The 288,358-nt window shown below is 43.4% G+C and overlaps 3 protein-coding genes across 6 annotated transcripts; 1 reads left to right on the top strand and 2 right to left on the bottom strand.

Annotated features, from left to right (window-relative positions):
- Positions 1-11,703: 11,703 nt before the first annotated feature.
- On the bottom strand, positions 11,704-57,174 carry LOC125458282 (myelin-associated glycoprotein-like). 3 transcript variants are annotated; one of them, XM_048543438.2, is made up of 9 exons: positions 56,929-57,174; positions 50,962-51,080; positions 45,842-46,204; positions 41,555-41,863; positions 39,028-39,306; positions 23,344-23,598; positions 21,405-21,515; positions 13,994-14,055; positions 11,704-12,487 (listed from the first exon to the last, which is right to left on the bottom strand). In XM_048543438.2, the coding sequence occupies exons 2-9, from the start codon at positions 51,011-51,013 to the stop codon at positions 12,353-12,355; spliced, it is 1,566 nt and encodes a 521-aa protein (XP_048399395.1). In that variant the 5' UTR covers positions 51,014-51,080; positions 56,929-57,174; the 3' UTR covers positions 11,704-12,352. The 3 variants fall into 3 exon arrangements, with proteins under 3 accessions (XP_048399395.1, XP_048399396.1, XP_048399397.1); XM_048543439.2 differs by lacking the exon at positions 56,929-57,174 and adding an exon at positions 56,307-56,420; XM_048543440.2 differs by lacking the exon at positions 56,929-57,174 and adding an exon at positions 51,193-51,217.
- Positions 57,175-94,903: 37,729 nt separating this feature from the next.
- Positions 94,904-139,212, bottom strand: LOC125458492 (uncharacterized). Of its 2 annotated transcripts, XM_048543784.2 has the most exons (17): positions 138,787-139,212; positions 134,567-134,745; positions 133,390-133,595; positions 131,193-131,330; positions 129,968-130,151; positions 127,322-127,412; positions 125,631-125,732; positions 121,228-121,318; positions 119,912-120,106; positions 117,794-117,935; positions 114,501-114,588; positions 110,849-110,943; positions 107,867-108,021; positions 103,097-103,280; positions 101,638-101,750; positions 99,627-99,720; positions 94,904-97,449 (listed from the first exon to the last, which is right to left on the bottom strand). In XM_048543784.2, exons 1-17 carry the CDS (start codon positions 138,887-138,889, stop codon positions 97,351-97,353), a joined length of 2,259 nt encoding a protein of 752 aa, XP_048399741.1. In that variant the 5' UTR covers positions 138,890-139,212; the 3' UTR covers positions 94,904-97,350. The 2 variants fall into 2 exon arrangements, with proteins under 2 accessions (XP_048399741.1, XP_048399743.1); XM_048543786.2 differs by lacking the exon at positions 131,193-131,330.
- Positions 139,213-162,154: 22,942 nt separating this feature from the next.
- Positions 162,155-263,328, top strand: LOC125458493 (regulator of G-protein signaling 14-like). The gene is made up of 15 exons (XM_048543787.2): positions 162,155-162,261; positions 190,259-190,280; positions 214,542-214,711; positions 218,828-218,920; positions 222,229-222,372; positions 226,054-226,221; positions 227,343-227,493; positions 229,602-229,717; positions 237,465-237,656; positions 240,897-240,973; positions 247,601-247,727; positions 249,010-249,103; positions 254,927-254,973; positions 259,099-259,240; positions 260,846-263,328. Exons 1-15 carry the CDS (start codon positions 162,214-162,216, stop codon positions 261,166-261,168), a joined length of 1,914 nt encoding a protein of 637 aa, XP_048399744.1. The 5' UTR covers positions 162,155-162,213; the 3' UTR covers positions 261,169-263,328.
- The last annotated feature ends 25,030 nt before the right edge of the window (positions 263,329-288,358 follow it).

The raw sequence follows: 288,358 nt of genomic DNA, 5'->3' as shown, positions 1-288,358 counted from the left end.
CCCAAATAGGAAATGGGCGGTGCTCCAGTTACCTAATCATATTGATAAATGGATTCCTAGATTGGGATCAGATGGTCATATCATCGAAGCCACCTCCAATTTTGCTTCAGATGACCAACTCAGATCATGTTTATCCATTCTGTAGTCACACATGCTTGACTGCCCTGTGGTGCCTCAATCATCAATATCCGGTGTTTTACGACCTCAGGATGTCCTTACACACTCTAACAGTCAATGAAGTGCCTTTTGAAGTTTAGTTAACACTGTATTGTAAAGTGGTTTGGCAGCCATTTTGTTGCACAGCAATTGCCTACACAGAGTAATATTATTAACCCTCAACTGTGCTGTATTGAAATTCTCTGATCAACTTAACCAACAATGATGTTGCCTCTTAATCTCTGCTATAAAACCTACAGCCAGTTAGCCTGTTGTGTTTCAACAGAACTGTTTTGATGAGCTATGGTTTCCATTAACTTACAGCAGGATGTTGAAGGAACATGTGTTTGAGTATTGTCCATTGTTATCATCAAGGTTCATTTCATCCTTGTATGCTATTCGGTTTGACAGGAAATGGGCGGTATGGTGGCTCAGCGGTTAGTCCTGCTGCCTCACAGCACCAGGGACCCGAGTTTAATCCCAGGCTTGGAGTTTGCACGTTACCCGTGTGCCTACATGGGTTTCTTTCAGGTGCTCCTGTTACCTTCCACTGTCCAAAGATGTGCAGGTTAGGTAGGTTGGCCATGCTAAATTGCCCAAAGGGTGCAGGTTAGGTGGCTTAGCCATAGGAAATGCAGCATTACAAGGATTGAGTGGGATGTTGTTGGGAGGGTGGGTGTGGGTTTGAATTGGTGGAATGGCCTGCTTCCAGACACTAGTGATTCTATGCAAGAAAAATGTCTTTGCCTCAATGAACATAAAGTTGGTTGGAGAGGCAGTTATAACAGGTTGCATGTTCTATCTTCCACTGAAGCCCCTCCTCTATTCAGTCCCAATCCCATCCCTCAAACTGTAGCTGTGTGCTTTGAAATATATGGTTGATAGGTCAGCATTTAGTGTGTACAAGAAATGCACAACTACTTCCTCAATATCTGTGGTGCTGCATTTGGTATTATTACTCAACATCATCCTTCCAAAGAAAAGGTTTTTTATCTAAAAATATTTGAGTCAGCACCGTTCCAGGAAATCCTCTGCTGCTTCGGGTTCTTGCCGGGGTTGAGGCAGACAGATGTGACTTTGAGACACTTCTGTCTAACAAATGTGAAATGCATGTTTGTGATTACAACCATGATCAGTAAAGCAAGAACAGAAGAATCCTTGATAAGTACAAATGCCATTGTTCGACCGGCTGGCTTATTTTCACGTGGAGCATAGGAGGCTGAGGCTCTTAAAATCACGAGGAGCATGGATGAGGTGAAGAGGCAATGTCTTTTCCCCAAGGTAGGGGAGTGCAAAGTCCATAGGTTTAAGGTGAGAGGGGCAAGGTGTAAAAGGGATCTGAGAGGCACATCGAGGGTGGTCCTAATATGGAACAACTGCCGGAGGAAATTTCAGAGGTGAGTACATTTACAACATTTAAAAGACATTTGGAGGAATGTGAATAGGAAAGGTTGAGATGGATATGGGCCAGACACAGGCAAATGGGACTAGTTCTGTTCAGGCAACCTGGAAGCATGGATAGGTTGGGCCAAAGGGTCTGCTTCTGTACCATATCGTGCTAAGGCTCTATAAATGGCTGTGTGGTCTATACCACCAAATAACCCATCCCCATACTTCATGCATTTCACCCTCCTCCATCCCCTCATCTTTCATTTAATCCTCATTCTTATGCACCACCCATATATCACCTCAAGCTTCTTGTACCTTGATTGTTTTGGCAACATCTGTGAAGGAGAAAACAGAGTTAACATTTCGGGTCTGGCGACCCTTCCTTACTGGACCCGAAATGTTACCTCTGTTTTTTTTTTCTTCACAATCCAAAACCTGCTGAGCTTTTCCAGCAACTTTGTTTTTGTTCCTGATTTACAGCATCCGTAGTTCTTTCGGATTTTACCTTGATTGTTTTCTTTCCTCGGTTTCGTCACTGAGCAATTGTTTATCAGTTTATCACGTTCATTCCTTTCTCTCCATCCTTCTGACTGTCGTGCCCTTCCATGTTTGATTATGTGAGCTTAGTGACTGCTCTTCTCATGGTGCTCGAATGGGTAAGCTCGCATGTGGGCTTAGAGCTAAAGTAAACAGGCTGCTCAGGAGCTGAGAGGGTGAGCTGAGATAAGTTTGAATGCTGTGTACTTAGAAGCTGCACAATAATCACGCCACCACTTATAAATCTCTCATTCAGGTTTCCACCTAACAACCTGTACTAGAACAGTTCCTATGAAGGACACGGATGACATCCTAAGTAACCGATCATTACAGGCTCATTAATGCTCTTGACCATTCTGTAGCCGTTGACACACTTTATCGCACTTAATCATCTCCTCCATCATACGTCATCCTGTACTCATTCTTATCCAACCAACTGTTGACAAAGAATCTTTTGCAACAGCTTCCTATTCAAATGTTGGAGCTTTCCTTCTCAAGGAGAGGTACGGTGGTTCCAAGGTTATTACCGCTGTCCCAGGGACCCTGGTTCAATTCCACCCTCGGGTAACTGTGTGGAGTTTGCACATTCTCTCCGTGTCTGCCTGGGTTTCCTCTGGCTGCTCTGTTTCCAGCAATAGTCCAAACATATGCAGGTTAGGGGGGTTGGCCATGCTAAATTGCTCATAGTGTCCAAGAATGTGCAGGCTAGATGAGTTAGTGATGATAAATGTGGGGTTACAGGGTTCGGGTAGGAGGTGTGGGTCTGGGTGGAATGCTTTTCAAAGGGCTGGTGTGGACTTGATGGGCCAAATAGCCTGCTTCCACACTCCAGGGATCCTATGTGTCCCTCAAGGATCTATCCCTCACAATCCTCCAAATTCTCATCTACTGTGGTTCTTTAGCAATGTCACCAGGGCCCACTTCTCTCTCCATATTTCATTTATTCATTCTTCTGTCATGGGACGAGGGCATCACTGGCAAGGTTAGCACTTATTGTCCCTAATTGGCCGTGGGCAGTGGAGAATCAACCACATTGCTGTGGATTTGGAGTCCAGAGTGAGGATGGCAGTTTTCCTTCCCTACATCCTGACATCTTTTTATTGAATCCAGATTCCACCATCTGCCGTGACGGAATTTAAACTCAGGTCCCCGGGATAACAGGGTGGCTCTGGGTTAATAGTCCAGCAATAATACCGCAAGGACGTTGCCTCCCAATGTCTGCTAATGTCACCCATTTCTCCCTCAGTATTATCTTCTGTGACAGCTCCATTGCCTCTGATTTTTCATCATGCATGATTGATTTTGGCTGGTTTTGGACAAAAATGCAGCAAGACCAAAGACATTGCCTTCAGCTTCTGGAAAAAGAAGCTTATTATTCATTGATACTGTAATACACCATGATTTTAGTCATCTCCCTTCCGAGATTTTATTCAATCATTTGTGGATGTAGGAGCCACTGGCTGGGTCAGCATTTATTATCTATCTCTAACTGATCAGAGCAGAGTTAGGAGCGGATCCCATTCCTCCTCAGGTAGCTCAATGTCAATTCCTGCTTGACTTCGCATTGAAATCGTGTTATTGCTCATGAATTCTTGTTTGTTTCACTGTATGGACAATCAGGCATAGATGCAAGGTTTGTATTGGTCTGGCTTACAGATTTAAATTTTACCACTGAACCATGGCTGAGCCTAAGATGCAGATGCAAATAAACCCAAGACCCAGAGGTTTTGAGTTAATTATTTAGTCAGAGGATCTCAGAAGGTCTGGCAGCATTTACTAATTTCATAGGATATTGTCATTACGCCTGTTACCACTAATAGTCCAGTGAATTGAAGAACAAATTCAGCAGAAGAATCATGCCAGACTTCAAAGGTTAACTTTTCTCTCTCCAAAGATCCTACCACACCTACAACATTCTCCTTTTTATAATAACAGGTTCCCAGTATTCGAGGTATTTTGCATTTATTTAAATATTTAACCTGTCTTTAGCTTACTAAGTTTCTTTTTCAGGCATCAGTTCCAGGAAACTCTAAAGGGGCTTCTTTACAGTCAATGCCTCCAGCTGTGAGGTTTTTATTTCCCCAGCTCAGCCAGCTGTGCCTCTCAGATATATGTCATAACATCTGGCTTCAAGTTTCAAGGTATTCTCAGCAACAAGAGGAATTGCCAGGGCCATCCCCCAGTCAGTAATGCAGTTAAAGCTAAAACCGCTTCTGGGACACCAGCACTAGGCTGAGAGAGGGAATAAACTCACAAGACTGTCTGTGTGGGTGGCGCAGTGGCTCAGCGGTTGCCACTGCTGCTTCACAGAGCCAGGAACCCAGGTTCGCTTCCACCCTTGGGCGACTGTCTATGTGAAGTTTGCATATTCTCCCCGTGTCCATGCGGGTTTCGTCCGGGTGCTCCAGTTTCCTCCCTCAGTCCAAGGATATGCAAGTTAGGAGAATTGGCTGTGGGAAATTGCCCATAGTGTCCCTGGATGTGTGTGTTAGCCATGGGATATTCAGGGTTACCTGGAGAGGGTAGGATATTGGGCCTGGGTGGGATGCTCTTCGAAGGGTTGATGTGGTGTTGATGTAGCGAATAGTTGGGATTCTATGTAAAGTCCTATAACAGGCAAAGCTTTGCAGAGAGGAAAGAACAACAATGCAACCAGCACTACACAGTTATTCCACTGCCAGCCCTCAATACCTGTAGGTGATCGAATCAAGCACAAGAAATGCTTAGGCTCTGATTTAGTATTATAGGGCACTTAACGTTCATCCAAGGTGATCTCTTCATGAGCCAGAGACAGGTAAAGCCCATTATGTAAGACTTTCAGTGAATCAGTACCGCAACATAGCGGTTGGCCAGCTCAGTTGCTGGACAGCTGGCGGGGGATGCAGAGAGACGCTACAGGCCAGCTTCAATTCCTGGATGATTGAGGCCACCATAAGGGCCCTGCCTTCTCAAAGTTGCCCTGTGCTGAAGGTGTGGTGACCTTTAGGTTAAACTCACCACAAGTTGTACCTCTCACAGGTGAAAGAGTGGTTTAGTGGTGACTACTTTCATTCACAACATGAGACAACAGCTGTGGGTCCGTGGAAAAAAGCCTCTGATTGTCAATATCTTTGTAAAGGATGACCTCCATGACTGACATCTCCTGTTCTTTCTCATCTGTCCAGTTCCATTCATTCATGTAAACAAAATCTAGACCATTAATTATTTTATAGCCTTCACAGGCTACACATTTTGAAAATGTACAAGCCAAACTCTTTGAGCTAATCCTAGTTGCTGAGATATTTCAAGTTGGTAATTGAGCACATGGCTCTCTTGCTATGCTTTCCAAAGTCTCAATAACATCCACTGGTTTTGAAGTCCAGGCGCAATATTTGAACTGAAGCTGACAAAATTACATGTTTTATTTTATGTTAAATTGGGCTGTGAAAGCATAGGGCTTACAAGGAAATAGCCTCTGTATCATGAAATCAAGAATTGCGAATTCGCCTATCTGTGCCAAAAAATAAGGAACAACAAAATTCAATATCCACGTGCAAAACTGGCATTTCCAGGATTTTTAACTATTTTTAAACAAACTTCACATTCACATGCTCAGGAATGGAATCCTCACAGATACGAGGAATACCTGTATTTTACTTCAGTTGCATCCTCAACCTGGACATCTTTTTAGAAGGCCTTTCAGAAAGTTGTACGAGGATTCCCTGATAAGATCTCTGTCTAATTCATCACATTACAATTTTAATGATATTTTCATTACTTAAGTCCAGCTAAGGGGCCGATAGTCACAACTATCCCCTTTTGTCTTAAAAAAAGACTTTGTAGGATGACCAACTCTCCAGTTTATTAAGTCCTTAAGTGCAACTGTTTGTTTCACATTCCTGATTTCCCTTCATTCTTAAAAAAGTGCAGGACACTCTCTCACCTTCCTTTGCAGCTAGGATTTCTTTGTACACACACAAGGGTTGTGACAGTGACAGTGACCATCCACAACTGTGAGAGCATATCATCCACACCCACTCTTACAGTTAGGAACATTCAACACCTCATTCCCCGTCAGCCTCATAGTCAAAGTAACCTTTATTTATTTCATGAGATATTGCCATTATCCCTATTATACTTAATCTGAATAATTATCTCCTGATTAAAGGAGCAACCAATGAAATCAGTCATAGAGTCTCAGAATCGCACCAGCATGGAAGCAGGTCATTCAGCCCATCGAGTTAGCACTGACTCTTTGAAACGCTTCCTTCCCAGACCCAACACCTTGCCCTGTCCCTATAATCCTGCATTTCCCATGGCTTTTCCACCTAGCCTGCACATCGTTTAACTGTAGGAGAAAACTGGAGCACCTGGATGAAACCCATATGGACATGGGGAGAACATGATAATTCCAAACAGAAAGTTGCTTGAGGATGGAGTGGAAACCAAAAACCTAGCACTGTGAGGCAGCAATGCTAACATCAGAGGCACTGTGCTGCCATCGTGGTGGCAATGGGGAAAGGCTCGTGTAGTAGATATTACCAGAGATGGCAGCTCTGTTTCAACAACCTTTAGACACACACACACACACACACACACACACACACACACACACACATACACACGCGCACACACACACACACACACACACACACACACACACACACACACACACACACACACACGCACACACAGGATGAGAGTACTCTGAGGAAGCATTATCAAGGCCATCTCCTCCATTCCTGACCAGTCTAGATCCTGGCTTCTCCGGGGAAGGTTAACATGAAAGAATGTGGGAATACAATCTGGTGAAAAGAGAAAATGGGAACTGCAGATGCTGGAGAATCCAAGATAATAAAATGTGAGGCTGGATGAACACAGCAGGCCAAGCAGCATCTCAGGAGCACAAAAGCTGACGTTTCGGGCCTAGACCTCTCTGACGAAGGCCCAGGCCCGAAACGTCAGCTTTTGTGCTCCTGAGATGCTGCTTGGCCTGCTGCGTTCATCCAGCTTCACATTTTACAATCTGGTGAAAAGCTTATTTTTGATTTGAATTGATTTATTATTGTCACAGTACGGTGAAAAGTACTAAAGAAAAACTGAAATAACTGCAAATGCTGTCAATCAGAAACAAAAGCAGAAGTTGCTGGAAAAGCTGTATGGATCTGGCAGCATCTGTGAAGGGAACTCAATATTGACACTTCACCTGCAGTGGCCCTTTCTCAGAATCTTCCTACGTCAGTTCTGAGGAAGGCTTACCGCAACTGAAATGTTATCTTTGGTGTCTCTTCACAAATGCTGCCAGATCTGTTCGGCTTTTCAAACAACTTCTGTTTCTGTGCAGTGAAAATTGTTGTTTTGTGTGCTATCCAGGCAAATCAGGCACATTAGGATAACAGAACAGAATGCAGAGTACTGTGTTACAGCCATATAGAATGTGTAGAAAAAGATCAATTCTAAATATGAAAGTTCCATTCATAAGTCTGATGATAGCAGGGAAGAAGCTGTTCTTGTATCTGTTAGTATTTGTTTTCAAATTTTTGTATCTTCTGACTAACAGAAGATGGTAGAAGAGAGTATAACTAGGGTCCTTGATTGTGTTTGAGATAATGGGAACTGCAGATGCTGGAGAATTCCAAGATAATAAAATGTGAGGCTGGATGAACACAGCAGGCCAAGCAGCATCTCAGGAGCACAAAAGCTGACGTTTCGGGCCTAGACCCTTCATCAGAGGGTCTGATGAAGGGTCTAGGCCCGAAACGTCAGCTTTTGTGTTCCTGAGATGCTGCTTGGCCTGCTGTGTTCATCCAGCCTCACATTTTATTATCTTTGATTGTGTTTGTTGCTTTCCTGAGGCAATGGGAAGTTTAAACGGAGTCAATGGATGGAACGATTATTTACCTCATGGAATAGGCTGTGTTCACAATTCTTTGTAATTTCTCTCCATGACAGCTCTGCAGCTGGTTGAGGAAGACACGGGCCAGATCACTGGCATTCGGAGGACGGGCAGAGACAAGGCACCTGCTCAGGCCCCGGCGGGGGAGGACCCTTTGGAGTCCGGAATCAGGGATTCCATCCACCTGCACAGGGAGGGACAGGAGCTGCAGGAAGGAATGTGTGAGGGAATGACCATCAGGGCCCAGAAGCAGCAGCAGTGCAGAGAGCTATGTGACTGTCTGTCTGTCTCCATGGGCAGGGCAGTGATAGCCAAGGAGAACCGGGCCCAGCGTCCTCAGGGTCTGCACAGACCTGGTCTCCATCATCCCTGCCAACGGTCCACAGGTCTGAAGGTACAGTGACAGGGAGTAGGGAACCTGGTGGGGTCTCCAGGTACACCGTCCTCGCAAGGAGACATTCATTCATTTTGGCAGGACAAATAAAAAAAGAGGCATCAGAAATTGCAATTTCTTCAGAAGGTCATGAGTTCTCAGAACTGTCTTCTTGGCAGTGGCAGCAGGATCCTTGAATATTTTTCTGACAGATGTGAGTGGATTCTTGTTAAGTAAAGGGGGTGACAGGTTATCGGGGTCGGCTGGAGTTTAAACTTGAAGTTATAATCAGATAAGCCATGATTTTATGAACCAGGGAAGGAAGATTGGAAGGACAAATGTGAAACTCTTTCTCCTTTTTCATGTACACATATAGGAATACAACCAGTTTTGTTAGGAGGAAGCAGGTCTCCTATAAACAATGCATCAAAAATGAAAGGTTCTGCATCAAAATAGCAATTCCTACTCAGATTGTCAGGTTTGGATCCTTCATTCTTTTCCTTGCTCTGAGGATGTTTGTCTGGGCCACTGAGTGTTTCCAGAATGTGCGAAATTTTACTTTTCATCGTCACAGCATTTTACTTTTATACAGCAAATGACAGCGCGGTGGCTCTATGGTTAGTATTGCTGATTCAGAGAACCTGGTTCAATTCTGGCGCTGTGCGACCAGCCATGTGGAGTTTGCACATTCTCCCTGCATCTGTGTAGGTTTCGTCTGGGTGCCTCAAGTCTCCCCTCACACCACCCCACCCCCCAAAGTCCAAGGGTGTGCAGGTTAAGTGAATCGGCCATGCTAAATTGTCCAGGATGTGCGAGTTGGGTGAGTTAATTAAGGTAATGTGAGGGTGCTGGGGGTGGGTGGCATGCTGTTTGGAGTGACGGTGTAGAATGGCATCTTTCCACAATTGATGTCCTGCCTCAGTGCCGTTTGTGGGACCTTGCTGCACTCAAAATGCCTTCCAGTTCTCTTTATGTCAAACTCCAAAAACGTACTTCGTAGACGGTGAAATACTTTGGAATGCTCTGAGGACGTGAAAGTCACAACAGCAATTCTTAACTTCTCCACAGTATAATGCTGGGAGAAAAATGCATGGCAACCGAAGGCATTAAATCCGGAATTGCAAAGGTTACTGAGTTCAACTTCTCCCGAGCTTCAGCTAGTTACTCCGATAAGAATCCTTGTGCTGTGTAACTCTTCTTGAATAGCCATTCTACGCATGACACTGACTTTCCATTTGAAGAGACACCACATTTTGAACACAGTAACTCCTAATAATTCAAGTGCTTTATTTATTTCTTGGGGGGTGGGGAATATCCTGGTTAGTAATTAATCCACAATTATTTAATTTGCATATTTTCCAAGTTTTTGATGAACACAGTGAAATTCATAGACAAAGCCCATCACTGCACAGCCATAAAGGTATTTTCACTAAATATATATGTATATTTTCAAAAATAGGACACTGTAACATACCAAACATCCCCAGGGGCCAACTCTCAATCAATGGCTACTTGTGACAGAAAGAAAAGTGATAGTTGCAACACTGGGAGCCAGTGATATCAAATTGCTGTCCCTTATGATCCCTATGCGGTTGTTGCCTCTTGAGAGGGTTAACTCAGTCTCACCCTCCCGAAAGTTAAAATGACTGTGCTTCGTATTGTACAGCTTAACACGGCCATGAGAACACAGATGGCTTATATTTCATTGTACCACTCTCTAGCCAGGTATAGCTGAAGGGATGAGCCACTTCCTTTCTGTAGTCCAGACCATCATTCTCAGCATTTTGAAATTATTCAAATTCAGAATATTTAAAGCCGCATTTTTTTTGTGAAATGCTCGTCTTTTTCACAGAAGTGGTGGTATGTTTCATTCCTGAGATTCGATGCCTGGAGACTCTGAACACTATGAATAACTAAAATCAGTTTTCATATCTAAACAAGTGTAAGACAAAATAACTTAAGATAATTAATATTGAGTTGATAAAATACTTAATTATTGAAACATTATCTGTTGATTTAGGTTTCTGTAATTTCCTTGTTAGTTTTTCTTTTGAAAATTCTAGGTTTATCCCTACTTTTGTTGTGGCAGAATTTCTTTTAATTGAAATTATCTAAATGGATGTTGAGTTTAGTTTAATATGAGTTCTCCTATGGAATATTACACTAATCTCTTAATTAAAAATGTTAACAGGAACAGAGAAAATCAGAGGCTGTAACAATGAGATGCAGGAAATAATATACAGAAGGAAAGAGACTGAGGTAGCAAGATAGATAAGGGAAAAGACTGATAGTAGTAGAGACATGGACATACGTCTACATGTAAAGATTGTGTGGTGTAAAGGGAAAATAAGACTACTATAGAAAAGGAGAGAGATAGATTGGGGAAAGTGATAGATATGGAGAGAGACAAACACACAGACATATATAGAAAAAAAACCAGGTATACCAGGAAGTAGAAAGAGACAGAAAGTACTTCAGTGAATAGACTAATATGGGTCGAAACCAATAAAGGTAGAGCACCACACTACAGTTGCCAACCCTCCAGGAACAAAGATTAAGCTCTGGGACACTGCTCGGAGTAAATGAGGAGAGTGCAAGTGGCTACAAAATGAATATTGGGCAGTGGGCTGTTTGATTTACATTCATGAATGATTCTGTCAGATCCATTCACTTTCCTACGGTTTGTGTGGGAAAGTAAGTGGATCTGGCGGAGTCATAGTTGACATGGGAAAGTGGACTTGGTGAGCGAACAGAGGAGGGAGTGTGAGGGTCTGTGTTTAAATCTTGTTGGAAACACCCAGGCAGCATTGGCAACACCAGAAGACGAAGCCAATCAGCTTAGTGGCAGGCAGAGATAGTTGGTAAAAAAACACACACAATGTTAAAGATCAGGGGAAAACAAACAATCAGATTGAGTTGGGATGGCTGACAGAGGAAACTTACTTATGCCATTTTGAAAATGTATGTATGAGCACATGCAATTGGAAAGACATAAGTTCCGAAGCATGGATGTTGTGGAAAATTTCAAAAGACAGGAGATGTTCCTGGTTGGTGGGAGCGTGCTGACGAGTTGTGCCTTTGCTATTGTGCACAAATACTCTCTGATTTCCTGCTGCACGTTCCTTTAAAGTGGGTGCTGATGAAACATCTGCTCTCAAGTGCTAGCACCATGTACTCAGATACGGCATGATTAGAATAAGAGTAAAGATGCTGCCGGGCCTCACCGACTTTGGCACAGTCTCATCGAGTAACACTGTGTCTTTGAGAAAACAACTGGAAATTAGGACAAATTATTTGTCCTGCTTGCTCAAAGTTACCAGAAACTGGAACCAGTTGAGTAAAACTGGACACAGTATTCCTGCATTCAGAAGACTATCTCTCTATGAAGGCTATACTTGCATTAGACTTATGTCTCACTGAAATATTTGGCCAGACAGATTTTGTATATTTTAATTCTTTTTGTTCGAAACGATAATTTACAAAACTGGGGGAGATCGGTTGAAATCTAAAATAACTATAGGTCTCCGAGAATTTTCAATGCTCCAGCTTACAATAAAATATATTTGTGTCTTTCATGTGATATACTTTGTGGCTTTGCTCACAGTGAGTTAGAGCAGGTATTGCTTCGAATATACACAATTAAAAATGAGAGGAAGAATTTGGCATGCTAAGTGAAGAGTGAGTCTTCATGCAGCACATGACAGGGAAAGCGCGAAGGGGAAAGGTAGGATGGGAGAAAAAGGCACAACGGGAGAAAGTGGGTTGAAAGAATGTGTGACAAAGTATGATAAGAAGTAAATTACAGGAGTGGACATAACACATAAGGGGTTTGAGACTTGATACATTTAACAGCCTGTAACTATTTTACTTCCATTGCACAAAAAATATGGTTAGGGTTCATTTCCAAATTGCGTTACCCGTAAAAAATACCAGACTTAATTTTTTTCAGTGTCATTTACAGTTTTGCCGATTCCTTGTCATCCTTGTTAATGAACTGATTGCAGCGTTATGTCTGCATTCTTTCACACAGCTCCTAAGATCTCCACTTTGTCGCTCTGAGCTTTCGCTTGCCTCTGGCCAATTGATTCATGCTGCAAGTTGGCGTAGGCAAATTCATTTTCTCGCCTGCCAGTGGTCTCAGATTGAGTTGCCTGGGTCTGCAGGTGAGAGAGAGAGAGAAAGAGGAACAAATGTGAGCCGTTACAAAAAAGTTGCTTTTTCTCAAAATCTGAATCCCAACCAGCACAAGGCCCCATTCACCTAGCAATCACTGATGTTCAAATAAGAACAGAAAAGAGTAAGAAATAGGAGCAGGAGTAGGCAATCTGTCTCCTTAAGTTTGCCCCGTGATTCAATAAGATCACAGCTGATATTCCCATGGACTCAGCTACACTTACCCTCCCATTCCCCATAACTCTTAATTCCTTTACTGTTCTGAAATCTGCCTTAGCCTTAAAAACATTCAACGAGGCAGCATCAATTGTCTCACTAGGCAGAAAATTCCACAGATTCACAACCCTTTGGGTGACCAAGTTCCTCCTCAACTCAGTTCTAAATCTGCTCCCACTTTATTTCATGGCTCTACCCCCTGGTTCTAGAAATTATGGCCTTTGTTTTAATATTCTCATCTTAATTATTTCAGAATTCCCTCTAATGCTCCATCCATCTTCATCTCTGTTACCTCCTTCAGCCTTACAGATTCCTTTGATCCATGTGTTCTTCCAGTCCTGAACAATTTGCACCCTAATTTTGAACACACTGACATTAGTGCCTGCATCTTCACTTTAGGCCCGTGGCTGTGAAATTACCTTGTTCATCCTCTCATCTTCTCTATCGCTCTCTCCTCCTTCAAATTATTCACTTCAGGCCAAGGTTTTGATCGACTGCGCAAGTTTTTCTTTAAATCACAAAAAATTTTGATCAGCGTGCACTTATTGTCCTCTCTCATTGCTCTGGAGAAGACAGACCCTTGTTGAACCACTGCAGTCTGTGTGGCTTAAGTTTTCTCACACTGTTTTTCAGAGAGGGAGTTTATGATTGAGATTTTACAATGAGGATTCTGACACGAATATCCAAACGAATTAGAAAAAAAACCCCAGCGCTTCAGTGTATCAAAAAGGCAGCTCATCACCACCTTTTCTCGGGGATTATGGGATGGGAAATAAATTCTGGTCTATTCATTGACACACACATTCAATGAACTAATAGCTTGACCGTGACTACCAGAATGGTCAGAAGTGAACTGGATGAATCTTTGCCTTTCAGCAACATACATGATGAGTCCATACAAAATGAAATTAAAACTCAGTCCCATGTTAAAAAGTGTCTCCTCAATTCACTGAATCTCTGCGCCTCATCCCCTCTCACAGCATTCAGTCATCTGTTTTGAGCCTCTTCTGCACTCTCCTGTTCCAACTGCCTCACCAGTTTGATTATCTGGGACACCCTCCCTAAACAAGCTAACCCAAACCTCTATAGCATGATCTATATCTTTCCAACTTGTTCATTAAGCCCACTAATGATACTAAATTTAGAATCCATTCCTTGTATCAATTATTGCCTCCTTCTCCTGTGGAATGAGTTGTCATGGTTTTCTGCATTAAACGTGTCACACTTGAGCAACAGAATGAAGACGCATTAATTTTGGAAACCCATTTACAAACCTTTTTTGGTGTCTGCACTTCAGTGTAGATCACAGGTTGGGAATCGCTTTCCAACTCTTGCCCTGGGACAATGCAAAAACAACCGGTTAATTGGGAAATATCAAAAGGTAACTCACACGCTGTTGCACTCCCAGGGATAATACACACTTGAAGTGCTCGGCACTGCTGTTTGGAGTGTCATGAGATGCCTCATGTTCTACACCATCTAGCCCCAGAAGAATATTCTTCTATTCCTTTCTGTCTCATGCACTTATTTCACTAGTCCTCCTGTGTATCCACTTTATTTTCCTCAGCTACTCCATCTGGCAATATGTTTTACGTTTGGAGTACACGCTAGATAAACAGATTACCCCAAACTTCTCTCATATTTTTCAACAGCAAAATGGAGTTCATGACAAAGATTTCGAGTTAATAAGTAGAACCATATTATAAGGGTGCAATTTTCCTTATCCTACAGGTAACAAGAAAGAGAAATGTGTGGGTTCTGGAGAGAATCACACCCCATTCTTGCAAAACTTCCAAATACAAATGGGGTAAAAGAGTCCACAGCTGATGTTCTCAACTCAGTAAAGTCATGAAGTCATTAATTAACAACGACTTAAGAGTTTCAATTCAGGAGAAACGGGGTGTGGTGTGTGGGGGGGTCATTTCCAGACTGGAAAACCATGGAGCCCTATCTATTGTGTTAGGGAGACGGTGGGGGTGGTGTTTGGGGGGTGGGGGGGGGGCAAGGGTACTTCCAATTGTCCATCTGGGGGCAATTAAAGGCAGAGATTGGATCAACTGGTAGCCTCTGAAAACCACCTTCCACCCTGACCTTGTTTCTGACACTCATTACACCCCCCATCACAGTCATCATCACCCCCACAATGGGATAAAATAAAGGCTTGCCTTCTCACTGCTGGATCCCCTAAGAGGTGACCCTCAACTGGCAGGCTTTAGGACCCAGCAGCTGTTGGCCAGGTTGCCAGTGTTAAGGCCGATGAAGAGATAACAAAATGTGGGGCTAGATGAACACAGCAGGCCAAGCAACATCTTAGGAGCACAAAAGCTGACGTTTCGGGCCTAGATCCTTCATTAGAAAAGGCCTATGAAGGTCAAGTTAGTCACCCTCACTCGCCTGTCAGCTCATAATGTCCTGATTGGCAGTCAACCCAACAGGCTCATACACCACCAGCCCGTCCATCCCCTCATTTGCATTTTGAGAAGGAAATGGAAAGCGATGCACTTAATGTCCAAACCATATTTAGCTCCTTGGTAATCTTAAAGATCTCCATGAGGTCGGCTGTCAGTCTTTGCTTTTATAGAATCCCTATGGTGCAGACAGAGGTTCTTCATCCCATTGGGTCCACACTGACCTTCCAAAGACCATCCCACCCAGACCAATCCCTGTGACCCCGCATTTCAATGGCTAACTTAACCTCGCCTGCACACTATGAGTGATGCAGCATGGCCACTTCACCCTAACCTGCACATCTTTGGTCTGTGGGAGGAAACCGGAGCAACAGGAGAGGGCCCACACAGACACGGGGAGAATGTGCAAACTCCACACCGATATTCGCCCTGAGGGTGGAGTCAAATCTGGGTACCTGGGGCTGTGAGGTAGCAGTACTAGCCACGGTGCCACCATACCAAGTCAAACAGGAGTGGAGCGTCATGCATTGGTCAGGATTACACTAGAAGCACGTCACCAGATATTATGAGAGCAGTCTCCTCGATGTAAATAAACCCAGCACGGTGGGTGTGGCACTGTTTCAAGTGGAGACCAACAGCTCAGGAGATCTTGACTTCCCCTGATCAAGTAACATTTGTGATTAGCAGTTGAAACTTGTTTTAATTTGATACCCATTGTGTTCAAGCAGAAACAGAGGGATATTAAAGTGGGTGGCTTACTCCATTGTACTATTAATGTCCCACCTCTCCAGTTTATTTCATTGATACTCAACTTCACATGGTATTCTGCCAGCTACAGTTAGAGTGTTTTGCAGCCTCATTCATGACGCCTTTTCTGTGAAATCAGATGGGAGGAGAGTTAGGCGTGCCAGCCACACTGGGACTTCCCAACATTCATGCTGCTGGCGCCATGTTGAAAGACCCTGTGCACGGCCGATCCGACACAGCGAGCCAGGAGCTGGCCCTCACCCTGTGATGCTTGACCAAGGGTGAATCTGGGAGGAATTGAATGCTCAGTTCCCACTTCGTATTCCGGAGCTTACACACACGAGGGAGGGGGACAGTCACTTACTGTGCCACGGGACACCATGCCACTACACCATGTCAGCCTGGACCACTGCCATGTTCAAGAACACTCACAGCAGTGCAGGAAGAAGGTCAATGATCTTGTATCTTCTTCAAGGGTAAGTGATATTATTCTCCCTCTGTTATCTCATATTCTCAGGGCCTTTACTCACTCTAACTATACATAACAACAAAGAAAAAAATCAACGGACTGCGGATGATGAAAATCAGAAAGATAAATCACCAGCAATCCCTCATTTTCTCATTTTGACAATTACCCAGACTGCCCAACTGATGTTCTCGCTCCCTGGGCTCCAGCTCCACCTATCATTTATTCCTCACCCGACCCCATCTTCAGCACATATACCAACCTTTCCCAAACTATAATCAGTTCTGAAGAACTTTAACTTAGTTAACTCTGACTTTAACTTTAGTTTAACTTTAACTCTGCTTTCTCTCTCTCCTCAGATGCCAGCAGAGTTGCTGAGTTTCTCCAGCAATTTTTGTTCTTGATGGCACTACACTTGTCATTCCCCAAGCCTCATGGGCTAACAGTTCCATTATTGCAAACATCATGTGCACTTGATGTCTCTTAGCACCTCAAATTCCTAACCCACATCCCTTTCTGACTTCTGCACGTCTTACTCACTGACTGGGGACACTTCACCTCCTGTCCTCAGCAATGATATCTCTTCCATCCACGTGCATCAAACTCAATCCATCCCTTCGTCTAATTGCAGGATACATTGGCCGACTCCTAGGCAGCACCCTGACTGACGCCCTACCATCCCCAACCTGCACTTGACTGTGGCCCAATCCCTGGACTGTAAAGGTGTAGATCCCCAGTCTCTGGTAGAACCAAGTGCGTGACTAACCATGGTGAATCCCCTGGACTGACGGTGTCATGTCAGGTAGTGCACAAGGGGTGTACTAACAAGGCAAGACAGTACACAAAGGTGGAGGTCTGGAAAGCACTGAAGTTCAGGGGAAAATCGGTGTACATATTCACAGATCCCTTAATGTAGCACGGCAGAGAGGTGAGGCAGTTAGGAGGTATGTGGAATGCTTCCTGTTTTTTGCTGTGGTATGGAATTCCAAGGGCAAGGAAGCTGTCCTGGAACAGTACAAAACTGTGGATAGGCACCAATTGAAGCATAGCATGCAGTTCTGGTCTCTATATTGTGTGAAGGGTATGACTGCACTAGACTGAGTGCAGTTCCTATTATCTCTTAACCAGGATACTGCCTGGAATAAGATGAGAAGCTTGACTGAAGGTATAAATACTCTTGACTGATCATAGTCCTCTTTAACCTCACTCAGGACTATTCCCCTTTAACTTACACACCGTTTGCTTGAAGCACATGCATCGTGTTTGCTGTATAAACAAATGGAACATGCTCTAAGTGTGATGCTGGCTTAGCACGGTGATGTGTTCAGCTCCTTGATTATTCAGTGCTCCACAAACTGCCTGCCTCACCTTCTGTGCTAATAAAAGAATGCAAGTTACAGAGGCTGGCATCCTTTAAGCCAGCCAGTGAATGCCAAGAAAACCAATACGAAAGCAAGCAGAGGCAGACAGCATTCGGGTAACTGGATGGTGCCCATGCAGGAAAACTGTTCTCATGATGACCATGATAGGTATTTGATGACAGGGTGTGGGGCCAGAGGAACATAGCAGGCCAAATAGCATCAGAGGAGCAGGAAGGCTGCAACCTCGAGCCTGGACCCTTCTTCAGAAATGGGGGGAGGGGAAGGGGGCTCTGAAATAAATGGAGAGAGGGGGAGGCAATGATAGAAGGCGGATAGAGAAGCTGATAGGTGGGAGAGATTATGGGCAGGTCAAGGAGGCAGGGATGAGGCGAGTAGGTAGAAAGTGGGGTTGGGGGTTGGTCAGTTAACCTACAAACCTACACTCACCTTTATTAGCTTCATCCCCGCTTCCTTAACCTGTCCGTCTTCTCGCCATCTATCTGTTCCACTGTCCAGATTATATCAGCGCCTCCTGCTCGCTCCCTATTAATTTCAGAGCCCCCTTCACCCTCCCCCGTTTCTGAAGAAGGGTCCAGAAGAGAAACGTCAGCTTTTCTGCTCCTCTGATGCTGCCTGGCCTGCTGTATTCATCCAGCTCTAAGCTGTGTTATCTCAGACTCCAGCGTCGGCAGTTCTTACTATCTTTAGGTATTTGGTGAGTTACCTGCTCTGATTTACATGTCATGAATTAGCGCTGCTTACGTTTCTTACAGAAGCTGAGGAGAAATGAAGACAGTACATAAATGAAGGGAGATGGGGACTTTATAAGGCACAAGTGCACGGAAATAAGTGGTCAGATTGTGAAGTCACAATTTTATTCACGGCATGTCTGTTGTGGTCTATAACCTGAGCCTTTATTTGTAGTGGCGATGCTGTCACTTTAAGAGGTTATGTTGTCCTGTTTTAAAGACAGGTTGTAAGGCAGAAGTTCTGAGCTGTCTCTAAGAAAAATAAACAATTTGTGAGGCCTTGGGGATTTATTTAAACACTGGAACAATGGAAGGTGCCTGGATGTGACCAGCTTTTCACAGACCTGGTTTTCTAGTTTTTGAGTATAGTTTTAAGCAGAACCCATTCAGGTGCCAAAAGAGCTAAAAGCATCAGTCAATGTCTCACTTTCTCTGAATTTTCTCTTGATTTTTTTCCTCCTGAATTGGAGAACTGCATGTGAGAATCTGTGTCTGAATTTTCCTTTTTGTCAAGGGGTGTGTTTATGGGGTGTTACTATATTGGAGCAGTTAATCAGTAACAGGTACTGTATCTATTATTCGGCTAAATTTTCTGAGAGTTAAGTTATTCTAAATTCCTCCTTCCTTTGTTTGTATTTTGAAGATAGTGTTTAAATAAATTGTGCTCTGCTTTACATTGATTAGTTTGATCAGTCGCCTTGCATCTGGAACATGGCATTTCTCATCTACTTTTAAAACAGAAAAAATCAGGGCCTAGGCTATCCTATAAAATTTGTTGAGGGGACCTGGTTTGGTCCATAACAAATGATTTTCTTTCTTGGAGATAGATTGTAAGGCAGAAGTGCCAAGCTGTCATCAAAAACACTGGGACAAAATAACCTTTTAAAGTCACAGCATTGTCACAGTGTGAAACGAGTTAGCCACCGTAATCAGAATAAACATTCATCTCACACATAAAAACAGAAATTTGTGGAAAAGCTCAGCGGGTCTGGCAGCATCTGTGGAGAGAAATCAGAGTTCTCGTTCTGAGGAAGGCTCACTGGGCTCGAAATGTTAACTCTGATTTCTCTCCACAGATGCTGCCAGCCAAGCTGAACTTTTCCACGAGTTTCTGTTTATGTTTCTGATTTCCAGCATCCATGGTCATTTCAGTTTTCATTAAACATTTATCCCAGTTCGGTAAATGACCTCTGGAGGGGAAGTGATGGCCTGGTGTTATAATCACTGGACTGTTAAATCCAGAAACCAAGGTAATGTTCTCAGGGTAGAATGGAGCTGGAGGAACACAGCAGGCCAGGTAGCATCGGAGGAACAGGAAAGTTGACTTTTTGGGTCGGGACCCTTCTTCAGAAATGGGGGAGGGGGAAGGGAGCTGGAAAATAAATAGAGAGAGGAAGGGCAGGGTTGGGGAAGGTAGGTGGGATGGTGATGGGGGGAGCAGGTGGGCACCAAACCCTACCACTCGCTACCTGCACTCACCTGTCACCATCCCATCTACCATCCCCAGACCCACCCCTCCTCTGTCTATTGATTTCCCAGCTCCCTGGCCTCTCCCATTTCTGAAAAAGGGGTCGCGACTCAAAATGTCATCTTTCCTGCTCCTCCGATGCTGCCTGGTCTGTGTGCTCCTCCAGGCTCCACCCTTTGTTATCTCTGACTCCAGCATTGGCAGTTCTTACTATCTCTAACATTCTGAGGACTGGGATTCGAATCCTGCCAAGGTAGCTGGTGGAATATGACTGCAATAGAAACCTGGAATTAAGAGCCTAACGATGACAATGAATCTGTTGCCAATTGTCGGAAAAACCCATCTGGCTCATTAACGCCCTATGAAGCCGCTATCCTTACCTGGTCTGGCCTACAAGTGAATAAAGTGTGAAGCTGGATGAATACAGCAGGCCAAGCAGCATCTCAGGCGCACAAAAGCTGACGTTTCGGGCCTAGGGTCTAGGCCAGAAACGTCAGCTTTTGTGCTCCTGAGATGCTGCTTGGCCTGCTGTGTTCATCCAGCTTCACACTTTATTATCTTGGATTCTCCAGCATCTGCAGTTCCCATTATCACTGGCCTACAAGTTAATCGAGGCCTACAGCAGGTGGTTGACTTTTAATTATAATTAGGAATGGGCTGACTCAGCCAGAGACTCACTCATCTCATGAATGAATTTTAAAAAAACTAATTCCGTTTGGGAAAGAAAACTGCGGTCTTTATCCAGTCCGTAGTAATGCCAATGATTCCTAAATATCCTCTGAAATGGCCTGATGAGAGTGATAACAGAGGGCCAATAAATCGCTTCATTGGCAATGTCCAAATCCCATCAAAGGGAAAAGAACAAAAAACATTTCCAGAAAGACTGAGATAACTCGCTGTTGAGCTGGAGGAACACAGCAGGCCAAGCAGCATCAGAGGAGCAGAAGAGCTGACGTTTTGGGTCACAAGAAGAAGGGCCCAGACCCAAAACCCAGATCAGCTTTCCTGATCCTCTGATGCCGCTTGGCCTGCTGTGTTCGTCCAGCTCCACACCTTGTTATCACAGATTCTCCAGCATCTGCGGTTCCTACTATCTCTAGAGAGACTGTTTTCAGACCATTCATCCTCAGTGAAGTTAGAAAACAAAAGGGATTGTTACACATAACAAAGATAGGCAGCTACATTATCCATATTTCTTGTACTTGATGTGACTGCATGATTTAATTTACACCAGAAATAAAATTCTAAAACCTACATAGAGGTGCAAAAGTCATGTACGAATTTGACCCAGAGGGTGAGAGGAGCCATGGCCATCATTGTTTAGAATCGCACCTTCACTTCTTGATAAACTCGCTTAAATAAGCAATGTCCTTTCCCTGCAATTGTACCCCAGGCATACGTAAATGTGAACGGCCTCATGCTTGTTAAGGCGCTCAGTGGGTGCAGTGGTGTCCCAGAGAATGGACCAGCATCACACCAACCCTACCTCCGATCACTTCCTTCTTTTTCCTCCAAGCAACAATGACGAAAATGATGATGACAACCACTCCACTGGCAATGACCCCAACAGCCAGCAGCAATGTCTTGGTGAATGAACCTGTCAATCAAAGCAGCAAAGCCTAGAGTTAAGATATACCCAGTTGAGGACAATGCACATGGGCAGAGAAATGGAATCTATGCTTCCTACAGTCACGTATGGAGCTTGGCATGCATTATAAGATGGTGTCCATCATCTCACGGACCTTTCTGCCTATGTTGAGAAAAGGATCCACCACTTTGCTAGTCCATTCCCAGCCCCAGCCCTCCTCTGTGTTCTGTGGACATGCAACAATGCATTTTATAGATTATTCCATTCCTCAGTATGGATGCTTTCAATCTCAGCAAAGACAACTAAACCAAATGCAACCGCAAATGGAATCTGATGGGCATGACCCATTGTCAGGAACCTTTTGTAAATGGAGTTTCATGGGCTAAAGTAGCAGCCACATTCCAAACATGGGATAATTCTAAACCTGCACTTTAGCCAGTTCTCTCGAAGCGTAATTGGGTCGAAATAATGAAATTCGTTCAAATGACAGGTCTGTATGGACAGCAATCATTTTAATTGAACACTGCCAATGAGAATATAAATGGGAGGATCTGATCGACCTCTTTGATTTCTATGAGGATGTTATAGACACTGTAGATAGTAAGAATACTAAATTAGTGGAAGCAAATCCATTAATTCCAATCTCCCAGAAAGAACTAACAGCAGCAGTCAGGGAATTGTTCCTTCCAGTATTGAAACAAGGTTCATTAAGAAATGTTCACAAATTGGAATCTACAGTGTGGAGACATTGTGCCATTTGGTCCAACTAGTCTATGCTAGAATTAATGTTCCTATTTCTACTCAAATTAACTCCCTATCTGGTATGTTACTCATTCCCTTTTCTGCCATATATGCATCAAACCATACTTAACCATAAAAATCCCGAAATAGAAGCAGGCCATTCAGCCTATTGGGTCCATACCAACTCTCCGAAGGGCATCCCATCCAGACCTATCCCCTGCCTTATACCTGTAACCCTGCATTTCCCATGGTTACCCTACCCAGCCTGCACATTACAGGGCAACTTCCCACCGCCAATCCACCTAAACCACACATCTTTGGACTGTGGGTGGAAACTGGAGCACCCGAAGGAAACCCACGCAGACACGGGGAGAATGTGCAAACCTCACATGGACAGAGAATAGAATCAAACCCGCGTCCCTGGCTCTGTGAGGCGGCAGTGCTAATCACTCATCCACCATGCCACACTCTACTTAAAAACATCAACGAGGGCCTTCAGTTCAGGCTGAAGTTTATAATCAGTGATTTAATAACCACATTGACACATGGAAGTACCTCAAGCATGGTTAGGTAAATTTAATTTTGTTTTCCACTCAGAGAAACATAATAGTGGAAACTATTTCTTTAAAGTCCTTAATTTTTGATGTATATTCTGAGAACAATAGTGACAAAGCAATATAATTTCCTTGGACAATTACAGTTTGATTTCACAGTGCATAAGCTAAAATCTGAAATAAGAATGATGTGGAGATGCCGGTGTTGGACTGGGGTGGACAAAGTCAGAAGCCACTCGATACCAGGTTATGGTCCAACATGTTTATTTGAGATCACAAGCTTTCACTGCGTAACCCCTTCATCAGATGACGTGGAGGGACTTTTGTTTCACCTGACCAAGGAGCAGCACTCCAAAAGCTTGTGGCTTCAAATAAACCTGTTGGACTATAACCTGATGTTGTGTGGCTTCTGACTGAAATATGAAAGCCAACCAGGCATGTTGAACTGTTCAGGAAGGGCTGACAATCCGAGGATTAACTAAAATGAGTAAATTAGGAATACTTACTCTTTGTTAACCCAGAGAAATTCTTTTTGTACTTACCAGGTGGGCACCTCTCCGTCACCGACACTCCGTGTTTATTCTGAGCTAGGCACGAAACACAAAAGCTTGCTGTTGTTTCCAGCCTCAGTGTACTAACTGAATGAGTGCCATTGAATTCTGACTTTATACTGACCCTGGGATCAGTGAGGTTTATACTTTCATCACTGATCTTCCATGTAATGACTGCAGGAGGACTGGCCTCAGCAATGCACTTGTATAGAACTTCCTGGCTGATTGTTACCTTGTCAGGCTTATCTGTAAGTAAACAGAAAATAATGCCTATTGGAGCTCTTGCTTAGAATGAACGAATCACTTGCCCAGCAGGTTGATGCTGAAGACAGTCTCAATCCTGTACTGAGTTAATCAATTTGAATCAAAGCAACAGCAACAAGTCTACCACCAGCCTCAAAAGATTCTGAAAGAAAAGACAAAGTTTCCTTTATTGATCACTAGAGGTTGGCATTTTTCGCACCTATGTGCCTGGTTTGTGTGAAAGCATGTTTACGTGTCTGTGTAAGTTTATGCATTGTAAGAAAGCCCTTCAGATAAAGAACAAGACTGGTTGTGGGAGATCTATTTCATTAAATCCCTACAGTGCATACAAGGAAGATTTGGCCCATCTGCCCCAGCCTAGTAACCCCAAATATATCCTATTTACACCCTGGTGCTATTTTAAGCACCTGGAGGAAACCTACACAGACACAGGGAGAATGTGCAAACTCCACACAGACAATCACCTAAGGCCAGAATTGAAGCTGGGCCCCTAGCACTGTGAGGCAGGAGAGTTAACCACTGAGCCACTGCACCTTCCCATTAAGTTCGAAAAGACAGCGAAGCATTTCTCAAATGACCCCTGTTCTTAAAACACATAACGAAATGCATTTGTTCCATTGAGATGTGTCGGTGTTATCTGAAATGGTTGCAGCAGAGAATGGGACCATTCAATCCATTGTGTCTGTGCTGGATTTCTGAAGAAGTGGTTTTAACACCGCTCTCCCACCATCTCTTCAGACCCTTTTACATTGCCATCAGAAAAGGGACAATCTAATCTGCTCTTGAAGGCCTCAACTGAACCTGCCTCCACTATAATCTCAGGCAGCACATTCCAGATCCCAACTGTGTGAAAATGTTGTCCCCAGCATCAGTACTATCCATGCATATATCCTACTGCGGCATAAAACAACCTCTCCCATAAAAGATTTCTCAGATAACGTTCAAGCTTATTATAATTGCATTGAACCACTTCTGTGGGAGGTGATGGCCTAGTGATGTTAACAGTCATATGAGCCTTATGATGTTCTCGTGCCCCAGGTTTGAATTCTGTCATGACAGATGGTGGAAATTGAATTAATTTTTATACCAATTCTCATATTATCAATCAAATGATGACCATGAATTCATCTTTGATTGTTGGAAAAACCTGTCTGGTTCACTAATGTCCTTTAGGGAAGGAAACTGCCATCCTTACCTGGTCTGGCCTACATGAGACTCCAGACCCACAGCAATGTGGTTGACTCTTAACTGGCTTCTGAGCAGTTAGTGATGGGTGGTAAATGCTGGCTTGGCCTGTGATGCCCACAATCAGTAAATGCATCGTAAAAGGTCAGGAAGAGTTCTTTATAAACAGCAAGTCTTCACCTCTCCACAAACTATTAACCTCCTCAATAATCTTAAAACAAACTTTCCAATTCCAAAATGTGTGATGGCTAGATCCAAAGTAGAATTGACTTAAACTGCATTGTTTGGCTAAAATGCAAAGGAGAGATGCTGAAGTTGTTTGCAATGATTGAGAGCAGCGACAGCTAATTGGAGCAAAGTATCAGTGCTGACTGAAAAAAAATCTGTTCCAATCCTTAAATTTGCCAGTCAGGTTTTTGTCAGGATCTGTTATGTTGTGGACTCTTGGCCCTATGTAAGCCTAACCATGACTTAACTTGGAAAAACCAACTGCAAATGGTAAGGCCTTGAGTCTCTAGACAACAGCACAGCAAGATCAGTTTTATCCAAAACCGCTGTGCTTTGACCAATGTATGGCCCTTCAACCAAACTCAACTCCTGACGGCTGTCTGGTGTGTGTATAATCTTCCATCACTCAATACTCACTGGTTCCCACCCTGGTTAATTTCAGCCAGCCTTTCACCAACAAGTCATAACATCCTTGTGTCATCTTTGAATTAGGCGTGAGTTTCCCTGAATCAATTGCCAATCATGAAGTTAAGACCTTGAAAGGTCACTCAATGTTTAACACAGTATTGTAAAGATCCTTGTTTAGCTTTCATTAGTGGAGGGATTGAGTTCAAGAGCAGTGGAATTACGCTCCAGCTGTACAAAAGCCTGGTTTGGCCGCATCTGGAGTATTGTGTCCAGTTCTGGTCACCTCATTACAGGAAAGATGTGGAAGTGTTGGAAAAGGTGAAGAGGAGATTTACCAGGATGTTATCTGGAATGGAGGGAAGGTCTAATGAGGAAAGGTTAAGACAGCTCAGGCTTTTCTCTTTAGAACAACAAAGGATGAGAGGTGACTTGATAGAGCTGCACAAAATGACCAGAGGTACAGATAGAGTAGCCAGCCAGAGACTTTTTCCTAGGGTGGAAGTAGCTTTTATGAGGGTTCATAGTTTTAAAGTGAAAGGAGGTAGATATCGGGGAGACGCCAGAGGTAGGTTTTTTACTGAGAGAGTGATAGAGGCGTGGAATGTATTGCCAGAGAGGGTAGTGGAGTCAGCCTCATTAGGGGCATTTAAGTGGCTGTTAGATAGGCATATGGATGATAGTATAAGGCAGGGGTGGAGGTTAGATAGACCTTAGGATTAGTATAAAAGATCGGCACAACATCGTGGGCTGAAGGGCCTGTACTGTGCTGTACTGTTCGATGTTCTATGTTCTAGATTCTGACTGACTCCAATCTATCTGCTTCAACTGCCTATCAATAATTTACTTATTATATTTCAAAAGTATCAAAATGGCCACTTCATTACTTCATTGTAATTGTCCCCAACTTAAGACAAAAGAAATAATTTACCTCCCTGACTGTTATTGTAGCCTTAAGGTTACCACTTCATGTCGAACATTTTATTTCCGCATTACATCACACTACTAACTGTTATCATGTTTTGTACGTCACAAGTGTTTTCAAACTTTATGGAATTATAGAACCCCTACAGTGCAGAAGCAGGCCATTTGGCCCATTGAATGCAGACTGGCCCTCCAAAGAGGATCTCAACTAGACTCACCCCCTTCCCTCTATTCTTATAATCCTGCATTTCTTGTGGCTAATCCACTAGCCTGCACATCCCTGAACACAATGGGCAATTTAGCAAAGCAAATTCACCCTAACCTGCATATCTTTGGACTGTGGGAGGATACCCTCCCAGACAGGGAGGCAACATGCAAACTTCACACAACCAGTTGCACAAGCATGGAATTGAACCTGGGTCCCTGACGCTGTGAGGCACCAGTGCTAACTACTCAGCCACTGTGCCACCCTAATGTTGTCTCTAAGCTGCCTCATTACCCTGGTTGGACTAGGTGTCCTTGGGCATACCCAGCATTTTTCAACAAACGGATAGCTCACATGTCTGAGCAGGTAGTATTTTACGTTGAAAATTAACATGTTGTAAGTGCTTCTAGTCTTATACATGTCTTATACAGAAGTGACACTGTGGTTCAGAGGTTAGCACTGCTACCTCACAGCATCAGGATCCTGTTCCACCCTCGGGTGACCGTCTGTGTGGAGTTTGCACATTCTCCCCGTGTCTGCATGGGTTTCCAACAGGTGGCCCAGTTTCCCCCACAGACCAAAGTTGTGAAGGTTAGGTGAGTTGGCCATGCTAAATTGCCCATAGTGCCCAGGGATGTGCAGGCTCGGTGGATTAGCCATGGGAAATGAAGGGTTATAAAGGGGTGGTTCTGGGTGGGATGCTCTTCAGAGGGTCATTGTGGACTCAATGGGCTGGATGGCCTGCTTCCACATTGTAGGGATTCTAGGAGGATGCTAGTATGCTGTAAATGCTTAGGGCACTGGAAAATAATGGTCAATGTGCACTCAAGGTATTTGTGTGTTTATCTTCAGCCTCTGAATCGGCAACTTTGAGGGGGAAGGGATTGAGCTTAGATTTCAGCTCCTAACTCATTCCTGCCGATTGATTCTGTTTATGCTTCATTCATTGAGAGGTTCAGAGATTTGATTGGTAAATTGGTTTTCATCTCAGCTGATGCTTCGTTTTTGCTGTTGGAATTTTGCCACAAAGAGAAAGGAGCTCTCTACATTCAGGCTTTTAGATCTGACATTTGTGAGCCCATAATGCTAATGTTCCAAGGTTTTAAATTACACAGTTGTAGAAACCACCAGCAAAATTGCTGAGGTATGTCAATACAGCTTTGGCAATCCACCAATGACAATTCATTGAAAGAGATCATGGGATAAGGACAGTGCACTGCAAGGAGGAAGAAAAAGATTGCATTTCTGTCGTATCTTCATGGCTTCAGGCCATCACAAAACTGTTCCACAGCTGGGGAAGTACATTGAAGTGTAGCTGTTGTTGTATTGTAAAGGAAATTTCTCCTTTCTTGAGAAAAGATGTCCTGGCACTGGAGGGGGTGCAGAGGAGATTCATCAGGTTGATTCCAGAGTTGCAAAGTTTGTCTTATGAGGAGAGATTGAGTAGACAGGGACTATACTGGCTGAAATTTAGAAGAATGATTTGTGGTCTGACAGAAACATAAAATTACGAAGGGAATAGATAAGATGGAAGCGGGGAGGGCGTTTCCACTGGTGGGTGAAACTAGAACTAGGAGGTATAGCCTCAAAATAAGGGGGAGCAGATTTAGGCCTAAGGTGAGGAGGAAAGTCTTCACCAAGTGGGTTATGAATCCACAGAATTTCCCGCCTAGTGAAGCAGTTGAGGCTACCTCATTTAATGTTTTCCAAGCAGAGATGGATAGATTTTTGAACAGTAAAGGAATTAAGGAGCTGAGTCCACAAAAGGATCAACCATGATCTTCTTGATTCATGGAGCAAGCTCGAGGAGCCGGATGGCCTAATCCTGCTCCTATTCTTTAGGTTCTTATGAAATATGTCAGACAATTTTTACACAGCAAGATCCCATGAAGAGTGATAAGTAGCTAATAATCGGTTTTCAGTGATAGAGTTGGAAAGATAAACATTGGCTTTGAGAGAAGTCTACGAACAGTGTCTTTTGATGGTCCACGCCCACCCAGGAGTTTAGTGGCTCAACCGAGAGCAGGCTGCATAATTTGTAACACTAAGAAGCATCAAAAAGTTTGTTTATCCCTTTTGATCCTCTGGAGTCCAGTCCATAGACTCTCCTAAAATGAAAACAGTAAATGATGAAGAAAGGTCGAAAAGCAATTCCGGAGAGAGAAACATAGCTAATATTTTGAGTCCAATCATGCTCCCCTGGACGACCCAAATCCAGGCTATGGTGGATGACCTTAGATTATTGATTATCAATAATGACCTGTTCCTTAAGAGACAAAAAAAAGGCTCTTGCTTCAGATTGTCATCTGACAAATGATGCTGCAAAGATGATGAATATTATCTAATTCGTGGGGCACGCTTCATTATAATAGATAATAGAACATAGAACATAGAACAGTACAGCACAGAACAGGCCCTTCAGCCCACAATGTTGTGCCAACCATTGATCCTCATGTATGCACCCTCAAATTTCTGTGACCATATGCATGTCCAGCAGTCTCTTAAATGACCCCAATGACCTTGCTTCCACAACTGCTGCTGGCAACGCATTCCGTGCTCTCACAAATCTCTGTGTAAAGAACCCTGACATCCCCTCTATACTTTCCACCAACCAGCTTAAAACTATGACCCCTCGTGCTAGCCATTTCTGCCCTGGGAAATAGAGTTGATAGCCAGAGACTATCTATACCTCTCATTGTCTTGTATACCTCAATTAGGTCCCCTCTCCTCCTCCTTTTCTCCAATGAAAAGAGACCGAGATCAGTCAACCTCTCTTCATAAGATAAGCCCTCCAGTCCAGGCAGCATCCTGGTAAACCTCCTCTGAACCCTCTCCAAAGCATCCACATCTTTCCTATAATACGGCGACCAGAACTGGACGCAGTATTCCAAGTGCGGTCTAACCAAAGTTTTCTAGAGCTGCAACAAGATCTCACGACTCTTAAACTCAATCCCCCTGTTAATGAAAGCCAAAACACCATATGCTTTCTTAACAACCCTGTCCACTTGGGTGGCCATTTTAAGGGATCTATGTATCTGCACATCAAGATCCCTCTGCTCCTCCACACTGCCAAGAATCCTATCCTTGATCCTGTACTCAGCTTTCAAATTCGACCTTCCAAAATGCATCACCTTGCATTTATCCAGGTTGAACTCCATCTGCCACCTCTCAGCCCATCTCTGCATCCTGTCAATGTCCCGCTGCAGCCTACAACAGCCCTCTATACTGTCAACGACACCTCCGACCTTTGTGTCGTCTGCAAACTTGCTGACCCATCCTTCAATCCCCTCATCCAAGGTCATTAATAAAAATTACAAACAGTAGAGGCCCAAGGACAGAGCCCTGTGGAACCCCACTCACCACCGACTTCCAGGCAGAATATTTTCCTTCTACTACCACTCGCTGTCTTCTGTTGGCCAGCCAATTCTGTATCCAGACAGCTAAGTTCCCCTGTATCCCATTCCTCCTGACCTTCTGAAAGAGCCTACCATGGGGAACCTTATCAAATGCCTTACTGAAGTCCATATACACCACATCCACAGCTCGACCCTCATCAACTTTTCTAGTCACATCCTCAAAAAAACTCGATAAGGTTTGTGAGGCATGACCTACCCCTCACAAAGTCGTGTTGACTGTATTTGATCCAGCCATGCTCTTCCAGATGGTCATAAATCCTATCCCTCAGAATCCTTCCTAACACCTTGCAGACGACAGACGTGAGACTTACTGGTCTGTAATTGCCAGAGATTTCCCTATTTCCTTTCTTGAAGAGAGGAATTACGTTTGCCTCTCTCCAGTCCTCAGGTACGACTCCAGTGGAGAGCGAGGATGCAAAGATCTTCGCAAGTGGCGAAGCAATTTCATTTCTCGCTTCCCAAAGCAGCCGAGGACAAATCTGGTCTGGGCCTGGCGACTTGTCAATCTTAATGTTTGACAAAATTTTCAGCACATCAGCTTCCTCTATCTCTATCCATTCCAGCATGCACACCTGCTCTTCAAAGGTTTCATTCACTACAAAGTTCGTTTCTTTCGTAAAGACAGAAGCAAAAAACTCATTAAGGGCTTCCCCTACCTCCTCAGACTCCACACACAAGTTCCCTATGCTATCCCTGATCGGCCCTACTCTTTCTTTGACCATTCTCTTATTCCTCACGTAAGTGTAAAATGCCTTTGTGTTTTCCCGATTCCTTCTGCCAAGCCTTTCTCGTGCCCCCTCCTGGCTCTCCTCAGACCATTTTTGAGCTCCTTCCTTGCCTGCGTGTAATCCTCTCGAGCTGAACTTGACCCTAGCTTCCTCCACCTTATGTAAGCTACCTTCTTCCTTTTCACAAGAAGCTCCGCCGCTCTCGTCATCCAAGGTTCCTTTATCTTACCCCTTCTTGCCTGTCTCAGAGGGACATATTTACTCATCACTCGCAACAACTGTTCCTTAAACAGTCTCCACATGTCTATAGTTCCCTTACCATGGAACAATTGCTCCCAGTCCATGCTTCCTAACTCATGTCTAATCGCGTCATAGTTTCCTCTTCCCCAATTAAATATCCTCCCATTTTGCCTAATCCTCACATTCTACATAGCTATGGAGAAGGAGAGGCAGTTATGGTCACTATCACCAAAATGCTCTCCCACCACAAGATCTGATAACTGCCCCGGCTCATTTCCGAGCACCAAGTCTAGAATGGCCTCTCCCCTCGTCAGCCCGTCAAGGTACTGCGTTAGGAAACCCTCCTGAACACACCTTACAAAAACAGCTCCATTCAAATCTTCTGCTCGAAGCAGGTTCCAATCAATATTAGGAAAGTTAAAGTCACCCATTACAACAACCCTACTGCGTCCACACTTTTCCAAAATCTGTCGACCTATGCTTTCTTCAATCTCCCTGCTGCTATTGGGGGGCCTGTAGTAAACCCCTAACGAAGTGACTGCTCCCTTGCTGTTCCTAATTTCCACCCATACTGACTCAGTAGGCAGATCTTCCTCGACAATGGAAGCTTCTGTAGCTGTGATACCCTCTGATTAGTAGTGCTACACCCCCTCCTCTTTTTCCCCCCTCCCTATTCTTTTTAAATGTTCTAAACCCTGGAAGATCCAGCAACCATTCCTGCCCATGAGAAACCCATGTCTCTGTTATGGCCACAACATCATAGCACCAGGTACTGATCCATGCTCTAAGTTCATCACTTTTATTCCTGATACTCCTTGCATTAAAGCAAACACACTTTAACCGATCCCTTGGTTCCTTCCCACTAGCTGGTCTACCTCTTGCTACTGCCTCACCTGCATCAACTCTCACCTCCGGTATACAGCTCAGGTTCCCAACCCCCTGCCATACTAGTTTAAACCCTCTCAAACTACTCGAGCAAACCTTCCACCCAGGACATTGGTCCCCTTCCAGTTCAGATGCAACCCGTCCTTCTTGTACAGGTCCCACCTTCCCCAGAAGGCATCCCAATTATCGACATATCTGAAGCCCTCCCTCCTACACCAGCTGCGTAGCCACGTGTTCAGCTGCACCCGCTCCCTATTCCTCGCCTCGCTATCTCGTGGCACTGGTAGTAAACCAGAGAACACTACTCTGTTCATCCTGATCTGCAGCTTCCATCCTAACTCCCTGAAATCACTTTTTATATCCTCAATCCTATTTCTGGCTATCTCATTTGTGCCAATATGTAACACGATTTCTGGCTGTTCCCCACCCACGCCCCCCACCACTTTTAGAACCTTATGCACCCGATCGGATAGTGGGGCAGCTTTTCAGCAATCATTGTACAAGGAAAAATCAAAGGTTAAAATTCTGTAACAGATCAGAGTTTGAGCTGGATCTGGCAACAGATAGATCATAGAATCTCTACTGTGTAGAAACAGGCCATTCAGCTCATCAAATCCACACCGACTCGAGAGTGACAACTACGGCAGCAGCTAAAATAATAAAACAGCAATGAGAACAATTCAAAAGCCAGTGCAGAGATTGTCTTCCTGTGAACACATGTCCTCTCCTCATGGTAGGAGGGTCAATCAGCATAGGAATAAAGGTCACACCACCATTCCCACAAGGCCATATGCAAACCTGACAGCGGGTACATGGAAGGTGGGTAAGTGCTACGATTCCCAATCTACAGCCTCTAGTCCAATCACAACATGCCTGCACCCCCATTGTCTAAGTTCTCCTGGCTGCTGGAAGGAATAAATTCCACCTTATAATTCAAGGCAAAAATGAATTGTTACTCGCAGAAAAAAAAAGAACATGAGTTTTCACTCACAAACTGTGAGGATTTATCAAAAACAAAATCATGCCAGCAAATGTGATTGAGGTATTTGGTGATGTAAATTTGGGGATTTAGGTGGGAAATGGAATTGTGGCTGAGCATTTCTAAGGAACATGATGTAATGTTACCTCCTAGACGTGTTAGTACAATCAGCCTTAATGGGATTAAAGGACTGTGGATGCATGGACATGGAATTGTCTAAGAGACAGAAAGCAGAGTGCAGCTGTGAATGCTTCTAACCTTGATGTGAAATTTTGAGCATTTTGTTTTTATTGCAGGTTTCTAGCATCAACAGGATTTTGCTTTTATTTTGGGTATAATAATTTTTTTCACTGAGTATGATGCATCCAATGGGGTGAGGACTCGTTATCACTTTTGGGCTGTGTCAGCACCTAGCTAGCAAATTGGTGAAGAAAAGTGGAAGGCGAATACCAACAGGAGTCAGTCATGAAGGGAAGGTTCCCGAACTTTCAGCGAGCAATGTTGGCTCCTTGTCCATACCCCAAAAATGACCCAATTATGAGCTACAGAGACCGTTACCTTGTCAAAGTATGTGCATGACCTTCTACCATGTGCGATGTTTTTGTCAATCATTCTCAGGTTATGAGTGTCTCTGGCAAGGCCAGCATTGTACTGGAAGTTCATAGAATCCCTGCAGTGTAGATAGAGGGCATTTGGACCTCCCAAAGAGCATTCCACCCAATTCCTGTCACCCCACATTTATCATGGGTAATGTATCTCGTCTGCACACTAAGGGCAATTCAGCACAGCCAATTCATCTAAACTGCAAATCTATAGACTGTGAGAAGAAAGCAGAGCACCTGGAGGCAACCCATGCAGATGTGGGGAGAATGGGCAAATTCCACACAGTGAGTCATAGAACCCTTACAGCTTGGAAACAGTCATTCGGCCCATTGAGTCCACACCAACTCTCACCCACCACCCTAGATTTCCCATGGTCAATCCACCTAACCTGCACATCTTTGGATTGTGCAAACTCCACACAGGTAGTCACCCAAGGCTGGAATCAAACCGGGGTCCCCGTTGCTGTGAGGCAGCAGTGTTAACCACTGAGCTACCATGCTGCCCTAGTGTCCCTCATTGCACTCAAAAAGGTGCAGGTGACCTTTCTTTTGGGTTGTAGTGTGTGTGAATGAATGTTGCAGTGCTCTCAGACCAACAGAGTCTGGATATTCACCCAGCCATGATAAAGAAACAGCAACATAAATCAAAGATGTGACTGGATTGAAACATAAGCACTCTTCAGGGTAGGTATGAATAGAATATTTCCTGTTGTAGGGCAATCTAGCAATAGGGGTCACTGTTTAAAAATAAGAGGCTGCCTGTTTGAAACAGTTTTGAGGAGAACATTTCTCTCAGTGTTTTTTTTGAAACGGTCTTCCCTCGAAAAGTGATGTGAGCAGAGTCTTTGAATCCTTTTACGGCAGACCCAGCTAGAGTCTTGATAAAGTTCTTGGGAAAGTGACATAAACAGATTGCTATTGAATGACAGGGCAGACTTGAATTCCGAGTGGCCCACTCATGGTCCTTATTCATATATATCCAAGCTAAGTTCTGCATTTATTGAAAGGAACGCTGAAAGTCATGGTGTTCCTGGAAATCCACAGGCCTTTCCCTTCTTGATGTTGACTTTTGTGGGCGTGGATTATCCTTGTACATTGCTGAATTGCATTTGGTATAGAACAGGATTTGTTTAACTGACATGATTGTGCTGTAGCTTTTGGATTGATCAGCTGTACAGTACAAGCAGCAACAACAATGCAAGAGGAAACCATACAGTGTGACTGATTTGACAAACTAGATGTCCCTGCACATTCCATTTGCAAATCCCTGACACCCAGGTATAGGGTCATAAACCCAAATCAGTATGAGCACTGAACGTCCAATGAAAACAATGCAATATAATTATTGGCCTAATGAAGCAACAGTTACAAAATGACCATGTTGACAACGGGTAAACAACTGCCCCTTTAAATAATTGCTGCAGTAATGTACACAATTTGAAACCAATTTATCTCTAGTCATTTCGATGTGACAGAAAAAATGTGTACACACACACACACTGCCACCTATTTTATTCAGTTGAAACAGGTGCAGTCATTCTCACTTTCATTTTACAAGGCAATGACTTGACCAATCAGCCTTTCTAGGTTAAAATGTAAACAAAATCTCAGCAGTTAAATGTCAATCATCAGTAACTAGTGCATGCTCCCTGACAACTTGCCAATTAGTTTTCAATTGTTATTGGCAGGTTTATTCCCCACAATCATGCCATAAACAGTCAACTTGCCAACCAATCAACATTCCTTTCTCATACAGTACAAAATATGGTTTTCCCTTCACTTTCGTATTTCTTGCTAATTGTCCTGTGAGTGCAAGATGAAATGTTTTAACAAAATGCACATTTTTTATCAACACACATTTTGTTCAAAAATAAACAACAAGACCTTTTTGCAACCTCAGGACATCTCAAATCACTTTGTTGCCAATTAAGTACTCATCAACTATAACAAGTTGATAATGCTAGAAACACAACAGCTAATTCCTCAAGGCAAAGTCCCACAAACATGATAATAACCAGTCTAAGATAACAAAGTGTGGAGCTGGATGAACACAGCAGGCCAAGCAGCATCTTAGGAGCTCAAAAGCTGACGTTTCGGGCTTAGACCCTTCATCAGAAAAGGGGGATGGGGAGAGGATTCTGAAATAAATAGGGAGAGAGGGGGAGGCGGACCGAAGATGGATAGAGGAGAAGATAGGTGGAGAGGAGAGTATAGGTGGGGAGGTAGGGAGGGGATAGGTCAGGCTGGGGAGGACGGCCAGGTCAAGGGGGCGGGATGAGGTTAGTAGGTGGGAAATGGAGATGCGGCTTGAGGTGGGAGGAGGGGATAGGTGAGGGGAGGAACAGGTTAGGGAGGCGGGGACCAGCTGGGCTGGTTTTGGGATGCGGGGTTGGGGGGGGGGGGGGGGGGGATTTTGAAGCTGGTGAAATCCACATTGATACCATTGGGCTGCAGGGTTCCCAAGCGGAATATGAGTTGCTGTTCCTGCAACCTATGGGTGGCATCATTGTGGCACTGCAGGGGGCCCAGGATGGACATGTCATCGAAGTTGGGGGTGGGGGGAGTCAAATGGTTTGTGACTGGGAGGTGCAGTTGTTTGTTGCAAACAGAGCGTAGGCGTTCTGCAAAGCAGTCCCCAAGCCTCCGCTTGGTTTCCCCAATGTAGAGGAAGCCACAACGGGTACAGTGGATGCAGTATACCACATTGGCGGATGTGTAGGTGTACATCTGCTTGATGTGGAAAGTCATCTTGGGGCCTGGGATGGGGGTGAGGGAGGAGGTGTGGGGGCAAAGTGTAGCACTTCCTGTGTTTGCAGGGGAAGGTGCCGGGTGTGGTGGGGCTGGAGGGGAGTGTGGAGCGGACAAGGGAGGCGCGGAGAGAGTGGTCTCTCTGGACAGCAGACAAGGGTTGGGATGGAAAAATGTCTTTAGTGGTGGGGTCAGATTGTAGATGGCAGAAGCCTTCAAGGACTGCAACTTCCCCCCGCGGTGGTAGAGAATGCCCTCGACCGTGTCTCCCTGAGACTAGCATTCAATTCTAGATTTATCAATGGAACATTTCCAGCAACTCATCCCTCACACCCTGCCCCCTCAATAACCGCCAAAAGAGAATCCCCCTAGTCCTCACATACCGCCCCACCACCTCCGGATACAAAGCATCATCCTCCGACACTTCCACCATCTACAATCCGACCTTGTCCGCACCTGTCTTCTCCTCTATCCATCTTCGGTCCGCCTCCCCCTCTCTCCCTATTTATTTCAGAATCCTCTCCCCATCCCCCTTTTCTGATGAAGTGTCTAGGCGCAAAACATTAGCTTTTGTGCTCCGAAAATGTCTGCTGTGTTCATCCAGCTCCACACTTTGTTATCTCGGATTCTCCAGCATCTGCAGTTCCCATGATTTCTGATAATAACCAGTCTGTTGCTTTAATGCTTTAGGTACTGGCCTGGACACCTCTCCTGTTATTCTACAAAATAGTATTGGTATGACTTTTGAACATCCATCCAAGGGGACAGTCCATGCTGTGGTGTAATATCTCAAAAATGATATCCCTGACAGCGTAATGTTCTCTCAGTACTCAAACCAAATGGTAGCACTTATGGTTTAGGTGGGATTTGAACCCAAGAACTAACGACAGTTGTGCCATATGTAACTTCAATTGCAAACCATCATTGAATGGAAGTTGTTGATGATAGTCCCAGATATTCTTCAGGGTTACTCATTGTCCTGAAGACTACTCATAGGAAGAATGATCTTTTATGCAGAATATATGAATAAGCAAATGGTTGGTAATGTTTATCACAATTAGTATCGAAGAAGTAGAATTTACCCATGCAATGCAAAATGAAAGTTTTTCTCAATGTCAGCTCCATATCTATTTCATTTATTCATGATCCTTTTTTTTGGCCATAGCGTGGAGTTGAAATGCCAGGAGTATTTATGATTGTGTACATAAGTGGCAACAAAATAACAGCAAACGTGTTATTGCTGAGTGTATTGGACCTCTTTGGTGTAATGCAGAGAAGAAATGTGGATTATGAATTTGAAGAAAATTGGTAGGTCTGGTATGTTAGTATAATAGACTAATTGGGTATATTATATTTCTTTCCTTCCTGAGATGTGGGTGTCGTGAGAAAAACCAGCACCTGTTGTCAATGCTGAATTGTTTTTGATTTCTAGTGGGTTTGTTAGACTGTTGCACTTGGACAGTCTGAGCCACATGTAGACACAACCAGGTAAGAATCGCAAATTTCCTCCCCTAAAAGCCATTCGTGAACCAGATAAGTTTTTACAGGGATCGATGACAAGTTGCTATCACTACAGATGGTATATGGCTATCATTGCAAGAGGTTTTGAGTTCAGAAGTCGGGATGTCTCACTGAATTTAAAACAGGGATTTAGTGAAACCACAGTTGGAGTATTGCAGTTTTGATATCTCAGCCTAAGAAAGATTACTTGACATACAGGGAGTGCAGTAGATGTTCACTAAACTGATACTAAAACTATGGAGGAGACATTAGTTCAACTGGGTCTGTATTAATTCAAGTTTAGAAGGATGAAAGAAGGTATAATTGAAACATTTAAAATTCCAACGAGGTTGGGTGGACCAGGTACAGCGAGGATGTTTTCCCGAACTGTGAATCTAAAACCAGAAGGCTCAGTCTCAGGATACAGAGTAAGCCATTCAAAACTGAGATGAAGAATGATTCCATCACTCAAAAGCTGGTGAACTTGTCAAATTCATTCTCTCAAGTCTGTGGAGGCCAAGTCACCGAATACACAAAAGAAAAAAGATAGATTTGGTTAGGTGTTAAAGTTTTGCTGGGAGTAGGAAGGAATAAGGCCCTGAGATAATGGGTCACCATGATCACATTGAATAGCAGAGCATGTTAAAAGGACTGATTGGCCTGTTTCTGCCTCAAATTTCTATGTTCCCTGAGACTAGCATTCAATTCTAGATTTATCAATTGAATATTAATTCCACCATCTGTGATGAGGAGAAATGAATACATAAATGCCGAATATTAGCCTCAGTCTCATTATTAGTGGTCCATAGACATTACAATTCCCCTAGATAATAGAATTGATTCTCTGTGGGGTGAATTATAGGTTTATGGGGGAAGTTAAAGGCAAATGCTCCTATCGCAAACAAAGTTGTTCTTTCAAGCTCTGGCTATCGGTAAACAGAGTGCATTCTACATTCAACTAGACCCTTGGTCCGCATGATGGTGCACTCTGTCATAAGATGAGCTCCCATTATTTGCTCTTTCTGGTGCTCTCACGTTTGGTAGATCTGTTGTTGCCAGCTCACAAGAGTTTTACTAACAAGGGCTCCTGGGCAGTTCTCATTACAAAAACAATTCTGTCAGGGCAGCTTCCGAAGAATGGGAGATTTACATACATCCTTTGTTTGCTCTGGAATGTGAGTTAGCAATCTGGATGTTTAACAACAATTCAACATGTTTTATCATCATTTTCCTGAACATTATATGATTGATTGAATTCAACTTGTATATGCTGAGATAACGACCCAGTACCATAACCATTATCTCTACTATTCCCTTGAAATCTCACCTTTAAATACAGGAAAACTTTGAAAATCCAAATACTCACATTGCACATCAATTTCAATTTCTGAAGACAAACTGCTTCCCAAATAATTTGTGGCCATGCAGTTGTAGAATCCGGAGTTCTTCCTTGATATCTTTTGGAATAATATATTGCTGCTTACAGTACTTAGAACCTCAGTTCTGTTTGTGAATCGGTCTTTCTTGTACCAGGTATAGTTAGCTTCAGGGAAGCTGTTGCCGACACATACAAGTGTCACACAGTTGCCTTCTTTTATTTCTTCCTGTGATGCATTCACGAGAAGGACTGTGTTTTTCGGAGGGTCTAAGTGTACCAAAAAAATAAACAACCACTGATCAGCAATATTGAAAGCATCTGGAACACAGTGTTATAGCAACGAGGTGTCCATCACCATAATGACTGTCATAGATACTGTACAAGGTAATGGTTTGGAAGGGGTTGACATCCCTGTCACACTGGCTCCACCCATTTTGATGATGTCACACACTTGTTGGTGGAGACGAGGAATTATACTCTGGTTCTGTGATAGTATCTGTACCAGCTCCCTAACATTCCAATGATTTAATTTATTATTGACACATTTACCCAAGTACAGTGAAAAGTTTTGTTTTGTGTGCAATGCAGACAGATCACAACACAATAAGATCGTAGGGTGATTCACATTTCGAGGCACACAAAAGTTACATCTACACAGGAGGTGTACAAAGCAAGATCAACATTAGACTTGAAAATTGAGGGGCCCATTCAAGAATCTAATAACAGTACAGAAAAATCTATCTTGAACTTGTTGCTACGTGTGTTTAAGGCTTTGTGTCATCTGCTTGAAGGAAGAAGTTGAAAGACATTATAACTGGGGTAGAAGGGGTCTTTGATGAAGTTGGATACCTTACCAAGGTAACAAATACAGATGGAGTCAATGGACAGCAGGTTGGCTTGCGTGATGAACTGCGCAAGTGGGGATGACTAAATGTGGTTATAATTACCATTATTGTGCAACAAATGTTCTTGTAACCTCAGACAGTGCTTCTGCTGGAGATGTTTGACACAGGTATATCCTGTACCACTAACCTCTGGATAGGCCCATGGAAGAGCAAAGATAATAGAAGATTGAGGGCCATAAACTACTGCAAACAACATTTACTCACAACCACATACTGTGCTGTTTGCCAATTCCACCAAAGTACCAGAAGTGGCCATGTAGGAAAAGATCATTAACAGGTGCAAAGCCAGATTGGCTTTGTCCTCATGTAAATTTGACTTTAGATGCTTTTGACACTTTTCATTCATAGAAGAACATCACTATATACCTACATTAATGGCCAAAGATAGAATTACACATTTGTATGATGTGAAGGTGCCAGTATTGGACTGGGGTGAATAAAGTCAGAAGCCACACCACACCAGATTATAGCCCAACAGGCTTATTTGGAATTGCAAACTTTTGTAGCATGGCCCCTTCGTCAGATGATTTCAAATAAACCTGTTGGACGAGAACCTGGTGTTGTGTGATTTGATTTTTTCATATGCACATATGTTAATAGGTTGTTTCACTAACCACTCTGCTGTCGTTCATATTCCATATGAATCTCACACCATTCTATCAACATTTCAGCATATCTAGCAATTCCCTTTCCCTCTTGGGTGCTCATCTAATTCCCTTCCAAAGGTATCGAAACAATTTGCCTTAAGCTTCTCTGGTTGTATTGAGTTTCACATTCTAACAATTTTCAGGGTGAAACCAGTCCTCCCTTTTTCCCTATTGAATCTAATAATATCTTTTTTGTATTTGTAGCTGAGAAATGTTTTCTTCCTATTTTTCTGGGTCTCGAATAACCAGTATATAGCTAGGCTTTATTTCTTAGTTTCTTCCTCACTATTTTGTCCTTCCTGACTTAATCTCTCCTTTAATATCTGCCCACCTCCTTTTCAAAGCCCACTCTCTCTTTCCATCCATTCATCCTTGCAGCTAACCCTTGCACTTTTAACCACAAAACATACAAACAAGAGTGGGAGCACGAGTAGACACTTACAGTCCTTTCTGCCAAAGATTAGGAAGAATCTGCTCGTGTTTTGAATTCCACATTCCCAATTACTCCCAAAAACATTTGATTCCCTTGCCTAACACGAATCTATCTACCTCTGCCTTAAAAATATCCACTGAATATTTATTTGATTTATATTTCTTCAAAGTCGGCAGACTTCTCAAAATCAGTGTTCAACATGATTAATCAGGAATAATTGTTCCAGAGATCAAAAACAAGCATTGACTGTTTGTTCTGAATTGATCTGTTATGACCAATCTCTTCCATAATATTTCTCCTGTACAGTTTTGATTACCAAGGGGGTGAAAGATTTTCAGGCATGTGTGAGATTAAAATTAGATCAGCCATGGTCGTATTGAATGATGGAGCAGGCTTGCAGCCTGAATGGCCTACTCTTGTTCCTTGTTGGTATATATAAACAAATCATTATTAGTATTTACAGAAGATCTTGGAACCCAAGCCATTAACATGCCCCATATTGTTTATAACTGAAAATCTCTTGAACTTACATCTTATTTGTAATGTTAAGTCAGCTTCATCTGAGTATGGGTATGGTATGTAATTGACCATACATTTGATGACCCTGTTGTGGTGCTGGTAGGATGGGATGAATGCAAAATTACTGGTCAGTGACCAGGAGTATCCAGCCCATTGTTCTTCAGTTCTGGGCACCCAATCCGTCAGATCAGAGATTCCATCCCAGCTCAGAGTAGCTCTCCCTCTTTGGTCAATGTTTGTGGTGGAACAGGTCACAGAAACCATTTCATCTCCTTCAATTATTTCTGATGGGACACGTATATCCGGCTTTGAAGGGCGACCTGGATAGTAGGAAAGTGAAACAAACTTATATAGAATAATAATACTTCACAAAAATTTTAATCCAGAGAAATATTGACAAACTATATGAGATCATTCTAAGTCCTGGACAGGTAATAACTGTACAACAGAGGTCTATGCATTAGACCTGGTAATGCAGTTGGTTGGTATCAGATGGTGTTTGTCCCTAGTCTATGCTCCATCTCAGCATTTCTGGTTAATTGTGAATGTTGCCTGAGATGGTCTGGCAAGCCATCACTGATGGCAAAAAAAACACTCACACCCAGATGTCACATGAGAAGAAATCTCATTATGCAAAGACTGGTTAGGATTTGGAATCCATTGCCTGGTAAGGATACAGATTTTATCACAAGAGACCTGGATAAATCCATCGAGGAGCAGGATTTGTAGCTTTAAATGCATGACAGAGTGGGACAAATTGAAATTCTTTCCAAAACAGCTGGCACAAACATGATGAGCTGAGTGGCCTCCTCTATGCTGTAAAATTTTATGATTCCATCTCAAGAGTAAATTACATAAATGTTTGCCACTAAGTGAGATAGCAAGTTAGAAATGAGAATTAAAATGATGGATTTCAAAATTAATAGTTTAAGTGCTCAGTACACCAATATCACAAATGGCCACTCTAATTAATAGGCACACTTTAAGACTGTACATTGTCTGGTGGACTGGACACGTGAAGCTTTGGTGTGTTGACACAATAGATTAGGGCATGCATCTAATTACATCAGTAGCCTGATCAATATTATCCAGTATACAGAAGTAAATCAAGAGGATCGCATTGGATTTCTGATCTGCTGGAAGTGTTTCACTGCTACTGTCTAATGGCCACCAGAGGCATGATAAAGAACATTTGGAGTAGCGGGCTGGCAGCAATGATATTCTGAAAGCTATTTTCTAATGTTCTGTTCCACTTAGTTAATACTACATAAATTTGCTATCCAACTCAGCTATGTATACAAAAGACACACTTGCATTCAAGGGAAGGTTCAATTTTTTCTGAAGGGGATGTGACTAATAGTGGCCATTACTTTACACAGTTACCAGGGCAGCCTGAATGTTGGATGGTTGCCTTACTGGAGGAGTTAGGAAGATCACAGTGAAAACAATGAATGCTGGCCAGCCAAGGGGACCAACAACTGACTGCAGCCTGACTGGCCATGTCTACCTAAGCACGTCTTTTGATATTGCTGGACATAGCCAATGTAATTGCAATGGGGGGCTAGCTTCACAGGGCATGGGTCAACAGAGGGCCAGGTGTAGAACTGTGGCCCTTGCCATTAGGACACCCATAGACACCATGCAGCCAATAACAGCGTCAGTCAGCTATTGTGTTTAGCCTGTCACAATCTTCGAGCATGCATTTTGAGATGCTGATGGAAACAGACAGTGAGATGGGAAGGAAGACCAATTTCTTCTCATAGCATCTCCCCTCCAACAGCTGGTTAAAATCACCCAACAGGAGGTTGATCTGTATTGTTGCCTGCTGTGAATTCAGAGCATAATTTGGATCTCCCTTCTCTCCAGTCCCCCTCTGGAAAACTGAAATGAAATGCAGAATCCCTAGAGTGCAAAGAGAGGCCATTCAGCCCCCGTGTCCGCACTGACATTCTGAGGAGCGTCCCATCTGGACTCACCACACCCTTACCCTCTCCCTGTGAGCCTGCATTTCCCATGGTCAATCCAGTTAGTCTGTACATCCCTGGACACTGTGGGCAATTTAACATGGCCAATCCACCTAGCCTACCCATCTTTGGATTGTGGAGGGAAACCGAAGCACTCAGCAGAAATTCAGACACAGGGAGAACATACAATCTCCACACAGTCAGTCACCCAAGGCTGGAATTGAACCAGGATCCCTGTGAGCTAACTACTGTGCCACCATGCAGCCCAAATGCTTTATCTTGAGGGTTTCTAAGAGGTGCCATGATATTTCTTGCTATACCATTTTACTGACTCCTTAATTGTCCCCATGGCTCTACATGAGGATTTGGCATATGTCATGCATCACTTTAATGCTTCTTATACCAACCAACAGCTGAAATCCTGAGCAGTTTCTACAAGCTGACCCAGGAAAATAGGATGTTGTCAGTGATTTCCAACCAATTCTGAAACAAAAGCAGTAACTGCTGGAGAAACCCAACAATTCTGGCAGCATCTGTAGAGAGAAAAACAAAGTTACCATTTCAAGTTCAGTGTCCCTTCAATAGAATTGAAAGAAGCTGGGAAATAGTAGCACTTATTCAGGTTAGGGTTGGAGAATGTCTGAGTAGAACACATGGAGCTGAGTGCACTGAGAAAGAGAAAAGGAGAGGCCATCAAAGTGATTGTTGAAGAAAAGCTGAGAGGGCAATATTGTCGAAGAAGGATCCTTACGAGATGTGTGATTGGTTGAAAATGGGTTACCTTTGCTGGGAGAAACCCATACACAACAGGACCTGGAGATGTGGGGGTAGGTAATGAACAAGGAAAAGGACGCTCATGTTCTGAAATTGTTAGGAAGACTGTAAGGTACCCGGGAGGAAGACGAGATGTTGTTCCTCTAGCTTGTGTGGAACCTCACTGGAGCATGGAGGCAGGCCTGAGGCAGAAATGTTGGCATGCCAATGCGGTGAAGTTTTGAAGTGCCAGGCAAGTGGAAGCTGAGGGCCATTCTGATAGATCAGAAACGTTCCACAAAGCTGTCACTTAGTTTGTATTTTATCTCCCCAGTGTAGAGGAAACTGCTTCGTGAGCAGCGGATATTGTGGACTAGATTGTGAGAAGGTACAGGTAGGTGTGTCTGGGCCCTTGGATGCTGGGGAGGGAGTAAACAGGCACATATTACACCTTCTGCGATTGCACAGGAAGGTGGCATAGGGGTGTGGTGAGGTGCTAGGAGTGAAGGAAGGAACAGTCCCAGGAAGGCTGACAAAGGAGGGGAGGGGAACACGTAACCAAAAAAAAACGAAAGGACTGCCGATGCTGTCAGTCAGAAATGAAAACAGAAGCTGCTGGAAAAGCTCAGCGGGCCGGGTAGCATCCGTGAAGAGAGTTCAGAGTTGGCGTTTCGGGTCTGGCGACGTTCCTCACAGTGGTGTGCCTGGTTGTGGTATCCCGCCGGAGGTGACAGAAATGGCGGCTAACGATCCATTGGATGTGGATGGAAAATGAGAACCAGTAGATAATTCTGAGATAACAAGGCATTGAGCTGGATGAACACAGCAGGCCAAGTGTTATCAGAGGAGCAGGAAAGCTGATGTTTCAGGCCTAGACCCTTCTTCAGAAAGATAATTCAGGAGATAATTCTGACTGCTTCTAACCATGTACCCTTTGACAGCAGTCATATTAGAAAATTAATGGTTGCATGGAAAGCCTTTGGGAGTGGCTGACACTTAGATTCTGCTCCTTTGATGTTCCTACATTAAGAGCATCTGCCATGGTTCAGTGACAGCACGAGTGATTCTAATCCAGACGGTGGGCTCAATTCCCATTCTGGACACAGAGCAGAAAATATAGCTGTAAACACAGTGATCCTGAGGACATGTTGACACTGTCGAAGGCCTTTCAAATGAAATGTGAAAAAAACTCAGACTGCCTACTGCCAGCGAGCATCAAGTATCCCAGGAGACTACATATCCCAGAATAGCAGGAAAATTCTAGTCAGTGCCCTGGTCAATAAATGTCTCTGGCAACATCATTCAAAACATCTAATCTGGTCTGTCGCTTCGCTGCTTTCTAATTAGCTGCCACAGTTCCTACATTATAATTATGTCCGCACCTTGAAACTGAAAAAAAACTGCGGATACTGTAAATCAAAACAGAAATTTTCAGCAATTTCAGTTTTTGTTCCACAGTTTTAAAAATAGTCATGAATTTTTTTGGGGCATGCTGATGTTTTGTTTTGTCTGGATGTATGCAGGGTACTACCCAAATGCTATTAATGCCCGAACTAAATTGACACACTAATTCCAGGTTACCATATACTTGGACATTGATCCCATTTTCTCCTGACCAGTTGTTGCCCTGGCCCAGTTCAAATCGGAAGTAGTAAATCCCGGTGTCCGCTTTGTGGATGTTCTCGATCTGGAGCGAGCAGTTCCTCTCGTTCAGATCTCCGATCAGCTGCACGTCAGGAGAGACGATTTCCAGGTTCCTGCTGTTGTATATTTCGGCAGCCTGATGGTTATTGGGGAAGGGAGAGTTCTTCAGCCACCTAGCGGTTACAGTGGACGGGTCTCGAATCGGATCAGGGTACTGAAAGGAACAGTTCAATGTCACAGACTCCCCTTCCCAAGCTTGAACGGTATCATCGACCCAGACAGACCACTGGCAGACAGACCCTGAGGGGAGGAAACAGGAAGGTCACAACTTGCTTATCAATTAGTTTTCATATAATAGGAATCTAGGGATAATATTCCCCAAAGGATGCAGGTTAGAGTCACCGAATAAATACAGGAAACAGGAAGCCATTCAGCCCATTTTATTTCCCATCGCCAATCTGCTTTTTCACCAAAGGCCTGCACTCCATTTCTATGCAAATCATCATGAAATATCAGAGATAATGGGAACTGCTGATGCTGGAGAATCTGAGATAACAGTGTGGAGCTGGATGAACACAGCAGCCTGAACAGCATCTTAGGAGCTCAAAAGCAGATGTTTCGGGCCTAGACCCTTCATCAGAAAAGCAGTCCAACCAGCTCCACATGTTGTTATCTCATCATCTAATATCCTCTTGAACACGTCAATTGAATCTGTCCCCATTACATTTCCCGGCTGCGCTTTCCACACCCTAACTAATATCTGAGTGAAAGAGTTTTTTTCCTCTCACATCACTCTCACTTAGTTTGCATAATACTTCATATCTGTGTCTTCTCACCTCTTTATCTTTTAACACTGGGAGCAACAGGCTTCTGCCTACTCAAAGCAGATTTTGTAAACCTCGATCACATCTCTTCTCAGGCTTTTGCTGCTTTCAAAGAACATCTCTGATTCTTCAATGTATCCTTGTCACTGGAAGGAACATGTCCTCTCCAATACATTCACATCTTTCCTATAATGTTATGCCCACAACAGTACTCAAAACTCCAGTTGAGATCCAGCAAATGTCAGAGAGCCAATGACATGGAAACAGACTCTTCTTTCCAACCAGCCCATGCCAACTATATTCCCAAATCAAATTAATCTCACTTATCTGCATTTGGCTTCCAAACCTTTCCTCTTCATGTACTTATCCAAATGTTTTTAACTGTACCCATATCGATCATTTCCTCTGGCAGTTCATTCCATGCACAAACCACTGTCCACGTAAAAATTTCCTCCCACGTGTCCTTTTTAAAATCTTTCTCCTCTCACCTTTAGAAATTGCCACCCAGTTTTGAACTTTCCCTCCCTAGGGAGAAGAACCCTTGCTATTCACCTTATTTAACCCCCCATGATTTTATAAACGTCTATAAGACCACCCCTCAACCGCCTACACTCCAGTGAAAAAAGTCCTATCTTATCCAGCCTCTCCTTATAACTCAAAACCCTCCATTCCTGGTAACATCCTGGTAAATCTTTTCAAAGCCTCTCCAGCTTAATAATATTCTCCCTATAACAGGCTGACCAGAACTTGACAATACTCCAGCAGCGGCCTTGTCAACATTCTGTACAAACTCAATATGACATCCTGACTCCTATACTCAAAGATCAGAGCCATGAAGGCAAATGTGATAAAGACCTTCTTAAACACTATCTATTTGTAATGCAAATTTCAAAGAATTATGTACCTGAAGCCCTCAGTCTTTCTGTTCGATAACACTACCCAAGGCCCCACCAATAAATGTATAAGGCCTGCCCTTGTTTGTTTCACCAAAATGCAATACCTAGCATTTATCCAAATTAAATTCTATTGGCCATTCTTCAGCCCATTGACCCAATTGAAAAAGATCTTGTAATCTTTGATAGATTTCACTGTCTACTATACCATCAACTTTGGTGCTCCTGCGAACTTAATAACCATGTCTCCTAAACACTCATCCAAATCATTCGTATAAATGACAAACTAAAGTGGACCCAGTCCTGATCCCTGTGGAGCACTGATAACAAAATGTGCTGGAGATCTCAGTGGATCAGACAACATCCAAAGAGAGCAAGCTGACATTTCGAGTCCAGATGTCTCTCCATCAGAATTAACATGAAACGTGTGAGGGGCCCTCCACACCTCACATCAGTTCTGATGGAGAGTCATCTGGACTCGAAACGTTAACTTGCTCTCTCTCTTTGGATGCTGTACAAGTATCACCGTCTGAAGCATTTTGCTTCCACCCCATTGAACACTGTTGATCACAGGCCCCCCAGTCTGAAAAACAGCACCCCACCACCACCCTCTGTCTCCTATCATCAGGAGAGTTTTGTACCCATTTGGCAAACTCTCCCCGAATCCCACATTATCTAACTTTACTAACTAGTCTGCCATGTAGAACCTTGCCAAAGACTTTATTTGATCAGGTCCTGGAAATTTATCCACCTATATATTTTTCTAAGACCTGCAGTGCTGCTTCTTCTAGGATGTGAACACTTCAGACACTTGCCCTGTCTTATTTCCCAACACAAGTTTGGGTTATGCTTCTTCTCTAATTGGAACGTTTAGATGTTAATAACGAAAATCATCTTGAACACATTTAACAAATTCCTCACTATCCAAACCATTTACTCTGTGGCAGTCCCAATCAATATTTAGCAAATTAAAAACCCCTATTATTACAACCCTATCATTTGTGCTTATATCTGAGATCTCCCTCCATATTTGCTCTTCAGTTGTCATGTGCATCACCTCCCTGCTCTTGTAATGTATGCCCTATTAATAAAGCCAGGGATCTTTCCTTCCACCTTCAATTATTTTAAAGACCTTCAAAATCCATACAGTATTGAATAATTATCTACGATGCCCTCCAGAAGAAGCAAACTATCTTAGTTTAAGTCCATAGTCTTTCTGGCACCTCAGCCTGTTTGCCATCTTTGTTCTTTTCCAGAAAGCAGACGATAGCCAATAGAATTGCGGCCCAACTTTTATAGGCACGCTAAGCTTTTATTTACCTGGATATGCATCACACGCAGAAGTAGGAAATGGACTAAACACGGGCAAATGGAACTAGTTAAGCTTGGGATACCTCTGTTGGCCAGGACGAGTTGGACTGTAGGGCCTGTTTCCGTGCTGTATGACTCTAAGACTCTACCTCCAAATCCACCTCTATCCTTTCACTTTGCTGCTATATTAGCAGGACAAGTAAATCCCCCATTAATGTCCAACCCAAAATACAGTGAAATACTGAATTATTATGTAGGATGTGAGCATTGCAAGCTAGACCTAATTTTATTGCCCATCCCTTATTGGCCTTTAGAAGATGGCGGTGACCTCCCATTGTGAGTGACTACAATCCTTTGAGTGTAATTAACTATTAAATAAATGACATAATTAACATTTATTTTCTCCATGCTTTCTTGTTTGTTTATAATAGTGTGTTAGGGAGAGCAACCCTTTGACAAAGCCTACTATTTTTTGGTGAGCCAAGCCTTTTAAGTTTGACCTGTTCCTCATGTAATGTGTCACCAATACAGTCTCAGATATTCCAGGAAGCCTAGCCGGATGGTAAAGAGTTGCATAAAAATTCTAAGTTGCAGCTTCATTTCCATACCATAGATTCACTGCAAGGTGCTTCTAAGGCTGTCAAGAGTATTCATAGAATTAAGAATGGTTTCAGCACAGAATGGGTGCCTGTGTCTGTGAAGGACAGTTCAGCTCATGTCACACCCCTTTTCACATTGCCCTGGAAATATCTTTTTTTCTCCCCTTCTTAGATATTGATACAATTTCATTTTGCATCCCTCATTTGGCCCTGGCTGTACCTGAGAAGGAAACAACCCAGCGTCTAATCACGTGTTGGAGACAATAAAGCTCATGTTGCCTTTTGTTTTTGTCAATTGCCTTAAATCTCTGCCTTCTGGTTTTTGACTCCTCTTTTGGATGAGCCCAACTTGAGCTAATGTGCATAACATTTGCCAAATAGGTGTAGGCACCCATCAACCCATGAAGGGCCAGGAATAGAATGGCAGCAGAGGGAAACACGCCTATGAAGAGAACATGGAAAATGGGATTTTTCTTTCTTAGATCAAAGATGTTTGAAAGATTTAATAGGAGCCTTCTGCATCAAGAGGGTTTTTTTTAAAGCCTATCACAGTAGGGTCATGGAGTCTTAGAGCACCATGGTTGGCTCATCATGACTGTGCAAGCTCCTTGATTGAACTATCAATTAAGCCACACCCTTGCCCTCCCCGTTGCTCGGCAACAACTTAATTCTCTATCCTACATCAAACTCCTTCTTGAAAGCCTAAATCAGCTTCCGCCAACACTCTCTTTCAGGCAGCACACTGCAGATCATAGTAAAGAGCCCGTAAGCAGAAGGGACAACAAATAAAGGGCACAGATTAAAGGTAGCTCTCAAAAGAGAGAGAGAGAGTGATAGGGTAACAGGCATTTCATGTGACAATTGCTCTGTTTGGGGGTACGTTGCTTATATATTCAATTATAAGTTTCAGAGAGGAACCGAGAACACACTCGACAGGAAAAGACTTGTTTCATAGAATTCCTTCAGTGTGGAAGCAGGCTTTTTTGCCCATCAAGTCCAAACTGATCCTCTGAACAGTATCCCACTCAGAGCCAGCACCCCCACCCCGCAAAAACCTATCCCTGCAACCCTGCATTTCCCATGGCTACTCCAGCTAGTCTGCACAGCCCTGGACACAATGGGACAACGTCGCATGGCCAATCCACCCTAGACGACACATCTTCGGACTGTAGGAGGAAACCTTAGTACCCAGAGGAAACCCACACAGAATGTACAAACTTCACACAGGCACAGAAGGTGAAACTGAACTCAGTTCCCTGTGAGGCAGCAGAACTAACTGGCATGCCATCCACAGCTCCTCTGAGAAAATGGGAGAGTGCGTGAAAGAGGGCAGTGAGACTAAGTGGCAGTTGTAAAGAGTCAAATAGCCTGTTCCTGTGCAAGAGCACCTTGCGATTTTTAAGCAATTATCAGCGGAATTGGATACTCACCCTGGATGAGACATATAACTGTAAGTGCCAGGGTCCACTGTGATGTGTTCATGGTGCAGATCTCACCCTCGATGGGACATGCACACACACCAGATGGGGACAATCAGACTCATTGAGACCTGCACAATAGACAAGGGATCACAGTGAACAAAGATGATTTACAACAGCCTTAACAATGATGTTGCGTGAACTCCCACATCTGTCAGAACCAGAACTGAACTCTCATTGTACCCTCACTGCTCTCCACGATCTCCTTTCGCAAGGCCTGCAGTCACAGAACTGCAGGACTGAAATAATAAACATTTTGCTAAAAAGGAAACTTTACAAATACATATTTTTCTGTGAAACAAAGACAGTTTTGTGCTTTCCTACCATCAGAAATTCTCCAGCTGAAGACCGCCCCTCTCCTCCATGTAATGCTGCTATTTGGGTAACATTGACTGTGTTGTGTCTAAATCTGAGTGGCTAGCCTTGGCAACCACTCAGGCAATTTGACTGTGGGGGCATCACAGCCTAGTCTGGTTGCAGCCTTACCCATTGATATAACATAACTAAATAATGGTCAGGTTCAGAGATCCTGGATCAAACGATCCATTATAGTGTTCGAACTGAGATTACTTGTTTACAGGCTATGGATCAACATAAGGACACAAGAACCAAAAGCAGGAGTAGGGCATTAGGCCCTTTGAGGCCGCTCCTCCATTCAATGAGATCATGGCTAATCTTTTTGTGGCCTCAGTTCCATTTTCCCACTCTCTCACCATAGCCTTTAATTCCTTTACTGGTCAAAAAATGATCTATCTTAGCTTTAAAAACATTCAATGAGGAAGCCTCAACTGCTTCACTGAGCAGGGAATTTCACAGATTCACAAACAAGATCCCACTTCATTCTTCTAAATTCCAGACAGTATAGGCCCGAACTATTCAATCTCTCCTCGTACGACAAACTTCTCAAATCCAGAAGTCAACCTGGTGAATCTCTTCTGCACTCCCTCCAGCACATCTTTTCTCAAGAAAGGAGAAATTTCCTTAACAATACAACAACAGCTACACTTCAATGTACTTCCTCAGCTGTGGAACAGTTTTGTGATGGCCTGAAGCCATGAAAGTACTGTGCAGTCACGCTGAGCCTTTGAACTCTCAGATTCAGAGAATGTCCTGGATCTCTGAGACATAAAAATAAATAATCATAACATGTACTATTTATCAGCCAGTCAGCAGCTCACTATTTAACCATGTCTTTCCAACAATAAACCTAACCTTAACCCTTACTGTAACCCTAACCCTAGCCCAAGCCCAAACACAAGCCCTAATCTAACACTAACACAAATCCTAACCCTAATCCTACCCGTAAAGTTAACACTAACCCTAACCGTAACCCTAGGGAAACCAGCTGAACTGTATGAGCCAGTTAAGCAGAAGGGTTAAAACAAGCTATTGTCACGGAGGATGCTAATATTTTGAACAGTTCAATTAAAAGGTTCATTTGAAGAGTTCACTTTGCTGTTGTTTCCACAATTGCTGTCTGACCTGTTGAACATTTTTGTCCTTTGCTGATATAATTGTCAGGTGCTTGACATGCACTGATTTTACATTTAATGTTTAAAATTCAAAGACCAATGTACTAATTAAATTAAATAAAGGAAGTTCCCGATAAGCACTTTACTTCAACTTTCATCTGTTCATACATTTGAAGCTGATAACATACAACATGACTTCATCCCATTGGCACTTCTCCAGAATGCTATAGAAGTGAGAGCATTAAATGACTAAAGCAGACTTAGATAGTTCAAGTCTGATATCTCTTGAGTACAAAACATCACCAACAACTTGATGCAATAAAACCTTTCAGGTTTTTTTCAGGCAAATATTACAAAAATAAAACATGCCACTGAGCCAAATAAACAGTTAGGGTCAGATGAACAAGAGGTTTGGTCAAAGATTTAGATTTTAAGTGTTGTCCTGAAGGAGGGAAGCAAGGTAGAAAGTAGGGAGCTATATTCTAGGGCTCAGAGTCTGGTCAACTGAAAGCTCAGCTACAAATGATGCTGCAATTAAACTTAGGAGATGCACAAACTGCCAGAAATAGAGAATTGTAGATACCTCAGAACCTTGTATGATTGGAGGAGATTACAGAAATAAAAATACAAAAGATCATAAAGGGATGTCAAAAGAATAACAAGAACTTTAAATTCTAACATAAAGTTGCTGTAATCTTACCAGATGTCAGGGCTGTTCTTTCATTACAATGAAATATAGAACCCATACAATGAAGAAAGGGACTATTAAGCCCATCAAGCCCATACTGAGCCTCTGAAGACCATCCCAACCCCTTACCATGCTCCCACATTTCCCATGCCTGGCCCACCTAGCCTGCACATCCCTGGGTACTATGGGGCAATTTAGCATGTCCAATTCACCAATTAACCAGTGCAGAAATTAAGTTCAATTTATGTTGTAAACCAGCCATCCAATCAACTGTGGCAAACTGACCATCAATTATGAAACCTAAACAATGCTGGCCTTCAGGTGAAATATGGATCCACAAACAGAAGGTGATGGGGGAAAGGGCTAGATAAAAGGGAAGCTTTGGATGACTTCATGTTTATTAAGGATAGAGTTTGGAACACCAGTCAGGAGTGGATTGGAATGATTAATTCAAGCAATGACAAAGGCAGGAATGAGGGTCTCAGCAGCAGATGTGCCGAGGAGGGTTAAAGGTGGAAAGAGGTAGTTTCAGTGATGCCACGAATATGAGATTGGAAGTTCTTCTCTGGGTCAAATGTGTCGTCAAGGTTGCAAACACAATTCATTCATTTCAGAATGATGCCAGGTGGAAGATCAGAATCAGTAGTGTGGGAGTCGAGTTGGGAGTTGGGACAAGAATGTTGGTTTCTGTCTTCCCAATGAATAATTGGGGAAACTTTTTGTCATCCGACGCAGGATGTCAGATATGTAGGCTGCTAATGCAGAAAATTCAAGAATGATTTATGAAGAACATAAGATCAGGAACAGTTCCTTAAACCTGTACCACCATTCAGTGAAATCATCGTTAATCTACGACATGCATCCTTTCACTCAGTATTGTTAAAGATACCAGGATGATAAAAAAAAATTCATTTTAAAATTTTTGGTTGATCTGTCCAGCTGTTTGCAGGAGTCAAAAGTCTCTATCACCCTTTGTATGAAGGAATGCTTTCTAATTTTGCTTACTGGTCTAATTTTTAGATCCTAAAATTCCCAGTCAGTGAAGATTGTTTCTCTATGTCACACCTATCTCTTTCCCATAAAGTGCTGAAAACTTTGATCAAATTATCCCTTAACTTTTTAAATTCAATGAAAAACAATCCTATTTTTTGAAAGAGATAGTAAGAACCGCCGATGCTGGAGTCAGAGATAACACAGTGTGGAGCTGGAGGAACATGGTAGGCCAGGAAGCATCAGGGAGCAGGAAAGTTGACATTTCAGGTCGGGGCCCTTCTTCACAAATGGGTGCTTTGCAGTGGGGTTATAACTCACTCAGGCCATTTCTGAAGAAATGTCATGACCCAAAATGTCAACTTTACAACTCCTCTGATGCTGCCTGACCTGCTGTATTCCTCCAGCTCCACACTATTATCCGTAGTTTTTGAAATACAGTTGATGCAATTTGTGAAAAAAAAGGATTTCTTTTAGTTTCACATTTATGGTAAAACTCTTAATTACATAAATGTTGCTTCGCCCAGTGAGCTTTTGCAAAGGTCTTGTATGCAGCCAATATTTATTTGAGCATCTTCTGTACGTCTACAGTTTTATTCATGAATATGCCCTACATTCAAACTAGTGTCAATTTCTGCCTCATTCCTGCAAAATTTGTCTTCCTAAATTGAAATATTTAGTTTTAACATTGCCTTTTACCCACTGAAAGATATCAAAGTTCTCAGGTTCTGCTCACTGTTCATGAAGTCATCATGAATTACAGAAAGAGATTGTTTACTAATTTGAAGCTTTTCCAATTGGTTGTTTAAAAAATATCTCGTTTCCGAAAATTCTCCCCAATAAATCTTGTTAATTTTATATTTTTAAGGCTCATCATTTGTAATGCTTTGGTACCCATGCATTCTCATCCTCTTATGTTTGTTTATCTATGAAAGCAATGGTATGACAATGTTTGGTATTTGAAGAACCCCACTCTAATTGTGAAAATGATGGAGCGAAGATTTCCCCCCTTCACTTGTTTAAACCTAAGAATGTATCTCTCTTCCCATATAGCATAGGTAGGTCAGGTATTTGGCTATTGTAGACGGCTAGTCACTGGATGGGCACTTCAACAGTACTCAATTGAGCCACACATTGTAAAACAGTGTGGTCAACTCTTGCTTCACCTGGTGTAGTCAGGTAGAGACCTGAAGGTAAATGAGACTTCAACTTCAAAATTAAAATACAGATGGCTAAAAGTTGAGGAAATACACTTTGATACAAATGACCATGAGGCATAAAACTGCATTGAAAAGAGAATAAAACTGAAGCCAAACTTTCTGATTGCAAGAATCCAACATTGCTGAGATCATGTGGACGAGAAGATAATTTTTTTTTCACCAGCAGATGATGGAGTAGTGATAATGTTACTAGACTAGTAATCTATTAGGCCCAGACTGTTGTTATAAGGATATTGGTTTTGTCCCATTGGGACAGCTAATTTCATGGATATGTCAAATGTGACTGAGTTTGTGGCACTCCCTTGTCTCATGCAGTAGGACTTTGGTTTAATCTGCATAGGTATTTGATTTCAGTAGTCTGTCATTTCAATGTTCAGTCAAGTTGAACTAATTTGCTTTTGTCAACCCGAAAGATCGTATAGCGTTATTTTTGAAGAAGATCACAACGTAGTAACTTTGCCAACATTTATCCCTCAACTAATATCCTTTCTGATCATTACTATATTCATGTGATCTTGCCTTGGGTAAATTGGCTGTCACATACTCAACATTGCAGCTGTGATTATATTCAAAGGGAAAAAAAATCATTATTATCAACATTGAGATGTCCTTTGATCTTGCAAGGCGCTATATCAATGCAAGTACTCCTTTTATAACTGGCAGCCTCAAATAATCACAAGATTGCATATATCTGGTTCAAACTTGGAAAGTCTTTTAACAGCCAGGAGGAAACACACTTTGATACAAATGACCATGAGGCATAAAACTGCATTGAAAAGGGAATAAAACTGAAGCCAAATTTTCTGATTGCAAGAATCCAACATTGCTAAGAGAAGCAGAATTATTCAAATTTACATTATATAAAACACACAGTTTCCTTTAAAGATAAAAAAAACTCTGATGTGTAAAACTGCAAATTATACTTACAGGAGCATGAAATGAAATAAGAGAATTGAAAGAGGAGCATAAGAAGCGAACAATTGTGGAGAGAAGTGCAGAGAACAGAGAGAGAAACTCTCATCCCAAGGCACAACAATGAAGGCTGAATGGCCACGTCTTGTGCTGGATGAGATATTTACTGAGCAACATCAAAGGTCAAAAAGGCTGAGTAATCCCTTCCACATATTGGGAATACAAACCAAACCACAGAATAGTAATAATCATTTTCCAAGAGATTTTGAAATGGAAATTCTGCACACAAGTTTGCCATTTTGTAATGTTGAACAAATAGACAATGGTAAAGTTCTTTCTTTGTTCAGTCACTGAACATTGATTTTTTCCACTTAGCTACCACTGAACAGAAATCATTAATTCATTCTGACCTTTCCACTTTAATTTTTTTTTGCATGAATTTCTTTCCCATTTAACCTGATAACAACAGACACATTAATCCTTCCGACAATGATCGCATGTCCCCAAAAGTTCGTTGTTAACTAAAAGTTCTCTCATTTGTTTGCTGTTTTCCAATCCTGTTTTCTTTCAAATTTACAATCTTTTTCAGCGAACATAATGCAAGCAAAAACAAATCATTCCAATGAGAATTTCCAACCTGAAGAGGATGCTTTGGAGATTGTCCACTTCTGCGTTGTAGAATGCTCAGCACCTTAAGGAATTGTTAGAATTGTTGGGTGTACATAGTACAATGCAGACAGCGTGTCACACCACTGATTCTGCACCACTCACAAAGAAAGACTTCTGAAATGTGAGAGGGAGCCACAATAGAAGCACAGTTTGCATGATGGGCGCACTCCAGCATGCAAGGGAGTGTGCATCCAAGAGTGGGCCACTCTCAATCAACTGTTTGTCCTGCCCAGTGCAGGCGCAGCCTTTCTGTGTTCAAGACAATGCAGCCCCTGGTTTGAGCCAATCCTTCCCCCAGTTCCCAGTTTGTCCCTGGCATTGCCTGCTCTGGTGAAGTCAGCTTGCAGTTTTCAAAATGGATCACATTTTTGAGCTGTCTAGCTGTTGGATTTGTTTCAACCTGCTCCCTCATTACAACCTGCCACAATGAGTTAAATGGTGACAGGAGAGTGTAACACATGTAACAGGTGACCTGCTATCTATCACTCCCCATCATCTCCTGTGTTACCCTGTATTGGAGTCAAATCTAATGTTGATCTTGCTTTATTGTGCCTTCTTTGCCACTGTAATTTTGTACTTATTACTATGTTCAGTCACACAAAATAAACTTTTCACTGTACTTAGGTGCATGTGGCAATAATAAACTAAACCAAATCAAATCCAATTTATTGTACAAACCTAATGACAGCCTCTAGAACAAAATGATCCAATTAGAGTTTTAGAGGTATACAATAGCGAAACAGGCCTTTCGTCCCAACTCATCCTTGTTGAACTTTTAGGAAACAATGAACTTTTAAGAACGCATGATCAGTGTCGGAAGGATTAATGTGTCTGTTATTATCTAGTTAACTGGGAAAAAAAGTCATGTAAAAAGAAGAATTAATGTGAAAAGATCAGAATGACTTAACTGAACTAGTCCCATTTGCCAGTGTTTGGCCCAGTTCCCTCTAAACCTTTTTGCCTCTGCGTACCTGTTCAAATATCTTTCAAATGTTATAACTGTACTCATCTCTAACATTTTCTCTGGCAGCTCATTCCAATCCTCTCTAAACATCACAGCCACCTTGCACTTCTGTTAGAGGGTATTTTAAATTAGGAAGGAATGGTATGTGGTTACATAGAAAATATGAGCAGGGTTTGGTCATTTGGTCTTTAAATCTGCTTTACTATTCAGGGTGACCATGCCTAATCATCCAATCCACCAGATCCCACATTTTCCCCATACCCTTTGATCGCTTGAGGTGAATAGATGCAAATTTTTCCAGTCAGTGAGGGGTCAAGAGTGAGAATTAGAAATAGATTTTATTGTCACAAAGGTGTGCAACTGTAAGAGTTATGAGAGTTAGGACATAGGCCAGAAGAGGAGAGAGTTGTGGAGCCGTAGTGATCACTTCCAAGGCCAGTGGCTGAAGCAGAATGTTAAAGAACAAGATTAAATGGGGTAGGTGGAAGAAGCAAGGGGGTGAAAGGCCTTTTTCTGATGAAGGGTCTAGGCCTGAAACGTCAGCTTTCCTGCTCCTCTGATGCCGCTTGGCCTGCTGTGTTTATCCAGCCCTACACCTTGTTATCTCAGATTCTCCAGCAGTTCCCATTAACCCATAACACCAGACGATTCAGGATTGAGGTCAGGAAACTTTGCTTTACATCCAAATGCCAGACTGCATTTCTGCGATTTGCTCTTTTTCTAACCAGCAATCAATGTTGCTGCCTGCTGCTGATTTTACATCTAGAATTGATAGATTTTAGTTAACTCAAAGGTAATAAGGGATATGTGGGCCAAGGAAGGTACATTGAGTTAGGCCATGAATTAACAATGATTTCATTCTGGCAGAACAGGTTGAGGGGCTGAATGGTCTCCTGCTATTTTTTGATGTGAAATAACAAAGACTTTTTCATAGAATCCCTAGAGTGTGGAAGCAGGCCATTCTGCCTATCTCACTGAGACATGTCCAGTCCCATCCTTAACCTTATTCCCTATAATCCTGCATTTCCCATGACCTAACCACCCAACCTGAACATCTCTGGACACTGTGGACAATTTAGCATGGCCAACTCACACAGCCTGCACATCTTTGGACTGTGGGAGGAAACTGGACCTCTGGGAGGAAACCCACACAGACTCGGGGACAACGTGCGAACTCCGCAAAGAGCAAAACCTGAGGGAGGAATCAAACCTAGGTCCCTCATCCTGTAAGGCAACTTGTTAACCACTGAACCACCATGCTATGTGTAGCTTGTTTGAAAAGCAGAATAATCAGCTTCATGTGAAAGTTTTCTCCCCTCTGCTCCTGTACGCACTGCTGATCATTACAGCGCAAACTGAGCCTCACCACACATGCACATACCTCATGCTAAACGCTGGACAAAAACCACTGCTACATAGTCAAGCTCTGATGAGTCTTTCCTCGCTAACTATGTGCACGCATTTCCCAGCAACAGTCACCGGATGTCAACTGAGAGTGTAGACCATTTCCATTCTGTGAGCTGAGGCTAGTTAAGGTAGCTTATTGTCAAACCAATCTGAAGGTGTTGATCGTTTAAATTGTACTGGGATCCTATCCAAACAAATACTTCCGTGATTTATTTTACTTTTTTAAAAGTACCTACCTTTCAATAACATTGCTAAAACATGTAATATCCCACACAAGCTGTGGGTTTTTCAATAGCTTACAGTATAGACATTGTGGAGTGTAAGTTTAGTTCTGTTGCTTTCCCTCCCACCATGCCTTTGTATGTTTCAGAAAACTTTACCAGGATTGAAGGGGTTCAGTTACATGGAGAGAGATAACGAAATGTGAGGCTGGATGAAGACAGCAGGCCCAGCAGCATCTCAGGAGCACAAAAGCTGATGTTTCGGGCCTAGACCCTTCATCAGAGAGGGGGATGGGGTGAGGGTTCTGGAATAAATAGGGAGAGAGGGGGAGGCGGACCGAAGATGGAGAGAAGAGAAGATAGGTGGAGAGGAGAGTATAGGTGGGGAGGTAGGGAGGGGATAGGTCAGTCCAGGGAAGACGGACAGGCCAAGGAGGTGGGGTGAGGTTAGTAGGTAGGAGATGGAGGTGCGGCTTGGGGTGGGAGGAAGGGATGGGTGAGAGGAAGAACAGGTTAGGGAGGCAGAGACAGGTTGGACTGGCTTTGGAATGCAGTGGGTGGAGGGGAAGAGCTGGGCTGGTTGTGTGGTGCAGTGGGGGGAGGGGACGAACTGGGCTGGTTTTGTGATGCGGTGGGGGAAGGGGAGATTTTGAAGCTGGTGAAGTCCACATTGATACCATTGGGCTGCAGGGTTCCCGAGCGGAATATGAGTTGCTGTTCCTGCAACATTCGGGTGGCATCATTGTGGCACTGCAGGAGGCCCATGATGGACATGTCATCTAAAGATCCACTCCCCCTCCCATTCTTTAGATGACATGTCCATCATGGGCCTCCTGCGGTGCCACAATGATGCCACCCGAAGGTTGCAGGAACAGCAACTCATATTCCGCTTGGGAACCCTGCAGCCCAATGGTATCAATGTGGCAGCTTCAAAATCTCCCCTTCCCCCACCGCATCCCAAAACCAGCCCAGTTCGTCGCCTCCCCCCACTGCACCACACAACCAGCCCAGCTCTTCCCCCCCACCCACTGCATCCCAAAACCAGTCCCTTCCTCCCACCCCAAGCCGCACCTCCATCTCCTACCTACTAACCTCATCCCACCTCCTTGACCTGTCCGTTTTTCCTGGACTGACCTATCCCCTCCCTACCTCCCCACCTATACTACCCTCTCTACCTGTCTTCTTTTCTCCCCATCTTCGGTCCACCTCCCCCTCTCCCCCTATTTATTCCAGAACCCTCACCCCATCCCCCTCTCTGATGAAGGGTCTAGGCCCGAAACGTCAGCTTTTGTGCTCCTGAGATGCTGCTGGGCCTGCTGTCTTCATCCAGCCTCACATTTCGTTATCTTGGATTCTCCAGCATCTGCAGTTCCCATTATCACATGGAGAGAGATATTGGGATTATTCTCCATTGAGCAGGGAAGCCTTAGGTAATACTTAGTAGAGGTGATTGAGATTATGAAGGGCTTTGTTAGATGACAGCAGGAGATACATCAGTGTCACTGGTTGGTTACTAAGGTTGAAGTAACAGGCATTATATACTCAAACATTCATATGTATTTACATATATTTTATCCAGCAAGTTCTCACTATCTTGTGCTAAAACAAAGAGCAGTTGAGATGAACATTAAAGGTAAATTTAGGGGGAAACGAGACAAGAATTCAAAGGAGGAAGGAGTATGTGACCCGTGGAAGGGAAGTTGATGATACTGTGATAACGTCACAGGTCGATCATTCTACATTCTAGATTAATGTTTCAGGGGCATGAGTTCAAATCCCAACATGGCAGATGGTGAGATTCTAATTCAATAGAAATCTGGTCTTAAATATTAATGTGTATTGAATGCTGTAAAAAGGAAACAAAGTGCAGATCTCTAATGCCAAATAGGGAAGGGTCCGGAACCTAACTGCCCCATGAAATGGCCCTGTGTTCAAGGGTATTTAAGATCAGGTAATAAATGCTGACTTTGGCAGCAACACCCACATCATATTGAAGAAGAAAAGAGAGTTGTGTAGACAGGGTGAAGTGAAATTAAGTGTGAAGAAATTTACATGGAGAATATATGATTGAGTCACAAAAGCTGATGTTGCTCCACAAACTTGATAAAATTTCAGATAATTCGCATGATTTTCAATGGTCTCTCGTCTGCATATTTTTATTCCACTCGCTGCATAAATCACTAATTGAAACTTAGCAGCCTTTCACATTTTAAATATTGCTGTGTGTCAATTGTGAAATTGACCAGTTAGAATTGAGGATTTGAATCCAATATTACAGGAAATATGAAGCAGGTAATGGGTGGAGGTCTAATAGCAGACACTGCAGTTTGCTACTGAGACCAGTACAGAGAGAGTGCTGCAAGGGAAGGGCATGGTGTATGAGTTGCAGCGGCATTGCAATCAAGAGGTACAGGCTCATGTCCTGGGGCAGTGGGTTCAAATCCCACTATAGTATCTGGCGAGGTTTAAAATTCAATTAATAAAAAGACTGCTCAAATTAAAAGGTAGTAACAACAATCCCTGGGGAACTTTGAGCTAGCAGTGTGCCATAGGGATAGGTGCTGAGTCCTCTATTTTTGTCACTTATACAAATGGAGGAATGGCTTCATGTTTGTGGATGACACCAGGGTTGGTGGTGTAGTGAACAGCGAAGAAGGCTATCTGGGAATACAGCGAGATCTCGATGAACTGGGCCAGTGGGCTGAGGAGTGGTAGAAGAGTTTAATTTAAATAAATGCGAGGTGTTGCATTTTAGTGGGTCAAACCAGGGCAGCACTTACACAGTTAATAGTTGGGCACTAGGGAGTGTTATGGAGCAAAGAGATTCAAGGGTGCAGGTTCATAGCTCCTTGAAAGTGGAGTCACAGGCAGACAGTTTGGTGAAGGAGGCTTTCAACATGCTTGCTTTCATGAGTATGGGAGCTGGGATGTCTTGTTGCAGCTTGTACAAGGTGTTAGTTAGCAGGACAACATTTGAAGTACCGCGGTGCAGTTCTGTTCGCCTTACGACAGAAAGGGTATTATTAAACTAGAAAAGGTGCAGAAAAGGTTTACCAGGGTGCAACATGGACTGGAAGGTTCGAGTTATAAGGAGACTTTGGACAGGCTGGGACTTCTTTCCCCGGAGCATAAGAAGCAGACGAGTGAACTAATAAGGGTCTATAAAACCATGAGAAGCATAGGTAAGGTAGATAGCCAACAGTTTTTTCCCACGCCAGGGGAGTCTTGAAATTCCCCACCCCAAGGAAAAGACACCTCTCATGATGGCATAAGTTCAAGGCGAGAGAGGAGAGATGCTAAAGGGTCCAGAAGTGCAATGTTCACACACAGAGTGGTGAGTGTCCAGAACAAGCTGCCCGAGATCGCGGTGGAGATGAATACAATTTTGTCATTTAAGGAACATTTAGACAGGTGCAGAAACGGGATAGTCTTAGATGGATTTGGACCAAACTCAGACAACTGAGACTAGTTTAATTGTGAAAACTGGGTGAATGGGCAAGTTGGGCCAAAGGGCCTGTTTCTGTGTTGTAAATGTTGATTACTCTAACCATGAAAATTATTAAAGTAGAAGGCATCGAGTCCTCCATAATTTCTTCTGGGGAGGAATATTTGCTATCCTTGCTGAACTACATGTGACTCCTGACCCAAAGTAACGTAGTTGGTACATAGTGGCCTTGTTTGAGATGGCCTCATGCCATGAATTAATAAAATATGCCAACATTTTTCAAATGATATGGTAAACCAAACTTTATTGTCCTTCACAAGTGGGCATAAATGCTTTCACGGTACAAAGAAAAGCAATGACATTCTCCTTAGTTCAACAGAAATCTGGTATTGAAAGCAATTCTAATATGAGTGTGTTTTGATTATTGTAAAAGAAAAAAATACAGTACAGTTCTCTAATATCATGTAGGGAAAAGGCTGGAACATAGTTGTTCTCTGAAATGGCCCAGCAAGCTATTTCGGTCCATTAGACCAAACTCATTTGGTCAATTCTCAAAATCACTAAAATAAAATCAATAGTCCTGATCTCTTATTGCAATGAAAAAGATGGTTGCTGTGAATAAACAAAAGTGATGACCCTGACTAATGAAGTACTTGCTTCATTAACTATGAAGCACTTTAGGACATTCAAAGGTTGTCATGTGTGCTTTACGCCCTGCATGTTCTTTCTGTCCTTATTTTTATTTGGTTATTCCTGTGGAGGAGAAATTATTACAGCTTCCTGAAAAAACTCGGAGGTGGAACCCATCTGGAGTAATGCAAAGTGTACAGTGTTGGGCCTGGATCACTGTAGTTATGTGTACTCTACTTTGAATTTAAATTACTTTCATATTACTTTGTGGTCACACTGGGACACATTACTTGATAAAGATGTCAGATGTGCCAAGGTGAAATTTTCAAAGCTGTAAAAGAGCCAGTCACTGCATTAATAAAGAATCCACTACATTTAAATTTCCAATGAGTCTGAATGGCTCTCAATTTTCTACTCCCTGCTGCTGTGGAAATGATATGAGAAGAATTAGATATTTTTTCAGCCTCAGTGACAAAACAATGAAAAAGCTAAAGAATTAAATGTAAGTAAATGAAACTGACTAGGAGTTGTAACCCTATTGTTGATATTGGGGAAGAGACGCAACAAGTTGTCTTACACTGTACTGAGGAACAGAAAATCCAGACAGGAGAGGTTTTGAAGTATTTGAGCATAGGCTTTAAACTGCATATTATGTTAGATATGAACAATACAGGATCAGTGTCAGATTCGTAGAGTGAGACAGATGTATAACATGGAAGCAGACCCTTCAGTCCAACTTGAACATGCCAAACAGATATATTAAATTAACCAGCATTTGGCCCATATTCCTCTAAACCTTTCGTATTCATATATTCTTCCAGGTGCCTTTTCAATGTTGTTACTGTAGCAAACCCTAAAGTATTCTTAAGGCACCAACACATCAACATAATACTTGTGATTTTGGACAAGAAGAAAGGTAATCATATCAGCGATAGGATTATTTTAGGCTTAAAGGATGCCATTGCGGGACCATGGTCTTTTTGGAGGGAAGACTGTCAAACAATAAGACACAGGAGTAGAAGAAGGCCAATCAACCCATCAAGCCTGCTCCATCATTCAATAAGACCGTGGATGATTTGGTAATCCTCAACTCCACTTTCCTGCCTTTCCCCATAAACCTTGATTATCTTTGTTAATTAAAAATCTCTCTATCTCAGCCCTGAATATACTCAAATGGCACACAGCCTCTACAGCACTCTGTGGTATGGATTCCACAGATTTTCCACCCTCTGTGAGAAAAATGTATTCCTCTTTTCTGTCTTAACTGTGTGATCCCTTATTTTGAAATGAGATGCTCTGGTCCGAGACTCGCTGACATGTATTGCAAAAATCTTGTATGCTTCAACATGGTGGCCTCTCATTCCTTTGTATTCCAAAGAACACAGACCAATCTTCTCAACCTCTCTTCATAAGACTATGGTATCAGCATTGTGAACCTACTTTGGACTGTTACCAATGTCTGTATGTCTTTTCCTACATTAGGGGCCCAAAACAGTCTCCTGGCTGTAGTTTGACTAGTGCCTTGCATAATTTAGCAAAGGCATGCAAATTTACACTCCTTTCCCTATGAAATAAAGTCTAACATTCCATGGTCATCCCCATTCCTTGCTGAACTTTGCAACTCATGGAGGAGGTTTTTCACATGCCTCTGTTCTGTTGCATCCTGTGGTCTTTCTCTATTTCAGTGAAATTCAGTTACTCTAAAACTATCAACCCATTGAGAGGTCAATTGTGTGGCTGGATTATGATGCAGAGTGACACTAATAGTGTGAGTTGAATTGACTGAGGATTATCAGAAAGATCCTATCTTCTCGACCTCTCCCTTTGACTGGTAACAACAATGGTCACCCTGAGGTTAAACACCTCATCACCCATCTCTATCTAATGAGAAAGCTTCCCTGTGGGAACTTAACCTTTTAAGTGGGGCTACAGTAATGGTACACTCTTCCAGTTTTGTCATATCAATGTATTTTGGGTATCTTGCATAATTTATAACTGAAATTTACAATGCAATCATTTCTTTTTCTCTTTTGTATTTTTATAAAAACTGGGATTGTTTGGAGAAATGCAGTTGTACAGAGTAATTTTTTTTAACGTTCGCTCGTGGAATGTGGAATGTGAACCAATATTGTCCCTTGAAAAGGTAAGGGTGAGCTGCCTTCTTAAACTGCTGCAGTCCTCCTGCTGTTGACACAATGCTATTAGAGAGGGAATTCAGGGATAGTGACCCAGTGACAGTGATGATATGACCAATTCAGGATGGCAAGTGACTTTTTTGCAAAATGCACAAGTTGTGGTGTTTCTATGTAATGGAGAGAGTGGATGTTTGTGAATGTGGCACTGAGATAGTACCACACAACACAATTGAGGGCATTTTCATATACATGCGGAACTTTGTGCGCTGTAATTACTCTCACCAATAGTTTCATGGACAGAAACATCTGTGTTAAGCAGATTTTTGAGAATTAGGTGAAACACGTTTTCCCTCTGTTTAGTTCCCTCACCACCTACTGCAGACCTAGTCTGGCAACTATGTTCTTTGAGACCCAACCAACTCGATCAGTGGTGCTGTTGCTGATCTCAGAGACTCAGAGGCCACTTTGTATAGCACCTACCCTCAGTTCGCAACAAACGTCAACACCTCCCAGTCATGAACCACTTCAATGATATGTCCATCCTGGGCCTCCTCGAGTGCCACAATGACACCACCTCATACTCTGCCTTGGGAGTCTACAACCCAACATTCTCAATGTGATCTTTACTAGCTTCAAAGTCTCCCCAACCCCAGCCTCAACCCATGACCAACCCTCCCTCTCATCCCCATGTCCTTGACCTGTCTGACTTCTCTCCCACCTATCTGTTCCTCCCACATCATTGGCCAATCCCCACCGCTCCCTACCTGCATTCACCTATCACCATCCCACTTACCCTCCCTAGCCCGACCCCTCCTCTCTCTGTTTATTTTAGAGCTCCCTTCCCCCTCCCCCATTTCTGAAGAAGGATCCTGACCCGAAACGTCAGCTTTCTTGCTCCTCTGATGCTGCCTGGCCTGTTGTGTTCCCCCAGCTCTACACCTTGTTATCTCAGATTCCAGCATCAGCAGTTCTTACTATGTCTTGTTGCCTCATGATGAAATATCCCAAACAGAGTATAGTCTCCATCCTTTCAATCTCTGTGCTGCCCCCACGTGTTGTTCAACATGAAGAAGCACTGCATCATCAGCTGAGGGAGGAATTTGTTTTCTTTATTTGTCCATGGGATGTGGGCTTCACTGGCTAGGCAATATTTATTGCCCATCCCTAATTGCCCGGAGGGTGGTTCTGAATTAACCACCTGGCTGTGGGTCTGGAGTCACATGTAAGCCAGACCAGATAAGGATGGCAGTTTCCTTCCTTAAAGGACATTAGTGAACCAGATGAGCTTTTCCAACAATCGACAATGGATTCATGGTCATCATTAGATTCTTAACTGCAGATATTTTATTGAATTCAAATTCCACCATCTGCCGTGGCAGGATTTGAACCCAAGTCCCCAGAACGTTGTCTGGGTCTCTGGATTAACTGTCCAGTGACAATTCCACTAGACCATCACCTCCCCCTATGTGATAGCATGGTATGTGATAGTATGTGATAATCTGTGGGAGGTTTCCTTGCGTATGATTCACCTAGTGCCATGAAACATTGTGGTGCCCAGAGTCAATGTTGACAACTTGGAGGGCCCCTCACTCCTGACTCATTTGTACTGCGCCACCGTCCCTACTGGGTCTGTGTCCAGATATGGAGATGGCAGTGCTTAAGTTACGGTTCTGTGTATGAGCCGGTTTGGCCTCATCTTTTGACCTGTCCCTCTGCTGCAACTCACTTTCATTTTAATTCATAGGAGGCATTTAAACCAATACTTGAAATGATATCTTCTAAATGGAATTGAGTCTGGATCTGTCCTCTCTGATAAGCATAAGTAAAATGCTGCAGCAAGATTCAAAAAAAAGGAGCAAGTTAATTGTTTTGGTGCACTGATTATTTCTTGTTCTGCAACCAACATGGAAAATAGGCATGGTCATTTTTCTCATTGCTGTTGGCGGGATCATGCTGAACACAAATGATTTATATACAAAAGGTGGCTAAACTTCAGAGACACTTTACACTATCACAGAGAATACTGGAGAAACTTAGCAGGTTTGACAGCATCTATGGGGAGAAATAGAGAACTTCACTTCAGAAGAAGAGTTATATCAGACTTGAAACAGTAACCCTGTTTCTCTCTCCCAGATGCTGCCAGGCATGTTGAATTTCACCAGCCTTCTCTCTCATTTCAGATTTCCAGCATCTGCAGTATTTTGTTTAATGTGTTTCATTGTAATGCACTGTGGTGTGTCATGCAGTCATCAACACAGCTCTGTAAACACAATTCCTTTCATATAGAAATCATAAAGCCCTACAGTGTGGAAGCAAACCATTTGGCCCATCAAATCCACACTGTCCCTTAAAAAAGCATCCCATCCAGACCCACCCTACATTTCCCATGGTTAATCTTTCTAGACCACACATCTTTGAACACTACTGGCGATTTAGCACTTCCTATCCACTTAACCAGTACATCGGTGGAGTGTGGGAGGAAATCATAGCACACAGTAGGAACCCACACAGACACAATGTGAAGGTGCAAACTTTACACATGTAAATACCCAAGGATAGAATCAAACCCAGATCCCTGGTGCTGTGAGGCAGCAGTGCTAACCAATGAACCACCATGCACTCACCTCATTACTTTCCCTCAGAAGCTTTTTTGGTTTGATTTATAGTTTGATTTGATTTATTATTGCCACATGTACCTAGGCACAGTGAAAAGTTTTGTTTTGCATGCAGTATAGGCAGATTACAAAGCACATTAGGATAACAGAACACAGCAGAGAATATAATCCAGCTCAAAACCTCAAGCACAGTCAGCTGTCAATAGAAAATATTAAATGGGCATGGTATATATATGGTGGAGGGCTCTTGTGGGACAGCGATACTGTCCTTTTGAGCAAGGGGGCCTGGGTTTAAGCACCTTCCTGTTCCAGGAGTGTGTAATAACAACTGAACTGGGCAATCAGAAATTTCTCTACATGTGTGTAGAGTGTGGCCATGGATGATCTTATTGCCAACTTTCTGCCCCTGTTGAAAGTGGAAATACCTCAGCCTCACCCTCCCTTTGTTTACCCCTCTTTATAATTGAGCTGAGAAAGTTTCAGATTGTTATATTCAGTGGTCTCTGACGTCCCTCTTGGTATCAGCTTCTAGAGTTTGCCTCTTGTCCTCTGTTCTCTCTCTGCTTGTTCCATTCCTCCCAATGCCATCAGCTTTTCCCTCCTTGTTAATATTCACTTATGCCTTGCATTTCAGTACACGTACAGATCCAAGAAAACACAGCAGAAATTTGCTGCATAGAGATTGTTCAGCCTTGAATACCAAATATGCTGGGTCCTTGGAAATTGATTTACAACCGTTGGGAACAAATTCATTCACTTAATTGGGGCCTCGGTTGAAACAATTCAAACTGATTGCCTTATCGAATATAAATGAGGCAGTTGTGTAAATAAAGGTGATTTGTTGTGTTTTGGCAGTCAGCACAGCACATGGGTAAACTCAGAGAAGGCTCTGAGCCAATTGTTTAGCAATGAACGCAAATGCTTGTTTTCACAAAACAATATACAAAGCTTAACTCTTAGTTGTCATAAATCCCAATACTTTGTCAATCTTATCCCAGCCATTTTCAAGACTTGGCTATGATTGTAAGTCCCATTTACAGGCATTTCTAGAGATTTGGTTATGAAAGCTAATGCATTTTCTGCAGTTTGCAAATGCTATTGCACTGGACTGATGACTTGTAACCAATGCCTTTGCCTGCAATTTTTGTTCCCCTTTTTGAACCTGCACTTTAATTGGATCTTTGCTGCTTTCTGCAACTGTTGAAACTTTTTGGCTTTTGTCAATGTCAATGCAAAAGCATACGGAGGTTCAGCTGCAATGGTAATTCTGCTTTCACAGGTTTTAATTTCACGGCATCCTTTCTTTGCCTGAAAGATGTGCCATTAAAACCAAAGATCCTTTTGCGCAATATGTTTAAGGCTAGAACGGAAGCTGTGGTAGATATAGATTGAAACATAAGGCTATTTTATGCTTGTTTGAGCATTTCTATATATCTTTGATCAGCACTTTTCTCCTAAGAAATTCTGCTTCCTCTCATATAAAGTAAAATGCAGTTGTCAAATTGTTACCACAATGACAATAAGCCAACTTTGCAATCTCACCCCATTCCGCTTTATCAGCCAGGATTAGTGTTTGCTGGAAGAACAGATATCTCAAAACCAAGACATTTCTCAAGTCATATATTGTACCTCGGCAAAATCTCTCACGTCATTACATTTTCTCCTTGTGTAAAGTAGCTTGAGCTAATTTCCTGGCATTAATTTACAGTAAGGAGCTTCTTTGACACAGTATATCTCTATCCAAGTGTTGATCGATTCTTTCTTAAAGCATTAGCTTAAGAGATAATTTTAGAAATAGTTATCACAAAGAAGAGAAATTTGCTGATTACCCTTTCTGAATGCTTCCCATGCAAAATTGATACAATTCTTGTGCCTCTTCCAAACTAAAGACCATAAGACCATAAGACATAGGAGTGGAAGTAAGGCCATTCGGCCCATCAAGTCCACTCCGCCATTTAAATCATGGCTGATTTCAACTCCACTTCCCTGCACTCTCCCCATAGCCCTAAAGACACTGGTCTACCAGCTTTGACCACCTTCTCAAGCATGTATTAAGAGTGGGGTAGTGTGTCAGACAGTGAGTGACACAGTGCCATTCATGCAGCGTAAAAGCAGTCAAAATTGGCTCCATTGCACTGCCGTCTCACCAACCAACTTACTGAGCTGCTCTCTCACACTTTTTAGCACATGGTTAATTTCTATTGGATCCCAGACCAGGTAATAATTCTGAATCAATTCAATCTCCAGGAAAGGGGATCAGCACAAAGTAAGTGATTATGCGCTGTGCCTGAATAAATTGTTCTCCCTCTACCTCTATGGTTTGCCAGGACTGAGCTTGGTCCATGAGATCACACCTTTAATCACAGCTCTAACCCAAATGGACTTCATGTGGGACGTGGACACATTGAGGAGCCACTCCAGTGTTTTAGAAGGAATGGAGTACATCGATATAGCAACCACTGTGGAGGATGTGGTGGAAGACGGAGGCATTCAAAGTAACATTGCTTCAAGAAGTGTGAACCTACTAGACACGTATAGGAACATTAGCTACGGTTTGGGTGATGATTTTAAATTGCTCCCAAAGTTTCTAAATTATTGACTGTCATGCAGAGGCATTCTTGGGGGGAGTGGTGCTGTGTGACCATCCATCCCTCACACACCACCCCTGCCTCAGCACCTGAGTGAATCTACAAACATCTCCCCTCTGAATGGAAAGGAGGCCATGTTGGATTTTGTACTTGTCAACGAACCAGGCCAGGTGTCGCATCTCTCAATGGGACAGCATTTTGGTGATGGTGATCACACCTCCCCAGTCTTTACTATAGCCATGGAGAAGGATAGGAGCAGATGGTATGGGAAAGTATTTAATTGGGGGAGGGGGAACTACAATGCTATTAGACAAGAACTGCAGAGCATAAATTGGGATCATATGTTCTCAGGGAAATGCACAACAGAAATGTGGAGGTTGTTTAGGGAGCACTTGCTACAAGTTCTGGATAGGTTTGTCCCACTGAGGCAAGGGGGGGCATGGTAAGATGAAGGAACCTTAGATGGCAAGACAAGTAGAACATCTAGTCAAGAGGAAGAAGGAAACTTACTTCAGGTTGAGGAAGCAAGGATTCGACAGGGATGTGGAAGTTCACAAGGCAGCCAGGATGGAACTGAAGAATGGACTTAGGAGAGCTAGAAGAGGTATAAGAAAACCTTGGCAGGCAGGATCAAGGAAAACCCCAAAGTGTTCTATACTTATGTGAGGAACATGACGATGGCCAGAGTGAGGGTAGGGCTGATTAGGGATAGTGGAGGGAACTTGCGTTTGGATTGGGAGGAGGTAGTGGAAGTCTTTAATGAATATTTTGCTTCAGTATTCACCAGTGAGAGGGAACCTGATGTTTGTGAGGACAGCGTGAAACAGACAGATATGCTCAAACAAGTTGATGTTAGGAAGGAGGATGTGTGAGAAACTTTGACAAACATGAGGATAGATAAATCCCTGGGGCCAGATGGCATAGACCCAATGTTGCTATGGGAAACAAGCGAAGAGATTGTACCTTTGGCAAAGATCTTTTTGCCCTCACTGTCCACTGGGTTGCCATCACTGAAATCCCACTATCAACTGGGGCATACTATTGACCAGAACCATAGTTATAAATACTGTGGCTACAAGAGCAGAAACTGCCTCACCCTCTGACTCCCCAAAGGCTGTTTATCCACGAGATACAGTTCAGAAGTGTGATAAAATACTCCCCAGTCTCCTGGATGGGTATAGTTCCAACAAAACCTAAGAAGCTAGACTCCAGAATAAGGCAGTGTTATTGACTGACACCTTATACATCTTCAATGTACTATCACAGTGGCAGTATCATGAATTGTATACAGGAAGCACTGCAGGAACTCACCAAGGCTCCTTCAGCAACACCATAAAATGTGCAACCTCTAATACCAGAAGAACAAGGGCAGCAGGCATGTAGGATCACCACCCTCTCCTCCAAGTCATGCACTGTCCTGACTTTGAACAATATCACTGCTTTTTCAAATCATAGAATCCCTACATTGTAGAAACAAGCCTTTCAATCCAACAAGCCCACACTGACTCTTGGAATATCCCACCCAGACCCATCCCCCTATAACCCACTTGATCTACACATCCCTGAACACTATGGGTAGTTTAGCATGGCCAATCCAACAATCTTGCACATCTTTGGACTATGGGAGGAAACCAGAGCACCCAGAGGAAACCCACTCAGATACAAGGAGAACATGCAAACTCCACACAGACAGTTACCAGGGTGCGGAATCGACCTCAGGGCCCTAGTGCTGTAAGGCAGCAGTGCTAACCACTGAGCCACCTTGCTGACTGTTCTTCAGTGCTGCTGGGTTAGAATACTGGGATCTCTTTGCTAACAGCCCTACAGTGGGGTGTAGCAATTCAATAAGGCAGCTAACCACTACCTTGTCAACTACAGTTAGGGAGAGGCAATAAATGCCCAGCCAGCAACACGCTCATCTCATGAATGAATGACTACAAACTAAAGATTGAACCTTTGATGCCATGGTGACAATTCCTGGCCCAGAATTTGCAGGGTTTGATCCCCCACTTAGCAAGTGGAGACTGGAGTTCCGACTCTAAATTTAATGTTTCCACCCCTCATGATAGAATTAGTAGGTGAGCGCAAATCCCTCACAGTGCCTCGCCGTCAGGCCTGTGCCAGCCATTTAAAATGAATTAACTTTGCAAACTGCTTGATTACTTATCAGTTTTAACTCCACACCATTTTCAGAAAATGCAAATCGGTAAGACAATACCAGCTTGTATTTACCTCATGCAACAGACCTGGCAACATGTTCTGAGGATTATCATGAAACTTATTTGACAGTCCGTCACCTCAAGACATTTAATGGAACTGGCAATGACCAGCTTGGTCAGAACTTGGTTTTAAGATGCACACTGAGTGAGAAGAGAAAGAGAGGGAGGCAGAGATTCATGGAGGAATTTTACCGCATGTAGCTGAAGACTGCAGGGCAGTGAAAATTGGGGAGACTCAAAACCAAAACTAGAAGCAGAGATAGCTGCAGATGAGGAGAGGGAATTGGTTCCCTTTTTAAGTGCTCTCGGTCAGTTATAACAAATTCTTTTAGCACACAGTTCAATTAAAACATAGTGTGCCAACAAATGAAGGATCCACTAACAAGATTTTCTTGAGTTATGGTGTGCTGTAAAGGGGCTGGTGAACTTTTCAATGGACTGAGGGGCACAGGAGCTATGAGTGTGAGGTCATCATCACTAATCCACAGGAGATAACAAACATCTACATATCCACTGGCAATATTAGAAATTCAGCTTGTGGAACAAAGACTGAAAACATCCAAAAAGCTCATGTCCAACTGTATAATACCAGGGTGTGTTTCTATCCTTACAAATGCTGCTAGGGTCCTTAATATTTCCAGCAAGTGCGAACTTTTAATTGCTGATTTCCAGCATCTGTTCTGTTTTGTTTTGTAAGATTACCATGATGCCATTTTGGGTGGACTTTATTTTAGATTCTCTACAGTGTGGAAACAGGCCCTTCGGCCCAACAAGCCCACACCGTCCCTTGCAGCATCCCACCCAGACCCATCCCCCTTTAACCCACACACCCCTGAACACTACGGACAATTTAAAGGATGTATTCTATTCACGTGGCCTGCACTGGAAAGCCTATAAATCCCATTTTGCCACTACCTTTGCAAGTACCGCATGAATCAGAGCAAGCTCTTTCACTCACACAAGCTGACTCTGATGAGATCCTGGCAAGAGATGGGCTCCTTGTCTATCTCTATGACTCAACTAATGATATTTCAAAGAAACCTTTGACAATAAGCGAACACTGTTGCGGCACCAAACACACAACACTCATAAGTCCCGAGCTTGTGAAGCACTATCTGAACGGTCTTTATTATTTGTTCAGTAGAAACCATCATTGTCATTCCCCGAGAAGTAAAATGCTTTGACATACTGTTTGAAACTGCGGTGCCCCACATGACTTTATGAGCCTTACAACAGGGACACAACCCTTTGGCCCAACAAGTCCACGCCAACCATTTTCCCAAATCAAACCAGTCCCACTTGCCCTCCAAGCCTTTCCTATTCATGTAGTTATCCAAATGTCTTTTAAATGATATACACCACTTCCTCTGGCAGCTGGCTCCACACACAAACTTTGTTTTACTAAGATCAGTATCAGGCATCGGGTACGAAAATCAGAAACTTGATAATGATCGCAACGTTGTCCTTGAATATTTTACACACACACACACACACACACACACACACACACACACACACACACACACACACACACACACACACACACACACACACACACACACACGTGCACAGGCACAAAACACAAGAGCAACAGGCAGAACAGACATTTTCAGAAGCTTGCTTGCAGCCTTACTAATATAATCTTCATTACAACCCACCCACAGAGACTCCATCAGAAATGTGAAGTATGTGAAAGAGGCTTAACTTAAAAAACAAATCATAGACTTTGGCTCAGATCCCTGGCATTCAAGTCACCTTCGTCATTGAAAGAAAGTTTTCAGAAATCTACACAAAGTGCACAATGAAAGCGAAAGGAGCAAAGGAAAAGTTTTATCACCAAGAATTGGTGACAATCTGCCCAGTGTTGCTTTGTGAGAAATGTTTCTGCTTTTACAATGTTTCAGGTGGTTGGGCAAGACAAGACAATGAATGGGCTTTGTATTATATTCAAACTGAAGTGACATTTTACTGGCTTGAGCCAATAATAGTGGCATTTCTCCTTCAGTCATAGATCAGGAATGTCCTTGGAACTGTGCTTTCTTCGCTTTGTCAGTAATAGAAGGAAATTTTAATCACAAGTATTCTTATATAACAATTGTTTTTCAACTGTAATTGTATTGCGTACAGTCCTGGTCACCGAATTATAAGAAGGATGTGGAAGCTTTGCAAAGGGTGCAGAGGAGATTTACTAGGATGTTGCCTGCTATGGAGGGAAGGTCTTACAAGGAAAGGTTGAGGGACTTGAGGCTGTTTTCATTAGAGAGAAGAAGGTTGAGAAGTGACTTAATTGAAACATATAAAATAATCAGAGGGTTAGATAGAGTGGATAGGGAGAGCCTTTTTCCTAGGATGGTGACGGCGAGCATGAGGGGGCATAGCTTTAAATTGAGTGGTGAAAGATACAGGACAGATGCCAGAGGTGGTTTCTTTACTCAGAGAGTAGTAAGGGAATGGAACGCTTTGCCTGCAACTGTAGTAGATTCGCCAACTTTAGGTACATTTAAGTCGTCATTGGATAAGCATATGGACGTACATGGAATTAGTGTAGGTTAGATAGGCTTCAGATCAGTATGACAGGTCGGCACAACATCGAAGGACGAAGGGCCTGTACTGTGCTGTAATGTTCCAAGTTCTATGTTAACTGATCAGCTTCCAATACTTCATAGGGCATTATATGCATGAATATTTGACTAAGAAGCAACAGTAGGCTTTTTGGCCTCAAACCTGCTTTGTCATTTTATACAAGCCTCATTGTGGCCTCATCTCTATTTTCGATCCCTAGTATCCCCTGGCTCCCTTGTTTGTCAAAATCCTATAATTAAAATTATTCAGTGACCCCATTTCCACTGCTATCTGGGGAAGAATCATAGAATTGCTTGCCGTGTGAAAGCAGGCCATTTTATAAGGGGATTTCTACTACAGCCCTTCTCATCTTCTGGGTTGACTCTGTAATGAGGTTTTGATCGCGCAACTTCTGTAAGTGTAAAGCAGTCACCCTGTGCTCCTTGCAAATGAGCAAATGAAAGTATCTAGTGAAGAATATTTAAGGAGAATCATGTCTTGACAAGGATTATCCTAGTCTACCCTCTGAACAGGGACTATTGAGCTCCATTCCCACTATTTTTCTCTGCCCGCAACACCTATTAGTTTCCCTGTCTTTGCCTGAGCCATTGTGTGTGAGTGGAGGGGAGGTCTGTAAGGAATTTAAACATGTGGCAAGGGTTCAAAATAGTTAATTTGCTGACAGTAAGTAGTCATTTTAGTTAAATAGGAAAATCTAGCCATGGTTTCTGCCAACCTGGGTCTAAAGGAGGGTTAGATAGGGTGGATATGGAGAGCCTTTTTCCTAGGATGGTGACGGCGAACATGAGGGGGCATAGCTTTAAATTGAGGGGTGAAAGATATAGGACAGATGTCAGAGGTAGTTTCTTTACTCAGAGAGTAGTAAGGGAATGGAACGCTTTGCCTGCAATGGTAGTAGATTCGCCAACTTTAGGTACATTTAAGTCTTCATTGGACAAGCATATGGACGTACATGGAATAGTGCAGGTTAGATGGGCTTGAGATCGGTATGACAGGTTGGCACAACATCGAGGGCCGAAGGGCCTGTACTGTGCTGTAATGTTCTATGTTCTATATTAAATTTGCGAACTTTGCATACTTTTTCAAAATCTTTAATTTTGGCGATGATTCCAGAAATAGCAGGGCTTGATTTCCAGGGAATTTCCCAGTGAGGCTAACAGTTTGCTGAGGGGATGCGGTGACACACATCAGGATATCAGTGAATGTGCCAATACAGTCACCATCCCCACTCTGATTAACCAGCGTTGAATCCAGGGGCCCTGGTGATGCATGTTTCCCCTTGATGTCCTGAGCAATCTCCAATCACAGCTTCAAGTTGTCAGTACCAGCTTTCTTCCTGCCGTTAGTAAGGAAGAGTTCATCTTTTCAGGACCTCGCAGACCACTATACGAGATTCAGAGGGGCAACTTGGCATGTTTGGATTTCCGTGCAGAGTTCTTTTTGAAATATGCAGGTGAGTCTAACTCATCTGTTGCTCTCAGGCTTGCTTGCACTAATTTGACAGGAGGCCTGCAAATCGCTTTCCAAATTCAACTTCTGGGTTGCACAGACAAGCTTCCCAGTTTCCACGCGTTTCCAAATTTCCAGGGATCACCAGGTAATCCGCGCCCATCCCGTGTTCCCAACACATTATCAACTTCAAATCCATCATCCTGCCCTATCTTATTATGTTGTTGGGATGGAGTAATTTCAATTCTTCTCAAATACAGTGAACTAGAAACCGTAACAACCGTAAAATCACATATTTGCAATGAGAACACTTCCATACACCTAGCTTCTTAATTTGCTACTTTCTCATAGCCTCCCAGATGACTGAGCCTATGTAGAGGAAGTGATGGCGCAATGGTGCTATCACTAGACTATTAATCCAGAGAACCAGATAGTGTTAAAACCATAAGACATAGTAGCAGGAATTAGGCCATCTGGCCCATCGAGTTTGATCCGTCATTCGATCAATGGCTGATAAATTCCTCAACTGCTTTTTTCCTGTAACCCTCGATCCCTTTGATAATCAAGAACCTATCTATCTATCTCAGGATTTGAACCTGGGACTCAGGTTCAAATCCTGCTACGGAATTTGAATTTTTGGGGGCAATAGGGGTTGAAGACAACAATCTGGAATTAACAGTCTAATGACCATGAATTTATTGTCAGGAAAAATACCCATCTGGCTCATTAATGCCCTTTAGGAAAGGAAACTGCCATCCTTACCCAGTTTGGCCTCCATGTGACTCCAAACCTGTGGCAATGCGATTGTCTCTTAATTTTAGGGATGGGCAATAAATGCTACCCCTATCTAGTGCCACCCTCAAACAGTTAATGAATAAAAAAAACTCTATGGCAACACACACGAGTACAGTTACCTGTTTGTGGGACTAAGTTCAACATGCTGTATGTTACTACAAACCCTGCCCAGTGCTGATGATTGACACCCTATCATGAGCTGACCAAATGACAGTTTGTGAGTTACTTGGGTACTTGCAGTAATCTGGAAGCTTTCATAAATATTTTTCAGATAGCAGGCGAAAATGATCAGATTTATCAGATTCCACTTGCCAACTTGCCAAGGCAGGATTTGAACTCATGACCTAGCATTTACTGACCCAAAACTTCCAAGATGTTACCTCTTCTAAAATACGTTATTTTCTGCAACAGAACATGATCTCTGTACTACGTTAAGTCCACACAAGGACGCGAATTCACTTTCCAGGAATCAGAGTTGTAACATTGCCCAAGTGTGTGAAATCATTTATTCAGACATATTTAACTTCCTGAAATTAAATATCATTTGTTATACGCAGGCCCAACCCTCCATCACATCATGTGACATGGTAGGAAGTTTGCATATAGTTTGCTGGTGCTCCCAAAGCTTGTATATCATTTCCCCACCATCTGCATCTAAATCCCTCCTGACAATAATAAATAGCAAAGTATCTAACATGGCACTACTATAAACTGGCTTTGAAGCAGAGTCAAATCCTTTGTCACCCAGTTTCTCCTATTGGAATTTCAGTCAACTCAACAGTGGATGACAATGAAATACTCTCAATTCTGTCGGTAGTGAAGCATGTTGAGAGGCAAGAAATGGTTTCTTTTGAAAGTGTTGTTATTTGTATCATGCAATTAAATACTTATACAATACTGTCGTTGTGCTAAGCCCAGCAAGAATGTTTGTCATAAGTGAGGGGGAGAAGATTCCAAAGGGACCTAAGGGGCACCTTTTTCATGCAGAGGGTGGTGTGAGTATGGAATGAGCTGCCAGAGGAAGTGGTGGAGGCTGGTCTAATTATGAGGTTTAAAATACAACTGGATGGGTATATGAATAGGTAGGGTTTAGAGGGATATGGGCCAAATGCTGGCATATGGGACAAGATTCATTTAGGAAATCTGGTTGCTATGGATGAGTTGGACTGATGAATCTGTTTCTGTGATGTATATGTCTATGACTCAATGAGTAAGCTACTCAATCCCGCAGGGATGCTAATTTATCCATGACTTATCTGAGCTACAACATCATTCCCTCAACTTAGCTCCATAAGCTTTGATTAAAGCATAACATTGCCTCATTTTTCATACAATCCAAAGCCAATTTAAAATGCCTACTCCCATTTGGGTGATAAAATGCTTCATGATTCCCCACTCCCAAAACGGCCACATTCCAATTTTATGTTCCCTCATTCTCAATATTTCCATCAGAGGAAACAGTTTCTCTGCATTTTCCACAATGAACCTTTATTACATTCACAGTCCCTTGATCAGATCATCCTTTGATCTTCTACGTTGAAAAACAGACAGGTTTTTGTGACGTCTTCTCGCAACAAAATTGTTGATATCCTTGTCAAGGCCAATTTATCCTTTTTGAGGCCCAGTATCTCACATGGATTGCAAAACTTCGGCCCTAAATTTTATGAACTGGAAGCTTGTTTTCTCCCTTTTAAGCTAAATGACAATATTCCGTGGAACTCATTTTCCTCTTGCCTACGGGTTTTAAAAGATAAGCATACTTGGACTCACAAATTGTATCACTCTTCTCCAGTTCTTGTTTTCTCTTCTGAGAGAATATTTTGATTCATCTTCCTTAGCTCTCAGTTGGATGACCTTACATTTGCTCACATTAATAATTCATCCGAAGTTTTGCCCATTTGCCACATTGGAGTTTCCATCTTCATTATCGACATCCCTCCCAATTCAGTGTCAATGCAAAAAATTATTAAATTTCAGAAGGTGATCATTCATAGAATCCCTACACTACAGAGTCCACACCAACCTTTTAAAAAGCAATCACCCAGACCCACCCTCCTACCCTATCCCTGTAACCCTGCATATCCCACGGCTGATCCACCCAGCCTGCACATCCCTGGACACTATGGGGCAATTTAAGTGAGACCTAACCTGCCATCTTTGGACTGTGGGAGGAAACCAGAGCACCCAAAGGAAACCCTCGCAGACGCAGGGAGAACCTACGCGGCCAATCTCCCGAAGCCAGAACTGAGCCTGGGTCCCTAGCACTGTGAGGCCATTCAGTCCTTTGTATCTGCACCAGCTCTTCAAATGAGCACTTTACTGAACACCATTCTCCTTCCTTCTCCCCATTCCTCACATAGTCTCCCCTTTCAAATAACAGTCCATTTTGTAAGCCTTGATTAAACTTGCCTCTGCCACACTCTCATACGGTCCAGTCCAGATCTTAATTAGTCACTGGGTGAAACAGCTTTTTATCACATAATTTTTGCCAATGTACACATTAACTCGTGATTTTTAATTTTAAGTCATTAATACATATGTTGAAAAGTTGAGGGCCCAGAACAGATTGTCGAAAGTATTCCTCATTAAGTCATGCCGAAGGCCTTTCTCCCGATTCTCTGTTACCTGCCATTCATTATCCTCATCAAGTCAAGCAGTACCTCCAGTTCATGCCAAGTTACAATGGAGAGTCTGTTCAGCTGTGAGGGCAGTGGTAATACATGAATATTAAATGAAGATGGAATGATAGAGCATGTTATACTATAGGAACAAAAACAGAAATTGCTGGGAAAGCTCAGCAGGTCTGGCAGCATTTGTGGAGAGAAATCAGAGTTAACATTTCAAGTCTGGTGCCCTGTCCTTTTAACATAGGAGTTGGTGTGGAGAAGGCATTCATATTATGGTTGTTGACAAACAGTGCCGTTGGAAATATTTGAGCTCTTATCTACTCACATCTCTGAAGATCCACATTCCTGTAACTCCTTTGCATTCTGTCTGCAAGGAAGGCATCTGGTGTGAAAATTTTTCTTTCCCTCCCCAGGGCTTTCTTTCAATCATAGGATGTAAGGGATAGGGTGTAGATAAGGGAAGGAAATGGAGACTACCCAATTGCTTCATGCAGGAATATCAGCCAAGCAAGAGAGGAAACTCTGATTGCTTTAGTCAGATCTGGATTTGACCCTAATCCCTGGAAATGCGAAGTCAGAAACTCAAACCAGCACACGTTCCCAAGAACAAATCTTTTATTCTGATTTGGATGCAAAATGATATGAAGAAGCCTCACCTCTATCGTTGTGGATTGTATTGCAAACAGCAAACGATTGTAGCTGAGTAATTTCTTGTCTTTCTTAAAGGCTTGATTGTGAGGAGACATTTATATGCTCTGTAAGCTCATTGTGCAATGAAAGAAGACTCATTGCAGCTGTGAGAAACACCATTGTACAGAGGCTCTCAGACTTCTGCTTTTGCACTGCTGCTGTATAGTTCATGACCAATCACCTTCCAAAGAACTGGCAACAACTCAATAGTTTATTGCTACATATAACAGGAGATGGCATGTGCCACCCGCGTGCTGGTATACAGCTACTTTCTGAGAATGGTACTGAAACAGAGAAGATTCTCAGATTTGCCACGCTGCCTTTGCTAAGGAATCAAGATGGCCCAGTGGTATTATTGTTGGACCATTCATTCAGAGACCCAGACGAAATTCTGGGAACACAAGTTTGAATCCTGCCTCGGCAGATGGTGGAATTTGAATTCAATAAATATCTGGAATTAAGAATCTAATGGCTGTCAAGAATCCATTGTCGATTGTGAGGAAAAACCCATCTGGTTCACTAATGCCCTTTGGGGAAGGAAAATGCCATCCTTACCTGGTCTGGCCTACATGTAACTCTAGGCCCACAGCAATGTGAATTAGAATCCCTACAGTGTGGAAATGGGTCCTTCGGCCCAACAAGTCCACACCACACCAAACCTCAGAATATCCCACCCAGACCCATTCCCCTACAACCCACCTAATCTACACCTCCCTGAATACTATGGGTAATTTTGCATGGCCAATCCACCTATCCTGCACATCTTTGGACTGTGGGAGGAAACTGGAGAAAACCCACGCAGATACAGGGAGAATATGCAAACTCCCCACATTCAGTCACCTGGGGCTGGAATCGAATCTGTGTCCCTGGTGCTGTGAGGCAGCAGTGCTAACCACTGAGCCACCGTGCCGTGGTTGGTTCTTGATTGCCCTCTGGGCGATTAGGAATGGGCAATAGATGCTGCCAGTGACATCCTTATCTCTCGACTGAATAAAGGGAAAAAAAAATCTGTGGAAGGTCCTCGTGACAAATATCACATGTTAAATCCTGGTTTTGTCAGTGATCCCTCCCATAAGTGCTGACATTGTAAGGAGAGGCCATTTTCCCTTGAGTATTTTCTTTTCAAGCATTGGGGCAGAAATTTGCCTCAAGTGACATTATTTAAATATGTTGCATTGCATGGGCTACCCATTACTTATCCCTCTTATCACTAAGTTCCAGTAGAGTCCATGGAATGGTAGGTTGACTGTTATTTCAAGGGGATTAGAGTAGAGAGTGCCGACCAGAATAGTATGAATGAATTTGCCCAGATGTCCCACAATATCAAATTGGCCAAATTGATATGAATACAAGCCGACACTAATGCAAAACAGTTGCACTTTATTAGGAAAACCGTTACAATAGACTTTAATACCAAACATATTAGTAATTATCGTATTTGGCCTCTTGAGCTCATAATACTTCCCAATTCTCCTGTAGATGTACACAGTTGCTTTTTCTCTGGCTTTGGCTCTGGGTCTGAGAAGTTGCTCTCTCTCTCTGTCTCACTATCTCTGGATGGTCAGCTTATCTCTGCCTCCAGCCAAGCTGGTCTCCTCAGAAGGCCCCCATAAGATTCAAGAGAGAGGTCTGCTAGAGGATTTTCTGGGGGGATTTCTGGGGCCTTCTATACTTCTGGCCAATCAGGGAGATACACTTAATAATTTGAAACAGACCCAATCATCTGGATGGCAATGCTACAGCTTGATTCTTTATGTAGCAAGATTCGGTGCCTTCCTGCTCACAGTCTCCTTTGATTGATGGATCAGTTGTTGACAGTGTCTATCCAGGATAACGGTTGCCTTTTATATGATGTTAATGTCAATAACACCTGGCTGCTGTGTCTACACTATGTCTAGTGCCTCGGTTGTGCAAATTCAGAGTCTTACTTGATCAATGTACCCAACATCCCTTGTTGTTTGGCCAAGTTAGCGATCTATGTTTTAGCAGCCAGGAGACTGCTACATTTCTTTATTTAAGGGAAAAAAAATACTTCATTGGAAGCAGTTCAGAGAAGGCTTGTTCACTTATGAGCAAAGGCTAAACAGGTTGGCCCTCGATGCAGAAGTGATGTCGTCAAAACAAACAAGGTTACTTAAGGGCCTTTATGGGGTTACAGCTGAGAAGCTGTTTCTCCTAAAGACAGAGTCTTGGGCCAGAGAACATAGTCTGAGAATAAAGGGTCATCAATTTAAGATTGTGATTGGGAGGAGTTACTTCTCTCAAAAGGTTTGGAACTCCTTGCCACAGAGAGCTGTGGAGGTAGAGCCCTTGTGTAAATTTAAGGCTGAGATAGATAGATTCTGGAGCAATAGGGGATTACAGGGAAAGGGCAGAAAAGTGAATATGAGGAATGTTGGATTGGCTGTGATCCTTTTGAATGGCAGAATGTTCTCAAGAGGCCAAATTATTTACTTCTGTTCCTATTTCTTATGGTCTGATGTGCAATTTAATATTGTCTTTTATTGTGCTTCCCAAAATGTATTTTTACCCCACAGTGTAGTTTATACCAAAACACATTTCCTTAAGTATACAATCATCAATATCACAGTTGTGATACATTATGCCACTTTGTATAGAATACATGAAGAATTCATACCATATCTGAAATGGAGGTATTACACACAGACAACATCAATCACTGATCAATTTGTACAGGTTGTGTTGAGTCAAATGATTGTGTGTTTGAGTTCCATCTGTGAGACTTGGACTCATAATCTAGACTGACATGAGATGTTAAACCACGGTCTTTCAGCTGGGCATAAAAGAACCCTATCTCAAAGGCTGAGGGCATTCTCCAAGGGCTCCCAGCTACCCTTTATTCTTCAATCAATATCAGTAAAGTACATGTCATTACTCCTGTATCTCACTGTTGTTGGTGGGGACTTGCTGTGTGCAATTTGGCCACTGGGTTTCCCACAGCACTGGCTGTACAGCTATTTTGGACATCCTAATGTTATGACTACCCTCTAGAAATATGAGTAATTTCTTTATTCTTCAGAAGGACATATGCAGAATGGCTTGTCACATTCCCACTTCAATGAAAAATTTGTTTAGCCTCCATTGCACAAGACACTATCCTCAATTAGAATTAAATTTCAAGAGAAAAAAGGAAACTGCGAGTAATAAAAGCCCAATAGTTGACACGGAAGTAGGCCAGGTAATTATTGGAGGGGGCTCCCCGAAACTTTGCGCTTAGATACACCATTGACCATTGGGGATTTCTCTTTTTCTTCACAGGTTCAGCTGTACCCTATTTTAAGCTGGCGTATCATGACTGAGTTACATTTTTAAACTCATTTCAGCTGTGCCGTTGATGGCAAGACCAACATTTTGAGCTGTCAGGAGAGGGTTTGAGTAATAAGGAGAGGCTAGATATGCTGAGGCTTTTCTTACTGGAGTGCAGGAGGTTGAGGGATGACCCTGTAGAGGTTTATAAAATCATGAGGGGCAGAGATAAGTTGAATGGCAGGTACCTTTTCTCTAAGGTGGGAGATTTCAAGACTGGCGGCCTATTTTAAGGTGGTAAAAGAATGATTAAACAAAAAAGACACAAGGAGCAATTTAATTTACACAGAGAGTGATTCGTGTGTAGAATGGACTTCCAGAGGAAGTGGTGGACGTGGGTACAGTTACAACATTTAAAAGACATTTAGATAAGTGCCGGACTAAGAGATGTATAGGATACGGGCCAAGCGCAGTTTAGTTTGGTATCACGGGCTGGTTAGATCGAAGGGTCCATTTCTGCGCCGTGTGACTTTCTGATTCCATAACATTTTTTGGTCCATCTCTCATTGCCCTTGAACTCAACGTGCTTGCTTAGCCATTTCAGTGGCTAATCAACCACATTGCTGTAGGTCTGGAGTCGCATGTGAGCTAACATTCCTGTAAGTTTATTTACAAGGGAACATTGCCAAGTACAGATGGCAGATTTCCTCTTTCGATGGATCTTAGCAAACTTGATTTTGAAAAATAAACATCCTTTATTTTCACATTCAGGCATGTTCCAAATGTATTAATCAGTTGAATTTAAATTGCACCATTTGGATCAAATCTAAGCTCTGCAGGCCTGTAATACCCGATCATGAAAGGTGGCAGACAATTAAACAATCAACAGGATGAGGGGGCTCCACAAATAACCCCATGCTTGATGGGGTGAGAACAGCACATCAGTGTAAACATAAGGCTGAAACATTTGCAATCTTCTTCAGTTAGAAGTGTCAAATTGATGATCTATCTCAACTTCTTCTCAAGGTTCGCTAGAATCACAGATACCAGTCTTCAGCCAATTTGATTCGCTCGATATGATATCAAGAAACAGCTGATGGCATTGAATTTTGAAAGGTTAGGGACCTGATAACATACTGCTGATAATACTAATGCCATGTGCTTTGAAATTAACCATGCTTCTAACCAAGTTGTTCCAATATAAGTACTTGACCATTTACCCAGCAATGTGGAAAATTGCCCAGGAAGGTCCTATATGCAAAAAACACCATCCCGGTCAACTACAGCCCCATCAATCTCCTCTCAATCATCAGTAACATGATGGAAGATGTCATCAAAAGTGCTATCAAGCAGCATCTGATCAGCAATAACCTGCCAGGTGACTCCCAGTTTTGGGTTCTGCCAGGGCCACTCAGCTCCTGATCTCATGACAGCCTTGGTTCAAACATGGACAAATGGGCTGAATTCCAGAGGTGAGGTGACAGAGACAGCTCTTGATATCAAGGCTGCATTTGATCAGATGTGGCATCAAGGAGCCTGAACAAAACTGGAATCAATGGGATTCAGGGAAAACTCTCTGCTGATTCTGTATACCTGGCCCAAAGGAAGATGGTTATCCATTACAAACCCACTTTACTGCTGTCCCTCACACCCAGCTTCCTGCATTTTCACTGAACAACAAAGTTTTGTTTCCAGGGCAGTCACTGACCTCAACTCCATTAGCGATCTCCCTTCTACAGCTTCCCATCTTATTGTCTCCTAGCACTTACACAGCCCACTTCTACCTTCTTCCAAAAAAATCCACAAACAGGACTGCCCTGGCATTTCCCTCATTTCAGCCTGTTCCTGCCACACTCAGTTAATTTCAGTTCCTTTCCTTTCCTCACCCAGTCTCTTCCCACTTGCATTTTTGATTCTTCTGATGCTTTAAATTGGTCTCACAATGTTCAGTTTTCTTGCCCCAGCCATCTCCTCTTCACTGCGACCGTGCAATCCCTTAATATGTCCAACCCCCTTCTCCGCATCCACACTCACACCCCCAAATCAGATTGACCCCAGGCCTCTGTTACTTCCTTGAGAGGATGGCTGAACTGTCCCTATTCACCAATACTATCCTATAGCAGCCCGAGTTGGGTCTAACTATGAACAGTTTCTTCAAGTTAAAGTTATGTCTGGGATTACCTGCAAAGCACACCAAATATTCTGGCAGTAGTGTGCAATAGTCTTTTTTATTATTAATTGTTCCTGGAATGCAGACTAAGCCAAAATTTAGTGCTCTCCCTAATTGTTCCAGAAGGCCTTTAAGAGTTGGCCACATTGCTGCAGATCTGGAGGCACACATTGGCCAGACCAGGTAAGGATGGCAGATCTCCCTCTCTAAAAGGATGTCAATGAAACAGATGGGGTTCTGTGACAATAATCATTGTGCCAGTGTGCTTCAAAGCGAAGTGTTAAAGTGCACAGCTATGCTGGAACTCAAAATGTGGGTTTGAGGAAGCTGTTATGTGTCTAACGCCAACCTTTTGACTAGGCAAGCTGCAGTTGGCTCTGGTTCATGAAGGATTTCTGAGACATTGGAGATGGCACTCTATGATGGAGGCCTGGAGGAACAAGCAGCAAACTGGAATCATCACCTGCCCACTTTGACCTTGTCAGGAATTGCCACGATCCAGCCTCTGTTGGGTGGGTGATAATGGGGAATTGCATATCATTGAGGTGATGGCTGGAAATGATGACATGCAATACATGCAAATGGTCCTCTGGCTGCTCACTAGTGAGCTTCTCATCTTTCATTTCAAAATGCTGTGGAGAATGTTTTCCTCAATTTCAAGAATTTAATTTCTGCCAATCTCAACATATTTTCCCAAATGCCTTGTCTATGCCAACTTTGTTTCAAGGCTGTAGAGATTCCACACACAGAGGTATTTAGAACCTAGCAGGAGACCATTCAGCTCATTCCTTCTGGTTGAAGCAGGTCCAACCAGATAAATAGCACCATCCATCTCTTACTCCACGACCTCATAGGATATACTACTCCATGGACATATCCAGATGCCTGCCAAGTGCAGCAACAATTTCTGCCTCTGCCAGCTTTTCAAGAAATTACTTCCAGATTCTGAAAATGTTGATGCACAAAATGTTACGCTCAGCTCTCTGGAACCCAACAGGAAATAAACTTCCAGCCACAAAACCCCCTCCTCCATCACACCCTGATAATGCTCTCCTATAACCTCTTCCGTCAGGCAGAAGATACAGAAGCCTGAACACATGCACCAACAGATTCAGGAACAGCTTCTTCCTGGCCGTTATTAGACTGATGAATGGACTCTTCGACCTCAAGTAATGCTGATCTTGCTAATGTTAATCTCACCTAGCGCACGCCCTGAGCAATGTAACCTGGATGTTTCTGTCTAAGTCTTTTTGATCTGTAAATCCTTGCCTACTATGATCTGTCTATACTGCTCATAAACTGGGCAGCACAGTGGCTCAGTGGTTAGCACTGCAGCCTCACAGGGCTAGGGACCCAGGTTCGATTCCAGCCTCAGGCAACTGTCTGTGTGGAGTTTGCACGTTCTCCCCATGTCTGTATGGGTTTCCTCCTACAGTCCAATGATGTGCAGGCTAGGAGGATTGGCCATATTAAATCGCCCATAGTATTTAGGGGGATGGATCTGGGTGGGATGCTTCAAGGGGTAGTGTGGACTTGTTGGGCCAAAGGGCCTGTTTCCACACTGTAGGGAATCTAATCTAAACTGCTGTATTTTGGCACACATGACAATAAACTAACCAAACATTACCCCTTGCTTCCCACAACAAGTAGATTTTGGATCCAACTTGTTACTTCCCCTTTCAATCCCACTAAGCTTTAACTTTTCTGACTCCTGTGCCACATAGAACCTGGTCACAAACCTTCCAAAAACAAAGACCCACCTCAAAAGAGCTGCCATGTTAACTCCTCAAGTTCGTCAGACCTCGCTTTCAAACTGATTGTTGATACCCCCCATAGACGTTGAGACATGGCAGTTTGGTCGATGCACATAAGTATGCACTGCTCGTGTATGCTGTATGTGTCAGATTGACATCAGCATGTTGTAATGAGCATCAAAGGAAGCACAAAGTGAGTGAGCACCAAGAGCACAAAGGGTAGTTCTGAGATATTCTCTAGTCTAATCCCTGAGCTGAGTTTGTCCCTGTGCTCAAAGTGTCCTTGCAGTAGCATTCCATGAAAAGGTTCCCATGTCTCCAAGATGCAACACCGAAGTGTAGCACCATACTGAAAGTGGATCGGAAATGTGCCATGATGATGTGAAGGAAATGGCGCATATTGGACGACATTGTCTGTCGATGAAGGAGTGCTTGATATATTTATGTTGGGCGTCCGAGATGGACGGCCAGAGGAGGAATTGGTTAGCTGGAGTTGCCAAGTAACCACTCTGATTTTCATGTCAGCAATTGTCACCATATAATGAGATAGGATTATCTATGAAGGCAATGTTAATGAGTTCACAGCCATTCAAGGCATTATGGGTCAACCCAAATCAGGTGACCTGCAACTGTTCAAGAAGGCAGCTCACCACCACCTTCTCAAGGGCAACTATGGACAGGCAGTAAATGCTGGCCAGCAAATTACACCCATATCCCACAAAAATGAATACATTTTTAAAATATGTAACACTTGAAAGATGGGGTATTTGAAGGTGAGAAAATCCTCATTGCACATGCCATGTGACATTTTTACTGTGACTCATGTTATTGAGGAAAATTACACCCAATATCCATATTTCTTTTTTCTTTGATGGGATGTGGGCATCGCTGGCTGGATCAGCAGTTACTGCCCATCCTCTAATTGCCCAGAGGGCAGTTGGGAGTCAACCACATTTCTAGCGCCATCAGAACTAGGGGATATAGCTTCAAAGTAAGGGGAAGCAAATTTAGGTATGAGTTGAGGAGGAATTTCTTCACCCAAAGGATTATGAGTCTGTGGAACTCCCCACTCAGTGAAGTAGTTGAGGCTGCCTCATTGAATGTTTATAAGGCAGAGATAGATTTTTCAACAGTAAAGGAATTAAAGGTTATGATGAGTGAATGGGTAAGTGGAGCTGAGTCCGCGAAAAGATCAGCCATGATTTTATTGAATAGTAGAACAGGCTCAAAAAGTCAGATGGCCTACTCCTGCTCCTATTTCTTGTGTACTTTGTCACATGTAGACTGGGTAAGGATAGCTGCTTCCTTCTCTGAAAGATGTTAATATGCCACATGTATTTCCCCCAACAATCAGCAATAGACTGTCAATCGTCATGAGGCTCTTAATTTCAGAATTTTTTTTTCAGTGAATTTAAGTTCCATCATTTGGCCAGCTTGGGATTTGAGCACGGAATCCCAGAACATTACCTGGGTCTTTGGATTAGTAGTCTAGCATTAATACCATAAGGCCATTGCTACCCCTACCCAGTCGGTTAGCTCAGCTGACAACATTGACAGTGCCTCCTCACTGTTCTCTCTGCTTGTGCAAAAAGAGCTCAAACTACACGCAACTAATTGTTTCTATCTTATGGTGAGAGATATATACTGTTGTTTGGGACAATTGCTCTATACTTTCTTTTAGTAAGTGTAGGAATTTTTCAGCGTAAGTTACATTATAATTCAGCCATCAACAGTAAAATGTTCATTGAATTATAAAATAATTATTAAAGCCCTTTACAGGCAGCCAAATCAAAATGTGCACTACAATTTTTGCATTAAATACGGGCTCCCAAAATCGAAGCTCCATTGGCACTGGTGACATTAAGCTTTTATATTGGCTGTGTGAAGTGTTCTAGAGCACTGTTGTGTAACATCTCTCTAGAAAAGGAATGACGGAGAGGTCGTTCGATAGACATCTTTAAAATGATAGAAGACTGGAGGAAGACGAGTTGCATTTTCAGCATGAGGATGGAAACCAGGAAGCGAGGCTGTTCCTGGGTCCCCAGCCCACATCTGAAAGTGATGGGAGGAACTGCCATTGACATGAAAATTTGGGCATAACGTCCTCTCCATAGACACAGAGTCAGGTTCCCTGGCCAACTGGTGATGGGCTGTCAAAGATGAAGAGGAGTCTGGGGCTGCATTGCATGTTATTAGAATGCACTGTCAGCCACTTTCTGTTTTCTTTATAAGTAAAAGAAACCAAAACATGAGCCTGGCCATTGTTATAAGAAGCATAGTGGTGTGTTGGGGGCTGGTGGTGTTCAGGAGTGTCTCTACAGGACAACCACTGGTTGCAACTCCAACAAGCCTTTCATCTTGCCCAGATTACTGACACCACTGGCCACTGCCTGGTTTCCCTACCCCACATCTTATGGGGAAACTGGAGGTCAAACGTAAAATTCCAGTCAACCTTCTTAATCTGTGCTAACACAAGGCACTCAGTGGGCTGAATTTACCTGCCTCGTCGCTGATGTTGGGAACAAGGGGCAGGGAAACTGGTACGCGAACAGAAACAGAAGCCAGAATCTGTGAAGGAAACAATCAGAGTTACCGTTTCGGGTCCAGCGACCCTTCTTCAGAATTGCTACACACGTTGGCCTTGCAATTTTACAGCCAGGGCCATCTCCTTTTCTAATATCAGAGTGGCCCAAAAATTCAACCTGATGTTCCCAATTTTAACAGAATCCAGCAACAACAGCCAAGAAGATCTGACAGCCACAACTAAAGAAGGTAGGAGAAACCTCTCCAGAGAGTGGAGGTGGAACGTCCTCCTAATGGAGTGGTTAAGGGTCAATAGTATGGATACATTTAAGAAGCTAGATCAGCACGTGAGGGAGAAAGGAATAGGAGGATATATTTGCTGTTACAGTGAGTTGAAGTGGGAGGACAGCAGAGACCTTTTTTGTCAAAAGCCCTGCCTCTGTGCTGTAAATTCCACGTAAGGCAACTTTATGCTGTGCAGCGTGATATTAAATGTTAATTGATCACTTCAAATTCGAATACAAAAATAGGGTCATCACTCTTTTTCTCAAGGAGTGGGTGGAATGAAGGCCAGATATTTTGAGAATGCACTTGTTGCAGGGTAACAGCTCCCTCTACCTTCACCATGTCATTCTCATTCGTATTGCCTTGGATTCACTATTAGCGAATGTTTCAGTGCTCAGCTCTGATCAGTAAAAGTCCACATACCCGGCAATCCTCTGCCTCACCCCCGTGTTCCAGCAAGAATGTGAGACAGAGCTTCCTGAAACGGATTCATGTCAACATTAAAACTGCAGCGAAAGTAATTTCACGTGATGGATTCATGTACCACAAAACTCTTTCAAAATTTCTCTCAAGTTGGTCAGTTACATTAGAACTGTCAGTTCTGTTGATGCGAACATCACTCCTAAAACTGCCCCCTTTCTATCCAATGAATCTTTTTCCTTTCCTAGCCGTGCTCACCGACAGGTTCTGAAAATCTTGGCCACTGCTGGCAGCTCAGGCTGTACCAGCAGGAACTTCAAACTTTACAGGACATCAAAGCTGCTCCCATAATATCCACTTAGACACTGTGCTAGAAGACCCAGAAGTTTGTTCACCTTCCCCGAGACCCTGTTCAATCGGAAAGACTTTGCCTGATGTTTTGAGTATCCTTCAGTAAAGTTGACAAGATGGTGATGATGGAGGCTATGGCAGCATGTATGTGATATGGTAGTGCCCAAAACAGCCAGACTGTGCAGGATCTGTGCAAGTCTCCTTCTTTCACTGGGAAGACTTTGGGCTTAAGTTGGGAGCTCCTAGTCACATGGTGGACACCAGCCAATTCCTGGGAAAGTGGGAGGGTGGCTATTCCTATCAATGAAGCTGGCACAGGGAAGATGAGGTATTGCAGGGCACACATATTAGTCAGGAGGCATCTGATTCGTGACATTCATGAACAACGTACTTGAATTTGCTGCGGAGGTAAGGGGATGGCGTCAACAGTGAATCGAGCATATGAAAACATCTGTGTGATCACAGAGATGCGGGAATTTGACCTGGATGAAATACTTTGCATTTTGCATTCTGGGGAGCAACTAGAAGGTTGTAGAAGCAAAGAAATGTTCCCCAACCCCTCCAAAGTCTCTGATTTTTATGGAGTGTTTCTGAGGTGTGACAGAATTGCCCAGAGGAAAGTTAAATTTCCTGGGAATTCCTTTGGATGTGGATCTACAAGGTCCCACATGCAATTCTCATCTACACTCACAAAATGACTGTCTAATCATTAGCAAATCCAGGCTAGGAGCATTGAAGGAGCCAGATAATCTCCAGCCAATATTGATGGTATGGTGGCTCAGTGATTGGCACTGCTGTCTCACACCACCAAAGACCTAGGTTCAATCCCAGCCTTGGGTAACCATCGGACTTTGCATGTTTGCCCTGTGTCTGTGTGGGCTTCCTCCCACAGACCAAAGATATGCAGGTTAGTTGGATTGGCCATGGGAAATTGCCTATAACATCCAGGGATGTGCGGACTTGGTGGGTTAGCCATAGGAAATGCAGGTTTACAGGGTGGAGTGGGCTGTTCCTTGGAGGGTTGGTGTGGACTTAATGGGTTGAATGGCCTTCTTCTACACCGTAGAGATTCCATTCTATGACAATTGGGCCATATCTAAGCATGCACAGTAATACTGTGGCAACCACTGCTGACTATCATGTTAGTTACAACAGATCATTTTTCTGCCCAAGCTACAGAAGCAGTTCCTTTGTGCAGAGTACAATGGTGAGAAAGACTTGGTGCGTTTTTGACAACAGATGCTGGTGTCAGGTAAGATTTAAAGGTCTTAAGGGTTTTAAAGCAGTAGGGGATCAGTAAAAAAGTGAGGGGAACTACATGGCAAACGAGTGAAGAGTCAGAGGGTTGTGGTTCGTTAGTTTAGGGGTCTGGGAGATCATTGGTAGGGATGGTGATGAGGGTGGATTGTGTATTTTGTGGGGATTGTGAGTAGTCAGGCTAGGAAATGTAATAGTTGAGTCAGCAGTATAGTCAGGTTTGTGGGATGGGTCAGAGAGATGTGCTGTCTAGTTAGAGTTGGAAAATTGGGATATAATGGGTATGTGGGTAAAGAGGGATGGTTAACCAGATGAGGAAGGGGTGTGATCTGGTCAGGAGTGTGGGTAATAGGGTTAGCGGGTGAGAGGGTGTGCAGTCTGATGGGCGCTGTGGGTAATTGGGTCAGGGGATGAAGTAATGTTGTCAGGGATTGAGTGGGTATAGATGGGGAATTGAGGTACTACCCATACAAAAGCCACAAACCACAGCTAAGGTCTGGTGAGTTATATGTTCACCTGGTGTGGACCCCAAACGTCAGCCACTCTCATCAAACCAGTCACATCACTGCAACCATCAATGCAGATACCATAAACCAAAGCAAAATTTCATGTCTCTGCTTGATCTGAGCTCACTGGGCACAGTGGAGACAATAAGTAAAAGCTGGGCTGAAGGAGCTGATTAGGTTTGCTACTGCAACTGTACGGCCTCACTCGGAATATTGCGTGCAGTTCCAGTCGCCCCATTACAGGAAGGATGTGGAAGCATTGGAAAAGGTGCAGAGGAGATTTACCAGGATGTTGCCTAGTCTGGAGCGCAGGCCCTATGAAGAAAGGCTGAGGGACTTGGGTCTGTTCTCATCAGAGAGAAGAAGGCAAAGAGGGGATTTCATAGAGACATACAAGATGATCAGAGGATTAGATAGGGTGGACAGTGAGAGTCTTTTTCCGAGGATGATGACTTCAGCTTGTACAAGGGGGCATAGCTACACATTGAGGGGTGATAGATTTAAGACAGATGTCAGAGGCAGGCTCTTTACTCAGAGAGTGGTAAGGGCGTGGAATGCCCTGCCTGCTAATGTAGTTAACTCAGCCACATTAGGGGCATTTAAACTGTCGTTGGATAAGCATATGGATGATGATGGGATAGTGTAGGTGGATGGGCTTAGATCAGTTCACAGGTCGGCGCAACATCGAGGGCCAAAAGGCCTGTTCTGCGCTGTATTGTTCTATGTTTTATGTTCTATATGTTTCTGCTCAGCTCAACCTGGAGAAACATGAGTGAAGGATGGAGCAATCTCTGCGGAAATTTCTGTTGTAAGCGTGGTATGGTGTACTCTACTAGCTGGGACAATAAGCAGGAGGTTGAGACCAAAGCAAGGCAAACCATCAATGTTGGCCAGCAACTGAAACTTCCAAAATATACTTCACAGTATGAGCTGTTAGCTTCTAATTCATCCATGTTTATGACACCTACATCTCTGGTTGCCCATTCCTTACATGGGCAGGATGGGGCATATCTAGCAGGTTTCATTCTTTTGCAATACTGAAAGAAAAGACACCCTTGAGATAGTTGGACAAAAGTCTCAGTCTGGGCTGTTTGACCGAGTGAATTTTGCAGTTTTGTTATTAGATTTCAATAAGTTTAAGGCAGATTTCAGAAAAAAGAATTGCACTTGCCAGGATGTGTGCACATTGCATATTGCTCTTCTTATAGAAATAAAGTAACATGAGGCGACTCAGCCCCGTTGAGGCTCTTCCATCACCATTCAATGAAATCATGTCTGGTCCATGAACTAATTCCATAGACTCTCCATGTGCAATATCCCTTAATGTCTTTGGAAACTGAAAATGTAGAAATCTCTGAATTTACAATTTATTTAGCTTTGGTCCCCATTTGGTTTTGACAAAGCCTTCTCAATAAATTAACCATGAGTGACAAATATAAGTGAACCAACATTTGAAAGTTCTCCCCTTTGTTTTTAATAATGGCTCAGGTTAGCAAACAAAATCTCTGTGGCACGTTCAGGAAGACACCTGGTCTTTTAGCAATCAAATGACAGAAGTTGCTGGAAAAGCTCAGCAGGCCTGGCAGCAACTGTGAAGAAAAACATCAGACTTAGCGTTTCGGGTCCTCAGAACTGGACCTGAAATGTTAACTCTGATTTTTTTTCTTCACAGGTGCTGCCAGACCTACTGAGCTTTTCCAACAACTTCTGTTTTTGTTCCTGATTTACAGCATCCGCAGTTCTTTCGGTTTTTACCTGATCTTTCACTGTTGACAAGAGCTGAAATACCCATTAAGTCACGGGACAGTGTAGGCTTTGGTGAACTGTTAGTAAGGTTGAGAAGCAAACACAGTAACTGGAAAAACTCCAGTCAAAAGAGGGGGAATTACAAGCACTTTCTATGAAGCAAATTATATCTGTTAACCTCTGCCACCTGCTTTGCAACAGCCTTTTGAAAATCTAAGAATGGTTATGACAGCAGGCTGTCTCCATGCCAGCTCTCTGCAAGTGCTGGTCCCACTCCTCTACCTCGTATCCGTAATGCTGCGATTGGTCATCTTTAGATACTGACTCGATTTATTTTTGGAAACCATGGCTGAATGTGTCATCATCAGGCAGTGATTTTTCAATCATACCAATGAGATTTGTAAAGAGGGAGATTTTTCCTCTTGTACCCTTAAATTCATTCCCTTACAGTGCCCTCAAGTTCTTGACCCTTCTTCCCATGGGAATGGCTTCTCTGGATCTACTCTATCCAGACGTCTCATGATTTTGAGCAACCAGATCAAAAATCAACCTTATCTTCCAGGCACTCCCAGCTTCACATGTTTAACTTCATCATTGAAATATCTTGGACTTACAAAGATGTACAGCACGAAATGGACCTTTCAGTCCTATTCGTCCATGCTGACCAGATATCCTCATTAAATTTAGTCCCATTTGCCAACAGTTGGCCCATATCCCTCCAAACCCTTCCTATTCATGGACCCATCCAGGTGCCTTTTAAATGTTGTAATTGTACCGACCTCCACTATTTCCTCGGACAGTTCATTGCATACTGATACACACCATCCTCTGTGTGAAAACGTTGCCTCTTCGGCCCCTTTTAAATCTTTTCCCTCTCACTTTAAACCTACGCCGTATAGTTTTGGTTTCCCCTATGCTGGGGAAAAGATCTTGTCTATTTACCCTATACATGCCCCGCATGATTTTATAAACTTCTATAAGGTTACCCCAGAGCATCCAATGTTCCAGGGAAAATAACCCCAGCCTATTCAGCCTCTCCCTATACTTGTAAATCTTTTCTATATCTTCAGTGTCTTCACATCCTTCCAGTAGCATTCAGCCAAAATTGGACACCATTTGGAGCCTAACATGCATTTTTTAAAGTTTTGCCATCATCTTTTTGCTCTTGTATATTTTTGTATATTTCCCAGGCTTCCTGACTGTCTGTAATCAGGGCTTTGCAGCTTCACCCTGGTTCTTCACAACTTAAAGAAAATCAATTTTTGGAATGTGCTTCAGCAATGGCAAGAGACTTATTTATCGTTGCCATTGTCTTTGAGAAGATGGGTAAAGGTGAGCTGCCTTTGTAACCCCTGCACTGCATACAATGAACTTACCTCCAGGGTTGTTTTCAGGTTTGGCCAGCTACATGAAGGAATAGCAAAATATTCAGGATGATGCATGAGTTGGTCAGGAGCTTGGAGGTAATGTGGTTTCTATCCAACTGTGGCCCTTGTCTTTCTAAGACAGTAGAGGTCATGGATTTATGACAAAACCCGCAGCATTTTCTGACTCATGGATGGCGGAAAGGCATTGGTGAATCAGGAAGCAAGTTAAGAGAATATCCAACTTGTGACCTGCTCACCTCGTCATTGCGTTCACGTGACTACAATTTACAAAACACTGCTCATCTCATGTCTCACTTGGTGAGAGCAATTTCAACTCAGTTGCCAAATGTGTTGAATGTCCCATCGCTGTTCCCTCTCAGCATGTTGCATTTTCCCTCATGTTGTTGCTTCTGTTGGGAGGTTTGATGTAAGAATTCCAGACACGCAGTGTGCGATCCCAAGAAGCAGTAATGTACTGGAAAAGAAGTATATTAATGTTGAATGGTTCATGAAAAAAGGAGATTTAATGCATTGAAGTTACAAAGTGTTTTTATCAGGTAAAGAGGGAGAAACTGTCTGTACTGGCAAGAGAATTGGTAACTAGATATCATAGGTTTAATTTAGATCACAAAAAAAAACAGAGACAGGATGAACAGATTCGTTGATGGCACAGTTTATTTTTTATTAACTGGATTGAGCTGCTTTAAAAGATATTGACTTTCTAAAAGACCGTTCAAATTTGTTAACACAACTGGATCTCCCCAGTTCCTCCATTTCAGCTCCACATACCTTTCCCCTTGGGCAGTTCCTATTGAGCCTGATTTCAAAACTTTCTCAGGTAACTGAGTCATGGAGTCATATGGCACAAAGACTGGCAATGTGGTCCAACAAATCCATGCCAACCATAATCTCAAACTAAGCTAGCCCTGTCTGCCTGCATTGGCTCATGTCCCTCCAAACATTTCTTATTCATGTATTTATCCAAATGTTTTTAGCCATTGTAACTGCACCTATCACTTCCTCTGAAATTCATTCCACACGCGCACCTCTCTCTGCGGAAAAAGAAAAGAGCCTCTCATGTTGTTTTTAAATCTTTCTCTTCTTACCTTAAAAATATGCCCCCTAGTCTTCAAAGTCCCAACCCAAGGGAAAAAAGATACCTGCCATTGACCTTATCCATGCCCCTCATGATTTCATCAACCTCTTTAAGGTCACCCCTCAACCTCATACGTTTCAGTGATAAAAGTCCCAGCTTATCCAGCCTCTTCTTACAACTCAAACCCTCCATTCCCGGCAACATCCTTGTAAATCTTTTTTGAATTCCCTCCAGCTTAACAATATCCTTCCAATAACAGAGCAACAAGAACTGTACACAGTACTCCAGAAGATCCCTTAGCAATGCTCTGTACAAACTCAAAATGACATCCCAACTCCTGCACTCAAAGGTCTGAGCAATGAAGGACATTCTGAATCATGACAACTCACTGAATAAAAAGCATTCTCCCAACTAATTTTTTTTTGCCATCTAACTCAATGCTGTATTCTACAATTATAGACCCTCCTGTGACTGGAAACAGTTGATGCTGAATTACTCTGTAAATAGCCCATTCTGAATTTAGATAATTTTATTATATTGACTCATGAACTCCTTGCTCCTCTCTAGAAAGATTTTTCTTTAAAACTTCAGAATGATGCCACAATACTCCAGGTTAAATCCCAAAACATTGAAGTTTATCAAAAACAGCAGTGGTTCCAACACTGTATCCATGGGCATCTGACCCTTCACCATCTTCCAGTCTATCACCAAATTTCACACACATACTCCAAATTTATATTTTAACCCCCAGACTTTAATTTTGTGGACAGAATCATTATTTGATGCTTGATTAAGAACCTTCTCAAAGTTGCTAATCATGACATCAACTGTAATATGTTTTACTGCTATTTTATCAAAGAACTCAATCTTAAATTTGAGAAATAATAATTACCTTTAATAAGTCCATATTGGTCTTCATTTATTAACCTATATGTTACTAAGTAACAATTAATAATGGATCCAGTTATTGTGTCCAGCTGTTTCCTCACCAGAAATGTTAGGTTTACTGATCAGTGGTCACATCTCTATGAAAACTTTTATGATATTACTGGGGGGTGCTTGGTGAGCTTAAGAGGACCTTCACTCTGTAACTAACCAACTCTCTGCATTAGATCTGAGAGTGTCTGGGCAGTATAGAGAAACCTTTATTTTCTACCGAGCCTATGCTTTACCTGCCCTGGCAGTGTTTGACGGCAGAGTACAAAGGCAGCTTTATGTGTGTGTAACCGATGCAGTCCCAAGTCCTAGGAATGTTTGATCGGATATGATAGAAGGATATTTAATTCAGTTTGTAACTGGTACTGTACATGTCCTGGAACAATTTAAGGTTTTGTTATTATTTTGTGTCCCACCAATGTTGTACCTACCCTCCCTGAAAGTGCTTGATTGTTAATTCAACACTTAAGGCTTTCTGTGTCCCAGGAGTATTTCATATGACAATGGACACCTGGAAAAGGGCCCTAGTCTCTAACACTGACACATTAATTACTGAGCAGAAAATATACACAAACAAAATACATCAAAGGTAAATATTGTTCTTGAAAGGGCTAACCTACCTGAGACCTTTCAGGGATGTGTATGATGGAGCGGATTGAATCTGTGTGCCCAATGTTTCTCTGCACTTGTACAAAGGACTCTGGGTCATAAACTCTGAGGAAATATTCGTTAAACAGAATTAAACAGAGGAGGAATTGCTAGCTCAACAAAAGGACCGCCTTTATAAAACTTGGTTGAAGGTCAGCAATTAGATTGTCAACCTACGCCATTATGCCCACATGTGGGGCCAGATGAACATAAATAGGAAAGGGGTTTGGGCCAAGCACAGGCAGATGGGACTAGTGTAGTTTGGGATGATGTTTTGGCATGGACTGGTTGGACCGAAGGGTCTGTTTCCATGCTGTATGACACCATGACTCTATGATGACGAAGGTACAGCTGTCACTCATAGAGCAGTAAAAAAGCAAATGGCACAAGAGGTCAGATTTAGAGGAGCTCAGATATTGCAAAGTGTTGTAGCTGGTTACAGATGGGGAGGGGAAAGGCTATGGAGGGACTGGAAGACCAGGACAATCATTTCAAATCGTAGCACCACTGGACTGGGAGGCAACGTGGGTTATGGGTGAACTGGATACAGCTCGAATCTTGTTGGTTGGTTATCAGTGGGTGTTGTCAGTGACCAGGTATTTCAGTTTGGCAATATTCCAGGGCCTGGGACTAAATGCTAAAGGACGCGTTAAAAGTGAGGGCAGCTTCTGCAAAAGCACAATGGGGAAAGGTCACTGTATCAGGCCTATCAGCCATATTACACAAAGGATCTGGAATCTGTGTTCAAAAAATCTCAGGCAGTATGATTTGACATGAAATTATTAAGTGCAATAAGAGGTGTCAGAGCGCCAAACACTGTACTGAAAGATACTGTTCTTTATGTAATGTCAACGTTTAACTGTCATTTAACATACTTTTATATAATTTAGGGGTAAAGTATATTTGAGGAAAAAAGAAGGATTTTACAAAGCACCTTACAGAAAATGATGCAATTCTGAAGGGCAGCCGTTGCTATAATATCAGGAAAGCAACCACTAATTTGACACAGCAAGCTCCCACAAGCAACAAAGTGGAAATGACTCAAAACAGTTTTTTTCAATAGAAATGACTGGTAATGTTGTTTGGAGGACAAATATTGACCAGGATGCAGGGCACAACTCCCTTGGGGTCCTTTCAAAAATATGGCTATGCGTTGCTTTATGCCTGACCGAGAGAGGAAGGACCTGGTATAACAGCACCCTCAAAAGATAGAAAGAAAGATTTAAATTCATGGTGAGTCTTTAACAACGACAGGACATCCTTTCAAACCAATGGACTGCTTTTTTTTGAAGTATGCTGCAGTAATGTAGAAAATGCAGCTGTAAAATTGCACTTAAGGGGGCGATAGGCAAAGAATTAATAACCAGTTAATGAAAACAATTGAACAATTAATCATGAGGTTAAGCAAAAGTTGCCTACTTCTCAAAATGGTGCATTGGGATCACTTATATCTGGTTGAGCAGGCAGATTGGATCTCAGTTCAACACCCTCTCTGAAGGAAGGGAGCTCTGTCAATGCACTGTACTGAAATGTCACATTCAATTCTTATGCTCAGTGCCTGGAGTGGAACATTTACCCTTAACCTATTCTCTTATGCCTTGCTGAACTGATCAGATGATCAGGCGCACCACAGCTGTCCCTATCCTGCCTTTGCTGACTTGAACAGACCCCTAGTGTTCCACATCTTTAGCCCCTTACACAGGCCAGACCAGAAACTAAAACAGAAATTGCTGGAAAAGCTCAGCAGGGCTGTCAGCATCTGCAGAGAGAAATAAGATTTAACATTTCAGGTTGAGTGACCCTTCAACAGAACTATCATCAGAAGTTTGGTTGTATCTCACTGATTAGACTATTGGAGATTAGTGCCTAACCTGCAAGAAATGAGCAGAAGGTACAAACCAGTGATACAGTCAGATTGAAATAGATCTCTCTAACATACTCTGCTTTAATTGTTCATAACAATACTGATCCACAAAGTCTTACCTCAAGCTCTCCTGAATCCCAGCCAGAATGCACCCATTGACCTGGTCGATACAGAGACAATTAACAGCTCCGTGCGTCACCAGGCCCTGCTCACATTTTGTTCCGTCTTTATTCTGTTAAACACAAGCAGCTGTTTAATCGTTCAGGTACGTTAGCCTAGCTCCACGTCCTTTAGCTGTCCCAGTTTTGGAGACAATCATTTCACAGTTGAGCTAAATGTGAGTTCATAGAATCTCTACAGTGTGGAAGCAGGCCGTTCAGCCCATCACATCCACACCGACTCTCTGAAGAGAATCCCACTCAAATCCACCCCATCCCCACTCTATCCTTGCATTTTTCATGGCTAATCCACCTAGTCTGCACATCTTTGGTCATTATCAGCAATTTAGCATGGCTAATCCATCTAACTTGCACATCTTTAGGCTATAGGAGGAAACCAGAACTCAGAAGAAACTGATATAGGGGTCATGTGCAAACACCACACAGACAGTCGCCCAAGGCTGGACTCTAAGCCAGGTCCCTGGCACACTGAGGCAGCAGTGAACTTCTGTGTTACCCAAAGAGTTGGCAAAGAAGTATTGGTATTGTCTGCATTTTGGTCATATTCAGGTGGCACACTCACTTCGAAATCTGCGAATCACAAATATGAGCCCACTCTGGAACCTTGGGCTTATAATCTAGTCTGATGCATCAGTGTCATACTGAGACATTGCTGCATTGTTAGCAGTGTTATCTTTTTAGTGAGATGGCCCTCTCAAATGAGGAAAAGAATATCACGACAGGATTTGAAGAGCAGGAGGAGATATCCATTTAAGCCTTGGCCAATACTTAATCTTCAGCCATTAAAACAGATAATCTGAGATAACACGGTGTGAAGCTGGATGGACACAGCAGGCCAAGGAACATCAGAGGAGCAAGAAAGCTTGATGTTTCGGGTCAGGACCCTTCTTCAGAAATGGGGGAGGATAAGGGTGTTCTGAAATAAATAGGGAGACAGGGGGAGGTGGGTAGAAGATGGATAAAGGAGAAGATAGGGTGAGAGAAGACAGACAGGTCAAAGAGGTGGGGTTAGAGCCAGTGAAGGTGAATGTAGGTAGGGAGTTAGTGGGGGATAGGTCAGCCCAGGGAGGACGGACAGTCAGGGGGATGGGGTGAGGTTAGTTGATAGGGGATGGGGGTGGGGATTGAGGTGGGAAGAATGGTTAGGGAGGTGGGGACTATCTTTTTTTTTAGATGTCTTTAATGCATGTGGAACCTTGTCAAGTGCAAACTGCCTGCTTCATTTTACTCTTATTACTGGTAGTAACCATATTATTTAATTGATGGACAGCACTTTAGGGCTTCGTGAGGTTATCAAAGGTGTTATATAAATCCAAGCTTTTCTTTTATCTCTATTGGCCCTGCTCCAGAACTGCTACCGTGAGCAGCCTTGCATAAAATGTTCCCTTAAAGAACTTACCCATAAGCAAATACTCCCATCGTCTGAACCACTAAGCCACTTGTTTAAGAGAGAATGCCACAAGACAGCAGTGATATCTGCCTCATGACCCTGCAGCACACTCATGAGCTTCATTTCACTTGTGGTGGGGCTGAAGCGGCGAATGTAGATCATCCCATCACTCGATGAATAGGCAAATTCATTCCTAACAACAAAGGGACAGGGTGCAAATTTCCTTTTCCAACACTGAGCGAGCATTTTATTCGTCACAACCAATCAAAACAATATTCAATGACAAACAAGAGCAAACCGGGCTTGTTTGTTTTGTAAATTTTGTCATAAATTATTTGCTGAGGATCAATATTTATTGTATTCTGACTTTAGTCTATGAAATGGATTTCATATGGATTAGGCTAGTGAACTGAAGAATGGTTAATTTTATTTTCACAAAGGCTTGGAGTATATTGCTCATTACTCTTTCTTGTTATCAGAGCAGGCAATTATATCGCACCCTTATTCAGCCTTGATGTGGTGATGTTGACTGGCTTTTTCCTTGAACTTTGCTGCATTTATGGAGAAAGAATCCAATAATTGTTGCACATTGGACTGGTTTAACACAGATAATTGTACCACAGCAATAAGTAAGGGATTAAGTACTTAAGTAAACTTGTTTTCATAATCAGATAGTCGAACAAATTTCAATGTATTGATTTTGTCCTAAAAAGTGATGTCATCAACAGACAGCAAACTTTATTTTATGTTCTGAGAGCTGTCCAGGGCAGATATCAGGTGAGTTGGCATGGAGGGGCAATGGACAAAAGCTGATGGATGCTGAATTGGATGTTTGTTGGAAATGAGCTGGCACAAAGTTGGGATAGGGATTATGTTGGACCAGAGGGATGAGTAGGAGGTAAGTGTTGGAATAAGTTGTCACTAAATTTGCTTAGGAGCGAGAATAGGTCATGGGGATGATACGGATGCAGACTGGCATAGCGGTCAGTAAGCCCATGCTCTCCCACATAATTGCACTGGCATATACAGATAAAAGCAAGCACATTGACACACACACAAAATCTCTGTAAACAAGACCGTAAGATATAGGAGCAGAATTAGGCCATTTGGCCCATTGAGTCTGCCCTGCCTTTTGACCATGGCTGAAACATTTCTCAAACCATTTTGCTGCCTTCTTCCCGAAACCTTAGATCTCCTTGTCAATCAAGAATATATCTCTGTCTTAAATATTATTGACTCTTATACTGTGCTAATCATATTGAATCACATCATATTCTTGACTTCATTTCATATTTGAAAGAATGTTAACAGATTATGGTGGAATCCTGCAGGCTGAGTTTATCTCATGGTAGTACAATGGAACATTGAAGGAGAAATTGGTTCCTGACTGAAGAACCACATCATGGGTTGAAGAACTAGGAGGCAAAGACCAAAATCTGAACGTGTCACAGATTTGACAAAGTCTGAAAATCGATTTTTTTAAAACGGTGTTGAAGCTGTTAGGATAAAAGAAAGTGTGACTATGGAAACACAAGTTCATTGGAGATTGGTAGAAGTGTTTGAGATAACTCCCTAGACAATTGGGGATGGGCAATAAATGCCAGCCTGGCCAATGGTGCTCTCAACCTGTCAATGAATAAAAGAAAAACTGCCCATGCTTCTTCAACCGTAGCCTTGAAATTAGAACTGAGAGGTTACAGCTTCACACAAGATGGTGATGTAAAAAAGACAATTACATTGCCCAAAAGCAGTCATGACACAAAGTCATAACAAGAAAATGGGAATAAGAATGGCTGTGCAAACAATTGGCGATTGTAATGGGTAGTGCAGTTTGCTCAGATGTCCTGTAGGTGTGCTTGGAGATTTGTTGACAGACTGACTATCATAAATATTCTACAGGGGCAGCACGGTGCCTCGGTGGTTAGTGCTGCTGCCTCACAATACCAGGGACATGGGTTTGATTGCACCCTCAGGCAACGGTCTGTGTGGAGTCTGCATGTTGTCCCTGTGTCTTCGTGAGCTTCCTCTGGGCGCTCCAATTTCCTCCCACAGTCCAAAGATGTGCAGGCTAGGTCGATTGGCAATGCTAAATTGCCCGTTGTGTACGGGCTAGGTGGGTTAACCATGGGAATTGCAGCGTTACAGTGATTGGGCCTGGGTAGGATGCTCTTCAGAGGGTTGGTGTGGACTTGATGGGCTGAATGACCTGCTTCCACACTGTAGGGATTCTATGAACATTGACCAACTGAGAGAGCCTCTAGATCTTAACAAGTACCATTTTGAGTTTGCGCTATTGCTTAGAAGTTTAATAAATGTGTACTGCATTTAATGGAATTACTGTTAATGGAGCTGTCTATAATGTTGTGTTCCCTTGATGTCTGGGCCAGAATCTTCGGATCCATTCATGGGACACAAGTCGGGGACCACTTAGGGTTACATCAAAATACGAATGTGGGGAGAGGAGCCTCGGTTTGCATGGAGATTATGATGCATTATGGGTAGAGGCAATGAGCAGGCATTGATGGGGCATGGAGAGTATGAGGGAATGGGTAGGCAATGTTCTTTCTTGTGTTAATCATTTTTTAAAAATTATCTTCTACATGACAATAAGCACTGTGGCAGGCCTCCCATGAAGCCTGCCTTCTCAATTCTTCAGAGGTCACTTTGACATCCCACCGAAATGTAATAGAAATCTTGGAACTGGAGGAGTGGTTGTCTCAAAATATTTTTAATCGTACACAGCCTGTCCCTTACAATGTGTGATAGCTTTGTTTTTTTTAGTTTAGAAATGCACAACTAATGAGGGGCCAACACTATATATTCTGTGATGTTGCCTCGTTGCACAAATCACCCACAACTTTGACCAAAGGTCACTGGGTAAGGAGGACAAGGCCATATGAAGCTTTGCATGTGAGGATGAGCATTTTTAATTTGACATGCTGGGTTAGCGAACACACAAGCGATAGAAGACCAATAGACAACTGGCCAGTTATAAAGCAGCAGGGATATGAGCAAATCAGACATTGCGGGAGATGGCAGGAGAATTTGGAAACACAGTAGCCAGTCTTGGAGGCAAGAATATAGATAGCTTCAGTGGCAGAAGGATTGAGGGCCAGGGCAGAAACAGATGATAATATGGCAGTTGTATGAGGCTCAGCGGTTAGCCTCAGAACACCAGGGACCTCGATTCCATTTCGAACTTGGATGACTGTCTGTGTGGAGTTTACATGCTCTCCCCGTGATTGTGTGGGTTCCTGCCAGGTACTCGAGTTTCCTCTAACAGCCCAACAGTGTATAGGTTGGGTGGATTGTCCATGCTAGATTGTTTAGGGGTGAATAGGCCAGGTGATTTAACCATAGTAAAGTACTGGGTTATGGGGATAGGGTAGGCTTCTGGGTGGGATGTTCTTCACGGGATTGGTGCAGAGCCGAGGGGCTGATCGCCTGTTTCTGCACTGTAGGGATTTAATGATTGTACTTCAATCATTTCTGCGATGGACTGGGGTGGCGGTCAGAAGCTCAGCTTCCCTAACTGCCTGATTCTGCACTAGGTGCAGCGTGGGAGTCAGAGGCTATGGTGCAGATTTGAGACAAGTCTTCATTCCTCACAATATTTAATCGAAGGAAATCCTTCAGCACCGGATGTATCTCTGGGAATTAAAGATTAATTTTCAGGATACAAGTGCAAACAATCCCAGGGAAAGAATCATGAAATTTGTCGTTAATTTTCCCATTGTTTACCACGAACAAAAATATTGCAGATGGGGAAGGTGGCCCTGAATCATCAATCAGATAATGCAGTTAACTTCTGCTGACTATGAATAGGCGGGACTTTATGTTAAGCTTAGAAACAATGGGTGTACAATGTAAATAAACCTCCTGAAACACATCTGGGCAGAATTATCAGCTAAAATTTAAAGCTAATTTTTAGGACACCTCAAAGTTATCTGTCAGTTCAGCATCTGACCTGGGACACTGAAGCAGAGGAAAAACCTGACAAACAGTTCATTGCTAACTACCTTCAAGGTGGATTCTTTAACTGATGTCGTCTATAGAAAAGTGAGTCTGCTTGTAATAAGCCTTGCGCTTGTGAGACACAAATTAGACTATTTATTTGAGGCCTGTCCCACAGACCATGCTACCTGTTAATCATTTGTTCGCTCATAATAAAACCTTTGTATTGTATCCATAGTAAACAGATGAATTTTATTACCTGTCCATTGTGGGATACTAAAAATAGTGAAGTATTGGACTCATTTTCATGCTGTTGTTTTGAGTTTTTTTTAATTTGCTCTCTGGGCTGTCTCAATTTCTGGTTTCATTTCTTGCGTCAAATGGATTTACTTTGACAATGTTTGTCCTTCCTTATTTCTCTGTCATTTATGGCCTGGCCTTTATGTCTTGTTAAGTGACCTATTTGCTCTCCTTTGGGAGTGAGAGGAGTGGGAGCTTGAGTAGGAGGAGTTGGGGAGGTGAATCAATGCAAGGAAAGGGAAAGGTGGAGCTAAGTGAGTGTGGTGAGTGACCAAAGGATTTACGCAAAGGAAAGCTCGATAAACATAGAGAACTGGAGAAGTGGCCACCTATGAGCTATGTCTCCTTGGGGGAATGTACAGCTTAGACAACTAAATTAATTTGAGTACTTTGATGAAAGAGCTTCCTATATTCTTCAGCAGGTAACCAAATCAATTAATAATGGACAGAAAAGTTTCATGTCCCAAGGTGACTGGATAACAGGTTTGGTTGCCATAGTCTGGATTTAGTTGCTCATTAACTCACCACTTTGGGCAGTAGGCAAGATCTAAAATAGCACCATCACAGGCCAGCTCTTGAATATTGCTCCTCTCTTCCGGCGCAGTGTTGGAGAATGTGTTATGTAACACACCGGCTTGCAGATCCCACACACAAATTCTCCTGTCCCAGCCACCCGAGATCTGGCAAAACAGGAAACGGCTACATCGTCTGCCATTCATTTTGCTTTTTTGACCAACATGGCTCTGCTTGCACTATAATTCAAAGGGACCAGCCTCACGGGAACAACATTTGGGATGCATTGCATCTGCGTAGCTTAGAACTTTGGGTTTAGTATTTACTTGACAACAAGGTAAACGTACAGTTTTGTTTTTGTACAAGGTTCTGTGACACACCACTCAGGGGAAAGAGTAAAACTCCATCTATGCTGTGCCCTCGAACACTGCAAGGGACAGCTTGAGTTCCCACTGTGCTTTATGACCGATTTAAAGCAAAATGAATTCACACATGCTTAAAATGGTCATAAGCATTATATTATATTTATTGATGCAATGAGGTAATTACTGCCTGTCCCTAATTGTCTAGAAGGAAGTTAGGAGTCAATCACATTGCTGTAACATGTAGGCCAGACCAAAATAAGGACAGCTGGTTTCTGCCCTAATGTACATTAGTGTGACCAAATGGGAGTTTTTCCTGACAATTGGCAACAGTAGACTTCTAGCTCTAGATATGTTATACTGAGTTTAAATTTCCTCTCCTGTAAAGGTAGGATTAAAACCCAGTCCCCAGAATATTAGCTGGATCTCTGGATGGACAGCCTGGTGATAATACCACCAGGCCATCAATGCCCCATTTGAGGGCTAAAAAAAAGGGCATACATGTTCTTTCTCTTCTCAGAGGCAGTACGGGAGTCTATGGCTGGATTGTAGGTTGAAGATGGGCTCCGTCAATCTAAATGCAATTAGCCCACTTTAACTTTTAAGGTGATGGCGTTCAATTAATAAGGGGCAGGACGGACATCCATCTCCAGGAAGATATCTTCTCTCATAACACTGACAACCAATCAGAGGGAGGTAGCTCGAGAGCACACCGGGGACTTGTGGTCATTACCAGCATTTCTGGAGGCCTGAGAATGAGGAGTCGTGGATTATCTCCAATGCAGAGTCGGGGTAACATGCCGTGGTGGACAGGTGAAATAAGCAGTCAAAACTGTAACAGTCGGAGGTGGAGTGGAGAGGGTTGGGGGTGTTCATGGAGGTGGTCGCTGACTGACACTGGAGCTCAGGAAGGATACAGCTCCAACTCCACAATTCGCTTCACTCAGCAATAGCCCATGGGGTTAAACAAGCCAAGCTGCATTTTGCAAACATGTCCCTTCTACTTTTATTAAATTGGAGTGATTCTGTGCATGAAGCCATTAACTGGGCAGTAATTGCCTACTCAAAGACCTCAATTGAACTATGGATGGGTGGTTACTGATACTCAGAACTATTGCTTGCAAGTGACTGATGGAAGTAGGTGCCAGGTTAATTAGTAATGGAGATACTGCTGATGGCACAGTGCACTAATCTACAGATCTAAATATCTGAATTCACCTCCCACGTGTGAGTCATCTGTAATATCCATCCTGGGAATTCTAATTTCTCATACTCCCAGTAAATATTCATGACCCTGGAATGTCTCTTCCACTGAGCGCGCCGTGATGCTAGTTTCAGAAGCGGACATGAAATATTCTGTCTGATAGGGTCTCTAGCAAATGCTTGGCTCATTAACTAATTCCACACATTCTGTGACAAAGGAAGCATAGTGTCAAAGAGATGCATAGCATAGAAACAGACCCTTCATTCCAACTCATCCATGCCAACCAGATATCTTAAACTAATAGAGTCCCATTTTCCAGCATTTGGCCAATCCCCCTAAATGCTTCCTACTCATATATCCATCCAGATGCCTTTTAAATGTTGGAATTGTACCAGCCTCTGCTACTTCCTCTGGTAGCTCATTCCATACATGCGCTACTCTCTGCATGAAAAAGTTGTTCCTTAGGTCTCTTTTAAAACTTTCACCTCTCACCTTAAAGCTATGCCCTCTAATTTTGAATTCCCCTATCCTGGGAAAATACCCTGACTATTTATCCTGTCCTTCCCCCTCATGATTTTACCAACCTCTGTGATGTCACCCCTCAATCTCTGACGTTCCAGGGAAAATAGCCCCAGCCTATTCAGCCTCTCCCTATAGTTCAAACCCTCTGACCCTGACAACATCCTTGTAATTTTTTTCTGAACCCTTTCAAGTTTCACAGCATCTTTTCTAGTAGGGAGACCAGAAATGAATGCAGTATTGTAAAAGTGGCCTAACCAATCTCCTGTGCAGACACACCATGACATTCCAACTCCTATACTCAATGCACTGACAAATAAAAGCAAGCATATCAAATGCCTTCTTCACTATCCTCTCCACCTGTGACTCCAACTTCAAGGAGTGATAAGTCTGCTGTCAAATCAGTGAGTCTTCCTCAGCAAAAGCCACAACTCAATGATTACTTGAGATAACCACAAAGGAAACCGTCACCAGACTCAGAAAGTTGTTTCATGCCTCGAGTGATTGTGGGGGATCAAAACATTTTTTTCATTTTATAAGGATAAGTTGTATTGATGCATTGTGAGACTGCTCATAATATTGTGCTGTAAACTAACTTACTGTGTAATAAAACAGCTCAAAAATTTATAACAAAGCTGTATTACTGAGCACTACTGTGCCACATCGTCAAAAGGAATGGAGAGTATGTATATTTTTAATTTTTTTTTATTAGAATGAACTTAACTAGACAACTATCCAGGCACAACATACACTTTACTGAGAGACTTTTCCACTGCTCGTGTGGCAGTTTATTTGTGTGTTCCAAGTGACCCTTGACCCATCCTAATCCAGTTGGCGTGAAAATCCCAGTGAGCAAAGTATTATCTTTGGAATAGATTAAATTGGTGAAGCTGCAACATGCTAACTCACCAGGTAATCCGTGCTGTAGCCTTGATCTCTCTTAACTACAGCGATTCCTCCCACAGGCTGAACATGGTGAGACAATACCTTCTTACAGATGAACCCTGAGGAAGTAAAAGATTGCAGTGAGTGAGAGAATGGTTGGTAAAGGACTATGGAGGGTCAAACTCAGATCAAACCCAATTTGTTGTGCAAAATATAACTCTGCGGGGGAATCAGGCCGTTACTCTAAATTCCCTGTTGTTATTCCAAATGAGTGAATTCTATTGGAATCTCCAGGGAACACGAATGCGCACAACTGTAGATGACTCCATACTCAAATTCAGGAGAAAGGAAGCATTCATAAGAAGTAGGTGACTGAAAACAGATGAAACTTTGGAAGAATATTGGGAAAGTAGGACCAATCTGAAACGAGGAATTAAGAGGGCTAAAAGGGGTCATGAAATATCTTTAGCAAACAGGGGTAAGGTAAATCCCAAAGCCTTTTATTCATACATAAGGAGCAAGAGGGTAACTAGAGAAAGAGTTGGCACACTCAAGGACAAAGAAGGGAAGTTTTGCAAGGAGTCAAGAGAAAATGAGTGATATTCTTAATGAGTACTTTGCATCGGTATTACTGAGGAGAGAGACATGACAGATGTTGAGGTTAGGGATAGATGTTTGATTACTCTAGGTCAAGTTGGCATAAGGAGGGGGCAAGTGTTGGGTATTCTGAAAGGCATTATGGTGGACAAGTCCCCAGGTCCGGATGGGATCTATCCCAGGTTCCTGAGGGAAGCGAGAGAGGAAATAGCTAGGGCCTTAACAGATATATTTGTAACATCCTTGAGCACGGGTGAGGTTCCAGATGACTGGAGAATTGCTAATGTTATCCCCTTGTTAAAGAAGGGTAGCAAGGATAATCCAGGTAAATATAAGCCAGAGACCCTGCCATCAGTGCTGGAGAAGCGGCTGGAGAAGATACCGAGGGATATGATCTATTTACATTTGGAAGAAAATACGCTTATTAGTGATAGACAGCTTGGTTTTGTGCAGGGAAGGTCATGCCTTACCAACTTGATAGAATTTTTTGAGGAAGTGACAAAGTTGATAGATAAGGGAAAGGCTGTAGATGTCATATACATGGACTTCAGTAAGGAGTTTGATTAGGTTCACCATGGTAGACCGATGGAGAAGTTGAAGTTTCATGAGATCCAGGGTGTACTGGATACAGAACTGGCTGGGCAACAGGAGACAGAGAGTTGTAGTGGAAAGGAGTTTCTCAAAATGGAGAACGGTAAGCAGTAGTGTTCCACAGGGATCCATGTCGGGACCACTGTTGTTTGTAATATACATAAATGATCTGGAGGAAGGAATAGATAGTCTGATTAGCAAGTTTGCAGACAACACTAAGACTGGTGGAGTGGCAGTTAGTGAAGGGGACTGTCGGAGAATGCAGCTGAATACAGATAGATTGGAGAGTTGGATGGAAAAATGGCAGATGGAGCTCAATCCAGGCAAATGTGAGGTGATGCATTTTGGAAGATCCAATTCAAGAACAAAGTATACGGTATATGGAAAGGGCTTGGGGAAAATTGGTGCACAGAGAGAGCTGGGTGTTCAGGTCCATTATACCCTGAAGGTGGCAATTCAGGTCGACAGAGTGGTCAAGAAGGCATATGGCATGCTTTTATTCTTCGGATGGGGTATTGAGTACAAGAGTTGGCAGGTCATGTTACAGTTATATAGCACTTTGGTTTGACCACATTTGGAATACCGTGTACAGTTCTCGTTGCCACATTACTAAAAGGGTGTGGATGCTTTGAAGAGGGTGCCGAGGAGGTTCACCAGGATGTTGCCTGGTATGGATGGCGCTAGCTATAAAGAGAGGTTGAATAGGTTGGGATTATTTACATTAGAAAGACAGAGGTTGAGGGGAGACCTGATTGAGGCTACAAAATCATGAGAGGTATAGACAGGGTGGAGAGCAACAAGTTTTCTCCCAGAGTGTGGGACTCAATTACTAGTGGTCACGATATCAAGGTGAGAACAGAAACTTTTAAGGAAGATATGGGTGGAAAGTTCTTTACACACACGGCGGTGGGTGCCTGGAAGGCTTTGCCAGTGGAGGTGGTAGAAGCCGGCACGATAGCATCATTTTAAGATGTGTCTCGACAGTTACATGAATGGGCAGGGAGCAGAGGGATACAGATCCTTGGAAAATAGGCAACAGTTTTAGATAAAGGATCTGGATCGGTGCAGGGTTGGAGGGCTGAAGGGCCTGTTCCTGTGCTGTAATTTTTAGCTTAGATTAGATTCCCTATGGTGTGGAAACAGGCCCTTCAGCCCAACAAGTCCACACCGCCCCTCGAAGGATCCCACCCAGACCCATCCCCCTATAACCCACATGCCCCTGAACACTACGGGCAATTTAGCATGGCCAATTCACCTAACCTGCACATCTTTGGACTGTGGGAGGAAACCGGAGCACCCGGAGGAAACTCACACAGACACGGGGAGAACATGCAAACTCCACCCAGACAGTCGCCCGAGGCTGGAATCGAACCCGGGTCCCTGGTGCTGTGAGGCTGCAGTGCTAACCACTGAGCAACCGTGCCGCCCTTAATTTTCTTTGCTCTTGTTCTTTGTTCTCAAATTGCCTACTGAAAGAATGGAAGTGTATACCAGTCCATCAGCTATTTCTCACTGTGACTCCAGTTTGAGGTTTGAAAACTATCACAATGGTGAATGGTTGTGGGAGGAGAAAGGGGAAAAGGAGGGTTGGAAGAGGAGCTCATCATTGCTGCCTTGGAACTCACAAACTCTCAATTTTAACCTGTTAGCCAAGGAGGGAATTAAATGAAATTGAATTAGCTTCATTGCCATGTACTCACATGAGTACAGTGAATGGTTTCCAGGTCACCACTCAAGGAGCTGTCTTATGTAGGAAAGTACCTAGATGTAGGATCTTAGTTACAAAGCTGAGAACTAAGGAAAACAAAGTTTAAAAGTTAAATTTAGTTAAAAAGTTAAACTTTGAAAATTAAATTGCAGAGTTTGTGGTGCAGGCAGCTGAAGGAAACTGCAAATGGCACCAAATAATTGGAGATGAAATTGAATTCAGTGGCACAATTACTAATGAGTAAGATTGTCGTAAATACATTAATTCCTGGAATATTCATTTCACCATTGGTAAGTTGGTTGATGCTGGTGGAAAGACCATGGAGACTACATATTTGTAAAGTAAATGTCTAAGAGGGGACCAGGAGCAAAGGGATACACAAATTATTCAAAATTCTATTAATGATTAATATGGCTACTAAAAATAAAATTTATTTCAAAAAGTATGCAATAGCAAAGTAGACAAGAAACTTTAATCTTGAACAAACATCTTGGTTATGTTGCATTTGGAATGTTGTCGACAGTTGCGGTCTCAATATTAGGAAAGTATAGATTCTCAAATTAAATTGTTAAAAATAAGACTAAAATTGGAAAAAGAAAACTGAAGGTTGATCAATTCAAGATTCTGAGAGGATTTTTAAGGAAAATGGAGAGAAGTTGTTTCTATGTGTGGAAGATCACATCTAAACGCTCATTAACAAAAGATAGTTGTCATTGTATTCAGGGGAAAATTGTACCACATTAATTCTGACCTGGCTACACTCTCAATCATTTCCTTTACCTGAAACTCGATCATTTACTGAACCATTTTCCTCTTCAGCTGCAGAGCACCATCTGTCAACAGTTTGATCCAGCAAGACTTCAAATCTCTAGAAAGAACGGCCAAAAGTAAATTGTTCCTTAGTTGTAGGAGGTGAATTTCACTTTCTGGTTCAGACAATACAGAGGTCTTACCAAATTGCACCTTCCATCTTAAAAGGCATCTGGATGGGTATGTGATTAGGAAGGGCTTAGAAGGTTATGGACCAAATGCTGGCAAATGGGACTAGATTAATTCAGGTTATTTAGTTGGCATGGACGAGTTGGACCAAAGGGTCTTTTTCTGTGTTGTACATCGCTATGCCTCTTCAACCTCATAACAACTGCAAAACCACAATTAATAGTACTTCGATACCCACATTCATTTGAGTTTTAGTTTTCTTTATTCTTATAGGACATGGGCATCACTGAAGAGGTGAGCAATTGAAACTGAGGGATTTAAAGTTGGGATTGAGATGCATGTGTGGCAGGGTAAGTTTTGGAGTGGTTAGGTATCCAGAGATAGAATTTTGCCTGAATTAGGGATAGATTGGAGTCTTTATAATTTCTGGTGTGCGTGGGAAATAATTAGCTTATTTTATGGCTACCATGTCTAATGGTGATTTTTCCTTGAGTCAGCTGATACTGGCTACCATAACAGCAAGCCAAAGTTGCAGCAGGGGCCTGAAGAAGACACGAAAACTCTTAGTTAATATGCAGTAGCCTAAAGGTTTCAGATTTGGTCTAGGACCCTTTTCAGTTTATCCTTAAACAATGTAGTATGCAAGATTCCTGACAGCTATTTTGGCTTCTGAGGAGGACATATATGCAAATAATGATTGCTCTGCTGCCCAATTTAAAATTAATTATCTGTTGGTCATCAGAGTTTTTATGTTAGCTTAGATAAGAGGTGAGTGTTGGGGACGAATGGGTGAGTGCAGGTTTATCCTGACTCCCTCACATGGCAATCTGTTCTTTTTAACCCCTTGATTAACTGAAGAGTTCAGGCCCAACTCCCCCAAGTTGTGGCCAATAATGATCCCTCATCATTCAAACAAAACTCTGCTCAGTGACACATTGGTGTTTGTGGAATTTGCTATAGACAAAGTAGACCCTTCTTCCTATCAGTAATAACACCTCAAAAAGCAAAGTACTTAACTGATAATAGATGTTGCATGGCATTTCCAGTTTGACAAATTTATTCTTTCTCTTTGTCTGTTTTTCTTTTCCCTTGCCAAAAGGGACTTCTTGTTTTCTTTTCCCTTTTCTTCGTTTACTTGAAACATAATCATTTAGAGTCAGGGAACCATTAAGCAAAGACACAGATCCTTTCATCCAACTCATTCATGCCAACCAAGTTTCCCCAACTAAACTTGTCCCACTTGCCTGCATTTGGCTCTCATCCCTCTAAACCTTTCCTATTCATGTGCCTATCCAAACTGGGGCAGCACGGTGGCTCAGTGGTTTGCACTGCTGCCTCACAGTGCCAGGGACCTGTGTTTAATTCTACCCTTGGGTGACTGTTTGTGGAATTTGCACATTTTACCTGTGTCTGCGTAGGTCCTCTCTTGGTGCTCCAGCATCCTCCCACAATCCAAACAAATATATAGGCTGGGTGGATTGGCCATGCTAGATTGCTTGTAGCATCCAGGGATGCGTAGGCTAGATGGATTAAGCATGGGATTGGTTAGAGGGGTGAGATGCTCTTCAGAGGGTCGGTGTGGACTTGTTGGGCTGAATGGCCTACTTCTACACTGGAGGGATTCTTTGATGTTTCAATTGTACCTGCATTTACCACTTCTAGTGGCAATTCATTCCACATGCAAACTACCCTCTCTCTGCATCAGATACCTCTTAGGTTCATTTTAAATCTTTTTCCTCTCACCTGAAAAAAATATACCCTCTAGTTTTGAACTCCTCTGCCCTGGGAAAAGACCTTTGCTATTCACTTTACCCATGCCCCTCATGAATTGATAAACCTCTAAAGGTCACTTCTCAACCTCCTCTTCCCCAGGGAAAAAAGTCCCAGCCTATCTTTATAACTCAAATCCCCCAGTCACAGCAACATCCCCGTAAATCTTTTCTGCATGTTTTCCAATTTAATAATAGCCTTGTTATAGCAGGATGAACAGAACTGCAAGTATCACTCAAAAAGTGGCCTCACCAATGTCCTGTACAATCTCAATATGATGTCCCAACTCCTGCACTCCTATACGTTCTGAGCAATGAAAGCAAGTGTACTAAATGCCTTCTCAACCACCCTGTCTACCTGTTACTTTCAAAGAACTATGTACCTGAAGCCCTAGGTCTCTCTATTTGACAAATCTACCCATGGCCCCAGGATTAACTGTATATGCCCTGACCTTGTTTTTTTTTACCAAAATGCAGTTCCTTACATTTATCCAAATTAAACGTCATCTTCCACTCCTCAGCCCAATGCCCAAATTGATTAAGATCTCTTTGTAATCTTAGATAACTTTCTTCACTGTGGGCTATACCATAACGTTGGTGTCATCCGCAAACTTACTGACCATACACCCTGAATTCTCATCCAAATTGCTGATATAAATGATGAACAACAGTGGAGCCAGCACTGATCCTTGTGGAACTCGCAAACCATTCTCTTTTTCATCAGTTAACAGTTTGCCACAGTAAGACTTCAAATCTCTCAAAGGCAAGTGCAAATTTCAGCTTCATCTACATTAATTCACAGTACATGGACACCATTGGCTGGACCAGCATTTATTGTCAGTCCCTGAGAACGTGGTGGTGAGCGGCCATCTTGAACTGCTGTAGGTGGGCCCACGATGCCGGTAGGGAGGGAATTCTGGGATTTTGAGCCATGCTTAAGGGACATTCCTCAAAGCATTAAGAATTCTGTGAGTTTCCATGCTGCTGACCCTGATCCTCAACGCTGTTCCATTCTATACTCAATCCTCCATTCTTCTATAGCTCCCTGATATAAAAAAAATCCTATGCAAGGCCAAATTTTAATTACAATGCATTCATAGCTCCATCCCTTCCAGTAGTAATAAACCAAAGGGCAATGGTACTACTGCAATGAATCTTATATCATTAGACCTGCCTCAGGAAATCTCATGTGATGTGGCAAGGGCTGTCGTATTTCTCTAACTCTCAGCCAACAATCAGAATGAAACCAAATCCTCCAAATCTTGATTAGTCAATGGATTTTCTTGTGAGGAAAATCACCACTCAAGCCATGATAGTACCAGCTGCCTGCTTCCTGCAGTAGCTGATCTCCAAGTGCTACCTCACCCTTGTGTTATCCTGCTCTCGGCTCCTCTTTGAAGGCATCATCTTGAGGATATCAGAAAGGGAATCATCAAAGCCCCAAAGGTAAATATTCCCATTGTCAGCAGCAAGCACCAGCAAGTCCAACTCTTCCACAAACACGGCCCTGCAATTACAAAATCAGAAGTTGCTGGAATACTCAACACGTTCTGCAATTTATATATTCTCTGAGATGCCAGGTTTTCTTGCTCATTCACAAAGACAAGGAAGCCATGATTTAGCTTCTCAAACATGCACTCTATATAAGACTGTGTTTTGATGTTGACTTCAACAAGGACCCCTTGTGGTCTCAGTCACAAAAATAGGCTATTCGCCAGTGCCAGCTTAATAACTGGTCTCACTTTACCTCAAAGATTATGTTTCTTCTATTGTGCCCTCTTGCACATCCTCTGCTTCCTCCATTCTGTCATTGGGGATTATGTCCTCAGTTGCCTCGATCCTAAATTTCCTCCCTAAACTCTGCACCATTTCTCCTTTAATAGTCTCCTTGAAGTCAATCTCATCAACCAACTTTTTTGACCATCTACCTCAATGCAGTTCACCTCCAATTTTTCACCTGGTTACACTCTTTTGAAAGGCCTTGGGACATTTTACTCTGCTAAAGGTGCTAGACCAATGAAATCATTGTTCCTCAGCTAGACTTTTGCCCCATTACGAACCTGACAGCATCATCTAGGTTGCCTCTTTGGTGCAGCACTCGGAGTTGTTGCTGTTCTAGAAGCCCCATGTATCTCCGCCGACATTCAGTCCAGCCCCATTCCTTCATAGGGTAGGTGCAAAGGATACCATGGTGCAATTTAAGTAAGAGTTTAGGAGCTCTCCCTGAGATCTTGTTCTCATATCCTGCTGAACTTCCTTAAGCAAATTAATAGCCATTTGTCGGAACTTGTTTTGAGAAAATTGACTGTGCAATTTTGTCCTTCAAGAAGTGAATAATCTTGGAATGCATTAAGAACAGAAGTGATGCTGGCGTCAATGCATTCTGTTTGGTAGCATGCCTTTCTTTGCCTTTTAAACAACGCGTATATAAGGACAGAGACAAAGTATTCATGCAGCTCTTACTCTTGCCTCTAAGTGTAAAAGATTTAATTTGATATGATTTAATGTATTTATTGTCCTGTGTAGCTAAGCACAGTGAAAAGCCCCCTTTTGATCCATAATCTGCACTTCTCCATTTGTTACCCTTTTACTATTGACGTGCCGATAGATTTCCTTTCACGTTAGCTGCCAGTACAGTTCCATAATCCCTCTTTGTTTCCTATATTTATTTTATCACCTGAACCCTCTGGAATAATCTTGGTTCTCAATTGCATTTACTGCCTGACATCTGCTCTAAGCCCAGTTCTGATTCTTTATTTTCATTTTTTAATCTCCATTGCTATCAAGAGAGATCTGTATTTGTTTGTCGTACATTTCCCTTTGGAGGAAATATGTCTTGACTGTGCCCAAACTATCCTGGTCCATCCATGATGATGCTCCAATCAAGAAAGCACAACAATACCTCTACTTTTTCAAGAGGCTGAGGAAGTTTGGCATTGTTCATAAAGACGATTACCAATTTTTACAGATGCAGAATAGAAAGCATTCTATCCAGATGCATGTCAGCTTGGTACAGAAACTGCTCTGCCCAAGACCATAAGAAACTCAAAAGTTATGAATACAGACCAGTCCATCACGCAAGCCAAACTTCCATCCATCCACTGACTCTGTCTATACCTCTTGCTGTCTTGGGGAAAAATACCAACATGATTAAACACTCCTGCCACCCCATTTATACTTTCTTTCACCCTCTTACATCTGGCAGAAGATAGAAAAGTTTGTCAACATGTACAAACAGATTCAAGAACAGCTTCTTCCTTGCTTTTAAGAGGCTGAATAGACCTTTCCAATTTTACATTTCATGTTGCTCTCACTCTCTGTGCACCTTCCCTGCAGCTGTAATATTGTATTCCTGGCTTTATTCTATTACCTGAATGCATTCCGTTCAGTATGATCTGCCTGTACTGCACACAAAATAAAAGTTGTCACTGTAGCTAGGTGCCTGTGACAATAACAAATCAAACCAAATGGAGGCGCCTTTACCTGGTAAAACTAGGTGGCTGAACAGTCTTATTGGATGCTGTGACTCCAGATGATGCTTTTTCCCCACTCAGGGCAACATCGATAAGGTGATAGACTGAATGGATTTTTCGGCAACTGATATTCCTTCTCACTTTGTTGGTACTGGACTTGTCCATTCCTCTGGATGGTGTTTCAAACATATTGAACACTTCATGGCTGAAGGGGAGGAACAAAACACCATGTTAGCTGGTCAGTCATGACAACGTGGATCACATTGATGATAAAGTGGTAAGCGAAGACGAATTTTTGAAATGACTTTGTTGGGGAGTGTGCAAGGGAATACTTGAGCTAAGAGAAAAATAACTTGTTAAATGTGAGGAACTATTGACACTTAGCAGCTAAAGAATATGCTGCCCAGCATCAAAGTTTCTGAGAGGGGATTCAGAATGATGTTGTGCAAGCTTTCAGGAAAAATTAACCTCTGTTTCAACTCAATCTCAATACAACAATTAGGTCCAGAAATATGGGCATCAGGGATTGGTTCAGGAGATTTTCAAGATAAAACAAGACCAAGGATGGAAGATGCCTCTCCCTGCAGGTGGTGAGAGAGGTGGCAAAAAGGCAAAATAATGGGGGCGCGTTGGCCTTGGAGTCAAACCCAACCATTTCTTGCCAACTCGCTCATTAAGTTCTGAGGAAGCGTCACCGGACCCGAAACATTAACTCTGATTTCTCTTCACAGTTGCCACCAAACTTGCTAAGCTTTTCCAGCAACTTCTGTTTTTCTCACTCATTAAGTTTGGGGGGAAGATGTCTGTTGGCGAACTACTGCCCTCTGGGGTCTTTAAATGATGAGTTCATAGCTGCCTATAGGTCTCAATTCATCCCTGATCGCTAGTCCCCTTGGCAGCCAAGTGGGGTAGTTAGTTTCCTGGTTGTAACGCCAGAAGAAACTGCCTGTTGAGTTGTGGGGAGATTGGATCTCCAGTAGCAATGAGACGCTCAGATGGGGGCAAGGAGGTAACTTCTGAAAGTCAGCCCCTGCTCTTGCACCCAGTCTCCCAGATACCCCACTCTCTCTGCATCTCCCACCCTGTGACAATGGTCATCTGATAATGGATTTGTTGAGTAATTGTTGCAATCAATCTCTATCAGTTATTTACAACAGACCCAGGTATTCCTTTATCACGTCCTCTTCCATCATCAGATAGCCTCACTAGCGTTTTGAATGAATGCTGTCTATCTGGGCTGAAACGTATGAGGGAGCACCTCAGGGAACCCCTGGAGAAGGGACAGTTAGCATAATAGAAAGTGAGTTTCCGAAAAATATTTCTGACCTGTAGAGAAAGTACGATGACTGCTGCCTTTCCCATTTTAGAATCGTCCCATCACTGTGTCCACTGAAAAAGAGTATAGGCTCTTTCTGGGCTAAGGAGGAAAGAGCTCATGGTGTGAATAAGTCAATCATTTTATTAAATTTGAATTCACTTAACAGAATAGACCTTGCATCATTGGGCATGTGCCCCACCTAGTCTGGTTGTGGAGATTGGATTTGGCTTATGCAGGCAGACAGTACAACAAAACAACTGTGTATTTCTATATAGCACTGTAACAAAACACATTATAATGGCTGGGCTGAGAAGCGTTGCCATCTACCTGTCTTGTGGTGTTAGTCTACATCATGTGAAGAAGTATGCGCATACAAAGTCCTGGCAGAAGACAGACTCAATCTTGATGGACAATGAATAATTTTATTATATATTACTCTACTAATTCTACGATACACAATGATATCTTTTTAGAAATTATGTCCAACTCAAGAATAAGTGAAACATGGTGTGGAGCTGGATGAACACAGCAGGTCAAGCAGCATCCTAAGATGCTGGTCGGCCTGCTGTGTTCATCCAGCTCCACACTTTGTTATCTTGGATTCTCCAGCATCTGAAGTTCCCATTATCTCTGATAGAATAAGTGAAACATGATTGCTATTGAATCAATCTCGCACTGACTAAGTGACAAACAGGTTAGTGCTTCCTGGCAACAGTCCTTTACAAATATTTTCTAACCAATTTGTTTAGAGGTGTTAACACACGCCTCTGCAGGCATGGCCTGAACTCAAGCCTCCTGGATCAGAGGTTGGAACATTACCAGTGTTCCACAAGCATTCTTACAGTCTTTTAAATCCCAATGCATAGAACCTAAATGATGTCGATGAACTCTTTCAGGTTATACAACAAACATCCTGAGGTGTGTCAGGAGAAAGATGATAAAACTACATATGGCACTGCATCACATAAAACATTATTAGGGCAGCTACCCTTCAACAGTTTTAAGGAGTGTCTAACAATGGGTGGAGATGTGGAGAATTGAAGCGAAGGTATGGTAGACATTTCACTTAGGCACTAAACGATTAAATTCAAAACTGCACAAGAGACAACAATTAGGGGAGAGAAAATATCTTACGTAGAAACATTGAAAATAAGGCTGGCAATAGGGAATTCAGCCTTTCAAACCTGTTCTACAATTCTATATGATCATGGTTAATTATCCAACACAGTCCTCCATCCCTGCATTCTTCATTTTTATCGCAACTTTGATCCATTTAGCCCTAAGAATAATATCTATTTCCTTTTTGAAAATATTCAATGATCTGGCCTCAGTCACTTCCTGTGGCAGAGAATTCCACAAGATCACCTCACTTTGGGTGAAGGAATTTCTCCTCGTCTTAGTCCCAGATGGGCCAATCCTGTATCCTTAGACTGTGACCCTGGTTCTGGACTTCCCAGTCATTGGAACATCCTTCCTGCATTTACCCTGTCAAGTCCTGTTAAAATTTCATAAGTTTAATCAAGATCCACCCTCGTTCTTCTAAACTCCAGTGAATATACACCTATCTGATCCAATTTGCTTACATATCAGTCCTGCCATCCCGGGAATAGTCTGGCAAACGTGTTGACACTCCGTTCATAGTCAGAACATCTTTCCTCAGATAAGGAGACCAAATCCGCACACACAGTGCTCCAGATATTGTCTCACCAAGAGCGTGCATAATTGCGACAAAACATCACCACTCCTGTACTCGAACCCTGTCTCTCCGAAAGTCAACATGTCATTTGCCTTCCCTACTGCTTTGCATACTTACTTCCAGTGACTGGTGTCCAAGGATACCCTGATGTTTTACATCTCTCCCTTTCCCAATTTAACACTATTCAAATAAAAATCTGCTTTCCTGCTTTTGCCATGAAAATTGATAATGGCACGTTTATACATCTTGTGGAATTATGGAGCTGAAAATGTTTGCAAAGTTTGTAGAGATGAAGCTATGGAAGTAATTGAAAATAAAGATGCGAATTTTAATATCAACACACTGTTAGTGAACTAAAGTAAGTCATCGAGCAAAATGATCCTAGAGGAATGGGACTTGGAGCAAGTTAAGACCTGACAAACACTGTTTTAAATGACCTCTGGATTACAGAGGATAGTATGTAAGACAAGCCAGTGTCGCAAACAAATCCTTATTTTTATTGCAACTTTCAAGTGCGGCACGGTGGCTCAGTGGTTAGCGGTGCTGCTGCCTCACAGCGCCAGGGACCTGGGTTTAAATCCAGCCTTGGGTGATTGTCTGTGCAGAGTTTGCACATTCTCCCTGTGTCTGCGTGAGTTTCTTCTATGTGCTCTGGTTTCCTCCCACAGTCCGTAGATTTGCAGGTAAAGTGGAATGGCTATGCTTAAAATGTCTGCTCTCAGTGTTCAGGCATTTGTAGGTTAGGTGGATTAGTCGCAGAAAATGCAGGGTTACATGTACAGGGTGCATCTGAGCGAGAATCTCTTTGGAGGGTTGGTGTGGACTCGATGGGCTTGCTTCCACACTGTAGGGATCCTATGATTTCACATCCTCAGGGCCCCTAAATCACATATCGAATTGATTTCAGACAATAAGGGGACCTGGGAGAGTAGCCATTGAGGAAACTCAAAGATCAACTAATACACAGGTAGGAAGGTCTGACAATGTAGGGAGTGCAACAAGGTTTACCAGACTGACTCGTGGAATGGCAGGACTGATAATATGAAGTGATCGGATCAGTTAAGACTATATTCACTGGAGTTTGAAAATGAACTCTAACCAAAAGAGCCATATTCTGAAAGTGCTTGCTTATGAAGCAGTTTTGCAAAATAACATGAAGACAGTCATGTGTGAGTGCATCCTCTTTCACTGTAAAAAAAGGTCTGAGCTTTAACTGGCTTCTGGTTGGGGGAAGATCAACATCAAAACCTAATTGATAATTTCTGTTCGCAAGAATAATGATGTCCAATCTTACACAAGAATCCTCAGAGAGCACCCTAATGAAATTTGGAACAGTTTTCCCAGTTTTAAATAGATCTGGAATGGTCAAATCACAGCAGCAAACATAGCCAGTCCTGCTAAGTTGCTTCTTTGAGTGAGTAATGTAATTAGTCTCATTTCACTGTCCTTTCCCTGTAAACCCGCATTTATTTTTCCTCAACTTTTAGCTGTTGCAATCAGAAACGTAAGCCTAAATCTGACGAAAGTTGCAAACGTTCTGCACCATTGCTATAAAAAACAGGAGCCACAGTTCTTTAAACACTGCCACCCAAACCCAACGCCCCCATTTACACAGGGGTTGGGGAGTGAGGGTGCAGGGGACAGGTTGCATGTTGTACACCTGTGATTCACAGGGAATGATGCAATTTTCTTTAATTGGGATGTCTGAAGCAATTCACGGACTTTATGCATTTGAGGAAATGGCCTAAAGCTATCTGAGTTATTTTGAAGTGTTCCATTTTTTTAAAAAAGAGGTTTCGGCACTCTTTAGAAGCAGTAAAGTTCACTTTAAAATTGTCAAGAGCAGACATGAATGTGAACAAATTGAGAATAACCTCAGAGGAAGTGCCAGCCTGTTAAGTCACTTAAACCCCCTGGCTTTTTAAACTTTTGAGATTAAAAAAATGCAGTTGTGACTGTTTGCAAGTTCTTTAACTGTCTGTTTATATAAGTCTGAGGAATATAATTACAGGATTAATGCTGCTAAGATGCTCTTTTTACGAAGCAGTGAAGATCATGGGTATTTTCTCAGAGCTGAATTTGCAGACACGGAAATTTTCTTGATTCAGGACTGGAAATTCAGTCTGATGCAAATATTTACAGAACAGAGGGCAATTATTCAGCATAATGTGCTAATGCTAGAAAATCATATCTGCTTCCATTACACCTTCAAGAGTTGTGTTCCTAGTGGTAACACTTCACAAGAAAAAAATTCATTTCCCCTCCCTCCAATCAAGCATGATTTCACCTTTTTGATGCCTTGTTGATTCTGATTGATGATAATATGCATTTCTAAATGCTTCGTTATTGCATCTTTTATAATAGATTCTAACATTCTCCTGAAGACGAATGTTGAGTTACCTGACATATAGCTCCTATATTATGTTTCCTTCCCTCTTTGAATAAGGATGCGCATTGGCAGTTTTCCAATCATCTGGCAATCTTCCAAAATCTAAAAATTCTTGGGAGATGGTCACCAGTGCATCCACATCTCTGTACCTACCTCTTTTTCTATTCTAGGATGTAATCCATCAGGTCCAGGAGCTTTATCGGCCTTAAGCCATGCTAGTTTACTGAACATGGGCTTCAAGTGTGAACTGAGGGGGTTAGCTTTGCTGGTATTAACAGTGAGCTGGAACAGCCCAATGACCTCTGCTCCTGTTGCGCTGTACTCACTGTAAGTCAGGCATTCCACAGGCTGTTTGCTTTGTAAGACTGCAACGCAGCCCATCTTGTTGTATTTCCACACCGTCACATCTCTGTGCTGCCGGCTAGAACCTGCCATGACAAGATGTACCTAGGTTAGACATAGATACAACCCAGGGTGCACTTACACAGGCATGAATGGTGGAAATGTAACACCCCAGTGCCTCACTGAAGCAGAGATTCTACTTATGTGTTGGCCTGACAGTCAGTTCTTTGGGCTGTTCTGTCATGGTTCTACAGCAGATCCTGTCCTCCCATAATGGTCACGGAAATGTACTGTCTGGAATTGGCCAAAAAGCCTGGAGAGGCAGTGGCATGGTGGCAATGTTGTTGCACTAGTAATCCAGAGACCTAGCTAATGTTCTGGGGAAGTGTGTTTGAAACCCAATATAGCAATAAGTGAAATTTGCATTCAACAGAAATATGGAATAAAGTGTTACATTAATGATGGCCATTAAACCACTGCCAATTGTGTTTAAAACCCACCTGGTTCACAAATGTCCTTTACCAGGTCTGGCCTACATGTGTGACCAGATGCATTGCAAAGTGGGCGATACTGAATTGCCCTCTGGGCGATTTGGGATAGGCAAGATGGTCTCATCAGTGGCACCAACCCTCCATAAATTAATATAAAAACAAAGTAGATATCCAACTCACTAATAAGTTCACATTTCCTGTTGCACTGTGGCCAAATACAGCACCACTTGTCACTGACTGAAGAGCTAATATTTGTGATTGATACAAAGTTTGTTAGGGTAATAGAACAGAGTGAGGAATACAATGTTATGGCTACAGTGAAGGTGCACAAAAAGTGAGATCAATATTAAATTTAAAATTTGAGAGGTCCATTCAGAAGTCTAATAAGTGCAAAGAAGAAGCTGTTCTTTAATTTGTTGGCGTGTGCGTTTTGGCTTTTGCGACACCCAATAGAAGAGGTTGGAAGAGATTATAACCAGGTTGGAGGAGTCTTTGATTATATTGGCTGTCTTCCCAAGGCAGTGAGAAGTATAGATGGAGTCATTGGATAGAAGGTTGGCTTGTGTGATGGACAGAGGACTCAGAATCAGGAGAGTTGGAGGAAACTCTGCCAAGATAGATGAGTGGGAGTAAAGTCTGCCAAGAACTAACTACACAACTGGTGTCTCTCATTTCTGGGAAAAAAAAATCCACATATCGAGTTCGGAAAAACGTATTTGTTCTTTTGAAAAGGTGATTGAGAGAAGATCTCCAGATTATGCTTCCTGCAGGATTTCAGAGATACCCATGCAAGATTAGTGCAGACTAAAACATCAGAACAACAGACACCAGACCATCCTATGTTTTAACCTTTGCCAGGTTGTATCTTCCCACTTGCAAATGGACACTGTCCCTTTTCTCTTTTAATCTGATTACCTGTACACGTTGTATTTTTATTTACTTTCAGGGGAGGAGCTGATAAAATTTTCTCTTTTAACGACAAAGGTCCTAGTAATTGATCTGCCTTGGTCTAGAAAACTATATTGTATTTGAAGTGTGTGAAGTCATATGTCTAAAGAAGAAATAAAAATATCCATTGCAATTGACCAGAGAAGGGTTGAAAAGAGTGGTTTCAGCTCCTCACCTGGTCATAACAAGCATTGCTGGCAAACTATTGAAGAAAGTGTGCCAATGTAACTCCTTACCAATCACATGGTTAGTCTCTGGGATACAGACCAGTTGATGGAAAGGTTGTCCAGACTCAGATGTTTGGAAAGTTTCAACAGACTCAGAAACCTGGAAAACAAAGTGAGGACAAGGGACTGAGTTGTTGAAGGGACAGGGGTGCGAAATCGATGTTGTAGTATCGAAAGCAAGTTGGTGAAAGGATGGTACGAAAGCCAATCTTTACTCAGTCTTAGAGATAATGGGAACTGCAGATGCTGGAGAATCCAAGACAACAAAGTGTGAAGCTGGATGAACACAGCAGGCCAAGCAGCATCTCAGGAGCACAAATCCTGAAGGGTCTAGGCCCGAAACGTCAGCTTTTGTGCTCCTGAGATGCTGCTTGGCCTGCTGTGTTCATCCAGCTTCACACTTTGTTGTTTTTACTCAGTCTTACGTTTATTTACGGATTGATACGTCTGAACACAACCGCCACTCAGTTTCATGAAGTAGGGGTCAATGCTTTTAATCAACCTGTTTGGACATGGTGTGGCACATCTCTGGTGCAGGTAGAATTTGAATCCTGCCCTTCTAGCATTAGAGGTAGTGACGCTACCACTATGCCACAAAACTCTTGGGATGTAGAGATAATTTTTCTTTGAATCATCAGGTTTGGTTGCATGATGCCCCCACCTGGTGGAGAGCTGCCTTCTCAAACTGCTGCAGCCTATTTGGTGTAGGTAGAGCCACAATGCCATGTGGGAGAGGACTTTGACCCAGTAACACTGAAGGAATGGTCAAACACACCCACAAATATTCAGTCCTCGACCACCAATGATCAGTAACAGCACTGTATGCCATGTACACGATGCACTGCAGAAATTCACCAAGTCTTAAACTCATAGAGCCATACAGCATGGAGACAGACCCTTTGGCCCAAATTGTCCATTCCGACCATAATCCAAAACTAAACTAGTCCCTCCTTCCTACATTTTGCCTGTATTACTCTAAACTGTTCCTGTTCAGGTATGTATCCAAAAGCCTTATAAATGTTGTAACTGTATCCTCATCCATCACTTCCTCTGGAAGTTCACTCCATAAATGAACCACTCTCTGTGTAAAAAGGTTGCTCCTCGTGTCCTTTTTAAATCTTTCTCCTCTCACCTTAGAAGTTTGCTCCTAGTTTTGAAAACCCCCATCTACGGGAAAAGACCTTTGCTATTCCCCCAATGACCTCCTACGCTCCATTGAAAACGTCCCACCCTGCCCAGCCTATTTATATAACTCAAACCCTCCCTTCCTGGCAACATCTTGGCAAATCTTTTCCGAAAACTCTTGATTTAACAGTAGCCTTCCTATAGGCGGGTGGCCAACATTGTCTCCTTAGACAGTACCTTCCAAACTCGTGACTACTACCATCTAATATGTGAGTTTGGACCAGGAGTAGGCCAGTCAGCACCTATTCCTCCATTCATGAGATCATGGCTGACTTGTGACCCAAGTCCATTTACCTGCCTTTGGTCCATATCTCTTAATACCTTTGCTTGACAAGAATGTATTCACATCAGATTCAAACTTAATAAGTGATCTAGCACCCACTGACACTTGTGGAGGAGAGTTCCAAACCTCTACCACACTTTGTGTGTAGAAGTGCTTCCTAACATTTCCTCTGAACTGTATGGGTCTAACTTCACGACTAAGACACCTTGTTCTAGAATCGCTGACCAATTGAAGTAGTTCATCTTAATCTACCCTGGTTTTTCTTGTTAATATCTTGACCAGGCCACTCTTTAACCTTCTAAATTCTCGAGACAACAGGTCAAATTTGTGTGATCTCTCCTCATAACTTAACCCCTGAAGTCCAGGCATCATTCTTGTAAACCTGTGTTGTACTCCCTTCAAGGTAAATCTATTCCTCTAAGGTATGCTGCCCAGATCTGCTCGCAGTACTCCAAGTCGGGTCTAACTAGGGATAACACGGTGTGAAGCTGGAAGAACACAACAGGCCAGGCAACATCAGTGGAGCAGGAAGTTTGACGCTTTAGGTTGGGACCCTTCTTCAGAAATTCTGAAGAAGGGTCCCAACCCAAAACGTCATCTTTCCTGCTCCTATGATGCTTCCTGGCCTGTTGTGTTCTTCCAGCTCCACACCGTGTTATCTCTGACTCCAGCATCAGCAGTTCTCACTATCCTGGGTTTTGTAAAACTGCAGTACAAGCTCTGCATCCTTATATTCCAGTCCCCAAGATATAAAGGTCAGCATTCCATTAGCTTTCTTGATCATTTTCCAATAGGATGACAACAGAGGTACATGGGAACATGGCCAAGGCTATGTGGCTAAGTTTGGAGATGGTTCAAAGATAACTTATGAAAACTATCACAGGACACTAACAGATTAGCAACGACCATATTAGATGGCTGAGTAGACTTTAAGAACCAGAAATATCCTTCCTATATGCGGACATCAGAGAACGGACTATGATACTACCACAGTTGCTTCACTGCCTAAGCCACTTGGGAGAGCGATTGAATGGGATGTGTTAATCGAGTGAAAGTCTGCTCCGACAGAGGCGGAGGGATGAAAGATAGTCGGCAATCAAAATCAACAGTGTCTGTACCGTCAGTCAGAAATTCTATGTAAATCCCTGATTTTTTTTTCTCACAAGAGAAGGTACAGGTGCACTCACAATCTCCCCAGAGCTTGGGTCGAAGACAGAGGGGGTCGGAGGGCCGCTGCAGATCCACACTGAGTTCACGCAGGGCACAAAGCAGAGGCTGCTTATAAACTGGGCAAAGTGAGGGAGCTTCATGATCAGCTGTCCATCCTGTGACCAAACTCTCACACTTTTATCGAAGGAACCCGTAATCAGCCTGTATTGGGTGAAGAGAGACTGCGTGTTAAAGTTGAATGCTAGTATCTGTGGAAACATTGTCAGGTTAGCATAAGTGACTCCCTCCTTTTTTGCATACTCACAATCTCATGGAAAGCCTCAGCTCAATCTGTCTTCCCTCTTCCTCCATTGGCAAGCAGGCATAAGCCTCTGCTATGCTGGTCGATGAGGCTTCACTGCTGCCTTTACTTAATTTGGTTGACTTATTGATTTATTATTGTCACATGTACTGAGATACAGTGAAAAGTGTTACTTTGTGTGCTACACAGGCAGATTGTGCCACACAAAATGCATCAGGGTAGCAGAGCTGAGTGCAGAGAACATAGTACAATACAGCGCAGAACAGGCCCTTCGACCCTCGAAGTTGCACCGAGCTGTGAACTAATCTAAGCCCCTCCCCTACACTATCCCATCATCATCCATATGTTTACCAAGGACTGTTTAAATGCCCCTAATGTGGCTGTGTCCACTACATTGGCAGGCAGGGCATTCCACACCCTTACCACTCTCTGAGTAAAGAATCTGCCTCTGACATCTGTCTTAAATCTATCACCCCTCAATTTGTAGCTATGCCCCCTTGTACAAGCTGAAGTCATCATCCTCGGAAAAAAGACTCTCACTGTCCACTCTATCTAATCCTCTGATCATCTTGTATGTCTCTATTAAATCCCCTCTTAGCCTCCTTCTCTCCAATGAGAACAGTCCCAAGTCCCTCAGCTTTTCTTCATAGGGCCTGCGCTCCAGACCAGGCAACATCCTGGTAAATCTCCTGTGCACCTTTTCCAATGCTTCCACATCCTTCCTGTAATGGGGCGACCAGAACTGCACGCAATATTCCAAATGAGACCGCACTAGCGTTTTGTACAGTTGCAGCACAACATCACGGTGACATCACGGCCGTGGAACTCAATCCCTCTACCACTAAAACCTAACACACCGTAAGCCTTCTTAACAGTGCTATCAACCTGGGTGGCAACTTTCATGTATCTATAAAAGTTGGCTGGAGTCATTGTGGGCATACCTTGTGCTCTCGTGTTCTTGGACCACCATCAGGTTTGTGATACCCGCATCATGAGCATTGGTGTTGCAGTAGATGACCTGCAGGGTTTTGCTGTTTGGGTACGAGCTGGTGTTATACATGATGAATTTCTTGTCATACCTGGTCAAACAAGAGGAGTGGAAATGAAGGGTCCAGGTCCGAAACGTCAGCTTTCCTGCTCCTCTGATGCTGCTTGGCCTGCTGTGTTCAACCAGCTCCACACCTTGTTATCGCAGATTCTCCAACATCAGCAGTTCCTACTATCTCTGAGTGGAAATGTTTGTCAGCCCACAGAAGTAAGTAAACATTTTAATTTGATATGGCTGCTCCAATGATTACATGCCTGATTGAGAGTCCATGCCTCAGTTTCATTCCATTAGTTTATTAACTTTGGGAGGGGTAGCGGAGCACAGGGACAGGAGGAGGTTATTCAGTCAGATTAGGTGATCTGCACCTCCCTTTCATTTATCTACCTTTTCTTTGAATCACTGCAATTTTACTGTAAGAAAATCTATTTATCTCAGTTCTGAACGCTCCATTTGAAACGTAGCATTCATAGTGACTTGGGGGAGGGAGTGCCAGATTTCCAGGGTCCTTTGTATGAGGTGATATCATTCTGGAAAAAGCTAAGCTATAATATCAAGATAATGCTCTCTTGTTCTTGACTCCCCAAAGAAATTCATTTCGCTGGTATTGAGTCCTTTTAGCATTTCCAACGCTTCAAACACATCACTCTGGTGAAAAGATATGATTTAATTCCAGGTTACATAAGATTAAGTGTCATGCTGTTGTTAAACACTTAGCTAATATTAATTTCCTCTGCGTGTGAATTTTTTGAAAAATCTGGTTTTGGGAGTCTCAGCAGCTGAGAATTGGCATCGTATGAATGAAAATTAATGAACATTTATCAACTGGTTGCAATATTACTGAGGTATGGTTGAGTTTGAATAGAGCGGGTTGTAGTGCAACGTGGCTAGAGTTCCATCTATCATTTAACACAGTTTTAAACTTTAATTTGAATATGCAATGAAAGAAAAACTGTTGGTTTGTCCAGTTTGTCTCACATACTTTTCTCGTCCGAGCCAAAATCACCTAACCTCCTGGAAGAGGCAAGAATCCAGGCCAATCTGGGGCAAAATCTCTTTTCCAGGACAACAGAAACTGGTCCATGAGGTCCCCTTAGTCCTGATCATCCTGTGTGATGTATGAGATGATCTATATTGTCAGAAACAGGTTCTGTTCTTTTTTGATGGTGATCAGTGAGTCAGTGTCCGCCACATACAGCAGAAGTCCATTAAATTAGGTCTGGGTACAACTTAAAATTTAACCTCCAGTCCTCCTTAAACTATTTCATGGAACAAATTGTTCCACACAAACATTAGCCTACTCCGTCCGTCATATAATCCTCAACCACATCAGCCCAAAGTCAAAACCCACCTAAAATGTAGCGTCAACCCTTGCAGCCTGTCTTGATATACAAGACATTAGAAGATAAACATGAATATTTTAATATGACTGTCTTCATTTGCAAGGTTTCAAAATCCTAACGGCATTCCAACATCCCATTTGCTTCACTTGTTAATTGACCTGATGGACAGTCTTCTGAGTTAGTTGGAAGCTATTTTGCATCACAGGAGAGCGACAAAGTCAGGAGGACACATCTCCGCTAAGACCCACCTTTCTTGACTTTCAGACATTAACCCTTCATTACTGGTAGGCTGTTACCTCAGAGCTTCCTCTACTTGATATCATCTGAAGAGCACTGTGACCCCCAGGGCTGCTGTGATAGGGTTAGATGCAGGTCACCATGACAACCAACACCACTTTCTCAGAGAAACGAAGGAGGGGCCAATAAACTTCAAAAGGGCCAACACGCCTCTTACTTCAGTGAAATGCTTTGAGATGGCTCACTGCATAAAAAATGCTATACAAATGCAAGTTCTGGTGGGCATCCAATGTACTCTGGGAACCTTTGGTGCTTGTCAAACTGCGCTTCCAGTTTCTGGGCTTGGTAATTCTCAGGTTTCACTGTGAGAAGGGAGGTGCTCCTTAATACCATGCAAAGGCAGAGCCTACATCTATACGTTTTTGCTATAGCATGACTTAAATAAAATGATGGCTATCAGACACACCAAATGACTTGAGTTCATTTACCTCTCCTTGTTTTAAGGGTACTCACCCAGCAGAGTATATCCTTGTGTCAATACAGACCACAGCCGACACAATGTCTTTGTGCCTGCGATCAGTGAAGCATGTGTCCAAATCCAACACATGACCAGAATCCTTCTTCACATCCAAAGCAAAGACCCTGAGCTGCTTTTTGAATCCGCAGATGAACTGGTGCCTCCAGTGATTTATGGCCATGCAAAATACCGAAGCATTTAACTGGAAGAGAAAGTTGAAACGCACAGAAGCAGATATTTAAAGACATTGCGCTGTTTGTGGGATCTCTCTCTGCAAACAATTCAGTTTCCAACAGTGACTGCACTTCCAAGGTGCTTCATTGAATGTAAACAGAGGGACTGCCAGGGACTATGGAAGAGCTTTTTGAAAACAATTGAAAAACATCTCCTCTTGCCTTAACTTCAAGCAGACGGCGTTGTGTGGATGGAACGGGCTGCCAGAGCAAGAGGCGGAAGTGGGTACAATTATATCATTTAAAAGGCATTTGGTTGGATACTTCCATAGGAAGGATTAAAGGGATTAGGCCAAATGCTGGCAAATAGGACTGGATTAGTTTAGGGTATCTGGTCAGCATGGATGAGTTGGCCCAAAGAGTCCGATTCCGTGCTGCACTCTATCACTGTAAATCAGCACGCATATGCACCTCCCAAATTATTTTGATTCTAGGCCTTGTAGATAACTCACATGCTGTGCTTGAGGCAGGAGATTGTGGATTGGAGCCCTACTCCTGATATTTAAACATCTAATCCAGGCTGGAATTTCTGTGCAACACCAGAGGGCATTAAACAATGTTTGAGATACAACATAGCAAAGGAACTATTAAACTGAGTTATTTGCTCCCCTGGATGTAAAAGATCTCATGCACCTTCTGAAGCTACACAGTAGTTCTCCTTGATGTCCTGGCTATAATTTAGCCCACAACCAGTTCCATGCAAACAGATTATTCAGATATACCACAAAACTGCAAAATGGATGTACCCATGTGCAAATTGATTGCTACAATTCTTACTTTCAAACAGTGACGACACAGCAATAATATTGCTAATTATTTTAACTTCTGCCTTTTCCATAGTGTTCTCATTTCATAATGTTTTACTTCTGGCAACACGGGATAAAATTCACAATGTAGACTTTAAAGGATGGAAGCAGAGACCCAAGGATGGAGCTCTTACCTTAATCCGGTCAAAGACGGTGGCCCCAACAGTCCACACCACAATTGTCCCATCATTTGATGCTGAGAAAAGAAGTTTGTGTTCCGCCCAGTACAAGAGCTGAGTGATCATCCCAGTATGCTCAAAGACTGAAAATGTCAGTTGTCCGGTTTCCAAATCCCACCATTTAATAACGCCATCTGAACAACAGCAATGGGCAGAGAAAGTGCTCATTAAACAGCCCTAGCAAAACTAATACACTCCTTAGTCATCACCCCATTGCCTGAATCAGGAATAGACCTGCTTGACCTTTCAGTGGGGTAATGTCAAATCTGTCTGCCGATTCCATTCACCTGTCCGGACGTCACCTCACTTGATCAACCGACTGGGTAAAATGCCACAGATCTCAGTCTTGAAAGTTCCAATTCATCCCCAACTTCCAAAGCCTTTGGAGGGGAGAATTCCTGATTTCTATTACCCTTAATGAAGGCGCTTCCTGATTTTGCGTGTACTGTTATGACTGTTTTTTGTTACACACCCAGAGAAAATTTGGGAGCAACGCAAACCGGACATTGTGTCGGCTGTGGTCTGTATCGACACAAGGATATACTCTGCTGGGTGAGCACCCTTAAAACCACACATGATCCACATCAGTTAGTCAGCTACTGACACTATCTCACACATTGTGACGAGCAACACTTTCAAGTTGAAGGGGTTGAAGGCAATTGGGGTACAATATCAGTGAGTAACCAATCTATAACTGCACTGGGTGTCAATAATACATCAGGTGTGGGTAACAGTTTGCTCCCAGCATTCTCATAGCCAGAAAGAACCAAAAGAACTGCAGATGCTGAAAACCAGGAACAAAAGCAGCGTTGTTGGAAAAGCTCAACAGGCCTGGCAGCATCTGTGGGGGAGAAAACAGAGTAAATGTTTCAGGCACCCTTCCTCAGAACTGTTCTGAGTTAACGTTAACTCCGTTTTCTCCTCCACAGGTGCTGCCAGACCTGCTGAGCTTTTCCAGCAACTTTGTCTTTGATCCTCATAGCCAGGCTCCTTGGTGCTGTTGTGGGAGAGGCTCTATAAAGTAGAGGAAATATTCAAAATATAGAGCTCAGTGGATTGTTTAAGACATTATTCTATTTTTCTTCGCCTTTTAACAATGGTTATTCTGCCGCCGACCACTTTGCTTCCCTACCCCGACCTCTATTCCTGAATTGTTAGCTCAGTCTGCATGAATTGGAAGGCGTAGTCACTGGGAAAACAAACAGTTACTATACAACAGGCTCTCTGCAAACATTGTGGCCAAAGTCCTGTGCTGTCAGGAATCCTCATTAAACTGACTCCATTTCATTGAGATGAGAGGAGATAGAAATGTCTGCACTCAGACCTCAATAAGTTGTTTAACTCGCCTGGCTGGCCAACATCCCATTTTATCCACTCGTTGAAATGTTCTGCCCATTGCATATTTTTGCATATTTTTGTTATTATTTGGCAGATAAGTTTGCAGTGGTGAGTAATTGGCACACAAGGGGATCTTTTATGATTCACTTTTGTTCCACCCCTTACATTCTCCATCCAAGATCTTCATTTACTCATTAGCAGTAATTCCGGTCGCTTTGATATTTCACTGTATTTCTGTTACCCTGCCCCATAGCTCAATCCTTTTAGGGTGTACAGTTCCATCAGACTTCCCGGATTCTGTAATGGATGCTAAATAAGTTGGTGCCAAATTCCAAATTTTAGCTCAGGCATGGAACATTGAACTGTACAGTACAATACAGGCCTTTCAGCCCACCATGTTGTACTGAGCTACTATCTTGCTCTAAGATCAAACTACGCTGCATACCCTACATTTTACTATGATCCATGCGCCTGTCCAAGAGTCGCTTGAATGTCCCTAATGTATCTGACAAATTCTAGCATGAGCTAGAATTGTCAGGTCCAAGCCTCCCCACCAAATTTTATCCTGAAATGTAGATAAGGCAATCAACTGTTTGCATGGACATAGCTCAGTTTAATCCCATGTCCATTCAATGTGCAGGTGCAGGCAATCATTGTAAGGTATTGACAACGAATGAGATTCCGCATCTCTAGCAGAGGACAATTGTTCAAAGTTGACAGCTTTATTAACCACAAACCTACAAGTTATTTTGTCTATTTGATCACACCTTTCCAGTCTGTCAAAGTCACTTCTGTTTGAGTGTCTGTCTGAGATGCATGCATAATTGCATTCAATTCTGGTTGCCACATTACGGAAGTATGATGGAGGCTTTGGAGAGGGTGCAGAGAGTTTTATCAAGATGTTGCCCAGATTACAGGGTATGAGCTATAAGGAGAGGCTAGACAAACTAGTGTTTTCTCTTGAGCAGCGGAGGCTGGTGGAACTCTGAAAGTATGAGACACAGAGATAGGGTTGACAGTCAGAATCTTTTTCCCAGATTTGAAATATCTAGGGGTATTTAGGGCAAGGGGGGAAGTTCAAAGGAGATGAGAGGGGCAAGTTTTCTTTTACGCAGAAAGTCTTAGGTTTCTGGAACGCGCTGCTAATATATAAATATAATTCTTATCATCTAACTGTTGAAATGGTTTGACTTGCATTGTATTGGCCATTTTTTAAATGATATTTTTTGCTCAGCTGTTTGTAGAAAAGGATTTTCTGGTCATTTATATTTCCACTGTTTCAGGTAGTAAAGTGAATTGCGCACTGCTATAGAATCTGAATGGTTTTACAACAAGTAAATGCGTCACAGTCTACAATAGGTGGGCATGACACTTTTGGCCTGACAACATTGAAGGTGCAGATCATTTTGCCATTACGGAGATCCCAATGGAGACAGGGAAGTGCAGAACAATCTGTGAAGTTGTGTTCAGAAAACTATGCAATGAATTTAGACAAGTAGGTGATTGATCCATAGCTCTGGAAAAGACCTCTGCCATTTTGTGGGTTAGTCTTATTAAATGGGGCTGGGGTGATTGCAGAGTACCAAAAGTACATGGGCTAAAATGTGGCTTCCAACAACCCTGGCAACCATGAGGGGTGTGTGTGTGTGTGTGTGTGTGTGTGTGTCTGTGTTGCACAGATAGGGTCAAAACCAGAGTTGACATATTTAATGCTAGGGGACATGCATTTAAGATGAGAGAGAGAAATTTCAAAGGAGATGTGGGGCAGGAGGAGGCAAGTCTTTAACTGAGAGTGGTAGGAGTTTGGAACACACTGTCAGGTATGATGGTGGAGGGAAAGATGACAGGGGCATTTAAGCGGCTTTTAGATATGCACATGAGTAAGCAAGGAATAGAGGGGCGCATTCCATGGCAGTAGGGATTAGTTAATTTGGTGTCATGTTCAGCATAACATTGTGGGCTGAAAGGCCTGTTCCTATGCTATACTGTTCTTTGCTGTATATTCTCAGGTTAACGTCTCTCCTGAAAGACATTTGCAACATTGCAACATGCATTGCAGTACCATATTGAAGCATCACATTAAATGACAAACTTTAGTTCTAGCACTGGGCCTGCAGCCCCCAAAACTTCTATCCAGCTGAGAGAAGCTAACCTTCTTTTCTCAACTTCATCACCTCATGGAGTGCTCCCTTCCATTGCATGGCTACACTGGGAATGTATCTGTGGCAAGGACACTGACAGAATTCTTTGTCCCTCTTATTAGCTGCACTATGTGACTAAATCAATGAGAAATAGTTGGCATGGTCTGGTTGGATTGTAAGGTGCTATATCACTCTATGATTCCAGAAGTGACAGCTGAAATATTAAAGAGTAGCAGAGTAGATAATCAATGGGTGAGATGAAGTCCTAGCTCAATCCAAGAAAACATTGTGAACTACTGTAAGTAATTAAATAACTATAAGTGGTTAAATAAGCTGGAATAATCCCATCTCACCCACAGCACTCTGACGCTGACTCAGTGATCTGAATTGTTTAATTGGGGCCACATTTACTTGCTCAGGTTGCTGTAAAAGAGGACATCGTTCATATTCATGTTGAAGTCCTGGCTATCATCTCTCAGGCAAGCCCCTGCGTAGGGGTCGGGCGGCGGTGGGGGGCGCGGGGGTTGTCAAATTTGACAAAGTTTCAGAGGGTTTATAACTGGCTGTGAAGCATTTCAACGCATCCTGTGAAAGGCATTAAGTTCATGGCGGAAGTGCTCAGCCTCTTTTCCTGTGATCTGAGTGGCTTGACCTGAAAGATTGAGATTGGAACAATGTCTTGTTTTGCACACTTACCCTCAAAGCCGGTCAGGAATTCTCTTCGAGCCAAGTGATATCCCAGAGCAGTCACTGAACGGTCATGGCAGTCTGTGACTCTCAGATGTTTCTGCATCGACATCTTGCACCAGATCTACAAAAAGACATGCAACGAGCAACCAAGAGGGTTGAGTGTGCTTTTGGTTTGGATCCTAGACCGTCCGCATCATAACACTTCTGTCGCAGCTTAGTCTCGCAAGGGAAGTCTTTTTGAAGATATTTCAACTGCTCAGCATGAGTTCAGATGTACAGAAGCACTGGGTATGCCTCTGAGGAATTTTAAATCACTGCTGTGGGACAGGCGGTGGGATAACTAACATCAGCGACCACTCAGCACACAAACTTAGCTACACAGTTTGAAAACTTCCTGCTCTGCAGCCATGGAAACAGCAAACGAAGTCAGGTGATTCAAAGTCAATAACGTGGGCTCCACGCCAGCTCTTAAGCCCTTCATTTCTACTGTACCCAGCCTAAAAAAAAGAGAAAGGCAAGAACCCTTTTGCAAGTTAAACTCCGAACTGGAGATCAGTGCAACACATTCATCACAGAATGCATTATAATTTCTCAGCTCTTAATCCTGATTCGCCAACGTTGCAAACTCTCATTCGCATATACATGAATGATAATAAATTAGAGGGAGACATGTTTTTACTGAGTATTAGAATTAACCATTGTATGAAAAACGAGAATTTTAAATTCAAGGCGCTCCTATCCAAAAGGGAGCAGGCAGAAAAACCCTCTTTGAGCTCTGTAAAGGTCACTCCAGACCTGCCCTGAATTAGAATTAACCTTTGTTGTCACACGTACTCAATGAGTGTAGTGAAAGGTTTACACATCGCCACTGATAGTGCCAACTTAGACACAAAAGTACTTAGGCACAGCGTCGCCCGTTACAAGATCTTAGGTAGTGGAGAGATAAACCCTCCAGCATTACAGGAATAAAAGTTCAGCGCAGCAGACCACCCTGACACCTCATCCACACGGGGTCTTGGTTCCAGACCGCTCCGGGATTAAGCCACACCGGGAGGCCCGACCATTGCCGTACGCCACCGCCTCAAGGCTCCTACTGGAGGAAGCTGTTGCAGGTGGCTGGAAGGCCCTCGAGGAGAGGAGGCTGTCATGCCACGGCGGGAGGCTGCCATGCCAGGCCAGAAGGCCCCTTATTACGGAGGCTGCTGCACCAGGCCTGGCGGTTGCCACGGAAGGCCCCTGGCCTGGGCCAGGAGCCATCGCTGTGGGCCAGGAATTGTTGCTGGAGGCTAGTAGTTGTCAGAGGCCATGAGAGAAGAAGGGGATAAAAAGGCACAAGAGGAAGATATAGAGAAGGAAAAGACTAACAGGCGGAGCAGACGATGTTTGTCTGGAACATTCTGCTCTGCTGCCATCTTGACCCCATGCGAGCTCCTAAGATTAGTTTCAAGCTAAGATAAAATGGGAAACCGAGGTCCCTCATTCAATCAGAGCAGATTATAATCAGAATTGCATTCATCCAGCAAATAATCAGGATTTAATTTAATCCCATCTTCAGTCCAGGTCTCCAAATCGCAAGATTCTCAAAGCAGATATTTCAGTCAAGGTTGCAAATGGAATTCTCCCTCCCTCCCCGACACAAATACCATGGTCACTGACACCCAGCACCCCCCCAAAAAACCCATTCCTTTGCAAGTACCCTTGACGCATTGATGGAATTCTTTCAACAGCGATAAGGCTATGGTTTCAAACATTTAAATAATCATCATGAAGGAATACTGTGTAAGCTACCACTCTTGGAAATCCCTGCAAAAATTGAATATTTGAAAAGGGGAGCCAAGGATTGGGAGAGGCAAAATAACAAAAAAAGTCACAAGTAATCAGGTTGATTTTCCATGCTATGAGAACTAAATAATTATTGTGGTCAAAGCGTATTCCTACAGAAGTATTTCTCGCTTTTGAGTACTGACCTGCTTCTTAGCTTTTCTTGAGGCATTGTTTAACTTCAGCTTTTTACTTCCAAAGGTTTATTCTAACTTGATTTTCTAGCTATATATGGTAATCACTGTAGGCCTGGGAGCATTACATAAGCACTCGGTTAAGAAAGAAAGAATTATATTGGAATTTGACAAAATAAGAAAACAAGTTTCTCATGGCCTCCACATTTTAAGGCACTTTTTGAAAAGTAGTGTGAAATCTTACAGGAGCCTGCGTGATGTGAGTTAGAGTGAGACACGAGGTGGAATTGGTCAACATGTCTGCTGGCACCAAACTTGATGTTAAGATCATCTGCCTCCATCTCCTTTCACAAGTGGCATGGCAAGATTCTTGTAAGGCAATAGCAAAATGCTGAGTGACTGGCACTAAGAATTCTGAAACACACTGTTATTGCCTCAGAGATAGTAAGAACTGCTTATGCTGGAGTCAGAGACAACACAGTGTAGAGCTGGAGGAGCACAGCAGGCCATGCGGCATCTGACGAGCAGGAAAGGGTCTGAAGAAGGGTCCTGACCCGAAATGTCAGCTTTCCTGCTCCTCTCATGCTGCCTGGCCGGCTGTGTTCCTCCAGCTCTACACCTTGTTATCTCATTTGGTGGGACATGTTTCTGCATTCTCTCATGAGCAATCCCGGCCCCTCCTGCAAGGGACAGGACTCTCTCTTTGTCAGGGCTGAGGAGCCTAATGCTGGGCATCTATCCAGCCAATCCATCACCACTCCCCCCACCACGCCCACCCAGTCTTCTTTCCTCTGTTCCCTTAACACATTTTTCTCATGGCACTTTCTTTATCTCGTCACCTATTGTTTCTCACTTTGATTCTTTCACAGAATAATGGAAATGTTGGCATGCACTAGGAGCCACTTTACTCATTGTATCTGTACCGGCATGGCCGACATGGCGGATCAATGGTTAGCACTGCGGTTCGCCTGGGTTCATTTCCACCTTCGGGTGACTATCTGTGTGGAGTTTGCATACTCCCCTTTTGTCTGTGTGAGTTTCCTCTGGGTGCACTGGTTTCCTCCCACAGTCCAAAGACATGCAATCTAGGTGGATTGGCCGTGCTAAATTGCCCGTAGTATCCGGGGATGCGCAGGCTAGGTGGGCTAGTTATGGGGATATGGTAGGGGCTGGTTCCAGGTGAAATGCTCTTCAATGGCCTAATGTGAAGCCAATGGGCTGAATGGCCTGCTGTAATGCTGTGGGGAATCTGCACCTGCTGTCTGGATGAACATTGTGGCACAGTACCAATTGCCTGCCTTTTCCCGTAACTCTGCACATTGCTTCTACTCAAATCATCATCAAACGTGAATGTCTCAAAATAATCTGCCTCCGCAGACTTCCAGGCAATGCATTCCAGACCCTATCTACATGCCGTGAGAAAGTAAATTTTCTCACATTGCATTTTATTTTGAAAACTGTGTCTTCTGGTTTTCAATTCCTTTTCATGAGTAGGAACTGCTTCTTCCTGCCTGTCCAGATTCCTCAGTATTTTGAAATTTTATATTTCCATCAAGTCTCCTCTTGGCCTTCCCTTTTCCAAGGAGTACATCTCCATTACTCCAAACTGTCTTAACTCAAGTTTCTTATTCCTGGTACCATTCTTGCAAGCTCCACTGAGCTCTCTGCAATGCACTCACTTTCTGCTTGAACTAATATACAATTCTCCCGTCTCATGGACTTGGAAGCTAATGTGGCTTCGTCAGAGAAGTGTTGCTGTGTAACTTCCTGCTAAAATTGTTTAATGCCAACAGTGATGGTGGGAACTGAGGTGATTATACAGCTAAGATTGGACGTACCAGACCCAGTCTGTGATACAACGAGAGAGATTTATCTGCACAGCTTGTTTACCCTTTGTGTTCTCTTTAGAGAACACACCTCCTCCTATAACGTCACTACGTTGTTTGTTCTGTGCTGCAAATTGAGATGTAGGCAGAGCTATCCTCTCTCATTCTATACCTCCTGCCATTAAGCATCGACAAGACTTGTCATCGGTTCCAACGCCAGGAAAATGCTCTTTGAATCAACAGAAAACACTATGCAGGTAATTAATTCAACAAGCAAATACCTGCTCTCCAGGAGAGAAGGTTACTGCTGTTGTGCAGGTGAAACGTCCTGATAACTTTGAACATGTGAGCAGAGCTGAGTGATGGTTGGTACTGCTTCAGGCAAAAGTTGTTGAATCAAGACCCAATTAAGAGATTTAAACTTATAGCCTAGTCCAACACTCTGATACAGTGCCAAGGTAGAGCTGCGCTGTCGAATACGCCTTCTTTTGGATAAAATGTCAAACTGCAACTGGCTGCTGCCTCAGGTGCGTTAAAAAGACCTCGTGTCACATTTGGAAAGAAGAGAGAAGGACTGGTTGCTGCAGCTAGGCCAGTGTATGAGCTTTAACCGACTTCAGTAATTGTGTCCAAAGGTATGGGGAGAAAATGAGAAATTAACCAGAGGTGGTGAAGCTGATTTGAAGGGCTACTGCAGTTATGATGGGCTGAATGATCTGCTTCTGCACTGTAACATTTTGTGATACTGTGATATAGATTATCATCTTGGAGTTGTTGGGGAGTGAATTAACTGCAACAATTCCTACATGACAAATAACCAAGGTACTTTAGGACATTCTGGGGCCATGAAAACAATGCATTAATATAAATTCTTACCATCTAACTGTAGAAATTGTTTGGCTGGTATTGTTATGGAGAAATGTTATTGATTGATTTTTTTTAATGATGTCTGCTTGCTCAGCTGTTTCTAGGAAAAGATTTTCACTGCCTCAGGCAGCAAAGTGAATCTTGAGCTGAATCAGAAGGATTTGTCAACAGGTGGGTGACACTCTAGGTCTGATAACTGCCCCACGCTGAAGATGTTGATTATTCTGCCATTACAGAGATCCCAGCAGAGACTGAGAAGCATAGAACTATCTATGAAGTTGTGTTCAGAAGACCATGCAATGAATTTAGACAGTTAGGTGATTGAACATCCATAGCTCTGGAAAAGAGGGTGCTGCCATTTTAAGGGTTAGTCTCCTTGAAATGGGGCTGGGGTGGAGGCAGAGTACCAAAAGTACATGGGTTAAAATGTGGCTGCCTAATACCTGACCAATCAGGCAACCATAAGGAGTGTGTGTGTGTGTGTGTGTGTGTGTGTGTGTGTGTGTGTGTGTGCATCTCTCTGTGTGTGCATCGTGTCTGTGTGTATGCGTCTCTGAGCCTCTGTGTGTGCGTGTGTGTGTGTCTATCTGTGTGTCTCTATGCCTCTCTGTGCATACCTGTGTGTATGTTTATGCATCTGTGTGCATCTCTCTGTGTGTGCATCGTGTCTGTGTGTATGCGTCTCTGAGCCTGTGTGTTTGTGTGTGTGTGTGTGTGTGTGTGTGTGTGTGTGTGTGTGTGTCTGTCTGTCTGTCTGTATCCAGTTATTGTGTTTCAGAGTGTCAACATGGCAGTGATCCTGTTGTCTTTAAATTGCACTCAGAGGTGCACTCTTCCTCTTGTTTTTGGGCTGCTTCACTTCCATGGTCAGTGGAATTGCTGAGAATTTGCATGTTCTCGTCACTTCAAAATAAAACCCCAATTTCCTTCTTGAACTCCTGCACTGCATTTCAGTGCAGCCACAATGCTGTACAGGAGGGAGTTCCAGGATTTTGACACTAAAGAAGTGGTATATTTCCAAGTTGAATGATAAGGGCCTGGAGAAAAAAAATGCAATTGGTGCTGTTTCCATGTCTCTGTTACCCTTGTTCTTTGAGATGGTAATGTTTGTGGGTTTGGAAAGTGCTGTCTGAGGATCTTTGTTGAATTTCTGCAGTGCACTTTGTAGATAGTGCAGACTGCTGCTACTGAGCGCCCCGGTGGATGGAGTGAATGCTTGTCAATTTAGTGCCAATCAAGCCGGCTGCATTATCCTGGATAATGTTATCCTCTTGAGAGATGTTGGTGCTGCCCTCATCCAGGCAAGTGTAGAGGCATTAGAGTTTGTGAGATGATCTTCTCATTGCAAGGTTCCAAATCTCTGAACTACTTGTGAAGCCACAGCATTTTTATAACCCTAAACCTAACCCTAACCCTAACCACCTAACTCTAACCCTAACCTTAACCCTAACCCTAACCCTAACCCTAAACCTAAGCCTAGTCCAACTCAGTTTCTGGACAATAGTAACACCCAAGATGTTGACAGTGACGGATTCAATGATGGTGATGCCATTGAATGTCATGTAGTGATGATTACATTCTCTCTTGTTGGATATGGTCATTACCTGGCACTTGTGTAGCATGAATGTTATTCATCATTTGTCAACTGAGATGTGAATATGGCCTAGGTTTTGCTGTATTTGAATGTGGACTGTTTCAGAATGCGAGGAGCCATGAATGACATTGAACATTGTATAACCATCCCCACTTCTGACCTTACGATGAAGAGAAAATCATTGATGAGTCAGCTGAAAACGGCTGGGCCCAGGAGAGTCCCATGAGGAACTGTCGCAGAAATGTCTTGGAGCTGAGATGATTGATTGATGTGTAACAACAACTACCTTCCTTTGCCTACAATAAGGGATAGTTTTCCCTTGATTCTCATTAATTCCAGCTTTGCAAGCCTCCTTGATACTACCTTCGGTCAAAAGGAGCCTCGATGTCAAGGATAGTCACTCTCACGTCTGGAATTCAACTCTTTTGCCCATGTTTCAGCCAAAGCTGTAAAGAGGACCCCAAATTGGCAGAGTTGGATTTGTCCTTCTCTTTTGTACATGAGACATACCTGGCCAATTTTCCATATCATGAAGTAGATGCTAGTGTTATAGATGTACCAGAACAGGCTGGCGAGTGCACATCTAGCACATGACTTCTAGACTACAATTGGCTTATTATCAGGGTCCATATCCTTTACGTAGTTCTGTGCCATCAATTATTTTTCAATATCAAATCCCTTTACAAAGTTGATGAGAGGGAAAAGAAAATATCCTTGATTTCTCATTTGGATTAATTGGCATCCCTGGGAGAAATCTGCTCCAGTTAAATATTGGGGAGAACAAAACCATTGCCTTTGTTAAAAACTGTGTTTCATTCTGACAGACTTCAATCATCCAAGTGGAGCTTCGCTTCTGGGGGGCAATTAGAACATGGCGTCATATTTTCAGATAATGGACAGCAGATTTAAAACAGAGATGGGGAGAAATTACTTCTGTCATAGGGTCATAAGTCTGTACAACCTACTACCTGAGAGTGTTGGGACACTGACCAAATTTGAGGAAGAGTTCGACAAATTTTTCATTTTGAATGTGCTGAAGGGTTAAGGAGGAGAGCTGGCAGGAAAATGGAGTTGAGGCCAAAATTATAAATTGGCAACGGAAGCTTCAGGGGCTGAATCATCTACTCCTGCTCCTAATACTTATGTTCCTATCTTTGATGGATCTCGTGGTATTGGGGTTAGGAGATTGGAAATCTGACCGAATCGGGGGATTTGGGATCTGATACATGGAATCTGGGTGAGTTGTGATCAGATAGTATGGGGACTAGGAGATTTTGGATTGAATGGATTGGTGGTGAGGAGATCAAGGATCTGGGATATAGAGGCTATGAGATCTAAGACAAGATTGTATGAAGATCGGAGATCTGACACCTGATATGACAAGGACTAGGAGATCTGGGATGTGGTTGTATAGCGAGACTAGGAAACTAATGGTACAGGGACTGAGAGACCTGGGATCTACTGGCCAAGAGACCATGGTATTGAAGATCTGATGTTATGGGGGCTGGTAGAATTAAAACCTAATGACAGAGGTCTACGGCATCAGGAACCTGGTCTCTAGAACCTGGGAGACATGGGACCAGATAGTGTGAGGGCAAGGAGTTCAAGGAGATCTGTGAAGAGATCAGATGGCCTATGATCTGGGATGCTAGATTAGGAAATCTGAACTTTAATAATATTTGCATTAGGAGATTTGAAATCGGATCGCCTGGGTCTTAAGAGATCTGATGCGTGACGGCACAGGGATCAGGAGGTTGCAATCCATTTATGACTGCCAGAAAATCTGCAATCTGGTTAATAAAAGCTGAGAGATCTGGAATGTGGTGAAGTGGGAACATGGAGATATGGAATATAATCAGCCTGGGGCTGGTAGACCTGGAACCTGTTGGTATAGGAGCAAGTTATACTGAAAATCATCACCTGAAGAGCTGGAAAGTCAAACAACTTGATATCATTCTCAGCCACTGAGTGTGGATCATGTTCAAACAGTGGAAAATCTTGATGTTTCCTAATTTATTCTGCCATCTGTATAGACTCCTTTAAATAAATACAGCCTAGGTCCTTCTAGCATTAGTTCCCTGGTTACACAGACAAAAATAGGTGTCAAATTAATTGCAAACTCCTTTGACGCGTGGCTTAGATGTACGTCATAGAAACTAAACCATGTAAACATCAAATGACCTACATGTTCAGGTGGTTAACTTTACAACATGTTCATTGCAACTCTTGTTGCCATCATACTGGCAAACATTGTGGACTATTGTGGGAGTCAGTCAGTCAGCCTATTTAAACATGATATCACCCTGGGCTCGCTTCTTGCACGCACAGTTGTGAGTGTGACGCATTTAAATAGCTTGGTCTCCAAGACTGGAATTATCTAGAGTAAACAGGAAAGTAACTGGGAAGTGATATCCAATTGCCAACGTCACCATCTAAATGTAGCCCATATTATTCACATGGACTTAGGCTGGCTGGCGTGGGATTTGGTGGGCACAAGGCAGACCTTACACTGCCTTGCCCTGTATTTAATAGCCACAGGGGAAATGTTACAGTCTAAGTAGGCAGGCCGCAGATTTGGGACCATCCATTATTTACTGCAGATGTCACATCCAGAATTAGCTTCCCCAGTTTGTAATGGGGTCTTATCCAACAGGGGTGCCCCTCCCCTCTGATAGCTGCTTATTCAGCCAATGTCATTGGATCTTTCTGGAAGCAACTGGGTCATTTGATTGAATCCTGACATGAGGTACTAACCAATCGTGGTTGGCACCATCTCTGAAGGTCTTGGTAACAGGTTTGCAGTCTCTGACTCTGTAAATACAAACTTTTATTTATTTTACATCATCGCCTCTATAACGTGCTATGCCTAAGGCCGGATGTCAATATATACCAGTGTCTCTCAGTGGTTGTGATGGACATGTATTTCAAAGTATAAGAGCAATCCCAGGGTTTCTGTTTCTACCGCAGAACATTTATTTTTGGTGTTCATTTCAGAGAAAAATATCCTTACGGCATCTCTACATCCAATGCAATTCCTTGGGTGTCACTCTATAGACACTGGCATTAATTGCTATCTTGGAAGGCTCAGTGGAACTTATTGCAGCCAACACCAGTTCACCGATCGAAATGTCAAAACATGTCATTATTTTCCATTTAGATTTAGGGGCAGGAAACTCCACAAATGCTTAGACTTTTATTGATCTTGGCATGCCTTCCCAAGCCATAGGTAGATTATTTGTGCCTTTGGAAATTTGCTTTTGGCCAGGTTTATCAGCTGACTTTAAGTTCCTAAACAAAGCTTCCAGCTGTTTAGACTAGTTCATACAAGTGTCATGGTTCCATAGCACATCTTTAAGCTTCATTGCACAGCTAGGAGCACTGGCTACCAATTGGCTCATCAATCTCTGGAATGTTGTTGGAGAGCTTTCTTCCAAGTCCAAATAGCACCAGTCAGCTCTGGAAATGCAATCTAATGTGTCAAAAGACTGATAGATCTTTTGACACGGGTGTTAAGTGAGTTTTCCAGTATCTTTTTATTACAACAACTTTGGGAAGATATCATGCACAGACAACTCTATCAATAGTGTCCTCCAGGTGAGGAATTGAGTAAAAATCTGTTTTTCTAACTGCACCGAAGGGCAGCTTCAGACGGCTATGGGAAGGAGTGACTGTGGTCAGAACGGGGGCAGTAAGGTGGGTGCTGGGCTCTGGGTCCGGGCCCAGCCAGGCTCCTCTGCCTTGGGACTGACTGTCCATGCGCTGACACCACCTTGTGCCACCTGGTGCTTGGAGAGAGGCAGTTTGAGCCACAAGAGTGAGTGTGCAGGCTGTTTCAGTGTGGTGTGCCCAGGTTAGAGTCTGAGCACAGCTCAGGGCCCAGAAGCAGCTGTATTGCCGAGATTGACCCGACGCAGACGTCGGTGGAGGCAGGATGACACTGAGGAATAGCGACACAGTTCTGGTGCTGCTGTGGCTGGGCCCAGGTACCTGATAGCAGAGGCAGTGGCATTCCAGCTGTCTGGTGTGTGGGATCTGGGGGCTGGTGGGTGGGCACCTGAGTGCTCACAGACTGAGAGATGAACTTTGTGGTTTTGTATTTCTGGTAGCAAGGACATACAGTGGAGGCAAGGGAGCAATCTGGACATTTCTTTCTTTCTTTTTGACTGCTTCTTTTCTATCTGCTTCTGTTTATAATCCTGTCTTTTGTACACACCATTGGAGAATGGTGACTTTGTACACTTTTCCCTGTACCCCTGTATTCCTGCACTCGAGTGCCTGTGACAATAAAAATCTAAAATCTAAAAAAAATCTAAAAAAATCTGGAGCTGACACAAGATCTGCTTGAATCGTCAGGCTTAGGAACATACAATACTGAAAAACTCCTGGTGTTTTGGCCACATCAAGCCAATAGGTTTCCAACATGCATTGGATGTCTGCTTTCAACCAGGCCAGTTTCTCTGGATCTGAATGATAATGGTAAAGTTTTAAGGAAGAAGATTTCCCAAAATCCATAACTTGTATGGCGAAATTTGCACAAAATGGTTTGTCCCAACAAACTCTTAAATCCTTGCCAAGTCATTTTCATTCTTCTACCTCTAAATATTAAGGCATGGGACATAATCTCAAAAGGCCACGAGCAACCTGGAATATAGTGAGTTTCATGTTGGAACACACATGGAGTCTACAAAGCCTGTCTCAACATTTTGAGCATCTCGTTGCATCTCGCTGCAATTGCCAGGCGACACAGTGAGATTATCATTTGGCAACAATCCGTGATCATTGATAGGGTTTAAAGATCGGTAAATGCCTCATTCATGCCACAACACGCTTCATTGACGCTCAGGCTCCTTTGCTTACTCAAGCAAGATACTCTTCGAGAAAACCTAAAATGGAAGGTGGAGCACTGGGTACCTGGCGGCTTCAGACCAATGGCTGGCTGTCATCAGACTCCATACTCGTTAGCGCCAAGCGATGCCTCAGGGCATGATCCATGGGGCACCAGCCACATGCACCTTTCATCCACGGATGTTGGCATCAATATCTGCCAGATCCTCACAATCATTGCAGAGCCTCTCCAGTCCACTTGTGGGCTGTTCAGGTGGCACACTGTCATATAGTAGACCACACCGACAAATAACATTGCAACGCTGCACCCAGAGGACTGGGCTTTCCAAACAGAGGCAGGCTTCCAGCTCAGAATTAGACCAGGTTGCACGTCAGAACTGCTCACAAACTCTCCGGCTTGCTCACTTTGTGCCTCCCTGTCCCATCCAACACCATCCATGCCTTTCTGTGCATTACCATGCAGTGCCATGCCTGTTAGTGTGATGGCACTTCAGTCGTACCCTCAACACCATGAGTACTGCTGTCTCAACATGCTCTTTTATTTGTCAAGAGGGATCTATGCTAAAGTGTGGGGGAATGACTTGCCGTACAGAGCTCAGAGACACTGAGTCCAACACCAGCAACACGTGCCAGCCGACTGCAGAGCAAACACACAACACATTCATTCAACCAAATCACCGCGTCTGAAAGTAAGATGGGGATAGTCCTCAATCTAGCTAAGGCAGACCTAGCGGCTATCAGGAGGGTCCCACGGCCATCATTCACAGCGCAGACTGCACACTGTCCAGGAGCTTGGTCACAGTTAGTCATTAGCTTGGTCTGCTCAGGGCCAGGGGACCTGGCCAATCTAGCAGCTCGAGAAGGTAACTCACTGCCACTTTCTCAAGAGCAATTCAGGGGTGTACAATAAATGTCTAAATCATCAGGCTTTCCACTTTTAGCTCCACCTTATCTAAAAAAAAGCATAATAACCCATCTAACCATTCAATTTGTTTGTTGACTTTCGTGGTCTCATATATTGAACTTGGTCATATTTATAGTATTTATATAATATAATTGTCGTTACTATAAATATACAAATTGCTTTCGGTTGCCTGCAATCTACTTTCCGGCTGTTACAAAGGTTCACACATATAAAAGTGCAGATATTTACTCAACCTGTGCAACAAATAGCTCTGCTTGTGGAGTAAACACCTAATGCATTTACGATGACTTAATTAATTAATTTACACCAATGAACAAATAACCATGTTGGCTCCAGGTGACTTTTTACTTCCAATATAATGAGAATCAGTATCATGCAGTCCCCAGCCAAAAGTAAACCTCCTTCTAGTTTTTCCACATCAAACACCTTGCTCGATTTTGAATAAATCTCTTTCTCTCCTATATCTAATCTCAAAATAAATAAATGGTACCTGTACTTAGCAACTTTCAAGACCTTGGCACACTCCAATATGCTCACAGCCAAAGTAGTATTTTTATACAGAAGTCACTTTCGCAATAAGATTCGTAAGATTCTTTGTGTAAAGATTCTTCCAACAATGATGAAACAAACTTTCTTTAGTCATTCATAGGAGGTGGGCATCTCTGGTTAGGCCAGCATTTATCGCACGTCCCTAATTGCCCAGAGGCCAGTTAGGAATCACCCACATTGCTGTGGGTCTGGAGTCACATGTAAGCCAGACCAGGTAAAGATGGCAGTTTCCTTCCCTAAAGGGCATCAGTGAACCAGTTGGGTTTTCCCCCTGACAATCTGCAATGGATTCATGGTCATCATTAGACTCTTAATTCCAGATATTTTATTGAATTCAAATTCCACCTTCAGCTGTGGCGGGATTTTAACCCAGGTCCCCAGAAATTATCTGGGTCTCTGGATTAACAGTCCATTAGTATTACCATCACCTCTCACAGAGCAGAATTATTGATTGATTGGAAGAGCCAGCATGGATTTGTTACAGGAAAATCATGTCTCAATAAATTGCTGGAAATTTTTAAATAGGTAACAGAAAGAGTTTAGGAAGGGAAGGCTGTTGATGTGGTGTACAAGGATTTCCAAAAGGCATTTGATGCAGGATAAAGACAGAATTGTGTGAAAGGTTAAAGTTTACAGAATAAAAAGACAGTACCAATGTGGATACAAAATTGGCCAAGGGATAGGAATGGGTAGTTTTTGATCTGGAAGAAGGTTTGCAGTGGAGTTCTCTGGGGGTCAGTAATGGGACCCTTGCTTTGCCTGGTATGATTATAACCAATCTAAATCTTAGTGTGTGAGGAGATTATTTCACAGTTTGTAGATGACACAAAACACAAGAGAATTGTAAGCTGTGAGGAAGTCAGTGTAGAATTTCAAAAGAACATTGGCACATTAGTGGAGTGGGCGAATGGGAAGCAGATAAGGTACAATACAAACGAGTGTGAGATGATGTTATTTGGAACAGAGAACGTCGAGAGACAATGTTAAATAAAGGGCTTCAGGAGCAGGAGCACTCAGCATATATGTGCATTAGACATTACATGTAGTAGAACAGTAACTGAAAGCTGTTAATAAAACATAAAGTATCCTAGGCTTCATAAACGGGTGCGCAGAGGATGGAGGCTATGATTAATATACAGAAGACACTGGGTAGACCTCAGCTGGGGTACTGTTAACAGTTCTATGTGTAGCACTATAGGAAGGATGTGAATGCATTGGAGAAAGTATGGAAGAGTTTTAGGTGAATTGGTACAAGGATGATATACCTATCATATTTGGACAGGGTGGTTAAAAAAGCATTTAGCATGCTTGCCTTTGCTCAGTCCTTGGGAAGTCATGTTGAGATTGTACAGGACATTGGTGAGGCCTCTTCTGGAATATTGCATCCAGTTCTGTTTACCTAGCTACAGGAAGAATATTATTAAGCTGGAGAGGGTTCAGAAGAGATTTCCCAGGATGTGTGGAAGTTTTTGAGTCATAAAGAAAGGCTGGATAGGCTGGGACTTTTTCACTGGAGCTAGGGGATTGAGATGCAACATGATAGATGTTTATAAAATAATGAGTGGTATAGATAGATTTAAAAAAAGATATGAGACAATTTTTTTCCACAGAGTGGGGCTCATGTGTGGCATGAACTTCCTGAGGAAGTGGTGGATGTGAGTATAATTACATTTAATAACATTTAAAAGATATTTAGATCAGTACATGAATAGGAAAGGTTTGGAGGGATATGGGCCAGGAGGAGGCAGGTGAGGCCAGTTTAGTTCAAGATTATGTGTGGCATGACTTGTTGGACTGAAGAGTTTATTTCCATCCTGTATGATTATATGACACATTACTTGACTCTTAATTGCAGGTTATTTTTCTTTTATTGAAGTCAAATTCCACATCTGCCATGGCAACATTTGAACCTATGTCTCAAGATCATTACTTCTGTCTCTGGATTAAAAATAGAATCCCTACCGAATGGAAACAGGTCATTCAGCCCAACAAGTCCACACCAACTTTCACAGACAGCATCCCACTAAGACTCATGTAACCCTGCATTTGCAATGGCTAATTCACAGAACTGACACATCTCTGATCTCTCTGAGCAATTTAGCATTGTCAATTCACTTAACCTGCGCATCTTCGGACTGTGGGAGGAAACCGGAGCGCCCGGAGGAAACCCACGCAGACACTGGGAGAATGTGCAAACTCTACACAGTCACCTGAGGGTGGGATTGGACCTGGTCCCTGGTACTGTGAGGCAACATTGCTAACCACTGAGCCACTGTGCCGCCCCCTTAAGAATAATGAGTTGAAGTGTAATTACACAAGAAATAAAATTCCCTGTGCACTTCCCACTAACCTGCCTTGATTCTAAATCAGTAATTTGGCACTTACTGAACCAGGATAACATTGTCCCTTTTTAGTATGTTCTGTTGTAAGTTGTAAAAAATAGCTGTTATGATAGATATTATGTTCCAGTGAAATTCTGGCAGCAAGCCTCATGCACATTCAGTTAAGATTCACCAAGAGTGATCTTATGAAAGTACAAAATTGAGGGACAGAAAGAAGCTTAATGATCTATTTAATCTGCCCCATGTTCCTAATGGCCAGCACTTCAAAACCTGTCTTAAGAACAAAGAGCAAAGAAAATTACAGCACGTTAAAAGGCCCTTCGGCCCTCCAAGCCTGCGCCAATCCAGATCCTCGATCTAAACCTGTCACCTATTTTCCAAGGATCTGTATCCCTCCGCTCCCTGCCATTTATGTAACTGTCTAGATACATCTTAAATGATGCTATTGTGCCTGCTTCTGCCACCTCCGCTAGCAATGCCTTCCCGCTGTGTAAAGAACTTTCCATATATATCTCCCTTAAACTTTTCCCCTCTCACCTTGAAATCCTGACCCCTAGTAACTGAGTCCCACACTCTGGGTAAAAGTTTCTGGCTATCCATCCCATCTATACCTCTCATGATTTTGTAGATCTCAATCAGGTCCATCCTCAACTTCCATCTTTCTAATGTAAATAATCCTAATCTACTCAACCTCTCTTCATAGCTAGCACCCTCCATACCAGGCAACGTCCTGGTGAACCTCCTCTGCACCCTCTCCAAAGCACCCACATCCTTTTGGTAATGTGGTGACCAGAACTGTATGGAGTATTCCAAATGTGGCCAAACCAAAGTCCTATACAATGGTAACATGACCTGCCAACTCTTGTACCCAATACCCCATCTGATGAATGAAAGCATGCCGTATGCCCTCTTGACTACTCTATCAACCTGAGTTGCCACCTTCAGGGTACAATGGACCTGAACACCCAGCTCTCTCTGTGCATCAATTTTCCCTGGGGCTTTTCCATTTTCTGCATATTTCACTCTTGAATCGGATCTTCCAAAATGCATCACTTCACATTTGACTGGATTGAACTCCATCTGTCATTTCTCTGCCCAGCTCTCCAATCTATCTATATTCTGCTGCATTCTCCGACAGCGTCCCCTCTATCTGCTACTCCACCAGTCTTAGTGTCATCTGAAAACTTGCTAATCAGACCATCTATACCTTCGTCCAGATCATCTCTCAAGGCCCTTCTTGCAGTTGTATAATATACCATAAGATACAAATAATAGGCAATAACCCAGAAACAGAAAAGGTAAAAAGAAATCTTTACAACTGCCACAGTCAATCAAAGTCAGTTCTGGAGAGCATGTGGACTAAGTGTTAGTTCGAAAGCCATTTGGTTTGGTACAGTCTCTGCCCCAGGCGAATACAGGCCTGACTGCTTCTCGAAGTTATACACACCGACAGCAGCCACTAACTGGCTTTGCCTGTTTTGGGTCCTTGCTTCAGGAGCTCAAAAGAGGAGTGGCTAGTTGGCAAGATTGAGATTGGCTCACATCCCAGGAGATTATATCTGCCTACCCTCCTTCGATCTCATACCATTCTTTGAAACCTGGCATCTTTTTCTCTGACAGAGGACTATGCAATTCAAGGAACTTCCATAGAAACTTGGCCAGCATCTTCATCAGCCTTCATTCCAGAGAAAGGCTGGAAAATGGAAAGTGTGTGGCAACAAGGTGGAGACCAGTGAACATTAAGTTCCATCGTACAGGAAATGACATAGTTTTCAGTTCTACATGCCTAATTTTCTCAGCCGGTTGACCCTTATTGAAATCCTGAAACGTAACCTTTAAATTTTCTGATCCTATACAATACACATGTGGACAGCTTTGAATTGCTTATACTTGCATCTCTTCAGTAGATATAGCTCAATGTGCATTTGTACCTCTGTCCGTGAGGAAAAGTGCTGTTTATGACAATGGAGAATGTTTTCCAGATTAGAGTTTCCCTGATGAGAAAATGTTGGTGGCAAACTTATATCCTCTCGCTCATAAAGCAGTGTGTTCCCTACATTCCGAAAATTGTACTCCAGCTAGAAACCAGGTTGGACTTGCCCAATGAGCCCCCAATGTTGGAATGGTCCAGGCAACATGTCACCATATTTAGAGAACTCTTGACATTCTTTAAGCAGGATCTACACAGAGTTCTCTACAACTATGACACAATATAATATCTATATTTGTTCATGGTAAGGGACTTTTCTATTTATCTCAGGGAAGCAATTACCCTCCATGTCACTGGACAAAAGACAGACCCCCATCCTGGTACCAACCAAATGAAATGCTATTGCACTCCCTCATCGCATATCTTCTCTTAGGCACGGAGGCCAGACTGCATGTGACAGCACAAGTGTGGTCTCACCAAGGCTTTCCAGGAATACTGTAAAACACCCTTACTTCTGAACAGAAATCCTCTTGCAATGAAGGCCAATATATTATTGCTGTATCTTCTTGTCTACTTCATTGACTGCGTACAAAGACTACCAGATCTTGTTGCACATCTACACTTCCTGATATATCAGCAATTAGTCAATACTGTTCCTTCCTGTTTTTTCACACAGAAGTGTATAATGATATATTTAGGCACATTGTACTATATCTGCCATGTGTATGGCTACTCTCAACATCTCTAAATCACTTTGCACCCTCCTCACAACTCACAATTCTACCCAGGTTTGTGTCGTTAGCAAACTTGGAAATGTTGCCTTTAGTTTTCTCATTCAGGTTTTATGTATATAGTGAATAGCTGGATCCCAAGCATTGATCCTTGTGATATCCCACTATCCACTGATCAATTTATTCCCACTTTCTGTTTACAGTCTGTAAATCAAGTCTCGATCCTCGCCAATATGTTAACCCTAACCCTGTTAATTTTAACTTTGTCGATTAAGCTCTTAAGAGGGACCTTACTAAAAGACTGTGACAAGCCAACTGTACCACATCTGTTAGTTCTATTAGTTATGTCCTCAAAAAAACTCCAGTCGATTTGTTAAGCCTGTTTTGCCTTTCATAAATCTATGCTAGCTAGGTCCAATCCTGTTTTTACCTTCCAAATATTTTGATGTCCCAGCTTTGATAGCATTTTCTCGATCATTTTCCATACTATTGATGTTAGGCTAACTGGACGATAATTCACTGATCTTTTTTTTGCTTCCTCCCTTTTCAAATAGTGGGAGGGAGAGTATGCACTGAAGGACCCAGGTCTTGGTTGAATGAAGGTGGGATAGACGGCTATCAGCTGACGCTGCGTTCAATTAGTCACTGGATTCCTTTGAATGAGATACAGCCCTCACAAGTCGCAAGTGTTTCTGAATCTCCATGTGGTAACTCCCTCATCTACTACTGGCTCAGTACCAGTGTTGGTGGAACAAGGTCTTTACAGAGACTGTATCTGGAGTATTGTGCATAGTTTTTGCCCCTTTATTTGAGGAAAGATGTAGTGGCATTGGAAGAACTTCACAGGAGGTTCACTAGACTGAGCCCAGACATGAGAGATTTGTCCTATGAGGAGAAATTAAATAGTTTAGGCCTGTACTCCCTGGAATTTAGAAGAATGAAGGGAGATCAAATTGAGGTAGTCGAGATGATAAAATGTATGGTAAAATAGACATGGAGCAGTTGCTTCCTCTTGTGGAACATGCTGGGATGATGGGTCATACTCTTAGGATAAGGGGTAGCAAATTTAAAACAGAGTTGAGGAGAATCTATTTCTCCCATAGGGTTGGGAATCTGTGGAATTGGTTACCACAAATTGAAGTGGATACTGGGATTATGAAGGTGGGCAGCAGTTGCTGACTTAAGGACCCTGGCTGAGAGTGGCGTAGGAAAGCTGGTCATCTGCCTTTATGCCGGAGTCCTAAATGGGCAAAAGATAAGAAGATGGTAGAGTTCCAACTTCCAAACTTGCCTCAGGGAAGTGATTCTTCCCCACATATCAGGGATAGTAAAATCCTTCAATCACAACATTGTCAGAACCCACATGAATGAATGCAGTTACGCCTCATGTAAGAGCATTTTGGGTTGAGCTGCAAAGGAGGTTAAAAAAACCCATTTACTTACCTCTTAACTTCCTCCCGCTTCCAGACCATACCCTGGTAGTTGCTGCAGAACCCAGCAGGCTGTGAAAGTCAATCTGCCTTCAATGAAGATTGAAAACCAAACTTCATACCTGAGCCCAGAACACTTGATTCTCTCTTCCTTAAGGAGATGACGAAGATGATTGATGAGGGAAAAATGATTGATGTTGTCCACGTGGACTTCAGTAGGGTCCCTCATGGCAGACTGGTACAAAAGATGAAGTCACCTGGTCTCAGGGGTGAGCTGGCAAGATGGATACAAAATTGGCTTAGTCATAGGAGACAGAGGGTAGCGATGGAAGGATGTTTTTTGGAATGGACGCTTGTGACTAGTGATATTCCACAGGGATCAGTTGGGACCTCTGCTGTTCATGATTTACATAAATGATTTGGAGGAGACATAGTTTGTTTAATTAGTAAGTTTGTGGACAATAAAAAGATTGGTAGAGTTGCAGGTAGTGAGGAGGATTGTTGGGGGTTACAGCAGGAGATAGATCAGTTGGAGGCATGAGCAGAAAATGGCAGATGGAGTTTAATCCAGACAAATGTGAGGTGATGCATTTTGGAAGATCAAGTACAGGTGGGAATTATACAATGAATGGCAGAGCCCTTGGGAATATTGATATGCAGAAGGATTGGGCTGTGCAGTCCACAGATCACTGAAGGTGGCAGCGCTGGTGGATAAGGTAGTTAAAAAAAAGGTCTACGGCACGTTTGTCATCATTGGAAGGAGTTTTGAGTATAAGGCAAGGCAAGTTATTCTGCAGCTTTAAGGAACTTTAGATAGGCCACACTTGGAATATGGCATACAGTTCTGGTTACCACACCACTAGAAGGACGTGGATGCTTTGGAGAGAGCACAGAAAAGGGTTACCAGGATGTTGCTTAGTATGGGGGATTTTAGCGATGGAGAAAGGTGGATAGACTGCATCTGTTTTCACTGAATGCAGGAGGTTGAGGGACGATCTAGTAGAAGTTACAAGATTGTGAATGGCATGGATAGAGTGAAAAGTATGAGGCTTCTTACCAGGATGGAGGGGTAAGTTACTAGGGGACACAGGTTCAAGGTGCGAGGTTGGCGGGGAAGAGAAGATTAAAAGAGATGTGTGAGGCATGCTTTTCACATCAAGGGTGGTAAGTGACTGGAACGCACTGCCAGAGGACGTGGTAGAAGCAGACACAATAGCAGCATTCAGCAAGCACCTAAACGAATACATGAACAGGAAGGGAATAGAGGGATATGGATGCTGTAAGCGAAGACAGTTTTAGTATGGAAGGGCAAAATGCGTCTGCACAGATTTGGAGGGATGAAGGGCCTGTTCCTGCACTGTATTTTTCCTTTGTCTTGTTCTTAATATAAGTGGGCAGCTGCTGGGGTCTGGTCCCTCCAGTTCCTACGTGTAAATGGTCAAGGGCAGAATTACATTTCTTTCTTGGTATCACTTCCATCTGTTGGGATAGGGATCAAGGACATTCAATACTTGGTGCCTCTTTTCTGAAAGAAAGGAGAGCTGTCAGTCACGCTCGCACACACACACACTCCACTGTGATTTCGTGACTCCACGTAACATTCTCAACACAGGCTAGGCAAACAAATATATCACTGCTATCATCACCCACATTCAGAAGACAAAGTTGCAGTAAATACCATTGTTCTTTTTGTTCTGATATCTAGCGTGAGAATGAATTCTGGAGGGACGCAAATAATACAGGTTTTAGTAATGTTGAAATTGGCCTCAGAAATGTGCAAATCTTCTTCCTGTCTCTTAGCTTTCTTTCTCTCCTACAGCTACTGACTTTCTGAAGAACAGCCACCAAACCACAGCTTCCAGATCTTCTACCTTAGTGTTAAATGATGAGAGGACAGCCCTATGGCTTGGTAAGACCACAATCTTTATCTTTGTCATGCAATGAGCCTTTTCACTCCCCTTGATTCATAGATAATGAGGAGAGCATTGAGTTATTTCAAAATGCATTTGTGCTTATAAAGGCAAGTGCAGCAGATATTTAATGCATTGCAATGTCCTATAAATCTTTCAAGAGATCACAGGAACTGAGGAATGTTAGAATAGGGGTTGGCCAGTTGGTCTCTTGATCCTGCTCTGCTTTTAAAGGAAATAAGGACTGATCTGCTTTCAAACTCCATATACCTGCCTTTATGCCATATCAGAAATCACATGCCACCAGGTTATAGTCCAACTGGTTTATTTGAAATCTTTGGAGTGTTTCTCCTTACTTCACCTGATGAAGGAGCAGCGCTCTGAATGCTTGTGGTTTAAAATAAACCTGTTGGGCTTGGTGTCGTGTGATTTCTGATGTTGTCCACCCCAGTCCAACACCGGCACCTCCACATTGTTTATCCCACATTAGCACCTCTACTCTGCTGATATTCTCTGTAAGATCTGTATTCGTCTACTGCCTTTCAGGTGAGTCTGTCTGGTTCATCTCCTCATTCCCTGTGGAATACCTCCCTCAGTCATGCAGTTCCACACCAGCTATAAGAATGCCCCAATCATGGCCTTCCCTCCTCAAAACATGCTCTTTGTCGAGTAACGTTAATATTCAGTATGCTTCATGCTTATACAGTCATCCCCAGCCCATTGCCACAGCATCTGCAGACAAATGTATTATCCTTTCAAGAGGTTAGCTTTAAATTGACTAGTCTTTCATGGTTTCCTGCCGAAACATGTAGGCACACAACAGCATGCTTATGTTGATGCAGCCTACAGACATGGTGAAGAGCAGGCAGCACGGTGTTTGCAAACTACTTATGCATCATTATCCCTCTACTGGTTTCTACGATCTATCTCTTCCCCTGCATTTCTTTGCTGTGGGATCTTTACTATCCGTAGGAATAGGCAGATGGTGCCTGTAGACCAGGTAATCTGTGCAATTATTGGGACAAGACTTGAAATCCACATCTGCTGACTCACATGTAGGTATTATCCACTGAAGCCACCTTGACAATGGCCTCCATCTTTGGATCTCCTTACTGTATGTGAGAATAGATTATTGTCCTGACTCTTCAACCTGCTGACATACTTATTCATTTATGAAGTCTCCCCACTCTGTCTCTAGATAGACAACAGTATGACTTAGGCATCACATCCATGTTTGAAATTCTGCACCCCCCTGTCTCAGACTAGTAAAACTGATCAAGCTGATTCCTATGCCTGTCATTCCATTCCCTGGTTTATAAGGTCCCTTGCAAGGGTAACTTCACGTGTGCACTCCCCTTTCGAGTAGCTGAGGAGGACAAAATTGCAGAAATGTTCTTCCTTATATATGCAATCAGGGCTGCATTGTTACTGGGAGCTGACGACAATATTAATTGAAGGTCTAAGACTGCTGGTACCCAGCCCTGTCAGCAGGGCGACAGCAGGCAAAAAGATCCCATTCGAGTAAATGTTCTGTTGTCGGTATCCTTGTGAGTGAGGAGCTTTGGACCTCACTTTCCAAGAGCTAGCCCTGGATTGGAGTCAAACCAACCCATTCCTCAGCTTGCAGCCAGGTGAACCCATCCCTACCTTTACCTGTGGACATCCCAGGTATATTCCCACATCGAGAATGTGCTCATGTTTGGTTTATCCTTTCAGCAGATCACTGGTATGTCCAGCACTTGTTGCCCAGCCTTAACTGCCCTTGGACTAAGTTACCAAGGTCAGCTAAGAATCAACCACAATAGTGCAGGGCCAAAGTGATATGTAGTACAGACCAGAAATGGGCTGTGATTTCCTTTGCTAAATCAGATGGGTTTTGACAACAGTTAGTTATTGTGCTCACCATTTCTGACAGCAGTTTCATAATGCAAGCTTAAATTCCATTTCCCATATAAGGATTTGACCGAATGTTCCTAACCCATCGTTCGTCCAGAGACAATGCTATGGCTTAGTCATTCCTCTGCCATTCATCACACTCTTCCCTCAGCCATGTTCTTGCTCCCAAACACCAGCCATGTAGTGGATGTGGCTGTGTTTGACCAGGAATCAGTGAAAATGTCTTTTAACAGTAACCCAACTGGCAGGACACACTGATTTCTGCGTTCAAACTCTGATATATGGCTGCTTTCTCTGGGACCATGTCCGTTCTACCCAACCCATCAACCCCATCCTGCTTCCATGAGAATGAGATCCAAACAATCCATGAGAAGTTTTCTGTGTATTATAGTCAGGTAGAAAGTTAAAGTTATTGAGGTTGTGCGAGCATCCATCCTCTTTAAGTAAAGCACGGTAAGGGTGGTTCTTAGGGCTGAGGTCACCACTTCCTCCTGTGGTCTGTTGCTATGACAGTCCTTCCTGAGGAAGATGACAGCAGTAATCTGGGTACAGAGGAATCGTTAGAGAAGTCTACCGGTCGTAGATCCCATCCGTCTTTCCACAACTCTGTTGAAACTATCAAATACTTTGTAGATGAAAGACATGGCAGGAAAAACAAAGCTTGCCCTTAATGGAAAGATGGTGAGTACCACTTATGACGTGTGGCCTCGTTCACACTTTGTTTTTGAAGTTAAAGGATTTGCTGAACTAGTTCTATCAGGCACATACTTTGACAGAATGTGTGACTCTCATAGATCTATATCCGTGTTCACTTTAAAGTAATATGGGTGTTAGCTTTCTTCTGTTAATTTACGCATAGTTGGCACATTTCTTAACGGTGGCATCAAAGTCAAATAAATTAAAGTGCCTCTGCGTTGACAGAAAAGCTGTTTATAATTGAACCATTCTGTTTTTGGGAGAAAGGTTTTGACTTGTTGATGATTACCACAGATCTCAAGATTGTAATCTTGCAGTCGAATTTTGGTAATGGGCTGATAGCAGACTCTTTTGTAATTCCTTTTCATTTTACCTGAGCAATGCACTAACATTGCACAGAAAGACTTAATTATTGGTGTGAGGATCAAATTCCTTTTAAGGAGAAAGGTTGTAGAGAGTATTTTGTCCTGGCAAAAAATTGTTCTTTTGTTACCACTGAAATTGTCCCTTGACATGCTAAAAACACAATATAATTGAGTTTAATTGGACACTCCTACTAACGCTTCACTGCTTGTTTATTCAGAAAAGCTTACTTTCACATGCCACCTCTGTATTGGTTGGGAGAGTGCTGAACCTTAGTGCAGGAATTGAAGGCTTAGGATCTACTTTCTGCTACTTGTGATGTGTTGTGTCATACACTCATTGCAGGATCACCGTGGGAAGTATTTTGGCAATATTCTTCAATGACGCACAGAAAAACTTAATTTACAGACATAGAGACATAAAGCTGTACAGCGCGGAAACAGACCCTTCAGTTGAACTGCTCCATGCTGATCAGATATTCTAAATTAATCTAGTCTCATTTTCCAGCATTTGGCCCTTGTCCCTCTAAATGCTTCCTCACCAAGTACCCATCAAGCTGCCTTTTAAATGTTGTAACTGTACCAGCCTCAACCACTTCCTCTGGCAGCTCATTCCATACTCGCATCACTGGCTGCATGAAAATGTTGCCCCTTAGGTCCCTTTTAAATCTTTCCCCTCTCACCGTAAACTTATGTCCTCTAGTTTTGGACTCCCCCATCCTAAGAGAAGACCTTGGCCATTCACCCTATCCATGCTTTTATAAACCACTGATGCTACAGTGAGACTTTTATAAGCTTCAGCTGCTACAGGGAATACAGCCCCAGCCTATTCAGCTTCTCCCTATAGGTCAAACCCTCCAACCCTGGCAACAGGCTTGTAAATCTTTTCTCAACCCTTTCAAGTTTCGCAATATCTTTCCTACAGGAAGGAGACCGGAATTTCACACAGTAATCCAAAGGTGGCCTAAACAACGTCCTGTGCAACCACAACATGACCTTCCAGCACCTGTGCTCAATGCACTGACCAATGAAGGCATGGATACCAAATGCCTTCTTTCACTATTCTGTCTACCTGGGACTCCACTTTCAAGGTGCTATGAACCTGCAGCCCAAGGTCTTTTTGTTCAACAACACTCCCCAGGACCTTACCATTAAGTGTATAAGATTTGCCTGATTTGCCTTTCCAAGATGCAGCACCTCACATATATCTAAATTAAACTCCAAAAGCCACTCCCCGCCATTGGCCCAGCTGATCAAGATGCCATTGTACTCTGAGGTAACCTTCATTGTTGTCCACTACATCTCCAGTTTTGGTGTCATCTGCAAATTTGCTAACCATACCTCCTATTTTCACGTCCAAATCGTTTATCTAGATTACAAAAAGTATGTGAAAATATTGTGTATCTGCATTAAGATCTATAGCAATTATTTTTACACCTTTATTCCTTTAGGTCAAACAATTTGGGGTGGCATGGTGGCTCAGTGGTTAGCACTGATGCCTTACAGTACCGGGGACCGAAGTTCAATTCCAGCCTCAGGCAACTGTCTGTGTGAAGTTTGCACATTCTCCCAGTGTCTGCATGAATTTTCTCCAGGTGGTTCGGTTTCTTCCCACAGGCCAAAGATGTGTTGGGTAGATAGATTGGCCATGCTAAATTGCGCATAGTGTGCAGGAATGTTTAGATTAGATCGATTAGACATGGGTCTTGGTGGGATGCTCTTAGGTGTAGAATTGTTGGGCTGAATGGCCTGTTTCTGCAATGTCAGGACTCGATGAAAATTTCTAGTGACAGAAGGTGTTCCTGCTCCTCTGTTTTCATACTTGCTAAAGGATTAAGGTAGGTCTTCTCAAAGTGAGAGTCAAGATTTCAAGCAGGGTCACAAGCAGCAAAGGCAAACATGCCCCCAAGAAAATTCATAAAGCTTTTCCGTCTATTCTGGAGTTGTGGGAATTTTCAAGCCTCAATGTGGGATCACATTAGGAAAAAGTTTGGGAAGTAATAGATTAAAGTTTCTTTTTAATGGGACACGGAACGTGGCATGATCACCGTCCATTCAAGAGATGGAGCTGTGAGAGGGTGCAGTGCATTCAGAAGGCTGTCAGCCCTGTATACAACTCCTTAACCCTTTCAACAGGATGTGGTCGGAGCTTCTGAATGAAGATCCTCAGATATGTTTGATGCCCGTGACAAGATTGCGTCGCTAAGAAAGTGTACAATTTACCTCCAGCAGCGGAAATATTTTCTCTGTTCCACCCTGTCGTTTTAAAGACCTTGACATGATTCACCCACAGCCTTGTAAACCCAAAGGAAAACAAGTCAAATTTCTGCAACATGTTCTCGTAATTTGTAAGAATGTTCCCAGGGCTGAGTACTAAAGAGAGACTTGAAAAGTTAGGGCTGACAAGTTTAAGGGGTGTGCTGTTTGAGATGTACGGAATTCCATTCAGGTTCCAATAGAAAACAGGTTTGTACGCTCTCTTAATTACTGGAAAGAAACAACAAAACATTTAGAATTAAAAGAGAATTTTCAGTGGCTGAAATGCCAGCAACATCTCTATGTCGACATACGGCGAAAGCTGCAGGACCAGGCCATTTGGCCCATTGGAGCTAATACTTTGCCATTCGTGACTGATCCGATTATGACCTCAGCTCTGTATTCCCCCTACGCCTGCGAATCTTTCGTCCCCTTGTTTAAAAAGGATCCACCCACCTCTGCCTTGAAAATATTGAAAGACTGCGCTTCCACTCCCTTTTTGGGAAGAGAATTCCAAAATTCCACAGGCAGCTAGAGGAAAAAAAGTATTGTTCTTAAACAGAGACTCCAGTTCAGCTGACAAAAAGTTTTGAGTTAAATTGAAAACAACAAATGCTGCAGATCACAGAGGGTCCGGCAGCATCCATGGAGAGACAGCAATCTAATCTTTCGAGTCCAGGTGACTCTTTATCAGGATTGTCATGAAGTGTGGAGGCAGCAGCATTTATGCACCAGTGGGTGACGTGGGGGTTTGGAGTGCTGGGGGAGAAAGGATATTGATAGTTCAGATTAAGTCACACCCCAATGGGAATGTCTGTTCCTTTCAGTCTGGCAGCTAGACACACCATTAGTCTGCAATTCTCGCATTCCGATCACTTAATCTGAACTATCAATATCCTTTCTCCCCCAGCACTCCAAACCCACACCCATGATAACATAAATGCTCTCCCCTCCACACTTCAAGTCAGTTCTGATGAAATGTCATCTAGATTCAAAATGTAAGCTTGCTTTCTCTTCATGGATGTTGTCTGACCCGCTGTGATTTCTAGCATTTTTTGTTTTCTGTACAGATTCCAGCATCTGCAGTAATTTGCTCCTACTTGGTGTTGAATTGGTTAGCTCGAAGTAATAGCCCTTTGATATCCAATGCTTGTAATTACAAGGTATTTATTTGCTGTCTCTCACAAGCAAATCACAGCGACACCAAAATCTCTTGCTATGAGCAACAGGGAATGTGATCATAACATTTTGGCCAGAGATCAATTTCACTATTATTTCTTGAGCTACTGGTGAAACGAAGATACCTATTCATATGGGCATGTTCTCCCTGCTTTATTGAGAAATGACAATATCACATGATGGTAGGTTGAGTTATAAGAATTAGGGCAGCGCAGTGGCTTACTGATTAGCACTGCTACCTCACAATGCCCGGATCCTGGATTTGAATCCACCCCTGGGCGACTGAGTCAAGTTTGCATGTTCTCCCCATGGCTGTGTGGGTGCCCTCTGGGTGCTCTGGTTTCTTCCCACAGCCCAAAGGCGTGCATGTCAGTTGGATTGGCCATGCCATAGTGTCCAGGGATGTGCAGGTTAGATGGCTTAGCCACGGGAAATGCAGGGTTATATGGGTGAGGGTTAAGGATGGGCTGGGTGGGATGCTCTTCAGAGGATCAATGAGGATGCAATGGGCTGAATGGCCTGCTTCCACACTGTAGGAATTCTAGGAGCAGGACTGGGCAACTCAGCCTCTTGATCCCTATCCACCATTTGACATGATCATGGCTGGTCTCATCTCTCAACCTCAACTCCACTTTCCTATCCTCTTACCGTAACCTTTCAACCCGTTACTAATTAAACATCTATCTATCTCCTCCTTAAATGTGCTCAATGTCCCAGTATCCACCACATTCTAGGGTAGTGAAGTCCACAGATTCCTGGCCTTTTTTGAGAAGTAACTTCTCCTCATTTTCTGTTTTAAATCTACTAGCCCTATCTCAGAATAATGACCTCTGATTCTATATTGCCCTACATGAGAAAACATCCTTTCTATGTCTATGTTGTATGCTTGGCATCCTATTAGATCAATTAGATCTCCTTTCATTTTTCTAAACTCCAGAGAGTAGGCCTAAACTTCTCAATCTCTCTTCATAAGATAAACCATTCATCTCTAGAATCAATCTTTAAACCTCCTCTAAACTGCTTGCTATGCAATTTCATCCTTCATCAAGTAAAGGGATCAAAATTGTACTCAGTATTCCAGGTATAGCCTCACTAATGCTTTGTATTGTTGCAGCTACATTCCCTTACTTTAATACTCCATTAGCAATGAATGCCAAAATTACACTTTGCTTCCTTATTGCCTGCTTTATTTGAATGGTAGTTTTCTGAGAATCACTCATGAGGACACCCAGATCCCTCCGCACTGAAGCCCTCTGAAATTTTGCTCTGTTTAAATAATATATTCCCTTTCTATTCCTCCGACCAAAATGGATAACCTCACACTTATCCATATTAAACTTCATCTGCCAGATATTGGCCCATCTGTCTAATCTATCCATATCTATTTGTAGATTTCTTATTTCTTCATTGTAACTTACTTTTCCACCTATTTTAGGTGTAGCTTGTGGAGAACAACAACATATTTTCTGGTCATAGGGGGTTTGGTTGTGCTTTATCTAGCTTGCCTGGCCTGTGGGGTTGTGTGTAATATCTACAAATGACATTAATGGCGAAAAAACTCCATACAGGCTGGTATTCCATCACCAAGTCTCCCTCTATTTACAGGTGGAGAGTCCTTGACACTGACCCAGGCTCCCTCACTCTATCTGCAACGTTAACTCTGATTTCTCTCCATAGATGCTGCCAGCCCTTTAAGCTTTTTCAGTAATTTCTATTTTTGCCTCTGATTTATAGCATCTAAGGTACTTTCAGGTTTTTTTTTCAGTTTAGAAACCCTGATACACTTGTTTATATCTATCAGCCAGGGCTTCCTGATTGGGCCAGGTTAACAGCCCCAATCAGGAAATGCATATTCTATGAGGTCTACCTGGCTGACCTCGTTACAATCACTACAAATGGGGTTTGTCAGAATTTATCCTGATCTGATAATGTGATTGTGAGTTCCCAAAGATTCCCAAATGGCTTTTGGACTTGGCAGCAACAAGTTTCAGATCAGGACTTTCCAGACCAGAGTCTGATTTTAACTGAATGGATTGTGAATGAGTTGAAACATGAATTGGATTTCACTTTGTGCATTGTCAACTCTTTGCTGACATTGGACTGACTCATCTTAAAAATTAACCCATGGACGCCTGTGTTTCCTGTCGTAGGGCAGTCAATGTACTGTTGAATGAGAACAGCAGTGTTCTTCTGCCTAAGCTGTAATGAGCCATTCTGTTTCACAAAGCCTAAATTGTCATCATTTAAATCATTATCCCAAAAAGCATAGGTATAATTGTTCTGATGCAATGAAACTTGCTGAAACATGTTAGAATTTACTGTGGTCTACGCGTGAGTTTAGACCCACAATAGCTCGGTGAGTGGAAGAGAACTGGCTGGACTTCCTAGTTCAACTAAATGTGGTTGTAAATTCCAATGAGGCAATTGTTTTCTGCTTTGGCTGAGTGCATGAACTGCGTCATCAAAAACTAGAGTGATTAAACTCAAAACAAACCCCAGCTTTTTGCTGTTTTTCTTGTTTAAGTTTGGGAAATGACCCTCCGTATTCAACATACAAAGGGGAATCCCAAATATAAAAAAAATTCCATCACAAGAATGTAATGCTCAAGATAGTCTACATCTCCTACTCTTTGTAATCTGGGTAGGTGAGTGGGCACATCTGACCTTTCAGCATTGGCTTCTAGTCTTTGTCTCATTCAGTGCTTTGGAAAATTTCTGCAATCTGACTTATGAGGCTGTAACTTCGAGCTACTGTTATGACACATCACCACACCACGTGAAGTGCAAAACCAAATGGCTGATTTTAGGAATGTATTTATGTCTGTGTACATAGTCATAACAATACTTTAGTATGTCTGTGCCTGTGTGTGTGTGTGTGTGTGTGTGTGTGTGTGTGTGTGTGTGTGTCTGTGTGTGTGTGTGTGTGTGTGTGTGTGTGTGTGTGTGTGTCTGTGTGTGTGTGTGTGTGTGTGTGTGTGTGTGTGTGTGTCTATAATGTTGTCTCTATGCTGGTCTGTGATGCAGTCTTCGTTGTGGCTAGTTGTCAAATAGTTGTCAGAAATTTTACACATTGTTTTTGAGAAAATGCAGTGCAATAACTTCACAGGTAGATCTCTAAAGCTTTACCTCTGAAAAAAATGAGCAACTTCTTAATGATTGTATATTGCTTTTATTTATTCAGGGAAGGTGGGCTTACGTATTCACTGTTCATCCCTAATTCCCCTTGACAAGGTGACAGTGATCAGCCTTCATAATAATTTGCTATCAGCTAAATATTTTCTGAGTGTAATTTCGACTTACTGCCTAAATTGACATGCTTACTGAGCATAGCAGAGCAGAACTCAAACCTTCAAGGACAGGCAATAAACGTCGTCATCAATAGGTCATTTTCATTAAGCTATTGGACCCCTTAAGTCTGCTCTACTACTCAATGAGGTCATGGCTGATTTGACATTTGCCTTAACTCCATTTATCTGCTTCTTAACCCTTGATTCTCATACAGTTTACAAATACCTAACTATTTGAAACTTAAATATAGTCAATGATTCAGCCTCCATTGATCTCCTGGATAGACAATAACAATGATTCAAAATTCAGGTAGAAAATAAATTGTTCTTCACCTCTATCACAAGTGGGTGGTCCTTGTTCCAGAACTATGACCAAAAACTAGGCTTTGCCATCGAAGAAACATTCTCTTTTCATCCACCCTTATCAATGCCCCTCAGAATTTCAATTGTTTCAATCAAAACACCTCTCATTCTTCCAAGCCCAGTTGAGTTTAGGTCAAACCTGCTCAACCCATTCTTATCAAGACACATTTGTCATTCCAAGAATCAATCTAGTTAATGTTCTTTGAACTATCTCTATACCATGCATATTCTGCCCAAATAAAGAGACCAGAACTCCCACTAACACCTGAAAAAGGAGCAAGGCTCTGAAAGCTTCTGTTTTCAATTAAACCTGTTGGACTATATTCTGACAATGTGTGATTTCTGACTTTGTCCACGCCAGTCTAACACTGGCACCTCCACATCATCATCCTCTGCAACTGCAGCAAACTTCCTTGATTTGATCCACCATCCCTTTTTATACTGAAGAATGACAATGTTCCATTTAATGTCCCAGTTACTTGCTTCAGCAGTATGCTAACTTTGCATGTGGGGATGCCACTATGCAACAGTGTCAAATGATTATCGAATGCCTTTCAGTCATACAAATGCACTTGTGTCTACAGGTTGTCCTTAGTCCACCATGTTCCACCCCTAAAGAATTGTATTGAATTTGTCAAACGTAATTTCCCTTTCATAAGGCCAAATTGGCTTCGCCAGATTGTATTACGATTTTCAAAATGTTTTGCTACTAACAGGCTCCAGCAATTTTCCCAATGCCACATGTCCAGCTGAATGGTATACTGTTTCCTGCAGCCTTTCTCCCTCTACACTTAAATTGGTTCATTGAAGTTGTAGTTGCCCAAAACCTAGAACTTTGTGGAAGATTACAACCAATGCATCGAACTTTCTCCACAGCCATTTCTTTTCACACCCTTGGATGCAAAGTATTTGGTTCCAGGGGGCTTGTCAGCCTTCACAGAAGTACAGATTCATTGTGGTGCAGAAGCTGCACCAGCTCTCTGAGTATCTTAACTTAGTGTTAATTTCCTGTCTGTTTCTATATAAGTACCATCCAATGCTCTCTTGAAAGCATCAACTAAACCTGCTCACACCACACTTCCAGGCAGTGCGTTCCATCATCTAGCTACTCAACGTGTGGAAAGTTTCTCTCAAATCAGATTTGCTTCTTTTCCGGTTATGGAGCAGATCTAACCAACACCCCCAAGTTCCCCAAAATACAATAAGAAGATAGCATAGACCCTAACTTTTTCTTACTTTGAAGGTATGTGAAAGGCATTGTGTTGCAGTTGCAATTTGATTGGTCAAACTACTCGATTTTAAACAAAATGCACTTTATTTTTACACTACACTTAGAACACAGACAAAATAAAAATAGAAGAAAAGAGTTGGCTCAACTGTAACTCTACTGAAATGCTTAGCAAAACAATATTTATATTAACTGACTGTTCAAACATCCTGTAAACACACCCTTGGCAAAGGCAAATTTGATAAAACAGATTGTCTCATGTGCAATTCTAGCAGCAGAAAGAGAAGCCCCAGCTTTTAGCTGTAACAGGGAGAGGAATAAGGTCTTCCAAATCCAGCTTCAGGATTCCAGCAACTGCAGAAAACTAAAACTAAACATCCTGCTTCTGTGGGAACTTGGCCATACCCATTCAGGCTATTTCTATTGTGCCAGCAAAGACCAAGTTCTCACAGGGTGGTTATAATGGGCTTTCAGCAGACTATTCAACACCTCAGTCTCAAACTCTCTTCACAAAACAACGAAGTACAGCTCTTAAAGTAAGAGTATTGCCACAATCAAAAACACAGCTCAGTTATCATATAATGCGTGTTTCTTCAACGCGAATTGGTTTTAATGCGATCAAAGAATTGTACAATACAATTTGCAAAATATGAACTTTCCCCTTCTATATAGGTTATAATGCAATTCCATCCCCATCACTTTAAATGTCACAGTTACAGTGCTATTTTCTGACAGCGCAAGGTCGCACAAGAACAGAACAACTGCATTCTATCAGAAATGACTGCATTTTAAAAATTTTCTCTCTGGTTCTCAGTCTGTTCGTCAGGGATGATTTTGAAAACTCCCATCAAATCTCCTCTTAGCTCTTTCCTCTCCAAGCAAAACAGTCTCAGCTTCTCTGAACTCTTCTCGTAACAGAGTCATAGGCTCAGAGTCATGCCACATGGAAAGTGACTCTTCAGCCCAACACAGTCTATGCCAAACATAATCCTGAATTAAACTAATCTCACCTGCCTGTTCCTGGCCCACATCCCTCCCAATCTTTCCTGTTCATGTACTTATCCAAATGTCTTTTAAACGTTGTAATTGTACCCACATCCACCACTTTCTCAATAAGTTCATTCCACATATGAACAACCTTCTGCATAAAAAAATTGCCTCTCATATATTTTTAAAATCTATGTATGCCTCTCATCATTTTATAAACATCTATCAGGTTGCTTCTCAACCCCCTATGCTCCAGTGAAAAAGTCCCAGCCCACGTAGGAACAAAAACAAAGTTGCTGGAAAAAACTCAGCAGGCCTGGCAGCATCTGTGAGGGAGAAAACAGAATTAACGTTTCGAGTCCGGTGACCCTTCCTCAGAACTGCCCATCCAGCTCATTTAGCCTTTCTTTATAACTCAAAACTACCATACATCCTGGTAAATCTCTTCTGAATCCTCTCCGGCTTAATAATATCCTTCCTGTAGCCAATATTCCAGGAGAGGCCTCACCAATGTCCTGTAAAATCTCAACAAGTCTTCCCAAGGACTGAGCAAAGGCAAGCATGCTAAATGCCTTTTTAACCACCCTGTCTATATGTGATAGGTACGTCATCCTTGTACCAATTTGCCTAAAACTCTTCCATACTTTCTCTAATGTATTCACATCCTTCCTAAAGTGCTACACATAGAACTGTTAACAATACCCCAGCTGAGGTCTACCCAGTGCCTTCTGTATGTTAATCATTGCATCCTTCCTCTTGTATCCTATGACCTGTTTATTAAGCCTAGGACACTTTATGTTTTATTAACAGCTTTCAGTGACTGTTCTACTACATGTAATGTCTAATGTACATAGATGTTCAGTGCTCCCTGCTCCTGAAACCCTTTATTTTACATTGTCTCTCGACGTTTTTTGTTCCAAACAACATCATCTCACACTCATCTGTATTGTACCTTATCTGCTTCCCATTCGCCCACTCCACTTATGTGTCAATGTTCTTTTGAAATTCTGCACTGACTTCCTCACAGTTAACAATTGTCTCAGGTTTTGTATCATCTACAAACTTTGAAATAATCTCCTTCCACTCTAAGATTTAGATTGGTTATCAACATATCAGGCAAAGCAAGGGTCCCAATGCTGACCCAAAGAGAACTCCACTGCAAACCTTCTTCCAGGTCAAAAACTACCCATGAATATGTTTCCTAACCCTTGGGATAATTTTGCATCCACATTGGTACTGTACTTTTTATTCTGTAACCTATAAACTTTCATACAAATCTGCCTTTTTTCAGTATAAAATGCCTTTTGGAAATCTGTGCACATGACATCAACAGCCTTCCCTTCCTAATCTCTTTCTATTACTTCTTTAAAAACCTCCAGCAAGTTAGTGAGGCATGATTTTCCTCTGACAAATCCATGCTGCCTCTTTCAATCCTTTTTCTCTGTGGGAGGTGATGGTGCCATGGTATTGTTGCTGGATTGTTAATCTAGAGACCCAGATGACATTCTGGGAATATGGTTTCAAATCCTACCACTCCAGATTGTAGAATTTGAATTTGATAAATATCTGGAATTAAGAGTCTAAAACTGACCATGAATCCACTGCTGATTGTCAGGAAAAACCCATTTGGTTCACTAATGTCCTCTAGGGAAGGAAACTGCCGTCCTTATCTGGTCTATCTTACATGTGACTCCAGATCCACAGCAATGTGGTTAACTCTGGGCAATGAGGGATGTGCAATAAATGCTGGCCTAACCAGCAATACTCTAATCCTGTGAATGAATAAAGACAAAGGATCAATTCTGTCAAAAATAATTGTTTCTGGAAGTTTCTCCAACATTAAAGCTAAAACAGCTGGTCTGTAATTGTAGACAGATTATTGTAAGGTTTATTGAAAAAGACTGTAATGTTTCTAATTCTCCAGTCCTCTGGCACCATCCCAAATGTAGGGAAGATTGAAAGCTAATTGTAAGAAATTTAGTAATTTCCATTTTTGCTTTCTTCAATATCCTCAATTGTGCCTCATCAGAACTCGTTGTTTTAAGTTTAAGCGCTGACAACTCATTCAATAACTTCTGCTTTTTGATTTTAATCCCTTCTATTGACAAACCTTCCTCCCCTGTTGTCATGCTGGAGCAGTATGTGCTACATAGTTAGAGATAGACACAAGATATTTGTTAAGTTTCTCAGATGTATCTCTTGCTTCAGAGTGGAAGTGCCCTTTTTAGACCCCACTCCTCCTTGTATCATCCATTTACTGTGTCTTTATGGAAGACTTTGAAATATCCTTCTATTTTTGCTGCCAGCTTTATATCATAATTGCTCTTTGCCTTTTTCACCTATCTGAAAAATCCTGTCATAAGTTTCATTCTCAGTGGTACTGCCTACCTAGCAGCTGTCAGAAGTATGCCTTTTCTTCTTCATCTGAATTTTTATCTCCTCTGTCACCTAGAGACCTCTGGATTTGTTTGTCCTACCCTTCATATTTGAAAGCATTTTCCACAACTGTGGTCAAGCCATCTCCTGTTTGAAAGGTGCCCATTGTTCAATTGCTGTTTTTCTCCGCTACATTTGCTTTCAGTCCATTTGACTCAGTTCTGCACATGCTCCAATGTAGTCCAAGATAATAAAATGTGAGGCTGGATGAACACAGCAGGCCAAGCAGCATCTCAGGAGCACAAAAGCTGAAGTTTCGGGCCTAGACCCTTCATCAGAGTCTAGGCCCGAAACGTCAGCTTTTGTGCTCCTGAGATGCTGCTTGGCCTGCTGTGTTCATCCAGCCTCACATTTTATTATCTTGGAATTCTCCAGCATCTGCAGTTCCCATTATCTCCAATGTAGTCCACTCTCTTTCTTGAGATTGACTAATGTCATTTTGTATCATCATTTTGAACCTTGGTGGCATGATGGCTCAGTGATTAGCACTACTCCCTCACAGCGCCAGGGACCCAGGTTTGGGCAGCTGTCTGTGTGGAGTTTGCACATTCTCCCTCTGCCTGGGTGGGTTTCCTTTGCGTGCTCCAGTTTCTGCCCACAGTCCAAAGATGTGCAGGTTAGGGTAGATTGGCCATGTTAAAATTGTCCAGACATGTACAGGGTGGATGGATTGGCCATGGGAAAAGTAAGGTCACAGAGAGTGGGTAGGGGGTTGGGTTCCTCTTTGGAGAATTGATATGGGATGAATGACTGCTTCCATGCTGCAGGGATTCTATGATTCTGGAAGTCCATGTGCAGATAAAATGGTCACTATTCTCCAAATGTTTACCCACTATCAATAATTCACTTGACCTATTTCATTCCCCAGTAGTCATGCCTAGCAGCTCTTCCTTTCTTTTTGTATGGGGAACAGATTACTTTAGGTAATTACTCTGAACACAATCTTCCAGTGCTAGTTCCTTGTTGTCCCTTACATCGGCATTATCCCATTGATACACGGATGATTAAAACCCCCCATTTTAACTAATCTAACAACCTCTCTGTATTTTCCAAATTTGCCATATCATTCCAAAAAGCAACCTGGGCCTGCGATTCCCAAACCTTATAAGCTATATCCCATCTGTCCACTTACATGTGGCATTACTTTGATTTAGACTTCTTTACTTTCTCCCTTAGTCCGATTCTGCCTATTTACTTACTGCTTTCCATTTTATTACCATCTGTCTCTCCCAGCATTTTGTGGACCCTGGTATAGGCTTCTAACATTCTCTCCTAGTTCGCATATCCCTGCTGAGTTATTATATACTCTCACCAACAGCACGAGCAAAACACCCCTCAAGGAATGCACCCCTGGCTCTGTCCGTATGCAACCATCAGTTTTTACAGGTGTCAAACAAATCAGAAATTGCTAGAGGAACTCAGCACATCCAGCAGTATCTGCAAAGAAAGAGAGAAGCAAAGTTAACATTTCAAGTCCAAAGTGATTTTGAAAACATGCATCTGCATTGTTTTGTTTTTATTTGAATGTACAGGTACCATCTCTATCAGAACCAAGACCAGAATCCTAGAAATCTGAGGACACCTATCCCGCACCATCTTTCCAAACAAACATTAAGCTGTTTTATCTTCCTATTTCTGAACACACTGCACTTACACTGGCAGTAATCACAATGACGAGATTAGAGTTCCTGCGTGCTAATTTTCTGAATATTATCATAAATTACTTCTGCAGAATTATATACCCCCTCCCCCCGTTCATATCTATGCCTTTTTGGAAGTCACACAACAACAGGCTATAGCCTAGCGGGTTTATTTGAAATCACATGCCTTCAGAATGCTGCTTTATTGTCAGGTGAAGTCCAGGAATTCACCTGATGAAGCAGTGTCCAGAAGGTTTGTGATTTCAAATAAACCTGTTGGGCTATAACCTGGTGTTGTGTTACTTCTGACCTTGTCCATCCCAGTCCAACACCGGCACCTCTACATTATGTCTACTTGTTCAGTCCATTAGTTTTTACTCGCACATTTTCTCTTGTGGTAATGATAATGTTATGAGCTTCCTTCTCTTTTGTGCACTAATTCTCTACGATTGTCAGAATGCTTTTCGGCTCTTCCACTATGTAACACTTGTAAAATATTTGTTTCACGTACCTGGCATTTTTTGTTTGCTATTGTTGATTCCCCAGGCTCATTCTGTAAGTCACCAGCATTTATTTTAGTTTTCTTTCTTTTGCTACATAGTTGTAAAAGCTCTTAATAGCTGTTTTGTATTGTTTGCTAGTTTCCTCTCTTTATCTACTTCCTTCCTCATTTTTATCATTAAATCATTCTTTGCTGATGACTTCAATTTTCCCAGTCACCTGGCCTGACATGGTTCTTTGCAACATTTCACACCTTTCATTTAATATGCCGCCATCCTCAATCTTCTCAATTAGACTTGGACATTTTGTCCTTCTCACAGAGTCTTTTCTTTTTAATGGAGTATTTCTGCATTGAAAATTGTGAGAAATCCTCTTCAACATCTGCTACAGCTTCTCTACTATCTTACTCCTTATTTATTTGCTCATATAGCTTCCACTTCTGAAAAAAAAATCATTGCAATGCTAGGTGACAGGAAAAAGTTCCCAATTCTATTTACCTTTCAAAGTGTTGTGTGTTTGACATTGATTGCATGGTCATCAGAGATGCTGAGTTGGTCACGTTGCCCCAATGGAGGATTCCAGGCTACTTGCAGCCTGGATGCCTATCCATGGGAGGAAACATGGATAGATCCAAATCGAGAAATGTTTCTTGTCATCAAGGATTTTGACATTTATTGGGAACAAAGTGATTGAAGGTGTCATCAACAGTGTTATCAAGTAGCATCTGTTAGGCAATAATCTGCTCAGTGATGCCCAGTTTGGGCTCCACCAGGGCCAGTCAGCTCCTGACCTCATTACAGCCTCATTACAATGTGGATAAATGAGCTGAATTTCAGAGGTGAAGTGAAAGCGATAACAAAGCGCCATCTCACTGAGTGGGACATCAAGGAGTTCTGGCAAAATAAGAGTCAATAAAAATTGGAGGAAATCTCTTTGCTGGTTGGAGTCATGACTGGTACAAAAAGAGATGGCTATGGTTGTTGGAGGCCAGTCAAGCGTCTTCCCTGAGTTTTGGAAGTTAATATTTTGTGCTTGGAGACTGTAGGATGACACAGGAAAGGTAACATCGAGGGACAGATTTTGGCTGGGAAGCCAGGGCTGGGTGCTATCCTTCTTTGTTCTCCTTTGTAATTGGGGCACTGGAATATTTGACATTCATCCAGGAGGCTATGTCTTGCCATTTTATTTGATGTAGACTCGGGCCTTATCCAGAGAGATGCCTAGTCTACCCATGTGAAGGACACAGGGGATAGCTACAGGGCAAACCAATGTCAAAAAGGAAGAGGTAAATGCTGTTTTGCTACAAATTTTATGAGGTCCTAGAAGTAGGTTACTGTTTGATTAAAATCAACACTCTCGTCTCTGTCGTAAGACCTTAGCCTGGCCTTGAGCCAAGGTGTTGATGGGCAGACACATTTCCTTTATCATTTTTCTTTGCAGAAAACAGATGAGCGAAGGTTAGCTGCTACTGCAGGGGTGTCCTCCAATATACAGTATCAATAAAAATCATCTTGAACAAAGACCTGAGTCGTTTTGTGGCTTGACATATCACCCAGTTAAATTCCGGAGAAGTCAGTGAAGAACAGTGTCAGGTCATTTCCCCTGTGAATTTTAATTCAAATGACCTTTTAGGGCAGACAGCATCTAACTGCGAGTGCAATCAGATCTCTGTGAAGCAAGCCACCACCTGTGTGTCTCAAACCTGGTAAAAATTCATGGCAATAATCCTCTAATCAGCTGAGTCCTTTGTGTTGTATTCATGTATCTAAGCAAATACAAGCACATTTCAAAGTGCTTGTGAGGTCAATTCATTGTTTTGTTGGCCAATCCAGAAAGCAACCTGTGTACAGTGAAGTTCCCCAAGCAGAAGTGGGACAAACAGCAAGTCAGTCTGGTTATGGAGATGTTTGTTGCGAGGGAGGAACAATGAATAACTTAGAGAGATTCCCGAGGAACGGGGCCAAGAATGAGAAATTATTTTTAAAAATCTATTCTTCCAGTGAAGAAGATTAAGGGAGATCTGTACAACAGTTCAAAATTATGAAGGAATTTTAGGAAGAATGGATGATGAAGAAATAAGGATGAGACAATATTGCTGGAAAGAACATCAGTAACCAAGAAAACACATTTCAATTTATCACTTAAAGAAGAGACATAAGAAGACTTCATTCTGTGAGACAGATGTCCTGGAATGTGAGAGTGATGAAAGAATATTCAATGGTAATTTTAGATAAAAGAACTAAATGGAGTGGAGACAGGGGGCATGCAGTGGTAAAGGCATTTGATTAGGCACCCAGAGGCTCAGACAAGTGCTTTGGAAATATGAATTCAAATCCCAGCACAGCAGCTAGGGAAATTTAACATCCAACAAAGCTGCAATAAATCCTCATCCCTTTAATACTGAAACAACCAGGTTGTCAGGAAAACAATTCTATTGGATTCTTTAATGTCTTCAGAGAAACTATCTTGACCTAGTCTGGGGCTACATATGGCTCCAGATCCATAACAATAACTGCCATGTTAATGGATGTAGAACCAAATTGCTACAGAATTAGGAGTGCAGCCATCAAGATCATAGCTCACCCTACCTGATGGGTCATAAGAGCTGGCCTAAAGAGGGAAGCTCACATCCTCCAGGTGTTGTCACATTGCAGTTTATGGGACTTGCTGTGTGCTATTTGGATGCATGTCCTATATTGCAACAGTAACTACACTGACATATTAAATTAAGTCATCAGTTTCCTTCACTGTTAACTCCAGATGCAAAGACCAAAGATAAAGCAATATTTTCAAATGATGTTCATGCTGTTGAAGTATACAAGGCAAGTCAGAACAGTATATATTATTCTCAAGTTTTATGGTACATAAGGAGATATATGAAGAAAGATGCATGTCTCTTGGTACCATGAGAACAAAGTTTAAAGGTGTGCACTTTGCAGCTCCAGACCTAAGCTGCCCTGGAGCTGTAGTTGTGAACTGTATGATTATACAATGAATTGCCAATGGATGCTTGAATTACATTCAAGTACCTTAATTAGTTACGGTGTACAGAGTGTCAACTGACATTAGTACCAGTGGAGCTATTTTTATTTCACACCGAGAAAGAGAATGCCTTAAGTGACAGCATTTTGTCATTAGCTTGGTCAATATTGTTTCATTATTGCCGAAAAACTCCTATTGAAACAAGATAATAAAATGTGAGGCTGGATGAACACAGCAGGCCAAGCAGCATCTCAGGAGCACCTGTGCTCCTGAGATGCTGCTTGGCCTGCTGTGTTCATCCAGCCTCACATTTTATTATCTTGGAATCTCCAGCATCTGCAGTTCCCATTATCTCTGATCCTATTGAAACAATTCATCTTACACTTGTCAGAACAGGCGTGGGCTGAATCTTGTTTATTTTGGCTAAGATTTTTGGAAAACTTTTGCTGCAAGGCTGTGTGAGTTATCCCAAGAAACTCACCTTATTAAATGGCTTACTCTATCCCTATGGTGTCCCTCTCATTCGATCCTATGCCATTTTCTGGAACAAATGTATTGTTGCTTGAATATCTGGAATGGGCTGATGCTATCGATAAAGCGCCCACTCGACACCTGGACAAATGCTGCCAAGTCTGGAGTCACCCTGCACAATTTCTGCCCCAGGAATGGCAGACTGGCAGAAATTTAGCAGCTCACTTTGTGAGCAATGAGCTCCTGATGGATGGGATGGTTCAGAGGCAAGACTTCCTCCATCCCTAGAATTAGTAGTGCAGGTCACAACACCAGCCCATGTCAGCTTACCACCTAGGTCAGTGTCGTCTCAGACATCTAAAAGAATGTCCAGCACTGTAGGAAGAAGGCCAATAACCTTCTTTACTGTGCAGGTGTAAATCCCACTGTCTTCTCTCCCATACCTTACACTCACTCTAATTCTGCTACTGTACCCATCTGCCACTAAGGTTCCTGCTCGATTACTCTCATTATACCTGCAATATCTTCCCTCACTTGCTGTCACCCACTTGAACTTGTGAGACCATTGACCCTTCATGCCCTCTGTGCTGCATACTCATTCACTTGGCATACCTCTCCACTTGCACCAATACCTACAACTGTGAAGCTCACTTTCATTGTCCCTTCTTGCTTATCTCTCTCTCATCCCAGGAGGAAAACAGCCCACTGTAGGGCAGAAAGAATCAAGATTGGTAGTGTTTCAGCTCTTCACCCCTAACGTGGAGTGTTTCCTGTCTCTGACCAGTCTCAGCGGCTGACTGCCTGACTAAGCCCCTGGACTGGTATCACAGGTTGCCCTTGACATACTGTGCCAGGATCTCCTCAGTGAAAGTGACCCACTTGACTGGACTGAGGTCCTATCAACAATTATGGCAGGTTTCCTGGGTTTCTGTCTGTGCTAAACAACAAGGTAATATAAGCAGTACTATACCGGTACCTCTGGCTCAGAGGCCAAAGCACAAAAAGACAATGCAAGGCAGGGATGCTGTGAGGATTCAGATGTGCTGTGTCAGTCACTGCATGCTATGACAGTGAGCAAAGAGCACAGAGATATAGCCAGGTCCTGCCCATAACATGGGGGCATGTCTGAATTGCAAAGTATCCTTGCAGCAGCATTACAATTGATTGATGATCCAGACTGAGATGCAGCACTGAGAAGCACCCTGTAAATGGATCATTGGTCTGCCATGAGGATTCTTACACGCTGGCACAGGTTGAATGGCAAAGGCTTTGGACATGGTGTGCACGTAGCTGTTGCCCATGGAGAGTGCCCTCTGATGCCCTATGAGGTATGGTGGCTCAGTGGTGTCTCTCAGTGCCAGGGACCCAGGTTTAATTCCAACCTCGGGCCTCAGTCTGTGTAGAGCTTGCATATTCTCCCTGTGTCTGCATGCATTTCCTCTAGGTGCTCTAGCTCCCTCCCATAGTGCAGGGATTGACCATGCTAAATTACCCCAGAGTGTCCAGAGATGCACAGGCTGTGTGGATTAGCCATGGGAAATGTAGGGTTATAGGGACAGGGTTGGGGTGTGTGTCTGGGTGAGATGTTTTCAGATGATCAGTGTGGACTTGATGGGCTGAATGGCCTCTTTCTACATTGTAGGGATTCTATGATTCTAAGTTTCACAGCTGTTCATATCTAAAAGTGTATTTTGGTGCCTGCTGTCCAACATGGACCAAATGGGCGTTTTAGTCAGCCAGCAACCACACTGACTTTCACATTGAGAATTCATGATGTCTAGAACATTTGGCATATTTTTGAAATAGGAAACTGCATATCAATGAGGTTAGTTATGTCATGAATGAGGCGTTTCGCAAGCTATGAGCCCTTTTATTTGGCAACTTTCTGTTGTTGAGTGAGAGAATCATCATATGGTTTGGCAATAGCAATGAAAAGTAAAGTATCTTTCTCCTAATGTCAAGAAAGGCCTCACAGAATTCCTCTAATCTTGGCAATTCCGTCTTGGCCCACTTTGCTCGGATCCCTATCAGATTCTACTGAAGGAACCCAAATTTCCTCTAAGGCCACTTCTCTCGGCCCTGATAGTTGGTGAGCCCACTTCATATTAACCTCGAAGAATGGAGGCTCCTCAAAAATATGATCATTTCAGGCTGCTGTTGTGCCAAAGCAGCAATAGTGGTATTCTCCATCAACAGGGGATACGGTTAAGCCAATGAGATGTTCTGCCTACCTCTCAAATGAGGAATGTGCACAGGAGTTTTGGTGCCAGAGTACTGCAAAGTATGTGGACATTACTTTTTGTTGGTCGAGAGTGCATGGCGGTAGCTCTTCATCTACAGTCCATGTATTGGCAGTATTCCTACATTGCTGGTAGGTTAGCTGTTTCTGGTACTTTAATGATGGATGAGGATGTATGCCCTTGCTGGCATGTGACTCGTAGGTGATTGTGTTGAGATTAAAGACACTTCCATTGTTTCCAGCTGCAGGAGGGATCTTCGAGCATTGTCATGGGGTTTTAAGTTGTTCGACTTTAGGAAGAACATAAAGGCTGTGGAGAGGGAACTGAGTGATTTCCCGGGCTGGAATTTGCCAGTCCTTTTGGAGACGGCCTGAAAGATGAGAGAGTTAGGAATCTGGAGGTGGAAGATGTGGGGAAGTGTATTACCAGCAGGGAGCATCTCAACACTGCAGCCATGTTCTGGCCATGTTCTGGAAATCACGTGCTCAGTAAGGAACCATGTCCTGCTAACGGATTAATAATGAAAGAGAAAACAGTCATGTGAGGAGATGACCAAGGATCCTCTCAGCTGGTTCCCCTTGCAGTGCATTCCTTTTCAATATTCTAAGGAGGAGCCCTCAATGATAACACCTTCATGACCATGGTTCAGTCCCAGGGAATGTGCTCAATAATATGGCACCCCAGTATTTGGGACCTATTTTTCTGGCCCTACTAGATTTCTGAACAAAACGTACCCTTGCTTCAAAGTGCCTACTCGTCCCATCCCTGCGATCCTGCAATCCCATTGGTGCCCACCTCCATGGGTGGCACTGTTGAGCTGATATCTTCCAATTGGGTAAGCAGCACTTGGATGGGAAGTGGGCTTTCATACTTTTTATTGTCAGTCACCCATTAAATGCTGCATCCCTTCGTCAACCCACTAGGCACTTCTGCTGAAAGGAGTGGGATGGGCCCAACCTCTGGCCTGTACAGATTCTACCAGCTCAAACAATTCAAGTTGCAGGGTTAAAAGCCTTCTGTTATTGAGAAAAGAGTTAATGACTCATTGTAAGCAAAGACAAACACTCATTGCAATACTTGTCATTGGTTTCTCACGTGTTCAAAATATGTCAAAGATTTGCTCTTTTCCAGTGTTCTTCCCACACGAACAGAGTCCCATCAAAACACTGAAATCTCTCAAATAGTGTTACATCCTAAGGTCCAGAAGGCCTGCCCTGATCTTCAGATTTTTACCATTCACCTGAAAGGGGGAAACTGCAGTATAATGGTGTGCAAACAGTACTGCGCAAATGCAGCCCTGAAATGGCCACTTAAATCTCCTCGCTGGAATGGTTTCTGAGGCCACGTTCGACTGAGATGGTGTTTTGAGTGCTACCACATGTGGGCACTTGGAGAAGCTTTGAGGTAAGGAAGACTTGGGCTATGTTATGAGCACCAGCGGGAGCATAGCAGTACGGGAATGAGTGGTGAGCTGATAAGAGACAGTAATCTTAGTAACAGGAAAGATTTGTAAGGGAGCTGAGGGTGATGGTCAATTCATTGTTTCTTAGTTAGTCTAGGTTTGGACAAGTGGTTTAGGAAATCACTGACCAAGTTCGTTTGATACATGTAGGATGGGGATTATAGGGAGGCAACAAGGAACTGTTGGCCGAAATAAGTAGCTCCCATGATTGAATTTCGAGCCAAGAATATTCAATAGCATGAAGGGTCCAGGCAGACTGGGAGAAGCCAACAGTGGCAAAAGGGTTGGGAATCAAATGACACCAGCTCAAGGGAAGGCGACGGCTTCGTTGTGTTATGACTGGATTGTTAATTCAGAGACCCAGTAATGTTATGCTAGGTTTTTTTTCCAGAAGAACGGTCCTGACCCGAAAAGTCAACTTTCCTGCTCCTCTAATGCTGCCTGAGCTGCTGTGTTCCTCCAGCTCCACACTGTGTTATCTCTGATTCTAGCATCAGTCGTTCTTACTAACTCTGAGTGATGTTATGCAAACCCTGGTTTAAATTTGATCAGGGAATTTGAATTCAATAAAAAAATTCTGGAATTAAGAGTTAAATGCTGACCATGATTCCATTGTTGATTTTTCGAAAAACCCATCTGGTTCGCTAATGTCTTTTAGTGGACCAGCCTTACCTGGTCTGGTCTACATGTGTCTCCAGACGTACAGCAATGTGGTTGGCTCTTAACCACCCTCTGGGCAATTAGAGATGGGCAATAAATGCTGATCTAGCCAGCAAAATCCTTGTCCTGAAAATGAATGAAAAAACACATAAGTAGCGGCATTGTGATGTACAAAATGAACGTGGAAGCGCTCAGCATTTCTGGCAATATGCACAGATCGAGAAACAGAGTCAACTTATTAAGGTAATGAAGCATTGTTACAGACAGCAAAATGGGAGATTGAAGAGTTTCAACTGAGGGACAAGGGACAAAAAGCAGGTCTGTGAGACTGGAGAAAACAAACAATAAGAAGCATTGGTTTGAAAAGACCACAAAGAGAGTCTGACAGAACAAAAACAGAAACCACTGTCTGAAAACAAAAAAAAACAGAACATGTCATGGAAAGGAAAGGAAGTGGTAATGGGTGTGGCAGATGGCAATTGTAGCTTGTTGGGTTTGTGTCTGAGCTGGCGGAATTCAACATTGAGTCTTAAAGTTTGGAACCTCATCTTTCAATGAGTCAGCATACATTGAATGCTTCACTGAATTTAAGACAGTAGACTCTTCTCTCCTCCCCCACAGCCCTCAATTTCCTTTCCTTTCTCTGCATGTTTCTCTCATTTTGCTTCCAGACAGCTCCAGTGACAACTATTGTTTCTTTGTTTCTTTGCTTACCCCATCTCCATTCTCTTTGCTACTGAAAGACTGACTCTTTTCTGCCATTTGATCTCTCCCTTGTCTTCTCCTCTCTATCACTGATCTTGGTGTTGTCCCTGTCCCACCCACCTTGGCTCAAACCCAATTACATCTCCAGCCTTTTCCCCATTCTGATGAAAGGTATTTGCCATCCTGACATACCCACTCTGATTTCTCTCTCCTCAGATTCCGCTGAATATTTCCATTCTTATTTCAGATTTACCATAGCCGCACAGTTCCCTGCTTTCACTTATGTGCAAGAGGAAGGACATTTTTACCGAGAGGTTAGGGTGATACTTGAGAGTGTGTGGCCAGCGGATGCAATTGTGGCTTCTAAAGAACAATTCTCTGAAGACAAAAGTAAATTGTGCGATCTATAAGGAGTTGTGGAGATGTGTGTGAGTGGAAATGCTGGGGGGTGGAACTAATTATGCAGTTCTTCCGACGGAGGACACAGATATGATGGACTGAAGGGTATCATCTTCTATGGTGCAACTATTCCATGATGCTAAGAGACCAGCTAGAGTCTGTAATAACAAGGTTTGGAGCTGGATGAACACAGCAGGCCAAGCAGCATCTTAGGAGCACAAAACCTGATGCTTGACCCTCTGTGTTCATCCAGCTCCACACTTTGTTATCTCGGATTCTCCAGCATCTGCAGTTCCTATTATCACTGATACAACTAGAGTCTGCAGCCTGGTTCTGGAGATCAACTGAAGTGATCTTTACACAGAGAGTGGTGGGCATGTAGAATGCGCTGCTGGCAGTGTAGTGGAGTCAGATAGTTCAGAGGTTTTTAAGCACGACATGGGCGATAGTAAAATGCAGGGAATGCCGGGTAGTTTGCTCTTAGTAGGATGATAGGTTGGCACATCATCGTGGGCCAAAGGGCCTATACTGTGCTGTGCTGTTTTATTTTCTAAGACTTTAGACTTGGAAATCTGGGTTTCAGCCAACAGACCAGGTGGTTGATTCTTACATTTGTTAGGGTGTTGATGAGGGGTTAGGATGCAGTGGCCTTCACTATAACCCACACTTGGCCCCTCCCCTGTATTGGAGAAATGGTTCTGCCTTCGAGAGAGCTAATGGGACCTTTCTGGATTTAGCAGGAACCACTGGGAGTGTGGGGCACCACAAGCTAGCAAGTTGAGCCAGAAGAAGGGGAGCTCGGCCATTCTGGATTTACAGGGGACAGGCTAGCAGGACCCGGTGGATTAGGATTAGGATTAGAGCGTGGGATGGAGTAGGGAAGTGCTAGTAAGCAGGCCAGATAGACAGGGCAGGGACATGCAAAAGGGAAAGGTGAGGATGGTGGGAAGACTGTCTGAGTGATGAAGTGGACTCTGCTGTCTGCTGCTGTGCCTGAGCAGTAGACAATGCTGTTGTAAAATGAATTCTCATTGCTCCTCATGTTGTAAGAGCACTCTGGTGGATTTTCATCTTTTTTCCCTGATTGAGACGTGGAGAGATGTTTCTGGTATCTTCATGCAGATACTTACAGTCTTTATAGTCTGCCTCTGTGGCCATTTCTCTGATACCTCCTTATGTGAGTAGGTGGTCAAATTTCAATTGGGAGTGCTCTTATGAATTGTCTTGCAACATTTGGCTCTTAGTGGTGTTATGGAAGGACAAGTTATTGTTGTAATGCTCAAACAGCACAGCCTCTGACTTTCTAAGCCCATCTTTGTATGTGGAGTTCTTCACAAAATCCAGCACCTGCCAAATCTATATTGTACCCCTCTCTTTAGCATCACCCTCTCAAATCTTTTCCTCATGGTTTTACATATTCTCTCATAGGGTGTGGGTGTCATTAGCTGGCCAGGATTTATTGTTCACCCATAGGTGCCCTGAGAAGGTGGTGGTGGGCTGTCCTCTTGCACCGCTGTGGTCAATATGCTGGAGGTAGAACCACAGTGCCTTTAGGGAGCAATCTCCAGTATTTGACCCAGTTCCATATGGTGAGCAGCTTAGAGGGGAATTTCGTGGCTGGTGGTTAAGCAATGTACTTGTTGCCCTTGCCAATCTGGATTATACTGACTATGTGTCAGTTTCTAGTTCTTGGTGAATTTCTGCAGTGCATCTTGTACATGGTACACATTGCTGCGGCTGAGCATCGCTGGTGGAGGGAGTGGATGCTTGTGGATGTGGTGTCAATCAATAGGCTGCTTTGTCCTGGATGGCGTCAAATTTCTTGAGTGTTGTTAGGGCTGCACTCCAGGGCAAGTGGGGAGTATTCCATCACACTCCTGACTTGTGCCTTGTAGATGGTGGACAGGCTTTGGGGGGTCAGGAGGTGACTTACTTGCTGAAGTATTCCTCTCCTCTGATCTGCTAATGTAGACCTCATATTTATGTAGCTCCTCTCGTTGAACTTCTGGTAAATGGTAACCCCCAGGATGTTGACAGTGAGGGATTCAGGGACGGCAATGTCATTGAATATCAAGGGGCAGTGGTTCAATTGTCTCTTATTGGAGTTGGCCATTACCTAGCATTTGTGCAACACAAATCTTACTGGGTTTTGAGAAGATTTGTAGCTCAGGTTGAGGTTCTGGATGTGAGTTTGCTCGCTGAGCTGGAAGGTTAGTCTTCAGACGTTTCGTCACCATTCTAGGTAACATCATCAGTGAGCCTCCGACGAAGCGCTGGTGTTATCTCCCGCTTTCTATTTATCTGGTTAGGTTTTCTTGGGTTGGTGATGTCATTTCCTGTTCTTTTTCTCAGGGGATGGTAGATTGGCTCCAAATCAATGTGTTTGTTGATGGAGTTCCAGTTGGAATACCATGCACGAGAATTCCAACCGGAACTCCATCAACAAGCACATTGATTTGGAGCCAATCTACCATCCCCTGAGAAAAAGAACAGGAAATGACATCACCAACCCAAGAAAACCTAACCAGATAAATAGAAAGCGGGACATAACACCAGCGCTCACTGATGATGTTACCTAGAATGGTGACGAAACATCTGAAAACTAACCTCCCAGCTCAGCGAGCAAACTCACATCCACAAATCTTACTTGTCAGCCAAAGCCTGGATGTTGTCCAGGTTCTGTTGCATTTGAACATGGACTGCTTCAGTATCAGAGGAGTTGCAAAAGGTGCTGAACATTATGCAATCATTGGCAAACATTCCCACTTTTGACCTTATGATGGAGGAAAGGTCTTTGATGAAGCAGCTGAAGATGGTTGGGCCTAGGACTGGATGGCTGATCTCTAACAACCATGACCATCTTCATATCTGTCAGACATGACTCTAACTAACGCAGAATATTCTTTCTGACTCCTGCTGACTCCAGTTTTATTTGGGATCCATTCTGCCATGCTGGAATATGCGCCACTTTGAATGCAGCCTTGCTGTCAAGGGCTGTCACTCTCACCTCAACTCTGGAATTCAGCTCTTTTGTCCATATTTGATCCAAAGCTGTAATTACGTCAGGAGCTGAGAGGTCCTGGTGGAATCCAAACTGGGTGTTACTGAGCAAGTTATTGCTGAGCAGGTACAGTTACTGATGGTTGAGCGTGGTCTGAAGGGGCAGTAACTGGCTGAGTTGGATTTGTCGTACATTTCGCATACAGGACATACCTGGGCAATTTTCCACATTATCAAGTGGATACCAGTTTTGTAACTGTACTGGAAGAGTACTTATTTTAGGGAGTGGCAAGTTATGGAGCACAAGTCTTCAGTCCTATTGCTGGAATGTTGTCAGGGCCCGTAGCCTTTGCAGATCCAGTTTCTGAAACCAACTGTTTCTTGATATCACGTGGAGTGAATCAAATTGGCTGAAGACTGGTATCTGCAGTGGTGGGGGCCACTGTAGGAGGCCGAGATGGGTGATCCACTTCAGCACTTCTGGCTGAACATTGCTGCAATTGCTTGAGCCTTATCTTTTGCTGTCGTGTTGGACTCTTCCATCATTAAGGATGGGATGTTTGATCTTTTTTTAAAGCCCCAACCACTACGTGATCCCAGGGTGAAGATTTGTCAAGTGCCAAAGCTAATGTTGAATGTTGACTTCTGCTGAGGTCAGTGTGGGAGGGGAAAGGTTGGGGGTGGTAGGTGAAAATGGTAGTAAGTTTCTCAATCATATTATGTTTGTTTGCCAAAATACTGCACCCACCTTTTTCACTTTCTTTTTTTCCAGCAGCTATGAGGCCCTGTAATGTATGTGAGAGCACGTTCAATGTCAAAACAACAACATGGAGATTTAAAGGAGCCTCAGAGCTGTCAGTTCAAGTTCTGTAGCAGCCATTACTGTTCACCACCTCACCTTGTGGCCCCTCTCTGGGGGTCATAACCCACGGCTCAGGAAACTGTAGTCTAAAATCTCAGTGCCTTTTAATGTACACTGGAATTTTACAGAAGTTTGAAACGGCCTGATTGTTCCCTGTCGTGTATGATATTTCACAGGAACAGACAGAGCTCTCTTGTATCCTGAGACCATGACCCCTTGTTCTGGACACTCACCAGTCTGTCTGGCCATGTCGGAATTTAATACATTGTCAATGTGATTCTCCTCCCAATTTCCTCAACACAAATGAATGCAGGCCCAGTGGACCTAACCTCACTTTCACATCACTCCCGCCATCCCAGGAATCAGTCCGGTGAACTTCTGCTGCACTACGTCTTTGGTATCATATATCTTTACTTACATAAGGAGAGCAAAACTGTCTGCTGTGCTCCAAGTATCATCTCATTTATGAGAAGGTACTACTTTGAGAAGTTTTTTTTACGTGTGAATCGTGGGCTAGAGTCACTGTGCACGCCACCCTGAGCCCTGCTGTTAGCAGATGTCACAATGTAAGTTATTTTAAAAAGTAGCTTTTGGGTTAATTGTAACCGTAACTTGCATTTGTATCATACCTTTAATGTGACCGAGACTGGTAGGCAATGTTGGAATGGCGGAGGCACATAGCCATTTCAGTATAAGGGAAGGTAAGTGCAAGAAAGACCACTATATCGAGTAACACTCTACCTGACATCAACTTTCTTCATTTAACCTGTGACCTATGCCTGTTTTGACCAGTTGGATTTGTGCCGATGTTCAATGTGGTGGACAGGGATGGGGGAGTTGTAAATAATGGCCCGGTGTTTGCTGACTCCTTGATGGCGGCATGAATACAATGAAGCCAAACAGTTTACTTGACTCCAGCACTGTGAATGAAATCTCTCACATCTTTCTATGTTCTTTTCCAGGCTCTGGCCAATTCAGACGGAGGTTAGTACACTTGAACGGAGAGGAGTAATGCATACCGGTTGCGGTAGGATCGAGAAACTTGGGTTTCAGGGTTTTCAGGGGCTGGGGAGAAAGCTTGTTGGAAAGAAGTCGAATCGTGTGGCTTTAGATACAGCATTGCAATGTGCGGTGAACAAGTGTTCCTGATTCTAGCACAAATGCCAAGATCTGTACAACCCTAATCATTAATACTTCGAGGCATTGCTTGACTGTTGGCTAATCGACTAATGTGTGATCCTCCAAACAGAACAGTTCAGGGAAATCAAAGGTTTGTCTGTAAAATAGTTGATTTTTAAAACAGTTTTGAACCTTTCTAGGGGTTGGGGGATGAGAGCTAACAGCTGACTATCCCAGAGCTGGCATCAGGGAGGTAGGAACATGAATGGGCCTGCTCGTCCTCCTGAGTCTGCATCCTGATTAATCATGCTTGACTTGTGCCTGAATTCCACTCACCTTAGTCTCTCTCCCTATACCCAACCAGAAACTGTTTAATTCTTGAAAACTTCATATGGCCCAGAGCATTCCTGTGTTTTATGGGGACTGAGCCTTGGTTTCCACAGGTTGTGAAAATGTATGCTCTGCCCTCACTTGGTAATGGCCCAGCCCCAAATTTAATGCTGTCCAGCCCCCAGCAATGGGAAGAATCTTCAACCCCAGGCGATGGCATGCCTGGAACTGGAAGGGCACTTTATCAGGGTTGGCCTGTCCCAACTCCCACCTCAGTGCAGCCTCCCCTCCGTCAGAAAGACGTTCAGCGCGGGGGATGTCCTGTACTCAAACATCCCGACCCTGCCCCCACTTCAGGCCCTTTTGTGCTCAATCGGAAAACACGTCGGCCCTTGTTCAGTCACCGTGAGGACTAACCCAGCTACAAGCAGGCAGTCACCACTCAGCACGCTCAGCAAATCAGACCACGTGTGCATATCATCAGCTTTCAGGGGGTTGTGGGGGTACAGCGCTTGATTGAGGCTACACAATGTGATGGTGCATTCCCACTAGTTTTCACCCCTGAGTCTTGTCAGTGATGCCACCTCATCCCTCACCTCTCAACTTAAGAGCCCTCCTCACAAAACGTTTACCTCGGACCTAAGCTGTATGCAATTTGAGAAACCAATATTTGTGTCATTACACTAGATTGATAAGTGCAAGTGTGAACAGTGTGCTGTACATTGATTTCATGTGATCCATGATTGACCCTTGGACATGATCACTGCTGTGCTGGAACAGCCTGTAGGTGGAGCTGAGGTCCTATGAGTTATTCTCCAACAGGTTCTGTATATAATCGAACCTGACAGTCAAGTAAATGTGATAAAATGTGAGGCTGGATGAACACAGCAGGCCAAGCAGCATCTCAGGAGCACAAAAGCTGACGTTTCGGGCCTAGACCCTTCATCAGAGATTGCTTTTGTGCTCCTGAGATGCTGCTTGGCCTGCTGTGTTCATCCAGCCTCACATTTTATCATCTTGGAATTCTCCAGCATCTGCAGTTCCCATTATCTCAGTCAAGTAAATGTCATCATTTTTGTTTACAGGAAAGGTAGAAGTCAAATTTATATATAACAAATTCCCACAAATAATAATGAGGTGATTACCAGGAGATTTGTTTTACTAGTGACCAGAAACCCAGGTGAACACCCAAATTATTCTCCTCTTGATTCGCATCTCAGGATCGTTTGCATAGTTGAACATTTCACCTGGAATGTGATACTCAGACAGTGCAGTATTCACCAGCTTTTGAAAGGGGGCTTGTTTGATTTGTTCATGGGATATAGGCATTGCTGGCTAAGCCAGTGTTTATTGCTATTAAGAGTCAACCATACTGCTCTGGGTCCAGCATCACAAGGAAGCCAGACCATGTAAGGATGGCAGATTTCCTTCCCTGAAGGACATTAGTGAGCCAGATGGGTTTGTGCAATAATGGACAGTTGTTCCACTATTACTGCATGGCTAGATATATTTTTGGTGCAGATTTTTACATAATTCAAATTTTACCACTTTTCATGTCCTTAGAACATTAGCTTATAGTTCTGGAATACTTGCCCAGTGATCCATTTATGCCATTGCTTCCTCTGTTGAATCCACAATCACAAAACCGTGGCTTTTGGAGCAGTTTGGCTCTCTATTTTGTCATTTAAACATCATATAGGTATTATTTTAAGAATCACTTGGACTAAATACGTTCAGAGAAATTCAGACGAGAATCTTCTTAATGTGAGAGAGAGCGAGTGAGAGAGAGAGTGAAAGATAGATAGATGAGGAGAAAATGGGGCCTGCAGCAAAAGAAGAAGGATATAATTCTCAAAATAGTAAGAAACTCAGCCCAAACTAAAAATATAGAGTTGAGGTTGCTGTAAGGAACACAGAATAGACATTATCAACTGGACTCCCCTCCCAATGAGTTGGCATGCAGAACGGCCGCCCACACTTTGTGCCTGTTTTGTGTTGCCATCCAAGAACCGTTTTCATTGTTGAAGGAAGGTACAGGAAGAAAGGGCCCAGAATTCACCAGGTTTCCATCCCTCATTTCTCACAAACAACAGTCAGGTGGATTGCATTCCCAATACTCTCCAAACACTTACCTGTATCCACCACCCATTCACTGTCTGATGTACAAACGGGGGATGGTAAATGTGCACCCTTCACACCTAACGTAGGATAGGGCTTAAACCAAATGCCATTGGCATCAGGTGTGACGTACACAGTTCTTTTTTTGGCTTCCTCTACTGTCATCGAGCATTTTCTTCAGGTACACTGTGTGGGACCTACAGCATAAACCAGTGAGGAGCTGAGACAGGGAGTTGTGATTGAGGTTCGTATGTTGCAAATCAGTACAAATATCCCAACCCAACTCGTTAAGTTGGTGCTGTTTTTGTTGGCTGAGACCAGGTTGGCAGAATATAGGTTTAAGATGTTTACAATGCGTTATGATTTCAGTCATTCTGGTTAAATGGCACTTGTCTCAGCTTTAGATCACTCCCCATGGACCTGGGTCATTGTAGTGTGTTCAGTTAGGTGTGTGTATACAATGTACAGTAACATCTGTAAGCAGAGAAGCTAGAGTATGCACAGGTCTGTGATATCATAGCAATACGAATAGTCAGTGTAGTTAATAAACTTCAACACATCTGTCTCAATAAGAACCTGATCTTTGTGGTATATGGTGGGTGAGCTACAAAAACCGGTAGCGTTCAGGCGATATCTTATTGGCAATGGTGTTTGGCCTGAAAATCCACAACAGTTTGTATGATAAACAACAAAGTTGATGTTATGATGGTGGATGGATCAGAATTATAACAAAGAAACAAAGAAACCTACAGCACAGGAACAGGCCCTTCGGCCCTCCAAACCTGCACCGATCAAGATCCACTGTTTGACCTGTCATCTATTTTCTAACGGTCTGTGTCCATTTGCTCCCTACCCATCCAAGTACCTGTCCACTAGCACCGCTGGGCTAGTGAGGGGTTAAAGTGACCAGGATTTTCATTCCTGATCTTTATTCAGTGATCCAAGTGACGGGAGCCATGGTGACCATATTGTGGCAGCTTTGAGGTCAGCTGTGAGGCCTTCTAAAGTGGAATAGCTCAATGGGCACTCACCTTGCTGTCTTGTGCACAGCAAGTTGAAGCTTAGTTTGTTATAATCCAGGTGTGGTTCAAGAATGGAGAAGACAATCTAAAAAGCAGTTAATTGAAGATGGAAGTAGATTTTGAGGAAGTCGGTAAGGCAGTTGCTCTGCACATCACAGGATTACTTCCTCGGTTCAATTTCCAAAACAGAAAGAGGATTTTGAGTTGCGTTCACAGCTCTCAGTGTCTTGGTCTAAGGGAGTGTTGTCTACTACAAATTGTAGGCTGGCTACACGTTGCGATGGTGACTCTGTTCTGGTCACATGCACTTATTTGAGTCAAAAGCATCCTTTGCTTTAAGATAACTGCACTTCATCTATGTTGAGGGCTCTTGTAGTACAATGGTAGTGCTCCTATCTCTGGTTTGGGCTCAAGTTCCACTTGACATGATGCATCATAACATATCCAGACAGGTTGATTAAAATAACACTACTTGTTATCTATGTATTCAAACTTAATTTGTGAATCAGCTATCCACATCTGGGGCAGCACAGTGGCTCAGTGATTATCAGTGCTGCCTCACAGCACCGGATATCTGAGTTGGATTCCAGGCTCAGGTGACTGAGTTGAGTCTGTACATTCTCCCAGAGTCTGCATGGGTTTCTTCTGGGTGGTCTGGTTTCCTCCCGCAGTGCAAAGATGTGCAGATTAGGTGGACTGGCCATGCTAAATTTCCCCATCGTGTCTGGGGATGTCTAAGTTTGGTGCTGAATTATGGGTTGGGTCTGGACTGGATGATCTTTGGAGGGTCATGATGCGGAGGTGATGAGTGTTAGACTGGGGTGGAGAAAGTAAAAAGTCACACAACACCAGATCAAGAGATTTATTTGAAATCACAAGCATTTAGAGTGCTGCTCCTTGGTCAAGTGAAGTTTGGAAGGTCAGTATGGATTTAATGGGCCACATGATCTGCTTCCACACTGTAGGGATTCTGTGCTTCTACATCTGAACTCCTGATTAACCACATGAGTCTAACATATTGGACAAAATCAACTGGCATTCCTCATGTGAGGGAGGAGGGGGATTCTTGCAAGGGAAGGGGTTGGAAATTGCAGGTACATTCGATCATTGTTCATTCCTGTCTACATTTTGTGAATTTGTAGCCAAAATCAATATGGAAGCAACCAAAATGTGTCAACTTCACTGATAGTGAACACTGTTTGGAGACTGAAAAGAAGTTCGACTTTCAAAGTGTACCATACAACAAAAGTAATTCAATAAGATGAAATAATTTGAAGAGGTTGTTGTGATCCAATCATTCTGCACACAATAAAATCCCACATGAATTATTTAAGTTGATAGCAAATGGGTCTGCTTTTGCTGATGATGTCTCAGGGAGAAATAGGAATACTTCTTCTGCTTCTGTAAGGCATCTTCAATCCCGTTCTCAATCGGGCACTTTGGTCTCTCATTTAATCTCTCACTAAAGACGGCACTCCCTCACCAGTCCCTATTTACCTTGGTTGGAAAGTGACCTTCAATTGCATGCTCAAAGCTAAGGAGTGGGTCTTAAAATATGTCCAGGAGAGAGAAATTTAAAAAAAAAACTTCTGTTAAGGGCAGCAAGTAAAAGGTAATTAACAGGCTATTGAGCTCTATCCCTTAAGTTCAGTTCTCTCTAAATAAGTAGGAGAAGAGACTACAGAGTTGAAACATACCCCAATAGAATGGCGATAAACTGACTTAACAAACAGTCTTAGATTTACGTCAGCTTTTGTGCTCCTGAGATGCTGCTTGGCCTGCTGTGTTCATCCAGCCTCACATTTTATTATCTTGGAATTCTCCAGCATCTGCAGTTCCCATTATCTCTGATACTATTTTAACCTCACTGCGAAGCCTCTTCCAGGGATGCCTAACCTGAAGAAGTTACCCTCCTCCCTCCGGACCAACCTCAGGGAATCTCTCTCCCATTGCAACTCTCTTGTAATCTCTTCGGCCTTGAAACTGCTCGACCATGTCCTGAAGCAAACCAGGTACCACAGCCACATCACCTTCCTCAGCACCTGCCTACGGAACCAGATCATTCCCAAGGGACTACAGTCCACATTTCAGCCTTCCCAATTTGGCCCCAACCGTGACCACCTCTACACCCAGAATATTCAGACCCTTCAGAAGCGTTTCTCCCTGCGAGTCCTGAAACAGACACTTGCAGACATGCGCCGGCACCTCCAGACACTGCAATCTAGCCTGCCCCAGCTCAGAGCCTCCCTCTCCCAGACCTGCAAAGGACCTCTGCTGTTTTTCATCCTCCGCAGGATCCACAGACTGAACACCCAGTTTCACTCAGCTTTACTGGACACCAAAAATCGTAAGTACAACCAACTCACGGGCCCCTGCCACCCACAAGAGGATTCCTGCGCCTCCCAAATCCCGACTCTGTCCCTGCCCCTCCCCCACCATGCACCCGCCGCCATTGACCATGAGGACACGGTCCGAGACCCCACGGATGACGTCACATCCGCCTCCGCCGGCCACAGAACTTCCGGAACCGCTGCTGCAGTCACCACCTCCACTTCCAGGTACAACACCTCACACACCACCCTCACCACAGCTGCTGCCGCCCACCCCGATACTCCAACCGCCGACGGAACACCGCCCACGGCCGACGCCGACGGAACCCCGCCCACGGCCGACGACCTCATCGCTCCGCCCACAACCTTCACAGCCAGCAACCCCAGAGGAGACAGCCACACTGAGCCCTGCCGCATCTTCACCATCCCCCCAGGCCTTCCACTGACTGAGGACGAACGGTCAGTCCTTAGTAAGGGGCTCACCTTTGTCCCCCTACAACCACACATCAACGAATACCAGTCACGGTTGGACATAGAGCAGTTTTTCCGCCGTCTTTGCCTGCATGCCTATTTCTTCAACCGGGAACCTAACCCTCCTTCCACTGACCCCTTCACCCGCTTCCAACACAAGTCCTCCTCCTGGACACCACCCCCAGGCCTCCTACCCTCCCTCGACCTCTTCATCTCCAACTGCCGTCGAGACATTAACCGCCTCAACCTCTCCACCCCTCTCACCCACTCCAACCTCTCCCCTGCAGAACGGGCAGCCCTCCGCTCCAACCCCAACATCACCATCAAACCCACAGACAAGGGTGGCGCAGTGGTAGTATGGCGCACTGACCTCTACATCGCCGAGGCCAGACGCCAACTCTCCGACACCACCTCCTACCGCCCCCTCGATCATGACCCCACACCCGAGCACCAAACCATCATCTCCAACAACATTCACAACCTCATCACCTCAGGGGACCTCCCACCCACAGCCTCCAACCTCATTGTTCCCCAACCCCGCACGGCCCGTTTCTATCTCCTTCCCAAAATCCACAAACCTGCCTGCCCTGGTTGACCCATCGTTTCAGCCTGCTCCTGCCCCACCGAACTCATCTCCACCTATCTGGACTCCATTTTCTCCCCTTTGGTCCAGGAACTCCCCACCTACGTCTGTGACACCACCCACGCCCTCCACCTCCTCCAGGACTTCCAATTCCCTGGCCGCCAACACCTCATATTCACCATGGACGTCCAGTCCCTATACACCTGCATTCTGCATGCAGATGGCCTCAAGGCCCTCCGCTTCTTCCTGTCCTGCAGGCCCAACCAGTCCCCCTCCACCGACACTCTCATCCGCCTAGCTGAACTTGTCCTCACCCTCAACAACTTCTCTTTTGACTCCTCCCACTTCCTACAGACTAAGGGGGTGGCCATGGGCACCCGCATGGGCTCCAGCTATGCCTGCCTCTTTGTAGGTTACGTGGAACAGTCCCTCTTCCGCACCTACACAGGCCCCAAACCCCACCTCTTCCTCCGGTACATTGATGACTGTATCGGCGCCGCCTCTTGCTCCCCAGAGGAGCTCAAACAGTTCATCCACTTCACCAACACCTTCCACCCTAACCTTCAGTTCACCTGGGCCATCTCCAGCACATCCCTCACTTTCCTGGACCTCTCAGTCTCCATTTCAGGCAACCAGCTTGTAACTGATGTCCATTTCAAGCCCACTGACTCCCACAGCTACCTAGAATACACCTCCTCCCACCCACCCTCCTGCAAAAATTCCATCCCCTATTCCCAATTCCTCCGCCTCCGCCGCATCTGCTCCCACGATAAGACCTTCCACTCCCGCACATCCCAGATGTCCAAGTTCTTCAAGGACCACAACTTTCCCCCCACAGTGATCGAGAACGCCCTTGACCGCGTCTCCCGTATTTCCCGCAACACATCCCTCTCACCCCGCCCCCGCCACAAACGCCCTAAGAGGATCCCCCTCGTTCTCACACACCACCCTACCAACCTCCGGATACAACGCATCATCCTCCGACACTTTCGCCATTTACAATCCGACCCCACCACCCAAGACATTTTTCCATCCCCACCCCTGCCTGCATTCCGGAGAGACCACTCTCTCTGTGACTCCCTTGTTCGCTCCACACTGCCCTCCACCCCCACCACACCCGGCACCTTCCCCTGCAACCGCAGGAAATGCTACACTTGCCCCCACACCTCCTCCCTCACGCCTATCCCAGGCCCCAAAATGACATTCCACATTAAGCAGAGGTTCACCTGCACATCTGCCAATGTGGTATACTGCATCCATTGTACCTGGTGTGGCTTCCTCTACATTGGGGAAACCAAGCGGAGGCTTGGAGACCGCTTCGCAGAACACCTCCGCTCAGTTCGCAACAAACAACTGCACCTCCCAGTCGCAAACCATTTCCACTCCCCCTCCCATTCTTTAGATGACATGTCCATCATGGGCCTCCTGCAGTGCCACAATGATGCCACCCGAAGGTTGCAGGAACAGCAACTCATATTCCGCCTGGGATCCCTGCAGCCTAATGGTATCAATGTGGACTTCACCAGTTTCAAAATCTCCCTTCCCCTACTGCATCCCTAAACCAGCCCAGTTCGTCCCCTGCCCCCACTGCACCACACAACCAGCCCAGCTCTTCCCCCCCACCCACTGCATCCCAATACCAGTCCAACCTGTCTCTGCCTCCCTAACCGGTTCTTCCCCTCACCCATCCCTTCCTCCCACCCCAAGCCGCACCCCCATCTACCTACTAACCTCATCCCACCTCCTTGATCTGTCCGTCTTCCCTGGACTAACCTATCCCCTCGCTACCTCCCCACCTATACTCTCCTCTCCACCTATCTTCTTTTCTCTCCATCTTCAGTCCGCCTCCCCCTCTCTCCCTATTTATTCCAGTTCCCTCTCCCCATCCCCCTCTCTGATGAAGGGTCCAGGCCCGAAACGTCAGCTTTTGTGCTCCTGAGATGCTGCTTGGCCTGCTGTGTTCATCCAGCCTCACATTTTATAGTCTTAGATTTAATGTCATTTTTGACTGAAAAGTAACAGGAAATTGCTAAATCAAATATAAAGTCACACAAAATGTCTTTACTGGGTCCCACTTTCAGGATAGATGAGGATACTTTAGCTGTATCTGCCCTGGGGAGAGATGGTGAATTCACATTGGAAACACATTTTAATTGTGCAAAGGCTCTAAAGATTGTGTCTAAACATTGACGTCCGGTCTAAAGATTTCTCTCTGCTGTTGTGGGTTACATCAAAGTAAAATCTTGACTTTGAGCTTTGTGGAAATATTGAACATGACGACGTGGTGTGCAATAGGACTCAGGTCTAGAGTTGCAACAGTTCTTACTGACGCTAATTTGGAAATGCTGTGACTCCATAGGTCAGATATCGATAGCTTTTTGATGGCTTTAGATCTTTAAGGAATCCCCTGACAACTTCTCTTCCAATTTGTGAATCAAAAATGTCACAGTCATGACAAGATTTGGTAAACACCCCAAGGTGGAAAATAAAGGGCTCAGAAGGGGAGATTGTTGTCACAACAGATCAAAGCTTTCACAAGAGATTTGAAAGCGCGAAATGTTCGAAGTATAAGGGTTATGGAGAAGAGATGAGCATGACAGACATGAATAGTGGAGATGCAGAATGGAAATCATGGGATTACTCGGGAAAAGAATATTCATGGAAGTGCTCATAAAGGTGTACAGGTTTTAATTATTTTGTTTGAGTGAATAAGGTGAGGCTGTTTAAACAGATTTATTGTGTCAGTCACCAGAGAACAGACATCTGAAACAAAGTAACAAGGTGAGGAAAATCTCAATGAGCAGACCAGGTTGTTCTAGCCCACAATATATATTTTGATAATAACTTTTGGGTCTTCCCAATGAATGTGTTTGAGGTGGAGAGCTTTCAGCTGTGAGGGAGAGTGACAAGTGGAGAATATTCTCAGATTGACTCTGATTAAATCTAGGGAAAGCCATTACTGTCTGTTTAAGGGACCCATCAGGCCATCTCTGGTGTTAGCTCAGCAGTCAGCGTAAACCCAACACTCATATTCCACTTGGGAACCCTGCAGCCTAATGGTATCAATGTGGACTTTACAAGCTTTAAAATCTCCCCCTCCCCCACTGCATCCCAAAACCAGCCCAGCTCGTCCCCGCCTCCCTAACCTGTTCTTCCTCTCACCTATCTCCTCCTCCCACCTCAAGCCGCACCTCCATTGACCACCTACTAACCTCATCCCACCTCCTTGGCCTGTCCGTCCTCCCTGGATTGACCTATCCCCTCCCTATCTCCCCACCTATACTCTCCTCTCTACCTATCTTCTCCTCTATCCATCTTCGGTCCACCTCCCCCTCTCTCCCTATTTATTTCAGAACTCTCTCCCCATCCCCCTCTCTGATGAAGGGTCTAGGCCCGAAACGTCAGCTTTTGTGCTCCTGAGATGCTGCTTGGCCTGCCGTGTTCATCCAGCTTCACACTTTGTTAACCCAACACGTGTGTCTGTTTGTGGGGTCCTCGACAAACAAGGTTGTCTTGTATCTGAAGGCACTGGCCAAGCATTGAAAATAAACCCCATCTGGCTCTTGTTGCAAAACCCCTCTCTCTGTCCCCTACATGATTACCCTTGTAATGAGGTCGGCCGGGTGGACCTCATAGAATATGGGTTTCCCTGTTTGGGGCTGTCAACCTGATCCCGTGGGGAAGCCCTGGCTGACAGATGTTAACAGGAGTGTCTGAGGTTCTGTTCACTCTAGGAGCTGGCTCTGAAGGAGCTAGATCACTGTTGAGGATTCTCCACATTTAAATAAAGGGTGACTCATTGATGGGATACCATCGCCTCATCTCTCATCCATATTATGTTTGTCCTCCTTGTCACAGACTTCAGTGCCTAAAGTTCAAGTAAAGTTCACTGCCTTATCAGTGGTGCTGTTGAGTACAGATCTGTTGGCGTCTGATTGATCCTTGGTCCCAAGGATCTCTGAATGGGCCTGGATGTTGGGGAGAGACCCAGAGCTGACCTGCTAAGTGTTTGACTAGAACAAGCTGCTGTGGGCTTTCCTGTCAAGATGTGGTATTGTCTAGAGATAGAGGATCGCCGACCTCAGATTTGCTGTGATGTGATTGCGCCTGCGGGAAACAAGTGTTAAGAGATTCTGCTGGAAGGTTAGAAATAGGGCAGCTCAGAGTAGGGAGTGGTGCTACAGGAGGCCATTGGATCAGCAGGCAGTGTCTGAGACCCCTGTTCTCTGCATAGCATCTGCCCTTGTAAGTGGAGTCAGATTCAATAGAAAGTGAGATATATCCAAAACAAAATGCAGGGCTAATAGCAAATGAAGGGTCAATGAGAGAACTCTTTTCAAGAATTAGTATTGACAAGTTTGCCTTTTGTTTGTGGTTAATGACACTAATCTGAGGTGTGGTGTGGCCTTCAGTTTAAATCATCACCAGTCAACCCGCTCAAATGAAAGAGCAGCCCTCTGGTCCCCTGAAACTATGGTAATTTTTATCATTTACAATTCTGGGAAGTAATCTGAATAGCTGAGCAATTTGGTCAAGCAATAGATTTGCTTCACTTCTTTCTCAGCCCCAGCTGAGTCCGAACAGCAGCTTCACTTGTATGGATTGGGGTCCTCTAGATGATATCGATTAGATTGATTTGACTGTTTGAGGCAGATCTCTGGCTGCGTCTCCACTTGTAACAGGAAACCCTGAGGTCTATAATGGTTACTACAGATGACAACACTCGATAACATCAGAGCCGAGGAGGCAGTATGAAAGAAGAGGATGTTTGGGTCCAGCATTTTTTATCTATCAAATAGGCCAGAAAGGCAAACTAGAAGCCTAATTCTTGAGTGATAATGGGAACTGCAGATGCTGGAGAATCCAAGACAATAAAATGTGAGGCTGGATGAACACTGCAGGCCCAGCAGCATCTCAGGAGCACAAAAGCTGTCGTTTCGGGCCTAGACCCTTCATCAGAGAGGGGGATGGGGTGAGGGTTCTGGAATAAATAGGGAGAGAGGGGGAGGTGGACCGAAGATAGGTGGAGAGGAGAGTATAGGTGGGGAGGTAGGGAGGGGATAGGTCAGTCCAGAGAAGACAGACAGGTCAAGGAGGTGGGATGAGGTTAGTAGGTAGGAGATGGAGGTGCGGCTTGGGATGGGAGGAAGGGATGGGTGAGAGGAAGAACAGGTTACGGAGGCAGAGACAGGTTGGACTGGTTTTGGGATGCAGTGAGTGGAGGGGAAGAGCTGGACTGGTTGTGTGGTGCAGTGGGGGGAGGGGACGAACTGGGCTGGTTTTGGGAACCCTGCAGCCCAATTGCACTGCTTGGGAACCTGCAGCCCAATGGCATCAATGTGGACTTCACCAGCTTCAAAATCTCCCCTTCCCCCACCGCATCCCAAAACCAGCCCAGTTCGTCCCCTCCCCCCACTGCACCACACAACCAGCCCAGCTCTTCCCCTCCACTCACTGCATCCCAAAACCAGTCCAACCTGTCTCTGCCTCCCTAACCTGTTCTTCCTCTCACCCATCCCTTCCTCCCACCCCAAGCCGCACCTCCATCTCCTACCTACTAACATCCCACCTCCTTGACCTGTCCGTCTTCCCTGGACTGACCTATCCCCTCCTTACCTCCCCACCTATACTCTCCTCTCCACCTATCTTCTTTTCTCTCCATCTTCGGTCCGCCTCCCCCTCTCTCCCTATTTATTCCAGTTCCCTCTCCCCATCTCCCTCTCTGATGAGGGGTCTAGGCCCAAAACGTCAGCTTTTGTGCTCCTGAGATGCTGCTGGGCCTGCTGTGTTCATCCAGCCTCACATTTTATTATATTAGCCTAATTCTTGAGTTTTGTTTTACTTTATTTGACATATTGCTCAATTTGTTACAAGCAACTGCATCAAAGACTGTACTCCAGGGCCATGCTGGTGGACAGAGATAGAGCCTCTAACTGCAACTGATTGAGTTTATATAGCAACTTTAACACAGTAAAATATTCCATGACAGTTCACCAGAGGTAATCAGTCAGAATTTGACACTGAGTATTTTTTAAAATTCACTTGTGGGAATGTGGGCATTGCTGGCTGGGCCAGTATTTATTGTCTGTCCCTGGTTGCCCTTGAGAAGTTGGTGGTGAGCAGCCTTCTTGAACCACTGTAGTAAATGTGCTCTGGGCTGACCTCCAATGCAGTTAGAGAGTGAATCCCTAACCCTAATCCAGACTTTTGACCCAGAGACACTGAAGGGATGGTAATTTAATTCCAAGTCAGGATGGTGAGTGGTTTGGAGGGCAATTTAAAGGGGGTGGTATTCTTGTGTACCTGCTGCCCTTGTCCTTCAAAGTGGAAGTGCTCATGGGTTTGGAAGGTGCTGTCGAAGATTCGTTGGTATATTTTTGCAGTGCATCTTGTAAATAGTAGCAGCAGTGTATGCTAAGTGCCAGTGGTGAGAGAGTGGAAGTTTGCGGATGTGGTACCTGTCAAATCAGGCTGCTTTGTCCTGGATTGTGTCAACATTCTTGAGTGTTGTTGGAAGGGGCACTCATCCAAGCAAATGAGGAATGTCCCTTCACACCCTGACTTGTGCTTTTTAGATGGTGAACAAGGTTTGGAGTGTCAAAAGGTAAGTTACTTGCAACAGTGTTCCAAGCTTTGCAGCCACTGTGTTTAGCTGGTGAGTCCAGTTGAGTTTCTGGTCAGTGGTAACCCCTGGGATGTTGATCGTGGGGAATTGGCTGGGATTGATTTTTTCCTGCACTTTATGCACAAAAGACACTTGGTCAATTTTCCACATTGTCAACTGGATGCTAGATTTGTAAGTAGACTGGAAGAGTATGGCTATGGGAGCAGCAAGTTCTGGAGCATAAGCTTTCAGTGGTATTGCCAGATTGCTATCAGGGCCCATAGTCTTTTCAGTATCCAATACCTCTAACTGGGCTAGTTCAGTATCTGAGAGTCACAAAAATTGCTGAACATTGCTATCTTGATTGGTAAAGTGATCAAGAGTCATGGCGAGAAGGCAGGAGAATGGGGTTGAGAAACATATCAGTCATGATCGAACGGCAGAGCGGACTCTGTGGGATGAATGGCCTAATTCTGCTCCTACGTCTTATGGAAATCTTTGGTGAACATTCCCACTTCAGACCTTATGATGGAAAGAAGATCATTGATGAAGCAGCTGAAGATGGTTGGGCCTAAGGAACTCCTACAGACATGTCCTGGAGCTGAGACGATTGCCCTTTAACAATCACAACCATCTTCATATGTGTCTGGTATGAATCCAACCAGTCAAATGTTTGTTTTCTGATACCCATTGATTGCAGTTTTGTTTGGGTTCCTTGACGCCACACTCAGTCAAATGCAGCTTTGATGTCAATGGCTGTCATTCTCACCTCACCTCTGGAATTCAGCTCTTTTGTCCACGTTTGAACCAAGGCTGTAATGAGATCAGGAGCTGAGTGGCCCTGGCAAAACCCAAACTGGGAGTCACTGAGCAAGTTATTGCTGAGCAGGTGCTGTTGATAGTGCAATTGATGACACCTTCCATCACTTAACTGATGATTGAGGGTAGACTGATGGGACTGTAATTGGCCGGGTTGGATTTGTCCTGCTTTTTATGTACAGGATATACCTGGGCAATTTCCCACATTGTTAGTCAGATGCCAGTGCTGAAACTGTACTGGAAGTGCATGGCTTGGTACAGCAAGTTCTAGAGCACAAATCTTCAGTACTATTTCCAGAATGTTGTCAGGATCCATAGCCTTTGCAATTTCCAGTGCCCCAATGTTTTCTTGACATCATGTGGAGTGAATCAAATTGGCGGAAGACCGGCATCTGTAAATCTGGGGAGCAACGGAGGAGGCTGAGATCGATCATCCACTTGGCATTTCTGACTGAAGATTGCTGAGAGTGCTTCAGTCTTACCCTTTGCACTGATGTGCTAGGCTCTTCCATCATTGAAGATGGGGATATTTGTGGACCCTCCTCCTCCAGTGAATTCTTTAGTTGTCCAGCAGACTCAAGTATGTTTTTCCCTCTTGTTGGTTCCATCAACACCAACTGCAAACCTAGTGTAGCAGTTATGTCCTTTAGGACCCGACCAGCTCAATCAGTAGTACTGCTGCTGAGCCACTCTTGGTGGTGGACTTTGAAATCCCCCACCCAGAATAATTCTACATCCTGGCCACCCTCAATATTTCTTCCAAGTGTTGTTCAACTTGGAGGAGTGTTGATTCATCAACTGAGGGAGGGTGAGGCGTGGCAACCAGCAGGAGGCTTCCTTACCCATGTGTAACTTGAAGCCATGAGACTTCATAGGGTCCAGAGTCAGTTTTGAGGAGACCCAGGCTACCTCCCACTTTATTGTAAGCCACTGTGCTGCCAACTCTGCTGGGTCTGTCCTGCCAGTATGACAGGAATGGTGATGGTGGTGTCTGACACGTTAGCTGTATGGTATGTTTCCATTAGTAGGATTATGTCAGGCTGTTGTTTAACTAGTCTGTGAGACAACTGTCCAATTTTGGGATTAGCCCCCAGATGTTTCAGATTTTGCATGGTCAACAGCTCTGTATCTGCTATTGTCGTTTCGAGTGATTGTGTCAATACTAGGTGGTCTATCCAGTTTCATTTCTTTGAAGAGATTTCATGGTGTTTGATACAACTGAATGTCTTGCTGAGCTATGGTGTAGGTCAGTTGCGAGTTAACCATGTTGTTAAGGGTCTGGAGTCACATGTTGGCCAGGCTAGGAAAGCACAGTAGATTTCCTTTGAAGGGCGTCAGAGATTGAAATGGGTTTCTCTGACAATTGACAATGCATTCATGGTCATCACTAGACTCTTAGTTCCAGATTTTTTTGAAAAGAATCTAAATTCCACCATCTACCATGGCGGGATTCGAACCTGGGTTCGCAGAACATTACCTCAATTTCTGGATTAACATTCTAATAATACAGCTAGGCCATTATCTCCCCATAAACTCAAAGATAAAAATTTGAAAATTTAAAGCACTGGGATTTAACGTTGGTCAAAGAGTGCATGGAATACATTGGGAATGACGAAGACTTGAGGAAAATTATGATCTGGGGGGTGGTGTTCTGAATCTACTGAATTCGACAGGCAAAGGAAATATGGGCAGGATAACTGATGTGGTGTGGTTTTGAATCCACACTCTGTTTGACAGTCACCTCCGACATGCAGCCACATTATGCAAGTTCAAAATGGCTTGAATAGTCACTGTTCTGGTGGTGGTCAATGAGAAGTGTGTTTGTAAACTGCTGACAGATTAGTAAAAAGTGAGTCGAACCGAGCGAGATGCATTTGGGAACTAGCGTGTCACTTCCTGTCAGTTGTGGGAGGAGAAGTGGGAAGGAGGTCATTCCAGATTCTGAACAGCCCTGACTGCATCATGTTGCGATGTGCTGAGATTAACATGTTCAATTTAAAGCGTTTAGGATTCTTTAAAGGCCGATACAGTTTCCGAAGCTCTGGTGAGTGTGGGTTTTGTGTGTGATCTATTGTGCTTTGGGAATGAAGATTGAGTGAGGGGTCTTGGTAAAATACTGCGGATGTTAGAATTCTGTAGCAATTACAGAGAATGCTGGAGAAACTCAGCAGGTCTGGAGAGAGAACGTTTCAAATCTTTTCTTTGGAACTGGCAAACAACGGTTCTAAAGAAGGGTCTCTGAACTCGAAATGTTAGCTCTCTTTCTTTCTTCACAGTTGCTGCGAGACCAGCTGAGTTTCTCCTGTATTCTCTATGTTTGTCTTTTTATTTTTATATGCCCAAGCAAGGTGGAACCTAATGGGGCTTAGAGAGAGCTGAACTCTGTGGGCTAGACTTACTGTTGACCATTGTTCCATATTGTCCAATGGGTAGTACTGCCTACAGGTAGTGGCTCAACCTTAGAACAGGAAAGAGTTGGAAATGACTGATACTAAAGAATTGAGCAACAGAAATTCTTGAGGAGCCCACCGCCCAAGGGAAATTGCTGATGTTCTATTTGGAAATAGATTCCTTGTTAGCCATGATGTGTTTGTCAGGTATCTCCAGTTGGAGTCTGCATTTTTATGTTGGTGCTGTTTCAGCAAGAAAACCACATGAAAATCTTGGGCTATTTAAAAGCTCGCATCCTGGGTGATGCTGCCAACTCACTGCCACAATAATCAGACTGGTTTCAATTCCTGCATCAGAAATGCTACTCAACGTTAGCTGAGTCAGAGACACTTCATCATGATCCATGGTAACATTAGAGTCTATTTTGACATGACGATGTAACCAGTTTCATAAGTCAGTACAGCACCAACAAAAGCCATTCAGCCCACTGAGCGTATGCAAGCCCTCTGCCTGGTGAATCCTATTTCCCTGTTCTGTCCCTCTAGTCCCATAAGCTTATTTCCCTCGAGTTCTGCTTGTGCAATTTCTTTTGGGAAATCATTGATCAGTCTGTTTGACTGGTAGGCAGTAGGGTTTCCATCATTACCATATGCTCTTACTTACATCTACTATATTTGTCTTCCAAAACCTTAAGATCTCCAGTAACCGTACCACTCATTCATGGGAAAAGCTGCTGAATCATAGAACCCTTACAGCATGGGAACAGGCCTGTCAGACCAAAGAGTCCACACCAACCCTCAGAGCATCCCACCCAGACCCATCCCCCATAACCCACCTAATCTACACATTCCTGAACACAATGGGCAATTTGGCATGGCCAATCCACCCAGCCTGCACATCTTGGGACTATGGGAGGAAACCAGAGCACCCGGAGGAAACCCATGCAGACATGGGCAGAACGTGCAAACTCCACACAGATATTTGACCGAGGGTGGAATTGAACCCAGGTTCCTGGTGCTGTGAGGCAGCAATGCTAACCACTGTGCCACCGTGCCATCCAAGAAAAAAAAAGCTCCAATCCTCTCTATTCTTGCCACTTTATTGGAAACTACTAAGGCTGATGTTCAAAGTCACTTTGCATCCAGTCAATCGGCCAAACATCAGGAGTGATTTGCATTTATGTAGCACCAAAAACAGCATAGGTCATTGTAGTGACCGCTTCTGAGGAGCATAATCTGCCAGTGTGTGATATCATGCCTCGTATCACATTATATTAGAACTGCTAAGTGAAAAACTGAGATGGAGAGGTGGGTTTTATGATACTTCTTACAGGTGCAATAGTTGAAGAGGTTCAGAAGGTAAATTCTGGAACTTAAAGCCCAAACTGTTGATGGGACAGTTGCCAATGGCAGAATGAGGTGCAGAAAAACAGTGACCTGCAGATGGAAGAGCTGCAGATTTTCACTACATTATGGAGTGAGTTGAACACAAGGCTGAGAATTAGACATTTGTGGTGTTACCAGACTGGAACTGAATGTAGGTCATTGAGCACAGGTGTGCTGACACTCCTGAGCCTGACTATTGGGAAAGTCAGCTTGTTGCTCCAGCTGGGTTTAAGTTCTGCATTTCTCTGCTTCTTGCTTCAAGGAACCTAAGAATGGTCCATCACCCTGAACCTTCACAGAATGAGTTTTCAGCTACCCACTGTGGTCAACTCAGATTGGTTCCATAGATAATTTGCAAGTAGATTGTTTGAGAAAGTTACTTTATTTCTGCAACAATTTATTTTATCTTTTAGAAAACTGTAAACGTGTACTTCCTGCACTGACTGTTCAGCAGATCAACGAGCGAGAATGTTTAATGTGTAATTTGAAAGATACACCCTCAGCACTGTTCTGGAGTCCCAAAGATTCAAAGTATTAATGCAGCGCAGAAAGAGGCTATTCAGTCCATGCGTCTGTTCTAGCCCACCGAATGATTCCCCTGCCTTTTCTTCATTGTCCTGCAATTTTTGCATTGCAGGTAGTGATTCAATATGCTTTAACAACCCTGCCTTCTATCCTGAAGTTGCTGAGGCTAAATATTTTGAGATTTCAAGGTGAACACCAGGTTAACAGTCAGCAGGAAATTAATTACCCTACACTTTTGGAAACACAATGTCCAAAATTTCTTTCTGTAGAATTATGGCACATTTAAAAATATTGCATAAAAATAGTTTCCCAATGAATTTTCCTGTCTGTCCATTCCATTTCCTATCAGAACTTTGTTTCGTGCTTTCCATGTCCATAGTTCAAATGCAAATTGTTTGTTTTAGTCAAATAATTGTATCTGATTTAGCACAGAGAGGGTGTTTTTAAAATATATATCGAGGATTATTAAGAGGGTTGCATAACAGAGGGTTGTGTGGTTGTGAAATGCATTACCAAATTAAGTAAGAGAAGCAAATAGCAGGTCAACACTTTTAAAATTAAAATAAAATGAATGAGGGGTAGTAGAAAGGTAGAAACATAGAAAATAGAAGTTCATGGCTGATCATCCAATCTCAGTATCCTATTCCCGCTTTCTCTCCACACCTTAGATCCCTTCAACTGCAAGGGCCATGTCCAACTCTCCCTTGAAAGTATCTTATGAACTGGTCCCAATAGTTTCCTGTGGGAGAGAATTCCACAGGTTCACAACTCTCTGAGCGGAGAAATTCTTCCTCATCTCAGGCTTGAATAGACTTACCACTTGTTCTTAGACTGTGGTTAGGGATATAAACCAGGTAGAAAACATACCATTAAGTCTTTTGTTCACATGAAAGATCATCACCAACACAAACTGATGGGGCTACATTTCATGTTTGAATTATATGGAAGTTTCATGTAAAAGAGAAGCTGCTCTTGATGGTATATATTGGTTACAACTATAAATAGCTTGTGTGCATTCTCTTCAAAACACCTCCCGTCAATTTTCATTATCTTTTCAGAATCTGGATTTTGCTCCTTATTGAGAGTGCCATGCATCTTTGTTTCAATTATCAATTCAAACAACCCACTGGTTTGATGAAAGGGTTGATTTCTCCCCTACTGCTTCTGTCCTACTGTGTTCAGTGTACCATTGTTCTCATGTGCCTCAGTGTAAGCTTGATGGGAAACTATCAGAGTCGGAATTTCAGTAAAAGCACAACATGGGAAGTTGTGGATGGTGAGAGATGGACTAATGACAGGAGTAGGAACTGACTAAAAGCATGAAGAGAAACTTGAAGTAACATGCAATGGTTTTAATACTGGGGGTTTCATTGCAGAGACATGCATAATAGTAATAGATAGTAACTCAAAATGAAGACTCGAGAAAAATCAGTTGGAGGAAGCTAATACTTCATAAAAACTGAAAGAACTCTGGACGCTGGAAATCAGAAATAAAAAATAAACAGAAGTTGCTGCAAAAGCTCAACAGGTCTGGCAGCAGGGTAAAATCAGAGCTAACGTTTCTGGTTCAGTGACCTTTCCTCAGAATTGGAAGTGAGTATTTTTTTTCCGTTTGAGTCATGGACCTTGTTGAAGTGATAAGTGGCTGTATTGGGGAGCAAGGCACTTTCTGTTTCTTAGGGGAGTAAGTGCCAACATGATACACACCCGTACATGAAAGACAGCAAGAAGGGGTATCCCAAAACACCTTATAGCCTATTAAATACTTCCAAACTGAAAACAGAAATTGTTGGAGAAACTCAGCAGGTCTGGCAGCATCTGTGGAAAGTCAGGGTCAACATTTTGAGTCAGGTGGCTCTGCATCATGACCAGTTCAGAAAAGATTCACAAGGATATTCACACGTATGGAGGGTTTGACCTGTAGGGAGAGGCTGAATAGACTGGGGTTACTTTCCCTGGAGCATCAGAGGATGAGGGGTGACCTTATCAAGGGTCATAAAATCAGGAGGGGCATGGATAGGATAGTCAAGGTCTTTTCCCCAGGTTAGGGGTGGCCAAATGTAGATGCCATAGTTTTAAGGTGAGAGGGGAAATATTTAAAAGGGAATCAGGAGACAACTTTTTCATGCAGAGGGTGTTGCATATGTGGAATGAGCATTGGAGACTAATACAATTACAACATGTAAAGGCTTCTGGATGGGTAAATGAATAGGAAAGCTTTAGAGGGATATGGGCTAAATGCTACCAAATGGGACTAGATTCATTTAGGATATCTGGTCGGTATTGGCGAGTTGGACTGGAGGGTCTATTTCTGTGCTGTACATCTCTATAACTCTCTGACCAGGAAACAGCGTGTAGATAAGCAATCAAATGAAGTCTTTTTGTTGATCGTTGGTGGATGTATGTTGGCTCGAATAACTGGGAGAACCCAACTGTTTTCCTTTGGATTGTGTTGTGGATTTTTTTTCAAATCCACCAGGAAGATATGATGTTGATTTAACATCTTATCCAAATCAAGGTTCTCTGATGCTGGTGAGAAAGTATTTCTGCTAACTTCCAAGGTTGTTTTAAATTACATTATGTCCCCAAGGCTTTTTACAAGATGAGAATATAAAAGTTATTGCAAATTTAATGTCTTAAAGTGTTTGAGTAAGTGACCCTGAATCTCATGATTGTTTGAACTTGGGAACATATTTGGATAGACCAGTTCAATTGGAGCAGGGACAAAATGATAGCGCTAAGCTCAAAAAGTGGCACTAGTCTTTGGAAGGTCTCACAACCTGACCCAGTCCATGCTCCACATGCCAACTGCTAATAGCAACCTCCCCATTCTCCATCACCCAATCTTTCTACATAGCTAGCTAGAACCATTTAAACCTTAGCTATTCAGAAAGGGCAGTGAGTTCCTTATTATAATAGCAAAGGAATTTTGCAACACACACCATGTATAATACATTTAGATTCTTTTAATGCTAAATATGTTTCGTAGAAGCTGGAACAGATATATGGGTTGACAAGATGTTAAATTTGGATTTCAGATCTTTTGTTTGTTAAACATAAGGAAGGCTTGGAGAGGAATGTATCACTCCCATTCATAATTCTCAGGGAGAATGTGTGAGCTTAGATAGGGTGCCATTGGCTGGAAACTCATTTGCCCTGATCTTTGGGCTCAGAAGTTAGAATTTGCAATGTGATAATGCCTGTTTCAAGTGAGATGGGCGGCTTGCGCAATTTGTATATCCATCTATGTGAATGATATCGTTTGCTACTGCGTCCTTTTCAATGCTCCTGACGAACATTTCCCGCAGTGGGAAGCCTCAGCAGTAGTCCATGTGGAACATGAAGCCCACATTTGGTAAAGGTAGATTGCCTTTTAAAGGAAGCTGCTGTAAGAATTGCTGCAATGTCATTCCTGGAAACTGAGCAATAGATGAAACAAATAGGACAAGGATCTCCTTAGCCTTCAGGTATAGAAGTAGGCTTTTCAGCCCAGAATCACCTCCTGAAGAGCATTCAACTCCATCCCTGAGACCCTGCAATTTCCCATGGCTAGCACACCTACTCTGCACAGTGTGGGCAATTTAGCACGGACAATCCACCTAACCTGCACAGCTTTGATTAGATTCAATTCCCTACAGTGTGGAAACAGGCCATTTGGCCCAACAAGTCCACACCGCCCCTTTGAAGCATCCCACCCAAGACCCATTCCCCTATAATCCACACACCCCTGAACACTATGGGCAATTTAGCATGGCCGATCCACCTAGCCTGCACAGCTTTGGACTGTGGGAAGAAACCGGAGCACCCGGGGGACACCCACACAGATATGGGGAGAATATGCAAACTCCACACAGACAGTCGCCAGAAGCTGGAATTGAACCTGGGTCCCCAGAGCTGTGAGGCTGCAGTGCTAACCACTGAGGCACCATGCCGCCCTTTGGTTCTTGGGAAACTCACATATACACAAGGAAAATGTGCAAAGCCCACACAGACAGTCGTCCAAAGCTACAACGAATCTCGAGTCTCTGCCACAGTGAGGCAGCATGGCTAACCACTGAGCCACCATCCCCCCCACTTAGGGATCCTTAGGAGCAGATGTCTCTCAATGTCACAGTGCTGACTGCAATGAGAACTGGAGCATAAAATGTTGATGAAAATATGGAGAAAGGAATGCCTTGCTGTTTTATCCTGCTTTCTACCATAGTATGACAGCTGTTGATTGTGTGACCATGGACTTCCTGCATCCCACTGCTCCACTGTCCTCTGTCCTTACCCTCCTAAGTTCTTACATTAATATGCTCAAGAGCTACAGTGATTCCTATCACTGGAAATGTCACAAGGAGAAGAAAGAGCAGCAAGAGAGTACTGTTGAAGCAACCCCATCACTTGATTTGACATTCACAGCCTTCAGGTCTTACACAGGGCATTGCATTTACCTTGGAGATCAGGAGAAAGTTGGGATCAAGATGTGATGGGCTATGAATGGGTGATCACCAGTCCAGGCTTAAAGGGTGGCTTGCTTGCAAGGTCACTAGGGGGGTGGATAGAAAGAGAGCTCCTGGTATGGGATAAGGTGGTACACAGAACAGCTCTAGATGAACATGGTCTCCAAATGCATTGCCCACATCTTTGAAGGAGATTGTATAGACCATATTGAAAGTGACCAGTAGTGCACACTGACTCTGGAGAACCCAGATTAGCCTTTGTAATGCTGAAAATAATTCCATGCCTAATAAGTCCTGATATCTCCTCTGCCATTCCATCATGATTGATATGTTTCTCAGCTCCATTTCCCCATATTCTTCCCATTATCCTTCATCCCCTTTCTAATCGAGAACCTATCTATCTCTGCTGTAAAGACATTCAATGACTTGGCCTCCACAATCTTCTGTGGGAATGAGTTCCACAGATTCACCATCCTCTGGCTTAGGAAATTCCTCCTCATCTCAGTTTTAAAGGGTCATCCTTTCATTCCGAGGCTGGACCCATGGATCCTTGTCTCTCCTACTCATGAAAACATTTTCTCCATGTTGACTCTATCCAGACCTCTCTGTAAGTCTCAAGGGGAAAATGGGCAGCACGGCTGCTCGGTGATTAGCACTGCTGCCTCCCAGTACCAAGGGACCCGGGTTTGAATCTGCCTTTGGGTAACTGTGTGGAGTTGACAAATTCTCGCTGTGTCTGTGTGGGTCTCCTCCCACGGTCCAAAGACGAGCAGGCAAGGTGGATTAGCCATGCTAAATTACCCATAGTGTTCTGGGATGTGTAGGTGAGGTGGGATGCTCTGAGGGTCAGTGTGGACTTGTTGGGCTGAAGGGCTTGTTTCCACACTGTAGGGATTCTATAAAAAAGAATCAGGTTAAAATACAGATCATCTGAGATCTAATACCATCATTGGGACCTGAGTACATGAATAGTTCCTGCTTTAGGCCTTCGAGATTCTATGGCTGCCTGACTGTATTGCCATCATCATTTATAGCACTGATACATTGCTTCATTCAGTATAGTGCTTGGATGCCCAAAGACTAACATCTTTTAATCTCTACAGACTTGACCATCACAGAGATTGATAGCCATGGAAGTAACCAGAGTTTAAACTGCAATGCCAGTCTTCCCAATGTTCAGAGAAATGCGTGTGACACTGAGAGATCAGTTGCCAGCTGGGCTGTGTCCTTCGAACGGTTGCTGCAAGATCCTGTTGGTGTGAAATATTTCACAGTAAGTACTCCCTGCACTTCATAAAGCAGCACTAAAAGCTTGTCCACTGTAAATGACCACTACTTGAACATCTTTTTGGATTATAACCCCAGTTCCTTCTCTCCCTAATCAATTATTTTCTTAAATCTCTCTCCCTGCTCCCCTATTGTGATCTGCAACATACCTAGCACTAAGACCATCAATTCAACTGCCTTTTATGTGATCTGCTAGCATCTGTGAAGAGAAAAAACATAGTTAATGTTTCAGGTCTGGTGACCCTTCCTTAGGTTCCAAAACTTGCTCAGGTTCTGAAGAAGGGTCATTGGAGCCGAAATGTTAACTCTATTTTCTGCTTTGCAGATGCTGCCAGGCCTGCTGAGCTTTTCCACCAACTTTGATTTTATTCCTGACTTACAGCATCCACAATTCTTTTGGTTTTGCCTTTCATGTGTTTTTCGTTCCTAAATAAAAACAGAAATTTACTCACAGGGGTGTGCATTTTTGACTGGACCAGCACTCATTGCCTGTTCTTAGTTGTTCTTGAGGAAGTGATGTTGAGCTGTTTTCTTGAACTGCTGCAGTCCATTCAATGTAGGTACAGCTACAGTGTTGTTAGGGAGGGAGTTCCAAGATTTTGACCCAGCAACAATGAAGGAATATATTTCCAAGTCTGGGTGGTGAGTAGCCTGGAAGGGAATTTGTAGGTAGTGGTGTTCTGCTGTCCTTGTTCTTCTAGGGAGCAGAGGCCATGTGTTTAGAAGGTGGTGTCTAAGGAGCCTCAGTGCATTTCCACAGTTTAACTAGGTCGATCAATGTGCATCAAACACGAGTATGAGACTGGCCAGCGTGAGTGAAGAAGTGAGGTTTCTTGTCCAAAGTGGCATCTGAGAGTCACTTAAGGCAGCATTGTGGCCACTGTTATAACTCCCCCTAACTTTTTTATTACGCGGCATTGTGCTTTTTAAAACCAAATTCAATTTCTCATAGTGCCCTAGCACAGTTTGAATTTTTATTGTCGGACGTACAAGTCAAGTCCTTTAGCTGCCACAATGCCATCATGTATGTTGGAATAATTGACACAGGATCAGAAGTATTTTGAGGTATTTTGCTGAGTACTCAAGGGTTGATAATAATATTCATGTAAACTTCTACAGGAAGAGCATTGCTAGCTTAAAGCAATAACCATTCCATTGTCTACTGAAATGAGGTCTCTTGGTTTTTAACTTCTGTGATAAATGGCACAAGAAGGGACTGGATATACTTAAAAGGAAGATTGGTTAGGTGCTCTTTTCTGTTGAAAAAGAAGGCTTCTGCCTTGAGCTGATGAAAGTCTTTAAAGTTTTGAAGCAGTTTGACAGGTTAAAGAATGGAGAAGATTTTAATCTCTTGTTGCGGGGGTTGGGAGAGAGGTATAGTGGGTGGGGGGGTGGAATTCAAGGAGTATGGGTGGTGGGCATACCATGTACATCAGAGGCCAATAACAAGATACTGGTGCCACTGTGCTTTGTTTGTGGGCAAAGGGCTGCCAAGGTCAGATATGAGGCCCAGGATTCCTGGTCAAGATCAGCACTGAGGCCCATTATCTCTGCCTCTGCTTCTAGGAAGGGCAAAAACAAGGCAACAGAACTACACGTGGGTAAAGAATACCTTCAGAAGGACAATCTAGGTGAAAGAATGGTTAAAATATGGACTTTTGATTCCACAAAGAGTAGCTGAGGTGAATGGCAGGTTATACCATAACAGAGCCTCAATGAAGGTACCAGGGAGGAAAGAATATGAGATACGTTGATGGGGTTGAATAAAATAGAAGACAAAAGGAACGTTTAAAGCTCAAGCACAAGCATTGATCAGATGGGCCAAATGGCTGGCCTCTGCCCTGTTAACTCCATGGGAGGAATGTTATCTTTTTTCTTGCTTGCTGGGAGTCTGGGAATGGGGTTGGTGCGTGATGTACTTCCAAATCCTGCCTGACCTCACCCTACTTGTTGTTTGCAGCTAAGATTCCATTGTTCCATAAATAAAATTGCTGTAAATTGGAGGGAAATTCGACTAATGAACATGTATATGCAAAAACCCAGAAGGAAATGAAAATAGTTAGTGGTGATTCATTGCCATGTGACAGTGTCAAAGGTATTTTTTCTGTGGTCAAAAGTATTTGTGGAAATAACTTCTATACTGGGAATTGTGACGTTTTCTAGAACGTCTCGTCTTTGTTGGAAATTCCCAAATGCATCTGACCAGGCAACCAAACTGCAAAATTGGACCAAGATTTCATTGCCTGACATGTGATAGAAGCCTGGGAACAGTCTCAGCATACATCTCTGCTCTTGTAGTGGAGAACTCTTGAAATGATGCTAGCATTGCATTAGAGATAATGGGAATTGCAGATGCTGGAGAATCCAAGAAAACAAAGTGCGGAGCTGGATGAACACAGCAGGCCAAGCAGCATCTCAGGAGCACAAAAGCTGATGTTTCGGGCCTAGACCCCTCATCAGAAGGTCTAGGCCCGAAACGTCAGCTTTTGTGCTCCTGAGATGCTGCTTGGCCTGCTGTGTTCATCCAGCTCCACACTTTGTTATCTAGCATTGCATTAGCCCTCCTAACTCCCAAATGAGCCTACACGTTAGCCTAAAGAGAATCCTAAACTAGGATTCCCAAATTTCTTTGTGCATTAGAGTTCTGAACCCTTTTTTTTAATTTAGAAAATAGTCTATGCCTCTGATCTTCCTATCAAAGTGTATAACCTCACAGGTTTTGTTCTTATTCTTTGGATAGAAAACTTGATTCCAAAAGGTGAAGTCAAAGTCATTGCTGATTTCAGCAAAGTGTTCACAAAACTCTTTCACTCCTGGTAACTATCAAAAGTAGAACTATGAGTCCGGGTTACTCCCTGGTCTATTTATGGTGGAGTGAGTACTATGAAATTCTCCTTAAACTAAGTGGAGTTCTGCAGAGACCAGAAGTATTCACATTAGACATTAAAGCTCTGGATGAAGGAATTGAAGGCATTGTTACTAAGTTTGCAGATAACACAATTAAGTGGATCAAGAGGTGGTGTTGAGGCAGTGAGAAGGCTGCAGAAAGACTTGGATATGGTTAGGAGAGTGGGCAAAGAAGTGGCAGATGGAATACAATGTGAGAAAAATGTGATGTTATGCACTTTGGTGGAAAGAATAGAGGTATGGACTATTTTCTAAATAGGAAAAGTCTTTGGAAATCTAAAGCACAAAGGGACTTGGGAGTTCTAGTTCAGGATTATCTTTAGGTTAACATGCAGGTTCATTTGGGAGTTAGGAAGGCAAATACAATGTTAGCATTTGTTTCAAGGGGGTTAGAATACAAGAATAGAGATGTACCGCTGAGGCTGTATAAGGGTTTGGCCAGACTGTATTCGGAATACTGTGAGCAATTTTGGACTCTGTATCTAAGGAATGATGTGCTGGCATTGAGGGGATCCAGAGGCAATTTACAAGAATGTAACTGGGATGAAGGGTTTGTCATATAAGGAGCGGTGAGATCCCTGAGTCTTCAATGAAGTTTAGACAGATAAAAGTTTCTCATTGAGACTTACAGAATATTGAGAGGTCTGGATAGAGTCTATGCTGTGAAACTGTCTCCAATAATAGGAGAGTCAAGGATCCATGGGTTCAACCTCAGAATGAATGAATGACCCTTTAGAACTGAGATGAGGAGGAATTTCTTCAGCCAGAGGGTGGTGAACCTGTGGGACTCACTGCCACAGAAGATAGTGGAGGCCAATTCATTGAGCGTCTTTATGGCAGAGATAGGTAGGTTCTTGATTGGGATGGGGATGAAAGATTATGGGGAGAAGGCAGGGGAATGGGGTTGAGAAACATATTAGCAATGATTGAAAGGTAGAGAGTTTAAATGAATGGGATGAATGGCTGAATTCTGGTCCCTTATTTATCGTTTTACATAGGGCATGCTCAGACTACATTGTGCTGGCAGAGCTGAGCTGATCAAAAATCTCATCAGTAGCAAAACTAGCAGTGGTTCTGTTTTTGAGGAGTGGGTCATGTTAGATCGGTAAGGTTAATGCCAAAGAGTGGAATGGATTAGTTTGAATTAGTGCACATTTTCTATCATGAATGATTAAGCTGTCTCCTTGTTCCTTAGGAATTTTTAAAGAAGGAATTCAGTGCGGAGAACATATTATTTTGGCAAGCTTGTGAACACTTTCAGCAGATCCCAGCAGACGACTTGGAGCAAGTAAGTGTTCATTGTTTATAGTTCCTATGCCTGCATTTTGTGCTTCTCCACAATGTTCTCCTGTCTTTCAGAAGGCTTTGGCAGATGGGTGATAGGGGTTGGTAATCTGCCTACTGATTGCCTTCCTATAGTCTTTCCATATAAACACTTACAATGTCCAAGAGTGGACGATGAGGAAACCAAATTCCCACTTCGCCCATTAGCAAAGGATTCTCAACAAGTTGAGACATTCAGCTCCTCCCTGTCTGTAGTCATGTGCTGAAAATGCCAAACCTGGCATCAGGAGCCATTGTAATACTTTAGGGTGAGTAATGAAGCCACACACAACAGTTCCCAGCTTAGATTGACACAGAAAAGAAGGGGCATAAGGCAAAAACATAAAGGATGCCATGATAACTCAGCAGTGACTGGCACTGCTGCCTCACAGTGTCAGGGTCCCATGGTTCACCTTCCACAGTCCAAAGATGTGCAGTTTAGGTGGCTTCATCATGCCAGATTGCCCATTGTATCCAGGAATGTGTTGGTTAAGTGGATTAGCCATGGGAATTAGGGTAATGAGCCTGGGCAGGATGGCCTTCAGACAGTCGATGTGAATTTGATGGGCTGAATGGTCTGCTTCTACACTGTAGGATTCAATGATTCTATAAATGACAACAAAAGCTCTGTCCCGTTTGACCCCTATTATTGAAATCAGTATGATACAAGCATAATATAGTATAATAATGGTAATCAATCTTCATCCATTAGTCAACAAGAGACTCAGACAGAATGCAAGAAAAGCTACACTGGTGGAGATCTTTGACATCCATAGGGCAAAAGTTAAATTCACCCCCCAAAGCAGGCAATATTTTTGGGCATTTCAAATTGCTCACTTTCAGCATCACAGAATGCTGTTTTCTTAAAGAAGTCTCGTGTTGTTGACAAAAAGCCAGCCTAGCAAAGCCTTTCATTTTACAGTCATCAGGAAATACACAATAATACCAAGTCTCAGCATGGACAACAGTTCTTATGCTACATGTGAAACGGGGGCTGATTTATCGGCAACTGCTCTTAGATCAATTAACCAAATAATGAAATAGCACCAGGGAATGCTGTTTTCCCATGCTTTCGCTCAGTTGAGAAAGACGCAATTCTTTGACATGCTTTCTCTGCTTGATGGCATTAGAGGATGCTAGCGTCTGATTGGCCTTCCACTGCCAGGGCCTCATTTATAGAAAAGGCCGAATGGTAGCCACCTAAGGGCTGAAAGGACCCTTGATTCCTTGGACCTTGCTTTTTTGTGAACTGCACTGCAAAATCCAATCTTTCCAACTTTAAAAATTCAAAGACCTCTGGAAACATTTGTAAGCAAGCAAGTACACAAAAGGGAAAACATTAGAGAAACATCACTCCATGCCCATTGTCATAATACTTAGATGGTTTCTTTTATGCAGGATCTTCTCCAAATTTAGCATGTATCACAAGAGGGAAAGAATGGAGAAAATCCAATACCATAGGGTTGATCATCAATCTGCAGCTGGGCCTGGAAGGTGGCGTGGTTAGTGTGCCTGTGGGAGAGCAAATCTATTGCAGTTTTTTTTAATCGTTTGTTCGCAAAGTATGGGTATTGCTGGCAAAGCCAAGTGGTGAGCTGCCTTCTTGACTTCTGAAGTCTTTGGCGTGCAGGGGTAACCGCAGAGTTGAAAGGGAGGGCGATGCATTTCAAAATACGGACGTATCTGTTGGGGAAAGAGGTCACAGGTTTGGAAGGTGCTGTCAGAGGAGGCTTGGCGAATTTCTGCAGTGTATTGTACAGTTGCAGTGGAGAAGGCAATGAATGTTGAAGGAACATAGAAGATAGTGGAAGTGCTGCCAATTCAGCATTTGCCCTGGATGGCAACAAGTTTCTTGAGTGCTGCTGGGGCAACGTCATCCAGCTAATAATTCTGAAAGAGTTCACTAAAGTTGCATTAGTCACATCCAACCTGATAATATGACATCCAAGAGACAGGGGGACTTCAATAGCCTTCACTGGGAGCAGATATATTTTGTTCAGCTCCTGTGAGTCCTCAATCCATATTGGTAATGTAAGTTGTACTATTTGCTGCTGTGCAGCAAACAGTTTTATAAATTAAGTGTTTCTTCTATATAGGCCCACCAGTCATCTTTCCCCTACCACTGATAATGAGACAGGAACGACACACAGTAGAGCCAAAGGAAACGGTGAACTATCTCAAACAACCCATATCCTACATCACATACTGCAGAGTTAGCAGCTGCCACAAAGGGCCAGGGATCAGGGCGATCACAATCAGGAATTTGACCTCAGCTGTCACCGTCAGACTCGACTCCTTCCTCTTTTACCCTCCACTCATGACTAGCATCGACAGAGGTCTCTCTGTTTTCACCATCTTGTGGGCCTACCTCCACCACAAAGATGCCAAATGCAGTGACTCCTTTGGATATCAACTGAATGATTAACATAGGATTTGATCAGGAACCTTAGACTGACTTGCGCTTGTCCGGCTCTGAGTGTCATGAAATGCTTCGCAAAAGTACCGTGCTTCTTAAATGTCATCACTGTTGGAAAGATGGCCATCCCTTTGCATGAAGCAAGGTTCCACAGTCCACAGTGCGTCTTCAGTTCCTACTATCACTGAAGCAATGAATAACCAGATGATCGGAGCGAGTGGGTACTGCCGATGCTGGAGAATCTGAGATAACTAGGTACAGAGCTGGAGGAACACAGCAGGCCAAGCAGCATCCGAGGAGCACAAAAGCTGACATTTTGGATCTAGACCCTTCTTCAGAAACCAGATGATCATCTCCTTTTTCACTGATGTTATTTAAAGGATGGCTTTTGACTAGGACACCAGGGAGAATAACATTGCTGCCAAGGTAAAATGATGACAAGAAAAGCTATTGAAGTACTTCAGGTGCTGGCAAACAAGGTTTATGACATTGATATGTGAGATTCCTGACAACCAATGGCAGGAGTGCTGTGGCTGGTTGAGGGGTGCGTGGGGGGGTTTGGGGAGTTGAAGGGGGAGCAATTGTTGAGTTGAAAATTACAAGGGCATAATGTTAACATTGGTATGGAAGATTACAATGTAACAACATATATGATGGACTGGAAGAAACTGGGAGAATGTACCTTCAATCTTTCAAGATGTCGAGTGTGAAGAAATGTTGTCAACATAGCTGTGAAAGTAGGTGTGCTTACTGAAGCTGTATCAATACTTGTAATGCTTTTATAAATATCTCCCTGTTACTCCCACGTGTGGTGAATGGCGCTGCTTTGATTAATTTCTCCTTGTTCTTTTGTTAAGCAATCAAAAATTGCCAGTGAGATCTACAGAACATATCTGTCCAGCAACTCACTCTGTCCCATCAACATCGATAAACAGGCACAACTGGAAGAAGATGTTCTCAATGATCCCTCATTGGATATGTTCAAGGCACAACAGCTGCAGGTACCATCGTCCAGTCTTTGTCCCATTCCATCTTACGACCATGTTAAATTGTCGTTATCTCTACTGCCAGCTCCCATCCTTGAGAACCAATATCTACAGGACAGGTTCATTTCAGAAATCTATACAGAGCTCAAGGCCCATTCATGCTGATGGTGACCCAAGGAATCTGCAGATGGATATAGCCAAGTTAAACAAATGGGCAACAATTTGGCAGATGCAATATAATATGGGAAAGTGTGAGGTTATGCACTTTGGCTGGAAGAACAGAGAAGCTGGATGTTATTTAAATAGAGAAAGACTGAAGTAAGTTACAATCCAAAGAGATTTGGCAATCCTCATGCATAAATCACACAACACTAGCATTCAAATTCAAAAGTTATTAGGGAAGGCAAATGCAAACTTTTTATTTAAAAGGGAATAGAGTTTAAAAATAAGGTGGCCTTGAAAACTGTGAAAGGCGCCAGTCAAACCCTGTGAAACACAGTGAACAGTTTTGGGCCCATTTGATAAGGAAAGATATATTGGCATTGCAGGCAGTTCAAAGTAGAATCACCTGGTTGATTGGGCTCTGCAGGGATTGTCTTTCTTTTTCTTTCCTACGCAGAAGTGTTATCACATACAGCTATTGAGGACATATTGAGTAGGTTGAGCCTGTGGTCATTGGAGTTAAAAAAACGAGAGGCTTTATTAAACTTTATTGAACCATACAAGATTCTCAGAAGACTTGACAGGGTAGCTGAAAAGTGATTGTTTCCCGTTGTGGAAGAGTTTAAGGCCAGAGGGCACAACCTCAGAGAAAGGGGTTGCACGTTGCAAAAAATTTATTCATTTTGTGGGATGTGAGCGTCGCCGGCTGTGCCAGCGTCTATTGCCAATCCCTAGTTGCCCCTTGAGAAGATGTTGGTGAGCTGCCTTCTTGAGCCACTGCAGTCCACCTGCTGCAGGTTGATCCACAATGCCATTAGGGAGGGAATTCCAGAATTTTGACCCAGGGTAATGAAGGAACGATGATATGTTTCTAAGTCAGAGTGGTGAGTAGCTTGGAGGGGAACTTGAAGGTGGTTCGCAGATATCAAATGCCGTTGTCCCTCTGGAAGGAAGTGGTCGTGGGCTTGGAAGGTGCTGTCCCAGGATCTTTGGTGAATTTCTGCAGTGCATCTTGTAGATAGTGCACACTGCTACTGCTGAGGCAGTGGGAGTACATGCTTGTGGATGGAATGCCAGTCAGGTGGGCAGTTTGGTCCTGGATGGTGTTAAAACAGAAAAAAAGTGGAGCTTATTCTCTCAGAAGGTAGTGAATCTGTGGAATACATTACCATAGAAGGCTGTTGAGGCTCAGTCATTAAGTATATTCAAAACGAGAGAGACAGATTTTAATCAGGAAGGGAATCAAGGGTCATGGGGAGGAGACAGCAAAGTGGAGTTGAGGCTCAGCCAAAACTGTTCAAAATATTTCAGGTTTGATCTAACTAGTGCTTTATTTTGATTTAGCAAGACCTCCCTATTTTTATACTCCATTCCCTTTGAAGTAATGACCAAGAGCGCATTTGTGATTCAGGCTTCTTTCGGGATCTATCTGACTGATCTCATCCCACTGCTCTTTCCACCTGGATGGGTGAGGTTTTCTTCTTCAAAGACTCATCCAATTCCCATTGAAAGTTTTAATTGAATCTGCTTCAGGTACCTTTTCAGACAATAGATCATGTATGCCTTTTCTCATTGTGCCTATTTCTTACCCTAATTTCCATAAACCTCATGTCAGTGAGATTTGTGACATTGGAAACAGTTTTTCGTCATTTATTGCATAAAAGTCAAATGATTTTCTATCCGATCTCTCCTTAACCTTCGCTAACAACAGACTACCTCTGTCTCTCCTCTGCAAGGTCTCTGAGAACTATCACCCAGAATTTAATACAATATTCTTGCTGAAGGCCAAATGAGTGTCCAGTAAACAATTAAATGTAACATCTTCGCATTTGGACTTGATGTCATTGTTGTTGACAAAGCCCAGCATCCTGAATGGTTTTTTTAATTAAACAGTCTGCTCAATGTCTCTCCACTGTTCAAAGATTTGCCACACATCCTTGCAAGTCCTTCTACTCCTGTGCTCCATTTAAGATTGTAACATTTTATTGCCTGTCCTCATTCCTGCTACAAAGATGTATTACTTTGCACTTACCTACTTTCAGTTTCCTATGCTCCGCAGCTGCACATTTCACCAATTTAAGTTCTTCTAAAGTTTGCTACTCAACACAATGTTTGCTACATTACCAAGTATCATCCCATCTGAAAACTCTGAAATCATTCACTGTGTCTCCAAGTCTACATAATATCGAAAGGAGCAATTGTCTTGTACTGACCTCTGTGAATGTTTGATTTTTCACTGTAATCCAAAACAAAACAGCTACTGCTCTTTAGTTTCAGTCTCTCTGCACATTTCCCATATATTCTGGCACTCCCCCTTTCAGTGCACTTTATTGTTACACATAGGACTGTTGGACAGCATTTCATCAAGTATATTCTGAAAGTCTATACACATGACTTCAGTCATGCTGTCCTCCTTAATGCTCACCATCAGTGAACTTAGTCTAATACATGTTTTCTGGAGCAAACCTATACTGACTTGTGTCTATGGTTTTCCCAAGAGCCAATCCCAAGCATTGAGTCCTCTAAATGTTTCTTCACTACTGACAGCCAGTTGAATAGCCTGAATTTATCTCATTCCCCTTTCTTAAACAGGGATGTAACATTGTAGTCACCCAATCCTCTGTCATAATCCTATTGAAAGAAAATTGGTAGATTGGGGCCCGAATCTCTGCAATTCTACCCTGACTTCCCTCATAGAATCCCTGCAGTATGGAAGAAGGCCATTCAGCCCATTAAGTCCACACTGACCCTTCAAAGGGCATCTCACACAAACTGCTGGCTTATCCATCTAGCCTGCATATCCCTGATACTATGGGCAGTTTAGCATGGCTAATTCACGTAGCCTGCACATGTTTGGACTGTGGGAGGGAACCAGAGTAAACCCACATAGAGATAATGGGAACTGCAGATGCTGGAGAATCCGAGATACCAAAGTGTGGAGCTGGATGAGCACAGCAGGCCAAGCAGCATCTTAGGAGCACTAAGCTGATGTTTCGGGCCTAGACCCTTCATCAGTAAAGGGTCTAGGGCCCGAAACATCAGCTTTTATGCTCCTAAGATGCTGCTTGGCCTGCTGTGTTCATCCAGCTCCACACTTTGTTATCTCAAACCCACATAGATAGGGAAAGAATTTGCAAACTGCACATGACAGTTTCCCAAGGCGAGAACCGAACCTGGGTCCCTGGTGTTGTGAGGAAGCACCAGAGCACAGCACCTCAGCAAACCTAGAATGCACGCCAACGCTGCACTTAGTGACTTTTGACTACAATCAACATTTTGAATCTGTCTTCCCACTGAATCATATTCCACTTCTCCCACTATGTTGCTCATTGTCACAAAAATTCTTCCATTTTTTTGATGTGCATCATAGTGGAATTTTCCCACTACCAAGCTCCCAGCATTTGGTGCTCTATGGAATAACAGGTATTATATGCGGCAATAATAAGAATGCCAGTAATATACAAGATCCTGTTCTTTAATTTTTAAAATTTGATTTTGGATTTAACAAACTTTGCTATATTTTCCTCTCTGCAGATTTTTAACCTGATGAAATTTGACAGCTATACACGTTTTGTGAAATCCGCACTTTATCAGCAGTGTGTGTTGGCAGAGGTCGAGGGCAAGCCACTTCCTGGTAGCATCTCACAGGAATTGGAACCCAGCCAAGATAAAGAGAGTGTCAGCCTCTGTGACTCCAAGAAGGTAAGATCTAATCCTAACAAGGGACAATGGATAATCTGATCCAGTGTCTCAACAGTTAGCACTGCTGTCTTACAGTGCTGGGTACCCAGGTTCGATTCCAGACTTGGGTGTTTGTCTGTATGGAGTTTACATGTTCTCCCTATGTTTCTGTGGGTTTCCTCCAGGTGCTCTGGTTTCCTTCCACAGTCCAAAGATGTGCAGGTTAGGTGGATTGGCCATGCTAAATTGTCCGTAGTGTCCAGAGATATGGAGGCTATGTGGATTAGCCATGGCATATACAGGGTATGAGGGTGTGCCTGGGTGGGGGATCCTCTTCAGAGGGGCCATATTGTCTTGATGGGCTGAATAGCCTGCTTCCACACTCTGGAGATGCTATGATGAATTGAAAATTTTAAAATCTACAGCACTACGCACAACATGCAGGTATGAAAGTCCACCTTTAAAATCATTCACCTTTGGATCAGAAGTAAATGAGTAGTTATTAACAGCCACCAAAAGATGCAAAAAGGTTACTTATACTTTCTGTTTACAGATCTACCTTTCTCGTGGTGAGTTTAATGTGCAACTCCTGAAACTTCATAAAGTGTGTAAAGATATTAAGGGCTCGTTGCTACTTTGGATGGAGACAGCTGAGCTGAGAGGGATGAATCTTAAGATGTTACATGCAGACATGTTATTTCTTATCAGTGTTCTCACAGATGCTGTTTCAGCCAATTAAGTGATTTTGTTGCACCTTTCATTGCTTATGTTTTTGCTGGACAAGTGATTTATTTTGTCCTCTCTAAACGTAGTTGGCTTATTTGGACAGAATTGTTAAAAAGGGAAAGAACTGTGGATGTTGTAAATCAGGAAACAAAACAGAAATTGCCGGGAAACTCAGAACTTCTGAGGAAGGGTCACCGGACCCAAGATGTTAACTCTGTTCTTTTTTTCCTTCACAGATGCTGCCAGACCTGCTGAGCTTTTCCAGCATTTTCTGTTAATGGTCTAGTTCCGAGTCTGAGCTAAGTCTGACTCATGTGGCCTGCCGAACCAGAAAGACAAATTGACAAACAATGGAATACTTACATGTTGAGAGAGCAGGCAATAACCTTAATTGTTCATCTCTTGTTGTACTCTAGCAGAAGAAGAAGCTGAAGTCAGGAAAGTCATTCAGCGGTTTACCACAGAATGGCTATGATGGGAAAGGAGGAAGCCCTGAGAAACAGATCCGGAGGAGTAAAAGCAAATTAAGTCGGAAGAAAGAGAAAGAGAAAAGAGACTCGTTGGGAGGTTCGGTCCTGGCTTGTACTGTTCAAACTATTTAAAACTGCTCAATAAATTGATGTAGCTCAGTAGTATGATGTAATGGGTTGCAATGCAATGTCGAAAGTTGTGATGAATACTAAGGGAGGTCAGTCTGACATGAAGGTTCGAATGAATTTTGTTAGAATGTAGTCAGGGAGCAATACAGTTTAGCAGATTCCGATAAGTTACAAAGAAATTTTTTCACTGGTTAAAAAGTCTTGTATTAAGCAAAAAATATGATCATTGCAAGCATGAGGGAGGAACATGAACTTCTGATTTTCAGTTACAGGGATATGGGGATAGTTTGGAAAATAGCATTGATGACAATGATCAGCCATGATCACTATATATGTTTGTTCTTCCAATTTTATATCTCCTTTATCCACTCTCTGCATGGAAGCTCTGTATTGAGATACAGTTGCATTGGCACTAACTGTCCTTGATACCTGACCCAGGTTTGCCTTACAATGAATGTTGGGAAGCTAACAAGTTACAGAAACTAATGTGTCCTAACAAAGGAACATGGGAGCAGGAATACACCACTCAACCCCTCAAGCTTGCTTTGCCAGTCTGGATCATGGCTGACCATGAATGCTAATGCTAATTTTCCACATTATCCAAACATCCCTCTAAGCAGAAATTTATCATCTCAATCTTGAACATGCTCATTAACAGAGATTCCACAGCCTCCTCTGGGATTGAGAATTCCAGAGGATCATCATCTTTAGACTGAAGAAATCGCTCTTCATATTGGTTCTAAGTGGCTTAGCTCTAATTCTGAGACTATGTTCCCCAGTACTAGACCACTAACCCACCCCCCTCCCCCAAAGCCAGGGAGGGCTGAAGCATTGTTTCCTCATCTGCCCTGTCATTTAAACAGAAAATGCTGAAAAGACTCAACAGGCCATAACCATGATGAGAAAACCATTTTATTTCCTCTCCATGCTGAACATTTCCAACAATTTGTGCTTTTATTTCAGATTTCCAGCTTTTTGTTTCTGTGTTGTGTTGTCTCCCAGTGCATTTCACTGTGAGGTGTTTTGCAGCTTTTATGTGTTTAATTCTTATTCCTTTGTGGTTTTCGCATTCTGAATGCTATAAATATTTAGAAGAGCAAATAAGCTTCTGAGTCCTCAACTTGGCCCCCAGTCATTACAGTGTTGGCCATTTCTCATTCCACAAAGCCAGAAGGTTATGGATTGAAAATGCACCCTAATCTTAAATGTGGTGTGAGCCAAAGTCAAGTGGGATGCTGTTCTCACCCATTCAGTCTACTAGGGGCTCCCCAGGAACAATGCTGTCCTAGAGGATGAAGTCAGAAATCACACAATACCAGGTAATACTCCAACAGGCTTATTTGAAAACGCAAGCTTTTGGAAGCTCACTCCTCCTTCAGGTGTTAGTAAGAGAGGTAATATCAGGCACAGAATTTATAAATGTAAGATCAAAGGGTCATACCACTGATGAGGATTTACTAAGCAAACCTAAGATACTGTTAAATCTTTAATTAGTTAGAAGGTTTTAATTGATTACTATGTATAGTAACAATTTCTAAACAAGGCCTCATACCTTATATGCATTGTCCGATATAAAATGTCATCTCTTCTTTACACTGATAAAGCCTTTAGTTTTCTCAGGACAGTGACTCGTAAAACATTCAGAGATTTACATTTACATATTATTCAAGTAAAACCTTCTAACTGATTAAAGATCTAACAGCATCATCAGGGGTGTGTCCCTTTGATATTTCATTTATAAATTCTGTATCTGATACGACCTCTCTCATTAACACCTAAAAAAGGAATGAAGTTCCAAAAGCTTGTGTTTTCAAATGAACCTATTGGAGTATAACCTGGTTGTGTGACTTCTGACCTTGTTCACCCTTGTCCACCACCAGCACCTCTACATCTTCAAGGACGTGAGCTGGTTTGTTGCAGACCAAGGTCACATTCATCGTATGGGCTATGAAGCTTAAAGCCAATGTAGATCATGGCTTTAACTATTAGCTACCAAGAAAGTTTACTGATGGTTTTGAGCTGGGTTATTTTGGAAGGTTTTACAACATGATTAACAATTCCCTTTTTTGTTTGCAGTGGATTTTTCAGACAGCAATGGCCTCTTCTTGTCTCGCCGTGAGTCGCAGGGGTCTGTGTATTCAACAGCCAGCGTGGAACTGGGTTTCCTCAGTTCTCTCCAAGCCAGAACAGAGGTATGACACAGGGAGCAAAATGTCCATGATGGAGGGCACCCATTCAATGTGTGCACATGAGGAATTAGTGGGGGAGCTGGCACTTTGGGTTCAACCAGCAATATGAGCCATTTGGACTGGAGAGTCTCGTACATCTGAGCAGGAGTGCAACCACCAGCTACATGAGGAGGTGCTACTGATTTGAGTTGAGCCTCACAACCAATTTGTTGCATACAGCCCTGACTTAGCAAACCCCTTGTCATCTCTGAATTTCCGTGGCTGAGACTCAGCAGTGGCAACTCTAGTAAAGTGCATGCAACATTGTCTTCTGTCATTTGAGTGGGTCAGAACATAGGAAGTTTCAAAAGACATAGGTTTTAAAGAGAATAATCCTTTAAGGAGAGATGCAGCTCATTGTTCAGATTGCTTTGTCTATGAGCAAGCTGAGGGAGTAAGCAAATGCATGGTGCATGAGATATAATGTGGACAAATGTGAGGTTATTTGCTTTGGTAGCAAAAACAGGAAGGTAAATTATTATCTGAATGGCTACAAATTGATTGTGGGGAATGTGCAACAAGATCTGGGTGTCAGAGCCAAAAGAACTGTGGATGCTGTATATCAGGAACAAAAGCAAAGCAGCTGGAAAAACTCAGCAGGTCTGGCAGCATCTGTGAAGGAGAAAACAGAGTTAATGTTTCGGGTACGGTGACCCTTCCTCAGAGTTCTGAGGAAGGTTCACCGGTCCCAAGACGTTAACTCTGTTTACTCCTCCACAGATGCTGCAAGATCTGGATATGCTTGCACACCAGTCGCTGAATGTAGGCACACAAGTGCAACGGGAGATAAAGAAGGCAAATGGTATGTTGGCAAATGGTATAGCAAGGGGATTCAAGTACAGGAGTTGGGATGTCTTGCTGTAAGTTGTACAGGGCCTTGGTGAAACCACAATCTGGAATATCGTGTGTGATTTTGTAAGGGAGTATGCTCTTGCTGCAGAGAGAGTGCAGCGAAGGTTTACCAGACTGATTCCTGGGATGGAGGGGTCTGAACAATGAGGAGAGCCTAAATCGATTAGGATTGTATCCACTGGAGTTCAGGGGAATAAGGGGAATCCCACAGAAACCGACAAAATTCTATCATGGTAGATGCAGAAAGGATGTTCCTGTTGGCAAGGACATCTGGAATGAAGGTCAAAGTCTAAGGATAACAAGGTGCAGAGCTGGATGAAAACAGCAGGCCAAGTGGCATCTGACGAGCAGGAAAGTTAACATTTCGGGTCGGGACCCTTCTTCAGAAAAGGGTCTGAAGGAGGTTCCCGACCCAAAACGTCAGCTTTCCAGTTCCTCTGATGCTGCTTGGCCTGCTGTGTTCATCCAGCTCTGCACCTTGTTATCTCAGATTCTCCAGTATCGGCAGTTCCTACTGTCTCTCACAGTCTAAGGATGCAGGAAAAACCATGCGGGACCGGGCTGAGAAATTTCGTCACCCTTTTTCAGCTTGTAAAATTCACCAACACAAAAAGCAGTTGAGGCCAAAGCATTGTATAATTACAGGAAGGAGTTAGATACAGCGCTTGGGTTAGAGAGATTAAAGGATATGGGGGCAAAGCAGGAACAAACTATTGAGTTGGATGATCATAGTGAATGGCACAGCAAGCTCAAAGGACTGAATGGCCTCCTCCAGCCCCTATCTTCTAAGTTTCTGATATTTTTATCAATAATCACCATTAATTTGTCAATATGATCAGCAAAATTTTGCAAACAATAGTGGCTACCTAACTAACTTGTTATTGGACAAGCATTTTTAGTATGTCAAAACTCTTAAAATACTGGATGTGAGTTTGCTCGCTGAGCTGGAAGGTTAGTTTTCAGATGTTTCGTCACCATTCTAGGTAACATCATCAGTGAGCCTCCGACGAAACCTTGTTGTCTCAGATTCTCCAGTGTCTGCAGTTCTTACTAACTCTGAAACAATTTTAACCCCACAAGTCAGATTTACTTTTCTGTACTGACCACAATTCACTCTCTAACTTCATCACTACTTCCTTTCCCTTAAAAAGTGCACCGCAGGAACCAAAATGGATGTAGATAAAGAAAGCCATTTGGCCCATCTCACTTCACAGCCTTCATGTCATTGCATCTAGTTGGCTCTAACTCATGTTACCTCCGGATTTGTTTGTCATGCTAATTAATATGCTCATTAGAGATAGCGAACAGAAAGACCACGGATCCCCTCCTTTGTTTCTGTGGACTTTGCCCCAACTGAGATGAACAATGTTACAGCTAAAGCAGGAAGAGAAAGCTCAGACGCATCCACTTGATCAGCATTCAGTGACAGCAGCTGGAAAGTAATGCACATGTGCTTTTCAGACAAGGCCCTTGGCTGTGGTACTTGCCAGAATTAAATAAAGTGTTGGTGTTCAGTGTCTGGCCTTAGGGTTTGAAGTATCAATTTCTGGACAAGTTATCCACAATATACTAAACGTTTTGAAATGCTGTCTTGACTGGATGACAATCTATATTAAACAATATCGAATATACACAGCTTTTTGATGAGCCACCCTTTCCAGCATGTTTCTTCATTTGAATTTACCTAAGAGTGGGTACACCTCTTCCATCAAAAAGTGTAGTCAGTACATGAAATAGATTGGTGAGATAGTGAAAGCAAAAGCTTTTCAATCAGTTTGATCCAATCGATGCTGTAGTGGGGAGATTGTGTGAAATGAAATGAACTGAACTTTCTTTTAATCCATGTCTATTTTGTGACCTTATGAGAAAGGAACTAGTGATAAAGCTAGTGATAGTGTTCAGTGCAGATAGGCAAATCTCATTTGTGATCATTGCTTTTAGCAGTAACATTCACACCACACAAGTGCCATCTGTTACAAGGGAATGGTCAACCGCCCCCAACCCCGTCAACAAAGACCCAGAGAAGCTCACCTCCCCTCATAATCTGTTAAAGGAAGTGTGAAAAGTGGTCTTACCTACCTCTCATTTCCCGTAATCTGTTATAAAGGAATGGTTAAATGAAAGAAATCCCTGAAATTCATTTTGTAATCAACAACCAACCATTTATTTACCTAACTGTAACAGTGAGCAAATTAACAGAAATACTAATAAACCGAACAATTCACCCTTCACTACTAACTATTCCCAATTAAACACAGAGCTAATGGTATGCTGTTCCAATAAATACATGTCCCACTTATATAAAACAAAGTAATAAGAAAAAATAAAATTAAAACTTAGTCTCTCAAAATTACAGCCAGGATACATCTTCCAGAATGCTCCACATCCTCTCTGCCGATCCTCAGTTAGAAACACCTTTCTCCATTGAATTCATGTGCCGGGAATATTAATTAAGAGTGCCGCTGTACCTTTAGTTTAGATAATGGTTTTCTGAGAGCTTAGAGAATTCTGTAAGAGCCAGTGATTCTTTCTTTTATAACTGAGAGCCGTTCTCTTGGCAGATGACAGTTGAATCTCAGACTGATTTTCAAATATCCTCTTTTTTTATACCTTTGGTGACTTATTAATTTCTTACAATAGGATTGGTCCTAGGTTATCAAAACAATAAATTTCTTTTAATTTAATTGGGTTTTGGTATTTAGGGCCTGGTTTAAATTAATTGGCTATATTCAAATACTTGTTGTCTGTGTAAAAATGCTGCTTTTCCTGCTGACAGTGTAGCCTTTTGAAATAATGTTTCAATTTCAAGAACTCTGTGCATCTGCTGCTGCCTGCGGGCAATTTTTAATTTCCCAGCCTAAAAAGACACACCATCTTTTAAAGGGACCAAGTACTCTTCTCTCTTATCAATTTACAGAAAACAAACACTCTACCCGACTTTGTAACATATCGCCAACAAGAGAGAATCTAGCCATTATCTCTTAATGTTTGATTGCAGTATCATCGCTGTATTTCGAATCCCTCCTCCCAGCCAACATCTTGGGGTTACCATTGTCCAGAAGCTGAACTAGACTTGTTACACAAATGCAATGGCTACAAGAGCAGGTCAGAGGCTGGAAATCCTTTGGCGGGTAACTCACCTCTTGGCTCCCCAGTCATCTATAAGATGCAAGCCAGGAATGTGATTGGATACGCCCCACTGGCCTGGATGCAGGAAGTTTGAATAACACTCAAGACACGTCACATCATTTCAGGATAAAGGGGCCTGCTTGACTGGCAACACATCCACCACCTTCAATATTAAGTGCCTTTGCCATCAATGCAAGCATTCAGCAGGGTATACCATCTATGAGATGCTCTGTATTAATTCACAAAGGCTCCTGTGTAGAAGCAACATCAGTATGCCAGCATCACCCTCAATGGGTGTAGCCAACAATGCCCATGTTCCACCAACAAATAAAAAAAAGCTCCAATCTTGTGACAGTCACAACTTTTCACTTCTGCCGGTCCCTATAAATCTGTCTAACTCCGTTCTCAAGATGTACAGCGAGCCCACCCTCCGCTCCTGTCTGGGTTGGTGTATTCAAAGGTCTAATCACCCTCTGAATGAGGGTTTCCCTGCTCACCACCGTCTTAAAGGAGGGAACCCTTATTTTGAAACTGTATTCAAAAATAGTCAAACAATCATAAAACCTATCAATATGAATGATTAGGGATGCAGAGAAGCCAGCATCTGCCGCTGACGCATTATTCAGTGGCATACATCCATTCTCTAGTCACAAAGATGAGGAAAATGCATTCACAAAGAAGGGTCCTGACCTGAAACGTCTGCTTTCCTGCTCCTCTGATGCTGCCTGGCCTTCTGTGTTCATCCAGCTCCACACTGTGTTATCTCAGACTCCAGCATTGGCAGTTCTTACCATCTGGCACTTGAGAGAGGCTTTTGAAGCCTGTTGCTCCCTCCACTGGGGGTCAGCTCCCTGACTACTTTCTGCGGCTAATTAAGAGTCAGTTAGATCTTTTTGGTAATGCTTCTAAACATGCCCACCACTGATTCACACATTTAGTACCTCAATCTTCAGTCCTCTGCTGACAGTGTTGGCAATTAATCAGCAAGCTTACCTTCCTGGTGGAGGTAGATCTGTCTTTGGGACATGCAATGTAATTGAATCATAGCAGTTTGCAGTACAGAAGTAGGCCATTCAACACATATTATCTGTACCAGTTCCTGAAAGAGCTACCCAGCTAGTCCCATTGTCCAGCCTTTTCTCCATAGCCCTCTGAAATCATCATTTTCAAATAAATATCTAACTCTCTTTTGAAGCCTCCTGCGGAGTCCACCTCAGTCACTCTCCAAGGCAACTCATTCCAAATGCTTTCTGAGTGAAACAGTTTCTTCTCACCTGACTCCTAGCTCTCTTGCTGACAGTCTTGAAATTGTGACCCGTGGTTACTGACATGCCAACTACAGAAACAGAGCATCCTTCTTTATCCTATCAAATTTATTCTCAATGATCCTGCAAGCCTTCTCAACAAAATTTTCTACCTACCTGGCCACCTTCGGAGAAATATGCCTGTGAACACCAAGGTCCCTCTGCTCCTTTAGTCCGCTCAAAGTTGTATCATTGACCCCATATTGTCTCTCCATGTTTCTTCTAACAAAATGCATTGCCTCACATTTCTCTGTATTGAAATTCATCTGCCAGGCATCTGCCCATTGGACCAATGTGTCAATGCTCCTCTGAATTTCCCTGTGTCATGCTCACAATTCCCTATTCTCTCGAGCTTCATATCGTCCGCAAATCTAGAGATTTTGCCTTCAACACCCATCACAAAATCGTTCACACAAATCAGAAAAAGCCAGAGTCCCAAGCCTGATCCCTGGGAGCACCATTTCCAATTTATCTCCGATCTGGGAAATACCCCCTTACACCTACCCACAATTTCCTACCTTTTAGCCAAACCCTAATTAATGCTGCAAAGGACCGATCAATCCCGAACATTTCTAATTTGCTAACTAACCTGCCAGGCAGCACAGTGTCAAGGGCATTCTAAATGTTCAAATGTACAACATTGACAGCATACGCTCATCTATTGCCTGTGTCACCTGGTCAGAGAATTCAATTATATTTGTCAGACATCACCTGCCCTTGACTAATCCATGCAGACCATCAAGTATGCATGTATTTTTCTCCCAGAGTATTCTCCTGTATTATGTCTTCCATCAGTTTTCCCACTATTGATGCGAAGCTGATAGGCCTGAATTTTCCTGGGTTATCCTTTCCCCCTTCTCAATCAACAGTGTCACATTTGCAGTCCTCCAGTCCCCCAGGATTTCTTCTGGAAAATTTCTGACAATGGTTTTGCAGATTGTTCCGCCACATTGCTCAGCAATCTTTCATGCATTCCATCTGGGTCTGGTGACTTCTCTAGCCTTTTTAGCACCTCTTCTTTATATATTACTGTCCTGTTCAGTTGTGCGACACCCACATCAACTATATCATTGCCACCATTTTCTAATCTGTCAAATACAGTAGCAAAGTATTCATTTAGTATCTGACCGACCTTTTGCTTCAATGAGCAGCTTACCCTGCTTGTTTCTAATGGACCCCACTCTGTCCTTCACTAATTATTTACTGACAATATGTTTGAAGAACATTTTAGTATTTGTTTTGCCATCCTTTCTTCTTGCTTCTTCTTAGTCTTTCTTACACCATCCTTGGGCTCTCACCTGCTTTTGAGAAACTTTCCCTGATTTCTGTTACGATCATTATTTGCGTATGCTTCATATGCCTCCTTTTTCTTCCTTATTTTCTCATCAATATGCTTAGTCATCCGGGGACTCTAGCTTAGTATACCTGTATTTATTTCTCATGGGTGTGTACCTAGCATGCACCATATTCATTTCTCTTTTGAAATTCTCCCATTTTTCATCCATTGTTTGATATACCAAAATGCATTTCTAATCAAAGTACTTCAAGTCAGCTTTTAAACACCTACATTCTGTACTTTTCTAGTTTGGGATCATAAACATTGATTGATTTTTTAAAAAATCCTATTCCACCTGAATATTATTTCTTATTATGTTATGCTCATTATTTCTCAAATGCAATGCTATGATCATTATTTTCCAAATGCTCCCCCACTCTAATGTTCTCCAATTGGCACAACTTACTTCCTCGGACCAGATGCAGCAGAGCTTCCTCCCTGGTAGGACTGGAAATGTACTACTCCAGAATGTTCTGCTGCACACATTGTAGAAATATCTCCCCTTTCATGCTGTACCCTAGGGTCTTTGAAGTGGCAACTATCACAACCCTACTTTCCTTACAGATTCCCATAATCTGCCTACAAATATCTTCTTCTATTTTCTTTCCATATACGGAGGTCTGCAATGAATACTCAACAAGGGCACCACTGCCTTCCTGTTTCTTACCTTCAATCATATAGATCTTAATTCAGGAACTGCATCTGATTCAATTGTGCAGACAAGAGGTTGAGGAGCAGTACTACAACTGGTGGAGTGAAGACAGTCGATGCTGCAGAAGATTCTGTGTTAGAGGTTCGTAGAGCTAAAGGAGGTTTTAGAACATAGAACATTACAGCTCAGTACGGGCCCTTCAGCCCACGCCTTTTTTACTCTCTGAGTAAAGAACCTACATCTGACATCTATCCTATATCTATCACCCCTCAATTTAAAGCTATGCCCCCTCGTGTTAGCCATCACCATCCGAGGATAAAGGCTTTTAGAGGGGAAGGGACCCTGAAAACAGTTATGATCTCTGACGTTGCGTTGAAGGGTTTTCAAACTGTGGTTCACCGTGATGTTGTTTAACACAAATGTTGCTCTTGGTTACAGTATGAAAAACCAAGCCCGGAGATAGAAAATGAGAAGAAAGTTAAATACTGCTGCATTTACCTGCCTGACAAAACTGCCTCTTTAGTAATGGTTCGACCTGGCTTGACTATCCGGGACTTGCTGTCTGGAGTTTGTGAAAGGCACGGAATTCCTCTGGCAGCCACTAGTACCTACCTGGCTGGAAGTGACAAGGTACGTTGGTGTTTAGCATCTCACAATTTACTGATGGCCTCAGGCTGCTGGACCTGACCCAATCCCCCTTAGCTGACAATATACTCAACAGGAAGTCTACCCCCTACACATTCTAGCACCTAGCCTCTCAGCACCCTAACATCAGCAGTTGCTACTGCAGCTATAAGTACCTTTAACTTTTAGAGTATGACAGCTACCGGCTGCGAAAAGAGAAAGTTATTTGCCCCCACCTCTGACTGTCACATGCTATGAGAGAGCTGTCAGAACCTAAGGCTCTGTGTTTCTCAGGGAGCTCTGAGCAGAATTTCCTCTCTAAGGTGAGGAGCCCCTTTTTCTTGCAGAACGGAAGGGCCATTTACCTAACAAAAACAAAGTTTCTGGAAAAGCTCAGCAGGTCTGGCTGCATTGGTGGAGGAGAAAACAGAGTTAACGTTTCGGGTCCGGTGACACTTCCTCAGAAACTGATGGTGGCTGGAAAAACGTCTGTTTATATGCAGAAAATAGGGAGGTGGTTGGGGCAGGGAGTAAATGATAGGCTAGAACCCAAAGAGAGAGAAAGACAGTTGGACAGATAAAGGAGTTGCTAACGATCAGGCTGGGAGGGTGAGCAGTTGTTAATGGGGACTGTGGTCGCCATTTACCTAAGATTGTCACTCCTCAGAAAATCTGGCCCCAAATTATTTTTTGCATTCAGTCACCAACTTCTCACATATATTTCAGTCAGAAGTCGTAGCACTAACCCTAACCCTCTCTACACCGAGTAGTCAGAATGCAGAACCCATCCTTCTACACAGCATTTGAGGTGAATATCAAAGATGTATTAAAGGTAAATTAGGTAAATATATGAGAGAGAAATGATTTGAAGGATATGCTGATCAGATTAGATAGGATAAATTGGAGGTGGCTTATGTGAAACATGAAAAAGACAGTACAAAGCATTTGGGTTTAGTGGTTAGTTTTTACGTGGTAAATTCCACATAATTCCAGGTATTATTCTGATTTGAGTTTTGTTTTGGTTTAACACAATGTTTTCACTTCATATTGAAGTGAATGCTAACAGACATTAGGGAAGGGGAAGTTACAAACACCATTTGCAGTACTGTAGGAAGTAAAAGCAGTTTTAACGTTTTTTTCAGAAGTGTCTTAGTGAAGTCAAGAGCGCTTAATCGCCACAAAGCACTTTTGTTTTGTTAAACTAAGTTTCATAAGACTTTAATCCATTGCTGTCTGTTCTTGGTCCTAAACTTCACAAAAGAGTTTCATTCATTATGTAGGTGTGTATCACAGAGAAATCTAACAATGCAAACAACCCAAGGTCTTTCAGTCACTCAAAGCTGTACTATCATGATCTGTACTGTGAGGCAAAAATCTCTCAGGCTCAGTTTTCAAAGTTTCAATTAACTCCTATCAGCATTCACAGCCTTTGAGAAGCAAAATGTCTAGGATCCAGAGAGGTTTTAGGTGTCCGGGGGAGGGGGGTGGTGCAGGGGTGTTATTGGGGGTTTGCAGTTGGAGAATCTCACTTATATAAATATTATTGTGAAGCCAATTCAAAGATTTTAAAACCCCTCAAGTTCTGTTCAAGAATAAAACATTCTTCTACTCAGTACAGCTATGAAAACCATTTGTCCATCTGTTCTGAGTTCTGAGAAAGGGGTGACTCGACCTGAAATGTCAACTGATTTTTCTCCACAAATGCTGCTAGACTGGCTGAGCTTTTCCAGCAATTTCTATTTTTGACTCCATTTGTGCTACTTCTAGTATCCCTTTGCCTTCCGATCTGAGGTCCCCGAATTCTCACACCCCCTCATGCTCCTTCCCTAGCGTCTTGGTCATTTCAACCTCCGATCACTGACCTGAAAGCAAGGGTGCTAGAAATGACTAACTTAGCTTCTTTCTTCCCTCTGTGGCTCCACTTGATACACCAGCCTGGTGGGGATAAGGTTCAAGGCCCAAGATTAAGGTTTCCTTAGACCTTTGCATCATTCTGTTGTGGAGTACCAGGAGAGGGGCACATTCAGATATTGGACACTTCATAATATCTTTGGTTCCTGATTCTTTCCTGTCAAGCATTTTTTCCCCGTTAGAATACCTTCATCAGGTAATCCCTTCCAACATTTTGGCCTAAATGGCTTCCAAAAACTGCTGCCTCTCCATCTCACTTCCCTCTTTTAAAACACTCCTTAAAACACACCTTTCTGATCACCCATTTCACCATCTGACTTAATACTGCCTTGGAACCATTCCCTGATTTATAATACACTTGTGCAGCACCTAAGGAGGTTTTATAATGTTAGTGATGTTAAATAAGTAATGGTTGTTGTTGCTTCTGATCTGTTCAGAATCTCTGTTGCCATCCTACCACTGCTCAGTGTTCTGAGTAAAGACTCACTCATTAATGCCTAACAAAGATTACTCTTCCAGATGACTGGGTCAGCAAAATTTAAACAGGACAAAAGAAGCTTAAAATGAATTTTCTGGGGCTTGATTACACCCACTGGTGCTGTAAATGATGTGGAAATAAATCTGTGTCCAAATTAATCGGTTTAAGGATCCCGAGTTTACGACTCAACAGCTGGTCTTGACCCTTCTATCTGCAAAACAATGAATATGAATAAGTATAGCTGACTGCGACTTGTTCCCACCCTGTTTTCTATTCTCTACTACAGTCAATCCATTGGATAGCAATAGGTCTGAAAACTCCAGCAATTAGCCCTCTCCCATCATTCCTAGCCTGGATAAACCAGCGAACATTGTCACATGACTAACCCCTGCCTCTTTTGAGGCAGTTTAACTCAACCAAGAGCAGCGTTGGTGGGGAGTTGATGGCCTAGCGGAATGAGCGCTAGGCTATTCACCCAGGAAGCTCTGCTAATGTTCTTGGGACACACGTTCAAATCCTGCCACAGTAGATGGTGGAATTCTTTTTCCAATAGTAAGATTAGGCTGACTCGCCACAGGTCAACGTAACAAAGAGTTTTATCCATGTACATTTTCGCTTTGTGCTCCCTGCTGATCAGCACTCTATGAAACTAACTGAGAAAGCGAGGGAGCCCCAAATATAGGCCACTCCAACTTGTGAAATTTCCCATGATACCAGATCTGATCATTTTGCTACATTGCCCTCCCTGCTGCTGAAGTTAGTACGATAATATCTCCCCGTGCTGAGCATGTGTTAATTGCTGTAGCATACAACACAACAACATGTTATTTATTGCCTGATTTTACTTGGTATTTCAGAAGCCCCTTGCTCTGGATCAGGATAGTATGATCCTGTGTGACCGGGAGCTTCGAGTGGAAAAGAAAATCCTGTTTGAGTAAGTGCCACATTGTTAGTTGACTAATATCAAACGGTGCTGATAGGCTTTCTGTGATCCAGCCAGTGAAAAGTCTGGAGAGATTTTTGGAGATCAAGTTCTGTTTAGTAATTCCTGAGTTTGAGTTTTGGATGCTACCTATATCTTTAAGGTTCTATAAATGTGGCTCATGTATTTACAATTTTAATGCACGCTGAAAATTAAGTGTGAGTGTGCACACACCTAACTTCCACACAAAATATGCAGGGCAGGCAGATTTTGAGCCAGTGTACCATCTTGATCATAGGGCTGATCAAGAGTTGAGCAGAGTAACCCACCAATGCTATCTTAATACACTGAAAAGGTGCCTCTTCTGAGTTTTCGCATCACTTGTCAACATTTTGGAAACCTCAAAGTAGCAAAATCACAGCCACAGGATCTAACAGAGAGTGGTCTGGCAATATTCCAGGGCGTAGGGCAATTCACAAAGCATAGATAATCTAAAAATAATCACCATGCATTGGGAAATTTTGAGCCCAGAAGGCCGCTCTAGTTAGTTTGCCAGAGCCAAGAACATCATTTGAACTGCATTTTGTGCAGTGTAAATCAAATAACAGTACAATACCACCCAGAAATAGTAGGAGCTGCAGATGCTGGAGAATCTGAGATAACAAAGGTGCAGAGCTGGATAAACACAGCAGGCCAGGCAGCATCAGAGGAGCAGGAAAGCTAATGTTTCGGGTCTAGACCCTTCTTCATAAATGAGAACACCAGGGGAATACCGCCGCAAGATAATAAAGTGTGAAGCTGGATTAACACAGCAGGCCAAGCAGCACCTCAGAAGCACAAAAGCTGACGTTTCGGCCTAGACTCCTCACCAGAGAGGGGGATGGGGTGAGGGTTCTGGAATAAATAGGGAGAGAGGGGGAGGCAGACCGAAGATGGAGAGGAAAGAAGATAGGTGGAGAGGAGAGTATAGGTGGGGAGGTAGGGAGGGGATAGGTCAGTCCAGGGAGAACGGACAGGTCAAGGAGGTGGGATGAGGTTAGAAGGTAGGAAATGGAGGTGCGGCTTGGGGTGGGAGGAAGGGATGGGTAAGAGGAAGAACAGGTTAGGAAGGCAGAGACAGGCTGGGCTGGTTTTGGGTTGCAGTGGGTTGAGGGGAAGAGCTGGGCTGGTTGTGTGGTGCAGTGGGGGGAGGGGGCAAACTGGGCTGGTTTTGGGATGCGGTGGGGGAAGGGGAGGTTTTGAAGCTGGTGAAGTCCACATTGATACCATTGGGCTGCAGGGTTCCCAAGCGGAATATGAGTTGCTGTTCCCGCAACCTTCAGGTAGCATCATTGTGGCACAGAAGGAGGCCCATGATGGACATGTCATCTAAAGAATGGGAGGGGGAGTTGAAATGGTTCGCGACTGGGAGGTGTAGTTGTTTATTGCGAACCGAGCGGAGGTGTTCTGCAAAGCGATCCCCAAGCCTCCGCTTGGTTTCCCCAATGTAGAGGAAGCCACACCGGGTACAAATGGATACATTATACCACATTGGCAGATGTGCAGGTGAACTCTGCTTAATATGGAAAGTCATCTTGGGGCCTGGGATGGGGTGAGGGAGGAGGTGTGGGGGCAAGTGTAGCATTTCCTGCGGTTGCAGGGGAAGGTGCCGGGTGTGGTGGGGTTGGAGGGCAGTGTGGAGCGAACAAGGGAGTCACGGAGAGAGTGGTCTCTCCGGAAAGCAGACAAGGGTGGGGATGGAAAAATGCCTTGGTTGGTGGGGTCGGATTGTAGATGGCGGAAGTGTCGGAGGATGATGCGTTGTATCCGGAGGTTGGTGGGGCAGTGTGTGAGAATGAGGAGGATCCTCTTTGGGCGGTTGTGGCGGGGGCGGGGTGTGAGGGATGTGCTACAAGAAATGCGGGAGACACGGTCAAGGGCGTTCTCGACCACCTTGGGGGGAAAGTTGCAGTCCTTGAAGAACTTGGACATCTGGAATGTGCGGGAGTGGAATGCCTCATCGTGGGAGCAGATGCGGTGGAAGCGGAGGAATTGGGAATAGGGATGGAATTTTTGCAGGATGGTGGGTGGGAGGAGGTGTATTCTAGGTAGCTGTGGGAGTCGGTGGGCTTGATTGTCCATTTCAAGCCCACCAACTCCCACAACTACCTAGAATACACCTCCTCCCACCCACCCTCCTGCAAAAATTCCATCCCCTATTCCCAATTCCTCCGCCTCCACCGCATCTGCTCCCACAATGAGGCATTCCACTCCTGCACATCCCAGATGTCCAAGTTCTTCAATGACCGCAACTTTCCCCCGACGGTGGTCGAAAACGCCCTTGACCGCGTCTCCCGCATTTCCCGCAACACATCCCTCACACCCTGCCCCCGCCACAACCGCCCAAAGAGGATCCCCCTTGTTCTCACACACTGCCCCACCAACCTCCGGATACAACACATCATCCTCTGACACTTCCGCCATCTACAATCCGACCCCACCAACCAAGACATTTTTCCATCCCCACCCTTGTCTGCTTTCCGGAGAGACCACTCTTTCCGTGACTCCCTTGTTCGCTCCACACTGCCCTCCAACCCCACCACACCCGGCACCTTCCCCTGCAACCACAGGAAATGCTACACTTGCCCCCACACCTCCTCCCTCACCCCTATCCCAGGCCCCACGATGGCTTTCCATATTAAGCAGAGGTTCACCTGCACATCTGCCAATGTGGTATACTGCATCCATTGTACCCGGTGTGGCTTCCTCTACATTGGGGAAACCAAGCGGAGGCTTGGGGACCGCTTTGCAGAACACCTCCGCTTGGGTCGCAATAAAGAACTGCACCTCCCAGTCGCGAACCATTTCAACTCCCCCTCCCATTCTTTAGATGACATGTCAATCATGGGCCTCCTGCAGTGCCACAATGATGCCACCTGAAGGTTGCAGGAACAGCAACTCATATTCCGCTTGGGAACCCTGCAGCCATATGGTATCAATGTGGACTTCACCAGTTTCAAAATCTCCCCTTCCCCCACCGCATCCCAAAACCAGCCCAGTTCGTCCCCTCCCCCCTCTGCACCACACAACCAGCCCAGCTATTCCCCTCCGCCCACTGCATCCCAAAACCATCCCAGCCTGTCTCTGCTTCCCTAACCTGTTCTTCCTCTCACCCATCCCTTCCTCCCACCCCAAGCCGCACATCCATTTCCTACCTACTAACCTCATCCCACCTCCTTGACCTGTCCGTCTTCCCTGGACTGACCTATCCCCTCCTTACCTCCCCACCTATACTCTCCTCTCCACCTATCTTCTTTTTCTCTCCATCTTCGGTCCGCCTCCCCCTCTCTCCCTATTTATTCCAGAACCCTCTCCCCATCCCCCTCTCTGATGAAGGGTCTAGGCCCGAAACGTCAGCTTTTGTGCTCCTGAGACGTTCATCCAGCTCCACACTTTCTTGTCTTGGATTCTCCAGCATATGCATTTCCCATTATCACCAATACCACCGCAAACTTTATTCAAACTTAACCCGCTGAACTAACTATCTTCCCCACCACCATTAAACATATCTCATGTTGGTGCCCACATCAAATTGACTTTGGTCTGCCCACCACTCCTTGGCACTGGGAGGGGGTGAGGGACATCCTCAGCTTGTGCTGTGTGGCATTGTGTAGTCTTCATCTGTCACTGAGCATTTACAGAAGCTCCACCGAAGTGATTGTCTCCTCCTTCAGCTTTTCCTGATTAAATTCTGCTGGCTGCCTATGATTGAACTATAACTTAAGACAGCATGGTAGCTCAGTGGTTAGCACTGCTGCCCCACAGCACCAGGGACCTGAGTCCAATTCCAGCCTCAGGTGACTGTCTGTGTGAAGCTTGCACGTTCTCCCTGTGTCTGTGTAGGTTTCCTCTGGGTGCTCCGGTTTCTTCCTGCAGTCCAAAGATGTGCAGGTTTGGTGCATTGGCCAGGCGAAATTGCCTGTAGTGTTCAGGGATGTGTGGGTTTGGTTGGATTAGCCATAGGAAGTGCAGGGAGGGGGGAGTGCTGACTGAGCCTGGGTTCGATGCTCATATGAGAATTGTCGTGACGAAATGGCCTGTTTCCACGCTGTAGGGTTTTTGGGATTCTATGCAGAGCTTGCTTCTCAAAGGAGGGTGAAGAGGAGAAATTGGATGGGGCAAAGAAGCTGCAACCTATTCTAACTGGGCTTTATTTGAAGTGAGATCCCAATAACCTCAATCTGAATTCTCAGATCCCAACAGTTCCACATTCCTCAACTTTCCTCAGTCACTAAGCGTTGTACTGTTATCTTCACCATAATGCTTAACAAAAAGAAGCAACGCAAATTAACTATTCCAATCCAAATTTATGAATGGAATCATGACATATGGCATACAAAATTAACCTGAAAAGTTTCCTGTATTCTCTTGGTGCTTGCATTCTCTGTGCCTGTGTGACATGTCATTGTGTTTGTGTGAGGTGTTAACTTAGTTGTTGCTGTGTGCCTGACTTTCAGTGGAGGAGATGGCTGAGGATCTAGTACTGGACCTGTCCTGGGCATCAGACAGTACCACCTTGGCATAGGCTGCAGTAATCTGGGCTGACGCATACAAATGCATGGCCATATAGCAGATGGGGGATAGCACAGTGGCTCAGCAGTTAGCACTGCTGCCTCACAGTGCAAAGAACCTGGGTTCAATCCCAGCCTTGGGTAATTCTCCCCGTGTCCGTGTGGGTACTGTCCAGGTGTTCCAGTTCCACAGTCCAAAGATGTCCAAATATGTGTACTGGCCCTAGTAAACTGTCCCAGGGTATGCAGGTCAGGTGGGTAAGCCATGGTAAATGAGGGGTCACAGTGATGGGCTGTGGGGTAGGGTCTGGCTGGTATGTTTTTTGGGCTGTCGGTGCAGACTTGATGGGCTGAATGGCCTCTTTATACACTGCAGGGACTCCATTATCTATAAAACTGACACCCTGAGACAGGCCAACCTGTTGGTGCTCCACAGGACCATGGGAGTCTCCCAGGCCAATACCTCAAAGGCTTGCTGCCATGGCCTTTAACAAGCCCTTTAAAACCCTATAAGCTATAGCCCTGATGACAGCAGTCTGGACTTCCAGCTTGCCATTCCAAGGAAGCTGCTTTTTACTGAGATGGAAGCTGCAGCCCTCCCATCACAGTCAGGTGAGCAAAATCCACACTACAGGTAGGCCCACAAGTATCTTGATGCAGCACCATTCTGGAAAGGACAGGCTCCAACATGTGTGGAAAGCCCTTTGCTGAGTTGCTGTCAGGTTCCATCGCACTCCAATGATAGGAGTGAACCCAGGCTTTTTACAATGCAGTTCTGGAGTGCACTGTCATCAGCACTTTTTTTCTGTAACCTGAACATAGGAGCAACCTCAGCCTCCAGCAATCTGCCATTTGCTCTTGTCTTATCCCATCCAAAGTTTTTTTTTGACTCACAAAGCATTTCCTAGGATTAAAAAAATAGTAGGTATGTCATTTTGCCGTGAGCAACTCAGGACAAAGCAATAATGTTCAGCAAGATGCACCTAGAGTCAGAGTTACATGTGGTAAAACGATGACTTCTTCATCCTTCCCCTCAAGACTTTCACTGGTACACTTGAATGATAACCTTTAGCAGACGAAATGCACAATGCAATTTTCAACTCATGCCATCCACTATTAAGGAAAGGTATGAACAGGAAACCAGTTTGTTGAGTGCCTCGTGTTGGAAAATAACTAAATGAAGGATACAGTGACAGAACATCTTATAAATCTTCAGCTAATCAGAATAGATTTGATAATGACAAACCTGATTGAGGTTTTTGAAGTGATGAACCTCTGATGAAGGGTCTAGGCCCGAAACGTCAGCTTTTGTGCTCCTGAGATGCTGCTGGGCCTGCTGTGTTCATCCAGCCTCACATTTTGTTGTCTGAGGTTTTTGAAGGTTGACTGAAGTAGTGAATAGAATGAATGAAAATATATATTGACCGCTTGCAAGTTTTGAAACTTGTAGAATTACAGGTGAATTTTTGTTCCGGTTAGGATATCAACCTAAGTGGAGAGAATCAGGATAATTATCACGTGATCGCCTTTACAGAATCTGAAGCATTGGATCCTGAACTATTCACTCTATTTGAAAGATAACATTGGTCACGACATTAGGCATTGCCTTGCTATTCTATCATTGAGTAATGGGGCTCTCCCCTCATATCCTCCTGACAGCATAGCTGCCTCCTCACTTCATTTTCCTGTCTGATAGGGGAGAAGCTGCCTCCAGCACTCAGTGCTCCCTTAACAGCATTAGAATGTCAGTCTAGATTAATGTACTTACTGGAGCTGGATTTGAACTCACGATCCATCGACTGAGAAGCACAGATACTACCAGCTGAGCTGCAAGTTACCTGCAACTTGGCTTGAGAGAGGATCATTAATGCCTCTTCCCCAACGTGTATTCCCTTTGAGGGCCAACCAATTACGGAGGTTAAAGCTGTCCAGGTTGTATTCCAAACTGCTGCTCTGATGCTGCCTGATCTGCTGTGTTCCTTCAGCTCCATTCTGTGTTATCTATAACATGAAACAGTGATGTCAAATGAGTATTTGTAGTGCGTTGACTCTCACTCATCTGTACTCTCTCACTTTGATTCCCTTTCAGGTTGGAGCTTGTTCCAGTCAATCGAAAACTTTGGGTGACCGCTAGACCCACCAAAACCGTGTCCGAGGCTTTGCATCCATTTCTGATCAAATATAACTTATGTACCAATGAGGTGGAGGCTAAAATTGTAGGTATTAACATGTAGAAATAAAAGAATTTGCATTTTTAAAGCACCTTTCGCAGATCTGCCAGATATCCGAAAGTATTTGTCTTGAAGAGTAATGACCATTGTAATGTAGGATACTTGACAGCCAAGTTGAAAGGTCTATGATCCCATGAACATTAATTAAATGAAGATCAGATAGTTGACTTTAGATGATGATTGAGAGATAAATACTAGTTAAGGTCAATTTGGCTTTGACTGGTGATCACTTATTTCCAATTGAGAGGGCAAATAAAGCTGGGAGGGATGGTGGAATAGCGGTAATGACACAGGATGAGTAAACCAGGGGCCTGCATTAATAGATGAGGGATATGACTTCAAATTGTACCTCAGCATCTGGTAACAATTAAATTCAATTAACAGATGAATCCAAAACTGAAAGCAAAACTGTCATCTAAAAACCCACGTGGCTCATTGTTGTCCTTTCAGGAAAAAGGAAATCTGCTGTCCTTATCTGGTCTAACCTAGCCTATAGAATCATAGTGATATGGTTAGTTCTACACTGCCATCTGGAAGGGTCTCAGCAAGCTGTTGAGTTCAAGATCAGTTAGGGATAGGCCACCATTGCTGGCCCCGATCTCTGGGCTAGAAGAGCAAGTTCAAATCCCACTTGCCTCCTGGAGATCTGTACATGTGAGTTAAAAGTAACTTGCACTCAAACATCTACCGAGATTGCATTGCCGTTTTCCTGAGTGAGCCTTGAATTTAAGAGTCCTCTGCGATAAACAATGTTGCCTTTTGAAATTCTAGATTTTTTTCCCCCTTTGCCACTGAAACTTGACAAGTTCTGCCATTGGCCATTGCTCAGATCCCGAGTTTGTCTGGGTTATTCTGACCTTGCTGCATGGTTATGTCATGAACACATGTTTTCTATCCATATGGGTAACCACGTGATCCCCTGGAAAAGGTGATGATCAGGTTAAAACCCAAAGGTCTATTTCAGGGTGGGGGTAGGAAATAGGACATTTGTTTCCAAACACCCCACTCCAATAGCCAGACAATCAAAATTAGTGCTGTCAATCACTCACGTGTTGATAACCTTACCTTCTGTAAGAGTCAGTTCCTGATCTGTTCCAGGTCCAGCTCTTGAACAAACTATTAAAGTGTCAAAATGCTCTTACTCAGACTCTGAGGTTATTCCAGGTTCCTGAAAACAGTTTGGCCGCACACTCTGATAGAAAAGCTTTTACCGGAAGGCTGTAGAATGGCCGAAATGAATTACTTCCTTTAATCTGTGTCTAAACAGAGCGGGGAATCCCAGCCTTTAAAACTGGATGCCACTGTGTCCTGCCTGGAAAATCAACAAGTGATCCTGGACAAGATAAAAATACCCGAGCAAGGTACGCATGATGCAGAGATCATTCTCCTGGTTCAGTTTTGGCTTATTCATGCACAGGATGTAGGCATTGCCGGCGTGCTTAGTGTTGTGGAGAAAGTAATGATGAGCTCCCCTCTTGAACTGTTGCTGTCCTTGAGGTGTAGGAGCACCAACATTGGTGTTTTATGAAGGGAGATCCAGGATGTTGACCCAGCAACAGCGAGGGAACAGCGATAGAGTTCCAAATAAGCAGAATGATGTGTAGTTTGGAAGGGGACTTGGAGGCGATGATGGTCGTAGAGTTGTAGAAATCTACAGCACAGACTGGGTCATAAGAGGTTGAGGGGTGACCTTGTAGGAGGTTTATAAAATCATGACAGGCGCTGATAAAGTGAATTGCAAAGATCTTTCCCGCAGCGTGGGGGAGTTCAAGACCGGGGGCATATATTTAAGGTGAGAGGAGGCAGTTTTAAAAGGGATCTTGAGAGACAACTTTTTCAAACAGAGGGTGTCGTGTCTGTGCGTATGTGTGTGTATGTATACGTGTATGTGTGTGTGTATATATGTGTATTGGTGTGTACGCGCGTGTGTGTGTGTAAACGCCTGTGTGTGTGTATATACACACATGTATAGGTGTGTATGTGTGTACGCGTGTGTGTGTGTGTGTGTGTGTGTATACGAGTGTGTGTGTGAATGAGTGTGAGTGTGTGAATGAGTGTGTGCGTGTGTGTGTGTGTGTATGTGAGAGTGTGTGAGTGAGTGTGTGTAAAGAACTGCCAGAGGAAATGGTAGATGCATTTCCAGTTGTAACATTTAAAAGACATTTGCACAGTTGCATGAACAGGAAATGTTTGGAAGGATATGGGACAAAATGCAGGCAAATGGGACTAGTTTCGTTTGGGAAACTTGGTCACCATGACCAAATTGCATTGAGATTTGGGTGTATTGTACATGCATCACAAAAAGTTAGTTTGCAGGTATGTACAGGCATTGATTGAGGCAGATATTAAGAATCTAGAAGATACTACAACATTAAGTGGTTCAGACTGAGAGCAGTTGTGCTATGCATTCTAAGTAAATATCTTTCTGAGAGAGGACTCATCATTGGCTGATGAAACTTGCATTCTGCTTCTTATTGTGTGTGTGAGTCACCACATACCAACTCTAAATGTTAAACAGCCAGAAAACTGTAAATAACAGTTCCCACAGAGCTGACCTTTCACTGGCCAGCTCTGATCAGGCAGCACTCCTCAGCAGCAGCTTTAGATTTCTACCTTCAATTGTTGGATTCATTTTTTGTTAATATCACTTCCCGGAGCCTTTATCCATTTAGATCTCGGTGAGTGTCGTTGTAAAATGTCCAATGTGAAGAATGGATTCAGCTTGCATATGACTCAATCATGAACTGCAAATTCAGGATGAAATCTATTTTTGCAAAGATTGACATGGCTGCACAGTGGTTTGGAAATACAAACCAGTGTGGCCATGTTACAGAAAAATAGTTGCTTAATTTCTCTGTTTCACCTTCTGCCAGACAGCTGCACCAACAACATTGAGAGTGTAAAGTTATGGCCTGATGTTTAGGCAGAGTCCAGGGTTTGGGTGGGGCGTAGGGGTGTTTCCCTATTGTTACGTAGTGAGCACTTCTTGTCAGATCTGATCTTTGATACCTTGGGTAGATTTGCTGCCAACTGTTCTTCTGTCTGACATTAATCTGAACTACTAATTCCATGTGCGGACATCCTAGATGAAGATCTGTTCAAAAAAATTGAACCTTAAATATGTTTATTCTATATTACTTAATATATACTTATATTAGATCTAAGATTGTCTCTTATGAGAGAATGGGTTCAACCTAAGAGTAAGTACACATTACTACCTCAGTTACGTGCTGTAAATACTAGGAACAGCAACTCAGCAGTTGGCTAACCCCTCCCAGGAGCCTAACAGCTAGAGCTTTTGTGATCAGAGATGATGGAAACTGCAGATGCTGGAGAATCCAAGATTACAAAAAGTGTGGAGCTGGAAGAACACAGCAGGCCCAGCAGCATCTTAGGAGCACAAAACCTGACGTTTCGGGCCTAGACCTTTCATCAGAAAAGGGACTAGGCCCGAAACGTCAGCTTTTGTGCTCCTTAGATGCTGCTTGGCCTACTGTGTTCATCCAGCCCCGCACTTTGTTACCTTAGCTAGAGCTTTTCTTGTGATTTTAGTAAACCTTTTCAGGTTCTGCCCGCTTTGCACAAGCCAATGGTCTGCACCCTTCTTTTCCTGCTGCATTCCCAGACTATAGGAGCTTGCTTCATTTGGCCAAATTTTGTAACTCTCCCTCACCCTCTGTTCATCTCTTGTAGCCATTCACAACCCCTTTGTACCCACCTGGTGTTTTGATAACTGTACCAACATTTTGTATCCCACTTTTGATTCCTTTTGCCATGCAGTCACTCCTTCCTTAACTCCCGTAGCGCTTAAACACCTCCCTCTGCAGCCCACGGTGCAGGCCAAATAATCCCATGGTTCCCCATTCACTTAGCACTGCAAAAAGACTTATCACAGTTGATGGAAATTTGTGGAAACAATAACGATTTCACTGATCTCCTGTGACTAAATGTAATAAATACGTGCATTTGTATTAAATATTGTAATTGCATTATCCATTCATGCCGGAAACAAAATTATAGATTACATAGATTACATAGAACATAACAGCACAGTACAGGCCCTTCGGCCCTCGATGTTGTGCCGACCTGTCATACCGATCTCAAGCCCATCTAACCTACAATACTCCACAGCATTAGTGCCATGCAGCATGTTTGTCTGATTAAAATTCTAATTAAAAAATCATCACAATAATCATCTTCCGGGAAAATAATAATTTTTTTATCTATATTCGAGAGATAAAATCAATACTGACGTAAATCTTAGTTATTAATCTACATTGTTATTGCTCTGGTTTAGAACAGACTCGCACAGATACAAGAAGTCACATGAGTGTGGGGTGAAGGTTCTGGTGTCCCTTAAATGTCCTGCACCATGGCATGATGTGGCATGACCAATAATCTGCTGGCCACATTTTGAAGACCATTGCATTACTCTTTAATGGCGATTCCCTTTTGCTTTCGTTCTTTTCCTCCTTTGTCTCTGGCTTTGCATTAGCTTAATAACTTAATAGATAGGGTGGACAGGGAGGGCCTTTTTCCTAGGATGACGACGGCAAACATGGGGGGCATAGCTTTAAATTGAAGGGTGAAAGATATAGGACAGATGTCAGAGGTAGTTTCTTTACTCAGAGTAGTAAGGGAATGGAACGCTTTGCCTGCAACGGTTGTAGATTCGCCAACTTTAGGTACATTTAAGTCGTCATTGGATGAGCATATGGACGTACATGGAATAGTGTAGGTTAGATAGGCTTCAGATCGGTATGACAGGTTGGCAGAACATCGAGGGCCGAAGGGCCTGTACTGTGCTAGAGACAGGCATGTAGGATTTGAAGGAGATTACAAAGATAAGGAGGGTTATGTTCTATGTTCTATAACTCTTCACCTTCAATATTTTCTCATTCTGGTGGATGGCCATCAAACCTGAAACATGAATGTTTCACTCACAGATGTTGCCAAACCCACTGAGTGATTTTCAGCATTTTCTGATTTAATTCCTTATTTCCCAAGTGGCTCTGTTGGAACATAAACTTTCTGTTTTCTCTCACACATCATTGTAATTCATTACCTGACTTTGGCAGGAGCTAGGAAAGTGAACTATCCATTCAGTCTATCTGCAAATGAACAGCTAATCAAATCTGCTTCAATACTTAAAGCTAAGAGAAGTTACCAGATATAAATCTGCTTTTGTTTTGGGAGAAATAAAAACTTTTGAATTACGACCTGACAAGATTTCTTGAAGAGTTTGATCTATGTTGGACGACTGACCTATTTTTACACACTCCTATTTCTTCAAGTGTAATGGTGACAGGCATCATCACTTTCAATGTAGGAGTAAAAGCTTACTAATAGATAGATTAAATCATGTTCCTCACATAGCCCAGGATATGGAGGTTAAAGCAAAACCTGGATTAACATTTTTTAAAATTAATTCATGGGATGAGTGAGTCACTGGCCAGGCAGCATTTATTGCCCCATCCCTAATTGCCCAGAGGGCAGTTAAGAGTCAGAGTCAATCACATTGCTGTGGGTCTGGAGTCACATGTAGGCCCAGGCCAGGTAAGGATGGTAGTTTTCTTCCCTAAAGGGCATTAGTGAACCAGATGGTTATTTTTCCCAACAACCAACAATGGATTCACAGCCATTTATTCGACTCTTAATCCCAGATATATTTATCAAATTCAAATTCCACCATCTGCCATGGCGGGATTCAAACCCAGGTCTCCAGAATGCTATCTGGGTCTCTGGATTAACAGTCCATAGATAATACCATTAGGCCATCTCCTCCCCAGTTTTGCCTCTCATGTGCATCAGGGTAAGATTCTCCAGGTTCCTTTTGTTACAACCCTCTACTCCTCCTCTCACAAATGTCAGCGGACAACGGGCAGAAGCCCTCACCCTGACAGAATGACCGTGCTTCATCATTGAAATGATTAATTGTTTATTAAAAAGCATCAATCTGTTCTATGAGTAACCCCCAAAGACCTAAATCATCCGTAAGCATTCATATCCGCTTGTGAATCCTTCCGTATGGATGCCACTAAAATCAATTGCACAATTTTCCACCTGCCTGAATTCAGCTACCTTTGCACGGGCAGTGAAGCAACTGCACAGCGACCAGTATCCTGTCTCCAAATCTCCCTTTATTTACATACGCACAGTACACTGGCTATGACCAGCCAACTCAGAGTCAGTCGCTAAAGTGAGGAGATTCGGAATCCCCTGTTTATATCTGTCAGCCAGGGCTCCCTGATTGGCCCAGGTTAGCAACACCAATCAAGGATCTAATGTTCAAATAGCTCCGCCTGGTTCCAATCAGAGAATCAAAGATATGGCTTAACAATACACTGAAAACTAGCCCATAAAGCGGTGGCAAACACACCATAAATAATATGGCCATTTTGATAAAATCATGAAGGGTGAAGCTGAAGGAAGCCTTAGGCTGCTGGTAAGCTCAATGGTTCAGATGTTCCAGTTCTTACGGAATTGATTGTGGTAGAAACACGAGCTTGATGAGCGGTATAAGTTGAACGGTGGAATGTGAATGCAATCAGACCATATCCCTTGTACACCATCTCCAATTCTGGTTTTTCTCTTAGAGGCACCGATATTAATACCAGAAGGCTGATTTTTAGCTTTAAGTTGAGTTCCAAGGTGAAAATGGAGCGACATGGGATCTTCATTCTTGAACGGAGCGAATTCAGAGGTAGTTATATGGAAGGACACAAGAAAGTATGGGACAACTAAATCCAGGAAGTAACTTCAAACTGATGGCCTGGACTACATGTGACTCCAGGCCCACAGAAATGTCAATAACTCTCAACTGCCCTCTAGGCAATTGGGAATGGACAATAAATGCTAGCCTCGCCAACGATGCCCTCGTCCTGTGAAAAGATAACAATAGTGCATGGAGTCAAAGGTTAACAGCAGTTGATGACAAATTTAGTTCTGATGTCAGGATATAGTTCAGCCAAAATGGTGTCAGCCCATAGATTGGACACTGAATTGAATCCTGGGAGGTGAAAGTCTGAGAAACATTTAAAGTTAAATTGAACATTGGAGTAGGCAATCTGGGCCAGCCATTCTAGCTGAAGGAAGTGAGATGGCCTCTAAGCCTTATCTCTATAATAATGAGCTCATAAATGTCAGTGCTTTCTAACCATCAGTTTTGTTTCAATTATTGACAGGTCATCAAGAGGACAGGAAGAGTTCCAGCCAATCATCGACTTGCCTTGTAAGTGGAGCAAAACTTGCCAAACTCAATGGAGCTGAGGTTTGAAGCGCCTTTACATTAGGAGAGAGTGTCCTTCCCGAAACAGACAGTTCTGTGATCATCACGGGACCATTAGCAGCTGTAGACTGCAACCATGTTGTGTTTACATTCTACCCTTCATGTGTTGAAATATCTCATGGTATTATATCAGAGACTCATTAATGTGACACCATTGTCACCTAAATAATTATCAAGACTGGCGACCAAAAGATTGATTGGGAAGAAATTTTTAAGAAATGTCGAAAGGAGAAGAGAGAGGGAGGTGGAGAAGTTGAGGAAAGAATTCCAGGGTTTAGGGATTAATGCTGAATGCTGCTAGGGCTGATCGTGTTGGAAATGTTTTCTCTACTTCACTCATGAGATGTGTGTCACTGGCTGGTCAGCACTTACTTCCCATCCTTAGTTCAAATTGAGAAGGTGGTGGTCAGCTGCCTACTTGAACTGCTGAAGACCATGCGCTGTAGATAGACCCACAATGTCATCAGGCAGGGAATTCCAGCAATACAAACAGAAAGTTCTGGAGGAACTCAGTACGTCTGGCAGCATATGTGAAGAGAAACACTGTTATCGCAGTGATGCAAAAAAAAATGTGAAAGAGACCAGAATTACAAGAATGTCAATATCTTGGAAGGGTGTGTGAGCTCAATATGAGGGTCAAGGAGATGTGTGTGGGCTGGAGGAGATTACAGAGTAAAGGAGGGGTATAGGGGCTGGAGGAGGTTGCAGAGGTCGGGATGAGTCTAGCAGCTGGAGGATGTTACATAGTTAAGGAGGGGTCAAGAGGCTGGAGTAAGTTACACAGTCAGTGGAGGTTACAGAGATACTGGTATAATGGCTGCAGGAGATGACAGAGATTGAAAGGGGTGTCAGAACTGGAAGAGTTGCAGAGATAGGGAAGGCTTGCAGGAGATGAGGAAGTTATGGAGGTAATGCATGACCAATGGATTGGAGGAAGTTAGAGACAGATATGTAAGATTTGAAGGAGATCACAAAGATAAGGAGGGTTAGGCCATAAGACATAGGAGCAGAATAAGGCCATTCAGCACTTTCAGTCTGGTCCATTTGATCATGGCCTGTATGTTTCTCAACCCCATTCTTCTGTCTTCTCCCTGTAACCTTTGATCCCTTTACAAATCAGGATCCTCCTTTACTGGCTCCATCCCTGCCTCTTTGACCTGTCTGTCTCCTCTCCACCTATTTTCTCCTCTATCCATCTTCTTTCATTGCCTCCTTCTCTCTTCCTATTTATTTCAGAATCCCCTTCCCCTCCCCCATTTCTGAAGAAGGGTCTCGACCTGAAATGTCAGCTTTCCTGTTCCTCTGATGTTGCTTGGCCTGCTGTGCTCATCAAGCTCTATGCCTTATCTCCTATCTATGTCAGCCTTCAATGTACTCAATGACTTAGTCTCCACTGCCTTCTATGGCAATGAGCTCCCCAGATTCACCACATTCTGTCCGAAGAAATTCCTCCTCATCTCAGTTCTGAAATGTCTGAGCCTGTGCCTTGGGGCCTAGTCTCTCTTATTGGTGGAAACATCCTGTCCATGTCCGCTCTATTCAGACTTTTCAGTATTCTGTATGTTTCAATCAGATCCCCCTCATCCATCTAAACTCCATCAAGTAGAGCCAGATTCCTGAACCACTCCTCATATGACAAGCCCTTCATCCCCAGAATCATTCTTATAAATTTCCTCTAGACTGTCTCCAAGGCCAGCACATCCTTCCTTAGAAATAACCCAAAACTATTTACAATATTCCAAATGCTGTCTAACTAGAGCCTTATACAGCCTCAGCAGTCCATCTCTCCTCTTGTATTCTGGCCCTCTTGAACATTGCTTTTCTTTTCTGAACTGCCCGCTGAACCTGCATGTTAACCTTAAGGGAATCCTGAAGTCACATTCCTAAGTCCTTTCCTGCTTCAGATTTTCAAAGCCGTTCCCCATTCAAAAAATAGTCTACACCTCTGTTCTTCCTACCAAAGTGTGCAACATCACACTGCCTGTATGTTGCCCCTAACACCATGGGCTCTTATAGACTCCTGTGAGGCACCTTGTGAATGGCCTTTTGAAAATCCAAATAGCTCGTGTTCATTGGTTGTCCTCAGTCTAACTTGCTCATTACCTCCTCAAAGAATTCTAATAGATTTGTTAGGCATGACTTCCCCATACTGAAGCCATGCTGACTCCATCCTATTTTATCAGGCACTCCCAAGCACTCTGCAATCACATCGTCAATAATGGTCTCTGAAATCTTACTAACGACTGAGGTCAGGCCAACTGGCTTATCACTTCCTGTCTCCAGTCTCCCTCCCTTCTTAAACTAGGGGGTTTCATTAACCATTGTCCAGTTCTCTTGGGTGCCACCATGTCATGCACTCCCCCCTGCCCAACTCCAGTGATACCAGAAAAATAATCAAGAATGCCTCTACAATCTCTTCAGCCATCTCCTTCAGAACTCTTGCGTGTAGTCATCAGATCTGGGTGAATTTTCCACCTTCAGACCTTTCAGCTTCCCTAACACCTCAGTGATGGCCACTACACTCACCTCGGCCGCCTGATTTTCTTGAAGTTCTGGCGTGATGCTGGTGTCTTCCACTGTGGAAACTGATGCTGTGTACCAATTCAGTTCTTCCACCATTCCTTTCTTCCCCATTACTACTTCTCCATCCTCATTTTTCAGCAGTCTAATTTTTGCTGTACCTCCTCAATTATCCCCAGAAACTCCTGCTATGACAGCTCCACGGTCTTCCCCGCTCAACTCCCTTCCAAACAACTCTGGCCATCTCCTCTCATGTCTTTGTCGTTACCTTTACTTGATTGTAATGCCATTACCTTTGATTTCCGCTTCTCTTCTCAAACAGCACAGTGATTTCTACCACATATGGTCACTACCCCAAAAGCTTGCTTCACCATAAGCTCTCTAATTAAGTCTGCCTCATTACACCACCAAATCCAGAATTCCCTGTTCCCCGTTGGGGTCTACGTCAAGCTGCCCCAAAAATACTTCTCGTAGACATTCCACAAATTCCTTTGCTTGGGATCAGCTGCAACCCTGATTTTTTTTTGCAGTCGACCTGTATATTGAGGCCCCCCCATGAATATCGTAATGGTGCCTTTCTTACATGTCATTTCTATCCCATAATTTATTTTCTCACCCACATCACGACTACTGCTATGGTGCCTGTACATATCTCCTATCAAGATCTTTTATCCTTTGTGTTTTCTCAGCTCTACCTGCACAGATTCTACACCTTCTGACTCTGTAATCACATCTCATTATTGACTTAATTTCATTCCTTACAAACAAGGCAGCCCCTTCTCTCCCTCTATTTGCCTGTCCTTTTGATAGGATCTGTATCCTTGGAATATAGAGTTCCCAGCCCTGATCCCTTTGCAGCCGCATCTCTGTGATACCCACAAAATCATACCCACCAATTTCAATCTGTGCTACAAACTCATTTACCTTGTTTTGTATACTGCATGCATTTAAGTACAGTACCCTCAATCCTCCACTGACTGCCTGCCTTCTCACAGTTGTTATCTCTTTATCAGCTGTGCCTAAGATTAAATTCCTGATCCTTTCTGCACTCTCTGTCCTTTTACTTGTTCAGGTTGTCAGCACTGTAGGTGTTTACGGAAACAGGGAGGGTTGTCAGGGCTGGTGGAATTTACAGAGATAGGGAGGGATGAAGAAGCAAGTGGAATTTACAGAGATGGGGAGGAGTGTAGAGGCAGGTGGAGTTTACAGGGATAGGGAAGGGCAAGAAGTTGCCAAGATTTTGAAAGAAAAAGGATGAAATTGAAAACCAAGATATTGCCAGGTAAGGACTCAAAGCAAGACAAGTCAGTGCAGAAGTGATAGGAGAGCGTGAATTAAGATATTGACAGAGTTTTTGAATGAGGTCAAGTTTACAACAGATGGAGGATGCCATGGAGAGTTTGTGATGCAACCCTGCCAACGGTTCACGCTCTGTTTAAGTAATGCACTCCATAGGGAATGTGCTCAATGGAGCAGTGGTTTTGCAGGGACTAAGGGGTGAAGTTCGTTTTGATAATGGTGTGCTGATTTCTCCAAATTTCTGATCAGCAGAAGCAAGGTGAGGTATCCTCAGAGAGAAGAGAGCCCTTGGAGAGTCCAGTCCACTCATCCCAGACCTCGAGGAGAAATAGATTGAAAGGAAAAGCTGAAGAGAAGAAGGAGCTGAACCGCATGACTTATGATGTGGAAGGTAAAAGATAAAACTCAATAAATTGCCCAAATCTCAACCCATTAAGGAACAGGAATGGAAAAGGGAGAAACAGTGAGGGTCAGAAATGGGGAGGAATCATGCAGTTCCTGCTGTATAGCAGATTGCAGGATGGTAGCTATCATTCTGATTAGCGAGTTTTGAGAAGATTTGAAGCTCAAGTTGAGTTTCTGGTTGTGAGTTTGCTGGCTGAGCTGGAAGATCAAAACAAACAGACAAAACGGGCCCAGAAACCATAACCACTCTCCCCTACATCAAAGACATTTCCGAAATGACTGCCAGACTACTCGGACCTCTTGGCATCAGGGTAGCCCACAAACCCACCAACACACTAAAACAGCAGCTAATGAACTTAAAAGACCCTATACAGACAACAAGCAAAACGAACGTCATCTACAAAATACCTTGCAAGAACTGTGACAAGCACTACATTGGACAAACTGGCAGAAAGCTAGCCACCAGGATACATGAACATCAACTAGCCACAAAACGACATGACCCACTATCACTCGTATCCTTACATATAGATGAGGAAGGACACCACTTTGATTGGGACAACACATCCATCCTAGGACAAGCCAAACAGAAACACGCATGAGAATTCCTAGAAGCATGGCATTCCAACCGGAACTCCATCAACAAACACATTGATTTGGAGCCCATCTACCATCCCCTGAGAAAAAGAACAGGAAATGACATCACCAATGCAGGAAATGACATCACCAACCCAAGGAAACCTAAACAGATAAATAGAAAGTGGGACATAACACCAGCGCTTCATCGGAGGCTCACTGATCATGTTACCTAGAATGGTGACGAAACGTCTGAAAACTAACCTTCCAGCTCAGCAAGCAAACTCACATCCATCATTCTGATTTCCAGGGTAAGCCAAATGGTCAATGATGGGAGTAGGCATGAGGTAAGAGACCATATGATGCAACATCCTGGAGTATAATCCATCTGGATTTGACAACTTAAAGGGTGGAGGGAGAGCATAGGGGAATGGACAACTGTTAGTGGTGGAGCCGACCCACTGAAGGGCTAGGAGATGGTTCTTTGGCAGTTTCTCTTGAGTGGTTTGGCTCTAACATGTAGAGATGAAGTAAAATCAGAAATTTCTGGGAAAACTCAACGGGTCTGACAGTGTCTGTGGAAAGAAAGCAGAGTGAATGTTTTGGATCCAGTGATCCTTCTTCAGAATTGATTGTAACTAGAAAAAGGTTGGTACACGTCGAATATGGGATGGGGATGAAGGATAAGGAGTAAACTCTTCACAGATGTTGCCAGGCCTGAGTTATTTCAGCAATTTCTGGTTTTGGTTCTGACTTCCAGCATGAACAGTCCATTGCTTTATTTTTGTCTAATGTAGATATGAGCTGTATTATTGGAGAGTCTAAGGTTCAATCTTGCACTGAACAGTTAACAGAACCTGTACAGTGGTGCAGCTACTATTGTTAGATTCAGTATCCCCTTGAATGAGGAAGAGCAGTAGCTCTTATCTTTCTTTTTTAATTTTCACCTTCAGATAGAGAGAGTCGCTTGTGTACTAGAGTTACGATGTGACTGCGTGTTTGTGTCTCTTTTCAGCCCTGTTTGAGATGTTGTCCAAAGCACAGAACTGCCGCGCTGATGATCAGCGAGGCCTCCTGAAGAAGGAAGATTTGGTCCTCCCAGACTTCCTACAGCTTCCAGAGGAACTGGCTGGCATCAGCCTTCAGACATCCGAGACAGACTCCGGCAGTGAGAAAGGTGCCAAAAGTCATACCCATCCAGAGAAATGTCTTACTGAGAGTGAGCAGGTACCGGGAACTCCAAATGAGAAACCAACGCCGAATATCTCCATGTTACGGGACACGGAACAAGAAGAGTCGAATGAATGGAACAGTGTATGCCCCCGAACAGTTCTCTAACAGTGATGCAACAGTACTTTGGTGGCCTGCAGATCACCGAGTTGTAAAACAGGGCCTACTCAGACCAGCTTCTTCAGCTGTTCCAGTTTCCCCATCAATGGGACCAAAAGACCATACTCAGCAGGGCAGGATTTCACTAAACCCTGCTGAGTCCCAATGAGCCAACACTGCCGATTCCCTCAGCTACGTGTCTGATGAAACAGCATTGGTGGCAGAACTGCATTTTACATTGGGGCCTGTTCCTTCAGTGATTCTATCAATTCTAGGTTCAAGGGATTTTGCAGAACTGAAGCTGTGAATGAAATTATGTTGGAATGTGGAGAATATTAGATCTCAGGGTAGCACCGTCTGAATGGTCCCCTTCTCTTCACGATTTATCTACGGTTCGCTATTCAGCTAATGCTGCTGAGTGTAACAAATCTGAATTAGTTGAACTTAGAGAGAACCAGCTCAGGTTTTACTTCTGAACACATTTGCATTCATTGTGCTCTTGGTCGTGGAGGCGGTCTGACTCTGTCATACACGCCTGGATCTATGATATAGGCTGGGGACTGACTGAACATCATTAGAAGTATTTCCTGGATTGTTCCCGAAAGGATTTCATCACCTCAACTGATGCACTTATTCATTCTCCAATTTGTTTACATATATCTGACATTGTTATCTTTGTGAGACTTTGCTGTTTATGTAACTGAAGAATGTGGGCCTCAGGGCAAAGCAATGAAATGTCGAGCTCCAAATCAGGGTACATTCACTTACAGTACAGCACCAAGTGGTCAGGGCAATGATGATAAACAAATAACTTACAGATGGACTAAAATTATTGTGAAAACCTGCACCTTCAGGAACCATACAATGAGCTGATAAAGCTATGTGTGAGGTTGTATGGCCTTGTATGCATGTGTGTGCGAGAGACGTTATATCGCTATTGCACCCCAATCTCCTACCTACTAGCCTCATCCCGGCCCCTTGACCTGTCCGTCCTCCCCGGACTGACCTATCCCCTCCCCACCTACACCCACCTCTACTGGCTCCATTCCCGCCCCTTTAACTTGTCTGTCTCCTCTCCACCTATATTTTCCTCTATCTATCTTCAGTCCACCTCCCCCTCTGTACTTATTTATTTCAGAACCCGCTTCCCTTCCCACTTTTCTGATGAAGGGTCTAGGCCCGAAACATCAGCTTTTGTGCTCCTGAGATGCTGCTTGACCTGCTGTATTCATCCAGCCCCACACTTTGTTATATCGCTGTGTGTCAGGTTGTATAGCTGAGTGTGTCAGATGTTTTGTTGCTGTGTGTGTTAGAGGCTGTATAACTAGATGTGTGAGGATGTGTGGCAGTGAGTATGAGTGAGACAAAGGTTATAGAACTGAGTGTATATGAGAGATTATCTAGCTGTGAGTGTTTGTGCGTGTGAGAGGCTATGTAACTGTGTGTGTGAGAAGCTGCATGTGCAGGGCGTTCTATAGCTGTGTGTGTGCGTGCGTGCGTGCAAAAATCTGCTTTGCCCATTGTGGAGGGGCAATTGTATCTGACAATGCTGGTACTTTTGCTCATCACTTGCTTTTCTGTGATGTTGATGACAAACCTTCAAAACATGAGGTGATTTAATGTGATTAATTGATTTAGCCTGTCCAGTGTCAAATCATTGGTGCGAGACTGGAGTCACACTTGACTAGACCGGACTGATGAAGGGTTCCTGTTCTAAAAGGTGGGGAGTGTCCATGACAATGAAATAGTTTCAGGATTGTATTGTTGCTGCCAGTTTTCTCTCTTTAGACTCTGTTCCAGTTTTATTCTATATCCTGTCACAGACATATTCCATATTTTGACTGGATTTTGTGTCAGTGATATCAAATAAAACTGGAATGCAAGGCATACAGAGTGAAGAAAAGAATGATAGAGAGTGAGTGACATTACAGCAGTTAGGTCTAAGTAATTCTAACACTTCTTTCCACCCTAAAGGTATGTTTTGTCTATCTAACTTGACAGGGTCTTCATTACTGGCGCTAACTGCCATCTATTTATTTCTTAGTTTACTTTAAATAACGAGAAGGGGCTTTTCATTGACGTAACTTTCCAGACTGTAACTGTCACTGATGTTTTACAAAATTATTGTTCAATGATTGAAATTAAACAGTATGGTTTGTTAAGATTTCTCTTTCAAAAGTATTAAAACTAAATTGCTCAACAGTTTAATATCACTTCTAATCCGTGTGGCCAGCCTATTGTCTCATTTTTAGACATTTTCAGTGCTAGTCATTCACTACTTTGATAACCTTAGAAACTAGAGAAAACTTTGTATACAGCATTTCTCCCTCTCTCCATTTCTCACATTCTTGCAGCTGCTCCATCAGTCTTTGTATTTTTTCTCCCTTCATCTCTGTCAACAATATGCTGCACCTCTCTTTCTCTCACTCAGGATTTCACTGTATTAACACTTTGTCTTGAACTCCACATGTTACTGTCTCTCTCAATATGTATCTCTCTTTTATTCCTTCTTTCTCTAAGTACCTGTTCCTCTCTATCATGATCTGTCTTGCTATATTTTGCTGTTTCTGACTCTCATATCCGAATTCTCCTGATCTGTATCCTTCCCCTCATTCTGTAGTTCTCTCCCTGTTTTTTCCCCTATTTTCAACTCCTTTTGATCTACCTTCTGTCTCTTCCTTTATCTATTATTTTCTTTTATCTTTCTTTCTCTGTCGACCTTGTTATATCTCTACCTCTTTTTATCTCCTCTTCAATTTCTTGCATTCCTCCCGTCTATCTTTTTCTGTCACTGATCCTTTCTGCCTGTTCCCATGTATCCGTCCGCCACTGTCTTTCTTACTCACTCTCTCCAACCACCTCTCTGTCCACTTCTCCTTGGGTATCTTGTTCCTCTTAAATTTTAAAATTGGACATCACTCCACTGTAAGAGTAAGGAACTTGGGAATTGTAAACGATTTCGCTTCACATTCATGTCAGAAAAACACTAAACGTGGAATGATTAATTCATGACAGGAGAGAGCTATGAATAATTTGTAAAAGGGGTGTCATGCCTGATAAATTTAATTGAAAATTTTAAAAAGACAACTAAGATAGTTAGCAGGAGAATGCTTTTGAATGTCGGACATATGGACATCGAGAAGGCATGTAATAAAATCTTTTATCAGGAACTGTTAACTCATGTTGAAGCTCAGAATTGAATGCAAATTATCGACCTGGTTACAAAAAGTAGCTGCATTTCAGGAGACAGAGCGGGGATAATGGATAGGTCCTCAAATTGGCAGCATATGACTGTTGATATCACACAGGGACTTCAACTATTCATTGTACTTATGAAAGACTTAGATGATGGGATAGAAAGCCACGAAGCCAGCTTTTTGTATTGAAGCAGCAGTAGGTGGCCTTGTGAGCTGTGCAGCTGTAAGAATAACAATTCAGATAAGAATGGATTAGGCGAATGTGCAAAAATGTGGCACTTCGATGGTGATGGAGCCGTATGTAAGACAATCTACTGTGGTCCAAAAAAGATGATGAAAAGCAAAAAACAGTGAGGATTACACTGGGCAACAAAATATGAGGCTGGATGAACACAGCAGGCCCAGCAACCTCTCAGGAGCACAAAAGCCGACGTTTCGGGCCTAGACCCTTCATCAGAGAGGGGGATGGGGTGAGGGTTCTGGAATAAATAGGGAGAGAGGGGGAGGCGGACTGAAGATGGAGAGAAAAGAAGATAGGTGGAGAGGAGAGTATAGGTGGGGAGGTAGGGGGGGGGATAGGTCAGTCCAGGGAAGATGGACAGGTCAAGGAGGTGGGATGAGGTTAGTAGGTTGGAGATGGAGGTGCGGCTTGAGGTGGGAGGAAGGGATGGGTGAGCGGAACAACTGGTTAGGGAAGCAGAGACAGGTTGGACTGGTTTTGGGATGCAGTGGGTGGAGGGGAAGAGCTGGGCTGGTTGTGTGATGCAGTGGGGCGAGGGGATGAACTGGGCTGGTTTTGGGATGCGGTGGGGGAAGGGAAGATTTTGAAGCTGGTGAAGTCCACATTGATACCATTGGGCTCCAGGGTTCCCAAGCGGAATATGAGTTGCTGTTCCTGCATCCTTCGGGTGGCATCATTGTGGCACTGCAGGAGGCCCATGATGGACATGTCATCTAAAGAGTGGGAGGGGGAGTGGAAATGGTTTGCGACCGGGAGGTGCAGTTGTTTATTGCGAACCGAGCAGAGGTGTTCTGCAAAGCGGTCCCCAAGCCTCCGCTTGGTTTCCCCAATGTAGAGGGAGCCACACCAGGTACAATGGATGCAGTATACCACATTGTAGATGTGCAGGTGAACCTCTGCTTAATATGGAAAGTCATCCTGGGGCCTGGGATAGGGGTGAGGGAGGAGGTGTGGGGGCAAGTGTAGCATTTCCTGCGGTTGCAGGGGAAGGTGCCGGGTGTGGTGGGGTTGGAGGGCAGTGTGGAGCGAACAAGGGAGTCACGGAGAGAGTGGTCTCTCCGGAAAGCAGACAAGGGTGGGGATGGAAAAATGTCTTGGGTGGTGGGGTCAGATTGTAGATGGCGGAAGTGTAGGAGGATGATGCATTGTATCCGGAAGTTGGTGGTGTGGTGTGTGAGAACGAGGGGGATTCTCTTTGGGCGGTTGTGGCGTGGTCGGGGTGTGAGGGATGTGTTGCGGGAAATGCGGGAGACGCGGTCAAGGGTGTTCTCGACCACTGTGGGGGGAAAGTTGCAGTCCTTGAAGAACTTGGACATCTGGGATGTGCGGGAGTGGAATGCCTCATCCTGGGAGCAGATGCGGCGGAGGCGGAGGAATTGGGAATAGGGGATGGAATTTTTGCAGGAGGGTGGGTGGGAGGAGGTGTATTCTAGGTAGCTATGGGAGTCGGTGGGCTTGAAATGGACATCAGTTACAAGCTGGTTGCCTGAGATGGAGACTGAGAGGTCCAGGAAGGTGAGGGATGTGCTGGAGATGGCCCAGATGAACTGAAGGTTGGGGTGGAAGGTGTTGGTGAAGTGGATGAACTGTTTGAGCTCCTCTGGGGAGCAAGAGGCGGCGCCGATACAGTCATCAATGTAATGGAGGAAGAGGTGGGGTTTGTGGCCTGTGTAGGTGCGGAAGAGGGACTGTTCCACGTAACCTACAAAGAGGCAGGCATAGCTGGGGGCCATGCGGGTGCCCATGGCCACCCCCTTTGTCTGTAGGAAGTGGGAGGAATCGAAAGAGAAGTTCTAAGAAAGAAAAGAGCTATGCTTGCCTCTTTGTAGGTTACATGGAACAGTCCCTCTTTCGCACCTACACAGATCCCAAACCCCACCTCTTCCTCTATTACATTGATGACTGTATCGGCGCCGCCTCTTGCTCCCCAGAGGAGCTGGCCTTTATTTCTCCCAAGTATAGAATGCAAGGAAGAAGTCAGAGCAGCAAAAAAAATGTTACAGGTGCTGGGAATCTGACATAAAAAGCGAAAGAAATAGCCAAGAAACTAAATGGGACAAGAAACTTCCGAGGAAAGAGACAGAGTTTCTGGTCAATGACCTGTCCAGTTTAAACATGATGTTGTAACTATACAGTGTCCTTTTTAGACCACACCAAGAGTTCTGCATGTTTTCAGACCTTACAAAGCTCACAGTCACCTTATACTATACCAGGAGTACACTGTGTGTGTGTTCAAACCTTACAAAACTCATATTGACCTTAGAGTTAGTGCAGCATAGATGGACCAGAATGATGCCTGAATTCCATTGCACAAGCTGAATAATATTCTCTGGAACTTACAGGGTGATTTGATCAAAGATTTCATGGCGTCAATATAGCAACCACTTTTTTTTTGCTGTTAATAGTGTGAAACATCACAAAGCATTTTGATGAAGCATTATGAAGCAGAATTTGTCTTTTCCAAGAATAAATACACATTCTGTCAAAGCTTTTCATTTTGCTCTCTTCAAGGAATTTTGCAAGAATTTCAATTCAAAGGCAAGAAGCAACATTTATACTGCTTGAGGGGTGACTGGCAATTGGTTGGCAAGTGGATTCTGATTTGGTAGATATATTGAAATAGAGAATGTACCTATTAAAGATGATTGACAGTTAATTGTTTACATTTTAAGTCAAATAGGTTGACAGTGAGTGATCAGGGAATTGTCCTCAGAAATGAACCAGCCAATGGTTGTCACCTATTTTGCATAGTAAAAGAGGCAAAATGCAGACCATGTTTTTTCTGACTGCAAACAAAGCCCTGTTTATTAATAGGTGCAACATCTAGTATATGTAATGAGAGCTCAAATGATAAACCTAAATTCTTTCTCTGTTTAATTCCCCTGTAATCTGGATTACCCAGCAAACGTGGTCCAATTGCAGAATGACAATGAATATTAGATACTGTGTTACAAGTGCAGCCTGGTTGGATGTGGTCAATCACTTGCTGATGGGAAACGGCCAAGGGGATGTGCTGTGTGATATGATCCAGTGGCCTTTGGAACACATGGCTGATGTACCTGGCATCACACTGGCACTGAAACTCATATCACAACATCCAGTTGTGTGATAAGCAGACTATCCTTTTGGCTTGATGGCAGTGCCCTGTTCGTGGAGAAATCCATTCATGTTATTATTTTGCGAATTAACTTGTTCAGAAATGTTATTACATACCTCTGGAGAAGATCGGACATAAACTCACACCTCCTGGCTCAGAGATAGGGACACTGCCACTGCACCACAAGACCCCTTTGCTAATGCAAATGCTTTGTTTTTTAAATTTCTTTGTGTTAGTTTATTTTTACACCTAGGAGTGCACTTACACACAACTGACTGGTCATTTTTCCCATCATCAAATCCCCGTGACTGTTCTTTTGGGATTTTTTTTTATTAACCACAACCAGTAAATCACCCATGCAGCCAAATTAAACATTTACATGTAAAAAAACGCATTAAAGACAATGCGAACCATCAAAATTAGCAGTGGGGGGAGGTGGGGGAGGTAGGGACCGGTGATGTAGGGAGAACAGGAGGGGACAAAGTCAAAATGGAATTGGGGAAATAAAGCACTGTAACCTCTTGCTGTACCCACCTCCCTCTAAAGGTGTCAAAAATATTGATGGGTGCCGTGTGTGCTTCCTTTCCAAAGAGCTACTGCATAAAAAGAGCAGCCTAAAACAGATAACTTCACCATTTTTAATTCAATTGTGGGACGTGGACTTTGTTGCCAGCCCAGCATTTTATTACCTGTCCCTAGTTGCCCTGGAGAACTATTTCAAGAAGCCCCCTGGATGCTCCTTAGAAACTCTGCCCCATCTACACCCCAAGCACTAAGTGAGTCCCGGTCAATATGTGGGAAGTTAAAAATCGCCCACGATAACAACACTGTTACTTTTACATCATGCCAAAATCTGCCTGCATATCTGTTTTTCTATCTCCTACTGGCTGTTGGGAGGCCTACAGTAAACCCCAAATATTGTGACTGCACCCTTCCTGATCCTGAGCGCTACCCATATTGCCTCGCTGCATGAGCCAACCGAGATGTCCTCCCACAGTACAGCTGTGATATTGTCCTTAACAAGTAGTGCCACATCCCACCCCTTTTACATCCCCGTCCATCCCGCCTGAAACATCTGTATCCTGGAACGTTAAGCTGCCAATCCTGACCTTCCTTTAACCAAGTCTCTGTAATAGAGACAACATCATAGTTCCAAGTACTAATCCGAGCTCTAAGTTCATTTGCTTTACCTGTTCCACTTCTCGCATTGAAACAGATGCACTTCAGTCCACCAGACCCACTTTGATCAGCGACCACACACTGCCTGCTCTTCCTTTGAGTTTTACTGGCCCTGTTCAGTCAATTCTCCCTCGCTTTGGTTCCCAACCCCGTACCAAGCTAGTTTAAATCCTCCCAAGTGACACCAGCAAATCTCTCAGCCAGAATATTTGTGTACCCCCAGTCTTTCTTTTATAGGTCCCAACTGCCCTGGAAGAGATCTCAATGGCCCAGATATCTGAAACCCTCCCTCCTATACCATCTGTTCAGCCACATGTTGAGCTGTACGGTCCTTCTATTTCTAGCCTCACTGGCACGTGGCACAGGGAGTAATCCAGAGATTACAACCTTGGGGATCCTGCTCTTTAACTTTCTATGTAACTTCCTGAACTGCTGCTTCAGAACGTCACTGCTTATCCTAATATGTCCTTAGTACCAATATGTGCCATCACTTCTGGCTGTTCACCCTCTCCCTTCAGAATGCTTTCTGTTCATTCTGAGATTTCCTAGGCCTTGGGACCAGGGAGGCAACACACCATCCTGGAGCGTCTTTTACATCCACAGAAGCACCTATCTGTATCCCTAACTATAGAGTTTCCCTTGCCTATTGCTCTAGTGATCTTTGTTCTTCCCTTCTTAAAAGCAGAGCCAGCCATGGTGCCACCAGTCTGACTGTTGTTGCTATTACCCCCTGATAGGTCATCACCCCCACCGGGATCCAAAATGATATACTTGTTAGAGAGGGGGATGACCACAGGGGATTCCCACACTGTCTGCCTGCCTGCCCCTTCAAGTGGTCACCCATCTATCTGCCTGCATCTTGGGTGCCACCACATCTCTAAAACTACGGGCTATGACACTGTCGACATCTTCATGCTCCTAAGTGCACCCAATTGCCACTCCAACCTATCCACGTGGTCTCTGAGGAGCTGTAATTAGTTGCACCTCCACTGGAAGCATCACAGATCTCCCACATCTCACAAAGTGTAGCACTTAACCCCTCTGACTGACATTTTTATCACTAATTAAACTGTTTAAGAAAATGTATTAAACACTTAGCATTACTTTTCACTGCAAATACCCAAGGTAGGTCTTCTCTCGCTCAGCTTCCCAGGATGCTCTCTGGATCTCCCCCCTGTCCCCTTTGCTTCTTAACACTGAGGAGGTGGTTGGGGTTGAGCTCTCACTTGACAACAGCCCCTTCGCAAACCACCTTCTGGAAGGAGTGACTGCACTGATGCAGATCTTCCCCACCTCAGCCAATCAGCATCATTCCAGGTAATTTTGCTTTCGTGGTAATTTTAAATCCAAAGTGTTGATGGGCGCAAGGTAGATTAGCAAGGACAGAGTGATGGTGAATCGGACTTAATTCCAGCAATAGCTTGATTAAATTCAATGCGAATTAATACAAGAGATAATAGGAACTGCAGATGCTGGGGAATCCGAGATAACAAGGTGTGGAGCTGGATGAAGACCACAGACATCTTAGGAGCAGGAAAGCTGATGAGCAGGAATTTCGGGAGCCCCCTGCCCCGAAATTTCTAATGAAGGGTCTAGGCCCAAAACGTCAGCTTTCCTGCTCCTAAGATGCTGCTTGGCCTGCTATGTTCAACCAGCTCTGCACCTTGTTATCTTAAATTAATACAAGGCCATCTGATGAACTGTGTTCTCTGACTGTGATTGTCTGAGGTCTTCAGTCCTCAAGTTGGGAGAAGATTAGTTCTTGTAAAGCACAGTAGTGTTATTTCAACTCTTTCAATTTTGTGTGAGATGTTCGCTATTTCGCTTTTAAGATGGCGCACTGTTAAGCAACATGAACAACTCTTCCCACTTCACAGAGCCATCATATTTCTCAGCGCCTCTCTCCATCTCAATCGTGAAGAGAAAACTCTAACAAGTCCAAAGCGTCATCACAGTTAAATGAATGGGCCTCATAGAGTAACTCATCATACAAAAGTGCTGAGAAGACCACACTAGAAAGACATCAGTATCATATCTAAACACCTTGCTGCGTCTGGCACTGTAGTTTGAACAATGAAGGTTTTGAGTTAAGAGAGAATGGCGATGCCAACTCAACACTTTCAAACTTCCGAATCTATAATCTGAAGCAATTGGCAAGGATTTTGAATTCTTGGGCAAGAGGACAATAGCATTATTTGCTCAATTTCATTCCCAGCTCCGATCTTACAATTATCCCGAGCTGAAGCTCCGACTCCCACTCAGTGCTTTATCAAATTCCTTGATTTCGCTGCTGGTTTCTTAACCCATTCTGACTACTACTGGCTTGATAACCTATGGCCCTTAATCTGGCTGGTAGGGAATTCCTACTGGTTCCCTCGCTCGGAGGTTCTGGCTCCTGATAGCATTCTGACATGCCCTGAGCTACATCACAGTGTCATTAATAGTCAATTCTAGCTGAAACCTGTCATCTGGCTAATAACTGATTAACCTTGTGGATCAAGGGCCCAGAGTTTGTCAAACTTCAGTGCAAAATGTAGCAATTGAGCTGATCTCTAGAGCTTTATGCCCGACCAGCAGAAAAATCTTTATTGTAGCAAAATAATGAGATAAGGTAAGTTAATTGTAGGTCAGCTGTGCGTACACATCCTATATTGAACTGGTGTGATCTGTATTCCACAGATGGGACTCAATGCTTTGTATCCATGACAACCTTCATGCAAAAATTTCCTTTCTCTGGAGGATTGTGACTCAAGTACAATTATATTCATCGGCTATTACTGTCAAAACCCCGTGTGGGACAAGAATGTTTGACAATTTAATTCCTAGTTGGCTGAACCTCCTGTGTATTATAATTGATAAGTAGAAAATGAAGCATTTCAGTAGATGTTTCTGCTTGTATAAATTCTCAGACGTTCGTGATGTTTTCCTTCCAGACCCTTGGGCAACTTAACTGTCAAGCTGCCTTCAGTGAATTGCAGCAATGAGTGTTAATTCGATAATTTTGATTTTATACACCTTACAGACCAAATCTTGATGGTTTTTTTCTCTGGCACTCAACCAACCTTTACCTCTAGACAATGTCGTGGCTGTTTGCCTGCAACAACAGGGTCTCATCGTGCAGCTGTAACACAACAAAAGAAATAGGAACTTGCCATTGCAATAACAGAATGGCTGATTTGCTGCAGCTCTCAAAATTATTTCTTGCCAGTCCGCCACAGAGTCAGAGAGATGTACAGCACTGAAACAGACCCTTTGGTTCAACTCGTCCATGCCGATCAGATATCCTAAACTGAACCAGTCCCACTTGCCAGCATTTAGCCCATATCCCTCCAAACGTTTCCTATTCATGTGCCCATCCAAATGGGTTTTGAATGTTGTAATTGTACCTGCCCCCACCACGTCCTCTGGCAGCTCATTCCTTACATGAACCACCCTCTGGGTGTAAATGTTGCCCCTCAGGTCCCTTTTAAATCTTTCCCCTCTCAACTTAAAATTATGCCCTCTAGTTTTGGACTCCACTACCTTGGGTAAAAGGCCTTGGCTATTCATCCTATTCATGCCCCTCATTATTTTATAATCCCTCAGCCTCCGATACTCCATGGAAAATAACCCCAACTATTTAGCCTCTCCCTGTAGCGCAAACCCTCCAGTCCCAGCAACATCCTAGTGAATCTTTTCTGAACCCTTTCAAATTTGACAACATCTTTGCGAAAGCAGGGTGACCAGAACTTTTTATTAATGAACACATTTTATTATCTTGGAATCTCCAGCATCTGCAGTTCCCATTATCTCTGACCAGAACTGAAAGCTGTATTCTTAAAGTTGCCTCTCACCAACGTCAACTCCTCAATATTTCAAACATCTATCAACCTCCTTTTTAAATACTTGCAATGGCCTAGCCTTTACAACCCTCTGGTGCTGAGAATTTCAGACATTCACTACTTCCGGGAGTGGAGAGTCCTTCACTGTGGCCCAGTGGTTAGCACGACTGCCTTACAGGATCAGGGATCCGGGTTGGATTCCACCCTCGGGCGACTGTCTATGTGGAGTTTACACATTCTCCCCGTGTCTGTGAGGGTTTCCTCCAGGTTCCTCCCACAGTCCAAAGATGTGCAGGTCAGGTCAATTGGCCATGCTAAATTGCCTGTAGTGTCCAGGGATATGCGAGCTAAGTGGATCAACCATGGGAAATGCAGGGCCCCAGGGATGGGATGGGATGCTCTTCAGAGGGGCAGTGTGGTCTTGATGGGCCGAATAGCCTGCTTCCATACCGTGGGGATTCTATGATTTTAGTTTTAATTGAATATCCCCTTGTTCTATCCCTCCAGTTGTAACATCTTCATCATTTCTACTCTGTCAAATCCCCTCTTAATTTCTCCAAACTCTCATTAACAAAAGCCTAACCTTCGTCTCAGGAAGCAGCCCAGTGAGTTTCATTTAAACTGTCTTCAGGATGAGTGTATGCTTTCTAAAAATAGGGACCAAAAGTGTACACAATACTTCAGGTACAGCCTCACCAACACCTGCAAAATTGTAACAAGAATTGCCTACTTTTAAGCTTTCACCAATAAGCAATAAAAGACAAAGTTGCATTTGCCTTCTTAATTATTTGTTGCCCCCGTAAGCTAATGTCTTGTGTTTCATGCACAAGAACTCCCAGAGTTCACTGCGCTGCCGTTTTTTTGTTGTCTCTCGCCACATAAATAATAGTCTGCCCTTTGCTTCTTCCTTTATAAGTCTGTGACCTTATGTGTTACTACATTAAACTCCATTTGTCAGGTTTTTACCCACTCACTCAACCTTTTGATATCCCCTTTCAGGTTCCTTAGTCTCATTCCGACACGCCCTCCCACCTATTTGCCTGTGACTGTAGCTGTGCGCATTCAAAGATGCTTTGTTGCTCTTAATTACATCCCTCATTGACTGAAAGCATACCAACATTTCTCAAGTTGAAATAGATTTGTGGGAGAGTTTTAAAAACATATTCAACCTCCCAGGGCATCAACATTATTGATGTTGATGCTGAAGGAACAACACCTCATTTTCCACTTGGGGACCCTGCAGCCCTCCGGACTCAATATTGAGTTCAATAATTTTAGGGCCTAAACTCTCCCATGTCCTAGCGCCCCACCCCACACACCAGGCCTTGTTACCACATAGCCTGCCACTACTGACCTCTGTTGCTAGTTACTGACAGTCCCCATTAACAACTACTCACCCTCCCAGCCTGATCGTTGGCAACTCCTTTGTCTGTCCAACTGTCTTTCTCTCTCTTTGGGCTCTATCTTATTATTTACTCCCTACCCACCCACTTCCCTGTCTTCTGCATATAAATTGCCATTTTCCCAGCCACCATCAGTTCTGAGGAACGGTCACAGGACCTGAAACGTTACCTCTGCTTTCTCCTCCACAGATGCTGCCAGACCTGCTGAGCTTTTCCAGCAACTTTGTTTTTGTTCCTGATTTACAGCATCTGCAGTTCTTCTAGTTTTTATCAACATTACTGAGCCTGTCCTGGTTATCCTGAGGTTGGTGGTATTGGGATTTCCTTTGTGATGCCAATTGAGCAGCATTCTGATAAATCAACAACAATTAGTGGTGGGGCTTTGGTAGTGTTGTCAAACACAGAGCCTAGGGGTGGAGGTACATAAGTCCTCAAAATTGGCATCATAGGTTGACAGGGCTGTGAAGAAGGCATTTGGCAAGTTTGACTTCATGGGTCAGAGCATTTGGTACAGGAGTTGGTGAGTCATGTTACGGCCATACCAGACTTTGGTAAGGCCACATTTGGAAGACAGTGTACAATTCTGGTGACCGTGCTAGTAGAAGAATGTTGTTCAAAAGGAAAGGATGCAAATAAGGATTTACAGGGATGTTATCGAGACTGGAAGACTTGCATTATAGCAAGAGGCTGCATAGGCTGGAACTTTTCTCCCCTGGAGGCTGAGGGGTCGCCTTTTATCTTATGATAAAATTGTAAAGAATATAGGTAGGGTGAATAGCAAAAGTCTTTCCCCACAGGTAGGGGAATCCAAAGTGAAAGAGTATTGGTTTAGGGTGAGAAGAGAAGGATTTAAGAGGGATCTGATGGACACCTTTTTCACACAGAGACTGATGCATGCATGAAATGAGCTGCCAGAGGAAGTGGTAGAGGCAGGTGCAGTTACAATATTTAAAAGACATTTGGTACATGGATAGGAAAGGTTTAGAGGGATATGGGTTAAACGCAGTCAAACGGGACAAGTTCAGGTTACAAAACCTGGTCAGCATGGACAGTTGGGCAGAATGGCCTGTTGCGGTGCTGTATGACCCCATGACTTAATGACTGACTATTGTGAAAATGGTGTCACATACAGGTCAGACAAGATAAGGATGACAGATTAAAGAACCAGTTGAGGATTTCAACCATTTGAGGGTTACTTTTGCTTACTCAAAAGACTTATCTCTGGTTTCTGAAGGTCAATTCAAATTCTTAAAAGGCATGTGTTTTCCTCAGTTTCTCTCTGAGTTTTCATGCCTTGTTATGCTGTTTGTGATATGGGCTACTTTAAGAAGGAACAAGATAGGATAGGATTTGAGTATTTAATCAAAAAAACAAAATCAACATCGAATTCTAATTTACCAAATTTTGTCCCTTCACTCATGGAACTGTGACTCTCATTCTAATGAGCTCCTGACTTCACTACCTTGAGTTTTGAGAAGAGTTGTAGCTCAGGTTGAGTTTCTGGATGTGAGTTTGCTCGCTGAGCTGGAAGGTTAGTTTTCAGATGTTTCGTCACCATTCTAGGTAATATCATCAGTGAGCCTCCGATGAAGCGCTGGTGTTATGTCCCGCTTTCAACACAGGGAAACCTAAACAGATAAATAAAAAGCGGGACATAACACCAGCGCTTCGTCGGAGGCTCACTGATGATGTTACCTAGAATGGTGACGAAACGTCTGAAAACTAACCTTACAGCTCAGTGAGCAAACTCACATCCAGTCACTACCTTGAATTAGAGATAATAGGAACTGCAGATGCTGGAGAATCCAAGATAATAAAATGTGAGGCTGGATGAGCACAGCAGGCCAAGCAGCATCTCAGGAGCACAAAAGCTGATGTTTCGGGCCTAGACCCTTCATCAGAGAGGGGGATGGGGTGTGGGTTCTGGAATAAATAGGGAGAGAGGGGGAGGCGGACCGAAGATGGAGAGAAAAGAAGATAGGTGGATAGAGTATAGGTGGGGAGGTAGGGAGGGGATAGGTCAGTCCAGGGAAGACAGACAGGTCAAGGAGGTGGGATGAGGTTAGTAGGTAGATGGGGGTGCGGCTTGGGGTGGGGGGAAGGGATGGGTGAGAGGAAGAACAGGTTAGGGAGGCAGAGACAGGTTGGACTGGTTTTGGAATGCAGTGGGTGGAGGGGAAGAGCTGGGCTGGTTATGTGGTGCAGTGGGGGGAGGGGACGAATTGGGCTGGTTTAGGGATGCAGTTGGGGAAGGGGAGATTTTGAAACTGGTGAAGTCCACATTGATACCATTAGGCTGCAGGGTTCCCAGGTGGGAATGGTTTGCGACTGGGAGGTGCACTCCCGCACATCCCAGATGTCCAAGTTGTTCAAGGACCGCAACTTTCCCCACACAGTGATCGAGAACGCCCTTGACCGCGTCTCCCGTATTTCCCGCAACACATCCCTCACACCCCGCCCCCGCCACAACCGCCCAAAGAGGACCCCCCTCGTTCTCACACACCACCCCACCAACCTCCGGATACAACGCATCATCCTCCTACACTTCCGCCATCCACAATCCGACCCCACTACCCATGACATTTTTCCATCCCCACCCCTGTCTGCTTTCCGGAGAGACCACTCTCTCCGTGACTCCCTTGTTCGCTCCACACTGCCCTCCAACCCCACCACACCCGGCACCTTCCCCTGCAACCGCAGGAAATGCTACACTTGCCCCCACACCTCCTCCCTCACCCCTATCCCAGGCCCCAAGATGACATTCCACATTAAGCAGAGGTTCACCTGCACATCTGCCAATGTGGTATACTGCATCCACTGTACCCGGTGTGGCTTCCTCTACATTGGGGAAACCAAGCGGAGGCTTGGAGACCGCTTTGCAGAACACCTCCGCTCAGTTCGCAACAAACAACTGCTCCTCCCAGTCGCAAACCATTTCCACTCCCCCTCCCATTCTTTAGATGACATGTCCATCATGGGCCTCCTGCAGTGCCACAATGATGCCACCCGAAGGTTGCAGGAACAGCAACTCATATTCCGCCTGGGAACCCTGCAGCCTAATGGTATCAATGTGGACTTCACCAGTTTCAAAATCTCCCCTTCCCCTACTGCATCCCTAAACCAGCCCAGTCCGTCCCCTCCCCGCACTGCACCAACCAGCCCAGCTCTTCCCCTCCACCCACTGCATCCCAAAACCAGTCCAACCTGTCTCTGCTTCCCTAACCTGTTCTTCCTCTCACCCATCCCTTCCCCCCACCCCAAGCCGCACCCCCATCTACCTACTAACCTCATCCCACCTCCTTGACCTGTCCGTCTTCCCTGGACTGACCTATCCCCTCCCTACCTCCCTACCTATACTCTATCCACCTATCTTCTTTTCTCTCCATCTTCGGTCCGCCTCCCCCTCTCTCCCTATTTATTCCAGAACCCTCACCCCATCCCCCTCTCTGATGAAGGGTCTAGGCCCGAAACGTCAGCTTTTGTGCTCTTGAGATGCTGCTTGGCCTGCTGTGTTCATCCAGCCTCACATTTTACTACCTTGAATTAAATGGCTCGGCTCCTTCAACCATCAGATTGAGAAATTGGAATGAAAGAATCTGGAATAGAAATGTAATGAAGAGTCTTGGGCATTTGCCTGACATATTCGGGGTTTTTGATTCCAGCCACTGCACTTCAGGAGGGACTTGAGGACATTGTCAAAAGCAAAGTTCAGGTTCAGTAGTTCGATGTTGGCTGGTTTTTCATAGGTTTACCTTGTAATTCCTTGTGTACAGAAGAATGCAGAGGGCTATGGTTAGAGTTTAAATATTTAGGATTTAATAAAGTAAATAGGGAAAAGCTATTTCCTGTGGCAGTGCATTATAACACAAGCTGCTATATCTTAAAAATAGGTTGAAGCCAAACTGGAAGCAGATCAGGATGTACTTATTTCCCACAATTCCCAAGAGGATGTGGACGCTGAGTCAAGTGCTAAACGAATATATTCTCACTGGATGGAAGGATTAAAGGATATGGAGCAGTGGGGTGGGGAAATAGCCGAATGTGCAGATCAATGATGCTCTTACTAAATGTGGAACAAGTCTGAGGTGATGAATGGCCTGATCCTGTTCACATTTGCTGGATGATAAGTCGTGGCAGACTGTTCATTCAGGCATCAAACACCCCATGGCAGGTACAGCACGGGTTAGGAACGGAAGAAGGGTCTCTCAATATTGCTCTGCCAAGCCTTCTAAAGTCAGGAACAGCGCAGGTTTGACAAAGAGTAAATAATCCTTTTTTGCACCATTTCATCACGGCAACTAAGATTATATAAATAATAAAGATGGCTACAATCCAATTCAAGAATATGACTCAGGCCCAGCCTCAAATGTGGTCCTTTCCACCCGCACTCGGCAGTCGCTCCCACCCACAGAGTGCTGCATAGTGTGACATTTTTGCAGTTACAACCTGTATGTCGGTTTTATTGAAGCTCCGTGAACTCACTCATGTAGAACATGCACAAGGGAGTCTGATTCTGAGCTCACAGCATCCCAAACCTCAATCTAAAATGAGATGATGTATTGAAACAGCCACTGAAGCCTGTACATATAGTGAAATGAAAGCCACCACATCCTCAAAGGGGCTAAGGCTGATCTCTCATTAAAAAGAGACATCCGTTGGTAAGCTTAACGTGCAGGTCACTATACCTCAGGGAAGCTTGAGAAGACATATTGATCTCAGCCAGTCATAGAGTCATATGGTATGGAAACAGACCCTTTGGTCCAACCAGTCCAATTAAGCTAGCCCCACTTGTCTGCGTTTGGCCCATATCTCACCAAACCTTTCCTATTCATGTACTTATCCAAATATGTTTTAAAAGTTGTAAATGGATCTGCATCTACCACTTCCTCTGACAGTTCCTTCCGCACATTCTCTGTGTGAATAAAGTTTCCTCGCATGTCCTTTTTAAATCTTTCACCTCTCACCTTAAAAATATGCCCCCTAATTTTTAACTCCCCCATCCTCGGAAAAGACATTGGTTATTCACCTTATCCAGGCCCCTCGTGATTTTATGAATCTCTTCAAAGGTTATCTTTCAACCTCCTACTCTCCCGTGGGAAAAAGTCCCAGCTGATCCGACCTATCTTTATAATCCAAACCCTCCATTCTCGGCAACATCCTGATCATTTTTTTCTGAACCTTCTTCCATTTACTGATATCCTTCCGATAGCAAGATGACCAGGACTGCACGTGACTGAACCCATACCATCAGCAATGCTCTGCACCAGCCATCTAGCCCACTGACCTCCAAAACACATCCCTGGGTAGGCTTGAACAAACAACCTATTGGTTAGTAGCCAAATGCACTATAGACAGAGTACAGAAATGAAAATGCATGTGATTGTGCCATGCAGAGTTAAACGTATCTTCTACCAACTTTGTCTGTATGTGCAATGTCCTCAATTTGATTTTCGTCATGAATTGAGTTAACTTCGCTGAGCCGAAATGGTGTACTACTGATACATTGAACTCAATATCCTAGAGTTAAGAGAAATGAGTGTAATCAATTGGAGTTCATGCTTTCTGAAAGGAAGAACAAGCTTCAGATAAGAATAATAATAGACAGGGTCCTGAAGGTCTTAATGTTTGAACAGTCCAGAAAAGGTTATCATCTTTAGGTCAACAAAGGAGGCAATTAGTTAAGAGAGAGGTTGGGGAAAACAAAGCACTGGGGAATGACTCAGAATCAATAAGAGCCACTTCTAGCAGGCAAAATGTATTCAAGTGTCTTCAAAATAATGCAAAGTGACAATGGGAAGGCACTCATTCTATTCTAATCCTCACTTAGAAAGTCAGACAAATGCAGGCTGGCAGAAAAGTACCTTGAAGAGATTTAATTTTATCATCGAAAGATTTGGAGGCTATTGATTAACTTTTGTAAAACACTGTGCTTTCTTGAATAAAGAGATTATATTTTCAACACAACATATATGTGTTGACAACTCTCAAAATAGGCACATGGTCTACTGTATCTGCTGCCCCCAATGTGGCCTCCTCTATGTCGGTGAGACCAAGCGAAGGCTCAGAGACACATTTTGTAGAGCATCTGCGCTCTGTTCGTGACAAACAACTACACCTTCTGGTCGCAACCATTTTAATTCCCCACCCCACTCCCTGGGCAACATGTCCATCCTGAACCTCCTCCAGTCTCACAATGACACCACCTGCAAACCGAAGGAGCAGCACCTCATATTCTGTCTCAGGACCCGACAGCCCAATGACCTAACCGTGGAATTCACCAATTTTAAAATCTCTCCACGCCTGGCCTCATCCCATGACCAACCCTCCCTCTCATCCCTACCTCCTTGACCTGACACAACCTGTCCTCCGTCTCTCCCACCTATCTACCCCACCCACCTCACTAACCAGTATGATCACTCCTTACCAGCACTCACTTATCACCACCCCACCTACCTTCCCCAGCCCCACCCCTCCTCTTTCTATTTATTTCAAAGTTCCCTTCTCCCTCCCCATTTTTGAAGAAGTGTCCCCACCTGAAATGTCAACTTTCCTGCTCCTCTGATGCTGCCTGGCCTGCTGTGTTCCTCCAGCTCCACGCTGTGTTGTCGCTGACTCCAGCATCTGCAGTTGTTGTTATCTCCAAAACTGAAATTGTATTTCTCTTGATATTCTAACATCTTTTCAAGCTAACTGTCCACCACTATTCATGACTGGATATGGTATGACTGCAGAATTTAGATGTGACCTGTTGGCTCTGGAATTGCTTAGGTCAGTCTTCACCTGCTATTTATGTTTGGCATTCAGACAGTCTTGTTTGGTAGCTTCACCAAGTTGACACCTCATTTTTAGGTATGCCTAGTGCTGCTCCTGGCATGCCCTCCTGCACACTCCACTAAATGAGTGTCAGACCACTGGCTTGATGGTAATGGTTGAGTTGGGGATTTGCTGGTCCATGAGGTTACAGGTTGTATTGGAGTACAGTTCTGCTCCTGTTGATGGCCCACAGCGTCTCCTGGAAGTTCGGCCTTGAGATCTTAGACCTGTTTGAATTCTGCCCCATTTAGCATGGTAATGTTGCCACAAAATGTGATGGGGGTTATTCTCGATGTGATGACTGGATTTCATCTCAGGTGCCCTGCAGCTGGCAAATTGGTGATGATAGGGTCGAGTATGTTTCTCCCTTTTGTTGGTTCCCTCACCACTTCCTGCAAATCCATGTCCTTTAGCACCTGATCAGCTCGATTGGTGGTGCTCCTGGTGAGCCACTCCTGTTGGTGGACTTGGAGATCCCCTACCCAGAGTGCATCTTGTGCCCTTGACACCCTCAGTGCACCCTCAGAGCATTGTTCAACATGGAGCAGTACCAATTCATCAGCTGAGGGAGGACTGGAGGTGGTAATCAGCAGGAGGTTTTCTTGCTCATGTTTAACCTGAAGCCGCAAGTTTACATGGGACGTGGGGTCAGACATGAGTTCCTCTCATTACAGCATTCCAAGAGTCCTTTCAACATCTTTTCAACTTCCACCTGCTCAAGACCTTTCAATATCTTATATGTTTCAATTAGATCACCTCTGACAGTTCTAAACTCCAGACGATACAGGCCTAGCTTCTCTGGCCCTTGTCATAAGGTGATCTGATCATTCCAGATATTAAGCTATTAAACCTTCTCTGTACTGCTTCCAATACATTAATATCCTTCTTTAAGTGCAGTGACCAGATGTAGTTTCACCAATCCCCTATAGCAGTGAAGCTTAACCATCATACTTTTGCATTCAATTCCTTTTGCAATAAGCCATAACATTCTGTTAGCTTTCTAACCACTTGCTGCTTCTGCGTTCTAATTTCTGTGCTTCATGCAATTGGGCAACCAGATCCCTCTCCATCTCAGAGATCTGCAGTCTCTCACTATTTACATAATATGCTTCTTTTTCATTCTTTCTACCAAAATGGACAACTGCACACTTTCCCACATTATATTCCATTTGCCAGATCCTTGCCTGCTTGCTTATAGCTTCTAAATGAGCATTATGTTTTGTTTACAGTGTTTTAAAACATCTTCTTCAAGCTTCAGCTCTGGCTTTCAGCTCACTATTGTTTATGGTTTGTTTTCCAAGTCCACATCCAGACCTGAACAATCAGACACAGTAATCATTAGTAGCAAATATCACCCATATAATTCAGCATTGAAGGACTGAGCCATTGAATATCACAGCTCCCATTTTGCTGGTCTGAGCTTGACTCACCTTTAAACCTCCACTGCACCTGGATTATGAAGGATGTACTATTCCTGAAGTTGGCTGGCTTCAATAACATGGAATTCTTTCTCCCCCGGCACCAATTGCCTATCTAGGCATTACTACAGTGGCAGCAGCTCTACTAGATTCATAGAGTCATCGAGGTGTACTACAAGGAAACAGATACTTTGGTCCAACTTATCCATGCCAGATATCCTCAATTAATCTAGTCTTGTTTGCTGGCTTTTGGCCCATATGCCTCTAAACCCTTTCTATACTTGTACCTATCTAGGTGTCTTTAAAACATTGTAATTGGTACCAAACTTCACCATTTCCTCTGTTAGCTCATTTCATGCTTCCATCACCCTCTGCATGAAAAGAACCTGTTAAATCTTTCCCCTCTCACCTTAAACCTATGCCCTTTAGCTATGGACTCCTCTAGCCTTGACGGATCGTCCTATCCATGCCCGGCATGATTGTATAAATCTTTATAAGGCCAACCCTAATCCTCCAGTGCTCTAGGGAAAATATCCCCCGCCTATTCATACTTTCTCTATAGTTCAAAACCTCCAACCCTGGCAGCATCCATGTAAATGTCTTCTGAACATTTGCAAAATTCACATCATCTTTCCCATAGCAGGGAGACCAGAACTGAATACAGTATTCCAAAAGTGGCCTAACCAATGTCCTGTACAGCTGCAACATGATGTCCCAACTCCTATACTCAATGCAATGCATGTGAATTGATTTATCCCAGATATGTGGACAAGGAACAGCAGTAAATTCACTGGGCAGGTGACCGTAACTCTACCATTAATAGCACGGAAAAGGCAGGCCACTTTTTGAGAAGTCGTATGTTTATTTTATGAGCATAGCAATTACTTATGAAGCAATTTGGTGTTTACATGAGGCCGGAGCCAGAAGTCAAATCAACAGCTCAGGCATCCTCCAGGATGAGTGAAATTGCCGCGGGGAATGATGAAATAAATCGGCTGTGGCCTGGCAGCCTTCTCATCGCTTCTCAAATTGGCTATTTTTCCAGTTTAGCAAAAGGCAAGGTTTTCTGTCCTTGCCTTGCACTGATGTAGTGCACAAGTCTCAAAATAAGATCATCAAACATGCAGTTTCATTATCGATGCAGCTGGCTTATTGAATCCTTCATGGGAAGGCCTATCATGTCTCCATTGGCAAGCAAAAGGATCGTCCAGCCCAATCTCACTTTCCAACTCTTCGTCAGCAGCATTCAATTCTTGATCCATGCTCTTCTTAAATGTTCTATGGCTTCCCCCATCTACTATCCTTCCTGGCAGTGGGTTGCATATATCCAGCCATCTCTAGGTGAAAAATGTTTCCACAGGTCCTCTCCGAGTGTTTTACATCTGAGGTTAGATTTATGCCCCTGGTTTATTGACCTCTGAACCAAAGGATTTGGCCTTCCTTACCGATATTATGGAGATGATTCTTGTGCTCTCCATTCTGGAAAGGCTGCATCTCCAACGTGCCAGCCTGATTCAGACAATAGACAATTTGGATATGAACTGGCTGTCAGTGTTGAAAGCTGTCCATCAGATAGAATATCGATATCCTCGCTTATTAGAGAGACCAGGGTTTTTGGAGAAGGAGGGGAGAGAGAAGCAGTGCTAATACATCGGAGCCTTGGAAAGAACAAGTGTAATGTGAGAGTCGGCTGCAGAAATTCTCTCTGTCACCTTTGGAATTGGAAAACAACGCAAGATTTTGGTGTAAATAACAAAGTGTGTAGCTGTTTGAACACAGCAGGCCAAGCAGCATCTCAGGACCACAAAAGCTGACGTTTCGGGCCTAGACCCTTCATCAGAGAGGGGGATGGGGAGAGGGTTCTGAAATAAATAGGGAGAGAGGGGAAGGCAGACCAAAGATGGATAGAGGAGAAGATAGTTGGAGAGGAGGGTATAGGTGGGGAGTTGGGGAGGGGATAGGTCCGTCCGGGGAGGACGGACAGGTCAAGCAGGCGCGATGAGGTTAGTAGGTGGTAAATGGAGGTGCAGCTTGAGGTGGGAGGAGGGGATAGGTGAGAGGAAGAACAGGTGAGGGAGGCGGGGACGAGCTGGGCTGGTTTTGTGATGCAGTGGGGGGAGGGGACGAGCTGGGCTGGTTTTGGGATGCTTCCTTCGCCTCCGCCGCATCTGCTCCCAGGATGAGGCATTCCACTCCCGCACATCCCAGATGTCCAAGTTCTTCAATGACCGCAACATCCGCCCCGCAGTGGTCGAGAACGCCCTTGACCGTGTCTTCCGCAAAACATCCCTCACACCCCGCCCCCGCAATAACTGCCCGAAGAGATTCCCCCTTGTCCTCACATACCACTCCACCAACCTCCGGATACAACGCATCATCCTCCGACACTTCCGCCATCTACAATCCGACCCCACCACCCAAGACATTTTTCCATCCCCATCCTTGTCTGCCTTCCAGAGAGACCACTCTCTTCGTGACTTCCTTGTCCGCTCCACACTCCCCTCCAACCCCACCACACGCGGCACCTTCCCCTGGAACCGCAGGAAGTGCTACACTTGCCCACACATCTCCTCCCTCACCCCCATCCCAGGCCCCAAGATGACTTTCCATATTAAGCAGATGTTCACCTGCTCATCTGCCAATGTAGTATACTGTATCCACTGTAGCCGGTGTGGCTTCCTCTACATTGGGGAAACTAAGCGGAGGCTTGGGGACTGCTTTGCAGAACACCTCCGCTCGGTTCGCAATACACAACTACACCTTCCAGTCGCGAACCATTTTAACTCCCCCTCCCATTCCTCAGATGACATGTCCATCATGGGTCTCCTGCACTGCCACAATGATGCCACCTGAAGGTTGCAGGAACAGCAACTCATATTCCGCTTGGGAACCCTGCAGCCCAATGGCATCAATGTGGACTTCACAAGCTTCAAAATCTCCCCTTCCCCCACTGCATCTCAAAACCAGCCCAGCTTGTTCCCTTCCCCCACAGCATCACAAAACCAGCCCAGCTCATCCTGTCTCCCTAACGTGTTCTTCCTCTCACCTATCCCCTTCTCCCATCTTAAGCCGCACCTCCATTTCCCACCTACCAACCTCATCCCGCCTCCTTGAGCTGTCTGTCCTCCCCAGACTGACCGATCCCCTCCCCACCTATACTCTCCTCTTCACCTATCCTCCTCTATCCATCTTCGGTCCGCCTCCCCCTCTCTCCCTATTTATTTCAAAACCCTCTCCCCATCCCCCTCTCTGATGAAGGGTCTAGGCCCGAAACATCAGCTTTTGCGCTCCTGAGGTGCTGCTTGGCCTGCTGTGTTCATCCAGCTTCACACTTTGTTATCTTGGATTCTCCAGCGTCTGCAGTTTCCATTATCTCTGATCACAAGATTTTGGTGTGAATTGTCTGCAAACCTGACAACAGTAATGCAGTAGTATATACTTGGAGATAAGAGAAATGTGCTGGACAATTTATAATGGGACGTTTTAACTTTCTCACAGAGCAAGCTAAACTGCTCAAAACCGAAGGCTGCAAAGGTTGGTGCAGGATGGCGGCAGAGTAAAACGCTCCAACCTGAGAGCTTCTGCTCTTGTCTGTTTACTCCTCGTTTCTTTTACTTTTTCCCTTTTCTCTCCCTTTCCCCCTGCTTTTGGTGATTTTCCCTTCCTGGTGGTTCTTCACCTCCTCTGTGGTAGGCCTGAGCCCGATCTTTCAGCAGGTCTTTTCGGCTCATGCTGGGTCTCGGCCTGGCCTCTTGGCGGGTCTCAGCAGCTGGTGGCAGGTCTCGGCCTAGTCCCTCAGCCGCTCTCCGCCTGGTACTTCGGCGGCTTACAGTGGGCCCTCAGCCTGTTCTCTCGGTGGCCCGTGGCGATGCCACGCTCAGCGCGCAAGTGGGTCCTGCCTGGGTGTGTTCTCAAGGCACCGGGGATGGTCAGTGAGGTGGCAGCTTCAACTGCAGTGATGGTATCTGCAGTAATAACATCGAGAATAGATGCTGAGATCTCACGGAGAGCGAGATAAGTGGAGGACTTGTCAAATGCTGCTGAACTGTTGTTTCTGTTATTACATTGTACCTACGTTTTTTGTACACAGGTACCTTTGCTTCTAAGACGGCACCTTGTATGGTGATGCTATACACTTTTAATTCTACTCCTGTACTTCTGTTCTTGAGTACACGTGGTTAGAATAATCTAAATTTAAATCTAATATTTGAGGCAACTTTCATGGAATTATACGTTCTTGAACCTATGAGTGGATAAACCAATGTATATTTTTGGTTCAAAATAGAGGCAATATTTATTACTAATGCAGCTAACTGTCAGATAATTGGTTACAATACCTGGTTCAGTAGGCAGTAGGATAAATCACAAACTAAGGGCAGAATCTGCACAGCCCCTGAATGGTGTGGATACTGATGAAAAAATTGGGAGAATCACACGAGATGGTCAAGGAAGAGCTTTCTCTATTCGAGGGTCAGTGTTGAGTGGTGAGATGAGATTTTCGCTGGTGATTGGCGAGAGATCTATGTTCATGCATGAACATCCTCATTCTACATCTTCACACTTCACTGACATGCAGTTTCCTATTCTCGCATCCACTCAACTAAGGCTCTACAGCAACAATACCCAACATGGAAAAGTCAGTGATAACTGAACAATTCCAATTTATGGCTTACCCTTCATCAGTCACCTACACCTCAGGACGTACTCCATCACACACTAGCTGTTTGTTTATAGCTTCACACTTCTACACAGCTCAATTGTTTTCTTAAGTGTAAGTTTGCCTGCTTTCAATAAGCACACCAGTGCCATTAGATCCCTAATTCTTAATACAATCCTGTCTCTAATTAGCTCATCCTTGGATTGTACTATTCACAGGCTTCTGCAAACTAAGTTAATGACACTACATATTGCAGTTAGACACAACATTGTGCTACTATTCTTACATCCTGATCACTTGATCTGAACTATCAATGTCCTTTCTCCCCAAGCCCTCCAACAACCCCCAAAATACTACATAAATGCTGCCCCCTTCACACTTTACTTCATTTCTAATGAAGATGTCTAGACTCAAAACGTTAGCTTGTTCTCTCTCCATGGATGCTGCCGGATCCACAGTGATCTCCAGCATTTTTTGTTTTCAGCACAGATTCCAGCTTCTGCAGTAACTCGCTCCTACAGTGACCCATGTCAACTTATTCCATATTATTAAACATATACTGTTCATACTTAACATTCACTTGGAACTCAAAGACATGTTCAGAGCTTTTAAAATGCCTGTCACCTCTTTTTTTTCCCTCTGATCTTCGGTAAGATTGGGGGCGGAATACATTTTGAAACACTTTCTTCCCAACTGTGATAGAAGTGAGATGAATTGTACATGTTCTGGTTTGCTCAATAAATCATTGTGGAGTTCCACCATAGTACATGGGAGAATTCTAAGTTATTCTCTTACATTTGCAACCACTTTAACAGAAGCCGGTGAGAGAAAATCTGCAGGTGTATTGTCTTCAGCAGTTATTTTCACGATAATCTTCTTTCCTTTTAGACATTGCTCACAGTTCTGACGATATGCTTTATATCTCAGCTCTGTTCACTCATCACTTCTGACACTGTGCTTTGAGTATACCACTCAGCAGTATGTTCAACACAAGAACTTTTTGGAGGTGATACTTATGACGTCTGTTTGTGCCTTATGGAAGAGATCACCTTCATACAACAGATGATAGCAGATATTTGTACGCGATTGATTTCAAACAGCATCAATGCCCACATCCTGTGAATGAATCAATAAAACAATCAAATAGTGACTCAGAGGGTTTGTTTCTACCACTTTCATACATAATCATTCATAATACATTGTGGTTAAGAAACATTTAAAAACACCTACAGAAGATGGTGCTTATGCTGTACCAGATGGATTGGTAAATGGATTTGAATTAACATTCAGCTCACTACAGAACCAGCCACTGAATAGATTAAGGTCTTCCGACATAATTTTATCAGAGTCTGCTGGAGGCGATCCGAGAAGTG

This window comes from Stegostoma tigrinum, chromosome 13, assembly GCF_030684315.1.
Source record: "Stegostoma tigrinum isolate sSteTig4 chromosome 13, sSteTig4.hap1, whole genome shotgun sequence".
Lineage (NCBI taxonomy): Eukaryota > Metazoa > Chordata > Chondrichthyes > Orectolobiformes > Stegostomatidae > Stegostoma > Stegostoma tigrinum.
This window is presented reverse-complemented; position numbering and strand designations above follow the sequence as displayed.

Excerpts from the sequence above, each read along its gene's own strand:
- LOC125458282 (XM_048543438.2), bottom strand. The coding sequence starts at position 51,013 with ATGAACACATCACAGTGGACCCTGGCACTTACAGTTATATGTCTCATC. Across the intron at positions 39,307-41,554 it reads CTTAACATTACAAATAAGAT|ACCCTCCGAAAAACACAGTC; the intron begins GTAAGTTCAAGA and ends TGGTACACTTAG. Across the intron at positions 12,488-13,993 it reads AAGTGCAGACACCAAAAAAG|ACCCAGGCAACTCAATCTGA; the intron begins GTTTGTAAATGG and ends TCTCACCTGCAG.
- LOC125458492 (XM_048543784.2), bottom strand. The coding sequence starts at position 138,889 with ATGTCGATGCAGAAACATCTGAGAGTCACAGACTGCCATGACCGTTCA. Across the intron at positions 130,152-131,192 it reads CAAGAACACGAGAGCACAAG|GCTGATTACGGGTTCCTTCG; the intron begins GTATGCCCACAA and ends CACCCAATACAG. Across the intron at positions 103,281-107,866 it reads CTTGCCTACTGCCCAAAGTG|GAATGAATTTGCCTATTCAT; the intron begins GTGAGTTAATGA and ends CTTTGTTGTTAG.
- LOC125458493 (XM_048543787.2), top strand. The coding sequence starts at position 162,214 with ATGAAAGACATGGCAGGAAAAACAAAGCTTGCCCTTAATGGAAAGATG. Across the intron at positions 227,494-229,601 it reads GAAAAGAGACTCGTTGGGAG|TGGATTTTTCAGACAGCAAT; the intron begins GTTCGGTCCTGG and ends TTTTGTTTGCAG. Across the intron at positions 254,974-259,098 it reads GCCAATCATCGACTTGCCTT|CAGAAGCAAGGTGAGGTATC; the intron begins GTAAGTGGAGCA and ends ATTTCTGATCAG.